This window comes from Lagenorhynchus albirostris, chromosome 11 (assembly GCF_949774975.1).
Source record: "Lagenorhynchus albirostris chromosome 11, mLagAlb1.1, whole genome shotgun sequence".
Taxonomy (NCBI): Eukaryota; Metazoa; Chordata; class Mammalia; order Artiodactyla; family Delphinidae; genus Lagenorhynchus; species Lagenorhynchus albirostris.
The window spans coordinates 1077903-1355948 of NC_083105.1; the positions used below are offsets into that span (position 1 = coordinate 1077903).

At 56.4% G+C, this 278046-nt stretch overlaps 6 protein-coding genes, 2 long non-coding RNA genes and 1 other non-coding gene across 30 annotated transcripts; 6 read left to right on the top strand and 3 right to left on the bottom strand.

Moving 5' to 3' along the window:
* Positions 1-2129: 2129 nt before the first annotated feature.
* On the top strand, positions 2130-25602 carry IL17REL (interleukin 17 receptor E like). Its single transcript, XM_060164733.1, has 16 exons — positions 2130-2231; positions 5876-5903; positions 19107-19256; positions 19427-19536; positions 19811-19925; positions 20166-20210; positions 20467-20612; positions 20701-20772; positions 20854-20908; positions 21429-21592; positions 21660-21704; positions 21988-22045; positions 22210-22367; positions 22544-22882; positions 24418-24498; positions 25250-25602. The coding sequence occupies exons 1-16, from the start codon at positions 2130-2132 to the stop codon at positions 25547-25549; spliced, it is 1968 nt and encodes a 655-aa protein (XP_060020716.1). The 3' UTR covers positions 25550-25602.
* A 2925-nt stretch (positions 25603-28527) lies between these two features.
* TRNAR-CCU (transfer RNA arginine (anticodon CCU)) lies at positions 28528-28600 on the top strand. The gene has a single exon. It is a non-coding gene; the product is annotated as a tRNA-Arg (tRNA).
* A 15107-nt stretch (positions 28601-43707) lies between these two features.
* PIM3 (Pim-3 proto-oncogene, serine/threonine kinase) lies at positions 43708-46844 on the bottom strand. 2 transcript variants are annotated; one of them, XM_060166664.1, is made up of 6 exons: positions 46432-46797; positions 46216-46325; positions 46077-46127; positions 45621-45990; positions 44927-45103; positions 43708-44847 (listed from the first exon to the last, which is right to left on the bottom strand). In XM_060166664.1, exons 1-6 carry the CDS (start codon positions 46514-46516, stop codon positions 44660-44662), a joined length of 981 nt encoding a protein of 326 aa, XP_060022647.1. In that variant the 5' UTR covers positions 46517-46797; the 3' UTR covers positions 43708-44659. The 2 variants fall into 2 exon arrangements, with proteins under 2 accessions (XP_060022647.1, XP_060022646.1); XM_060166663.1 differs by having other exon boundaries at positions 43708-45103; positions 46432-46844.
* A 29100-nt stretch (positions 46845-75944) lies between these two features.
* Positions 75945-84029, bottom strand: CRELD2 (cysteine rich with EGF like domains 2). Of its 3 annotated transcripts, none has more exons than XM_060164990.1 (10): positions 83761-84029; positions 83359-83441; positions 82711-82821; positions 82328-82419; positions 81538-81714; positions 80075-80170; positions 79132-79215; positions 78029-78124; positions 77459-77605; positions 75945-76223 (listed from the first exon to the last, which is right to left on the bottom strand). In XM_060164990.1, exons 1-10 carry the CDS (start codon positions 83881-83883, stop codon positions 76174-76176), a joined length of 1059 nt encoding a protein of 352 aa, XP_060020973.1. In that variant the 5' UTR covers positions 83884-84029; the 3' UTR covers positions 75945-76173. The 3 variants fall into 3 exon arrangements, with proteins under 3 accessions (XP_060020973.1, XP_060020972.1, XP_060020971.1); XM_060164989.1 differs by having other exon boundaries at positions 75945-76220; positions 79132-79260; XM_060164988.1 differs by having other exon boundaries at positions 79132-79260.
* Positions 84030-84987: 958 nt separating this feature from the next.
* On the top strand, positions 84988-92474 carry ALG12 (ALG12 alpha-1,6-mannosyltransferase). The gene is made up of 10 exons (XM_060166493.1): positions 84988-86618; positions 86735-87073; positions 87147-87279; positions 88645-88818; positions 89401-89595; positions 90062-90165; positions 90735-90958; positions 91436-91605; positions 91693-91768; positions 91845-92474. Exons 2-10 carry the CDS (start codon positions 86906-86908, stop codon positions 92074-92076), a joined length of 1476 nt encoding a protein of 491 aa, XP_060022476.1. The 5' UTR covers positions 84988-86618; positions 86735-86905; the 3' UTR covers positions 92077-92474.
* Positions 92475-92843: 369 nt separating this feature from the next.
* Positions 92844-97838, top strand: LOC132529673 (uncharacterized). Its single transcript, XR_009543528.1, has 2 exons — positions 92844-97128; positions 97584-97838. It is a non-coding gene; the product is annotated as an uncharacterized LOC132529673 (long non-coding RNA).
* An 8466-nt stretch (positions 97839-106304) lies between these two features.
* Positions 106305-132957, bottom strand: ZBED4 (zinc finger BED-type containing 4). Of its 5 annotated transcripts, XM_060166488.1 has the most exons (3): positions 132855-132948; positions 130830-130908; positions 106305-111454 (listed from the first exon to the last, which is right to left on the bottom strand). In XM_060166488.1, exon 3 carries the CDS (start codon positions 111112-111114, stop codon positions 107587-107589), a length of 3528 nt encoding a protein of 1175 aa, XP_060022471.1. In that variant the 5' UTR covers positions 111115-111454; positions 130830-130908; positions 132855-132948; the 3' UTR covers positions 106305-107586. The 5 variants fall into 5 exon arrangements, with proteins under 5 accessions (XP_060022471.1, XP_060022475.1, XP_060022472.1 ...); XM_060166492.1 differs by lacking the exon at positions 130830-130908 and having other exon boundaries at positions 132855-132957; XM_060166489.1 differs by lacking the exon at positions 132855-132948 and having other exon boundaries at positions 130830-132045.
* Positions 132958-133303: 346 nt separating this feature from the next.
* On the top strand, positions 133304-149681 carry LOC132528875 (uncharacterized). 2 transcript variants are annotated; one of them, XR_009543324.1, is made up of 4 exons: positions 133304-133545; positions 137802-137881; positions 148851-149045; positions 149446-149681. It is a non-coding gene; the product is annotated as an uncharacterized LOC132528875 (long non-coding RNA). The 2 variants fall into 2 exon arrangements; XR_009543323.1 differs by having other exon boundaries at positions 148851-149681.
* Positions 149682-155055: 5374 nt separating this feature from the next.
* BRD1 (bromodomain containing 1) lies at positions 155056-189792 on the top strand. Of its 14 annotated transcripts, none has more exons than XM_060166577.1 (13): positions 155056-155119; positions 158123-159500; positions 167237-167393; positions 172241-172372; positions 172788-172916; positions 173255-173567; positions 175043-175303; positions 179983-180477; positions 186522-186657; positions 187101-187228; positions 187544-187653; positions 187840-187994; positions 188627-189792. In XM_060166577.1, the coding sequence occupies exons 2-13, from the start codon at positions 158137-158139 to the stop codon at positions 188808-188810; spliced, it is 3564 nt and encodes a 1187-aa protein (XP_060022560.1). In that variant the 5' UTR covers positions 155056-155119; positions 158123-158136; the 3' UTR covers positions 188811-189792. The 14 variants fall into 14 exon arrangements, 11 of the variants coding, with proteins under 11 accessions (XP_060022560.1, XP_060022566.1, XP_060022567.1 ...); XM_060166574.1 differs by lacking the exon at positions 155056-155119 and adding an exon at positions 155906-157806; XM_060166575.1 differs by lacking the exon at positions 155056-155119 and adding an exon at positions 155906-157806 and having other exon boundaries at positions 175043-175246.
* The last annotated feature ends 88254 nt before the right edge of the window (positions 189793-278046 follow it).

A 278046-nucleotide genomic window follows, 5' to 3' on the forward strand; every position in this document is an offset into this window, starting at 1 on the left:
GTTCTTTGCACCCAAGAGCCTCCTTTCAACCTGGGCTGAGCGAGGGGGTGAAGGGGGTCCCTGCACTGGGTCAGATCCCCTCAGATTGTACCGCAGGTGGACTTTCGGGCCTCTGGCTCTCAGTGGGCCGTGCAGGCTGTGGAGACCAGAGGTGGGGGAGCCCCTGCAGCCTCTCTGGGCTCAGGCTGGGGTGTCCCAACCACCCGAGCCTACAGGGGACAGGGGGCCTGCGAGGGGTCTCGAGGGCCGCTTCTTTGTGGACACTGGGGGGATCTGCAGCCCCCAGCCCTCAGAGGCAAGACAGGAGACCCAGGGGTCAGGGGCCTGTCCCCACCATGGTTCTTCCCCATGAAGTCATGTGGTTGGATTTGCCGTCCACGTCCGATCACCTGCATCCCCTTGGCACTGGGATGGCGTGTTCAGCACACCAGGGTGTCACCTGGTGGGTGGGCCTGTCCTGGGGCGGCCCTGTAGAGAGGGCCACTGCGGTGCCTACTGGGCCACATGGGGCCTCTGTGCCGCTCTGGGGAGAGTCACTGAGTGCGGCGTCCCCAGCTGTCCCGTGGGTGATGATAAAGCAGGCTGTGGTGGAGGGCAGTGCCGGGCCGCGCAGCCTGAGCTCCGGCAGCACGTCCTCTCCTGACTTACGCCGCCCGGCTGACCTAGGGGCCCAGGGACCTCCTGCAGCTCAACTCGGGGGGGGGGGGCCAGAGCAGGGGCGGTGGGAGGACTAGCGCCTGGACTTCCTGGCCACCCCGAAACACGCCAGCCTGTGGCTGACTGCACCCCAGGCCAGCCCCACAGGTGAACGCGGCCGGGCATCCCCATCAGCTCTGCCTCACTGACAGGGCAGAGTGAGGGGTGGTGCCCAGAGCCCCGCGGTGCTCACACGTGCTCCGGGCCTGGTGGGAGCAGCGGTGAGGTGCAGGCCCGGAGGGAGGGAGGCTGGGCCGTGGGCTCTGGTGCCTGGGCGGGGGTGGGGTGTGGGGCCCGTGGTCTTGCGTGCCGTCTGCCTGTGGGGCCCATCCTCTGGTGCCGAAGCTCCATCAGGTGTTTCCCAAGTTCGTTCCTGCCTCGGGCCTGAGCCCACTTCACGGAGCACTCGGGTCAGACAGGGTGCGAGAGACGGGCCGGCAGCCAGGGCCGCCCCAGGGGCCCGCCTGCCCAGGGTGCCGGCCTGGGGTCAGCTCCGGGTCAGCTCCTCTCCACACCTGGGGTGCCCTGTTGTGGTTTCAAGCAGAGCCCCAGCCCCCAGGGCCAGCACAACGGGGGCGGGGTGTCCCCAGCTCTCCAGCCATACACCTTTTTCCATGCCCCCTTCATGGGACAGTGCCCTCCCAGGCCGGAGGGTGCAGGAGGAGGGCTGGACACAGGGAGGATACCAAAGGGCCCCAGAGCCACACCTTGGCTTCTGGGGCCGGACAGGGTGCTGGGAGCCGCTGCCCGGAGACGTCTCCCCTGTCCAGGAAGATCCGAACGGGAAGGAGCAGAGCTCCGCCGCCAGCAGAAGCCAGGCCCCAGAGTTACAGGCCACGGGGCGCTGCCCTCTGGGGTGAGGGATGTCTAGGCAAGGGCTCAGCAAAGGGGGGGCAGCCTCTCACATACAGATGGGTGACGGGGGCACTCGGGGTGTCCCCAGGCTTGCGGGAGTTGGGGCTGGCGCCAGCGGCCCTGGGAGACAGGCGCCTGGGATGGCTCCCACCCCTCTGCCAGCCCCGCTGAGCTCGACGACCACGGCCCCTGACCACCTTCCATCCCCCAACCACAGGACGGGGGCCTGAGAGACGGGGGACACCCGGGAGCCGTGGGGGAGGCAGGCGGCTCCCTGATCGCACAGGCGCGCAGCCAGCCCCAGGGGACCGCGGTTACCTGAGACCCCAGAGCCTCAAAGTTCCAGGATGTCTCCTGTGACAGCCTGGAAACAGCAGGCGTCTGGCCAGTGTGAGCCTGCAGGAGGAAGCTGTGGGCTGTGGGCTGTGCCCGGCCCACCGGGAGGGGCAGCACCCGCCCCAGGGAGCGAACGCACTCCGGACTCTCTCCTGCTTGTCTCGGGGCTGAGCTGCGGCCAGAGGGCGAGGCGCAGCCACGGGCATCCTGCTAGCCTTGCCCGGCCGTCACTTCGCGTCCAGATGCTGGCTGGGCGAGCCCTCGCCTTCCTCTCCCTGGCCTGGAGCGCTTACCGGAGCCTGGCCGTCCCCAGGGTCGCGGAATGCAGCCTCTCCTGTTCCCAGGTGAGCCCTGCCCCCCAGGCTCTCCTCTTGCCCTGGTTCCCCTCGGTGGGCACTAGCCGTTCCCACCCCAGCACAGGCCAGGGAAGCCGGCCCGGGGCGGTCGGTGGCGGGGGCCTGGGGGCCTGGGATCCCCACGAGGTGGTGGCCTGACCCCGCAGCGCCACTCTGGGAAACGTCTGCCGGGAGCCTGAGGGGCAGGGGCGCTGACGCACCTGTGACCTGTCCCTCTCCGAGGAGCCACGTGGTGGGGGGCAGCCCGAGAGCCCCTCCTGCGTTCACAGACCCCGATTAGTCACCCAGGGCGGCGTCCGCGCTTCTGTGGATGCCCCGCTAAGGAAACGCCGCGGGTACCAAGCTCATCCTGGGCGGGAAGGAGCCGCAGGGCCGGGATGCGGCTCAGAAGTGGTGGTGTCCCGGAACTCTCACTGTCCCTGGGAGGCGTCCCATCCGGCAGCACCTGCCTGCAGAGTGTGCCCGCGTCCCGGGAGGTCCCCCGGTGCGAGACTGGCGGCCGGCCCGCTGGGACGGGCTGGGGAGCACCTGCCTGTGTGCGCTCCTCCAAGTGTGGGCACAGCAGGGACCTGCGGAAACGCACCCGAAGCAAGATTAGGCGGTGGTGACTGCTGAGCACAGACTAGCCTGGCGTGAGGGCTCATGGGCCTCTCAGGGGCAGTGGCCGGGCCCCCCGGGGGACACGGGGACACCCGGCTCCCAGTCAGGAGGAAAGGCAGCTCCACGAGGCCTGCGAGAGTGTCCAGCAGAGGTTCCAGGGAGCTCACGGATAGACAGAGTGGGCTTGGGTGGCCGGGGGTCAGGCTGGGCTCAGATCCGAGGTGCAGGGACCCATGGTGGCGGTGGAGGTGCGTCTGGCTCCTGGTGGGAGCAGGTGGGTGCAGAGGAAACAGCTGAGCCCAGGTGGGAGGGGTGGTGGCCTGGACCGTCCCCACGGAGATGGAGAATGGGACGGGGCCACTTTGGGGTGTACTTTGGAGGTAGAGCTGGCAGGGCAGGGGACCCTTGACCTTGAGGGAAGGAGAAATCCAAGATGGACCTTAAAGTGTAACCGTAGCCCCTGGGCCGATGGAGGAGATGTTTCCTGTGACGGGGTCTGGCGGGCAAGGGTTCAGGGAGGAAACTCGTTTTTGAAATATGGGATTTGAGAAGCCCGTCAGACGTGAGAACTGGCGTTGGTGCAGCTGGGTGTGGGATGGGCCGGCCCCGTGGTGGGATGGGCCCGGATGTGGGGCGGGCCGCGAGGAGGGGAGGGACCCCGGCAGAAGGAGGAGGGCCAGGCCAGGGGAGGGAAGCAAGAAGGGAGGGTCCCCCCGCCCCGCCGCTGCCCCCCATGGGGACGGCCAGGCCTGGGCCCCACTTTGCACTTGGCCGTGGAGCTCCAGCCACTGTGGCACCCGGCTGGGGCCGTGGGATTACAGGAGGAGGGCGGAGGAGCAGGGGACGTGGCGAGCCCGCGAGGCCCGGGGGCTGCTGGCAGCCAAGGGAGGGGGTCGGAGAGGGGGAGTCACAGCTCGGGAGGAGGGGTCTGAACGGGAGGGGCTCCAGAGGCCCAGGGCGGCGGGCGGGGCCGCCTCTGTGGGGCGAAGCAGAGGGCCGCTGGCCCCTGCATGTAGACGGCCGCAGCCCATCGTGCCCCTAGGGGGGCTGTTCTGGGCCTTGGCACGTCTTCAGTCATGGCACAGGGTGGGGCGGACAGGAGCAGATGACCGCAGGGTGCCTCAGGGCGGAGTGGGGCAGACGAAGGGGCCCCTCCTGCAGCATGCAGGGCCCCGCCCTCCACACCCAGTGGAGCCGCAGGGTCAGGGCCCAGACCCCACCCTCGGGTCCCTCCCCACAGACCCCCCCACACCCGCCGCCCTGGGAAGCCCCGGGAAGCCCGACGGAAAACCCCAGAGGCGGGGAGGGGGAGGTGGGGCGACCACTTCTCCCTCCCGGCCCCACCCCAGGGCCCCGGGCCAGCTTCTGCCGGGTCCCCACCCCCAGCTCCCAAGATGCCAGGGTCCCTGGGCGCCGGAATCCACAGGTGCTCTCTGACCTCGACCTTTGCCCCCGCTGGTCCCCAAGGCAGGAGAGGGGTTGCGGGCACCGAAGGGCCAACTACTAGACCGCGCCCACCCCCGCTCCACTGGAAACCCAGGGGCCACAGCTGCGTGGTCCTCAGGCACAGGGGCAGCAGGAGGTCCCCAGTGGGCGGGCAGTGACCCTGGGCCAGGATGCAGCTGCCCTCTAGCTCCTACCAGCTTGGGAGGGGGCTGGGCTCGGGCCACAGGACAGAGGATGCCAGGGGGTGGCTCCAGGCATCTGGGGCCGTGTCAGGGAGGGAGGGTGGGCGAGGACCCAAGCCACTGCCCCTTTGTCCACTCAGGGCTGCGGCCCAGGCCCAGCTGCTGCCCAGTCACCCTCTGGGCGCGGCACCCAGGTGGGTGCAGCCCCTTAGTCCAGCAGAGCCCTCCTGCCACCCTGGGCCGGCCCCGGAGTCAGACCCCTCACCCGTGAGAGCCGTGGGCAGGGCCGCAGGTCGCCTCCGTGGGGTCTGTGCGTCTGGAGGCCTAAGGGGGCGAGTCGGCGTCTCTGGGAGATGTCGTGGTCAGAAGACAGGGTGGACGCGGGGTGACAGTTAAAAGGCTGGAGCGGAAAGGCACCTGGGTGGAAACGGGCGAATCCTGGAGTCTGGGGCTCGCCCAAGAGTGACACCCACTTACCCGAGACGTTAACCTCGGGCGTCACTGGGTAAACCTCAGCGCCACCTTTGCAACTTTTCTGTAAATCTAAAATTATTCCAAAATGAAAAGGCTGTTTAGAAAGGGGGGTGGAGCTGGAGCTGGACCACCCTGCAAACCCCAGGGACAGGAGCAGACCCCCTTCGCTCCTCCACCTCCCCACTTGTGCCGGCAGGGTCTCTACCTCGGGCCCCCAGCTGTCGTTGCTCCCTGGGTGCCCCCAGAGGGCCCCCACTGCGGCTGAGCCCGGGCCCAGGGCAGCGACCCTACTGGCTTGTATTCCGCCGCTTCAGGTGCCCGTCCCCGGGCTCCCAGAACTCTGCCGACCCCATCCTCCCAAGCTTACCGTGGAGCCCCTCAGCCCACCCACCAAAGTGGGGTCCACGGGCACGGCCCTGGCGCCTTCCCCCACCCACCCTGTCTGAGCCTGGTCCCTGGTCCCTGGTCCCGACCCCTCGGGAAACCATCAGTCCAGCGGGAGAGGCAGTGTGCATGGGCTAATCCCTGCCCTTCCCCGGCGGTCCCCAGGCCAGACCCAGCGAGGCCACCCCCGGCAGAGTCACAGCTCTCACCCTCCTGACCGCTCGGTTATCGTCCCCCACACTTTTCAACAGCTGACGTTAAATGTCACTTTCTGACGTCGTGCGGCTGCCCCGGCTCCGAAGGCAGCTCCTCCGAGGCCGGGATCGTCGCCCATTTTCTTTTCTTCCTGAAGCCCAGCACCCGCCCAGCACGGGCACAAGGGGGCCGGGGGAGCCGCGGATGCCAGCACGGGAAGTCGGTGCGGTCAGGGGGTGGGGGCTCTGAAGGTCCACGGGGTCCAGGTCACACCGGGGCGGGGCCCGGGGAGGGCGGGGGACAAGAGGCAGCCAAGCTGACCTCCCACCCCTCTCACTGTTCTGTCCACAGGGCTTCTCCTGCAAGAGACGCGTAAACCGTGAGTACAGCTCAGGCCGAGGGGGACTCGCTGCCCTTCTGCTCCTCGTCACCCTGCCCTCCCGGGAGCCAGGTCTGCCAGGCGGCCGGGGTCTCCCTCCTGTGCAGGAAGAGCTGCCGCCACTGCCACCGCCCTCCCCTAGCAGAGCGCCGCCCCCCTTCCCTGCCCACCGCCTGGTGCAGGAGGGCAAGCGCCCCGTCAAGCCCAGTCGTGGGCTTGCTGGATGTGGGAATCGTGCGTTCCTGTTTTCACGGAATTCATTGCTTTGCAATAAATTTCTCATATCACACTTTTTCATTTTTTCCCATTGTAAAACGATATCCCATTTTAAAAATAGCTTTATTGTCTTTGCAGACACTATATTTCATAAAAAGGGGCATAAGAGATGCAAAATATATACGGCAGAAAGTGCAAATAATCTAGCTCCAAAGCCCCCATATAGACATAAACATTGTTTACATTAGGAAAACATTATTCTAGACACTTTTGTAGGCAAATATACTGTTTGTGGGATAAACATAACAAATATTTTATAGAGGTGAAATTACCTTATGCCATGTAAACTAAGTGTTTTATTTAATTTGACTTGACTGTAATAGGAAAAACTAAAGAAATGGTTAAACTTGAAGTGTTTCTTCACCTCAAGAGGTGTTGTTTCCTCGAGGACCCCTGCAAGGTTAAGGAGTGAGATTATGACACGGGCTGCTGGGCCCCGAGCCGGGGACACGCCCCCACCCCAGGCAACATCCCGTCACCGGTTTGTCCGACCAGCGGTCAGCGGTTGTGGGGTGTTGAATAGCATCAACTCGGCGGCAGTTCTGTCCCTGGACTCTCCCCGGAGGGTGAGAAGCCCGAGGCCACCCTGGCATTTCTGCCGAGGGGCCTGCGGGGTTCTCCTCCGCCCCAGGCCATCCCTCGTCCAAGCCGGGCTCCGTGATGCCCGTTCTCCCATCTGATCTGACCTCAGTCACCTCCGCCTTCCATCACCTGCTTCCATTCATTTTTCTCTTTCTCAACGGCTTTTGCCATGATGATCTCAACCGTTCCAAGCCGGCAGTTTAATTTCCAGCAACATCTCCTGATTCCTGCGTCCTCACTGTACTTATTTGTCCTGAAATTGGGTCGTCTGGCTCCTTGACTGGTCCTCGGCGGGCACGGCTCCGCTGAGCCTCCTGCCGTGTGATCCCGTCGGATCCCTTGTGTCACTGAAGCCGTGTCCTTGTCACAGTGGAGGTGCCTGAGGAAGAGTCCCCTCTATTCCTCCGTGACGTTTCCTTCCCTCCCACGTTCTGTGTTCCTTTTCCCCTCTTTCTTCCATGTCTTTCCTCTCCTCCATCCTTATTTTAATTTTTCCTACACTCCGTCTGACATGCTTTCCATCCTGGCCACACTTCGGCAGCTCCCTACAGACCCCTGGTTACTCAGGCTGGCTTCTCACTCTCTTCTGACCGCAGGTCCATGGTGTTTCCCCCACGGAGCTGTGTGCGAGGGCTAGGTGTCAGGACGGCCCCGGGCCTGGCTGGGGAGACGGGGAACTGGGCAGGCGGGTCCTGGGGGCCGGGGAGAGGTGTGGGGAGGGGCCCTCGGCTTCTGGGGGGCCCTGGGGCCGCCGCAGTCTCGTCCCTCCCACTCCTTCCCCCGCACGCCAGTCGGAGCGGTGACAATACAGGACACCCAGCCGGCCTCCTTCTCTCCGGACTCGGGGGAGAGGGGGCTCGTCGAGAATTCCGAGGCTGAGTCACCCCACTAGCAGGGCTTCTGGGGAGCGGGGTCGCCAGGCAGGGAGACACCACGGCATCTGGGGTGATGCTCTGGCCTGTGTCCGTGTGCTTTGCCTGCTGCGGGGGCCGTTCTCTGGCTCTGTGGCACCTGTGGTTCTGGTCGTTATGGGGGAGGGGTTTCGTGAGGCCACAGCTTCCCCACCCCCACTCCCGTCTCAGTCTGTGTGTCTCTGATGACGCTGAGACCCGTGTGGTCTCCCCCTGTGCCTGACCCGCCCTGGGCCACCGTGTGGGGGCGGTCACCCCGCGTCACAGAGAGTCCTTCCACTTTCTCAGTCTCAACCTCATGGTGTGAGTCACAGGTTTCAGTTTTGATGCAGCCATGTCTACAAGCCTCCCCCTTCATGGATTTTGTGGATATGGGGGGGTCTTTCAAGAAAGTCTTCCCAATCCTGAGGTCAGAGAGATTTTCTCCCTGTATTTCCTATATTTCTGTATTAAAGTTTTCTTTCTCAGATTTAGGTCTTGGATTCATCTAGAATGTATCTCCGTGTATGGTGTGAGGTAGGAACCCACCTGTGATCTTTTGCTACCTGGAAATCCGGCTGTGGCCGCACCACGTACTGGACGCCCCCCACCCCGTCAGATTTCCACGCTGTGTGCACGGTTCCCTGACCCGCCGCTATCCCTGAGCGGGGTCACACTGTCTGAGTCCATATGGAGCTCAGCTAGATACTGATTTCTGGTGGGGCAAGCCCCTCTGGTTCCTTTCTTTCCTAAATTGTCCCGGGAGATTTCCTAAATCTTTCCTAAATTGTCCCGGGAGATGATGGTGTGGTTGTAGCTTCCCTGAATCCTCAGACCCAAGAGCAAGGATGTAAAACAGAAGTGGGGTCCACCCTCCCAGACCCCAGAGACGAGCCCCAGAGCCCCAGGCGGGAGCATCAGCGGGGTCTGTGCAGCAGGGAGTGGAGGGGTGTCTGCACCCCACAGACGGTGAGAATCGCTGGGGAGCACACCCCCCCCGAGGGGCTGCCCACCACTGCGGCAGGTGGGTGCAGGGACCCCTTGGGAGACGGCCCTGCACAGAGAAGCTCGGAGTGGCCTCAAGGACAACAGAGGCAAGAAAAGAGCAGCTTCAGGTACGAAGGCAAGGGGGGAAAGAGCTAAGAAACTCAACAGCGATCCACCCTATTTTTAAACACTACCCAAAAGTGACAGCAGAGGGAGCTCTGCGCAGTCAGGAAAGCAGACCAAGTCTGCTAAGAGCTCTGGGAAACTGAATTCACGTAAATGTGGGCAACGGAAGACTGTCAAGGGCAAGTTCCCGACAAGTTATGATAATTAAAAAGAAAAGAAGGAATGGAATGATGTGCCGACAGGCAAAGGAGGTGCGCCAGAAGAGCATCCTGAAACCCACAAGTGTAACAGTTCATTTCAAAATGGCTTAGAATATTCAAGACAATGATACGTTAAAGAACGACGTGAACAAAAATTAGAAACGTTCGGAAACGAGGTGACTAGAAATAAAGGAAAAAATCATTGTATAAATGAAGACTGCATTGGAAGTAGTGAATAGACCCAATATTAAATGCCTTGAGAGAAATAGCAGGTGAAAAGGAGATTTTTTAAAAAATCAAAAAGCAATGTCCTACTGTATAGCACAGGGAACTAGTCAACATTCTGTGATAAATCATAATGGAAAAGAATACTTTCAAAAAAGAATGTATCTATACGTAAAACTGAATCACTTTGCTATTCAGCAGAAATTAACACAACATTGTAAATCAACTATACTTCAACTTAAAAAAGAATACGAGTAAAATTTGAAAGGAAAAAAATCAAAAAGAAATGTAAAAAGAGATAAAATGATGTGTGAATAATGGTAAATGTTACAGATAGTCAAAGAATGTCCGGAAAGCAGATGATATGAGACCCTAAAGAAAACCAAAGCAGCAGAACAAACACTAAAACCTACAGTTCAAGGAGAACAAACATTTCTTTCTTGACAGTAGATTTTGAAAAGGCAAACCATGAACCCGAGAATACCAGTCCTGGACACCACATCCAAAGTTATTCTAGTAAAATGGCTGGATTTTAAAGGGAAAGAGAAAAATCTTTGGACCTCTCGGCAAAAAGAGCTGTACAATTTATAATGGAAAGAAAAGTATATCAGGCTTTTCAAAGAGCGACATTTTAACGCTAGAAGAAAATGGACAGCAAAACTATAATGCAGCTATGGTGCGTATAGACACAATACTGCATTATAATCACCACACTTGCTAAGAGGCTAGATTTTAATTATTCCACAAAAGAAGAAACGATAATTATGTCACTTGATGGGGTGCCTTTGCTACGATGACAATTATTATTACAACATATAAATGCATCAAATCAATATGCCGTACTCCTTCGATTTACACGACGTTATACGTCAAATATGTTTCCATAAAAGAAAACTGACCTTCATGTATCAAGGTACAACAGGCGGGGACTCACGGACTATTGTCCCACGGCCCCTCCTGGGGACTCTCCGGGAGAACAAGCCTCGGGCAGCCAGACTGCAGGAGGGTCAGATCAGAAATGGGTGAGAATTACTACAGGGCTAGTCGCAAAACTGAGACTACCTGTGGAAAGGAGGAAAAGGAGACAGTGCGGTGTTCACAGCTGTACGCTGATGGTGTAAAAATGGGGAGAGACTGAGAAAAGTCTACGCAAAGGCACGTTTCTGCTGTTTCCAGTCACCCCGGTGGTTTGTGCTGTGACCCAGACTCGTGTACGGTGTGTGCAGTACAGCAAACGACACTAAGGACATATTTTCATTCTATCCTCTCCTGTGTTCTTGAGAATCAAGCATGGAAGAAAGGAGATGCAGATGTCATGTAGAAAAGGCGCTGTAAAACCTTTACTCTGAATTGGTAACCTCAGTATGACCTCACGAGGTATTGCTTTAAACACGTTGCAGCTCTGTCCACAGAAAAATCCTAGAAACAACGACCAACTCATAGTCATGAGCCTCCCTAGTGCTGTGGCCTTGAAATACCATTTTTCACCAAAATAAGCCAGGCAGGGCTTCGGAGAGAAGTGACTGATTTCCAGTCTGGGGCAGAAAATGTACAAGAAGAGCCTGGGACATCTTGTCATTCCAGATGGAGGAAGCTCTCAAAGGCGGTGGTGACAGGTCTGCAGTACATGGAGGCCAGAAGGAGCTCCCACCTGCCAAGAGGTATTGTTTGAGCTTCAAAAAAGAATAAGCACTGCAATGGGTTGCAGCCCATACTTAAACCCATGCATTCTTAGCGGTACTGTTTAAAAAAAAAAAAGAATTGTTCGTCTCTGTGGATGACAGGGAACCAACTCATCTTGAAGATTGGGTAAATAAAGGGAAGGAATCAAGCCTTGATCGTGCCTTTCTTCTACAAATGCTCCCTTGGAACAATTACTCCAGCCAATAAATGGAAGCAAAACAACAGAATTATCGTTATCACCATTTTGCGTCTCCCAGTGAATTGAGCGTCCGCGACAGCTGGCATTAAACATGGCCAAGGTCCAGACAGGACACGAAGGCATTCAACACCAGGTCTATTCCCACCGGAGACTCAACCCTGAGCCCTTCAAATCTTCAATCGGAATTTTTGATTGTAAGTTTCCTGAAAATTTCAGCAGGCATTTTCCGGTGTGTGTATTTTCCAACACCACCAAGCAATTAACTCAGCTCTGACACTGTCTACCTGGAGAGAGCCTCAGTTCCCACAGGTGAAGGGCTCAGTCCCACAAGACACCCCCACTTCGGGTGCCAGTCAAAACTCCAGGTGTCACCAGTACTTCTGAGTGACCGGCTATAAATTGGAGACTCCCGCCACCTGCTCCTCAGGTTCAATTAATTTGCTTGAGTGGCTCACAGAACCCAGAGAAACATTTTACCTACTAAATTACCGGTTTATTATCAAAGGATATAAGTCAGGAAGAGCCAGATGGAGGAGACGTCCAGGGCGAGGCATGGGGAAGGATGAGGAGTGTCCATGCGCTCGGACTTGTCATTTCCCCGTGTTCATCGAGCCAGAAGCTCTCCGAACCTGTCCTTTTGGGGTTTTATGCAGGTTTCATTACAGAAGCATGGTTGATTAAATCATTGGCCATTGGTGATTGAACTCAACCTCCAGCCCCTCTCCCCTCCCCAGAGGTCTGGGGGGTGGGACTGAAAGTTCCAACCCTCTAATCCCATTGTTAGTTCCCCGGGCAACCAGCCCCCATCCTTAGGTGCTTCTAAAAATCGCCTCATTAACAAACTAGGTGTGGTTGAAACAGGTTCGTTATAGATAACAAAAGACACCTTTATCACTCATCATTTAGGAAACTCCAAGAGCTTTAGGAGTTGTGTACCAGAAATGGGGACCAAGACCAAATATATATTTCTTAATATAAATCACAATATCACACGTTTTGCTTGGAATTGCACTGAATTTATTGACCAATTTGAGTCAGAAATGACATCTTATCCGAGGTGAGTCTTCTAACCATGAACATGGTATGCCTTTCTGTCTTTGAGGAAGTTAGGTCTTCCTCAAAGTATTTATTTATGCCCTTCAGAGGTTGAAGGATCCATGAATGGGTTCCTTATTTTATTACATTTTCTACTTGGTGTTTGTTGGTATAAAGCAATGCTAGTTTTGTATATTAATCTTGTATCCACACATCTGTTATACTTTCTTTGTTATTTCTAGTAGATTTCCCACTGAGTCTCTTAAGTTTTTGTATATAGATAATCACATACTCTGCAAATAATAACAGTTTATAACCTACGTTTGTTTTTGTCCTTATGGAAGTGGCTCAAATCTCCAGGGCAATGTTGAATGGGGAACCACTGTCTTAGTCCTGATATTAAATAGCAATGATTCCCAAAAACGTACCATTAAGGATTAGGTTTATTGGGCGTTTGGAGGAGACGCCCTCCATCTAGACAAGGAAGTGTCTTTCTTTTCCTAGTTTGATAAACCTTCTTTCATCATGGGTAGGTGTTAAATTTTATGAAAATTTTCTGTGTCTATAAAGATACAATTTTCCTCCTTTAATCTTTTTAATGAGGTGATAGATTGTCTAATGTTGACCACACCTGCAGCCCTAAAACAACTCCTATCTGGTCATGTTTAATACATTATTAAATCAATTTGCTAAAATGTTATTTAGGATTTTGCAGCTATATTCGTAAGTGGGGTCAGCTTACACTTTTACTTTGGTGTAAGCCTTAGAAAATTTAACCATCATCTCAGATATTGCGTCTGCCCCATCCTCTCCTTTCCTTCTGGAACCTCGATGGACACGCCTCAGACATTTCACGTCTTTCTTCCTATTTCTCAGTCTCCCTTCTGTGTTTTCCATCCTTTGTCTCTTTGCTGATTTCTGTATCATCCACTGTGATCTTTCTCCCACTAATTCTCTCTTCAGTGATGTCCAACCTGCTCTCCAAACCATGTATTGCTTTTTAATTTCTGTTTCTGTGGGTTTTGCTTCCAGAAATTCTATTTGTTTCTTTCAAACGTGCCAGGTCCCTCTTTATAGTTTTTTCCCCTATATTTTCAAGCCTATCCTTTTAGCAGGTTGGTCTGCAGCCTGTGTCCGACCTGTTGTAGCACTCCATGGACCCGTCCATGGCATGTCTCTGCTGGTTCTTTCTCTTGGTGCTTTGTTTCCCCAGCAACTTTGTTTATCACTAAATATATCTGCTCCAGGGAATTCCCCGGCGGTCCAGTGGTTAGGGCTCCGTGCTTTCACTGCCGAGGGCCCAGGTTTGATCCCTGGTTGGGGAACTAAAATCCCACAAGCCACGGGGTGTGGCCAAAAAAAAAAAAAATGTCTGCTCCATGCCCCTGAGAAATGATGCCTTCCCCACAGCCTAGGATGTAGGCGCCTTCCCCCAGACCAGGTTCCCCTTTGTTTCTGAGTGGCACCCAGGAGTGACATGTGACTATCAGGACCCTTTCTAACTAAGTCATAGATTGAAGTTTCTTGGATCTTCCTGGGGGTGCAGACCAGGGCCGGGACCCAGCACCCAGGCCCACGGAGGCTGTGGGCGCTCCAGGAAGCTCCGCTGCCCCTGCCCTCCCACCACGCCCCAGGACTCGGGGAGGGGCCAGGTTTCTCCTGATTCCCCTCACCGTGACGGGGCAGCCCTGGGATCCCCTGGTCTGGGCCGCACGCTTGGAGCCCTCAGCGTCCGGGCTGGGAGACGCCCAGGAACGCGGCTTCCTGTGCTCTGCGCCCCTCTGCCCTTCCTCAGGGTTTATACTGATGATCCTGATTCTTTATCAGCTCTCACAGGTTGTTTTTTTTTTTGAGGTACGCAGGCCTCTCACTGCTGTGGCCTCTCCCGTTGCGGAGCACAGGCTCCGGACGCACAGGTTCAGCGGCCATGGCTCACGGGCCCAGCCGCTCCGCGGCATGTGGGATCTTCCCGGACCGGGGCACGAACCCGTGTCCCCTGCATTGGCAGGCGGACTCTCAACCACTGCGCCACCAGGGAAGCCCTCTCACAGGTTTTTAAGAAGTTTTTTTACATGTATGTTTTTTTTCTCCAGCATTGTAAGTTGTTTTCAGTAGAATTGGTCCAAACAGCGTGGGCTACCGTAGGCTGGGAAATGGAACTCGCAACTTGTTTTTAAACAGACAGGAGTCCTTCTTTCTCCTGCTGCCCTCCCAGCATGAATTTAAATTCACCACCGTGTTCTACCCATTCCTGTGTTCACTGTTGCTTTCGTAACCCACTTCTTCCTTTTGAGTTCATATTTCTCCTTTTTAAAATACAGCTGTCAGGTCTTCTTTTAGGAAGCCTCTCTAAATAAGACCAAATATATTTACTTCTCCGTAAGTATTTATGATGAGTTTTGGGTTCACAATTCTTTCCACACAGTAGCAGTGAATTATTTTCCCCATTTTGAACCACAAATAATTTAGTGTTTCTGCCTCACTTTTTTTTTTTTTTTGGCCGCGCTGCACGGCATGCAGGATCTTAGTTCCCCAGGGATTGAACCCCAGCCCCTGCAGTGGGAGCGCGGAGCACTAACCACTGGACCGCCAGGGAAGTCCCCTGCCTCACTTTCTTCTATATACTGTCTCCTGTTTTGTGAGCTTAATTTGGGACAAGAGCCTGTTCTTATTTTTATTCATTTATTTACAACAAGCGACTTCTCCTTCGCATCCATTATACTTAACTATGTATTTCATCATTTCCCATGGTCACCACGCTCTTCTATGGCTCTACCTTTTTTTTGGCTCTGATCCTTTCCTTGCTTGGCTGGAAGGTCTTTGTTTTTTTCCAGAAAAGGTCAAACGTTGCAGACTTCTCATTTTCTGCGCAGAGGAGGACGTTTTCACACGCATGAGAGAGAATTCTAAAGCACAATCGCTTCTTTCGAGAAGGATGCACACCGAGCTCTAAGGATGACCCTCAGAGCAGGGAAGCGTCAGGCTTGGGGACACAGTCCTCCTCGCCACCACGTTACGTGACTAACCCACCGGGCTTGACCACTAGCCCCTGTGGCCAGACAGGGACTCAGCTGTCTCCTGCAGGTGGCCTCTCTTCCAATTCCAGCCACTGCCCTGGGGTGCTGTCCCCCTCTGAGTCGTCCATCTGACCCCACACCTTAGGTACATCAGCTCCAAGATGACAGTGGGCGAAGGATGCAGTTGGGGGCCAGGCTGGGGGCAGGCCATCATTTAGATCTTCCACCAACGGGGAAGATTTTATCACCAACACTGTTTAGAACTGCCAGCGCGTGTTGATAAAAAAAGGCAGACCAACTACTCGCTGGCTTTATTATTTTTTAAACCTCCATCAGTCTGGGGGGAGGATGGTGGAAGCCTGCGGCCCCCTCCCCCAGTCTACCCCTCCTGCATTGAGGACAGACAGGCACTCATTTTATATTGCGTGGTTGGTTTCCTTATCATTGAATTTGGAAAGTTCTTTATAGATTCTGAACACAAGTTCCTTAGCAGGTGCATGATTTGCAAATATTTCCCCCCAATCCTGACTTATCTTTTCACTCCTTACCAGGGTCTTTCAAAGAGCAGAAGTTTTAAAGTTTGATGACATCCAATTTATTCATTTTTTTCTCTTATGGGTCACGGTTTCAGTGTTGTATCTAAGAATTTTTTGCCTTACCTAAGGTCACAGAGATTTTTATTGAATAAAAATGTGTTTTCTTTTAACAGTTTTATAGTTTTAGGTTTTACATTGAGGTTGACGGTCCATTTTAGGTGAACTTTGTATGTTGTGAAAGGTGGACAGAAGCGCATTGTTTGCTGGGGACACCCAGTTGATCCAGCACCATTAGCTGAAAAGACTGCCCTTTTCCCTCTGAGTTCCCGGCATGTTTGCTGAGAATCAGTCGTGCATATGTGGGCAGGGATAGGATGCTAGGCAGGCGGGGTTTGTTTCTCAGTCCTGCAGGGTCTTTGTCCCCATCATCTTCTCACTTGTGTTGCTCCCAAAAAGAATTCTGCACCTTCCTTACCTTGGTTCCTCTGCACATCACATGTCTTTTTTCCTCTGGTGGCTTTTACAGTTTTCTCTTTACCACTGGCTTTGAGCAAACTGATCCTGGTGTGCCGTGTAATTTCTTCATATTTCTTATCATTCATCAGGCTTCTTGGATCTGTGAGTTTATAGTTCTCACCAAGTTTGAAAATTTTCTATCATTTTTTCAAGTTTTTTCTTTCCCTCATTCCTTCTGGGACCCTAACCACACATACATTAGGTCACTTGAAGTTGTCCTACAGCTCCCCAATGCTCTGTTCTATTATTTCCTCACCACTGTCACCACCACCTTCACCATCATCATCAACACACCTTCACCATCGCCACAATCTCTCTCCATCTACTTTTGGATGTTTTCTGTTGCTATGTCAAGTTCTCCAGGGTTTTTTTTTCCAATGGCTAATCTGTTATTAAACCAGCTGTTGTATTTTTCATCTCAGGCACTGTAGTTTTCATCCCTAAAAGTTGGATTTGGGTTTTTTTTTTAATATCTTTCAGGTCTAACATGTGGAATACAGTTACAGTAACTGTTTGAATGTTCCTGTCTACTAATCCTAACATGGCTGTCGGTTTTATTTGATTTTCCTCCTCATTCTGGGTTATGTTTTCCTGATTCTTTGCATGGCTTGTAATTTTCTATTATATGGTAGACATGGTGATTTTTACCTGTTGTGTGTCGGATATATACCTTTATCCATACAAATATTCTTGAGCCATTTCTGAAATACAGTTAAGTTCCTTAGAAACAGGTTAACCTTTGGGGGTCTTTAAGATTTGTTAGGCGAGGCCAGAGCAGTGCTCCATCTAAGGCTAGTTATTCTCCTACAGAAGCAAGACTCTTGCCTACGGTGTACCCGGGGCCCCGTGAATCACGAAGTCCCCAGTCTGGCTGGGAATGGGGATAGTCCTGGCCCCGGATGCGGACAGGATGCTGTCCCTGCAAACCCCTTGGGCTTCTCCTCTTCCTGCAGCCCCTCACGTCCATGTGCTCATCCGCTCTCTGCCGAACACGCATTCCCCTGCTCTCTCTGCATCATCCCTCCTCTTGTGCTCATCCTGCAAACTCTGGCCACTTCCGTCTGCCCCATTTCTCCACTTCGGGAGGGTGTCAGGGGTCCCAAATTCCCCCTCCCTCTGCCACAGCCTGGAAAGGCTCTCAAGACAGCAGGGCCCTCGTTGGGCTCCCCCGTCTGTCCCCATCCCTCGGGCATGGCCGTCTGTCCCCGTCCCTCGGGCATCACCGTCGGTCCCCGTCCCTCGGGCATGGCCGTCTGTCCCCATCCCTCGGGCATGGCCGTCGGTCCCCGTCCCTCGGGCATCGCCGTCGGTCCCCGTCCCTCGGGCATGGCCGTCTGTCCCCGTCCCTCGGGCATCGCCGTCTGTCCCCGTCCCTCGGGCATCGCCGTCTGTCCCCGTCCCTCGGGCATGGCCATCTGTCCCCGTCCCTCGGGCATGGCCATCTGTCCCCGTCCCTCGGGCATGACCGTCTGTCCCCGTCCCTCGGGCATGGCCGTCTGTCCCCTTCCCTCGGGCATGGCCGTCTGTCTCCATCCCTCGGGCATAACTGTCTGTCCCCGTCCCTCGGGCATCGCCGTCTCTCCCCGTCCCTCGGGCATGGCCGTCTATCCCCGTCCCTCGGGCATGGCCGTCTGTCCCCATCCCTCGGGCATGGCCGTCTGTCCCCGTCCCTCGGGCATGGCCGTCTGTCCTTCCCCACGTCCGGTGTCTTGAGACTGTATCTTGTCTGGTTTCCAGGCTGCTTCAGGCTCGAGGGAAAATCTGACCCCTGTGACTCCATCTTGGCCACAGTGGGATCCACAGCGCTGGGTTTCTTTCCCAGGAACATTTCAGACCTCGTAGTTCCTGCTGCCTCTTTGAGTTGTTTCTGATACGGTCCAGTCGGGGCTCTGTTGAGCGACGGGCCAGCGCGTCCGTCCGTGTCTCAGCCGCGGTGCCTCTGCCCCCCCTTCTCCAGGGTCTCGGTGGTCAGCCACCGTGGTCCGTGGGGATGCCTCATTCCTGCTCTACTTTCTCTGCAGCGAGGAAGCCTTTGGTGCGCCCTCGGCCTCTGCTTCCCCCCATCACGTGCATTCAACAGTTCCACCTGGTCCCACCCGTGTCCCCTCTCCTCCCGGCATTTTCGTCCTTTACTTCCCCTTGACTGTCAGCCCAAGAAGCTGGTCTTCCTGACATGCTCCCGGCGTTCGCCTGGGGCCCGGGCCCCCTGGAGGCACCGCTGAGCACACACACCTCCCCTTCCCGGGCGCACTGTCCCGCCCGGGGTTACTCCCCAGTCTGACACGTCACCAGGCGTGAACGCCACGGCCCTGAGCGCAGCAGAGAACCTGGGCTGCCAACTCCGTGGGGCGCGGGGCCCCCTGGGGTGTGGTGGCTCCCGTGGAACCAACGCCCCTCCCCGGACCTGAAGCGTCCGCCGGCGAATCTGCAGAGCCACGGCCGAAAACACTGCTCGGCCCCCGCGCCTGAACGTGAGAGCCCAGCTCCCTGCACAGCCCTTGGTCCGGCCGCAGTTTCCGGTGCCCTGACCGAGGCCGTCGGGGCCAGGCCCACCTGGGCGGGCGCAGCCGCCTGCCGGCGGTCAGGGCCTTAGGCGGCAGTGCCCTTGAGGTCAGGGCCCCCGTGCCCCCAGCACACCTTTGCTGTCGCCCATCTTTGTTGTCCGTGCTTGCCGAGGGGGGCTCCTCTGCCTCCTTGCTGGCCAGGCGGGGGCCCACTCCTGGCGCCCAGCGGCCATCTCTGAGCATGGCTCAGGGTGGCCCACCACTCACCCGGGGCCTGGTTCCCTGACTGCACTGGGGCAAGTAGGGAGCACTCTCCCCGCGACTGTGCAGCCCCAGAGCCCCCCTCCCCCACCCCCACCCCACCACCCAAAGAGCCTTACCCAGGCCCTGGGAACCGTGGTACTCACTCTCCTTCTCCCCTCCCCAGGAAATATTTTCAACAGCTTCTGCCGCAAGCCCCCCACGTCCATGTCCGGGTCCGTCCTGGAGGCCCTGACCCTCTCCACTGCCATGAAGTGTGCCCCCCCCGACGGCTGCTCCCTGTTCCTGCGCGTCAAGGCCTCTCTCACGCTGCATGGTGACCATGATGGTGGTGACACCCAGGAAGTGGGGTGGTGGGCTCAGGGCTCCTCTAATCCCCGTGACAAGCCGGGGGTGGGGTGGGCCAGGGAGACCCTGCTAACTGCCCTTCACAGAGGAGGGGAGGGGAGGGCTCTGACAGCCCTGCCGGCCCCTCCCTCCACCCAGAGGGCCTGCGGGGCCTGGAGGCCTGCTCCATGAGCCTGGACACCCAGGAGACACAGTGCCAGAGCGTGCGGGTCCCCAGGGCCTCCCGCCGGCTGCAGGTGGGGCAGCAGGTGAGACCAGGGTCTGACCCGGACTTGCGGGTCCAGCCCCAAGCCGGTGCCGGGCAGCTGCACCTATCCCCTGGCCTGCTCCCGGCTGCCCTCCCCTCTTGGCCACCTGATCCATAGACCGTCCTGGGGCTCTGCCACCCCAGGCCCAAGGAATGGGTGCCCCTCCTCCTCTGCCCCAGACCCTGGGTCCCAGCTGTGCGGTGTGGAACTGGCCTGGCCATGGGTGGGTGGACAGAGGTCCCAGCTCCACCAGTTCCCACCCGTCCCTGCCCAGCTCCAGGTGCACTTTGACTGCTTTGAGGTGAGCGTGGCCCAGAGCCTCTACGTCACCCTGAGGACTGTCCCCCACTTCTGCGGGGTCCAGCTGGACGAGCGGTACCATGTGGAAGGTGGGCCGGCGCGGGTACAGCTGCCATCCAGCTTCCCGGGACTGATTCAGGGCGGGACTCACCCAGGGCAGGGGGCAGGGCCCACGCTGGACGGCTCCCAGCAGTGCATTTGGCTCAATTCAGCGTCTCCGTTTCCCTGGAGAGGAAGGCCTTCTGGAAACCACACGGGCAGAGGCCCAGCTGGGGGGCGGCCCCTGGTGCAGAGCGGGCTGGGCCCAACACTGCCTCTGTCGTTCGCAGACTGCGCAGACGAGGACGTAGGGAGGAACGTGCCCGACTGCTTTGGTGAGGCCCCCTCCCCGGGTGGGACCTGGGCCCCATGGCTCCTGGGAAGCCTCTCAGGTGGTGGCAGACACCCACGGGCCTCCCACTGGGCTCTTCTGCCCTCCGCACTCGGGAAGTCATGATGGGTCCTCAGGTGGGCGACTCCCAAAATACCTGGGTCTGGCAGGGGTCACCCCCTGGAGGCTGTCAGCACAGGGGAGCCCCGTGCCTGGTGACCTCTGGCCCCAGCGTGACCTCACCTGCTTCCCTTCTACAGCTGGGAAGCTCTCCTACTCGGTGGACCGCAGCCGCAAGGTCATTCTGGTACAGGTGCCGGAGTCAGGGGGCCCCGACTACTACGACTACTACGTGCGGCTCTGCCTCAAGTGGTTCACCTGCGAAGACGCCGGCGCCCCAGTGCGAGTGAGCCCCGCCCCGGCCCCGCCCCCGGCCCGGCCCCGCCTCTGATCCTCGCTGGCCGCCCGCCCACGGTGCCTTCACTCCCCTGCAGGTGACAGCGAACGGGGTCTCCCGGAGGGTCTCTCTGCCCTACAAACAAGAGTTGTCGTGCCTGTGCCTTGAGGTCAGTGAGGATGTGGCCTTGACCGCCGGGAGTGGACAGAAGGATGGGCAGACCCTGCGCTGACCCCAGTCCCTCCCGCAGGGCTGGTCCGCGACGCCTGACGCCGTGCGGATCCAGACCTGCCCCTTCGAAGATGGCAAGTGCCCCGTGGTGCCGGGGGAAGGAGGGGGGAGCGAGGAGAGAGGGGTGGGAGATGGGCGGGTCAGAGGTGCCCAGCGGGGTAGGGGCTGGCCTGTCCAGCTGGGACGGCTGACTCGAGTGGGGGTGAGACGGGGTGGGGGGCAGGCCCAGCCTCAGCCCTTGAGCCTGCTTCGGACGGCAGGCAGCCAAGTGTGTTCCAGGCAAGCCCTCCAAGGCGGCAGAGCCTGCGCGTGGACATGAGCGTGCAGGAGAGCGCGTGTCGGCCGGTGCACCAGCACGCACGTGTCGCAGCCAGGCCACCTGGAAGAGCCCAGGCTGCCGGGAGGGGCTCCCGGAGGGGTGCGGGGTGCTCACAGGACACACACACAGACTCGGGTCGGGCCCAGAGCCCCCGAGAGAAGGCACCTGGGTCCTGGGCCAGCCCGATGGTTACTCTAGCAGGCGCTCAGTCCCGTGGCCCACGGGCGGCTGGGGTAGCGCCAGCTGATGCCAGCCCTGGGGGAGGGTCCCTGCAGACACGGAGACGCTGTGGGACGCCATCCACTACCACCCGGGGAGCCGGGAGCTGAGGTGGGAGCCTGCCTGCCCCATGAGTGGCCGCGTGAGCCTGTGCTGGCGTCCAGGGCCAGGGCCCCAGTGCCTGGAGCTGGAGCAGTCCAGCCGGCCTGCACACAGCAGGGTGAGTGCCCCCAGGCAGGGATGGGGCGGGGGTGGACGGCCAGGGCCCTGACCTGAGCGCCCCTCAGGTGCAGTACCCTCTCGTGGACACCCAGCCCCAGCTCTGCCTGAAGGTGAGTGGGCCCGTCCGCAGCCCGCCTCGTGCACTACCAGGGCTTGGGGAGGGGCCCAGGGCATTGGGGCAAGGGGCCTGCAGCCACATATCCCCCTGTGCCTTGTCCAGCCCTGGGTCCAGCTACTCGGTGGCCCCTCTAATCCCCTCCTGGTCCCACGGGGGCGGGGCGGGGGCAGTGTAACCAGTCCCAGAGGGCCACGAAGGAGGCCCGCCTGTCCCGGCCCCCACCCACCCCCGTCCCTGCACACGCGGCCACACCCCGTCCCTCGGCCTCCCTGCAGTTCTCCACGAGCCTGGGCTTCCCGGTGAGGTGCCCTTTCGAGCAGCTGCACTTCCCAGGTGAGCCCCCCGCGGGGCGGGAGGGAGGCCGGCTGGGGCTGTCGCAGGGCGGCCGCAGCAAAGAGGGCCCTTTGCTTGTGTAAATGCCTCTTGGTGGGGGGGCAGACGACGGCGTGCGGCCACTTGTGGGGTGGCGTGCTGGGCCTCACCCCTGCCCCCCGCAGCCTGGAAGATGGCCGTCCAGCCGGCACCCGCCCCGGGCCACCTCCGGGTGGCCTTCCTCTCGCCCAGCCCTGCCCGCTTCCAGGTGTGCCTGTGTCACCGAGGGAAGACGTGGCCCCCCGCGTGCCGCCGGCTGCTCCAGGCCACCCCCATCCCTGCGGTGAGCTGGGTGCGGTGGGCACCGTCCTGGGGACCTGGGGGGGCGTGCTGGCCCCTTCAGTTCCCCACAGTCCCCAAGCCAGCCCTGGTGGGGAGGGTGCCAAGACGGCTCCGCAGGGACGCAGAGGAGCCTGGTCTGCACCCCCGCTGCCCGTGACCCACCCCTCCCCCGCTCAGGGTGACCCCACAGAGGACCCTGCGGTGGCCTTTGTGGACATTCCCGGGGACCAGGCCTGCGCACCCGGCACCTGCATCCAGGTGGGTGGTGCTGTCCTGCCCACCTCCTCCACTCCCAGACCTCAGGGGAGCCCCCGCCTCCCCAGAGCTGCCCTGGGGGCCCCTCCAGCTACGCAGCCCCTCCAGCCGGTGCCTCTGGGGAATGCGGGCGGGGCTCAGGGAGCGGCTGCAGGCTGTGCTGACCCGCTCTCGCTCTCGCTGCCTTCGACCCCGGCCTGCAGGGCAGAAGGACCGACATCCAGTTCTCCGTCCCCCAGCAGCTGTGCGACCTCCAGTGCGGTGAGCACCGGGGCCAGGCCTCAGCCAGAGGGGGCAGGGAGGACAGGCCCTCGGGGGGCTGCAAGAGGCAAGGGCTGGACCCCAGACTGGCCCCTGGAGCCCCGTCTCCCATGTTGGAGTGGGGGCGGGGTGCACGGCACAGTAGACTGGGGCTCGGCAGGCAGGCGACAGAGGGGCCACCTGCCTCGGAGTCAGGCCCGGCCCCGCCCTGACTTGGGCGGTCAAGTCCGCCCCAGAGCCTCCTAGCACCCAGCCGGGTCCCACGGTGTCAGGTGCGCTGCGTCTCTTCCCTGACTGCTCCGACCCCAATCAGGGCTCTGGTTCCAACTGTGCAGGAACGCGATGTCCCCAGCCCACCCTTCGCCCAGCCAGCCACGGATGAGCCTAACCCTGCAGGGCCTGGGTGTGGCCCAGCAGGGTGGCTCCTGCCCGGGGGTGGGGTGGGGGTGGGGTGGGGTGGGGTGGGGGAGGGGTGGGGTGGGGGAGGGGTGGGGTGGGGGAGGGGTGGGGGTGGGGTGGGGGAGGGGTGGGGGAGGGGTGGAGGGGTGGGGGGTGGGGGAGGGGTGGGGGAGGGGTGGGGTGGGGGGGTGGGGTGGGGTGGGGGTGGGGGTGGGGGTGGGGTGGGGTGGGGGTGGGGGGTGGGGGGTGGGGTGGGGAGGGGTGGGGTGGGGTGGGGTGGGGGTGGGGTGGGGTGGGGGAGGGGTGGGGTGGGGGGGGTGGGGGTGGGGGTGGGGGTGGGGGTGGGGGTGGGGGGAGGGACGACACCAGCGCAGGGTGAGTGACAGCAGGCACTGCCACCTGCAAGCACAGAACCTTTCCTGGTAGCTGTGGAGAGTGGACCCCCTGGTCACGGGGGGAGCATTCCGGCGCCCAGGGCTCTCGCAGCCCTTTCTGCACATGGGCAGCTGGGTAGGTCTTGAATGGCCTCTGAACTCAGCTGAGTCACAGCAATTCCAGGGCAGCCCCAGTCCTGCCCGCCTTCCCCCCGGGAAATGCCCCGGGGCCCGCGGAGGCTCCTCACGCCTGTATCCCCCAACTGCCCCCCACTCCCTGACCCAGCAGAGCTTTTCAGCCGAGTCTGGGTCCCATTCCCCAGCAAAGGTCACCTCCAGCAGATCACAGGTCAAAGGGGCGATGGTCACCCCTAGGGGCCTCATGTCTGGGCTGGGGCTCTAATACCTGCCAGCCAGGTGGCCCGGTGGCTGGCCTGGGGCCACGGCTGGAGCCCCAGTGTTATGCTGGGCGAGTCCCAGAGTCCCAGGAAGCAGAGAGAGTGACTGGGCCCAGCTCAAGTGGTGGGCACCTGGGGGGCATACTGCCCTTGGGGTCTGGGCGGACTCCCCCGGAGACGGGACCCTTGCCTGTCGCACGGGCACTGGCTCGACTGCACTGGGCAGTGCACCCTGAGCGACTGGGGTCTCGGACCCCTCTCCTGCCCTCCACTGCACAGGCAGGGCTGGGCTGGGGACGGCTGTGCCCCCAGACGAGGGTGGCACTGGGCCGCCTGAGCCAGCCCCCCATTCCTGTCTCCCCAGCTGCCACCCAGGGGACAGCAGCCTGAGGCCACGTGTCTCACCAGGAAGAAGCAAGTGCTAGGGCCAGATTGCTGGGACGTGGTGAGTGGCAGCTCACGCCTGGGCACGCCAAGCCTCTGTGAAGGCTGGGCCTCAGAGCAGGCGGTGGGACGGGTCTCACCTGGCCCCAGACCGTGGCACCTATGTGCCTCAGCTCTCCAGAGGCCTGCGGCTCCCGCGGGCCCTTGGGCCATGCCGGGGCTTCCAGTCAAGGACCTTCAGCCCCTCTGAACCCCCCGAGTGGGGCCCAAGAGAACGGCTGGGTGGGATGCGCCCTTCCCCGGGTGGCCCAGCCCCTGACCTGCCCCATCGCAGCGTGGTCCCGGCTCCCTCTGGACAACTGGGGGCACGGCCTGCACCCCTGGTCCTGAGGACAGTGTTCTCTGAAGTGCAGAGTGTGGCCGCGCCCCTTCTGTAGCTGGGCGGGTCTGGGGGCCGGGACATGCCCACAATGGCCGGGCTCCACATACCGGGTGGCCCCCTGCTGCCCAGGCTGGGCCTTCACTGGCCCCCCAGTGTCCCTCACACAGCTCTCCCTCGACCCTTCAAAGACTCTGCTAAGAGCTCGAGGGAGCCCACGGCCCGAACACCACCCTGCACCAGCCCCCCGCAGAGCTCAGCCCACCTTCCACTCCCCAGGCCCCCAGCGAGGCCAGTCCAGTGAGGGCCGGCTGCTTCCGTTGGCCTCAGGGGCCACATGCCAGGACGAACCATTCTCAGACAGTCACACTCCCTGAGGGCCACTATGTGCCATCTGTGCTCAGGGACCACAGGGGGACCCTTGACCCTGCAGTGTCACTTCCGTGTCCCAGGCCAGGGGTCACCCAGCAACTGGCCGGCTGGGTCTGCCCTCCCAGGACCCTCCTGCCGGCTCACAAGGACCACCGGGCCACACCTCCCGAGCTGTGTCTGGGGTCACCTCCACGAGACCACGGTGCATCCAGGCCCCGCCCTGGACGTCAGCTGCGCTGCGTCTGCAGATGTGCCCCTACACCCAGGCCCTGGCTGGGCTGTCCCTCCTTCAGCCGGACACAGTCCACCGGGCCTTCTCCTATCCCTCTCTCAATGGGGCCTGCTGCCCCCAGCCGACTAGGGGGGCAGGCAAAGCCAGCATGGCCCCTCGCTCAGTAAACACTTGTCCACCTGGCTCGCCTCTTTCCTTGACGACAGAGATGGGGTCTGCAGGGCAAGGTGGCCCTTAGGGTGGGGTTGGGAGGACCACGGGCCTGGGCTTACCTCCTAAAACGAGATGGAGGTCAGGACTGCAGCTGGGGCGAGGGTGGAGCCACGGACACGGGCGGAGCCTGCCGCCCTCCGCCACGTACAGCCCCGCCTGTATCGCAGGACATCCCCAGGCTAGGAACTCCAACAGCCCCACAGCCGCCCCCGTGGGTGGGGGGAGAGTGGCGCCCACAGGCGGGTCAGGGCCACCCCGTGCCCACTCAGCCCGCAGGCCCGCCCCCTGACGACTGGCAGGGGCTGAACCACCCCTCAAGCCCCAGGCTCCCACTCCCCTACCCCAGCCAGGCCCGGTCCCCTGCCCAAGGGCCCCCTGGAGACCCCTGTCTGCCCCAGGTGTCCCCTCCCCATCAAGGCACCCGGGAGGGTGGGGGACCAAGGTCCCAGCTCTGGCTGGGGCCCCCTCTCCCCGTCCCACAAGCTCCTGCTTCCCATGCCTGGACCATCCAGGGGTCCCCTGGTCCACGCACAGAGACCCCAGCGGGACCCAGGGCCACCCCAGGAGTCCTTGCCGCCTGGAGCTGGGATGGCGGATTTGCTGGCGGGGGGTGCGGGGAACTGACCGGGTGCAGGCTCCCCCAAGACTCCTCAGCAGCCCGGGCCGCCCCAGATGGCGGAAGCAGAGGCCCACACAGAGGCAGCGGCCGTGCTTCTCTCCAGGGCCAAGGGTGTGCTTGGCCACAGGGGACGGGGAGGGGAGGGACACGCTCTGGTCCCAGCTGCCCCACTGTCCAGTGTGCACCGCCACCAAGTGGTGGCGACACTCAGCGCCCGCTTCTGAGCGGGGCCTTGCCTCCCGCCTCCACGTCACCCGGAGCCCCGTGGCCCAGCGGGCCCACCGCCTTGGCCGTGGACCAAGTAAGACTGGCCCCCCCGCCCGCCAAGCGGGAAACCCCATCCCCACCCCTGCCCCGGAGAGACGCGCGGATGCGCTCAGGCCCCGGATGAGGGGTGACTAGGGTCACCCCCGCCAGGGCTCACAGCTTAGCTGGGACGAGCCTTTGGACATCTGTGTACCTCATTCATTCCTTAAGCGGGTACTGAGCGCCCACTGGGTGCCACCCTGTCCCAGCGCTAATAACAAACAGCACTGGCCCCGGAGCGGGGGAAATACCTGGGTCTGCCCTGAACTGCGGGGCTTCTCAGGTCAGGATTTTCAGCCCTAAACCCCAGGCAGACAGGGCCATCGGCCACCCTACCTGGAGCGGACCTTTGCCTGGGGAAGACAGACCACAAACAGCTGAACATGTAACTTATAACGGGGTGCCCGGTGCCAGTGCGAGGAGGAGGAGGTCAGGGAAGCAAACAGGAAGTGTGGGCGGGCTGCCGTTGAGAGGAGGGCGGTCCCGGCAACGCGGGGGTCTGGTCCTAACAGGATGGACAGGTGAGGGGCTGTGGCGGGCAGGTGCGGCCATGGGGTGCCCTGGCTTGGAAACGAGGGTACGAGTCAAATAAACCAACGTTCCTCGGTGTCTGGAGGTGGGGCTCCACGGGCTGCGACGGAAATGTAGCAGCAGGAGCTGGTGTTTGCACGTGGTAAGTTTGAGCTGCCTCTGTTCGCCAGTGCTTCTGTAGGGCCTTCTGGGCATCACTCCCTCAGTGAACAAAACAGACACAGATCCCTGCCCAAGGCAGAGAAGAGAGGCATAAACATTAAAAAAAAAATAAAGAGTAAATTATCTAGGACATAAAAGGTTTATTCAGAAAGAAAAATTGGAGCAGGTTAAGGGAAGGAGATGGTCTTGGGGGCAGAGTGGCAGGCTGGGTCTCACGCCAAGACAGGAAGGAGATGGAGCTGGTGGACCAACAATTAAAACCCAGTGAGTCGGACTTCCCTGGTGGCGCAGTGGTTAAGAATCCGCCTGCCAATGCGGGGGACACGGGTTCGAGCCCTGGCCCGGGAAGATCCCACATGCCACGGAGCAACTAAGCCCGTGCGCCACAACTACTGAGCCTGCGCTCTAGAGCCCGCAAGCACAGCTACTGAGCCCACGAGTCACAACTCCTGAAGCCCACGTGCCTAGAGCCCGTGCTCCGCAACAAGAGAAGCCACTGCAATGAGAAGCCGCGCACCGCAACGAAGACACAACGCAGCCAAAAATAAATAAATAAAATAAATAAATTTATTTAAAAAAACCCAAAAACCCAGTGAGTCCTTCCACAAGGGTAGAAAGGGATAAAACAGTTTTATTATTGGATGAGCATTAAGAGACTGCAAAGACAAAAACCTCACCCTTTATATGATCCAGGCAGGTACAACCCATTCCATACGGGATCTCAAGAAAAATAACTGAACTCGAGCCTATTTTGTGTGATAATAACACAGCCGCCCCAGCTTCTCTGATTCCTGTTTGCATGGAACGTCTTATTCCATCCTTTTACTTTCAACCTCTTTGTGTCTTTGTATGTAAAGTGAGTTTCTTGTACACAGCAAGTGTACAAAGGTGGATCGCCTTTGCCAATCTCTGTCTTTTAATTGGAGAGTTTAACCCATTTAAATTTTTAAAATATATATTTTATTTACTTATTTACTTTTGGCTGCATAGGGTCTTCGTTGCTGCGTGCAGGCTTTCTCTAGTTGCCGTGAGCGGGGGCTACTCTTCGTTGTGGTGCATGGGCTTCTCATTGCAGTGGCTTCTGTGGTTGTGGATCATGGGCTCTAAGTGCATGGGCTTCAGTAGTTGTGGCGCACGGGCTTAGTTGCTCCGTGGCATGTGGGATCTTCCCGGGCCAGGGCTCAAACCCGTGTGCCCTGCATTGGCAGGCAGATCCTTAATGACTGCACCACCAGGGAAGCCCTCCATTTACATTTAAAGTGAATACTGAGGGACTTCCCTGGTGGTCCAGTGGGTAAGACTCTTTGCTCCTAACGTAGGGGGCCTGGGTTCGATCCCTGGTCGGGGAACTAGATCCCACATGCATGCCACAACTGAGTTTGCATGCCACAACAGAGACCCTGCGTGTCGCAACTAAGACCCGGCACAGCCCAAATAAATAAATAAATAAATATATTTTAAAAAAATAGAGTGAATACTGAAAAGAAAGGACTTACTTCTACCATAGCTATTTGTTTTCTTATATGTCTTATATGGTTTTTGTCCCTCAGTTCTTCTATTACTGCCTTTTGGATATTTAGTTGATTTTTTGTGATGTACTATTTTGATGTCCTTCTTCTTTCCTTTTCTGTATTTTTTTCCCCAGTATTTTCTTACTGGTTTCCTTGGGAGTTACAATTAAAATCGTAAACTTATAAAAACCTAGTTTGAATAATACCAATTTGGTTTCAGTAGTAAACACTCTGCTCCTACACAACCACAGCCCTCTCCTGTTGTTGTCACAGATTCATCTTCATCTATTGTGTGTCCATTAACATAGATTTATAACTATTGTTTCATGCATTTGCCTTTTAAATCATACGGAAAAAAACAGAGGAGTTACAAACCAAAACTGCAATAACACCAGCTTTTAGCTTCTCCCATGCAGTAACCTTTACTGTATTCTGTATTTCTCGTGGTTTTGAGTTACTGTCTAGTGTGTTTTCATTCAGCCCCAAGGACTCTCTTTAGCATTTCCAGTAGGGCAGGAAATGAACTCCCTGAACTTTTACTTACCTGGAAACATCTTACTTCCTTCATTTCTGAAAGATAGTTTTGCTGGATATAGAATTCTTGGTTGACAGGTCTTTCTTTTTCTTCAGGACTTCAAATATGTCCTCCCACTGGCGTGTGTTCCAAGGCTTCTAATGAGAAGTCTTCTGGAAGTCTTGTTGAGGATTTCCATGGAAAGGCCAGAAGGGCTGCGGTGGCAGAGGCCCCAGCGTGCGCACAGTGGGCATAAGGAGAGGCTGGGTGAGGACGCTGCGGGGGGTGGGGGGTGGTGGTCAGAGCTGAGGAGGGGAGGAGAGTTTCCAGGAAAGGATCGACTGTCACCAGGCTGCGGGCCAAGCGAGGGGAGCTCTGATCATGGCCATCTGGAGACAGGAACTCACCTTGACGAGAGGGAGCCCGACTGCAGAGGGCTCTCGGAAGGAGGGTGGGGGGCACCCCCTGAGTTTAGTCAGGAAGGAACAAGGAAATGGTCGATGCGTCAGAGTTGCTGGACTCTGACGTGTTTGGCAGTTGGGGGGTTTCTAGCTTGCAGGAGCGACAACTCGTGTCGGGGGGCGGGCTGCAGCTGCGAGCTGGGCTCTGCGCTGAGGAGGGCTGAAGGGCTTGTCCCTGGCTGGTGGTCTCTGCCCCTGGAGGTCGAGCAGAGGCCAGGGTTTGGGTGTCCAGCTTGGGCCACCAGAGGAAGGGGAGGCAGCTCGGCAGGCAGGGCGGGGAGACGGGTCCTGGCAGCGGGACCTGCGGACAGCAGCGCCTGGGCCTCGGCGGCATCTGCACCTCTCGGGAAAGCTGTGCGCGCCCACCTCGCCAGCCCCCAGCAACAGGTTCCCACATTCACCCTCTTCCAGCCAAAAAGCGAAGAGCTGTCAGTTCCCGCAGAACCTTCATGAGTACAGCTTCCAATAAGATTCTGATTATTTTAATGGTATTTTAAACGGCTGCTTATTACTTTGAGGCGATTGACTCTTTTTTTTCTAAAACTCTTCGTGCGCACGTTTAAACATACTTTTTCTACGTTTCTCTGGGCGCCACTGAGCACAGCCTTAGGACAGGACACAGTGGGCCGTGGCGGCAGACGCGGACGCGAGTCAGGCTGGGGAGTGGGCCCCAGGTTGGGTGAGCCGAGGGGAAGATGCACCCTCTGGGCGTGCGGGGAGCGGGGCGGCGCATTCCGGGGCACGTCTGACCCCCGAACTTGGACGCAGCAGTGACCACTGGGGAGGACGTGTGTCCAGCCGGCTGGGGAAGAGGCGCTGTGGGTGAAGCAGCCGAGAGCTCGCGGTGAGGGGCGCACCTGCCTCTCCGGCGGGACCAGTGTCACTTGGCGCCTCGGGCGAGGGTTCTCCGCAGCTCTGACCGCCCCAGCGCCCGCAGCGCTCCCAGCCCTTGCGCCCCAGGAGCCTCCGGGGATCTGCCGGGTGCGAGCTCGGCGAAGAGCCAGTGGGATGGGCGGGGGGGCGGGGCCGGCCGCTAGGATACCCCGCCCCCAGCCTCAAAGTCTGGTCTCCGCCCGGTCCCCGCGGCGGGCTGGGGAGGGTCGCGCTTCCTCCGGAGGTCGGCGGCTGGGGCGCAGGTGGGGTGCGGAGAGGGAGCAGCTGCGGGGCGGCCCGTCGGAGGAGGGAGGCTGCCCCGGGGGACGAGGCCGGGGCTTGGCCTACACGCCCTGGAGGGCGAGGGGCAGGGGCGGCCCCGGGAGGCCTCCGGGAGCGGGATAGGGGCGGGGGGTTAGGGAGGGGCTGGGGAGCCTGGCTGCCCCTCCGCGGCAGGTTAGGGACGGGGCTCCAGGGCCCGCGTCTTCTGCCCCCCGTCCCGCCCCGCTGTGGCTTTTATTGGGGGGAAACATCTTTAAGGACACCTCCCTCATCTTGGGTTGCAAGGCTCTGTCTCGCCTTTGACCCACCCAGGAGGGACCCCACGACCATCTTCCCGGCTCCCGGGCGCATGCGCCAGACTGTGCGACTGGGTGCCCCGAGAAAGCGCGGCCGTCGCCCCTCGCCCCCGGCAGGAGAACTCGCTGCGAGGAGAAAGCCCGGGCGCGCGTAAAAATGGCCTGAAACATACATTTAAAAAATATTTTGTTTATCTAATTTTTAATTGTCACATAGTAAAATTGACTTTTAAAAATTTAATTTGTATTTTATATTGGAATATAGTTCATTTACAATACTGTGTTAGTTTCAGGTGTACAGCAAAGTGATTCAGTTTATATATATATATACATTCTTTTTCAGATTCTTTTCCCATATAGTTTATTACAGAATATTGAGTAGAGTTCCCTGTGCTCTACAGTAGGTCCTAGTTGATTATCTATTTTATATATAGTAGTGTGTATATGTTAATCCCAAACTCCTAATTTATCCCCTCCATTAAAAATTGACTTTTTAATTTTGGTGGACAGTTCTCTGAATTTTAACACATGCGGATAGCCGTCACTGTAACAGGTTACAAAACAGTTACATCACCCCGAAACCTACCCCCTGCCATGCCTTTCGGGCACACTTCCTCCACCCATAACCTCTGGCAACCACTGATCTGTTTTCCATGATGGTAGGTTGGTCCTGTGGATGGAAACAGATAGAAGGCAACCTTTGGGGACTGGCCTCTCTCACTCTGTAATGTCTTGCGATTCATCTGGGAGGTTGTGTGAATCCACAGTTTGTTTCTTTCGTGACTCGGTAGTATTCCATGGTCTAGATCACCACGGTCCGTTCATCCATTCACCCACTGAAAGATGTTTGGGTTGTTTCCAGCTGTTACAAATAAGGCCACTACCAGTGTTCATGTACAGGTTTGTGTGTGAACACACATTTTCACTTCTCTAGGACAAACGCCTGAGGTTGCGTTGCTGTCTCCCACGGTAAGCATATAGTACCTGCATAGGAAACTGAGAAAGCGTCTCCCAGAGTGGACGCACCGCTTTGCCTTCCCAGCATCCGCATCCCAGAGTTCCCGTTGCTTCACATCCTCGCCAGCACTTGGTATTGTCAGTGTTTCTTCTTTACTCGTTCTGAGAAGCACGCAGTGTTTCTTCTTTACTCGTTCTGAGAAGCACGCAGTGCTCTCTTATCAAGGTTCTAGTTTGCATTTCTGTCGTGGCTAATGGTGCTAAGCATCTTTTCATGTGCTTAGTTGCCATCTATACATCCCCTTTGGTGAAGCGTCTGTTCAAGACCTTTTGCATTTGTAGTTACATCCTTTTTTTTTTTGCTACACTGCGCAGCATGCAGGATCTTAGTTCCTTGACCAGGGATCAAACCCATGCCCAAAGTCCCAACACCTTTCCTATTTGTAAATTGTGTTGTTTTCTTAGTGCTGAGTTTTGTGGGTTTTTTTTTTTTTACATCTTTATTGGAGTATAATTGCTCTACAATGGTGTGCTAGTTTCTGCTTTATAACAAAGTGAATCAGTTATACATATACATATGTTCCCATAGATCTTCCCTCTTGCGTCTCCCTCCCTCCCACCCTCCCTATCCCACACCTCTAGGTGGTCACAAAGTTAAAAAAAAGTTAAAAGATTAACTTTTTTTAAACTGTCTTTATTTTTTAATTAATTAATTAATTTATTTTTGGCTGTGTTGGGTCTTCGTTGCTGTGCGCGGGCTTTCTCTAGTTGCAGCGAGCGGGGGCTACTCTTCGTTGTGGTCGCGCGGGCTTCTCATTGCGGTGGCTTCTTTTGTTGCAGAGCACGGACTCTAGGCACTCGGGCTTCAGTAGTTGTGGTATGTGGGCTCATTAGTTGTGGCTCGCGGGCTCTAGAGCACAGGCTCAGTAGTTGTGGCGCACGGGCTTAGTTGCTCCGCGGCATGTGGGATCTTCCCAGACCAGGGCTCGAACCCGTGTCCCCTGCATTGGCAGGCGGATTCTTAACACTGCAACACAAGGGAAGTCCTCAAATTGTTTTAGTTATTCCCGTTTCATTGCCCTTCCATATAAATTCTAGAACTGGCTTGTCTTCATCTACAAAATAATCTTCCTGGAATTTTGGCTGGTAATGTGTGAAATCTGTAGATCACTTTGGGGAGAAATGACATTTTTACTATGCTGAGTCTTCAAATCCATGAACATGATAAGTCTTTCCATTTGTTTAGATCTTTCTGATGTTTCCAACAGCATTTTGTAGTTTTCAGCACACAGCATACATGTTTTGCTAAATTGACACCTAGACATTTTAATGTCTATTAAGTGGGAGCTATTATAAATAGGAACTTTCTTAAAATTTTGGTTTCCAATTATTCACTGCTTATATACAGGAATAGGATTGACTTCTTTGTGTTGATCTTGTATCCTGCAACCTTTCTAAACTCACTTATTTGTTCTAACAGTTTGGTTCTTTTTTAAAAAATAGATTCCCTGGGATTTTCTACATAGATAATCGTGTTGCTAGAAAAAAGGACAGTTTTATTCTTCCTTTCCAGTTCGTATGCTGTTATTTCCTTTTCTTGGTCTATTGCACTGGCTACAAATGCTGGTACTGTGTTGAATAAGAATGACAAGATGGGCATCCTTGACTCGATGCTGATCGTTGGGGAAAAAGCCTTTCACAGTAAGTCTTCCACAGAGAGTATGATATTAGCTGTAGGATTTTTGTTGATGCTCTTTATCAAGTTACAGAAGTTTGCTAGGTGTGGAAACCTGAACTGACGTTTCTTTTCTTTCAGTGCTCGGAAAAATGTTGTATTACCAATACTTCTTTCTGGTCTCTACGGTTTCCGAAGAGAAGCCCAGTCATTCAAATCCTAGCTCCTCTATAGGTAATACATAACTTTTCTCTGGCTGCTCTTAAGATTTTTCCTTTGTTTGTAGTTTCCAGCAATTTGATACTGAAGCGTCTTGGTGTGGATTTCCTTCAGCTTATCCTGGATGGGATTAGCCCTGCTTCTTCAATTGTAAGTTTATATCTTTCACCAAACTTGCAAAGTTTTCAGTTATTATTTCCTCAAAATATGTTTTCAGCCCCACAGTCTTTCTCCTTTCCTTCTGGGACTCCAGCACCACAAATATAGCCCTTTGTTGTGGTCCCATGGGCCCCTGAGACTCTGTTCAGTTTTTTAAATCTTGTTTCTATTTTTCAGATTAATTTCTTTTTTTTTTTTTCTGGCCACACCACATAGCTTGTGGGATCTTAGTTCCCTGACCAGTGATTGAACCTGTGCACTCGGCAGTGAAAGCGCTGAGTCCTAACCACTGGACAACCAGGGAGCTCCCACAGATTCATTTCTATTGATAGATCTTCGAGTTCATTGATTCTTTCCTCTGTCATCTCCATTCTGCTATTGTATCCATCTAGTGAGGGTTTTTTGTTTTGTTTTAGTTATTGAATTTTCAGTTCCAAAATTTCTATTTGCTTGTTTATATCTTTCTATTTCTTTGCTACGTTTTTCTATGTTAGTATTTTGTCAAGACTGTTTGCAATTTGTAGTTCAAGTATTTTGATATAATCTGCTTTAACATCCCTGTCAGATGATTCAAACATCTGTGTCATCCCACCATTGGCGTCTATTGTCTTTTCTTATGTGAGTTGAGATTTTCATGTTCTTCGTATACCAAGTGATTTCAGTTTCTACCCCGGACATTTGAGTATTATGGGTCTCCCCCTGCCCATGGAGAATGTTAGTTTCCTGTGGGCTTGGTTCCAATGTCCAATGGATATTCAATGTTTGCTGTTCTAATCAGGTCTGGCCCCATGGGCACCACCTAGTACTCACTCTGAGACCTGGGTGGAGGTCTACCTGTCAGATCAATTTTCCAAGTATTTGATATGCTAATTAGGATCAGATCCATGCACTCGGATTAGCGGTGACAGCGGGAGTTTAAATTTTAAAGCTTCTGGCGTCATTTCACCGAACTTCTTCCTCTCCTTTATTTTCCTGGTACTTTCCACGTACCTGAAGGTTCCCTTTTCCTCCACCAGAAACTATCCACTTCTGCATTTGTGACACATTTGGGGCCAAATGGCAGGAGAACATAGAGGGAAAAAGCTGCTTATACGTGAGTTCAGCAAGGTTCCAGGACCCAAGATCAACATACAAAAACCATCTGCATTTCGATATGTTACCGATGAACGATCCAGGAAGGAAATTGAGATAACAACTCCATTTACAACAGCAATGAAAAGAATACAATGGTTAGGAATAAACTTAACAAAAGGAGAGCAAGACTTGTACACTTAAGACTACAGAGCAATTCTAAGAGAGAGTAAAGAAATCTAAATAAACGGGGAGAAATTCAGGGTTCATGGGTGGGAAGACTCAATACTGTTACGATGCACACAGACTGAACAGACTGAATGCAATTTCTATCAAAATGTGAGTGGATTTCTGGGGGTAGAAATTAGCAATCTGATCATAAAATGTGTATGGAAATGCAAAGGACACAAAATAGCCAAAACAATTTTTTAAAGGAGCAAAGCTGGAGAATTTAGAGTTTCCAATTTTAAAACTTACACTAACGCTACAGCGATAGAGACAGCACGTTTTGCAGTAAGGACTGACATCCAGGTCCATGGAACAGGACTGAGATCCAGAAATAAATGATCAGATGATTTTTGACAAAGGTGCCACAGCTTTCACTGGGGAAAGGGATACTCTTCAACAAATGGTGCTATGGTAATTGGACATCCACATGGAGAAAGAGGAGTTTGGATCCTTACCTCACACCGTACACAAAAATTAACTCAAAATGAACCAGAAACCTAAATGTAGGCACTACAGCCATAACGCTTCTGAAAGGAAACATAAAAGAAAACCTCTGTGCCCTTAAGTGACGCATAGTGTTCTCAGGTGCAGTAAACACTAAAGACAGGACCCATGGAAAAGACAGACAAATTGGACTTGGTCAAAAGTAAACGTTTTGTGTTTCAAACACCAGCAGTAAGATGGTGAAAACTGGGTTAAATGTTCCCTAATCTTATATGTATTAATAATAAAGGACTTGCATTTAGAATCTATAAAGAACACTCACAACTCAAAATACGACACACGCTGAAAGTTGTTGTGTGTATTTCACCACAATTCACAAACATATATAAGATTTTAAAGAACAACAATAAGACAAGCAATCCAAGTAAGAAATAGGTCGAAAGTTTGATTAGACATTTAACCAAAGAAGGAGGGGGGAAGCTGGGTATCCTCTTTGGTGCAATGTCTAATCAAATGTGAGAAGATGTTTAACATCATTAGCTATTAGGAAAATCAAATTGAAACTGAATGCAACACCGCTTCACATCCACTAGGATGGCTACAGTCAGAATGAAAGATGATAATGAGCGTTGACAAGGACGTGGAAACATTGGAAGCCTCGGTCATTGCTGGTGGGAATGCAAACTGTAGAGCCAACTTCTTCAAAAGTTACATGGAAATGTCCCACGTGACCCAGCAATTCCATTCCTAGGTGTCTACCTAAAAGAAATGACAATGTATGTGCACACGAAGACATGTACCTGAATGTACATAACAGCCTTATTCGTAAGAGCCAAAATGTGGGGGAAGAAAGCAAACATCCATCAACTGGTGAGCGGATAAGCAGAACGTGTTCCCTACAATGGAATATGTTTATGGGAACCAACTATGGACGTGTTACGTCACGGATGAACTTCAAAATGCGTGTGCTCAGCGAAAGCAACCAGATACCAAACGCTACAAGTTGTAGATTCCGTTTATATGAAACATCCAAAAAAGGCCAGTCTGTGGGACAGAAAGCAGGTGCGTGGTTGCCAGGGGCTGGGGTGGGGGACGAGTGACTGCTCGTGGGGAACAAGGGATCATCGAGGGGATGGAAAACGTGCTAAAATCGGACTGTGGTGGTTGCACAACTCGGAAGTTTTACTAAAACCATTGAAGGGTGGGTGGCTCATTGAAGTCGTTGAAAGTGGGTGGACTTCATGGGATGTAAATTACACCTCGATAAAGCTGTTTTAAAAATACTTTTCACAGATTTTATTAGATTTCCATTTAACTCTCTGAGAAATGTTTAAAGTGGCTTAGACTATTTTTAAGAGGAATTTTGCTTGTTATTAAAAAGGCAGCCAGCTGAAAGGAAGGGCCTGACCCGGACCCTGCCCCCAGGGCTCTCCCCTGGCGGAGGCCCCCTCATCACCTCCGCCCCACACAGGTCCTGGAGCGAGCAGGCCCCTCGGGAGGTGAGGGACCCAAGCACCTTGGGGGGCCGGAGGGAGGCTGGGGTACTGTCTAGGGGAGGTGGGGGTGGGCCCCGAGGCGGGGGCAGCTGGCAGCTCTTGGGCGCGGGTGAGAGGGCGGGGGGGGGGGGCGCAGGGTTGACCAGGACCCCCAGTGGCTGCGCAGAGAAAGGCCTGGTGTGTGCACGGGGCCGGGCGGGGGCGTACCTGGGCGGGCACACTTCGGGGGGCAGTGAGCAGGGCCCCGGAGACAGACACGGCCTGGAGGACCCCAGGGGGGACCCCCATGAGGATGGGCAGGGTGGGCTGCCTGGGCAGAGACAAACATGGTGCCAAGTGCCACCACCCTGCCCTGGGCTCTGCCCCTCCCTGAGACCCCACCCCCAGGCCAGGGCTCCTCCACTCGATGCTCCAGTGTCCCCAGGGAAGGGACCGTTGCGGTGTGGCCGGGGTGAAAGGTGGCACCCACCCTGCCAACCCGACGGTGCACACCTCTGTGTTCCAGGCCCAGCTCGGCCCTTGCTTCCCGCCCCATGACAGACCCCACTGGCCCCGGGGATCCCCAAACTTCAGCCCCTTTGTGCCCACTAGGGAGTCAGGTACAGGGCAGACAGAACTGCTGGCCCCCAGTGACCACGTGTGACGAGGAAGGGGACATAACGTCTCAGGGTGGGGAGGCCAGTGGATCACAGCTCCGAGCCCCCGGCCGCCCCCAGGTCCTGAGATTCCCCTCCCGCACGGCAGCGCAAAGAGGTATCCTCGGGCCCAGGGCAGGTCAGCACCAGGACGGGACAGGGCCTCCCCTTAAGCACTCATCGGAGGCGGGTGCTGTGGAGGGAGGGGCCTCACTGTACCTGCGGGGGCGTCCTGGGCACGTGGACAGGGTCCTGGGGAGCCTCCACTCGCCCTCGGGTCTGCCTGCCTCTGCTCCCCGGGTCATCAGGGGCCCACCTGCCTCCTGGACTTGGAGGACCCTGAGCCCCCCACGTGCACCTCACGCCCGGGACCCCCCTCACTCCAGCACACTCACCTCCCCTCGGCGCCCCGCCCCCACCCCCCTCAGATCTCGGCCGGGCCCTCTGGGAACCCCCACTTCCCATGACCCTGATGCCCTCATGGCTCTCGAGCCCCCTCTGGGGCTGAAGACGGTCCCTACACGTGGGCCAACACGCCTTGGTGCCCTGACACCGTACACGCGTGTGGCCGCACTGCCGCCGCGGCCGCTGGGCGGCGGGAGCGCTCGGGGGGCGGGACCTTTACTGCCACAGCCTCCTGCCCTCTTCTCTGCCCGGTTCCGGGCTCCTCCTCCGTCACCTCCCACCCCCCCGCAGGCGCTGAGTCACAGGGGCTCCCCCACGGGCTGCTGCGGCGTCTGAAGGGAGGGTGCGTCACACAGCAGAGGCAGCTGCGGAACACGGGGGGAGGACACCCCGAGTCTTGGCTCCGGGCTCTGCCTAGATGAGGTCCTGCCCGGGTGCACACACATGCACACACACTCAACATGCACAGATACACATGCGTGCACACACACTACCCTGCGCTGGATCACACACGCGTGCACATGCACACGAGCACCCAGACACATGCACAGACCACACAGAGGTGCACACCCACACACACTACACACACACTCACAGGTACACACAGACGCGCACAGTCAAGGGCAAACACGCACCCTTTCTGCGGTACCCCCTGGGCCTTTCTGGAGGGGAGACAGGAGGCTGCTGAGTGGCCTGCACTGGGCAGGGGCAGAGCTGGGACTCCGGGACCCCACAGCAGCCCCTGGCCTGCTCCAGGGCCGGCTCGGGTCCCTGGGCGCCTCCTTCGGCCCCTGCTGTGGCCTGTTGAGAAGGATGCTGAGTCAGCCACGGCGCCAGGGACCTCGGCAGCCAGCACATGCTGGGGTCTGCGGGCCCGCTGCACCCTAACCCTCATCTCTCAGCAGAGAGCGCTGCGACCGGCAGGAGCTCGGGCAGGAAGGCGCGGAGCGGCCCCACGGCTTCGCTCAGGGCTCAGGGCCTCTGAAGCCCCCCACCTCCTTCCCCTCAGCTTACCCACCCCCTTAGCCCACCCAGGTGGAGCAGGCTGTCAGGAGAACCCAGGGCCACTGCAGGAGCGCGTGTGCTGGTGGAGGCCGTGCAGCCCCTCCTGTGTCTGTCCTTTGCTTCCAGCCCTGAGTAAGCTGGGCCTGGGCTCCTCCACCTGCCTCAGGGCCTTTGCATCTGCTGTTCCCCCTGCCAGCGCCCCCCCCCCCAGATCTCTGCAGAGCTGCCAGTGCCATCTCTCGGGCCCACTCAGCAGAAAGGCCGACAGCGACCCCTAGGAACCCCACCACCGTGTCTCTGTCACATCCCGAAACCATCATGCCCATTTGTCTGGGTCACTGCCTCTCTGGCAGGGGTGAGCCCCCGGGGTCAGGAGTGTCTGCTTCCCTCCAGAGGGAAAGGGCCCTTTGAGGCGGCTTGGGGGAGGCATGGTGAGCAGAAGCCAGCCGGCAGGGAGGGTCAGGTGGCTTGGGGCGACCCCCTTGGGGTGCTCCACAGGGTGGGGCTGCAGACCCCTCCCCACACTCTCACCAGGATGGGGGTGCCTCTGTGGGGACCCATCAAGCGGGCCATGCCGTGATACGAACCCCAGTCCAGATGTCTCCAGGCCCCGTTCCCCCCACCAAGGTGAGAAGTGGGAGACCAGCAAGCGGCCTGGTGCTTTCGGGCTCACACAGCCTCGGGCAGTGCCCCAGTGGTCCAGGAACGCTGGCTTCCTGGTCGGCCTTGCCCAGGGGGTGGAACCTCCCAGGCTTCCTAGTCACTGGGTCCCAGGACCCACGGCATCTACAGCCCAGAGAGGCCCTGCCACTTGACACCAGCAGGGCCTTCTCACCGTCACAGTCCAGCCCCCTCCCCATAGCCCAGGCTCTGGTGGGGACCTGGGGGCTGCAAGGAATGGGGCAGATGGCTCCTGGGCTGGGCTTGGCCTGGTGCCTCGGGCATCAGCAGCTCTGCTCTCCATCCTTCCAAGGAACTGGCTCGGGTTCCTGCAGGGCTGCCTGGGGTGGGGAAGCCTGAAGGCCCTGGACCAGATGCCAGCCTCCCCAGCAGGTGTGCAGGCCCAGTGATGTCAGGTGCCCTGCCCACCAAAGGCCTGAGCCTCAGATCAGGGCAGGCGGCCTCCTGGCAGCAGGGCGGGCAGGAGGGGCCAGAGGCCAGGTCAGAGCCAGCCCACCTTTCCGAGCTCTGTGTGTTGGGAAGATGGGGTCCTGCCCTAGGGCACCTCCCCTCCCTGGGTGGGGCGGCCTTCTCGGCTGTTTATGACGTTGGGTGGGTCCCTGAGCCTCAGTTTCCCTCACCTGGCTCATTCAGTGCCGAGTACACGTGGCCTACCCCCAAAAGAGGGGCCCCTCATTCATGCATCCAGGAGCAGGCCCCCATACACCGCACCCCGGCGGCACCTGGGAAGGGCTTTCTTGCAGGGACCAGGCCAGGAGGAGGACCGTAACCAGTGCTGGAGGGGCAGGCCCTGCTCCCCTCCCTGCCCGGACAGGCCTGACTGCCAGGAACCCTTGGGGACCGGGCGGGGGGCAGGCAGAGCGGGGTGTCAACTGTGTAATCGAAGCTCAGGGGTTTGCCAAGGCTGCCTGGAAGTCATGTGCCCAGGGCTCAGGCAGCTCCCCCCACCCCGCCCCAATCAGAGACCTCTGCAGAGAGGGGACAGACCCACTGAGGAACCCCAGGGCCAGCAAATCAGCTTGGGTCCTGCACCCCTTAGCCACAGCTGCAGGTCAGGGATGAACTGGGCCCAACGACCTCCTCTCCCTCCCCTTGCGCCGTGGGCCGGCCGGGCCTGGCCGACACCGTCCCTGCTGCCTGCCCAGGACCCTGGGCCCCGCCGCTCACAGGGCGCCCTCCCCGGAGGCCCCCATGCGTCTCCAGCTCAGTGCGCACCCTGTCCTGCTCCAGCGCGGGCCTGTGACGCGCCAGCGGCCACAGACCCGGGTGCCCTTCCCAGCCGCAGCGCTCAGGGCCAGGGTCACGCAGGCAGGTGATGGCCCCCCAGCCCCTGCCTGTCCAGTCTCCACCGCCCCCGTGGGAGCCACCCAGCCTGTCCCCTTTGGAGAGCATGGGGATTCCCCCAGCCAGGGTCTGGGTGCCCAGAGGGTTGGGTAGGGCTCCCAGGTGGGTTCACTTCCCTTTTCTCAGAAGACGAGGCAGCAAAGCCACGCCAAGGTTTCCTTTTGGGGGCTGCACCGGAGGAAAGAAACAGCAAGGCCCTGACAGCTGCGGCAGGTGGGTTTGGATGTGCCTCCCAGACGCTGCCCCGGAAGCGGGGCCGGCCTCAGGCAGGTGGGTGAGCAGCCCGGAGAGGTCGCCCGCCTGCCACCTCATGGGCTTGGCCCCCAGGAGGCCTGGCCGTGAGCAGTCACAGTGCGGGGTGTGCTGTGTCGCTCCCGTGGGTGTGGGCGCCTCCGAGCAGAGGTGCTCGCACCCCCGAGGGCCATAGCGCGTTCAGGTTTCCGGTGCTTTCCGTGATGATTTCTGGGTTCCGTGCAACCCCAAGGAAAGCCCCTGAGGGCTGGAGGTGAGCAAGTGGTTCTAAAGGAGCCTCGATACTAAACCGGTCAAGATATCAAAGGCTGAGTGGAGATGGGGGCTGGCCTGGCAGAGCGCAGTCAGAGCCCCTGGACCAGGGGAGCCCCTGGGACTGCAGCTGCTGGAAGAAGCCTGGGCCTGGCCCAGAAGCTGGCAGCCTCGAGGAGGGCAGGACAGGGTTTGGGGGGTCGGGCCCTCCACGGTCTTCAAGCAGCCTGTCCCCTCTGCTCCAGCCGCAGGCCGTCCACACAGCCGACAGGGCCAGCAGCCTCGAGGCGGGGCTGGGGATCCTGCCCGTGGGAGCAGCCCCATCCTGGTCCCAAGAGGCCCTGCACCAGAGGAGCCCCCAGCCCCACCGACGGGGCCAGTACTGACGGCCAGGACAGACCCCACCCCGGCAGAGGGGCCCGCAGACACCAGGGGCACCAGGGGCACAGACCATCCCCCGCAAGTGGGTCCCCAATTCCACGAGCCCCTTGCCTTCCCAGCAGGCTGTGGCGCCTGGCGGCTCCGTGGGGGGTGCCTCGCCCTCCCCAAGCCGGACTGGGTCCCACACTAAGGCGGGCTCTGGGAGTGCTCACTGGACGGTCTGGAAGATGGACCGACTGAGGATGGGGGGGTAAACGGGCAGGGCGCACCCTCAGCTGGCAAGAGGGGGAGCCGGGATCACGGTGTCACCAGGGTGGGGGGCGGGGCCGCTGCCCGAGTGCCCCGCTCCGCGGAGAGGCAGGGTGAGCAACGGAGAAGAGCCCCACGGAGCCTGGGAGGACTCGGGCAGCGCTGCCCGGCACCCCACACACCGAGGGGGGCCACCCCGGGGAGGCGGGGGGCTCAGCAGCAGCTCCGGGGGGAGGCGCCAGGCCCCAGGCAGGCCACGAACGCCCGCTGACTTCTGAGTGGCCGAGCCCCGAGCCGCATCCCAGCGCCTGCCCGCCGGGGAAAGGCCGACTCCACGTCCTCCAGCTTCGCCTTCCAAAACCTCCTGCCTCTGCTCTAACCTTCGGCCCCCGGACGCCCTTCTGTCCAACTCTGCTCCCAGGGCCCACCAGCAGGCATGAGACACGGGACCTGGGCCGTGGGACCCAGGGACAGGCCTCTGGGGGCTCCAGCACCTGCCCCAGCACAAGATGCCCAGCACAGGGCTCCCGTGGAGGCGGGGCAGGGCATGGCCAGACGCTCCACGGACTGCCCTTCACACTGCAGCCTGGCCCACGTGTCCACACCTGGACTTGGCCGTGGCTCCCATCCGCCACCTCACCCTGCACCTGTCAGGCCGGGGCCCAACCCGCCACCTCTGTTCTCCGCACCTGGAACACCTCCCACCCCCCTCCCCTGGCAAACTTCTCCTCATGCTTCAGAACCCCTTCCAGCGTCTTGGGGCCACTGCCAGCCATGGCCCCAGACTCGTGCTGGCAACACCCCCAAGGCCTGGCTCCCTGCTCCTCCCCCCAGGGGCCCGAGGGCACAGTGTGTTTCCCACTCCCCTGGGGCAGCAGGGTCCAAACGGAGTAGCAAGAAGGCCAAAAGCTGGGAGGGAAGCGCCTGAGCCCCTCGTGCGGCCACCTCCCCGCAGGAAATGCAGAAGGAGCTATGCAGGGACCAGATGCCCCTTCTCCCCAAACCTCTTCTCTTACCCAAGACGACCCAGCCCAGTAAACACAGAACACCCATTTCATACAAACAGTTTAACTGAAATACCTGTAGAAAAATATGATTTCCAGATGTCTCACTTTTGAACTGAAAGAAAGCCCTATCCGCAGTGCCTACGCACACCGGGATCACACAAACACAACTGCTGAAATAAATTAAAGGCTTGAGACTCTGTCCCCCCACCCCCCAGCCTCCAGAGCCAACAAGCAGACTGTACAAGGTCAATAATTTAAAACCCACCCCCCAAGGGCGCAGAGCCGCAAGGGGGCGGGGTCACCCACTCCCCTTAAATTAGCCACTGTACAAGTCCACCTTCTGACAGACACGGGTAGGATTGGGACCTGGGGTCCACACGCACAGCCGCCCCCTCCTCTGCCCACAGGCCTTGAGGAGCTAGGGCTGCTGGGAGGGAGAAACCTCAACAAATAAATTAAACAATAAATAGCCCTCCTCGGGGTCACACCATAAATAAGACGGTTGCACACGCATCGGGTGGGCGGGCGGGCAGCAAGGCCTGAACGTTGCATTGCTTGTGCACAGACGTGCCCAGACGAACACCGAGACACGAGGGTGGGAGGGGGGGCATGATGAGGGACCCCGTGCCCACGTGAGACGAGGCCACAGGACACGGGAGAGCTCCTGGTCCGACACGTCAGACGCAGAGGGGCGGGGAGGTCAGGGCCACCTCCGGAGCAGCACAGGACAGGGACGGTCTCGGGTCAAGCGCCGGCCGTGGGCAGGCGGGACCTGGCTTGGACCGGAGTGTCTTTGGGCAGACAGAGCTTGAGAAAACTAAGTCCCGTGAGAGCAGCGTTCGAAAAGGCACTCAAAGCAAGGGAACCGGCCGGTGCCAAAGGCCAAAGTCACCAGGGGTCAGAGGTCACTGCTTTCGCAAGGGGCAGACGGCCCGGCAGAGCCGGCCCAGCGCAGGCCCGGGCATAGCGCAGGGGTCCCCTCCGGTTGCCACGGCCAGGGGCAGGCCCTGCTCACAAGCTCTCGCTGCTGGACGTGGTGCTGGCCCCATCGTCCGTGTCCAGGGCGCAGAGCCGCAGGTCACAGCTCTCCGCGGTGCCCCCCTCGGCCCCCAGCATCCAGGGGTGGGCAGAGATCTGGTCCAGCGAGGGCCTCTCGGACGGCCGCAGGGACAGACACCACTGAATGAGCTGCTGGCACTCTGGGGGGGGAGAGGGGGTCAGGGCAGGGCCGCCCCGCGACACCTCGCCGCCAGCGGCAGGCCCAGCCCCTCAGCGCACCTGGGGAGACCCTCCTGCGGAAGAAGAGGCGGCCCCGGAGAATCTCCTCGTCCTGCTCGAAGGGGATGTCGCCGCAGACCATGTCGTAGAGCAGCACGCCCAGGGACCACACGGTGGCCGAGCGCCCGTGGTAGCGGTGGTGGCGGATCCACTCCGGGGGGCTGTACACGCGGGTGCCTGGGGGACACACGGGGCTCAGCAGACCGGCTGCCGGGTCGGCGCCCCACCAGGCCGGCAGCACGCGAACGCCGAGACCCCTGGCTCCCAGCTGACCCTCTCCGCGCTGGAGCCGGGGGCCGGTCCTCACCCTGGAAAAACCCCGGCAGGCAGGCGTGGCCTCCCCCGGCGCCGCCGCCCCGCCCCCCCAGCTGGCCCGGCGCGGGAGGCGGGTCACATGAGCGCGGGGTCCGGTTTCACAACAAACAGATGTGAGGTGAGGATACCGGGAAGGGGAGGGGCGGGGAGCCCCGGCTTCCCCGGCACCGCAATGCGGGGATTTCTGCGCGGCGCCCCCGCGTTCCGCACGCGCGCAGGGGAGGCCCGAGGCGGCGCCGGCCAAGAGGAGTCTGGAGTCCGCCCCGCGCCCCAACCTGGCGGACCCAACGGCCCGAGGCCCCGCTCTGGGCAAGCCAGCACGGCGCGCGGCCCCAACAGTCGCCAGCCCCTCGGCCCTCGCCGCGGGGAGGGCGCTCACCGTCGAAGTCGGTGTAGACGGTGTCGCGGAGTAGCGCACCCGAGCCGAAGTCGATGAGCTTGAGCTCGCCCGAGCGCAGATCCACCAGCAGGTTCTCGTCCTTGATGTCGCGATGCACGACCCCGCAGCCGTGACAGTGGCGCACGGCGGCCAACACCTGCGCGAAGAAGCGGCGCGCCAGGGCCTCGTCGAGCGCGCCCCGCTCTGTGATGAAGTCAAAGAGGTCTTGCGCCGGCTCGGGCCGCTCCAGCACCAGTAGGAAGCCGTCGGACCGCTCGAACCAGTCCAACAGGCGAATGACCCCGCGCGCGCCTCCGGCCGCGCCCACCTTGCGTAGCAGCACCACCTCCAGGGGTACAGCCGCGCCGGCCTAAGGGACACGGCGGTCAGCGCGGTCCGCCCGGCGCCCGCGTCCCCCGCTCCGCCCGGCGCCCCGCGCTCCCCGCCCACACTTACGATGCTACCCCACTCGGTCACCCGTTCCTTCACCACGTGCTTCACGGCCACCTGGGGGGAAGGGACCAGTGGTCAGGCCCACGCGGACGCAACGACGCGCGCGGGCCGAGAATCCCGGGTGCCGGGCGGCCAGACTCACCGGGAGCCCGTCGGCGATGCGGCTGCCTGCGTAGACCGTGCCGAAGCCGCCGCTGCCCAGCACGGCGCCCACCTGATACACCTTCTCGAAGCTCTCCTTGTCTGCCTTGACTGTGGAGAGCGCACGGGCGGGGTTGGTGCGACCGGAGAGCCCGGCCCCCCGACCCCGGTGGACGCCCAACCTCGGTGCGCGCCCACACCCCCGGCCCCCGCATACCTGGCTGCAGGATTTTCACCGGGAGATGATCCACGCCGCCTGGTCCGCACAGGTGCGCCAAGGAGCCGAACTTGGAGAGCAGCATCGCGGGCGGCGGCCGGGCGCGGGCCCCCGGCCTCCGCGCCGCCTCTTGCCCGGCCCGGCTCCCCGCGCGGTGGAGGACGCGGGAGGACGGCCTCTCCGGGCCGCGCGTAGCCCCGACGCGGACAGCGGGTAGGTGCGCCGGGAGCGCCGGCCTCGGAGCGCGGGCCTGTTCGGGCGAGGCCGTCCGCGCGGCGCACTGCCCGACCAAGCCCCGCGTGGACCACGACGACACGCGCAGCAGGCCGAGCCGCTCACACGCCCGGACCGCCTCGCCCCAGGGTTTTGGGCCGCGGCCGCGCGTATCCCTCCGCGGGGGCGGGCCGAGCCGGGGCCCCGCCCCCTTCCGCCGGGGCTGAGCGGCGGGGGTCGCCTCTGGAACCCGCGTAAGCTGCCGAGGCGACGGCGGGAAGAGGCCGGCGCGCCTTCCGGAGTGGGCGGGGGCGGGCGGGGGGCGCGGCGAACCGCCTGGGACTAGCTGGCGGGAGCGGAGTCGCGGAGGCGCACGGCACGGCGTGGCGCGTCACCTCTCCGCGTTCACACACGCCCCCGCGCACGCGCAGTTCCCGCGCGGGCGGTGGCCCGGGAGTGCGGGGCGGGGCCGCGGGAGCCAATGGGAGCCGGTGTTTGCAAAGGGCACGGGGCCCAGCCAGTGGCGTCGCGCGGACGGGGCGGGGCCACGGCCCCGCCCCAGGCCGCGCCGGGAAGGTCACCGGCTACACCGGCCCAGCGAGGGCGGCTGAGCCAGGAATGCGGCGGTGGGGTCCCGAGGAGCGGCGGGGTCCGGGAGGCGCCCCCGATACCCCAGGCTGTGCTTGTCCCTCCCCGGCAGTCCGCGCACCCCGACGCGCCCGTGGCCTGGAGCGGCTGGCACCTCCGCCCCCTGGGGGACCCCGCCGGGCGACAGCGCCCCGGGCCTCGCAGCCCCCGGGTGGGCTGAGGCTCCACTCTGCCTACCCCGGGCCTTCGTTCTTACCCGGGCTTGACCTCAAAGCCCGCAGCCCGAGGTCCCTCCCTGACTCCGCCTCCCTCCCAGGAACTTTGCCCTGCTGACCCCGTGCCTGGAGAGCCCTCCTCGGCTCTCCACCCACCTGGTTGCCCTCCAGGCCCAGCTGCTGTCCACCTCTACCAGGGAGGCCACCTTGCCCGCCTCTGTCAGAGCCAGAGCCAGACTAGGTCTTCAGGGCCCTCGTCTGGACCTGAGCCTGTCCTCTGCCTTTTGTATAGCACAGACTCATCCAACCCCACGGGTTGCCAACCTCAGCCCAAGTCACCGGCCTGAGCAGCTCAGGTGTGAGCAGCCGTCTGCCAGTCCCAGTGGCTGAGCTCAGGACGTCCACTGCTTCCCACAGCCATCCCAGAGAGGGTTGAGGGTTGGGGGAACCAGGAGGTCAAGGTCATCGCAGGTACTCCCCGTGGCCCCTGGGGACCAGGCTGGGACCACATCCCTGGGCCCATCAGAGGTTACCTTCAGGTGTGACCTCCAAGCATGTGCACTCACCTGCCTCAGGGGCCCTGGCCAGCCTGCTGGCTCCCTCAGCACACCCAGCCTACCCCAAGTCACATCCCTTAGCTGCCACAGTCACTCTCCCAGGGCAGAGAGTGGACCCTCCACTGGTACAGCTTTTAGGTTTTTATCTTTCTGAGCTCTGTCCACCGCCCTCCTGCGATGTGGACCCATAAAGGCAGGGCCAGGGCCGGCCGGTTAACCACAGTCCCCAGGCCAGTACAGTGCTCCTCATGGGGTCAGATCCAAGGCGGGATGCCTGCCCCTGAAGTAGAATCCAGGGGCTCTTGTCTTCTTGTGGGTTTTTCCAGGGGACCACTGGATGGTCCTCAGAGGCTTCCTCCTCAGATCAGGCTGCTACAGGTTCCTGGACCCACAGCCTGTCCTGGGCTAGGGAGGGTGGGAGTGCTGGAGAGCATCCTGGATTTAGGTGTCAAGATGTGACTCTGAGGGCGGTTCCAACTTAGCTGACAGGGGCCGAGATTCCCGGTGGCCTCCCCTCTGGGCCTCCAGACCTCCCATGTGAACCTGCAGGCCAGTCTTCCTTGGGTGTCCTGGCCTGTGTGCCCAGCTGGTCCCTGGCCTTGAGAGTTAGCCTTGGGAGGCCAGCATCCTGGGGCTGAGGGCCACCCCCTGCACCCCACCAGCTGCAGAGTCTTGATCTGAAGACCCTGAGTCTCCCCAAACTCAGAGCAGGATTCACTCTCCTTCAGAAAGGGGCAGTGTGTGTCCCTCCTCCCCCAGCCCTGAAGCTGGGCTGAGCCACCTGTGGAAGCCCCTGGGGGCTCTGGGAGTGGCGAGGGGTCCCCTGCTTAGTCTGGGAGTGGAGGACAGAGCAGGAGGCAGCCTCTTTCCTGAGATGGAGGTTTACTCAGAGCCTTCATCTCGTCCAGACTTGTGTGTTCTGGACTTTCTAGTGTGTGTGTGTGTGTGTGTGTGTGTGTGTGTGTGTGTGTGTGTCCTGCACGGACTGTGAATCCCTGAGGGTCAGAATGGACTTGGACACCCGTCCCTGCCAAGGGCTGTCCTGCAGGGGGGCCTCTTTCAGGCCCAATCTGGCCCAAGGAATAGGCCGGGCGGGGGCTGGCATCTCTGCCTGTGCAGCCACCCAGGGCCCATGTTTCCTCAGCACTGGGGGCCCCCAGTACCCAAAGTGACCCCGCCTCATGGGCAGGACTCAGGCAAGGTGCTGCCCACCTCCCCCTGCCCTTACCCTGCAGGCAGACATGACCCACCCGTTTCTCAGGTTGGCACATGGAGGCTCTGAGGTGTTCCCCCGGTGTTCCTCCTTGTACAGGGAGGCAAGGCCAAATCTGAGCCCCAGGGGCCTCTTGCCCTTCTGCCCTGGGCATGGCCCTTGGTCAGTAACCCCAGGCCACCCCTTCCCTGCAGTTCTGATCCACACTGCACTTCCAGCCACACCCCCAGCCGTGCAGGATGTCAAACCCTGCCTGTTTTTTCCTGGTTCCTGGAAGGCCCATCCGGTGGGCCTTAAAAATAGCTCTGGGCCCCACAAGCAGGCCTGGCCCAGGTCAGCAACTCCATGGGCCACAGAGCTGGGGCCACTCCTGCAGACGGCGGGGAGAGGCCCCCAGGAGGAGGCTCAGCTGAGGTTGAGGCACCAGGCCACCGCACTGACCACAGAGGTCAGGCCCGGTCCCTTGGCCTCCCACCGTTCCTTGGCATGCCCGAGGCTCAGGCCAGCGTGTGTGAGCGCCTCCCCCCATGGGGCCATCCTGCTGAGAGGGGCAGCCTCACAGCGGGGCCAGGTGCCTCTTCAGGTTCCCAGTGGCCTCTCAAGGGAGGTGTTTCCTTAGTGGGGGGCAGCTTGGATCTTCCCAGGGAGCTGCACCCCGCCCCACCCTGGAAGCAGCCTACCCCAACCCTGCACAGCCAGCCCCACAAGGTAACCCTGTCCTGCTGGTGGGAGGGGCGGCTGTTGCCATGGTGACTGGAGCCAGGCTATCCTCCCCAGACTGGGGAGGAAGAGGAGGCTGGGCTGCAGATAGCCTTGGCCAGCACCCTGTCTTCCATCCACACACATCCACACTCATGGACACACGCTTACAGACACTCCCACAGAGCAGGGAGCACGGGGGGGCGGGCACTTACGCTGGGTCAGGGCCCTCACCCACCTTGTCCCCCCATGTCAACAACCAAGGCCTCCTCAACTGGCCTCTTTCCAGCTGCCCCTGGACATCCCACAGGTTTGCTCGGCCCAGCCCTGGGCCTCTCCATGCCCCTCACCCCAGGCCATGCCTGGAGGACCCCCACTTGCTCCTCAACCCTGTCTGTGCTCCCATGGTCCCCAGGTCTCCCCAGCACCCGCCGTCAGCACACCATCATCCTGCCTCCAATCCTCCAGGGCCGCTCCAGCCGTCAGGGTCCGTCCCGGTGACTTGGCCCACAGTCACAGCTGTCCCCCTGAGCCCTGTCCAGCCTCCACTCCCACTGCAGGAACCCCTGGCCCGCTGGGCCTGACCCCTCCCCAGCCCATAGGGCCTGGCTCGACAGCACCCAGCTTCACACCAGTGCCACCCCTGCCCCGGCCCCAAACTGGGCTCTGGGAGCCCTGGGACCTGGCCCTGCCTGCGTGCCGCATGGAAAACCCCCGACACAGGGCCACGGCCTGGCTGAGGTGGGAGGGGCCTTCCCTCTGGCCTGCTCTCGCCTCCGTCCTGGCCTCTCACCCACCGGGGAGGGGAGTCAGCAGAGCCAAGCCAGGGTTTTGCAATGTTCCCCAAAGGCAACTGGGGTGGGGCCTGGGCTGGGGCTGGGGTGTCCCTCAGTGGGAGCTGGTGGGTGGTGGCCTGTGGGAACTCTGGTTGCCCTGCCCAGGAGACCCCAGCCTGGCCTGACTCAAGGCCAAGGCTGGCCCAAGTTCAAGGGCTGCCATTCCCTCTGGGCACACCCCCTGCTGCCACCGCACAGCATTCACACCTTGAGAGCCGCCCACGGCCTGGCAATGGTCACCTGGACTCTTGGCCAAGGGGACCCCAAAAAACGAACGAGGGAGCACCCGGGCCCAACCCAGGGAAAGGCTGGGGTCCCAGTGGACCTGACCGCAAATGCAGCTGGACTGGAGCGCCCAACACCGGCCTTGGGGGCGGCGGCGATGGGAGCGGTGACAACCCATCGGGGACCTGCCTGGGCTGCAGGGGTCCCCTCCTCACCCGGCTTCCGGCCCGGCACTGGGGCCAGGCCCCCGCAGGCCATGAGCACAGCCTTGGCACTGGACCAGCTCCCTGGCCACTTTGCTGGGGCCTCACCTGTGGGGCTCTGGCCACCCCCGTGCAGGGCTGTGCGGAGGAGCCAGTGAGATGCCTGTGACGTGCTTCTGGGGCGCACAGTACACGCGTGCTACACGCGGCTGTGACGGCTCTAGCTGTTGTCCTGTGCAGAGGTCCCAGATTTCAAAGGGAGAGCCTAGGGGCTCCCTGGGATGGGGATGCCTGGGGCGGGGCCCAGCCGACTCTGGCAACTCCACCATCTCTGTGCTGAGACCCCAAGGTCAAGGAGCCCAGCCTGGATGGGACTGGGGGAGGGCCGTCCCATCTCACGCCCCCTGCTCACCCCAGAGGCCCAGTCCCCGGGGGGCTGGGGCCGGCAGGGCTGCCCCCTGCAGGGCCCCCGCGCCCCGACCCCAGAAGCAGGTGCAGCCTCTGAGCCCCGGCGGCCTCTATAGATGGTGCCCTGGCGGCTTGGGCTCCTCAGTCCCTGCTGCTGCGGCCCCAGCGCAGAGGTGAGGGAGAGGCACAGAAGGGGCCTCAGAGGGCGGTCTCCAAGGAGCCGGAAGCTGGGCCGACCTGCCTGTGTCTGCCTCTGATTTGCATGCGGTGTCCTGCGCTGGGCTCCAGGAGCCATGCAGCCAGTGGGTCCCACGCCGGGGCTTCCTGGAGGAGGCCCAGTTCAGCTGAGTCTCCAAGGCCGAACCAGAATGGGAGGGTGTGGGGGGCATTCAGCCAGGTGGGAGCCACAGAGGGTCAAGGGTCGGGGGTCAGAGCAGCGCAGCTTGCCTTGGAGACCTTGGGGCCCAGGGCCTGCGGCAGGAATGACCTTGTCTTGGGAGAGTTTCACTCAGCCCCAGGGCTGGCCAGGGCCACGCTCAGACCACGCTCAGGCCACGGAGAAACTGCCTCCTACAGATGGAACCGGGGTCTCCAGAGCACGGCCGGGAGGGCCTGGTCACAGTAAACACGGGGTCGGGACGAATAACGGCCTTGGAGACCCGCATTTAGTGAATATGTGCCCGTGCTCAGCACACTCATGTGCCCCCCGTGCAGCTCTCGGTGGGCCTTGCTCTCACACCACGTCACACAGTGAGAGCGGTGGCCTGTGGGGCTGTTGTGGTAGGGAGACAGGGGCCTCAGGGGAAGGATGAGCCCGAGGGCGGTAACTGGCCCCTCCAGGAAGATAGGAGAGTGTCACTGCCAGGGCATGAAACTCGCCCAAGAATGGATCAGGCTTGGAACGAAGCAGAGCAAGACGGGTGACGGTTTCGGACCAGCCTTGATCTGGCCCTTCCCTGCCAGCCCCAGGCGGCGCCCACACAGCTCAGAGCCCAAAAGCCTGGGCTCCCCCTTTAATGGATCCCTCTGGGCCCCCTCCTTTAATGGTTCAGAAATAGAGAGCTAGGGGGACTTCCCTGGTGGTGCAGTGGTTAAGGATCCGCCTGCCAATGCAGGGGACATGGGTTCGAGCCCTGGCCCGGGAGGATCCCACATGCCATGGAGCAACGAAGCCCGCAAGCCACAACTACTGAGCCCGCGAGCCACAACTGCTGAAGCCCGCGCGCCTAGAGCCCGTGCTCCACAACAAGAGAAGCCCGCGCACCGCAACGAAGAGTAGCCCCCACTCACTGCGACTAGGGAAAGCCCGCGCGCAGCAACAAAGACCCAAAGCAGCCCAAAATAAATCAATTTATTTAAAAAAAAAAAAGAAATGGAGAGCTAGGGAAGAGCCCCCCCCACACCTGGGCATTGGCGGCCGGGGGCGGGGGGGCGGGGCGGTTAGTGGTTCCAAGGAAGATACAGTGTGGTTCAACTGCTGATGGTAACTGCGCGGTAAGAACTGCGCTGGCGAGGGCTGTCTTCATGACGCTCGGCACCCCGCCAGCACGCAGCGGTGCACGAGGCTCCCTGGACCCAAGCCTCAGGCGACCCTCTCCTTCCATGCCTGCTGGGAGCAGACCCAGGCCTGCGTGCAGCGGCCAGACCCCAGTGGCCATAGCCTGGATGTGCAGCTGGGCCAGGGCAGGGGGCAAGCCTGCCAGACAGGCCCCGGGAGACCTGTGTGGTCTTCCAGACTCTCCCCACTGCAGCACTGGCTGTAGGGACCCAGGTTGGCACCCCCAGCGCCAGCCTGTGCAGGGAAGCAAGACGCCCCTGGGCATGTGGATCCAGGACGCAGCAGGGGCAGAGTGCTGCCCACTGGGGAATGTCAACGTTCAGGAGCTGCTGCCCAGGCCTGTGGGGGATGATGGGGAGAGTCTGGTGACCCTGAACCCTGAACCCAGGCTGGAGGCCCTTCCTGGCTCATCGTGAAGTCCTGGTATGGGGGGGGCGTTAAGAGCAGCTAAAGGAGGGGGGTTCAGGGCTGCTGGAGCTCTGGAGCCGTCCCCTGAGTTTAGGCTCCAGCACGGACTGGGGAAGTCCGAGGGCCCACTGAAGCCCTGGGGTGGCCTGTCCCCGTCTCTGCTCAGGGCTCCCTGGCAGCCTTACCCAGGGCCCCGAGCTGGCCTGGGCACAGCACCCCGTTCAGAAGAAGTGGCCAGGCTGGTTTCCAGCCTCAGGCCACTCGCCGCTCCCCAGGAAGTGACGGCTCGGGGGGGAGCTCGAGAGCTGCGTGGCTTCGGGACGCCCCCAACTCTTGCCCGGCTCATCCCTAAATGCCCCATACTCACTCCCACCAGCTTCCTGGAGGAGGTGGTGGTGCCGGGGGTGCTGCAGAGCCCAGGAGCCAGGAGGAGCTCCCCGTGGCTGTCGGCGGGGTCAGGGCCCAGGTAGCAGCCCACCCGTGCGGACACGCAGCGGGCCCCTCAGTGCACGTGTCCCTCTGGCTTGCAGCACCGGCCCCCTCTGCCCCCGGGGCCACCCCCTCCGGAGGAAGGAGACCAGTGGGCTGCGGCAGGGTGTGGCCAAGGGCTGGGGACTCTGGACCCACTGTCCGGACAGGAGCCCAAAGCCCAGGAGAGGCCCTCCCGCCTGCCCGCCCCGCCCTGACCACCGCAGTGGGGCTGAGGGCAGGGCCTCAAAGCCCCTGCAGACCTGCCCATTGCAGGGACAGGTGCTCTACCCCAGGGCCCAGGGCCATCTCCCCTTGGGGCAGTGGGCGCCCAGCTCCCTAGAAGACCTGGCGGAGGAGGCAGGGCTGGGGCAGGAGACAGCAGTGGGAGCGCGCCTGCGGGTGACAGGTGGGGCGGGGACTCCACAGGGAGGGGTGCTGGGACACTCCCCCCACCCCACCCCGGGGTGGGCACGTTCCTGGGCCGCCAGTGGGCCTCGCCTGCCTCAGGGCCATGGAGCCAGTGGGCAGAGCTGCTGAGTCATCACAGAGAAACGGGAAGAATGGAAAGAATTCTGCACTTTTCCTCTCTGGCTAGGCTCCCCACCCCCACGAAATTCCCCATCCCCGGCCACCAGCCTCTCCCGCTTCCAGCTGCCCTGGGCAGGCCTGGCTCCCCGCCTGACCCTGGCCTCGAGCAGCGTTGGCGTCCTGCCAGCTGGGGCCCTGCTGGGCTGCGGTATTCGGTGGACAGGACGCCCACCTGGCCCAGAGAGGACCCCGTACCAGCACCCTCTGCCTCCTTTTGGGGGCCTGGCCTCCCAGGGTCTGAGTGGGCTCAGGAACGGGGTCCTGGGTTAGGTGGCCCCCTGGGGGGGGGCTGGGACCCGGGCGTGGGGGGTTCCAGGCAGAACCCAGCTTAATATCTGCAAAATGGGGCCTTTGGTCACTCCCCAGCACTGCTGGTGGGGGATGTGATGGGGTGCAGGTGTCTCCACCCCAGCTGGGCCGAGGAGCCTCTGCCCTTGGCCTTCCTGAACCTGTGCCAGACTGCCTACGGGGGGCCTACGGGGACCCAAGCGACGCCCCATTCTAGCCCTCTGCTCCTTACCGCCAGGTCTGTCTCCGCCACCCCCATCTTGGCGGTCCCGCGTGGCTCTCTGGCGGCCTGGCAACCAGGGAGCCGCTGACTCGCGGTTTCGGGGACACACCTGTGCAGGGTTTCGACCCCGCCCTGGGGCCACACCCAGGTGGGCAAGTCAGCTGCACGGGCAGCAGGAGAGCGAGCGGACCCAGGGCCCCCACCGCTGCCCTGGCCCTGGTATCCATCCTGCCCCACCCGGCCCCCACCCCAGCCCCCAGGCCCGGCCGCTTCTCCAGTCCCTCCGAAGCAGCACCTGGAGACTGCTTCTGCGAACACATCACTCCCCACTGAAACCCTTGCAGGGCTCCCTCTTGCCTGTGGAGAAGCAGCAGAGCCGCTGGCCTCAGTCCTCTCAGCTGCAGGATGGGTATTCAGGGAGCAGCAGCTGCCCCTGGTAGGACTGCGGGGGGGAGGTGCGGGGAGGCACCTGGGCCATGGGCAGGTGGTGGCACCTCGAAGCCCCGTGCGACCTGCTCCTGCCTCTCCCACCTCTGGTGGCATGGAACCCCTCTGCCAGCCGCCCTTCACTTCCAGGCGTGGATGTGCGCTGGTCCCCGTGCCGCCCTGGGCCCCCTGGCCGGCTCAGGCTGGGCAAGCCTCAAAGCGCCTGCCGTACTGCCTGCAGCTCAGGCCTGGGGGGCTTCGGTCCGGCTCCTGGATCCCAGGTACTGGCCCCCTTCCTAAAGCAGAGGCCTGTCATGCGGGGGAGCAGGGGAGCCTGTCCCGCCAGGACCTGCCCACACGGGCTCTGAGGGCAGAGCCGGGCCATGTGGTCATCCTCTTGGTCCTCATTTACAGGTGGGGAAACTGAGGTTCGGGGACGCAAGTGGCTGGCCAGGCCCCAAGTGTCAGCTGAGGTTGGGCAATGCTGCCCTGCTCACAGGCTAGAGAACCAAGGCTAGGGGTCACCAGGACAGGGGCAGGGGGGCCAGGCAGGGGAGCTGGGTGGGCAACCCAGAGCCTAAGGCCGGGCAGGAGGGGCTGGGGCATCTTCGTAGGCTGGCCCCATGCCAGTCCTTGTGTAAGAACTTGGGGTCAGGGAGGTGGGGAGGGGCGGCTGGGGCAGAGAGATGTCGAGTTGTCGAGTCTTGGGGTCGGTGAGGACTGCTGGGCACAGCGCCCGCGGGAAGGAGTCCACAGTGGGGGCAGGAGAGCAGGCTGGGCTGAGCAGTGGCCAGGGGGCCTCGGCGGAGGGTCTGCCCTCCTGCAATCCCACCTGCCGGGACACTGGGGAGCCCAGCAGAGGTGATCCGCCTGCCTGCCTGGGCCCCGAGCCCCCGGGGGAGGCAGGTTGGGGTCAGCATCAGCTGGCCTGGCGGCTGGGGCCCTGGCACGTGGAGCAGGGCCGCCCATCTGAGCAGCACATGCAGCCCGGCCCTGCCCTCAGTGTGAGTTCAAGGGCTCTGGAGGGCACTGGCCAGACTGCCCTTGGGCCGAGGGCCGGGGGGCAGAGCTGGGTCTCGGCCCCGCCCGGTAGCCAGGCCCCAGGCCAAAGCTGGCCTCCTTGTGCCTCTGAGTCGTGAACAGGAGAGGAGTGGACGCTGCCTGCCCCGCCGCTGGGCTGGTGCCCTGAGGTGCTACCCATGACGCAGGCTGTGGCCTCTGTTCCACCTGCCTCCTGGCTGGGCTCCAGTCCACATACACACGTGTACGCACACACACACACACCTGGAAAGACCAGTTCCACAGGCTCTTGGCCTGTGTAGGCCAGGCCTGCCCAGACACCGCCCTACCACCCCCTCCCCGGCCCCAGCCTCGGTTTCCCCACCTGTGAGCTGGGCAGTCCTGCCCACCTGAGGTCCTTGCTAGGCTGGGCGCACAGAGGGGCCTCACGGCCGGGGGTGGGGGTGGGGAGCGGGAAGAGGCCCCCCCCACCTTCCCCCACCTCCCGGGGCCCTTCCAGGTGGTTGGTACGCACCAGCTGTGCCCCGGAGCTGTGCCCTGGAGCTCTCCACCGCGTCAGCACTCAGCCAGCGGCCGGGCCCGGGCTTCTGCAGGGCCGGGCCTCCCGGGAGGCGCCTGAAGGTGATTCCTCAGTTCCTCAGTGGGCGGAGGACTCATCAACGACACAGCTCAGACTGGCCCGCACCCCACTCTGTGCCCCATGCTCCCCTGCGGTTGATGGTGACACCCACCCCTCCCTGTCGCTGGAGCCATCCGGGCCATCCCCACCCGTGGGTGCCCCTCTCGACCTCTTAGGACTTCCTGCGCTGTGGCTTCGGCTTGTCCGAGGGGCGCCCAGGAGAGCGCTCTGCGTGAGCCCCTAAGCCAGCCTGTGGGGCTGGAGAGGTGCGATGGGGCGGTGCGCGAGCGGGGTTGGGGGAGAGGGGGCGCCAGAAGCGTGCGCAAGCGCTGCTGGGATATCTGTGAGCCCGTGTGCCTGCCAGCAGGATGGCGAGTGCGAAGATGCCTGTGGTCCCCTGTGTCCTGACCTGGGTGGGCCCACGTGGGTGCTGAGTCAGGATCTGGAAGGGCCCACGTGGACCAGTGTGGACGCTTGTGCCCTGACCAGTGGTCATGTCCTTCATGACCTGCAGCCCTGAGGGCCCTCTCCTCTGGAAAGTCCAGCAGCCCGGCCGCTCAGGGAGCCGGGACCGTCACCCACCGGCTTCATGTCCAGGCCACACCATGGCACCGGGCAGAAGTGTGGCCCACGGAACAGAGGGCCCCGGCGCCAGCCCTGGCAGCCAGCGCCCAGGGCCTGCACCTGCCCCCAAGACGCAGACCCAACCCGAAGCATCCTGCCACCCATCCTGCCTCCAGGCCATCCTCCCAGCGCCCCCCAGCAGGAAGCCAACCCCCTGCAGCCCGAGGGGCTCTGCTCTCTGGACCTTCTCCCAGGCCTGGGGTGGCTGGTGGGGAGAGTCTCCTGCCCTGGGGAACGTCCAGTCCGGGTGGTGGGAGGGGACGAGGGGGAGCAGGGCCAGAAATCCTGATCTGTGAGGCTGGGGAGTCCCGGGCCGGAGGACTACGGGGAGACCTGTAGGGCGGTACGGTCGAAGGGCAGTCGGGGGGTGCATGTCGAGGGGTATAAAGCTCGGTGGGCAGTGCGGGCGTTGGGGGGCGGCTGGGGCCCGGGGCCAGCAGGGGACAGGGCTAGAGACGGGGCAGGACGCACGGGGCGGAGCAAGGGGGGCTGGGGCGGGGTCGAGGGGCGGCGGGGGGTGGGGGAAAGGACAGAGGGAGGCGAGGGGGCCCTGGGGGGCGGGGGAGCTGGGTTTCGGGGTGGGGCCGGAGCAGCGGGAAGTGGGGGTCGCGGCGGGGGCGCCCGGGAACACAATGGGCGCTTGTGTGCCGATGCGGCAGCCGGCGCCCTGAGCGGACACCGCCCTGTTCCGGCCGCACACCGTGTCCTGGGCCGGGCGGCCGCGGCGCCGGGCCAGCGGGGAGGGCGCAGCGGGGCTGGGCACGCGCGGCGGCTGGAGCGTCCCGCCCGCCGGGCTCCCCGCGGCTCCACTGCGGCGGCTCCACTGCGGCTGCCCCACCAGGCCCTCCGGCTCCTCTCTCAGAGGGTGGCCGTGGCCTGTGTCCCTCAGCCCGTGTCCCAGGGCCTGGCCATCCTGGCTCCGTGTGGCAATGGCAACTGGGCTCAGAGGCCAACCGACCCGGCACAGGGCCCAGCCCAGGTCTGGCGGGCTCGCCCGGCCACTGGGGTCTGCACCCCGGACTGGCGGGCGGGAGTGTGGGGCGGGGCTTACATGCTCTGTGGGGAGACGGCCCTGCAGGCTCAGCTGGGAGGGCATGTGGGCTGCATCCTGGCCCTGCAGGGGGGCGGGGGTCGGCACAGAGCAGAGCGCCCTCGCTCTTGCTTCACAGCCCCAGAGGCAGCTGAGAAAAGAGAGGAGGCCTGGCCCTCCTAGGCCTCCAGCCATGTTCCGGGAGGCCAGGAGGGAGGGTAAGCTGCGCAAGGGTGGAGCCCGCATTGGGCAGAGGCGGTCAGATCTCAGGCCGTGTGGGTCTGCAGCTGAGGCCCCTCTGCCACGCCCCAACTCCCACCCGCTGCAGGGGAGCGGCTGCAGGACCCAACAGAGCCCAGCAGGGGTCCTGTCTCGATCTCAGGCCCCACCCTAGACAGGCAACAGCTCTCTAGCTCCCTTGGGGAGGCCCCAGGAGAGGGCATTTGCATGACAAATGGGTTCCCTGGAAGGCTGCTGGGCCCTGGAAGCTGGCGCTCCTGTGTGTGTGTGCGTGTATGTGTCTGTGCGTGTGTGTCTACGTGTGTGTGTCTGCGGACGGCAGGCCTGACCGCGCTCCGCATGGGCTCACAGCATCCTCCTGCATGAGGGTGCACAGCTCGGCCGTCCTCGCAGGCCTGCTCACAGAGGCAGCCCCATCTGGGCCACAGAGCCGGGGCCTAGCCCCAGTGGGCTCAGAAGTTTCCTCATCAGTTAGGAAGACCTCACCCAGGCCCCGTGTCCCTATACCCTGGTGGTGGTCCCGCAGCTCGGCAGGACAGGCCACGTCTGCTGTCGGGCCTACAGGGCTGTGAGGCCGGTGAGGGGGATTCTGAGCAGATGCCCAGGGCTTCCTCCCAGATTCTTGGTCCCCAGCTTCTGGGACGGGCTCGAGGGGACCAGACCTGGCCAGGTTGGGTAAGGGGAGATTGGAAGGTGGGGGGAGCATGGGCAGGGGGGTGGCAGGGCGTGGGGAGACCAAGGTGGGGATGAACTGAGGAACCGGTGATGGTGCCAAGGAACAGGCGAAGGTCAGCCTGGGTCAGACTGGACAGGGGGTGTCTGGCTGCGGGGAGGGTGGTTAAATGGGGCTCGCCAGGACCCTCGGGGAGGGCAGGCCTGGCTGTGTTCTGGGGAGGTTGGGCTTGCACTTAGGGTCCAGAGTCTCCTGCTCTCTAAACTCTGTTATTCTGCAGGCCCTCTGGGAGACGTTCAAAAAAGGAAAAGAGGGAACCGTGAAACCTCGCAGAGTCAGGTGCCCAGCATGCCACAGTCATGAACATTTAAGAGGCAGAGGGGCTTCCCTGGTGGTGCAGTGGTTAAGAATCCTCCTGCCAATGCAGGGGACATGGGTTTGAGCCCTGGTCCGGGAAGATCCCACATGCCGCGGAGCAACTAAGCCCGTGCGCCACAGCTACTGAGCCTGTGCTCTAGAGCCCGTGAGCCACAACTACCGAGCCCGCGAGCCACAACTACTGAAGCCCGTGCGCCTACAGCCTGTGCTTGGCAACAAGAGAAGCCACCGCGAGAAGCCCGTGCATCGCAACGAAGAGTAGCCCCCGCTCGCTGCAACTAGAGAAAAGCCCGCGCGCAGCAACAAAGACCCAATGCAGCCAAAAATAAATAAATAAAATAAATAAATTTTTTTAAAAAATGAGGAAAAGAAGGACTTCCCTGGTGGTCCAGTGGTTAAGAGTCTGCGCTTCCACTGCAGGGGGCGTGGGTTCGATCTCTGGTTGGGGAAATTCCGCGTGCTGCGAAGTGAGGCAAAAAAAAAAAAAAAAGATAAATAAGATCTGGTCTTGATTCAGAGGAGGGGAGCCCTCAAGACCAGCTCCACGCAATAAAAAGTGAATTCACATGAGTAAGTGAGAGTAACAAGAAACAGGTGAAGTTAAGTTTAATGTTGATCTTATTTAACCCTGTATCTCCGAAATATTATCATTTCAACATATAGTTAGTATAAACTGGCATTAATGAGACAGTTTACATCTTTTCTCCTACTGAAGCCTAAACCGCCTGTGCCTCCCATATTGCAGGTGGCTCAGTTCTCACCGGCGAGGAGGGGCCCTACGGGTGGTGCCGCTGTGGACCCTTGCTGGGGTTCGGGAGCCTGTTAGAAATGCAGAACGCCAACCAAAGACTCACTGGCCACCCTGGTGATCCCAGGGCACCTTTGCGTTCCCAAGCCTGGGGCCGGAGGCCTCTTGGTGGTGGGGAGATATACCCAGGAAATGTCTTTTTTAAAAAAAATACATATTTTAACATTTTAATTGTTAAATGTAGCATGCAGAAAAGAGCACAGACTTGTCATGGTCCTTTTTTTTAATATGTTTATTTAATGTTCTAAATAAAGAAAGATTAAACTTAAAAATCACTAAAAAAAATCACTGTCATGAACGTTACCCTTTATTATAATATCGTGCAGGGCAAGTTTTAAAGCAGATATAAGGGCGGTGACCTCACTGCAGACGCTGAAGCCACACGGTATTTCGTAGCTCGTGGGGGTGTATTTCGTTCCTACCTGAGTGGTGAAACGCTGCACCAAACTAACTCCGTTGTTTTTATTTTTCATTGTGGTAAAATATACGTAACATAAAATTTGCCGTTTAACCACTGAGTATACAGCTCAGGGGCATTAAGCACACCCACCTTGGGGCTTCCCTGGTGGCGCAGTGGTTAAGAATCCGCCTGCCAATGCAGGTAACACGGGTTCAAGCCCTGGTCCGGGAAGATCCCACATGCAGCGGAGCAACTAAGCCCGTGCGCCACAACTACTGAGCCTGTGCTCTAGAACCCGTGAGCCACAACTACTGAGCCCGCGAGCCACAACTACTGAAGCCTGCGCACCTAGAGCTCGTGTTCTGCAACAAGAAAAGCCAGCACGATGAGAAGCCCGCGCACCGCAACAAAGAGTAGCCCCCGCTCTCCACAACTAGAGAAAGCCCGCGCGCAGCAATGAAGACTCAACGCAGCCAAATAAATAAATAACTAAATAAATAAGCTAGGAAATATTACTAAAAAAAAAAGAATTCCTTTCCTTTTAAAGGCTGAGTAATATTCCACTGTGTGTAGAGACCACATTTTTTAAATCCCTCCATCCATTGATGGACACATGGGCTTCTCCTGTCTTTGTCTGTTGTGAAGGATGCTGCCATGAGCACGGGTGTGCAAGGGTTTTTCAGAGACCCTGCTTTCAGATCTCTGAAAACAGAATCCTGGGTCGTGTGGGACTCAAGCCCATCCTGAGGAACGTCCGTGGTGTTTTCCACGCAGCTGCACCATTTTACAATCCCGTCAGCTGTGTGCACGAGGGTACCATTTTACTACAGGCTGCCAACACTTGGTACTTTCCGTTTCTTTGGTGGCAGCCATCCTGGTGGGCGTGATGTGGCATCTCAGGGGGGTCTTGATCTGCAGTCGCCCCAGGTTGTCACTGTCTGACACCCTCTCCCTGTCTTCACTGTCCTTCTCGCCCAGCTCAGAGCCCTGGACCCCCTGAGCGCCCCCTTTCCCCCTCGGCCCCTCTCATGCCACTACCCCCGACTCAGGGCAGCTGGATGTGTATGGAGGAACACCCTCCCCGCTGCCCTCCCCTTCTGCTCCATCTCCCCCCCTCCCAAACCCTGACCCCTCTTGTCCTCTGCACCCCTCCCGCCCGCCCTGCAAGCCCCTCACAGGCCCCTCCCTCCCCCACCATCAGTCCCCCCCGACCGTGTCCGACAGAGACCTGTGTGGCTTCCGCCTCATCCGACAGCCTCTCTGGGCCTCCCTCCTGCTGCGCTGCGCGGGGGCGGGCGCTGCCCCCTCGCCTGGGCACCTGGGTCTCCTCTCACACCCGCAGCTGGCTCCGCCTGCAACATCATCTTTTGTTGTGTCTCGAGTTACCCCAAACCCTAACGGCCACAACAACACAGGTTTATTGTCTTACGGCTCCTGTGGGTCTGGAATCCAGGCGTGGCTGTTCCCTCGTGCTGAGCAGGGCTGCGGTCTCATGGGGAGGCTCGACCATGAAGGCATCGGTGTGGCCGGACCAGGTCCTCGCCGGCGGGGCCGCCCTCAGCTCCACATACGTGGGCCCCTCCACGGAGCGACTGCCAGAGCCTTGGGAGCCAGCCGCCAGGTCCATGCTGGATGGGAGGGGACAGCACAGGGCAGGAGACCGGGAGGCCGGGATCTAGAATCTGCCTGGCGCTCACCACCCACCCCTGGTCCTTGTCACCATCCCGTGTCGCCTGGATGACCCCAGTGCCCCTCCCCACTGGCCTCCCCGCCTCCACCCCAGCAGGACAGCCAGGGTGCCTGCGATGACTGAGTCACCGTCCTGCCACTGCTCTCCCCCAGTCCTCCCAGGGGCCGCTCCACCCCAGCTCCACCTCTGGCTGAAGCCCCTGGCAGCTCCGAAGAAGTGGCCGGTGCTGGGGGGAGGACGGTGCAGCCCCGCAGGATTCCAGCTGGGTATCTTGTAGGGCAGACACAGGGTCTGCATTGACGTTGGTGCCTGGAAACCTGAAGAGTGTCGCGGCCCATTAGAGCAGGGGCAAGTGGGGCCCTAGTTAGGGCAGGAGACCCACGGACCACAACAGCCATTACCCCAGCCCCTGAACGTATAACCGGGGGGACATCCGTCCAGCTGGGGCAACCCCTGAACTAGATTCTCAGCCTGTGAGGGAAGAGCTCTCGTGGCGGGGACAGCCAGGTGGAATCTGCACCCCAGCCAAGACGGTAAACAGTGCCACATTCCGGGGAGGTGATGTGGTAGAGCCCAGTGCCACCCTGCAGCCCTGAGGTGCAGGTGGTCCCCACCCCAGTCCCATCCAGTCACCACGCTGGCCCTAGCCCTAACTCCTGGCAGAGACTGGACGGCTGCAGACTGCCAAGGAGCTGCTGAGCAGTGCGGCGGGGAGGCCAGGGCAGTCAGTAGCCTCTGGTGGAGGTGCATCGCCCCTGATTTGGTGAACGTGTTCTTTGCTGTCCCCGTGGAGCAAGAGGACCAGGCACAGCTGTCACGAAGGACCGGCCGTGTGTGCGCTCCAGGCCTGTTCCAGGGCTGTGTCAAGGCTCCTGCGTTGGTGTAGTAAGGTCCTGGGACGGGGAACCCTCAGAAAGTCGCACTGTCCCCACGGTGGGAGAGCCGCAGCACGGCCCTAGGTTCTGGAGCACAGCCTGCCTCCCACAATGCGACCTGGGCGGTGCTGTGCCAGGGCCCACGAACGGGAGCACGAGTGGCCACTCCCGGTGTCGTCCCCCCACCCCCATGTCTATGCTCCTGTCCCCGCAGCTCCAGGCTCTGCAGGTCAGAGATCCTGGTGCCCAAGGAGGCCCAGTCTCTCCAGGGCGCGCAGCGAGGAACACAACCGAGCTGCCCAAGAGCAGCAGGTGAGCCGGCGGCCACCTCGTTGGAGGAGGCGGGCCCTGACCGGCGGGAGGTGGGGCTGCTTTCACCCCCGCCCCAGTGTGACCACCAAGGCTAGACCCCTCAGGGACGGGGGCTTGGGTCAGGGAGGACTCACTGGCCGGAGTGTCCCAAAGGAGGGATCCTCGTTAATGGAGAAAACCTTCCGTCCCTGACATGCCTGTGGGTGCTTCCCCGAAGACCTGGGGCAGGAAGGGGGCAGGGGCTGAGGGCTGCAGGCAGGGAGGCCCTGGAAGGTCAGGGTGGCCGTGGGCTACGTGCCCTTCCAGCCACACTGCCCCTACCCACTCATCAGCCCCCAGACGGCTGCCGCTTCAGGGGCTCTGCTCTGGGTGTGGGGCTTCAGGGCAGGTACCTGAGGGTGATTTTTAGGGAAACTGATTTTCAGGGAAAGCATTCAAAACTGCCAAGGTTGCTCCCAGGGCTCCCCTGCATCCATGTCTCCCTGGGCCCCCAGGGCCTGAGCCTGGTGGGCGGCAGATGCCTGGCCCCCACGCAGGGGCAGCACCCTCCCCGCCTCCCCTCCCACTGCGACAGTTGGCCCGGACTCCGGTGGGGCTGACTCCAGGTCTGGGGGCTCTGGTGGGTGACGATGGGCCTTCCCATCACCCATCCCTCGGCCCAGGGCGGAGGAGCCTCCAGGGGGCTGCCCCACACCCCTCGGAGCCCAGCCTGGGTCCAGCTGCCCTGGGCAGGGCTCAAGCCTGATGGCCGCCCAGCACAAGGCCCGCTGCGTCCTCAGAAGCTACAGGAGCGGCACTGAGGCCGCGTCTCCTCTGCTGCTTGGGAGTGTGACCTGGGGCTTGGACAGGGGTCAGCAGCGGGGAGCTTCGGGGCTGGACAGCCAACGCATCACTCTCACTCACTCAGTCATTCAATAAGTAGCTCTTTCCCGAGAGCCCAGTTCAGGACCACGGTCAGATCGCGGACGGGTGGGGCAGTGGCTGGACAGGCAGGTGGGTTTATTCATTTATTCACCATTAAACAAAACTTTCTGGAGGACCTATGGGTCTGCAGAACTGCAGATGGCTGGATGGATGGAGAGATGGGCACATGGACATACGGACACGTGGCTATAATGGACACACAGACATATAAATGGACGGACAGACAGACACACGGACACATAAATTCCCTGGCTTGGGGTTCCTGCCGAGGCATCCCTGAAGCAGTCACCTGAAGCCAGTCCCCTGGTGCCCGCTTTTCCCCACGTGGCCTCAGCACGCCCATGGAGGACGTGGCCACGGCAGCACGCAGAGGTCTGGGCGCAGGGACCACGACGCTGGACCCAGGCCACGGGCAACAGGTCCAAACTGAAGCCTCCACCTTGAACCTGGCCCTCTGACCCAAAGCGTGGAGCCCTCATTCCAGGCGGGGTTTTCGCAGCAGCGCCCCCGCCCAGCCCCGCACTACGCAGCAGAAGGACCCCCTGAACCTCGGTCAGATCACGGCCCCCCTGCGCTCCCACCCCACAGGGGAGAAGCCAAGTCCTCCGAGACCCGCCCCCATCGGACCCCTCCTCCCGCCAGTCTGCTCTCGCCACCCTGGCCTCTAACTCACAGGCCACGTTGCCGGGGTCTATTTTGTCCCCTCCCCCCACCCAGTGTTCTATATTCGTGTGCCCCCCCACCTCTGCCAGGTCTCCTGGCACCCATCACCCCCCGGAGACCAAGGTGGGCAGCAGAGCGATGGTGAGTGAGGGGCAGGAGTCCCCAGGAGGGACCCTCGGCCCCTGGACGCCCAGCTGTCTTCTGTGCCCACACTGTCCCTCAGCCCTGACCGTGCCAGGGCCAGAGCTGAGCCGAGGGCCACGTGGACCGTGGTGTCGGGGGGACTCTCACCTGTCTGCTTACCCCTGCGGGCTTTTGGGCGGCCCCCCTGCAGGGGCTGTTCCTGAGGGGGCAGACCCAGGCACCGGGACCAGGGATGTCGCTGGTGTCCAGCTGCCCGTGAGCCTGGGAGGGTCGCTTTCCAGGCCTCAGTCCACACCCCGCCGGTCCAGGGCCTGGCATGAACCGGCTCAGCACCCTTCTTTCAATGGTTGAACAAAAGGAAGAACAATGGAAAACGCCAGAACGGCTGGGGTGGGGGTCCAAACACCGTCCCACCAGCAGCCTGAGGACGTGGCAGCATCAGGACGAGGGAGGGGCAGGGGTTGACCTCCAGGCCCGGACAGATCCCGGCTTGGGGCTGCCCCTCCAGTCCAGGACCCTCCCCCTCTGGACAGCATCACCTCTTGCCCACCCTCAGGGACACAGGTGGGCACGTGGACAGCGGGAAGGACAGGTGGGCAAGGGATGGCACGAGGGCTATCGGGCACCTGCGTGAAGGCTAGGATTCCAGGGCCCGCTCAGCCTCCCACGGACTCGACGTCCCTCCTCCCCGACTCCCCTGGACACCCACCGCACAGGACTGCGGTCACAGACAGGGCACGAAGCAGGCAGATGAGCGCCGGGCCAGGGAGGGCTGGGGGTGGGGAACGCGCACCCTGCCGCGGTGCTGGCCCGGCTCCCGCCCTGCGCCAGGCACCCTGTGGTACTTCACAGCTGCGCCGGGCTGGGAGACTCACGGGCCAGCTCGGGCCACTGCCCGCGGGGTGGGCCGCGGGGGGAGGCAGCGGCACCTCCCCCGCCCCTCCAGATGTGCATCAGAGGTGGGGGAGGGGTGGCTGCAGCTGCGGTGTCCTGCACACGGGGACGCGGGGACTATGTTGACGATCGGTGCCTGTGTGTGTGAGAACACGTGTGTGGATGCCTGTGACCGCATGTGCGTGGGTGTGCTCGTGTGAGTGCACACTTGCCCGTGCTATGGGGGGTCCAGCTCGTGAGCAGTGTGTGAACCATGGGCGGGACGTTGGCCTGGGTAGCAGCTGACATGGTGACCTTTGACCCCAAGACCCACAGGGCCCCTGGGCAGGGAGGGGCAGTGCGTGGAGGCAGGAGGACACCTTAAGCTGACTAACCCTCCCCCTCAGCCCCTCCTCCCCGACCCTCCTCCCCCACGTCCTGTCGGCACTGTCCTTCTCTGTGCCCCTTGGGTCTGAGGTCCAAGGATGCCCTCAGGGGCGCCCCTGCTGGCTGTGACCTAACAGAGGCCCCACCCCCACGTGTGTTTCCTGGCTCGTGGCAGCTTGCAGCGTGGGGCTGACCTCTCTGAGGGTTTCCGCATGGGTCTTTGGCTCCAGGGTGGCAGCACTCAGAGGGCCTGGCTGGGCCTGCTGTGCTCCCAGCTCTGCTGGAAGCCGGGCACCCAGGGGTGTGTCCGTCCCTGTGCGAGCAGGGTGCACCGTGCAGGAGACAGGTGACCTCCCTGACTACGGGCTGAGATGACAGGTTTGCCCCAAAGCTGGAAGCCTGGGCCTCCAGCTCAGAGGGACATATAGACAAGTAGATGGACAGACAAGCAGCTGGTGACGGGCAGAAGCTGCTGAGAATTGGCGGAAGCCGGGCGGGTGGCCGGCGGGTGGCCCGACGGGTCCTGGAAATCCTCGCTTCCTGTTTTTCCAACAAAGGGCCTCTGTCCCGCGGGGAGGTTGCTGGCCAGCAGCGGCGGACGTGCCTTTTCCGTAAACAGGGCTGTTTCTTTTCTCCTCATGGCACAGGAACGGCGGTCTCCAAGCCCCGCATCCCAGCCACGGGCACGACCAGCCACAGGATCCTGTAGGGGAGACGGTCCTGGGACAGGGGCCAACCTGCCACCGTGCGAATGAGGGTTGTGGCTTGACCGGCTTCGATGAGGCCCCCAGAACAAGCAGGGGACAGGAATTCAGTGGTGCCTGCCCCCTGGGACAGCCTGGGGTCCACAAGAGCCAGAGTCAGGGTGGGCAGGGGCTGTGCTGAGCCTAGGCCCCCTTGGGGTTTGGCAGGGCCCTGTGACCCTCAGGCCCTGACCCAGCAGCCCTGGAAGCAGAAAGGCAGGGCTAAGTCCCCACGGGAGCTGGGTCTCCTGAGAGGTAGCAGCAGGGGCCCGGCCTGGCCTGCAGGTGGCTCTCCCTCCAGGCTGGCTGGGAGAGCTGCCCCTGGGTGCTCAGCCAGGTGGACACCACCACAGTGACTGCTCCCCAAGTGCGAAAGCTCAAGGGTCAGAGAGGGTCTCCGACATGCCCAAGCCCCTGAGCATGGCCCTCGGGAGAAGACCAGGTGCGCTTCCCTCCCCGAGGACGAAGGCCAGGCCAGGCCCTGCAGGGGAAGGGCCGCAATGTCGGCTCCAGGCCCCTTGGCCGGGTGGCCTCAGAGGGTCACCGACATGGGGACAGAAGCAACAGCCCCTGGCTGGCCCTGGCTCGGGGAGGACCCCTGAGGGGTGCAGGGCAGCCCCAGCCAGGCAGCGGGAGCGGCCTCCGTGTCCTGGCCGTGCAGCCGGCCAGGAGTCAGCGCCCGGGCATGCGGCCGAGGGGGCCCGTGTGCAGGCGTGTGTGGGTGACTGTGTGCTCCCAGGCGGCGGGCGCCTGGACTGGCTCGTGTGAGGGGCTGGTGGGGGTTATTTATAGCGGCTCCGCTGACGAGAGGCGCTATTAATAGTGAGGGTGGCGGGTGAATGAACAATATGCCTCCGGGTGGGGTGGGGGGCGGGCGCCGTTCTCTGCCCGAGACACCCGGGGCTGGTACCCCGGCGGCTGGACAAGGGCCACTGTTATCCAGTCAGCAGCTGAGCCGGGGCCTGCGGTTCACCTGGGGCAGCAGGCTGGGGGGTGCCCAGGCTGGTGCCCCGCGCCCTGCTCTCCCAGGGGGCCATTGGCCAGCCACCCTTCACCCCAAGGAGAGACGTGCTGATGCTGGGGAGTGTGAGATGGGAGGGGCAGCGCTAGGAGGGGCCCCAGATGGAGGAGCGGGTGCTTAGATGGGCCCCCACACCTGGCGTCAGGTGGCAACACGGGAGAGGGTGGACGAGGGGCCGCAGGGGGCTGGAGCCCTCAGCCCCAGCCCTGTGCTCTGTCACCTCATTTCTAGTCCACGACCGGAAGTGGCTTTGACGCAGGGTCCCCGCTGACCTCGCAGGTCAACCCCGCCTCCAGCAGGGAGCAGTACACGGGGGCGGGGCAGCAGACCACACCAAGGGATGGGGGGCCGCTGCTCACCCCCGGGTCTGCCCGATTTAGCTTCATTCTCTTTGACTGTTTTCTGAAACCACAAAGGGATACTCAGCTCCTGGTAAAAAGGTCAGACCTGACCCCAGAAAGGGTGCAGCATGGAGCGGGGCTGCCTGCGGGCCGTCACTTGGATCCCCACTGTCCAGCCTCACGGGGCGGGGGCTGCTCCCCTCCTCTCCCGGATCCCAGTCGGAGGTCCCCCGAGGCGCCCATCGGGAGGGTGGGCTGTGGTCCAGGGGCCCAGGGGCCGGCCGTAGCTCCCCGGGGAGGGAAAGCTGTGCGGGCGCAGGCCCTGCTGAGACCAGCCCTGGCGCGGCCCCCTCCCTCCCCAAGGCAGGGCCTGACCTGAGGTCCTGGAGGACAAGGGGGGACGGCAGGGGAATAGACCCTCAGTGCCTGGGACGGGATCTCTACGCCCCGAGAGCCAGTGCGGGTCCGCGGCGCTCATCAGGCCCGAGCCCCTGGGCCCCGCCAGCTCCTTCCGGGGCTGAGACCCCGCGCCGCCGCCCCCATAGGAGGACGCGGGGACGGATCTGCCGGGCCGCTCACCCTCGACCTCACATCTAATTCACCCGCCTGCTTCCGCCCGGCCTGTTTCTTTCGGGAACCCCCCACCCGCGATGACGTCAAGCGGGGCACGAGCATCCCGCCCGCGGCCACCTGGCGCCAAGCGCTTTCCAAGAAGGTCGCGGCCCACCGCGCACGCGCCGTGCCTACGTCCCCGAAACCTCGGGCTTTACCGTCGGCGTCATCACCCCTGCATCACTACAGCTCCGGGAAGGGGAAAGGGGGCTCCCAGGGCCCGGACGCGCGGGCGGGCCGCGGGCGGACCCCAGCCTTTCCGGCCGCCCTACCCCGGACGCGACGCGCGGGACGATCGCGCCCCTCCCCCGACTTCTCCGGCCCCCACCACCCCACCACCCCTCCCCCCGCCCCGCGGCCCCTCCCGCGGCCGAAGCCTGGCCGACGCTTCCGGCGCCGCCCCCTTCCCGGCATGGCCGCGCCCCACTTCCCGACCGCAGGCCGAGCCCTTCCCCGCCCCGCCGCAGCGCCTGCCCTGCGAGGGCGGACACAGAGGTGGCGGCTAACCCTCCCCTTGTCCGGGAGGTTGGGGGGGGGGCGGGCAAGGCATCGACGGGTCGGGCCTGGAGGGAGGCGGGGAGGGGGGCTGGGGAAGGTGTGCCCCTGTCCGCGCCCTCTTAGGCGCCGGGTCTCCCGAAGGGCTGAGCTGCCCAGAGGGTCCTCTGCCCGATCGCGCCCAAGTCCGGAGCAGGGACACTGAAGCCCACGGGCCGCCCCTCTCTAAGAAGGTGGGCGCCCCGCACTGCACACGCCCCGTCAGGCCAGTGGTGTGGAGCCAGCCAGCCTGGCGTCTGGGATGACCCCAGCACAATGAGGGCTTTGAGGACCCTGAACTGGGAGGGGGCGTGTGGTCTGAACAGCAGCCCGTCCCCAGAGAGGCCCAAGGCGGTCCCACCCAGCCCCGGCATGGAGCCGTCTGCCCCCATGGCTGCCCCCAGGACCGAGGCCTTCTGTGCTCCCCGCCCTCTACCCCTGCCCAGGATTCCAGTGCCCCCTCTGCCTGGTCCCTGAGGCGCCCCCATGCCGGGGCCCATCGGGCTGGCTGTGGAGCCCCTCCCCACCCCTCGGCCTGCCTGTCTGCAAGACCCTGGCACCGCCGGGCGGGGATGAAGAGCAGAGGCAGGAGAGCCCAGCAGTACCTGGGGGGCTAGAGGGCAGAGCCAGCGGGGTCTGGGAAGGCAGCTGGGGTGAACATCTGTGAGCCGGAGCCGTGGCGGAGGAGGCCCCAGGAGCCAGCCCTATTCCAGGCCCCCGGCGGGTGATCAGTGAGCAGCCCAGGATAGATCCCCCGCAGAGGCTGGCGCTGGGCCGGGGCACCTCAGGGAGCCAGTGTAGTGGAGTTGGGGAGGGGCAGCCCCCCACTTCCACTGTGGGCCTCACACAGGGACACAGGCGTGAGAAGGGCAGCAGGCTCTAGGCAGGCACCAGGGTTTGGGGCCTGGCGATGGGGCGGGGGGAAGGTAAGGCCTGTGCCCAGCTGCTGGGACCTCGCCCTCGGGCGCGGGGCGGGACGGGTGTGAGGCCCGGCGGATGGAGCGGGGAGAGGCAGCCTGCCCGGGCTCCCGCGGGCCCCGCTGCCAGTGGGAGAGGCTGTCACAGGATGGAGGGTGACGGGGGTGGTGGCGCCTGGTCGTCAGGGGCCGGTGCGTGCAGCTTCCGTGAGCGACAGGGCTGAAGCTGGGCCAAGGGCCCGAGGCGCCTGAGGTCGTGGTTGACAGAACACCGTGTTCCCGGGGACTGGACTGGCGGCCGAGGAGGAGAAGCCACAGGTGCGTGACCAGGAGGCCCCCGTGAAAGGTCGTGGCCCTTGCCCCGTCTCCAGGCCCGAGGCAGGCTTCAGACCCAGAACCCCCACTGAAGGGCAGGCTGGGTCCCCAGTAGGCGGAGTCTGCCGCATCGGCACACCTACCCCTGACCTTCCCTGGACCCCGTAACTGAGCACACGGAGGAGAGATGCCGAGCGTTTGAGGACTGCTAGACACGGGTGATGCTGGTTCCTGGAGGCCCACAGTGTCCTCACGGCCCCCAGGCCACGGGGACTCTCCAGCCCGCAGTCACCTGGACCGGCTTCCCATCCTCCCTATCAACAGCCCAGGTGACCAGGAAGTGGCGAACACACTGGGCCTTTGTAGGACATGTGCGCTCTAGGGAGAGGTGGGCCCCGCGCAGGGGCAGAGGCCTGGGGCCCCCCAAAGCAAGGTGCGTGCCACCATGAAGGAGGACGCACAGGTCTGGAGGCTTCGGGTTCTGGAGCAGTACGTCCGGGCTCGGGCTCTGCTCCAATGCCCAGGGCCCCTAACGGCCCCCAGCTGGACGTGGCACAGAGCAGGAAGGCTGCAGCGCGGTGTCCCTGCCGCTGCATTTAATCCCATCCCGGGGGGCAGAGGCGTGGGTGGCTGAAGGGGAGGCCCTCCACGCGACCCCGGGGGCCAGAGCGGCAGGCGGTCTGCAGGCCGTGGCTCCCCCCGGGAGAGGGGGCACCTGGCCACGGGCTGCGGCCGTCGTCTCCCCAGAGGCCGACGCTTGGGGCTGGGTGTCCTGGGCTCTGGCCGGTGCCGAGCAGGATCCCTGGTCTCTACCCGCTTGAGCCAGAAACCCCGTTACCCCCGTGAGACGAGTGTCCCCAGACATGGCCTGTGTCCCCGGCGCCACCCACTGAGAACCGCTGGCTTCCAAAGCGTTTGATCCTGTGACACAGGCTCCCACGTCAGACCAAGGGACCCACTTCACAGCAAAGCCAGGACCGGGCTGGGCTGGGACCACGGGCACTCAGGCACCACACTTCCAGAAGCTCCTAACCCACGGGGTGCACAACAGCCTGCTGAAGACCAGGGGGACGGCCATGCTCTGTGGGGAGGGAAGCCACCCCAGGACCTGCATATGGTGCGCACCTGGGCCCAGGTGCCGCGGGCGGGTGGGAGCAGCCCCGGGAGTCTGGGCCTCCAGGGCCCGCAGAGCTGAGGTCCTGGCTCCCTCAAGGGATGTGGCAGAGTGCCCCCGCTGGGCTGCCAGGAACCTCGTGCAGGGCCCCGTGGGTGAGCAGAACTGCCACCGGGGCACGGTCCTTGACCCTGACTGGCAGGACGGCATTGCACGCCGTGACCCTGAGGAGGTGTGCGGAGGCGTCCCTGCAGTGTGGGACCGTGGAGGGCGCTGTGACTCACTGCCCCGGCAGTCCCGTCCATTCCCGTCCCGGGGCAGCACCCGAGGTGGGATGAGGGAGCAGAGGCGCGGCCCTCGCTGGAACCGGGTCACTCCAGCGGCCAGGGGTCCGGGCTCCCGGGGCGGGGGGGGCCTCTGAGGCTCCAGTGTGACGTTCCGGCTCTGTCCCAGCCCCGCCCCAGCCCCGCTTCCCTCTACTCCCGGGACCTCCTGGCCCAGGGCTAGCACCCCACCCCCCGGCCGTCCAGAGCGAGGGGCCCGGGGTGGTCCCACAGCGCCACCTGCTGGCCGCACCCGCCCCTCCGGCCCCGGGCCCAGTGGCTGATCCACCGAGGGGGCCGGACCTGTCCATCTGCTTGGCCAGAGGGGAGGACGCAGGACTTGGGCAGGGGTCACCGCCAAGTCACACCCCCGCCCCGCCCCAGGCGGAGCCAGAGCCTCTGAAAGGACAGCATCGTTCAAGCCCCCGCGCCCACATCCCCACACACTTGCACGTGGACCCCCAGCCACGGTAGTCCCGGGACCCTGCCTGCATCCTGAGGCCCTAGCCCGGCCTGGTGCGGCCCTGCTGGGGGCGAGTCCCCCTCCCTGCCCGATCCGCGGCACCCACCTCCGCTTTGTCCGGCCCAGCTCCCGGGCTGGGAATATCCTCCCGTTTACAGATGAGAAAGCCGAGACTGAGGGTGTTCCACCATTGACTCCAGACCTCGGGCTCAGAGGGGGCGAGGATCCCCTGCTGGGTGCAGAGACACGGCCCTGGGGAGCGGTGGGGGCTCACAGAAGGGTGCAACGTGGGCAAGGGGCTAGGGCCGACCTCTGAGGGTGACAGCTGAGCAGATACCCCCTGGAGGGAGGGAGCGGTAGGAGCAGGGCCCTCCCACGTGTCCGCAGCAGGAGGGACAAAAGTGCAAAGGCTCTGGGGGGGACCGTGCACGGCACTTTCAAGGAACCAGCTCAGCCTGACTTGCGCTGCCCTAGTGGGGCAGGGGCAGGGTTGGGGGTCCTGAGCGGGGGTCCCAGAGCAGAACGACGTGAGGGCCAAGGGAGCCCCCTGGGCTGTGGCCTCATCCCTCTCCAAGCCACCCAGGGCCAATAGTGCCCAATGGCGGAGGTGGTCTACCAGCAGGAAGGCAGCGTAGGGGCCGGGTAGGGGACCCCTCGGGCCCCATGGGCCAGCGTAGTGGTCGCAGGGGAGCCAGCCGCAGGGCTCAGGCCGGGGTCCAGCTTTCGAGTGTCCAAAGCAGCGGGGCCCACCCCCTCCCCACTGCCAAGTGACTCTCCGGCCCCCTCAGGACACCTACTGATGCCACCTGTAGGGGGCAGGGGGCAATGGCACCCACAGAGCTCCGGTGGGGGCAGGGCAGCCACCCAGGTGACCCCACCGTGTGTGGGGGGACAGTGCCACCCAGGGACCGTGCGCTCGGTCCCAGGGCCTGCAGTGAGGACGGGGGTCATCCGGTTCCAGCTGGAGAGGGGGTCAGTTCCCCAGTGCAGTCACGAGGCCCCACCCACGGGATGGCTTCGGCACCTGAGCCTGGGCCCCGCGTGCAGGACCTGAGCCGGGCAGGGACCACCCGCCCTGGCCTGGAGCTGCCCCCGCCCCCAGCTGACAGGGAAGGCTTCCCCTCTCTCCACCTCCTGGGAGCCTTCTAGCCGCGCCTCTCTGAGGCGCCCCAGGCCAGAAGCCTCCCTCTCCTCGTCCACCCACTGGTCAGCACCTCCACCGCACCTGGCCACACCCACCTGACATCCATCCACAGGGCCCCAGCCCACACGGCTTCCTGGAAGCCCCCAAACTGCAGGCTCCCCAGGGACCCCCGTCCCCTCACCTCCGCCTGGCCCCTCGCTGCCCTCCACACGCAGCCATCACCCCCATCACCCCCGCTGGTGGCTGCGCCCTCCCATGTGCCCTGCCCCTCGGCCTGCACCGCCATGTCCATCTCCGAGAGGAGTGTGGCAGCTTGACGACTGGCCATCCCCCAGTGTGGACCCCCCAGGCCTGGACCAGACGACAGCAGCCTGCAACCCGTGCTGCTCGTTGGCCTTGCTGAGCCCACTGGACTCCACGCTCCCTCTAGGGATTCGGGCCCCCCGCCCTCAGGCCTGGCACTGGAAGCTCCACCTCTGCCATGGCAGAGACGAGAGACCGGGGAGAGCCCGAGGTGCACCGGGGTGTGGCCAACGCCTGCGGCCCTTGGGTGCTGTGGTCGCCCCTTCCCAGCAGGGACCCCTGGGGCAGAGTCCCACCTGCAGGTGCCCTGTCCCAGTGCCCAGGTGAGAGGGCCCAGCTCGGGCTCGGAGAGCACAGGTGCAGCAAGGGGACAGGTGGATGGCCACTGGCGCCAGGACAGTGGGAGACGTTCACAGGGATGACGTGAGGCCTGGCTGGGGGGGGTGGGCAGGAGGCCAGAGGGGCTGGGGGAGCATGAGCGAGGGGAGTGGGTGGGGTGGTGGCCACTGGGCATTCACTGGGGGGCAGCCCTGGGGGGCTGGAGCGGAAGCCGTGGTCTGACCGCCACACAGACTGGTGGGAACGGGCTGGGCTGGGCTGCGGGGGGTCCATGCAGCCTTCTTCCCACGTGACGACCTGGCCCTGGGGCTCACGACTGACTTTTTCTCCAGCTTAGCCCCTAGGGTCCCTGGCGACACTCTAGCGGCCCAAAGGTGGGGCCCTGAAACTCACCCAGTTAAGGTTCTGATGGTGCTTGCAAGCCTGGGGGGTGGTGGCAGGAGCCCCTTGGGGACAGCCGGGCTGTGCTGCCTCAAAAACCCCCGCAGGCCTGGGGGCTCCAGCAGGACGGGGCAAACTCCGCTCTAAAGGCCCACGCGCTTCCAAGGAGACAAACGCACACCTGTTGTCTGCCCAGCTACCTTCAGTGGCCAATTTTACTATAAAGAACGGTATCAAAATATACAAATCTGTTTAAGAACAACCAAGAAATGCAGCTTTAAGGGTCAAATAAGCATCAGCCCTTTCAATGAAAGCAGCTTCCCCTGGAGCGACGGTGTGACATGAAGGGCCACGTCCAGGACGACAGTCTGAATAATTTAAAGGGCGGGTGTGACTTCTGACGTGGATGCACATCATAAATCTTCACGGGACGGCGGCTGTGTTGGGCTTGCTTCCGTGACTTCTGTCAGAAAACAAACAGATCGGTCCGTAAAATCCTAGCACGAAAGGTCCTGAGGACGCGGCCACGAGGCGGGCGCTGGGGCCGTGGTAACGCGTGGACACGCTGCCCATGGCCGTGGGGTGGCGCCAGGCTCCCTCTGGATGCGGCAGCCCCAAGCACCCCACGGCTGGGGTGTCCCGACGGCACCCCAGAGCCGCCACACCACTGTGGGAGAGACGGGCGATGGGAGCCCAGAACCAGCTGGGACGAGACAACAGCCTGCGTGACGTGTGGGGACAGACGGTGCGCGGCTGCGGCCCCTCCGCGGCCCTCGCTGACCGTCAGGCCCCTCGGCTCCTACGGGCGTCTGTGTGTGGATTAGCTTCTCTTTATCCTGCCGGGACCCAGGCAGCTTCTGGAACCCCCCAAGTCTTACTGCTTTGGGAAAACTCTGAGCCATTGTCTTTTTTAACGTGGCTTCTTTCCCGTTCTCCGTGTTGTTCTAGAACTTGTATGAGATGACTGTGGGAAGAACTGTGTCCCCCCAAAAGACAGGTTGGCATCCTAATCCCCGGTGCCTGTGAACGTGACCCTACTTGGAAATAGGGTCCCTGCAGGTGAGCAGGTTAAGAACTCACTGGGGTGGGCCCTGACCCAATGGCTGGTGTCCCTGTAAGTAGAGGGAACTTCGGACACAGGCTCCAGGGAGAAGACCATGCGACAAACAGGCAGAGGCTGGAGGGACGCAGCTGCCAGCCCAGGAACGCCAAGAGTGACAGCCATCAGAGCCAGAAGAGGCAGGAAGGATGCTCCCCGACAGGCTTCAGGGGGAGGCAGCCCTGCCGACACCTTGATCTCAGACATCCAGCCCCCAGGACTGGGAGACAACGCGCCTCTGGGGTTGAAGCCGCCAGGTCTGTGGCGCTTTGTCACGGCTCCCAGGAGCCCCCGTGGAGCCGTCTGCCCCTCCCGCCGCCTCCCTGCATGTCTGTCTCAGGCGGACCCGGGGGCTGCTCAGCTGGCGGCCCGTCTGCTGACCTTCCTTTGCGTCTCCCTCCGTCCATACAAGAGGGAGTCCCCCGGGGCTTCGTCCCCAGAGAGGACTTTACGCTCTTGTCTTCCAGGAACCCGGCTCCCATCATCCCAGGGCCACTTTTTGTGTAAATTTCTTAACTTGGGGACAGGTGGCAGCGCACCGAGGCCCCGCGGCCGAGGGTCGAGGGCAGAGGGTGGCCGTGGGGTGAGCGGTCACTCACCGGCCCCTGCCGGCCCCGTCTGCACACAGATGTCCTCAGCCTCCTCGAAGCCCTCGGGGCACACGCAGACGAAGCTCCCGGGTGTGTTGTAGCAGTTTTCGTTCCTCCTCAGACAGGGCTTCTCCGCCAGCGAGCACTCGTCAATGTCTAAATAAACACATTCCACTGACCAGGTGACTTCGTTCAGCAAACATGCACACCGGGGATCGAGGGATGCACACGTCATGATTCCCTCACACACAGAAAGCGCAGAGACGGAACCATCCCATTAGAGAAAGGAGGCAGAGGGGAGGATTTAACAGGAGCCCCAGAGCCAGGCCGTCGGAGGCGGGAAGAAGAGACGGTCCAGGCAAACGTGAGGGTGGGAGCCCGGTGGTTCTCCAGCCGGGTTCCAGCCGGGCTTGACTGTCGAGGTGGACGCCCAGATGGAGCCTGCAGGCCCTTGCTCGGCCCCCACCCCCATGGGCACGTGAGAATCAGAGTCTGCAGCCCAGGGTCCCGTCCCCACCAGCGCGCATGGCCTCTGGGAAGGTTCCCGCCCCCGAGTTGAACGCAGATGCACCCACTGACCTGCGCACTGGCCGCTCTCTTTCGAGTAGCCGGGGAGGCACTCTTTACACTGTCCAGGACCCTTCCCTGTGCAGCCCACGCAGGTAGAATCACATTCTGGAAACAAGAGGGGAGGGAGATGACGACATGAGACCCCCATCCTGTGGGCAAAGTGCGACCTGAAACCACACACAAGATGGTGGAGGCTCTGCGGCCGGGAGAGCCCAGTGTCCCCATCCTGGGGGCGTTGGGGAGCAGACAGCGTGCGCTTGAGGCAAAGTGCGCACTAGCTGCGATTGACTGATTGACCATTGGTCCTTTGTTGCTGAGGGACCTCGGTGCAGGCCGGGCTGCGGGAGCAGCAGTCATGGGGCCCCTCCATGACCTCTGTCATGGGAAGGATGGGGGGCAGCGTCTTCTCTCAAACAAAACCCGCCTCCAGCTGTGACACTGCTAGGAGCTTGGTGCCAACAATGGCAGAGAACGTGTGATGCTTTGGGGGCGTCTCATTGAAGCTGTGTGTCCACAAACATGGGGACAGGACGGCATGGCCGCGGACACGGTGAGGGGGCACGCGGGGGGGAAGGCGAGGAATCGGCACCACCTTTCAACCTTTTGGGGGCTGGGTGGCCCTAAAATCCACATTCCCTTGAACTGACCAACTCGGAAACTCATCCAAAGAAAATAATGAAGAATGTAAAAAGCTTTACCTACAGGGGTCTTCAAAGTTTGTAACTGTGGGAAACCGTGTATGACAAATATTCAGTGATAAAGATTGTTGAAGAAACTGTGAAATAACAGCGTGCTCCAAAATAATTACCACGATGTACAGAAATGTGACGTGCAAAGGCGGTCACGGAACCGTTGAATGAAAAACAGACAGGTAGCAAGGCGCCGCTCAGACCAGCGCTGCTTCGACCGGCCTGCCAGGGGCCCTCCCCAGGGACTGGATGCTGGTCAACTCTTTTCAACTTATCTGAATTCTCTGATTCTTCTTCAGGAAACATCTATCACTTGTGTTGCCACCGTCAGTGTTTTAAGTAGGCAGAGCATACAGGGGTCCTGCGGACACACCGCAAGCATCTCGGGGGAAGGGCTGCGGCGGGCGGGCCGGGCGCGCTCACCGTGGCACACGAACGAGCCGTTGAGGTTCTCGCAATATTGCTGCTCCTCGCAGGGGGCCGGCTCTGCCGCACATTCGTCCACATCTGGAGAGGACGGCACAGCTGTGGGCGGCAGCCGCGCCCCGACCGCTGGCCAGAGGGACCGCCGTGGGGGACACACGGTCAGTCATCCTCGGGGGCCTCCGCGTGCAGGTGGGACCAGCGGCTGACCCGTGAGTGCTTCCCCGGGGCCTCGGTGAAGCTCCAAGGCGGGGCCGGGCGGGGGCCCCACCCTCCCCGTCCAATGTGGGACGTGAGGCCCCCGACTTGCCTGCAGCTGAGCAGCTGTGAGAACGAGACCGAAACCGAGGCCCTGGCGGCCACCCACCCCCAACCCACCGCCCCCGCCAGCACCTGGGCCTGCGTGGACTCGGGCAGGGCCGAGATGCTGACGGCCGGGCTGTAGGGCTGCAGCTCGAGGAGAAGACACCCTGGGAACAGGCGGGGCCCCGGCTGGCTGGGCACGGTGGACAGGGAGAGCCACGCGCCACAGCTAGGGCCTCCAGACCGAGGGGCCGTGCAGAGTCCACCACAGTCAGAGGCTGCCCATGCCCTGCAGTGTCCACTTGCCGGCCAGAGCCCCCCACCCCACGTCTGTCTCTTTTATGAAACCAGGGCCCGAGGACACACGATTGGGCCTAAGTCCCAGGCTTCCCTCCCGGGCCCTGAGCCAACAGGACCACCGGGGCCACCTGATGGCAAGGACGGGGGACAGGGGCCACCTTCCCAGCCCAGCCTCCATGCTGTGGCCGTTACAATACAGCCTGGAACGTCGGAGGCCGCTTCCCCACGAGTCAGAGGGGGCAGGGGGCAGGAGTGGGGTGTCCTGAGGGTAGCTGGGGGCTGCGCAGACGCCACGAGAGAGTGGGGGGAAGGGGTGGGGGAGGGCAGCCGCCAGCCTCACCTATGCAGGCGTCGTCCTCCCGCACCCAGCCCACTTCGCACTGGCCGCAGTCTCTGTTGGTAGGGCCTGTGCACGTCTTGCAGGACTCGTCACAGGCTGGAAGGCAGAGGTGGGATGGCCGTCAGTACGTGGGGATCCCGTCTCAGGAGTGAACTCGATGCAAAGGGCGTTTCGGAAATTAGGAGCTGACATTCATAGGGTAAAAACAAAAACCGCAAACCAGCAAAAAATCCCAGTGGAGCAAGATACGTTCAACGACAGAGAAACTCGTGTGATTCACAACATCCCTGAACTTAACGAGAGAGGAGAACACACGAGGATTTCCACGCCCAGGGGTGATAAAATTCTCAGCAAATGAGGACTCCAGAGGAATTGCTCGTAACCTGGCAGAGGTAGCCTCCCAAATGCTGGAGCCCACACCCAGCTGGGTGTGTGCATGCCGCCCGCCAACACGCGTGGACGTTCTGGGCCCGGGAAAGGCCTGGGGGTAGGAATCGGAGAGGCTGGCCTCCCAGGCACCCAGCACATTCTCCACGGGGATGCCCAAGGGAGCGCAGCCTCACCGCCAACCCTGACGGGAGAATTCAACACGACTGCTGACGCCCAAAAGGTCTTCCTGTACATCAGTGACAACCAACGAGAAAACACATCGAGACAGGGCGTGCCTCATGGCTTCCTCCCTGGACTTACACATCTACACCCCGTCAGAGGATGCCATCCTGGGCTGACGCAGCCTCACGAGCAGGGCATGGGCCTCCCCAACCGAAGGGAGAAGCGTGCCCATCACAGCCGAGAAGGCTCCACCCGTGCAACCCCACGGCCCATCTCAGAACTCACGGGGGCGCCCAGAACGACAGCCAGGGCACCTCTGAAGACCCAGGTGGGAGAGCCCACCTTACCCGACACCAGGGTGACCAAGACGGCGCGTCCTCTACACGGGGACCTGGGGCCAGGAGGTCACACTGCGTGGCCTCCGCTGTCCCAGTTCTCACCTGGGCCACCTCCCCACCCTGCTGGTGCCCTGACGTGGCCAGACTCGGTCCTGCCTCTGCTCACTCCGAGACCCTAAGCCTGAGTGACAGCGGGGACACCAGCCTCTGATCCCCGAGTTGCGCCCAAGGACAGCCGAGCCTCCTGCTGGGACAGCCACGGGGAGAGCAAGCTTGGGCCAGACACCCCAGGTGCAGGTCCGGGGCCCTGGGACCAGCGTGGACGTCACAGAGCTGTAGGTGCCACACTGTCCACCCTCCGAGCCCTTCTCCAGAAGGACATCGCGGGTAAGCAACTCACACGTCCCTCCTGGGGCTTGTTTGGAGACAGGAAGCGAGACCACCCCTGGCTGCTGGTCCTGTCATGTCCCTTCTTACGTCGTACAAGGGCCCACGCCTTCCCCCTCGGCTCCCAGAAGCCTGGGTCAGCGGTCACCGGGTCCCCCTCCCATCTACACAGGCAGCTCTGGGTACCTGAGCAGATGCTGTGCGTCTCATTCCTCAGTGAGTTGAAGTAGCCGTCCGTGCAGTCGGCGCACAGTGGTCCCCGGTGCCCCAGGTGGCACTGGCATGACCCGTCGCCCTGTCTGCTGCCATCTCCGCTGCAGTGACCGTTCCCGCTGCAGGGCCGCTCGGACCCGCCCTGGCACGCTGCGGGGGCCCCGAGCCCACTCAGAGCGCACCCCGCGACACATTCGTGAAAACAGCTCTCTGGGTCTCGCTTCAGCCCTTCTGTCTGGGAGCAGGAGCCCCGCGCTGGCGAGGGGTCTGGAGGACGCGTCGGCTCGCCTCACGCGGGACACGGGGCCAAGGACGGGACAGTGAGGGCCCGTGCAGTGACGCCACACCGGCGGGACAGGCAGGGGCAGCCTCGGCCAGGGTGGGGCCTGAGCGCCGGCACCATGCCCCTTGCCCAGTTGATCCACGTGAACATTCTGGTGACGCCTGGGCGGCAGCCATGGCTTCACTCAGTCTCTTCACCCCCGGAGGATGGACGCCCCTGGCCCCGGCCTCTCACACGGGCTTCGCTGCTTATGGACCACCTCCCCGCACCCAGAGGGCGGCACCCAGGTGGGCGACCAGGGGGTCTGTGGAGCCCTGAATTAGGAGCATACTTGGGACCAGACACCCAGAGGCGAAGATCGCTGCAGCTGGGAGGAGGCTGCACAGGGCCCACGTTCCCACCCGGGCTCCTGTCCAGCCGGGAATCACAGGGCTAACCGGAAACACACAGGACGCTCACGAGCCCCCGCAGAAAACTCACCCAGGCAGTCTGGCCCGTAAGTTCCTGGAGCACAACAAACTTTCAGTGTTTCCACACAAAACCATTCAAATAAGTCAGGATACTTCTTCTTCCTGAGGATTTTTAAAGTGTTCAGTAAATCTCACGCGGCAGATTTCCTCAAAACAAAAACACAGTTGAACATGTAACGTGCTTCTGAGGATCGTGGGATCTGGGAGACGAGGGTCTGAGCGCCAAAAGACTCTTCCAGCTGACACCCTCGTCTGGGGGGTCGCACTTTGGTGATAAAGGATGGGAACACGGGTACGGAAGAAACCCCTACTATTTCTGCAGCTTTTTAAACCTGACATCATTTCAAAAGCCAGGAGTCGCTGGCACTGGTCCCCGGGGACGCAGGCACTCACAGCCGCAGCCACCAGGTCTCCAGGAGCCCCTCGTGCTCCTCCAGCAGCTGGTTGCACTCGAAGTCGCTGGTCCCACACAGGCCCTCCATGATCTCCAGCAGGCGGACCTCGCTGAAACACAAGGCCGTCAGCACGGCGAGGCCGAGGCAAGGGGCACCTCAGTGGTCAGCGTCCACTCCCCAGGGATGTCCCGAGGCCCCACCTGCGGCCAGGCCACGACTACAGTGGCGCTTCGGTGGAAAAAGCCCCTCAGCAAACACCCACCTGGGGCCGGGGGTAGTCGGTGCCAGGCAGAGAACTAAACATGGAGGGTGGGGCCGGTCAGGGAGGCCTGTCCGTCCTCACGGTGGGGCTTCGGGCGTGGGGTGTCCCAGGGGAAGCCCTGCAATGGGGCCGGAGGAGGCCGGGGCTCGGGGTGGGGGGCAGGAGGGATTTACGCCACCTGTGTTTTTAAGAAACCACCGTGTCTGCCGGGTGGAGGGCGAGTGGGACAAGTGTGCGAGCCAAGAGGCCAGCCAGGAGCCAGTGTGCTAGCCCCGGGCAAGGACAGGTGACAAGCCCCAAGAGACGCTCTGCGTCTGTCAACGCTCCCGGGAACACGTCAGGCACCAAAGGCAGGCGCTGGGCCAGTAAGAGCAGGGCGCCCACCTGAATTCATACTTGGACAGCGTCTTTTCCTCCCAAGCCGTGTTTCCACCACCAAAGTTCTTCTTTGCCGTGTCCACCATTCCCTGCGGGGAGACGGCCGCACAGAGCTCAGCACTGCTGCCTCACCCCGTCCATGGTGAGGTGACCGGTCTATGGTGGGGTGACCACAGTTCATGGTGGGGTGACCCAGTCCATGGTGGAATGACCCTAGATCCATGGTGGGATGGCCCAGTCCATGGTGGGGCAACCCTGGGTCCCTGGTGTGGTGACCACCGTTCACGGAGGGGGTAACCCCAGTAGATGGCGGGACAACCCTAGTCCATGGTGGGGTGACCCTGGTCCACGGCGGGGCGACCCCGGCCAGACCCCTGGCCTCGTGTCCCCGCGGGGTGATCGGCCCACCTGGTTGAACTTGTCCACCAGCTCCCGGCATCGCTTGCAGGGCGTCGGCTTCTTGGTGGCCTCGCCGGGCGACAGCAGCGTCAGAAGCAGCAGCCCCAGCACGGCCGGGGCCGGCGGGCGCATGGCTGGCCGACGTGGACAGCGCTGCGGAACGCGGCCGCACGGGCACTGGCCGAGGTCCAGCGGGAACCGGCAGAGCGCTCCGGCCTCCGGCCGCCCACCGACTCCGAAGCGCCGGCTGTTCCCGGGGCTACTTGACGGCGCCGGCCGGGGCCCCGCCCCGCGCCAGCCCTTCCATCGCTATTGGTCGGCTGGGCCCACCCCGTCCCCATGTGGCCCAATCCGGGCTCGCCACGAGAGGCGACCAATAGGAAGGCCCCGGGTCAGCGTCCCGCCGGGAAGGTTGGGCACAGGGGGCGTGGAGATCCGAGCCCGCCCCTCGCGCCGGCCTCTCGCCTGCACCGCCCGCGGCGGCCATCTTTACTCCGGTCAGAGAGGGCGCCCGCCGCGACGGCAGCCGGGGTTTAGTGGCCATGTTAGGTTCGGGCAAGGGCGTCGCCTCTATTCTCGGTTTCCGCCACCCGACTTCCGGCTGAGGGCAGCCCAGGCGGACGCGCTTCGAGGGACCGCGCCGTGGGCTGGCGAGGTCAGCGTGCGCGGCTGGGGCTCTCGGGACGGGATGCGGGGACCCCGGGCCGGCGCTTTCGCGGTGCTCCTTGGGCCTCACCGTGCGTGGCCACGCGGGACGACCGTTGGGCTCCTCACCTGCGGGCAGTCTCCTCACCTAGGGTTGGGGCTCCTTGCCCGGGGCCTGATGAGTGTGTTTCTGGGGTTCCAGACATCTGCATTTCCCCACGTGCCCGAGGCAGTTGGCACTGGAACCCGTGGTTTAAGTTAGGAAGAACGAAGGTGGGCATTACCTGGTTTCTACTAGGACAGAACTGCTAGAAGGAAGCAGTACAAATGATAAGAGTTTTCTCTCGCCGAATTTGTACCAGTTCCTTTGTGTTTCCAGCTAGGGATTAATAACGTGAACATCTGACTCGACCCGTTTCAGTAGAGACCTTAGAATCCGAATAGACGGGGACAAGACGCCCTTTGCACCTAATCTGAGGGGTCACCGTCCTATAAACGACGTGTTTTAAAGTCGTGGCCTGTTTTGGCCTGTGGGTGCCTCAGATTAACAATCTCAACAGCTGCAAGCAGGTGTGGATCAGTGCACGTGCGTCTGCTCACCATCTCGGGCCCGGTGGGGGTTGACCACGGTTTCTGTACTTGCTTATGTCCTGTTTGTCTCCTCGTGGTCCGGGTGGGCATGCAGGGTGCCGCTAGCGCCGTCCAACATAAGCTGCTTTGCTGGTTGGTTTCTGCCGTTGGTCATCAGCACAGAGCACACTCTTATCTGGGTGAGAAGCTCCTGGGGCCCGGAGCGGGGTTTGGCAGGTACCTTTTCACCCCACAGCTCGTGAAATAACAGAGTCTAGATCTTCCCGCAGGGGAACCTCCTCTGGGCAGAGGTGTGGAGTGGGGTGTGCGGGGACTGGCCTGGGACAGCTGTCAGCCCGAGCGAGGTTCCTGCCACGGAGCACCTGCGCAGCTGCTCCAACCGCCTGGCCTTAGAGATGCTTCCTAGTTCTTTAGGCTCTTCTTCCCCTCAGACAGTAAGAGAACAGAGAGGAGTATATGAACGTTCCGTGGTCTCTTTGGCTTCACTGGAAATTAAAGCGTGAACGTTTCTTTAATGAAAATGTAAACTGGTGTGATGAGATCCACGCTTAGCTTTTATGAATTTCTTCTTCAAGTAGTTTATTGAGCACCTGCTATGTGCCAGGCTGTGAGTCAGCCCTGCCCTCAGGCTGTGAGCCCAGCAGGGGAGACGGATGGCCCCTGTGATGACCAGAGTCCATCCTTGCTGAGGTTACAGTGGGCAGCGGGGGACAGAAAAATCCTGCCCTTATGTTTGGTAAGAGAAAAGTTCTGTTACTTCCCTGGGAACTGCACGTCATTTTGGTAATTCTTAGAGCCCTTTGACCCCCTTGCTTCCCTCACCTCACCACCATATCAGACAGGATTCCTGTTCCCCCAGTTGTTGATTCCCCACTTGCTATCCTAGGAGAGTACAGACTTCATACCTCTCCCTCGAACCAAAAAGTAGTTTTAACAAACAGGAAGCACCGTGGTTCTCTCCTTTCACTTCTTGCCCTTCTGGTTTTGATCAAATAAAAGCAAACCTGTTTTCAGACAAGCCAGAAACAGGAAGAGTTTGCCGTCTTCTTCCCTCGCCAGATTGAAAGATGGAGGTCTTCCACGAGTAGGAACTGCCCCAGACACTTGCATGGTTTTCTCAGGAAGCTTCGTGGCATGGGGTGCCCCCAAAGCGCTGTTGGTGTTTGGGTGGTCCATTGCAGACGCGTCTGTCTGCATCCCCACCCCCCAGGAACACACTCTTGCTTTCTGCCATATCCACGAGTTTTTGCTCACGACCAGCGTGGTGCTCCCCGGGGCTCTAAGAGGCTCAGGGGGTGAAGTTCAGAACACAGCGGGTGGGTGTCCGCGGCCCTGTCTCGCCATCCTTGGGGTGCAGGGCTTTGCTGGCGCCCCGAGCCCTGCGCCTCACCTCCTGTCCTCTCATGGCTGTCCCTCTGCAGTTCTCCAGGCGCACCCCTCCCGCCCTTCTACTTCACAGCCTCCCGGCCCGTCTCCCTCGGCCAGTACCGTGCGGGCCGAGCCCAGCTTGCTCCTAACTCTCCGGCCAGATTTCAGCTTCTCGAGCACGGGGGTCGTCCTGCTGCCCTCCAGTGCCGGGCTGGCCCAGGGCCCGGCTGCACAGTGGACTAAACTCGTGTCCTGCAACTCAGGTTTTTCTTCCTGGAAAAGTATTCGCACAACTTAAAAGCGTAAGAAGGCTGGTTAAAGTACGAAAGCTTCTCTAGCATGATTTTTCTTTCAACGTTCTATTTTGATGTGTTTTCAGATTACAGAAGCTGCAGCAGTTCAAAGGATTCCCATTACCCTTCAAACACATTTCCCAGGTGTTAACTCGAGTGTGAGTTTTGAAGCCTGGGGACCTGCGACTCTATTCTCTCAAAACGATTCGAGTGGCGGTGCCGACGGTGGATGAAGGTCCGTGAGGCTGACGTGCAGAATGGCCGGGAAGAGGCCGTCGGGCCTGGGCAAGCAGCGCCGGCTCCTGGCGCTGCTGGTGGCGGTAGCCGCCGTCCACCTGGTTGCCTGCCCCTACACCAAAGTGGAGGAGAGCTTCAACCTGCAGGCCGTGCACGACCTGCTCTACCACCGGCTGGATGTGGACAAGGTGAGTTCCCGCCCAAGCCGTGCATCGACCCCCGCTTCCTGGGGCCTCTGCTGACCTGCCCTTCTCCCCGCAGTTTGACCATCTCGAGTTCCCTGGCGTGGTCCCCAGGACGTTCCTCGGGCCGCTGGTGATCGCGGCACTCTCCAGCCCCGCCGTTTACGTGCTTTCGCTCTTGGAAACGTCCAAGTTCTATTCTCAGCTAGTAGGTAAGGGGGTCTTCAAACGGGGACAGGGTGGAGAACTGCAGTGTTGTCAGAGGGTCTCAGTCACCCAGGTTGAGGGTCCCTCGTGCAGGAGGGTCCACCTGTTGGAATCTCGGCCACTCGGCAGAGGGACTCAGAGTGGGGACAGCGTCAGCCCCGCCGGGCTGTGTCCTCGTGACTGCAGTGGGGGCCGAGCCCCGTCCCCCGAGCAGAAGCAGCACGTTTCCCAGCTGAGTCAAGCACATCTCACGGCTGGTTGGTCCGGCCTGTATGGAGAGCTTTAAGAATTGCACATTCCTGGGGAAGAAGCAGTTCTGCTTCTTGAAAGATGAGGAAACGGAAATCCACCCTCGCTCTAGGCTGTTGTGGTCACGTGGTGGGGGCCAGGAAGCCTTGGATGGGAGAGTTGGGGGCCACGTCTGAGCATCAGGTCCTTGGTAAACGTGGCCCTGGAGGTATCGGCCAGGTGGCGGGGCCACTGGGGTCAGTGCTGGGCTGTCGTCCTGATGCTCCTGGCCTGCCCAGCGGCTGAGTGCCGCAGGCCCCCGCCTTGGGATCCGGGGGGCCAGGGTCTAGGCTGTCCGTCTTCCACGGCCAGCACATTTTTTTGAGAGTTTCAAAAGCTTAATAAACGATGCGACAGGACACGAAATGTGGCCCACCACACTCAAAATTAAAAGAATTCAGTTAATAGCGAGTGAAACACAAAATGAACAAATTCACCTAATGCTAGTTTCAGTGAAAAATATACTGTCACTTTAAATTAACGTATTTTAGTTTCATTCATTTTACGCGTCTATTTTTTTTAATTGAAGTGTAGTTGGTTCACAATATGGCATTGTATCAGATGTACAGCAAAGTGATTCCGTTATATGTATATTTTCAGATTCTTTTCATTATAGGTTATTATAAGATACTGAATATAGTTCCATGTGGTATACAGTGTATCTTTGTTAATTATCTGTTTTATATCCAGTAGCGTGTGTCTGTTGATCCCAAACTCCTAATTTATCCCTCTCCTCCTTCCTCTTTGGTAACCATACATTTATTCTCTGTGTCTGTGAGTCTGTTTCTGTTGTGTATATAGATTCATTTGTGGCACGTTTTAGATTCCACACGTAAGTGAGTCCATGTGATATTTGTCCTTCTCTGTGTGACTGACTTCACTAGTTTGATCACCTCTGGGTTCCTCCACGTCGCTGCAGTGGCAGGGTTTCCTCTGCCATGGCTGAGTACTATTCTGCCGTGTACACCCAGCCTGTTTTTAGTACCGAAGGCAGCTCCCCTCCCTCAGGGCCATTTCGATGCCCGGTGGTCGCTAAGGGCCCGCCTCACCGCTGTCGCACACACGGCGCCCTCTCTGTTCAGTCAGGGCCGTCCTTGGACTCGGCGTGATCTTTGGAATCTGGACTTTACAAAAAGAAGTGAGGCGGCAGTTTGGGGCCACGGTGGCCACCCTGTTCTGCTGCGTGACGGCCTCGCAGTTCCACCTGATGTTCTACTGCACGCGGACACTCCCCAACGTGCTGGCCCTGCCTGTGGGTATGTAGCTACCGGGCCGGCCTGCCCGGGGGTCCCTCCGAGGTGTCTGCCCGTCGAAAGCTGCTCCCCACCAGGCGTCTCAGAAACCCTGCGAAGGGAGCAGGGCCCTGTCCTCGGTGCTGGACTGAGGCCCGGCTTCCAGGGCTCAGCTTCTCTTGAGCAGGGCCGGAGCTGGGAGGAGGGCAAGCCGCGTGCGGGGCCGGTGCGGACGCTCCGGGAGCCTCGGGAGGCCGAGTGCGGGGAGCAGGGACCTTGGAGGGACCGGGCGGGAGAGGCAGCCGGCAGGAGAGGGGAGGAGGCGGCCGAGGTTGGCGCTGGCCGTGCGAGTGCGAGGTTGAGGAGGAGGCGGGAAGCGGCATGGACGCCGGCGTCTGGGGCCGTCTGGGGCCGTCTGGCCTGCGGAAGTGGCTCGGGCTATGTCACAGCGCAGGACGCGGGCCGGGCGGGGGGGCTGTCGCGGTGCAGCCTCGGGCCCGCGTTGGCGGGTCTGGTTCTGAGAGGTGCTGGCTGTCTTCTGGAGGGTTCTGTGTGGCTTTCCCGAGGGAGGAGTAAGCGGCCTGCCTCTTGGCCTGTGCCTTACAGTCCTGCTAGCCCTCGCAGCCTGGCTGCAGCAGAGGTGGACGCGCTTCGTCCGGCTCTCGGCCTTCGCCATCCTGGTCCTCAGGGCCGAGCTGAGCCTGCTCCTGGGCCTGGCGCTGCTGCTGCCGCTCTGCCTGCGGAAGGTCTCGGTGGCCCGGGCCCTGCGCTGCGCCGTGCCGGCTGGGATCCTCTGCTTAGGTGAGTCGGGTCACCGCGGCCGCGCTGTCGGGGGCCTGTGCTTTCTTTGTCTTGTTTTATGGAGACGAAACTCGGGAGGTTTTCTTATTTTTGTTTTTCGTTAAATGAAATTACCTTCACCTTCAGTGGTGGTAAAACGTCTCGGTGCAGGTCCTTGGCTGCTCTGCCCAAGGGTCCCCCACCCCCTGCTGCCCGGGGCCTCCATCAGGGGCTCTTCTCCTTGTGTGTCTCAGCCAGGCCGGGCGGCCGCGAGGGACCTGCGTGAAGAGGCTCGTTCGGGGGTAGGTCCCGACGCCTCAGCTCCTTTACGTGAAGCTGCTGGTGGCTCCTGGTTTCTGTGCTGACGGGGCTGCGTCTCGGGAACATCTACCTGTGACCAGGGCTCCGCAGCTGCCGTCCAGCCAGCTGCGTCGAGGTCCGAGCTTCCCAGGTGGCCGTGTTCTTTCCTGAGGTCTTCTTTTCGTAGGGCTGACGGTGGCCGTGGACTCCTATTTTTGGCGCTACCTCGTATGGCCAGAAGGAAAGGTGCTCTGGTACAACACCGTCCTGAACAAAAGTTCCAACTGGGGCGTATCCTTCCAGTGTCTGCACAGTGGCCCACGGGGCGGGGCTGTGCGCTGAGCCACTCTCCTCCTGTGTCCGCACCTGATGGAGCACGGCGGCTGCTGCAGCGCCGGCATGGCGCCTTCTTCCCCGCAGTCTGGGCCTCCCCTGGTCCAGTGGCCGCCACCCGTTGTCTGTAGCCGAGGTGTCTCCTTTGTCCTCGTGGGGATCTGCTTTTTTTCACTTTTTGTTCTGGAGTAGTTAAACGCATGCACATAGAATACTGAGTCCCGAGTGGGCCCCTCACCCTGGGACAATCTGTTTTTACGGTGAAGAATGGAGGGAAAAGTTAAAGAGCTCTGCACAGCCCCACCCGCCATCCGCGGCCTGGCTCTGGCACCGACGCCCGAGTCCCAGCCTCTGTCCGCGTGTTGAAGCGGTCACGCCGTGGCCCGAGGCGCGGGGGTCCCAGGTGCTGCAGGCAGGGGCGTGCCATCAGGGCTGCATCTCCCGCACGCTCCTGGCTCCCGCCTGAGCTCGGCCTGGGGACGGGCAGCTGTGGCTGGCGCGTGGCCTCCTTAACCCTCCTGCCGCAGACCTCGCCGCTGCTCTGGTACTTCTACTCGGCCCTGCCGCGCGGCCTGGGCTGCAGCCTGCTCTTCGTGCCCCTGGGCGCCGTGGACAGAAGGGCCCTGGCACTGCTCCTGCCGGCGCTGGGCTTCGTGGCTCTGTACTCGCTTCTCCCGCACAAGGAGCTGCGCTTCATCATCTATGCCTTCCCCGTGCTCAATATCGTGGCCGCCAGGGGCTGCGCCCGCGTGTGAGTGCCACCACCGAGACGCTGCTGCCTGGGCTCCCCTGGGGGCGGTTTACCGGTTCACAGAGGGGAAGGTGCTTAGGGTGAGCCAATGTGTTTAACTGGGCGCCTGGCCAGGCTTTGGTCAAGGGTCCAGCCCGAGTCTACAGGGCCCACAACTGGCCCGTAAAGGACAGATGCTGAGTGCCTCGCTCCGTGGGCTCCGCGGTCCTGCCTGCGCACTGTGACGGCGGCCTTATCCCGTCCGCTTCACCTCCACACAGGCAGCGCGGTATTTGGCCCGGAGGCTGCGCTCTGAGCCAAGTAATGACGTGGGATGCTTGAAAACGTAATCTCAGGTTTCAATTGGCGTCTGGGTGGGATTTCAGAGAGGCAGCGCCACGCCTGCCGCTTGGGGATGACTCGCCCGGCGACAGCGGCCGGCGGGCTTCTGCTCCGCTGCTGCCGTTGCCTTTCCGCCAGGTGCACTGCTCTTTACAGGCTGAATAACTATAAGAAGTCCTGGCTGTGTAAAGTGGGGTCCCTCCTCGTGATAGGACACCTCGTGGTGAACGCCACATACTCGGCCACAGGCCTGTACGTGTCCCACTTCAACTACCCTGGCGGCGTGGCGATGCAGAGGCTGCACGAGCTGGTGCCCTCCCGCACAGGTAGGCGCTCGGCCCCCGCTACCGGCTGCGGCTCTGGCCAGAGGTGCCGGATTCGCAGCGCTAACCGAGCAGACGCGGTTTCCACAGATGTCGTTGTGCACATCGATGTGGCCGCTGCCCAGACAGGTGTGTCCCGGTTTTTGGAAGTCAACAGTGCCTGGAGGTACGTCCTCGTCTCGTGCACGGGCGCCCGGGGCCGCCACGGACCCGGCGGTGCACAGCCTTGCTCTCGTTTGCAGGTACGATAAGAGAGAGGACGTGCAGCCCGGCTCCGAGCGCATGCTGGCCTACACGCACCTGCTCGTGGAGGCCGCCCCCGCGCAGCTAGCCCCCTACCGGGACACGCACCGGCTGCTGGCCAGCGTCCCAGGCACGACCGGGCTGAGCCTCAACCTGAGCAGGCTGCCCCCCTTTGACGTGAACCTGCAGACCAAGCTGGTGCTCCTGGAGAGGCTTCTCGGGCCTTCCTGAGGAGGAGCCAGGGGCCCTCCAGAAACACCGGCAGGACGAGACGGAAGCGCGCAGAGGACCACGGGTGTGCCCTCACGGGGGCGCGGCCACAGCCACAGCCGGGGCACCCACATCCACGCTGCCCACCACCTGTGAGAACGAGGGGCCTGGCACCCCTCCCAGGGTGACGCTGGGTGGGATGCTGTTCACCGTCCAGACCGCAGCGGGGTGTGGATCTTCCCGCGGAGCTGCTTCTGGGCAGCAGGCTGTGGCCTCTCCGCCCCTGAGAGGTCGTCCCCCTGGGGCAGCGTAACCGCAGAACCTCAGCACCCAGCCCTCGGGGTGGGGCCTCCTTTGTGGTCACAGGCAGCCGTTTCCATTTCAGATGAGGCTTTAGGAGATAAACTCGTTCAAAACGAGTGAGAGTCAAATTGTAAACGTCTTCTTATCGTGGGTCTCGGGTGCTGCCTCCAGAGACCGCCTCCACCTGGGTTTCGTTTAAGGGATTTGGGCACCTTCCCACTGTGCTGAACAGTGTTCACGGAGTTCCTGACACGTGTCCGACTTCACCAGGCACTGAAGACAATGCAGGGAACACACACCGTGCACATGCACGCACACGCTACACACGTGTGTGTAGACACAGGCAGTCTTTCCTGAGCCACTCCAGAGGGAGTTGCCTGCACCTGACCTCTAGTTACTGTTTTTTCCACTGAAGCTGACAAGCAGTCTGTGCGGGCCCCTCCCCAGACCTCCCCGACACGGCACCCGCTGGTGATTCCTGCCTGTTTCTCATGAGCGTTTGTTACTTACCTGTCATCGGCAGTTCTCAGTGTTTAGATGTGGCCCCCAGTCGTCAGCCTGCACGCGTGGACTGCTGCCAGATCTCGATGGGCCGTGAGCTGCCCTGTCGGTTGCCTTGGTGTTCAAACTGCAGATTCACCAGGGGGGCCTGTCAAGCCGTGCTGTCCCGGCTGCGTGCCCCGTCGTTAAGGTTTTGAGCACTTCCCTGCTTCCTGGCACAAGGAGTCCCACCCAGGCTCCTCGGGCCTCTCTGTCTCCACCCTGGAGTCGGCCGTTTGGAGGGCCCGGGCTCCTTCTGGCAGGAACTGGTTTCAGAGACCGATATCTGGGTGCACAGTGCACGATATCTGCACAATGTGCACAGTGTGCTCACTGCTATCAGGACGCCCGTGTTTCTCGGCCCTTTCTTCGGAGAGAGAGGACAGGCGCGCCTGCACGTGGGCACACGCTTATGCACGTGCACAGGCGTGAGAGGTCACGGCACCAGCTGACACCTCCAGTTCCACCCCATCTCTGTGGGCGTGTGTTTGCCTCCCTCATTCCACGTCTGCATGTCCTCTCCCTGCAGTGAGAATCCTGACCCCGACAACATCAACGTACGTTTGACCCGTGTCAAGGGACACCGACCCCCACGCAGTCGGAAATCCGCATATAACCTTTGACCCCCCCCCCCGCCAAGGCTTAACTACTAATAGCTCCTGTTGAGTGGAAGATTTACCCATAACATGAACGGTCGATGACACATATCTATATGTTACATGTCAGATGCTGTATTCTTTCAATTATGTAAGCTACAGAAAAGAAAATGTTAATTAAGAAAATCATAGGGGGACTTCCCTGGTGATCCAGTGGTTAAGACTTTGCCTTCCAGTGCAGGGGGTGCGGGTTCGATCCCTGGTCGGGGAGCTGAGATCCCACATGCCTCGCAGCCAAAAAACCAAAAACATAAGCAATATTGTAACAAATTCAGTAAAAAAAAGAAATCATAGGGAATTCCCTTGCGGTCCAGTGGTTAGGACTCTGTGCTTCCACTGCTGGGGGCCTGGGTTTGATCCCCGATTGGGTAACTAAGATCCTGCAAGCTGCGCGGCGGGCCAAAAAAAAAAAAAAGAAAATCATAAAAAAGAAAATATTTATAGTACTGTACTGTGTTTATCAACAGCATGAGTTTTCGTCATCTGTTTCCAAGATGAATAATCAGTACCTACATCATTATTGTCTTAGACGACACGAAAGGCTGTAGATGTTACACATGTAACTCATACTAGACATCAATAATGAAAAGGTAACGTGAAAAGGAAATTCACATTTATTTACAGGCACAACGATATGTGCATTGATGATGAAGCAGCAGCAACATGACTGCTTTATGGCTGCCTAGTGTGATCGATACGATCGCTCCCAGGCAGCCCGGCCTGTACACTAATGGATGGGTCGTCATAAAAATTTTATGGCTTATAGTATTGCAGTCATATTCATAATACAGTATTGGGAACATTGTCACATTAAAAAGAAAACCTACGATGATAGACTGTTACACAGTTTCTCCAATTACGAGTCAGGGAGACTACCTAATTCTTTGAAAGCAAAGTTATAAAAAGCACATTAACTTTATACTTAGTATCACTCAGCTTATGCCTATGTGAGGATGGACTGTCCACTTCAATATGTGTCTTACATGGTGTACAGCTGTTAGGCTTTCACATCGAGGCACACAACAGAGGTCTCTGAACCGCAGCGTGATGATTGTTCACTGTGCGTTAGGTGGAGGCGGGTCGTCACAGGTCTTCATCCCCCTGGTCCTCACGCTGAGACTGGGGAGGAGGAAGCGGAGGGGAGGCCTTGCTGTCTCCGGCGGCAGAGCCGTGGGGGGTGGAAGCAGGGGAGGCCGGTGCACTTGGTGAACTTGGCAGAAACACATCAGTCTCTGCCCGACTTTTTTGCTTTCTCATTTCTCTAGAGTGTTTCTGTCTACTACCAATCCTTCCACCGTTTGCTTTAGCTTCAGTACCCGTATCACGGAAGGGTCCATATTGTAAAACAAGTCAAAAGTCGTCTTGACTCATTGGAACTGTTCTGCCAGGCAGTCTGATGTCAGTTTGTTTCCTGGCGCTGCTTCTTCTGCACCTGTCTCATCGTCTGCCTCCAGAAGCCCTCATCTATCTCCATCAGGTTGTCTTCTGTGGGTTCCTCCGGTGTGCTGCCTAGTAGCCCTTGAATTTTTTTCTTTTTTTTAGACTGTGCCACGTGGCTTGTGGAATCTTAGCTCCCCAACCAGGGATCGAACCCAGGCCCCTTGTAGTGGAAGCTCGGAGTCCTAACCACTGGACCACCAGGGAAGTCCCAGTCCTTTAAGTTCTTGAAGACCCATATCTCGGAACCGTTCACCCCCGCCCCGCGCCCACTTTATTTGCGAAACCCACAATCTCTTTCATGATTTCCTTGATTGATTGATTTATTTTTGGCTGTGTTGGGTCTTTGTTGCTGTGCGTGGGGTTCCTCTAGCTGCGGTGCGTGGGCTTCTCATTGCAACAGCTTCTTGTTGCGGAGCATGGGCTCTAGGCGTGTGGGCTTCAGTAGTTGTGCCATGTGGGCTCAGTAGCTGTGGCTCACGGGCTCTAGAGTGCAGGCTCAGTAGTTGTGGCATGTGGGCTTAGTTGCTCCGCGGCATGTGGGATCTTCCCGGACCAGGGCTTGAACCCGTGTCCCCTTCACTGGCAGGCGGATTCTTAACCACTGCACCGCCAGGGAAGCCCCCCATGATTTCCTTGATTGTGTCATAAATCCTGTGAAGTCATGCACAGCATCTGGACGGTTCTCCAGCAGGAATGTATTGTTGTGGGCTTGATGGCTCTCACGGCTTTTTTTTTTTTTTTTTTTAATAACAGCGATGTCATCCTCAGTGGTATGATCCTCCCAGACTCTCAGACTCTCACGACGTTCTCTGTATCAGGGTTCTCTTCCATAGCGTTGACGCTCCTTTCCGCACAGTGTCGTGTGTAATGAGCCTTGAAGGTCCTATGGCCCCCTGACCTAGAGACTGAATAGAGACATTGTGTCTGGGGGCAAGCAGACCACTTCAGCGCCTTCGGTGTTGCACTCATGGAGTTCTGGGCGGGCAGGCGCGTTGCCCAGTATCAAAAGAACTGTAAAAGGCAGTCCCTTCCTGACAAGGTGCTTCCTGAATTCAGGGACAAGGAATCGATGGAACCGGTTGCCCAGGCCCTTTTGATGTCCAGTCAAAGACCGGCAGCTGCTGCTCCTCTTCTCCCTGCAAGGCTGGGGGTCAGCGGCTTTACAGATGAGCGCGGTCCTGGCCGTAAACCCGATCACGTTTGTGCAGGATAATCGAGACAGCCCATTCCTTCCTGCCTTAAATCCTGCTGCTTGATCCTCCTTACTGAGGAATGTCCTTTGTGGCATTTTTTCCCAGAATAGGGCAGTTTCATCTGTATTAAAAGCTTGTTCAGGCAGATGTCCTTTCTACCCAATGATTTTCTTCACAGCGTCTGAGAACGTGTCTGCGCCGCCTCTCCCGTTACCTTGACATTTTAAAGCCAAATCTCTTTCTAAAATCATCAAACCATCCTTTGCTGGCATTCAAGTCTCCAGCTTTACAACCTTCCCCTCACTTTCGCTTAAGTTGTATGATGACTTTGCTTTTTCTCGAATCATTCTTAGATTCTATATAGGTGCACCTTTCTTATGGCAATCCTGCGCCCGCCTAAAAGCTGCTTTTTCAAATAAAAAGGTATTTCACAAGAAGTGCAAGGCTTTCTGCCTGCTGGTGTAGCTGCAGTGCCAGCTTCATGGATTTCCTTTCCTTTTTTACATTCATCTTGAAGTGGCGGCAGCCGCAGCTGCAGACCTCACTCTGCGACGCACATCAAGCCATTCAGCTTTTTCTCTTCACGTCTTCCTCTTCTCTGCGTCTTGGGAGCGCTTGCAGCATTGCCAGGGCACTTCGTGGGTCCCGTGGTGGTGGTCAAGGTTCCCGGTGTTGCACTAAATACAATGAAATAATCCGCAAGAACCACAAGAGACTGCGGTTTACTGGAGAGACCACCTGCTCCGGAGCGGGGGAGCGCACACGGCGCTCGCTGTAGGCGGACGCGGGGAATACGCGCGCCGGAAGCAGCAGCAGGGGTGACTGCAGCATTATTACTGTACGTGCTACAGTTAATTCATGCAGTGAGGACTTCGTACGGCATCTTTACGTTTGCTTCCTTTCTCTGCACTTCAAATGGAGCCATGTGTTGTGTGCCTCAGGTTTGTTTTTTTAAAAAATAAATTTATTTATTTTTGGCTGCATTGGGTCTTCATTGCTGCGTGCGGGCTTTCTCTAATTGCGGCGAGCGGGGGCTACTCTTCGTTGCGGTGCACGGGCTTCTCATTGCAGTGGCTTGTTGCAGAGCACGGGCTCTAGGCACACGGGCTTCAGTAGTTGTGGCACATGGGCTCAGTAGTTGTGGTGCACGGGCTTAGTCGCTCCGCGGCATAAGGGATCTTCCCGGACCAGGGATTGAACCCATGTCCCCTGCATTGGCAGGCAGATTCTTAACCACTGCGCCACCAGGGAAGTCCTGTGCCCCAGGTTTGATACATTTTGGCTTTATATCATAAATTCATGTATGTTTTATGGTAGTAACTGATAAAATAGACTAACATCTACATATGTTTTATGCATTCGTGACACACCTTTTTAGTTTTTTCAATATTTGTAGGCCACATGGCTCATCTGTGAGTTTTTTGAAGCTGTCAAAAGTCTCCAAAAACTTTTCCAATATATTGAAAACAATCCACGTATGAGTGGACCGTGCAGTTCGAACCTGTGTTGTTCAAGGGTCAACTGTGATTGCTCAAGATGATAAATAGTTTCGGGATCCCTTTGCCATACAAACAAGACGTCTGGATTCATGCACTTTGCTCCCTTGCCCACGACTGTCAATACTGCATTTATAAATTCCTTGGATTACCCACCTCAGTGTGTTACGTTTTTCTTTTGATTCACTTTTCATTTGCTTTCAGCCCTAGGATCCGATTCCCCCTCCTGTTTCATTGGTAGAACGTGACCACACACTCTTCTAGATGTCCGAACTCTTCCTGAAGGCGTGCTCAGGGAAGTCGCTCCCTCCCTCCCGTAACTCCTCCCCGTTTTTTGTAGCGAATGCCATTGTTTTCTGGTTTATCCTTCATGTGTTTCTTTTTGTAAAGACCAGCAGATACACATATTCTTTATTCCCCTTCGTTCTTCCCGAAGGGTAGTGGCATTCCATACGCTCTTTGTTTTTTTCACATCTCCTGGAGATCTCCTAGAAATCGCTCCGTCCATTCACAGGGATTTCTCGCATCCTTTGGAACCACAGTACATCATTATATGGACGTGCACTAATGCACTCGGTCAACCTCCCGCATGTGGGCATTTATATGGACGTGCACTAATGCGCTCGGTCAACCTCCTGCATGTGGGCATTTATACGGACGTGCACTAATGCACTCGGTCAATCTCCTGCATGTGGGCATTTATACGGACGTGCACTAATGCACTCTGTCAACCTCCTGCATGTGGGCATTTATATGGACGTGCACTAGTGCACTCGGTCAACCTCCTGCATGTGGGCATTTATACGGACGTGCACTAATGCACTCGGTCAATCTCCTGCATGTGGGCATTGAGGTGGTTGCCCATAGTTTGCAACTTCAAATAATGCTACAAAGAATAAGCTTATGCATTTGTATTTTCAAATTGTTTGAGGTATATCTTTAGGGCAAATTCCTGGAAGTGGGAATGCTAGGCCAAGGGTAAATGCGTGGTAGTTTTGCTAGGTATTGCCAAATTCTCCTCCACAAGGGTGGTACCATTTCCCATTTCCACAGGGCCCATAGAATATGTTAACCTTTTTCAATCTGCCAGTCTGATGGGTAAGCAGTAGCATCTCAGTATAGTTTTAATCTTCATTTCCCTATGAGTGGAGCTGAATGTCTTCATAGGTTTAAGGGCCATCTGTCTTTGTAAATTGTTTGTAGCTTTTGTCCATTTTCCATTGTATTTTTGGTCATCTCCCCCTCACTTTATAAAAATTCTTCAATTAATAGGGGTACTTGCCCTTTATATCCAATATATATTGAAAATAATTTCTCCCCGTTTGTCATTTGTCTTTTGAATCTGCTTCTGAAGTCCTGTTCCCATGCAGAATTTTTGTCAATTGTATGTTTTCATGTTATCAGTCTTTTCTTTACCTGCTCCTAGTTGGGAAGCTTCCCCACCCTCAGGAGCTCAGCTCTGCCTTCTTTCAGTACTTGTATATTTTCATTTTTGCATGTAGACCTGCTGATCCAGTTGGAATTTACTTTAAAAAGAAAAAAGAATATTTATTTATTTGTTTATTTGGCTGTGCCCAGTCTTAGTTGTGGCACACAGGACCTTTAGTTGTGGCACATGGGATCTTTAGTTGCGGCATGTGGGATCTAGCTCCCTGACCAGGGATCGAACCTGGGCCCCCTGCAGTGGGAGCGCAGAGTCTTAGCCACTGGACCACAGGGAAGTCCCTGCAGTTTACTTTTGTGTGCAGTGTGAGGGGTAGGCCTAATTGTATCTTTTTCCAAACGTACATTATTAAAGGTACATCTTGGCCTCTGAGATTTGAAGCCACAAACTGAACTTCCACATTTTAAGTTTTGGCAATTATGAATAAAGCTGCTGTAAATGTGTGCAGGTTTCTGTGTGAACGTAAGTTTCCTGCTCCTTTGGGTAAATTCTGAGGAGCACGATTGCTGGATCGTGTGGTAAGAGTATGCCTAGTTTTTGGTAAGAATCCACCAAAGTGTCATCCCAAGTGGCTGCACCGTGTTGCATTCTCAGCAGCAATGGTGAGAGTTCCTGTTGCTCCACGTCCTCGTCAGCATTTGGTGGTGTCAGTGTTCTGGATTTTGGCCATTCTCACAGGTGTGTAGTGGTGTCTTGCTTTAATTTGCATTTTGCTGATGATGTATGATGAGGAGCATCTTTTCATATTATTACTTGGCATCTATATGTTTTCTTTGGTGAAGAGCCTTCTTTGGTGAAGCAGTCTCCCTTTTTTTTTTTTTTTTTTTTTTGCGGTACGCGGGCCTCTCACTGTTGTGGCCTCTCCCGTTGCGGAGCACAGGCTCCGGACGCGCAGGCTCAGCGGCCATGGCTCACGGGCCCAGCCGCTCCGCGGCATGTGGGATCTTCCCGGACTGGGGCACGAACCCCTGTCCCCTGAATCGGCAGGCGGACTCTCAACCACTGCGCCACCAGGGAAGCCCCTTCCTGCTTTTTTAAGCCCCCTTGTTTTTAGTCAGGTTGCTTGTTTTCTTATTGTTGAGTTTTTAAGAGTTCTTCGTATATTTTGAATGATAGTCCTTTATCAGATGTGTCTTTTGCAAATGTTTTCTCCCAGTCTGTGGCTTGCCTCTTGACATTGTCAACAGAAGTTTCTAATTTTAACAAAGTCTAGCTATTGATTCTTTCATGGATCATGTCTTTGATGTTGTATCTAAAAAGTCATCCCCACACCCAAGGTCATCTAGGTTTTCTCCTATGTTATCTTCAAGGAGTTTTATAGTTTCTTTAAGGGATATGGGCCTGTGGTTTTCTTTTCTTGTAATATTTTTGTCTGGTTTTGATATTAGGGTAATACTTGCCTCATAGAAAGAGGAAGTATTCCCTTTGCTTCTATCCCCTGGAAGAGGTTGTAGAGAATTTGTATAATTTCTCCTTAAATGTTTGATAGAATTCACCAGTGAACCCATCTGGTGCTTTCTGTTTTGGAAGGTTATTAATTCTTGATTCAATTGCTTTAATTGATATAGACCTATTCAGATAGTCTACTCCTTGTGTGACTTTTGGCTGACTGTGTCTTCCAAGAAATTGGCCCATTTTATCAAGGTTATCAAATTTGTGTTCACAGAGATGTTCACAGTATTCTTTTATTATCTTTTTAATGTCCATGTGCAGACTTACAGTTCCTCCCTCGGATCACTTGTATCATTGTTGGCACTCATTTCACTTATATAGCAGCTACACACGAACACACACACACATACATACACACATATATACATATATATATAATATACACTCAGATATATTCATACATGTATAAGCATTCAGAATTGAATATATTGTTGGTATTATTATTTTGAACAAACTGTTAATTCCTAGATCAATTAAGAATTTAAAAATGAATTTATTCCTTCTTTGAGCTCTTCCTTATTTTATGTAGACCCAAGTTTCTGACCTGTATCATTTTCCTTCTCTCTAAAGAACTTCCTTTAACATTTCCTGCCAGGCAGTCTACTGGCCACAAATTCCCTCGACTTTTGTTTTTCTGAGAAGGTCTTTATTTCTCTTTCATTTTTAAGAATAATTTCAAAGGGTATAGAATTCTAAGTTGGTGGGGTTTTTCTCTCAACACTTTAAATATTTCAGTCCACTTTCCTCTTTCTTTTGCACGATTTCTGAGAAGTCAGTTGTAGTTCTTATCTTTGTTATTTTGTAGGTAGGGTATTCCCCCCCCTCAACCCTGCCGGTTTCTTTGAGGTTTTTGTCTTTGATTTTCTTTAGTTTAAAAATGATACGTAAAGGTGTAGATTTTTTGTTTTATTTATTTATTTATTGGCATTTATCCTGCTTGATGTTCTCTGAGCTTCCTGTTTTGGTGTCTGACATTTCAGTTGTGGAAATTGTCAGTCGTTATTTTAAATCTTCTGTTTCTTCCTCTTTCGTTCCTTCCAATATTCCTATTATACAAGTTACACCTTATGTAATTGTCCCATAGATCTTGGACATTGTTTTTTCCAGTCTTTGTTCTCCCTGCTTTTTGCTTTTCGAGGATTCTATTGAGACATCCTCTAGCTCAGAGGTTCTTTCCTCAGCCATGTCCAGTCTGCTAATAAGCCCACCAAAGGCTTCATTTGTTACAGTGTTTCTTTATCTCAAGCTTTTCTTTTCAGCTCTTTTCCGGGAGTTCCAACTCTGCTCACATTGTCCATCTGTTCTTAAATGTCGTCTACTTTACCCATGAGAGCCCTCAGCGTATTGAACTTAATGGTTTTAAATTCCCAGTCTGATAATTCCAACATCTCTGCCATATCTGGTTCTGAACCTTGCTCTATCTCTTCAAATTGTGTTTTTTTGCCTTTTAATTGTGTAATTTGCCTTGTAATTTTTTCCTGATAGCCAGACATGATGTACTGGGTGAAAGGAACTGCTATAGATAGGCCTTAATAATGTGGAGGTGAGGTGTGGGAGAGGAGACGCCTTCTACGGTCCTGTGATCAGGCCTCAGTTCTTTTACTGAGCCTGTGCCTCTGGACTGTGAACTTCACAAGTGTTTCTCAGTCCTTTATCTCCCCTTGGTTGGGACGGGCTGCCCAGAGAGGCTGGAGCTGGGCATTTCCCTTCCCCTGGTCAGTTAGGCTCTGATAACACCCCAGCAGGTCAGGCTCTGGTTAACAAGTTTCCCTTGAGCGCAGCCTTGTTAAGGAGAGCAGAGTGCTCTGTCGCGGTAGGAGATGGTTCCTTCCCTCCCCCTGCAGAAAGCTTGAGGGGGCTTTGCTGATATTTACTTGGGAACCTGCTCAGGCTCCAGGGGTAAATCTCACAGTATTGTGTGGGCTCCCTCATGACTGGGTCCCCTGGAGTTTTTTTTTTTTTTTTGGTGGTACGCGGGCCTCTCACTGTTGTGGCCTCTCCCGTTGCGGAGCACAGGCTCCGGATGCGCAGGCCCAGCCGCTCCGTGGCATATGGGATCCTCCCGGACCAGGCCACGAACCCATGTCCCCTGCATCAGCAGGCGGACTCTCAACCACTGTGCCACCAGGGAAGGCCCCCCATAGGTTTTAACTCTCACAATTGCTGACAACTTTGAGTCTCCTGAAATCCATCAACTGCAGTTTAAGTTTTTCTGCCCCAGAACTGGTTTCCCAGGCCAGGTTGCACTCCTGACTCTCTACTCTGGTAAACCATGATTCACTGTACTTGCCTGTCTCTCCAGTCTTGGGTGTAACAGTTTGACTTGTGTCCGCCAAGAAGAGTTTTTGATTTTTTAGATTGTTCTGCTTTTTACTTGTTAGGATGGAGTTGCAATTTCCAAGCTCCTCACATGCAGATATCAAAACTGGAAGTATATATATATGTGTGTGAATGTATATATATATATAATTTTTTTTCTTTTTTAATGTATTAGTCTCTTAAACATGGGGGAAGAAAAAACAAAAGTGGAGTTACAACGCACTTCACAACAATACTAGGTTTTGTAGCTGCGTATATATTTACCTCTCTGAACACTTTATTTCTTCACATGGCTTTGAGTCACTGCCTGATGTCCCTTCATCTCACCTGCAGGGCTCCCTTGAGCATTTCTTGCAGGGCAGGTCTAGTGGTCACTAACTCCCTCAGCTTTTGCGTATCTGGGATTGTCTTAATTTCTCCCTCGTTTTATTTTTGGCTGCGTCACGTGGAATACAGGATCTTAGTTCCCAGACCAGGGATCAAACCCATGCCCCCTGCAGTGGAAGTGTGGCGTCTTAACCACTGGACTGCCAGAGAAATCCCTCTCCCTCATTTTTGAAGGATAGTTTAGCCAGATATAAAATTCCTGATCAACAATTTTTTTTCACTTAGCACTTTGAATATATCAGCCCATTGTCTTCTGGGCTCCAAGGTTTCTGGTGAGAAATCTGCTAATATCTTATTGATGATCCTTGTGTGTGGTGAGTCACTTCTCTTGATGCTTTCAAGATTCTCTGCCTTTCGACAGTTTGATTATATAACGTGTCTCAGTGTGGGTCTCTTTGAGTTCATCTTACTTGAAGTTCATGAGCTTCTTGGATGTTTATATTTGTGTCTTTCATCAAATTTGGGAAGTTATCGGCCATTATATCTTCACATATTCTTTCTGCCCCCACCCATAACTTCTTCCTCTGGGACTCCCACAGTACGTATGTTGGCTTGCTTAGTGGTGCCCACATATCCCTTAGCTCTGTTCACTTTTCTTCAATCTTTTTTGTTTCTCAAACTTGATGATTTCCATTGTACTATATTCATAGTTGCTGATTCTTTATTCATTCTGCTTAAATCTGCCTTTGAATCTTTCTAGTGAAAATTTCCATCTCAGTTGTACTTTTCAGCTCCAAATTTCATTTTGGATTTTTAGGTTTTCTATGTCTTTATTGATATTTCCACCTTTTTCATACATTATTTTCTTGACTTTCTCCATGTCCTATTTAGTTCTTTGAGCATCTTTAAGACTGCTGTTTTAAAGTCTCTGTCCAGTATATCCACCATCAGGTCTTTTTTCAGGGAGAGACTGTTGAATTATTTTTTTCCTTCGGGTAAAAAGTATTTTGACCATACTTCCCTGTTTCTTTGTATGCCTTGCGATTTTTTTTGTTGTGCACTGGACATTTTCATTTAACAATTTGGTGACTCTGGAAATCAGATTCTTCCTCTTCCCTAGGCTTTGTGCTTTCCCTAGGTTTTGTTTTTGATTGTCTTTGTGCCAAGGGTCAGCCTGAGGCATAAAGTTAATGTCTTCTTAAGCGTTTTCTGAGCCGTTCCCTGGGCACAAGTAGTCACATTCTAGTTCTCCCCATATATGCAGTTATTTTTATATGTCCTTAGTCTTTAATGTCTGGCTCCTGAAAGGGGAAAAGCAAAAAATACAGGGGATTAAAAAAGGGCTCTGGGGACTTCCCTGGTGGCGCAGTGGTTGGGAATCCACCTGCCAATGCAGGGGACACGGGTTTGGTCCCTCGTCCAGGAAGATCCCACATGCCGCAGAACAACTAAACCCATGCACCGCAACTACTGAGCCTGTACTCTAGAGCCCGTGAGCCACAACTACTGAGCCCATGTGCCACAACTACTGAATCCCGTGTGCTTAGAGCCCGTGCTCCACAAAAAGAGAAGCCACCGTGATGAGAAGCCCATGCATGCAACGAAGGGTAGCCCCCACTTGCCGCAACTAGAGAAAGCCCATGCGCAACAATGAAAACCCAATGCAGCCAAAAGTAAATAAATAAAAAATATTTTTTTAAAAAAAGGGCTCTGGCCCTTTAAATCCCCTGGAAGAGAAGAGGCAGAGGGTCTTGCAACAATGCAGGGGTGCGGGGTCGGGGTCGGTACAACAACGGCGCCTGCCTCTTTCTCTGCACCTGTGAGATCAGAAGCAGTGCTGAGCTTTCAGATCACAGATCCCCAGTATCTGGAGGACAGGGTCCTTTCTTTCCCCGCCCTGGCGCCTGCGAGCTGTGTGCAAGCTACTCCAGGACCCATGCACAGCCGCCTGCCACAGGGGTGGGAGACGGGGAGCTGCCTGCCGGGGGGGCTGGGGGAGGGGCGCTGCCACCCTGCAAGTCTCCCCTGGGCGTTACAAGCCTTCTGCATTCTCCAGCGTTCCCGACAGTTATGGCAGACCGGTTCCGGCAGGGGATGGGAACTTGCGGTGCTCCTACTGCGCCATCTTCCCAGACCCTTTCTCATTCTGACACTAATGGATTTTTCTTAATTGAACTATAACTGACATACGATGTAGGTATACCACATAGTGATTCGATATTTTTATACGTTATAAAAACGATCACAATAAGTCTAGTTCCCATCTGTCACCACACCAAGCTTTTCCAATATTACTGACTATATGCCCTATGGTGTACATTACAACCTGGTGGCTCGTTCTGTCAGTGGAAGTTTGTGCCTCTTCCTCTCCCTCACCTGTTTCACTCATCCCTCATCCTCTCCCTTCTGGAAACTACCAGTTTATTCTCTGTATCTATGAGTGTGTTCCTGTTTCATTTTGTTTTTAGATTCCACATTTGCGTGAAATCATGTGATATTTGTCTCTCTCTGTCCAACTTATTTCACTTAGCATAACACTCTCCAGATCTATCCATTTTGTTGCAAATGGCTAGATTTTTTTATGGCTAAGTAATATTCCATTGTATATATATATATACACCATATCTTCTCTATCCATTCATCTGCTGATGGACACTTGGGTTGCTCCCATATCTTGCGATCATAAATAATGTTGCTATGAACATGGGGGTACATATATCTTTTCAAATTAGTGTTTTTTTCTTTAGGAAAATATCCAGGAGTGGGATGCTGGGTCATACGGTAGCATGTGATGTTCTGAGGAGCCTCCATACTCTTTTCCACAGCGGCTGCTCTTCCCCTCCAGCACCACAGGCTGCACAGCACTCGCTCTGAACACAAGACCCGTAAAGTTCTCACACATCACTGCCGCTATCAGAAATGCTGTTGTAAGAATTACTCCTCCACTTCCCCTGGGTCCCACCTGGGGCTAAGGTGAAAGTCCAAAGGCTGCATGAATGTGGTTTCTGTGTATGTTGGCCCCCAAGAGTAGGACTGTTTTATTATCCTAAGAATAAAAAGCCAGTGTCCTCCAGCAGTAGAAAATTGCAAATAAAAAGTTTAATTTCAGAAACTGGGTTCACCATTTATAAATACACTAAAACGTAGTCAATGCAAATTCAGATTAATAACAGGTACAGTATTTTAACAAAACGACAACTTTTCTAAAAGGTCACAGGCAAATCAGTGACTTGTTTCACCCAGAATATTTACCTGGTTCGAAATAAGAAAATGAACCGTTTTCTAGACACTGAGGCAAAAACTCTAAAGACGTATTATTGTTAAAAAAACCTGATGACTGATACTCCATTTTGATGTCCTTGGGATTCTAAAATATCCCATTGATGGCTGAATCTTCCCTATTATCAAAAAGAAAATCTAAACACCTAATGCTATTCTTACAACTGTATTATAGCAATCTTCTTCCCTGTTAATAAGCCACCTCTTCTAAAAAGGACTGTATACATAATTTGATCAAATTGGGGGTCAGTGCACAAATTTCAAGATAGCTTCATGGTGTAGAGCCACTGAGCCAGAGGCTTGGAGATTCCATCAACAGGATGCTGTAAACGTGTCACGCTGTGCACTAGCTACACAGCAGGCACCACCGGCGCGCACTGTGAACGGCGGGGATGTGTCCGAGCTAACAGCCCACGTGGCACTGAGGGCAAACCCCTGCAACGGCAGTGCTCTCTCCCCTGAACCCTACATGACTGACATTCCAGGATACGTGTGAGTGCAGGCTTGTCTTCGAAAGCCACGTCTCTGTCGTGTAAACAGTCACCTCCCAGAACACTCACCGTCCCCTGAATGTACTTTGGAGCCTGCAGCCAGGAACTGCTCGGTCGGGATGGCTTGAACTCCACCTCCTGCACACAGGTTTTGTCTGACAGCCACAGAGCGGTTTTGTTGCAATTAAAGCAATTTTAAACTAAAGTACAGTACCTGATTTGTGGTTTTTACATAATCCAATAAGAAGCCTACTGAATAAAACTGCTTATATCTCCTCCGCCATTCTAGTAAAACAAACTCCTAACCCCCAACTTTTAAACAATTTTACAGTTACGAATGAAAACCTAATCATTGTATTTCATAACTGACAAGACAGGCTGTTTCTACTGGACTTCTTAAAAAACACACCGTGGTACCTGGCCTGAAGGACTGGGTAAGGCACATGTGGACATGACGGCGAGGGCCGGGACGGGAACCTCCCGTGGATGTGGACCTGAGCGCCCGGCCTGCTGTCCCGCAGGGCCCCGACCGCAGCGAGCCGCCAGCTCGGGGCCGGTGCTGCTTCTCGTCCGGTGGCTCCACCGTGAGCTTCAATACTGGAAGCATATTAAGGGAAGATTCACTTTCAGAAAAATAAGTTTCTCGAAATGCTCCATCGTGAGCCGGGACTGGCCAAAGCTGCCATTCTCAGTGGGTGTGCTGAACAGCCTCTCGGAGGGGACGATGCTCGGGGGGCAGCCCAGAAACCGCACGGCCAAGGTGGAGAGGCCCGGCCAGGCCGCCCTCTTCAGGTTCCAGTAGGCGAGCGGGTCACAGCTGTGCTCCAGCACCTCCTCCTCCAGGTACGCGAGCACCATGTCCTCCGGGACCTTCGTCCTCCCTCTGGGCTCGGTCTTCTTCATCTTGGCCATGAGTGACCACAGGCTCTCCTCGCCGGCACAGTCTCGCGGTGGGGAGCCCGGGTCGCATCCGTTGGAGACGGGCGTGGGCTCTGAGGTAGAATTCAGCGTTTCTAGTTCCCTGATCAAGTCCTGCTTGTACTGCTCCGCCTCCTCCTCGGAGAAGAGGGAGGCTTTGTAGCGCGGGTCCAGCAGGGTGGCCAGCACGTACCTGGGGTCGTGGAGGGTGGCGGACAGGCGGCTCACCATGGCCTCCCTGAGGGACTTGAGCATGGTGTCGATGCCCATGGTCTCCTCGAACAGCATCTCCACCCTCCTGTTGAGGATGTGGATCATGGGGATGACCTGGCTGAGCGTGGACACGTGGGTGCTCATCTCCCGCCTGGCGGCGTCGAAGGGCTTCAGCGCATGGCACACGGACTGCATCACCTCCCACTGGTCGCAGCTGATGAGCTCCCGGAAGTTACACTCGACAGACAGCTCGTTCACCGCCCTCTTCTGCTCGATAAGCCGCTCCAGCATGTGAAACGATGTGTTCCACTTGGACGGGACGTCCTGGAGGAGGTGGTGGGGCGGCAGCTCGTACTCCTTCTGCAGCTCTGCCAACTTCGCTTTCGCCCGGGGCGACCGGTGGACCCGTTCGCATATTTTCCGTGCGGTGCTGAGTAGGTTCTGGACCATCCTCTGGCTCTTGATGGCCTCGCTGACGATGAGGCTGACCGTGTGACTGAAGCACTGCACGCTCGAGCGGGCCCCCTCGTTCAGCGCCTTCCCTATGCTGGGGCTGTCGGTGACTGTGATGCCCACCTGCAGGCCAGTGGACGTCACCCAGGCCTCCCACCAGCACTCCAGCTGCTTCTGGACGCTGCCGCCGCTGTAGTCGCAGTCGACCTGCGACACGTCCAGCAGCGCCGAGCAGTGGTGGTCCTCGCGGTGCGGTCGGGCCGACGACTCAAAGGTGACCCAGTGGGCGGTGAGGGTCAGGTACTCCCGGGTCTGGCTGCTCATCCAGATTCCAGACGTGAAGTGGACCACACCGCTCTCGGCTTCCTGGAGATGTGACATGATGATGTGTTTCACATTGTCGTACATACCTGGGATGGCCGTCCTGGAGAAGTAGGACGGAGGGGGCAGAGAGTACTGAGGTTTCAAGTATCCGAGCAGCCTGTTGAAGCCAACGTTGTCCACAAACGAGTACGGCTGGAGGTCAAGTGCGATCATTTCAGCAATGAGACTTGTTATTTTTTTGGCAACTGGATGCGAATCATAAAACTTCTCGCTGGTGTCGTCGCAGGAGGAGGCGCCTGCCGACTCTGAGCTCAGGGGCCCACGGGCACCAGGAGGGGAGGGTGGCGCCGTCCTGGGGGCGTCGGGCTTCAGCACGCCGCCATGGAACCTCTGCAGGTGCCTCAGGAGACAGCTGGTGCCCAGGTTGGTCGGCTTCTTGCCTCTGCTGATCGTCCGGCCACAGTGCAAGCACACGACCTTCGTGGGGTCTGCGGAGCAGATAGAAAAGTGATTCCACAACTTGGAGGTCTTTTTGCTGTTGACGGGAAACATAACTTGATTGTTTTTTGTGACCATGGTCGGCAGGTCAGTTAATCTGGAGGAGGAAGTTTCTGCAGAAGCCAAGGTGGCGTATGGCGAATTCGCCAGGCTGGCCCCCAGAAAGCCCTTCTGGTTCCCAACGACCTCCGGGTGGCGCCTGTAGAGATGCCGCATCAAACAGCTCGTGCCCACGTCGCCCTTCTTGCCCCGGCTGATGGCGCAGCCACAGTGCCTGCAGACAGCCTTGAGGCTGTCCGTGGGGGCCAGCGAGAAGTGATGCCAGACTTCCGACTTCAGCCTCCTCATGACCTTCTTGTTCTGCTGGAACACGGCACCGGACTCGAGTGGGCGAGGGCTGGGCGTGTCGCCTGGCTGCTTCTCGGGAGAGGATGCCCATGAGGCCTCACCCACGTCAGAGGAGGAGGACAACGCCCACGCGTCTTCCACCTGTGAGTCTCCGAGGTTCCAGTGTGCTGGCGGGTCTTCCGCCAGCCGGTCGGGGGAGGAGGGCGCAGAGGTGGAGTCCTGCACCGGCTTCCCCGGAGACGAGGACGTGGGGCTGGGCTCTCCGTCAGGCGGCGGCGGGGTGGGCAGCAGGGTTGGGGGTGCAGAGTAGGGGGGCGGCACGCCAGCGCCCCCGCCGTTTTCCCGAAGCACGATGGAGCGGTGTGCCCGCCACATGTGCCTGATGAGGCAGCTGGTGCCCAGGTCCTTTCCGTTCTTGCCCCGGCTGAACTCGTTCATGCAGTGGATGCACACGGCCTTGGAGTTGTCCAGGGGCGACAGGTAGAAGTGCTTCCAGACGGCAGACCTCCTCCTGGACCCGGATGCGCTCCTGGGCAGGGGGAGGTTTTTCTCAGCCCCGTTCTCTGCAGGCTCGTCGCAGTGGAGGCTGGGGGGCTGGGGAGGCAGCCCCGCCAGGGCTTCATCCCTGCTGTACCTCTCAGAGACTAACACGTCGGAGGGGGCCTCTTCGGAAGAAACCACAGAGCCAAGTTCCTCTGTCACCTGATGGGGAGACGGGCTCTTAGAGGCCGTTCTGGGGACGAGTTTGCCAGGTGACAGGACGGTGCCCGGGTCTCCGGCATCAGTGGGCGGCGGCGGGAGCCGCGGCAGAGGGGCAGGGAGGGGGGCCGGGGCCGGCGCGCTGCCGTTTTCCTCCACAAGAACGGTGGGGTGCGCCCGCCTCACGTGCCGCATCAGACAGCTGGTGCTCAGGTCCTTCTCGTTCTTGCCCCTGCTGAACTCCTTCATGCAGTACGTACAGATGGCCTTCGTGCTATCCCGGGGTGAGATGAAAAAATGCTTCCAAGCCGGGGACTTCTTCCTGGAGCTGATGCCGCGGCCGGAGAGCAGGCTCTGCGTCACGGCCTCCATGGCCACGCTGTACAGGGTGCTGTTATACTGTGACAATAGGGCCCCGTAGTCGTCCTCGGGGTCAGGAGAGACGCGCCTCCCCGGGGGCTGGCAGCCACAGCTCGCCTCTCTGCCCTCTGCCCGTTCATCCCCGCTGCCAGCCCGTTTCCTGTTCTCCTGCTCATTTCTAAAGTCCATTCTTTCCAAACTGTGATCAGCAATGTGATCGTCATCTTCCTCTTCTATTTTAAAATGTATTTGATCAGAAACAAAATCCCCACCCGCTTCGGGACGCGTCTCCTGGTGATTCTCCATGACTGACCATAACTATTCTGGCTGCCTCACGATGCTGACCGCCTGCGTTGGTAGAAAACTGATGCAAATGCTCCTTTGTGCCCCCAAATGTACATTATCTTCAGTTCTTTCAGGAGAATCCTATCTTCCGGGATGTTTATGAATATGGCCAATCATAAATCTCACTGAGGAGTAGACCAGGGAACTGGTGAGCACGTCATCAGGGTGCGGACCGCTGCCTTCCAGAAGTTCTACTCTTAAACACTCCACGGTGCAGACACGCGTTCGCGCAGCGGGGACCTGCTTGTCTCAGACGCAGGATCGCCGTCATCTTGGTGGCACAGCGATCCTTCTGCGTTATCTACAGAAGAGGAGATCAAGTCAGACACTGGACTCAGTCACGCTTCAAATCTACACTGTCATGGATATACGAGCCTCAATGTATGCATAGAAAGGAATTCCGTAATGGGAAATTAAAACAGAAAAGTTTGTTCCTTGACTTTTTTTACAAACCAGTTACACAATGAAAATACCCTCTAAATAGACATAATCCCCCAAGAAGACATACAGATGGCCAAACGGCACGTGAAAGGCTGCTCAACGTCACCAATTGTTAGAGAAACGCAACTCAAACTACAGTGAGGTCCCACCTCCCACCTGTCAGAATGGCCATCATCAAAGAGTCTACAAATAATAAATGCTGGAGAGGGTGTGGGGAAAAGGGAACCCTCCTACACTGTGGGTGGGAATGTAAATTGGTGCAGCCACTATGGAGAACAGTATGGAGGTTCCTTAAAAAGCTAAAAATAGGGCTTCCCTGGTGGCGCAGTCGTTGAGAGTCCGCCTGCTGATGCAGGGGACATGGGTTTGTGCCCCGGTCCGGGAGGATCCCACATGCCGCGGAGCGGCTGGGTCTGTGAGCCATGGCCACTGAGCCTGCGCGTCCGGAACCTGTGCTCCGCAACGGGAGAGGCCACAACAGTGAGAGGCCCACGTACCACAAAAAAAAAAAAAAAAAAAAAAAAGCTAAAAATAGAGTTACCATATGATCCAGCAATCCCACTCCTGTGCATATACCCAGAGAAAACCATAGATGAAGATACATGCATCCCAATGTTCATAGCTGCACTATTTACAGTAGCCAAGACATGGAAACAACCAAAATGTCCATTGACAGAAAATGGATAAAGAAGATGTGGTACGTATACACAATGGAACATTACTCAGCCATAAAAAAGAATAAAATAATGCCATTGGAGCAACATGATGGATCTAGATATTATCATACTAAGTGAAGTCAGAAAGAGAAAGACAAATATCATAAGATATCACTTATATGTGGAATCTAAAAAAATGATACACATGAACTTATTTACAAAACAGAAATAGACTCTCAGACATAGAAAACAAACTTATGGTTACCAAAGGGGAAAGGTAGGGGGGAGGGAAAATCAGGAATTTGGGAGTAACATATACACATTACTATATATCCAAAAAGTGAGAAAAAGATGGTAAAGAGAAAATACTAAGACTTGGTAAGGTCCACCCATCTAATTTTAGCCCTTCTAATTAATAGGTATGTAAAGGTATCTTATTCCGGCCTTAATTGGCAATCTCCTTAATGACTGATAATGTTGAACATTTTATGTGTGTATTTGCCATTTGCTTCTCTCCGTTGGTGAAGCATCTGTTCACGTGTTTTGCCCACGTTTTCACAGACTGTGTATTTTCTTAGAGTTCTTTACATGCCTGGAAAGAAGCCCTTTATCAGGTATATGATTCCAGTCTGTAGCTTGTCTTTTCATTCTCTTAACAGTATTTTTGGAAAAGAAATGCCCTTAATTTTAGTGAAGTCCAATTTACCAATTTGTTCTTTCATGGACTGTACTTTTGGGGTTGTATCTAAGAAAGATTTTCTCCTGTGTTTTCTAGAAGTTTTATATTTTATACTTAGATCTTTGAAAGATTCAAATTCATTGTTTTGCATATGAATATCTAATTGTTCAAACACCATTTGTTGAAAAGACCATCCTTCTCAACAAAAGGATGCCTTTGTAACTTTGCTGAAAATTAGTTGCATGTGAGTGCCTATGCTCATATGATTTGTCCACAAATGTTGGCAGCAAACTGTTTATGTATATAAACATGATATAAGTGTGTGTGTATATTGAACAAATTGTACCCTTTAAATAAGTGCAGTTTATTGTATGTCAATTACAGCCAATGTGAAAAAGTATGAAATATGTACGTACACTGGTCTGTGCCCCCAGTTTCTGACACAGAGCTCCTAAAACCCTTGGCAGTTCCTGAGTGACAGGAACATCTCTTGTTCTAACGAGGTGACTCCTGGATGGAGGCCCATGACCAGAAAGAGCCGTGGCCAGAAACTTGGAACTCTCAGCCACCCCCCCACCCCCCAGGATGGGCTGGAGACTGAGTTAATACTGACCATGCCCATGTGATGAAACCACTATAGAATCCCAATGGTCCGGGGGTTAGGGGAACTGCTGGGCTAGTGAACACAACCACGTGTCGGGCGGGTGACGCACCCCAACTCCAGGAGGACAGAAGCCCCTGCACTCAGGACCCTCCCAGACCTCGCCCTGTGCATCTTCACGTGGCTGTTCACCTGTGTCCCTTATCGTATCCTTTTCCTACAATAAACCAATACATGTCAGTAAGGGTTCCCTGAGTTCTGTGAGCCACCCTAGCACTTTATTGTGGGAACCCAGACTTAAGCCGGTTGGTCAGAAATACAGGGGACAACTGGGGTTGGTGTCTGAATGGGAGCGGTCTTGTGGGACTGGGCCCTGACCCGGGGGATCTGAGGATGACTTCAGCTGGTGGTGTCAGAACTGAACTGAGGGACAGCCAGCTGGTGCTGGAGAATGGCCAGTGTGGACACAAGACCACATATCGGTGGCCAGACGTGAAGCATTCTGGGAGGAGAGCATCAGAGGAAAGAAGACACAGGACACAGCCTACACAACCAACAAAGTTGTATTTTAAGAAAGGCAGGGATTGTCAGGTTGGGTAAAAAACTAAGACGAACTATATGCTGCCTACAAAAAACACGTTAAACATCAAGACACAAATAGGTTCAAAGCAAAAGGACAGAAAAGGTGCAGCACACTAACACCAACCAGGAGCAAGCTGGCGTGCCTAAGTCAGCGTGAGGTGGGGATGTAAGAACAACACAGAAGGATGACAAAGGGGTCAGTTCATCAGACATGCACACAGCTACCAACAGACTTTCCAAATGCATGAAGCAAACCTGACAGACCTAAAGGGAGACTTGACCAAAATTACAGATGGGATTTCACACCCCCATTCAGTAGTTAACTGAACAATTAGACAGAACAGCAGTAAAGATAACGGAAGACTTTAAATCACTATCATCAACTTGACCTAAATGACATTTATGGAACAGTCCAAACAACAACGGAATATCACTTAAAGGTGGACACAAAACATTCATCAAGACAGACTGTTCTCTGGACAGTAAAGCAAATCTCAATACATTTAAAAGAACTGAAATCAAACAAAGAATGGTCTCTGACAATAAGGGAACTGAATGAGAAATCAACATCAGAATGACATCTGGAAAAATCCTAAATATCTTCAAATAAATAACACTTCTATATTAAGCCGAGGGTTAAAGAAAAAAAATCACAAGGAAAAGTAAAGCAAATTTAATCCCAAAGCAAACAAAGGGAAGGACACAATAAAGAAAAGATTTGAAATCCCTGAAATTGGGGGTGTGGGGGAAGAGGCAGGGGAGGAAAAAAAAAAATCAATGAAACCTAACACCGGTTCTTTTGACAGATCAACAAAATTGGCAAACTTCTACAGACTGATTAAAGAAAACAATGGTAAAGACATAAAATTACCTATAGCAGGAACTAAAGAGGGGATTTTTCACCAAAGATCTTACAAATGCAAAAAGACAGTAAGGAAATAGATGAGTGACTTTATGATGGTAAATTCAGCAGCTTAGATGAAACGGGTAAATCCTGGAAAGACACACATTACAAAAACTCACGACAGAGATAACCTGAACAGCCCTCTATCTCTTTTAAGAGCTGAACTTGTAATTAAAAACCTTCCCTTAAAGAAACTTCCAAGCCAAGATGGCTTCACTGGTGAATTTCACCAAACATTAAAGAAAAAAAACCTGGTGAAACACAAACTCTTCCAGAAAATAGAAGGAACACGTCCCAAGTCTTTTTTATGAGGCAGTATTACCCTGACTCTAAAACAAGCAAAGACATTAGAAGACAAGAATCAGATTCATACCCCTATGATCATAGAAAAACCTTAAGAAAATGTAGCAAGTTCTTAAAAATTTAACAAATCAAATTCAGCACATTAAAGATAATACACCGTGAGTAAGAGGGGTTCATCACAAGCATGTCTGGTTTAACCTTCAATGTTCAACCAACAGAATTCACCACATTAATGGAAAAAAGGAGGAAAACCATAGAGTCATGTCATTAGATGCAGAAGAACATTTAACATCATTTCTATTCCTATTCACGACAGAAACTCTCAGCAAGGTAGGAAGAGAGGAGAACTTCCTCAACCTTACGAGGGCTTTTAGGAGCACTCTACGGTTACCATCACGCTGGGCAGGGAAAGCTCAGGAACGAGGCAAGGACCCCCCACCCCCACCTCACACTTGCACCCAGTGTCACACTGGGGGTCCAGGCAAGAGGCAGGTCAGGAAGGAAAGGTCACACTGCTTTAGTCACAGAAGACACAGTCCCCTATGTAATAAAGGTTATAAGGCCTCTGTGAGGAAGTGCTGGACCTCAGTATGCTTAGGAAGGTCACAGGCTCAAGGTCACAGGCACAGGTCACTCTGCCCTGCAGCTCCTTCCCTTACGGCCTCGGTGCCCGGATGTCTTCTCAGTCCTGGGCAGCCTCGTCCTCATTCCTCTCTCCGGGTCTGGGAGAAACCAGCTCTTCTCCCTTCATGGCAAACATTACATCCCCGGTTGACTCTGACTCTCTCTGGAGACGCTCCTGGGGCAAGAGCACGGCGTGACGAGAATGGGAGAGCCAACAGTGACTGTTTACCGTGGGTTCAACCTGCGTCGTCTCACTTAAACCACATGAAAATCTTTCGAGGAAGATTCAGTTTGCGATTTCTTCTTCTACACACGAGGACCCTGAGGTTTAGAGAGGGTGAGAAACACGTCCAGGGCACGCGGGTGGAGACAGGCCACTGCTCACATGCAGAAGTGAGTACTGGAAGCCCTGGGGGGCCAGAGCGGTGCACAGAAGACAGGAGTGCAGGAAGAAGAAGAGATGTGGCTGTGAGTGCAGCGACATGGACGGACCTGGAGATGATCACACTGAGTGAGTGAGACAGAGACACATACCACGTGAGATCACTTATACGTGGAATCTAAAATACGACACAAGTGCACTTATCTACAAAACAGACTCAGACCTGTGGTTGCCAAGGAGGAGGGTGGGCGGGGGAGGGAAGGATTGGGAGTTTGGGAGTAGCAGGTGCAAACTAGCATCTATAGGATGGATAAACGACAAGGTCCTACTGTACAGCACGGGGAACTCTATTCAGTATGCTGTGATAAACCACAACAGAGAAAAACCAGGAAAAAAAAAGGCAGTTCAGATCAAAGACTTCAGAGCACAGATTCGAGAGTCCCTACAAACCCCAAGCAAGATTTAAAGAAAAAGAAACAGATAGTGTTAAAAACAAGAGATAAAGCAGATAAAAGTGACCAGGGAGGGAGGCGCACCTGTAAATACCACCGAAATCCAGACTCTGGGAAACTCTACAGGACAAACAACCCAGCTTCTTTAACAAATTATACTTGAATCCTGGTCTGAATTAGCAGACTGTATAAGAACATTTTTTAGACTATGTGGGAAACTTGGATACTGAAGTAACATTCGATATTAAGTAATTCTTCGTTTATCAAGGTACAAAGATACTGCAGATAAAACGTTTCAAAGAATCCCATCTTTTCAAGATACTTACTGAAAACTATCCCGATGAAATATGGTTTCCGGTACCTGCTTTAACATAACTGGGTGGGGGGAGGGACACAGATGAAACAAGAGCAGCCCTGAGCTGGTAATTGTTAAAGCCAGGTGATGAGTGCACAGGTCATCACACTAGTATATATTACACCACTTCCACAGGAATTATTTTAAGAAAACATAACTAGACAGACTACTGACCTTTCAAGAGAAGCAACGTAAACCAGGAGACAAAGGAATGCTATCTTCATAGTTGTGAAAAAAATAAAAGCCAAACCAGAATTCAATACTCAGCAAAAATACTCCTGCAGAAATTAGTATGAAATAAAAACACCGTCAGACAAATCAAACACAGAATGTGTCACCAGGTGACCTGTACTGAAGCAAATGCAAGAGTGTTCTTCAGGCAGAAATAATCCCACCTGGAAATTCAGTGACGCACAGAAAACGACACGAGTTAACAAAACAGTAATGGTGGGTAAGAGTGAGGCACTTGGTGCGCCCGCTGTCACTGCGGTGCCTTTGTTTCTAGGCCCTGTCAATGGAATTAAGTAAAAACCATTAATACACACGTACGCCTACATGCACACGCACAGGTGGATAAAAACCACATGTGCACGCTGACGCCTCCAATTTCAATCCAACATCCCAGGATCACCCGAGCCTCCCCAGTTCCGTATCTGTAACTTCTTTCTCCAGTTGCAAGAAATCTGGCTCCCACTAGCCTTAAAAGACTTGCTCATTTGCTCAGTCCTTCAATATTCAGAAAGTACTTTCAGAACGCTGACCCATACCACCGAGGAAGCACAAGCTTCTGAACAGAAGTATCAGTTTATACTTTTTGTCTTGGGGCTTGAGGTATATAAACAAGCACCGTGTCCAAGTCTCTCGGGTCAGTTTTTTCCCTTAAGTGTAGTTAGTTATTCACTTGAACTTCAGTTAAGTTCACTGTTTCAGCTGGCAATACAGCACAGAACTAAAAGAGCAAACCCACAACCTCATGGATGAGACCAACAAGAAGACAAACCTGACGAGGGATTTCCTTCCCTCCAAAATATAAGCCAACAGGACAAACCAAGAATGTATGCACGGCCCATGCGGTACTAGATCTGCACAGGCGGAAAGAGAAAGCAGCCCTGGGCATGCGGTTACGGATGGTCCCAAAGGAGCCAACAGGTACTCAGCGGAAGCCCCGAGGACCAAGCTGCTGAGACTGGGAGGGGCTCTCTGCACTCAGCAGGGTGGACTATGTCAGGGGTCCAGCGTAAGGTCCAAGGAGGCTGGAGAAAAACCACCCAGCCCACGCCTCCTCCAGGACAAAGAGGGGCTGCTGGGAACAGACGCTCAATTGAGCAGTTCAGGGACAAAAGGAACAGCAAAGGAAGGGTAGCGAAGGAGGAGGACTCTCACGACGCAGGCACTGCTCAGAGTGGCAGCTGAGGACCTCCATGACCCAGTGGCTGCAGGACAGCAAAGGCAGCGCTAGGCAGTGTCAACATCAGACTGTTCACAACCCTGGGGGTTAAGCAAAGGCTTGCAGCAATCCGAGGAGCATTTATTTAAGAAGAACTGTGGGAGCTCGTTAGAACATTTCACTCCCATCCTTCCTTCCCCACAGGAACCACAGGACCACAGGAGCTGTGAGGAACAGCAGCCTTGCAGCCACCAGAGGGGCAGACCTGGCCTGCGGTCCCTCAGAAAGTCCCACTGTCTGCAGCACTGTCACCATGTGACCTTTGTCACAGGTCCCTGGAAAAGCCCTGCTCACAGGGCACGGTAGTTATTTGACCCGATTCAGAGCCTTCAATGGGAAAAGCCCTCTCCCTGGGCTTCTGCTGAAAAGCAAACAGCTGCACTTCTGTAACATCACAGTTGCCTAACCCTGCAACTCCAGCGGGGCAAACAAGAGCCTGGCCAAAGGCTGAGAAGGAAGATGGGGGGACGAGACGTCTGCAGGGAGCTGTGAAAGGCTCTGACACGTCCCTGCAGCTGTAGAAGGACAAGCCCAGGAGAGACCTGCGGGGCCACCCCATCTCTCACCTCTGGCTGACCTTGAAGCCCTGTGCAAGGAGGAGGTTAATGCTTGTCCCAACACACACACGCACATGCACAGGCACGGGCACAGGCACACGCAGCTCTTGGCAAAGATGGCAGGTGCATCTGTTGGCAGCGTTTAAGGAAATCATTCAGCTCAGTGGATTTCAGGAAATCACTGACACCAAGCTAACCAGGCAGAGACTGAAGTGTCCAAACACTGCAAGGAGTACAGCCTTTTCAGAATTAGTCCAGGAAGGTCACTAAGGGAACAAACAGGCAAAAACAGAACAAACCCCCAGCAATAACAAATGATGTCCAGTTTTCCACAAAAACGAAAAAATGACAAGACACGCAAAAAAAAAGCAGGGAAGTATGGCCCACACATGGGGGAAAAATAAACCAAGACACTGTTCCTGAGGGTGTCCAGAGGTTGGACTTACTAGACAAAGACTTTAAATCAGCTACTCTAATAAGCTGAAAGAACTAAAGGAAACCACACATAAAGACACTACAGGAAAGTAGGACAATGTCTCCCCAAGTAAGTATCAGTATAGAGAGAAAAATTATGAAAAAGAACCAATTATGAAATTAGAAATTATGGAGCTGAAATGCATAACTGTAATGAAAAATTCACTAGAGGGGCGTGGTAGCCAGCAGAAGAAAGAATCAGCAAACCTGAAGGGAGGCCAACTAGAGCAGCAAGACAGAAAGTCAGTGAGGATACAGACGACCTGAACACTGCTGTTAACCAGCTTGAACTGGCAGATCTACACAGGGCTCCATCCAACAGCAGCACAATACTTACCCTTTTCAACTGCACACAACACATTCCACAGTACAGACCAGAGGCTGGGCCATAAAACAAGTATTAATAAATTTAAAAGAACTGAAATGATACAAACATATCCTTCAACCAGAATGAAGTTAAATTACAAGACAGTAACAGAGGAAAATTTGAAAAATCAATAAATATTTGGAAATAATAACACATTTCTAAATAACCCACAGGTCAAAAAGAAACTACAAGGGAAATTAGAAAGTATTTTCATCTGAATGAAAATAAAAACACAACAAACCAAAATACATGAGATGCAGCTAAATTGGTGCTCAGAGAGAAATTTATAGCTTTAAATACCTATATTAGAAAAGAAGAAAGATCTCAAATCAATAATGTAAACATTCACCTCCAGATAAAAAGAAAACAAAAGCAAACTAGAAAAAGAACAGACCAAACCAAGGTAGGAAAAAGGAAATAATAAAGATTAGAGTGGATGCTAATGGAATAGAAAACAGAAAAGTGATATAGAACTTCAATGAAACTGAAAGTTGGTTCTTTGAAAACACTGACAAAATTGACAAATCCCTAGCTACATTAACCAAGAGAAAAAGAAGACATAGATTGCGAAAACCTGGGAGCATTACCACTGCCTCCTCAGAAACTAAATGAGGGACTTCCCTGCAGTCCAGTGGTTAAGACTTTGTCTTCCAGTGCAGGGGGGGTGGGTTTGATCCCTGGTCAGGGAGATAAGATCCCACATGGCTTACGGCCAAAAAACCAAAACATGAAACAGAAAGCAATATTGTAACAAATTCAATAAAGACTTTAAAAATGGTCCACATCAAGAAACCTTAAAACGACAAAAAAAAGTAACTAACTGAAATGTAAGACAGGACCATGAACAACTGTCTACCAACAAATTCAACAACTTACATGAAATGGAAAAATTCCTACAAAGTAACAAATTAACTAAAGTGACTCAAGAAGTAACAAAATCAGAATAGACCTATAGCAAGTAAAGACATTGAATTAGTAACTTAAAATTTTCCCATGAAGAAAAATGTAGGCCCAGATGGCCTCACTGGTGAATTTTATCATTTACAGAAGAAATGATATCAATACTCCATAAACTCTTTGAAAGAGGATAGAATACTTTCCAGTTTATTCTAAGAGGTCAGTATCACCTGGGTACCAAAGCCAAAGACATAACAAGAAAACTACAGATATTCCTAGATACACAACGTAAAACATGAAAGTGGAAGCCGCCACCTTTTCAGTAGTAGATAAAGACCGCAGACTAGGAAGCACCATGAGTTAGGACAAGTCATCCTCAGCCACCTCTCCTTCTTGAATGTGAAAAATTAGTATCAGGACTTCCCTGATGGTGCAGGGGTGAAGCATCCGCCTGCCAGTGCAGGGGACATGGGTTCAAGCCCTGGTCCAGGAAGATCCCACATACTGCGGAGCAACTAAGCCCCACGAGCCACAACTACTGAGCCTGAGAGCCATAACTACCGAGCTGTGAGCCACAACTACTGAGCCTGCACTCTAGGGCCCGCAAGCCACAACTACTGAGCCCGTGAGCCACAACTACTGGATCCCGTGCACCTAGAGCCTGTGCTCCACAACAAGAGAAGCCACCGTGATGAGTAGCACGTGCACCACAATGAAGAGTAGCCCCTGCTCTCTGCAACAAAGACCCAATGCAGCCAAAAATAAAATATAAATAAATATATTTATTTAAAAAACAAAACAAAACTAGTATCAGATAAAAATGAGTGTGGCAGGCAGAGTAATCGGTCCTCAAAGAAGTGCACGTCCTAATCCTCAGACCTGTGATTGTGTTAGGTTACAAAGCAAAGTAGGATTATTAATAAGGATGCAGATGGAATTAAGGTTACTGATCTAGGATAATAAGAAGACTATCCTGGATTATCTGGGTGGACCCAATGTTATCACAAGGACCTTTAAAAGTGGGAAGAAGAGGCAGAAGAGAGACTTCACAAGGTCAGAGAGATGCAGTGTTGCTGGCTTTGAAGACAGAGGGGGGGACCCCACATCCAAGGACACAGGCAGCCTCTAGAAAGTGTAAAAGGCAAGGAAACATTCACTGCTAGAGCCTCCAGAAAGAAAGGCAGCCTGCCAACATCTTGATTTAAGCTCAGTGAGACCCATCTCAGATTTCTGACCTCCAAAGTTATGCTATTTTCAACCACTCTGTGATAATTTGTTAAAGCAGCACTAGAAAACTAAAACAATAAGCAACAGAAAAGAATTAAGGTCAAATCCTACAAAAGGATAAGAGAGAGAAAAAAAATGAAGACCAGAAAAACATCTCTATAGATAATGAAAGCACACTAGAAAAATATAAGCACAAATTACATGAAAACTATAACTTATTTCAAAAGAAGCTAAAGAAATTAAGAAAATAATACAAAAGAACAAAATAAATCAGAATAGAAAAACACTGAAATGAGGTTATGGATCCTAAGAAAATATTACAAATAAAAGTAAAATGTCATTTTACAAATTGCAAATCATGAGGCTAGGAGAGAAGAAGGGGAAAGTTGGAGGGGGAAGAAAGAGAAAGAGCCCTATCTGTTCAAACCAGAGAACGAAGCCAGCAAAAAGGGTGGGTGGTGGCCGTGGGCTGTGTATACGGCCTCCCTGTAACCTGAAATCTTCAGCAAAATAAACACACACGCTCAAAAACAAAAAGTAAAATGCCATTTTAAGAATAAAAACTAAGTTAGAAGCAACATAAGAACAAATAAACCCCACAGATGATTTCTTAAGATAAACAGAAGAGTTTAGAAAATAAAGTTTTTTAATGAAGAAGAAATGAAGAGCTAAAAAAGACTCAGGAGAAGCTGGCCAATTGAAAACACACGCAAAGAAGATCCAACACATGTATAATCAGAGCATCCCCCACAGAAAAAGGAGGGCACAAAGCAAAAGAAAAGAATACTAAACACTTTGAAATAAAAATTGTAAAACTACGTATATTGAAAGAGCATATCGTAAAGCTGAGAAAATCCATCCTTAACAATTAACACTGAGGTATATTCTAGGAAAACCACTGGACTTAAAAAAAAAAGAAATGCCATTGAGGGGAAAACCAAGGTCACGTACAAGGGAAAGAAAATAAAATTGTCATGAGTTTGACAGCAATGTTTTATGCTATAAGACAACAGAATAACATATTTAAGATATCTGAGGAAAAAATATGTGAGCCAAGCATTTTATATCCAGTCAACCTGGCTTACAAGTATAAGAGACACAGAAAAACTATTATCAACGTGCAAGAATTCAGGAAATATTTTTCCTTGAGTCCTCCCAGAGAAATCTAACAGAGAACGAACCTCAACCAAAAAGTCTAGAGAAACACTGATCAAAGGACCGTGTGAGTGCTCAGTATACACTTCCTCGCAGGACTAAGACCGAGTGAGGGTCTCCGGGAGAGAGAACGGTAGGCAGTGGTCACCGCGCTTCCACGTAGAGCCCGAATCACTGCAAAGAGGGGTGGGAAGACAATGGGAAGTCTTTGGCAAAAAGTATCAACCTGTTTTCAGTAACGACACAGCCACTGTTACTCGCAGACTGAGGTGTGTACAGTGAGAGTGAAGCAGAGGAGTGACCAGCAATAGCACAAGACTCTCACCTCCCATGTCCTTGAGAACCAGCATCCTCAGACAGAGACAGAGACCCAGGGCAAGAAAGGTCAAATGCACATCCTACAGTCGGTGAGCAGGACACCTACCCCAGCTCTGCTCACTGCAAAGACCTAAAAACAGTGACCAACCCAATGGGAATGAGCTTACCTGCCATCCAGACTATAGTTGTGAAACATCATTTCCCATTAAAGAAGCCCAGGGCTTTTGCAGGAATGGCTGACTGCAGGTCCTGGGCAGGAAGAATACAAAATGAGCCTAGAACATTCTGGCACACCAGAGAGCAAGGAACCTCTGAGAGAGGACGAGAGTTGTGTCAGAAGGATCTAGGCGCCGACCTGTAAGGGCTCCCACTGTCCAAAAAACTGAGATAATTTGAACGTAAATAAGGACCGTCATAATAATGCATTAAAGCACATCAAATATGTTAAATCTATGAGTGCATATCACTGAAATAAAATGCTCAATTGGTCACCTTTGGAGGATGATGGGAAACTTGATAAAGAAGCAAGAGTTTTTCTTCAGTTTCCTACATAAACTACAGCACCAGATAACCACGGAGGAGCTAAGGACAGGGTCCTCTTACTCCAAGCCCAGCTCGTGAACAAAGACACAGTAACTGAGCCGGAACGTCCCTGCCCCATAACTTTTACTGATTAAAGCCTGCAGCTCTGTGCATCGCTGGCTGCCAACAGCAAAGAGAGCGAGAGCCTCACACACGAGGTCCTTCCTAAGGGAGCAACACAGCAGCCAGGAAGGAGGCTGAACCTCATCAGGCCTTAGATCCACCACCAATTTAAAGGAACCAAGAGCAGGCAAACACATTAAACCACACCTGAGGCCGTGGCTGGCAAAATCCAGACTGAGAAACACGAGTGCAGCCACCTGGCTTCTTCCACACCAAACTCCCACGGGAGGAGGGGGTGCCCTGTAGGTAAGGGACTGAAACGTCACGTGAAAAACAGGCAACACTTAACTACTGCTTAAAGACGTGCAATCCCGTCATAAAACTACGAAGAAAGGGAAGTATCTGGCACCAAAGGGAGGGATGTGGCTGGGATAGGGCACGTGGAAGGATGCCAGGGAGGGCAAAATTTTCTCTCTTGACCCAAGGGATGGTTACAAGTGTCCACCTTATCAAAATCCATCAAGCTATTAATTTATGCAGTTTGTCTCTGTGCCATACTTTATTTTTATCTTAGGCCGTGTTGGGTCTTAGTTGCAGCACGCGTGATCTTTGTTGAGGTATGCAGGATCTTTTCCGTTGCGACGCACAGGCTTCTCTCTAGTTGTGGTGTGCGGGTTTTCTCATCTCCAGTTGTGGCGCGCATGCTCCAGGGTGCGTGGGCTCTATAGTCTGCGGCACGCAGGCTCTCTAGTTGAGGCGCACAAGCTCAGTAGTTGCCCCATGGCATGTCAGATCTTAGTTCCCTGACCAGAGATCGAACCTGAGTCCCCTGCATCGTAAGGTGGATTCTTTACCACTGGACCATCAGGAAAGTCCCCCTGTGCTATACTTTAAGATAAAAAGGTTTTTAAAAACCTCCTGAGGGGCTTCCCTGGTGGTGCAGTGGTTAAGAATCCACCTGCCAATGCAGGAGACACGGGTTTGAGCCCTGGTCCGGAAAGATCCCACATGCTGTGGAGCAACAAAGCCCGTGTGCCACAACTACTAAGCCTGCACTCTAGAGCCCGCGAGCCGCAACTACTGAGCCTGCACGCCTAGAGCCCGTGCTCCGCAACAAGAGAAGCCACCGCAATGAGAAGCCCGCGCACCGCAACGAAGAGTAGCCCCCGCTCGCCGCAACTAAAGAAAGCCTATGCGCAGCAACGAAGACCCAACGCAGCCAAAATAAATAAATATATAAAATAAAATATTTTTTCCAACTTTAAAAAAACACACACACAAAAAAACACCTCATGAAACTATCGTGACACAGGCAAGGACCATCCCAGCAGGAGGGAGGCCCCACCCCACTGCCCTCGGCACAGATGGGAGGGTCAGGCGGGCCCGGGGTGTAAACGCACCCACACATGTGAATGTGCATCTGGAACGTGGTCATCAGGAGAGACTTTCACCTTCTATTTTATGTATTTCTCTACTACTGGGCTAGTTTTGTACATATTATTTCAAAATCATAGATAACAATGATGTTTCTTTTTCTTTTTTTTTTGGCCACACCGCACAGCATGGGGGATCTTAGTTCCCTGACCAGGGGTGGAACCAGGGCCCCCTGCATTGGAAGCATGCAGTCTTAACCACTGGACTGCCAGGGAAGTCCCTGTTGTTTCTATTTTAGGAAAAATGCTGTCATTTGCTCTAGCAGCTTACTACTAAAGAAATTAATTTTTCTACTATTTTAGCACCAAAGTTTTAAAAAGACAAAAAAGCACGTTAGCTTTAGTTTTCCAACCACAAAAGGATTATGTTGCTGAGGCATTGTTGATAGTTTTCTATGTGTGTGAATAACAATTTGGTTTTTGTCACCTGTCCTAAAACTTTGGAGGCTACCCTGGCCTTGAAAGGCGAGGGCTACCTATTCACCGTGCGTCTGGACGGCGTCTGGAACCAGCCTTTCCGTGGTTCTGCTTCTGTTCTCCAGCAAATCAGATTTAGTCTAAAATAAAATCAATCAGCATGAGTATTAAATAGGGCAATCAATGACAATAAGGGAAACGGTCCTTCTAGAACAAATCCCATCAGTTTCCTTGTTGTGGGTGCTGCCCGCAGCCCCTGGCCCCCAGGGCGAAGGGTGCCCCGTCTCACTCAGCCCCACTCATCTCTTGATAGCTAGAGGACCGCTCTGAAGCACCGAGGAGATTGAGAAAATACAGGTACACTTGAACAGTGAGCACGGCGGTCCTAAATTATGAGCAGAGACTGGAGGGAGAGGATGATGAGGGGTAGAAAGGAGGCATCCAAAACCCACATCTTCTGAAATTCACTTTACATTTTTTAGTTTCAAAGCCGAAAACACCTAAAAGTAGAGGTAGCTAATCAGAGGATCCTTTCCATGGGCTAGTTACAAATATATCCGTGTGTGCTTATTTTTGCAGGATAAAGCAGAAATAAAAACGGTTGCTGGGCTTCCCTGGCGGTGCAGTGGTTGGGAGTCCGCCTGCCGATGCAGGGGACACGGGCTCGTGCCCCGGTCCGGGAGGATCCCACATGCCGCGGAGTGGCTGGGCCCGTGAGCCATGGCCGCTGAGCCTGCGTGTCTGGAGCCTGTGCTCCGCAACGGGAGAGGCCACAACAGTGAGAGGCCCGCGTACCGCAAAAAAAAAAAAAAAGTTGCCTATAGGGGCTTCCCTGGTGGCGCAGTGGTTAAGAATCCTCCTGCCAATGCAGGGGACACAGGTTCGAGCCCTGGCCCGGGAAGATCCCATATGCCACAGAGCAACTAAGCCCGTGTGCCACAACTACTGAGCCTGAGCTCTAGAGCCCACGAGCCACAGCTACTGAGCCCGTGTATCACAACTACTGAAGCCCGCACGCCTAGAGCCCGTGCTTCGCAACAAGAGAAGCCACCGCAATGAGAAGCCTGCGCACCACCAACGAAGAGTAGCCCCCGTTCGCCACAACTAGAGAAAGCCCGCGTGCAGCAGCAAAGACCTAATGCAGCCAAAAATAAATTAATTAATAAAAAAAATAAAAGAAAAAGACATTTTTTAAAAATCAAAGAAATTAAGTAAAACTATATAATTTTAAATCTGCATTGAAAATATAACTCTTGATGTTGTAAAAATACATTTCCTAGCTCTGTGCACCAGACCAACACTTAAAGCTGCAATAATACCCAAAGACAACAAACAGATCGAATACCTAGATCTTGGTTTCTAAATACCTTCTGCACTAACGGGAACCAAAGTGCTCTGCAGAAAGAGCTGACTGCAGCTCTGGCAAAGGAACGGAAGGTGGCGGAAGGGAAGTGCTGCCAGGATGATGCCAAAGCAGCACCCGGAGCCGGCTTCACCGGGACTCCCGACGGGTCAGTCACAACCACCTGAACACCAGAGAAACAGAACCAGAGGACTTTAATAGATTACAATGTAATGAATAAATGAAAACCTGTTAGTCGGCACTGATACTCAAAGAAGAAAAAGGACAAACAAAAACATTTGCCACAATGCAGGTGAATATTACAGCCACTGCTCCCCAGAAAGAGGTAATACAAGGAGAGAATTCAGCACTTTTCCTGTCTTCCTTGAATGTAACGGGCAAGGGAAACACAGATGAAATACAGAAAGAAAGAACAACAGCCCTAGAAAGTGGGCGTCAGTCCCAAAAGGACAGCCTCTGAGGGCGGCAAACAGGAAGCCCGGCACCACCCGCGTGAAGACGTGCAGGTCCCCGGCTGGTGGCGTCCGAGGATGGGAAGCAGCTGTGGACACCGAGGGCCGACTATAACTTATCCTTGGATGTCCGACTATGCGGAGGGTGGCGCCCCCAACCGCCGGCCGTGTTGTTCTAGGGTCAACTGTAAACGACAAAGAAGGAAAATGGCAAACAAACCCAGAACATGGGACATTCGCGAGACAGCTGGCCTAGTCTCTTCAAAAAGTCAGTGTCACGGAAAAAAATGGGGGCGGGTTATTGTTCCAGAAAAAAAGTCTAAAGAGACAGACTCAGTGCAGTGACCTGGACTAGATTCTGGTTTGGAACAAACAAGCTAATAAACACAAGTAGGGAAATCGGACTGCGGCTTGGCCACTGAATGTGATGAGGGATTATCGTTCATTTCCTTCACAGCTGGACTGCTGGTGAGAGAGAAGAACATCCCTTTGCCTTTTCTTCTTTTTTGGGGGGGCCACGCTCTGCGGCATGCGGGAGCTTAGTTCCCTGACCAGGGACTGAACCCAGGCCACGGCAATGCAAGTGCTGAAGCGCCAAGACCTAACCACTGGACCGCCGGGGAATTCCTCCCTTTGCCTTTCCTTAGAAGAAAAGGACACTTAGAGGTGAAGTGCTGTGACATCTGCAATCTCCTTAGAGAAGGTCTGGAAGCACCAGACAGGCGGAGGTGGCAGCCACGGCAGTGCCATGGCAATGTCGTGACACGTGCTCCATCTTGGGGCAGGTCGGAGAGCACCATGGACTGTTCTTCCAACTCTCCACAGCACAGCCTTTAAAACACAGAAGTGTATCTGCTTTCAGCTCAAAGTCCACGTGCTCCCCAAGAGCTGCAAGTACACCGAGGGCATCAGCGCCGCCGCCGGCACCCCTGCCTGGCTCGCCCTTGGACGTGGTAGTCTTCCCACCAAGGCTATAAATTAAGATCTGGTCCACGTCTGAGAGTAACTGTAGCACCTTCTGAGGGTGGAGAGCCATGACTCACATATTCCAGGGGTGGCAACAGCGTCAACTGCCTCCCATGCAGAAGTACCAGCACCCACTCACATGGAGAAGCCACCCCCCAGGCCTGGCCGAGCTGAGGCGGAGGACCCAGACCAGAGCCAGAGCCCACCGCAGAGAGGCGAACTCAGAGACCTAGAACCGGAGCCACTTCCACGAGATATGGCCAGAAAACCTGATAAGGCCACCCTGGAAACAAAGCACATTCCAGAGGAGGCAAATAGACTCCGTTCGGGGCGGCTGGTCCCTGTTCTACCCCTGAAACGTTCTGGGTCACAGACCAGGGCTATCTGGGTTGTTCCGCTCTGTCTTTCTGAGGGTCCCTTTACCCAATACCAGCACCTTTTCCCCGGCGTACAGGGCAGTCCCACCAGTGACAGGTTTGAAATTGCTGCCGTGGCTGGAAGCTGCTGGAAGAGTGTTTGGAGTCCTTTTACTTCCAAGATGGGGCACATGGCCTGCGGCAGAGTAACCGGAGCTCTCACCAAACAGCACACAGCTCCCTCCGCTGCTGCCTCTGTGGCACGAGAGCCACAAGGTAAGGCTCAGTTAGCCGTGGCCTTGGATGAAAACGCAGTCCCTTGGTTTACATCTGTGGGGGCGGGGCGCAGGCCACACAGACCAAAGAGCCATCACACAGAGCACCCGGTGGGTCAGCGGGGGACACCCCAGCCCAGCCCAGCATCAGTGGTTTCTACGACACAGACTTTGCGGGGGGGGGGGGGGGGGGGAAGGGCGGGGCCCGGCGGTTGGAAGGCCTTCACCTGAATGCGAGCAGAAACCAAGCAGAGCGGGCACCTGATCAAGGCTGGGAAGGGGGCTTTACGACAGGACATGGGCTCAAACGGAGGGGCCAACCTCTCCCACAGCAGTGGAGGCCCTGCTGCTTCTTACTCAGGGCCTCCACTCCATCACCTCCAGACCCTGCAGGGCGGGGCTCAGAGGTCCTCTCCCCCTAAAAGAGGTCTTCCTGGAGCACGCTTCTCACACTGCCATCACCCCCGCCCTCGCCTGCCTGTGCTCTTCCTGGAGCTCCCTTCTCTGGTTGGAGTCCATCCCACCATCACTACGTTAAGTTCTCCAATGGCAGGGCCTTCTTGTAAAAACCACCGTTGCCCCCAGCAGGTAGGACAGCGCCAGGTGCAGAGTAGAGAGGTGAGAAAACCTCATGCAGAGTCCGGCACCTCTGTCTCTCCTGGTCCCCTCTACCTCAGAAATAGGGGGCGTGAGAAGAAAAGACTTTATTTTATTCCTAACAACGCCTTCCAGGATTTGAACTACCAAAAGCACACATCAAACAATTAGCTAGGAAGTGATGTGAACTATTCCAGAATGATGCAAAGTCAGGCAATGACAAGTAGGGTGAGGGAGAAGGGCAGGAGAGACAGGGCTGTGGAAAGGGCTGAGCACCTGGAAGGTGACTGACAAGAAATCCGCTGTCACCCAGACACTGAAGGGAGGCCTGACCGAGAGGCTGCAGGACGGTCGGGGCTAGAGGCAAACTGTGCCTTTTGATGCAGCTAAATTCATCCAACACAAAACGTACATACGGACGATGGTTCCTACAGCTCATGTCAAGTACTGAGATGTAAACAGCACCTTAAATATCAAACAGTAACTAGAAGAATAACAGTCGCTGTCTCTCAGTCGCAAGCCTTGTGCAGAGAAGCTCAGAAGGAAACACAATGCTGGTGAGGGAGAGTCACGGGGGCCCCCAACCAACCATCAGAGGCTCCTCACTGTGCCCCAGAGTTGCTCACCTGCCCCCCTCCCCTCGCCAGGCAGTCCTCGCACTGAAGGAGGAGATCAGACCAGAGTTCAGATGATGAAGGAGCGGAAGCCAGGCAAAGAGAAACACACACACAGAGGGAAGGACAGCACTGACCGCCGTCACCGCTCTTCATGCCGCAACAGCTCCACTGCCCGGTGCTGGCCACGCTCCAAACTCCTCGCCAGACAGGGATCTGAAATACAGGTACACACGTTTCCTTTGCTACGTAAATTCCGCACCGGCTCCTGTGCGCAAACACAGAATTCAATCGGTGACCCTAAAAATTCACTTAAAACCCTTCCCAATGCGTTAGGAGCATTCTCTGCACAGCTTGAGTTACTCACAAACCTCCTCCTCTGTGCGGTGACACTGAAAAACAGGGCAGAGTTTTCATGTCCAAAACCATCAGGAATTAGCCAGAACAGTGGAGGAGGAAGGGGTGTCAAGCAAACACCTGTGACGTGAACGCAAGTCTGAGCTTTCTTCCAAGATAGGAGATTACCTTCTTGAAGAGTCACAGACTCTCTCTTAAGATTTCTAGATCTTTTCCTGAGAAAATGTAAATCATGATGAGCAGATATGATCTGTTTAAGGATTACAGGAAGTGTGCATCCCTGCACGGACAGCCCATTGGAAAACCCTGAGTACACGGTTTCCTCTCACAAGATAACTTTGTATGGAAATTAATTCATAATTGAACTTTGGCTTATTCAGAGCACTTTCTAAAAACTCCAACTAAATCCTTCATCGTCTCCTAATTTTATCACCGTGATATAGAGAAAACCTCAAAAATTAATATAAAAAGTCACAAGGTTGCGCCATTATCATACTGGTGCGTGATCACACTCGTCTCATGAAAATCTAAAGTGGCTTTTTCAAAACTATGGACTTGATCTTAAAGCTGGAAGAAAAAAAAAACCTATGGACTGATCTGATCAGAGTTAACTTCAAAGCAAAGAACTTCCCTTTTTTAGGAACATGAGAATGCCAACAGAAGTTTCTCCTGATGGCTCAGCTTGGCAGGGACTTGCTTCCAGAGAGGTGCATGTATTTGTCTACTGAAATTCACCCAAAATACAAGGAGAGTCAAGAGGGCTGGCAATTCTCTTAAGTAACAGGGATGGTGTGGGTCACAGAAAAAACACAAGATACACAAATGACTCCACCTTTACTTCGGTCTAGAAAAACAACCGCAATTGGAAAAAACACTTGCAATTATGCTTTGCAATTTGATTCATATTTTCACTACTTAAACTTGAATGGTCCTACCCAGAAACACGTACAATAACTAAAAAGCATCAGAAGCATGTAGTAATAAGGAAGGTCTCATCTGCTTCCTAAGACATACGTAAATAAGGCCCCTGGGTGCCTCTTCCTGGAAGTGCATTGAAAATAAAATACTGTATCTAGAGGAAAATCCTAAAAACGTAACTTGTAACGCGATTCGCTGTAGTGGCGGAGGGCAAAGGACTTCAGGAAAGACGCCCAAAGAGCACCTGTCTGCTGCTGCGCGGAGCTGCCCGGCCGCCGTCCGGCGCCCCCCACCCCAGCACCGGGCTTCCCCCACGACTGCGGCGCCCGGTCCCGCCCCGCGCGCACAGGCGCCCGCGTGGTCAGCGCGTAAACTTCACACCGGCCGGGCACTTCTGCCCCCGCGTTCTCCCGAGTCCCTGGGCCCGTGCCCCGTCTATCCCATCCCCGCGGCTGCGGCCGGGCCGGGTGTCCGCACCAACTTTCCACCACTTCAGGTGTTTCCTCCACCAAACGCTGCAGCCCGGAACACGCGCCCCGGGTGCGACCGTCCGCGGGCCCACCGCGCGCCAGCTGTCAGCCGGGCCGGGGGCGCGGGCCCGGCGCTCGGGCACTGTGGTCGAGTCGAGCGGCCCGGGCGGGGTCCCGGCGACGGGAGGCCGCGCCCCCGCCCCTCAACCCCCGGCCCGGCTCAGGCGACATTGCGGCGACCCCGGCCGCGGCCGCGGCCCCGGCCCGGCTCCCCGACCCCCGCGACCTCCGGCCCCCAGCCGGACTCCCGGCCCCGACCCCCGCGACCCCGGCCCCGGCCCGACGACGCGCCAGGACGGCCGGGCCCGGGTCGCGAGCTCGCGGCTGAGGCAGAGTCGGCGCCGGCCGCGCACTCACCGCGGGCGCCGGGCGTGGGGCGGCTCCCGCCCGGCTGCGGACGACGGCCGCGCAGGCGGACTCACTCCCATTCATTAGCCGCGGCTTTGTCTGCCCCCGCGCCCCTCCCGCCGCCGCCGCCGCCGCCGCCACCACCGCCCGCCCGCCCGCGACGCTGCCGGACGCTGCACCCCCTCCCAGGGCCCCGCGCGGCGCGGGGCGGGGAAGGGGGCGGGACCAGCGCGCGCAGGCGCAGTGCCCATATGCCGTCCCTCCCTGGGGCCCGGCCGGTCCGGCCGCTCCAGGGGCCGAGGCGGTGCTGACGGGGCAGGCGCAGTCCCGCCGCTCGAGGGGCCGACGTGCTGCTGACTGCGCAGGCGCAGTCCCGCCCCCTGGCCGGTGCGGGTCAACCACGCAGGCGCAATCCCATCCCCCGGCCCGTGCGGGCCGACCGCGCAGGCGCAGTTCCAGTGCGCCGGGCCCCGCCCCCGGGTCGGGCCTGCTGGGCGGCTGCGGGTTTGGAGTTGTCGGCGGGTTGGGTTGCTGCGGTGTTGCTGGTAGCTCGGCCGTTGGCGGCGGACCGGACGCATACGTGCCGGGGCGCCGAGGGCTGCGGCGTGACGGGCGCCCGGTTCTGCCTGCAGGTGCGCGCAGGTGCCGGCAGGTGCGCGGGGCGCGACCCCCAGAGCGGCCGGCCGCGGAGCCTCGGGAGGTGAGAGGGCGGGGAGCCCACCTGTGCGGGAGCCCTGAACTCGGCTTACCCCGGAACAGCGCCGCGCGTCCTTCCCGCAGAGGGGCTCCGAAGGGCTCTGCGCGACGTGCTGGGTGCACTTAAGCCCTTAAGTCTAAGGCGATAAGGTGCTGCCATGCGCGGCCTCGTTCGCCGGAGAACAGGGATTAAAACTTAACCCCTGTGGGGGCCGGGTGAACAGAGCCCCTTCCTCTGAAGTGGCCGGCGCCGGAGGGGCCTCGGGCCGGCGGGCTGGGGCTTCCGAGCAGCCGCTCGGGGGAGGCCCAGCGCAGCAGGTGCTGAACACACGGAACTCGGGCTCGCTTTCGGTATTTGTAAGATCCGGACATTTCACGTATAGTTTCCTAATACAAATTTATGCGCAGACCAAATAAATTCTGCAGAGTGATTTTGGCCCAGAGGCCTCTCCTTTGTCACCCTGTTTTAGACTACAGCTTATTTTGAATGAAAACGAGACAAATATGTTCATTTCCTAAGTCTTAATGTAATGATTAGGAAGTCTTTCAACAATTATTGGACTAGTTCAGAGGGGTGAGTCGGGCGTGTAAGGGGCCCTTCTCCCCATAGCCCTTCTCCCCTCGCCACCCTCCCGCGGCCTCCGTGACCCCCCGCTCCGTGGCTCGCCTCGCCACCCTCCCGCGGCCTCCATGACCCCCCCAATGTGGCTCGCCTCGCCACCCTCCCGCGGCCTCCGCGACCACCACCCGCTCCCAGCTCTGGCTGCCTCCTTGGCCACTGGTTGTACCCCAGCCTCAGGGACCTGACCTCTGTGCCTGAGCCAGGCAGGGGAGAACTTAGGACCTCTCACACCCTCTCTAATTCACTTATTTATTACAAATCTCAGCGGCAGCAGGGTTTTGCTCTTTTGTTCTCACTGCTGGCGCTGCCTGCTGGCGCTGCCTGGCCCAGGGCAGTGGTGGGTGTTTGTTGTAGAGCTCAGGGGGAAGCAGACTATGGTCACCGTCCAAATCCTGCCGCCACCTGTTTTGGTTCAGACTCCGGACTAAGAATGTCTTCTCAGTCTTTAATGGCTGGGGGAAAAAATAATAATATTTCATGACATGAAAATTCTGTGAAATGCAAATGTCGGTGTGCTCGCTCGAGGTTTCCTGGAACACGGGCGTGCCCACCCATTCACGGGCCACCTGCAGCTGCTTTTGCCATGCAGGCAAAAGCTGCAGTAGAGACCCTATGACTGGCAAAGCTAGCAATATTTGCTATCCAGCCCTTTACAGAAAAAGTTGCCAACTCCTGCGCTAGATGAACGAGCAGCCTCTTACCTGGTTCCCCCGCTGGTCATTCCTCCACTGACTCTCTCAAGGGGGTCCCTGTCTCAGAGTCAAAGCCAGAGTTCTTACAGCCATGGTGGCCAGGCCCACACTGCCTGACTCCTACTGCCCTGGCACTGCCCGGCCCTCGTTGACTCTGCTCCAGACACACCGTCCTCTTCTGGGTCCCACCTCAGGGACTTTGCACTGGCTGTGTCCCCGCTGGAATGCTCCTCCCCAGATGTCTGCCCATCTCACCCCTTACCTCTTCAGATCTTTGCCCACACGTCACTGTCCTGGGACGGGGGGCTCTCCCTGCTCTTTCCCTGTAAAGCAGTGCCCCACCCAGCCTCATTCTTCTCTGACGTTGACTTGTTCATGGTCAGCCTCTCTGAGTAGAATGAACGCTCCAGGAGAGCAGGGCCTTCTCTTCCTGTGCGATGTACGATGCCCAGCGCTGAGAAGAGGGAACACCCCCTGAGTCTTGGCGGGATGGGTTGGTTGAGTCCCCACCATTGCCCGGCACTGATCTGATGTGGACATAAAAGATTCTCCTGGCAGAATGGCGACAGCTCTTCCCCGAGGGACTCACCAGGCCCACCCTCTGTCCTTCAGCCACATGTACCTTTCACATCCTGCAGTTCGGTCAGGTGTGGCCTGCTCTGACCTCACCTAGGAAGGATTTTTGTTCTGAACCCAGGGTGGCCATATAACTTAATGCCCAAATGGGGCACCGTGGGCATGAAATGGGGTGCTACGCTCATGAGACTGGCGCCAACATAAACTGGACTGTTTCAGTGAGTCAGGACAACGTGTGGCCTTGTCAGCAGCTGCGGGGCATTCATGTATCAAATCCTTGATGAGCACTTTCTGTGTGCCCAAGATGCTGGATCTTATTTTTAATTTAAACTGAACAAAAGTGTGACCTCCTGGATTTTATCCGAGTTTGAGCACAGACTTGGAGCCCCGGGAAAGAGGGAGGGGTTTGTGCCCTGCCTGGTACTGGGCGCGATGTGTAGTCTACGCTCAGGCAACATGGGGAATAAAGAGTGACCGACCACCTGCTCTGAGGTCACTGAGGCCACCGAGGCAGAGGACTGACCTGCAGCACCCTCAGTGGCCCTGATGGCTCTCTGTCCGTGTGGGCCGCACTGTGGTCCTTGGAGGGGGTTCACCTCATGCTCAGCTTCCCGTCACGTGACCTTGGGCAAGTTTCTCAAATGTGAATTGAGATTGCAAGCCCAGCTTGGGGGCCATGAGGTTGATGGTGTCACATGTGGAAGCAGCTGGGCCCCCTGGCCCTGGTGACCGCATCTAGGGCCCTGAGGGCCAGGCCTGAAGTGAGGGCAGCTGCACTGTGGAGCGCCGTGGTTTGGGGGTGGACACCTGCCTGTCTCCTGCTGCGGGTGCAGTGGGCAGCCCTGCAGCTGAGAACTCAGAGTCCATGGACCTCCTCCTGGAGTGCAGGGCTTTGTGGTTCCGGGACCGTGAAAGGGGTCCACCTCTGTTGTCCTCAGCACACGTCCCTGCCTTTCCCTCAGGGCAGCAAGAATGTGTGTGTGTGTGTGTGTGTGTGTGTGTGTCTGTGTGTCTGTGTGTGCAGGAGGGGGACAGCTCTGCCAGCAGGCCACGTGGGGAACACCCCAGGTGGGTCCAGGTGGAAGGGAAGCCATTAGGCTGCAGGAGGGGGCTCCAGGATGCCAAGCACCTACCACGTTGCCCCCGTTGTCCGTGGGACCCCCAACCCCACACAGAAGGCAGTGTCATTGCTCACGTCGGGGAAGAGGACCCCGAGCTGGAGGGGAGTGAGGGCTTCCCCGAGGTCACAGAGCTGGCAGGGGCAGAGCTGGTTCATACGAGGTCTGGGGCGCCGTGCTGGGGCCCCAGGGGGAGGTTCCGAGGCGTCTCCCTGAAGTTGGTGTGGAATCGGGGCAGCGGGAACAGAACAGCCCCAGCCACGGGTGAGCTCGCGAGTTCATCCGCGGTCTCGGGTGTGACTCTGGGTCCAGGTGGGCAGGGGCTTGGGAACCCCTGCAAGGACCACCCGTGCCACGCAGGCATCAGCGGGGTCCCCTGGGGGGCCCTCCACAAGGCTCTTCTGAACGGAACCCCTGAGTCATTCTGCAACACTGACCCCAGCTCCTCACCTGGGGGCGGGCCCTTCAAGGCCAGGCTTGCCCTCCCCTAGGCCTCCCAGGAACTGGGGCATTGGCAGGTTGGAAGGAAGGGTGCGGGGGTGTTGGAGCCCAAGGGGACCTTGGGCAGCCTGGGTTGGGGAGGAGAAGTTTTCCCTGGGTGCTCTGTGGCTGCCCAGTCCAGTTGGGATGATGCCCTCAGGGTTTGGAGGGCTGCAAGGTTGGAGTGGGGGGGCGGGGTGGAAGAGGGACGGGGGCAGAGTGAGCCCCCCTAGGCTTGGGTCCGGGCTACGGGAGGGACTGAGGGGATGGGAGGGAGGACCCCAAGGCCACAGACTCACTCCTGCCCGCCCACCGGCCCACCTGCCTTCCCATGGCCTCGCTCCCACCCTGCTCCAGGCTCCACACCCCAGTAAGCCAGCCGGAGAGCCGGGGAGGGGGCCAGGCTCCGTGCCATCCCCACGCAGGTACCCCTGCATCCAGGTGTCACCTCAGCACCCCTCCGGCCTCCTGGGGCGGGCGGGGCCTAGAGTGGGGCTCCAGGCCCCCAGGCCCAGCAGAGAGGAAGTGCCTCTGCGGCTTCCACTGTTGAGCTGGTTTCATCATCACTTCGTGCTGTGCTGTGGGAGGCAGGAGAGCTCCAGCCCTTGCAGTAGACGTGTGACGTGTCCCGGTGGCTTTTCTCTGGGGCGGAGGGAGCGCAGGGCCGGGCGTGGCCTTCCTCCCTTGGGGCTAAGGAGCTGCAGGGCCTGCACTTAACTCCTCCGGCCCTGGGACCTCACGGCGGCACCAGATGGTCCTTGTCTCCACGCAGGAGGTGCTGTTGATGTCATGGTGCTGCCAGCTTGGGGAGTGAAGACCGGAAACAGGCGATCCAGGGCCCCCCGGCGCAGGGTAGGTATGCAAGGAACAGTGACCCCGAGCCCTTACTGATGGCGTGACGGGCCCCCCACCGGGCCCCCGGTCGACCCTGCAGCCAGGATCTCTGGGGGCCCCGCTCCCCCACCTGAGAAGTGGGAATGATGGTAGTGCCACCACCTCTGGATGGGGCAGAGGAGGACAGTGAGAGGTGGGGGGGGAGAGCCGCATCTGCCAGGTGTCCTGCTCCTCCAGACCGGTGCCCCCTCTCAGAGGATGGGGAGAGCCCGCCCAGGTCGGGGCCCAAGGGTGGAACCACCCAGCCGGCTCAGAAGGTGAGGACGCGGGAGTGGCGGTGGGACAGATCCCGGGGTGCTCAGCTGGAGTTTGGCCCCTTCCTGGGGTGCAGAGGAGGGGACTTGAAGGACTGGGGTGGCAGTGAGGTGCGGACCATAGTCCCTGCAGGGGGCACTCCAGAGGGCGTTAGGGAGGAAGTGGCAGGGTTCAGTAAGGCACTGATGTGGAGAGAAGTTGCAGGTGGGATGCCTAGCAAGTGGTGATGACCCCCGGTGGGACAGGAGTGCGTGGGAACAGAGCTTCACTTACCTTTTTGAGGGGAGGCGGCAGGGAAACATAACAGCAGAAGTGCCACCAGTGGGGAAAGAGGGGCAGTGTGGCTGGGATGGGGTGCTGGAGGGCGCGTGCAGAGTGCTCAGGTGCAAAGGCCCTGGGGCAGGGAAGACATCCGTGTGAATGGTGGGGCGGTGAGCCGGGTAGGAAGGGGCCAGATCAAGGAGGGGCTTGAAGGACTTGAGGACCAAGGGCCCTGGGGTCCAGGGAGGGCAAGAGATGGAGACAGGATGACCTCGTGGGAGAGAGGCTGCTGGAGAGAGCCGAGGGGATCCCAGGAGGCGTCCTTGGGGAGAGCACATGGGACTCAGGGCTTGGGAAGGGGATGCCCAGGTGGGAGCAGGCCCTGACTGGGGCAGAGGGTTCAGGCAGCCTCACACCCTGGCCCCCAGACGTCAGGCATGGAGGCCACCAGTCCGTGATGGCTAGTTGTGTTTTATTTTCCAAGATGGAAATGACTCAGAGTTTATGATCGTAACTAGGAGTGGCAGAATTAGCAGATAGAAGTGCAAGTATTGCCTGGGACATCCTCATACTAAAAAACTGTTGTTTGTCTTGATTTAAAAATGTAACCAGGGGACTTCCCTGGTGGCTCAGTGGTTGAGAATCCGCCTGCCAATGCAGGCAGGGTACACGGGTCCAAGCCCTGCTCCGGGAAGATCCCACATGCCACGGAGCAACTAAGCCCGTGCGCCACAACTACTGAGCCTGCGCTCTAGAGCCCGCAAGCCACAACTACTGAACTCGCGCACCTAGAGCCTGTGCTCCACAACAAGAGAAGCCACCACAATGAGAAGCCCGCGCACGGCAACGAAGAGTAGCTCCCGCTCGCCGCAACTAGAGAAAGCCCGCACGCAGCAACAAAGACCCAACGCAGCCAAAAAAAAAAAAAAAAAAAAAGTAACCAGGTATACTGTATTTCATCTATCAAGCCTAATCATAATAGGAATGCTGTCCCCTATTAACAGTCCCGCCAACACCAAAATAAAGCAAACTGGAGAACTAACTATGATCATACCCCCGACAAGATAACTTTGAAAACAACTAGACTATATCTTGCCCAGGTTTTATATACAAGGCTGTTGATTAAAAAAAAAAAAAGATTTTACTATACTCTCTTTTTGAGGCTACTGTTTTTGCTTAACAAAATAGCTCCTTACACGTAGACACACTGATTATGGCCACGCATGGGGTAATTTTTAACGGCGAGCACACGACTCTGCGGGAGGATGCCAGCTGTGCCCTGTACCCCGGCATCAACAGTTCTCAGAGGAGCACGATGCTCTTATGCTCTTTGCCTGTTGGTTATTTCTTCAGAAAACATTACTAACAATAGGATTTTTTTTTTTTTCGGTACGCGGGCCTCTCACTGTTGTGGCCTCTCCCGTTGCGGAGCACAGGCTCCAGATGCGCAGGCTCAGCGGCCATGGCTCACGGGCCCAGCCGCTCCTTGGCATGTGGGATCTCCCCGGACCGGGGCACGAACCCACGTCCCCTGCATCGGCAGGCAGACCCTTAACCACTGTGCCACCAGGGGAGCCCTAGGATTTTTTTTAATTGAAAATTTTACAGAGATAATTAGAGGTTCACATGCAATTCTCACAAATAGTACAAAGGAACCCTTGGACACCTTAGCCAGGTTTCCCCAGTGGCAGCTAACACCCAGGAGAGTGGTGCTGATACAATCCACTGATATTATTCCAGTTTCCCTAGTTTTACTTGTATGTGTGTGTGTGTATTAAATTCTGTACAATTTTATCAGCCAGGTTGGTTTGTGAAATCTCAATCAGGATACTGAAGAGTTCCAACAAGGATTGTTATTTTGTCCTTTTATAACCACACCCACCTCCCTCCTGCCTGGCCTTGTCACTAATCCCTGGCAACCACTAACGTGTCCTCCCTTCCTAAAACTGTGTCATTTTAGTGTTCCATAGATGGAATCAGATAGTAAGTAACCTTTTGGGATTGGCTACTTTGCTCAGCATAATTCCCCGGAGACTCATCCGCGTCGTGTGAGTGTCAGTACCCGTCCCTTTGCGATGCTCCGTAGTGTGCTGTGATGTGGATGGATCACCCTTTGTTCAAGCCGTTGAGTAGTGTTCCGTGGTGTGGATGGACCACCGTTGGTTCAGCCATCCCCTGCTGGAGGACATCTGGGTTGATTCCAGTTTTGGTCTAGTACAAATAAAGATTCTATGAACATTTGTGCACAGGTTTTGGTGAGAACAGAAGTCTTCGTTTCTCTGGGATAGGTGCCCAGAGGGCAACAACTGGGTCATATGGTAGTTGCATGTTTACTTCCTGAGGAAACTGCAAGCTCTACCTTTTCACATCCCTACTAGCATGTATCAGTGATCCCGTTTCTCTACATCCTTGCCAGCATCACTTGTGTCATAACTTTTTGCTTTGTCATTGTAATAGGTGTGATATCTCATCGTGTTTTAGAGGCTAATGCGACATGCGGGATCTTAGTTCCCCGACCAGGGACTGAACCCGTGCCCCATGCAGTGGCAGCGTGGCGTCCTAACCACTGGACCGCCAGGGAATCCCTGCATATGCTTAACTGACATCTGTATATGTTCTCCCTTGAAATGTCTCTTCATATCTCTTGCTGATTTTTAAAGTTGGATTACTTATTTTTTTACTGCTGAGTTTTTAGACTTTTTATGCATTCTATATCCTAGTCCTTTGTCAGGTAGGCAGCTTGCAAATATTTTTTTCTCAGTCTGCAGATTGTCTTTTCCTCCTAACAGGGTTTTCACAGAGCAAGTGTTAAATTTCTGTGAGATCTACTTTATCAATATTTTCATTTACGTCTTTTGCCTTTGGTGTCAAGTTAAGAACTTTTTGCCTGGCCCGAGATCCCAAAGATTTTCTCCTACATTTTTCCCTAAATGTTTTATAACTTTACATTAAAGTTCATGATTCATTTTGAGTTTTGTATAAGTTGTGAAACCCTTGGGTTTCCTTCCCCTCTTCCTCCCCTCCTCTCCTTCCCACCCCGGCCCCTCTTCCTCCCTGCCTATGCATGTCGAATTGCTCCAGCACAGTTTGTTGCAAAGGCTATCCTTCCTTCAGTGACATTGTTAATTTGTCTTTCTTTTTTTCTTCTTCTTTGTATGAGCATTCTCCAGAGAAACAGAACCGATAGGATGTGTGTGTGTGTGTGTGTGTGTGTGTGTGTGTGTGTATTTATTTATTTTAAGCAACTGGCTCATGAGATTGCAGAGGCTTGGTGAGCCCAACATCTGATGAGGGAGGCTGGAGACTGAAGAAGGAGTTAAAGTTCAAGTCCAAAGGTAGTCCACCATAGAACCAGGAAAAGCTGATGTTGCAGATGAAATCAGAAGGCAGTTGGCGTCCTGAAGAAGTCCCTCTTGCATGGGGCGGCCTTTTGTTCTAGTCAGGTCTTCTACTGATTGGATGAGGCCCACCTACATTATGGGGGCCATCTGCTTTACTCAGAATCTACTGATCTGAATTTAAATCTCATCCAAAAACACCCTCACAGTAACCTCCAGAATAATGTTTGACCAAATATCTGGGCCCTGTGGCCCAGCCAAGTTGACACATAAAATTAACCATCACATCTCTCTTGTTACTGTACATCTGTAGGGTCTGGTGTGATATCTCCTGTTTCATACCTTTTTTTTTTTTTTTTGGCCACGCTGTGTGGCATGTGGGATCTTAGTTCTCCGACCAGGGATCGAACCCACGCCCCCTGCGTTGGGAGCGTGGAGTTTTAAACGCTGGACCACCAGGGAAGTCCTTCCTATTTCATTCTTGATATTGGTAATTTGTCTTCCCTTTTTTTTACTTCTTTGTCACTCTTGATTGAGATTTGACAATTTTATTGATATTTTCAAAGAACCAGCTTTTTAAAAAAAATATTTTTCTCTCGTTTTTCAGTTTTCAATTCCATTGATTTCTACTTTTTTAAAAAAAAATTAATTAATTAACTAATTAGGTTGCGCCAGGTCTTGGTTGCAGCACGTGGGCTCCTTAGTTGCAGCATGTGAACTCCTAGTTGCGGCACGCATGTGGTATCTAGTTCCCAGACCAAGAATCGAATCCAGGCCCCCTGCATTGGGAGCATGGAGTCCTATCCACTGCACCACCAGGGAAGTCCTGATTTCCACTCTTATTTAGTTATTTTCTTCCTTCTGCTTGCTTTACGCTTATTTTGCTCTTTTTGGTGTGTGCAAGCGTAGGTTCTTAGGTGGAAGCTCAGATTATTGATTTGAGACTTTCCCTCATTCCTCAAATATGTATTTAGTGCTACAGATTTCCCTCTCAGCACTGTTTTAGTTGTGTCCCAGAAATTTTTATATAGTGTATTTCTGTTTTATTCAGTTCAATATTTTTAAAATCTCCTTGAACAATGCTCTTTGACCCATGGATTATTTAGAAGTTTATTTAGTTTTGTTTCTAAGTATTTGGATATTTTCCTGTGGTATTCTGCTATTGACTTCTAGTTTGATTCTATTATGATCAGAGAACATGTTCTATATGATTTCAATCCTTTTAAATTTGTTGAAGTTTGTTCTATGACCCAGGATACGGTCTCCATGCGTGCTTGAAAACGATGTCCATTCTCCTGTTGTTTGGTGGAATGTTCTGTAAATGTCATTTAGATCCTGTTGCTCGATGATGGTGTCGTGTTCTTCCAGATCTTTGTTGACTTTCCGTCTAGAAGTTCTATGAGTTGCTGAGAGTGGGATGTGGAAATCCCTAACTGTAATTTTAGATTTGTCTATTTCTTCTTTCAGCTCTATCATTTTTTGCTTTATATATTTTTAACTCTGTTGTTTGGTGCACAAATAACTAAGATCATTATGTCTTCCAACTGGATTGATCCTTTTATCATTATGTAATGTTCCTCTTTGTTCCTAGTAATTTTCTTTGCTTTGTAATCTACTTTATCTGATTTTAATGTATAATAAATAATACATAATGTGTATAATAATATGTAAAAAATAATACACTATGGCCATTCCTACATTTTTGGCTAATATTTGAATTATAAATATTTCTTCATTCTTTCATTTTTACCCTACGTATGTCATTATGTTTGCCATCTGTAGACGGCATATAGTTGGGTTGTGATTTTTTATTAATTCATTCTAATAATCTGTGTGTTTTGTTCAGTGTATTTAGAGCATTTACATTTACAATTTTGATATATAAGGGCTCAAGTCTGCCCTTCTATTATTTGTTTTCTGTTTGTTTCCTCTCTTAATCATTCCTTTCTTTCTCTTTTCTTGCCTTCTTATGGGATACTGAACATTGTTTAGAATTCCATTTTGATTTTTCATAGTGTTTTTGAGTATAACATTTTGTATAGTTTTCCCAATGACTCTCTGGGTATTACACTATACATACCTAAGGTATCAGAGTCTATTGATATAATTTTAGCACTTTGAGTGACGTGTAGAAACCTTACTTCCATTTAACTCCCTTTACCATCCCCATTTACAAAATATAACTGTCTAAAATATTTCTTACACATACATTTAACACCACATCAGACAGTGTTACAAGTTTTACTTCAGTCACCCAACATACATAAGAAACTGGTGATGAGAAGGGTAATTATTATATTTACCTCTATCTTACCCATTCCATTGTTTTTCTTTCCTTTCTGAAGCTCTGAGCCTTCTGTTATCATTTCTTTTCTGTTTGAAGGACTTCCTTTAGCCACTCTTTAAGGGCAGCTCTGCTAGTGACAAATTCTTTTAGTTTTCTTTGTCTGTGGATGTTTTCATTTCCCCTTCATTTTTTTTTTTTTTTTTTTTTTTTTGGCCGTGCCGTGTGGCTTGTGGGATCCCAGTTCCCGGACCAGGGATTGAACCTGTGCCCTCAGCAGTGAAAGCACAGAGCCCTAACCACTTGACCACCAGGGAATTCCCTCCCCTTCATACTTGAAGCATATTTTCACTAGATATACAATTCACGGTTGACAGTCCTTTCCTTTCAGCTTTGAAAAATGTGCCACTTCCTCCTGGCCTCTGTGGTTTCTGATAAAAAATCCAATGTTATTCCAATTGTTTTTCCCTTATAGGCAATGTGTTATTTCTTTCTGTCTGCTTTCAAGAGGTTTTTTTTTTTTTGGTCACTGGTTTTTAGAAGTTTAATCATGTGTGTGGTATAGATTTCTTTGGATTTATCTAATTTGGGGTTCACTCAATTTCTTGAATGTGTAGGTTTATGTCTTTTGCTAAATTTGGAAAGTTTCTTTTTTTTTTAAATTGAAGTATAGTTGATTTTCAATGTTGTGTTAGCAAAGTGATTCAGTTGTACATACATATATATATATATTTTCAGATTCTTTTCCATTATAGGTTATTACAGAATATTGAGTACAGTTCCCTGTGCTCTACAGTAGGTCCTTGTTGGTTATCTATTCTATAAATTTGGGAAGTTTCTGCCATAAGTTCTTCAAATATTTTTTTCAGCCTGCTGCTCTTACTCCTCTCCTTCTGGGATCCAATTCCACAAACGTTAGATTTATTTTATTTTTTTTTATACTCCCACAGGTCCCTGAAGCTTTGTTTGTTTATTTGTTTCCTTCAGTCTACTTTCTTTTGGTTGTTCGGACTGGGTAATTTCTACTCTTCTGTCCTCTAGTTCATGGACTCTTTCTTCTGTCATGTTCACTGTGTTATTGAGCCCATTCATTGAGTTTTAAATGTTGGTGTATTTTTCAGTTCTATAATTTCCATTTGTTTTTTTAATAACTTGTTTCTATGCACTAAGATTTTCTATTTTTCTGCTGTTTCAAGACAATTTGTAACTGGCTGTTGAGACATTTTTGTGGTGGCTGCTTTACAATCTCTGTCAGATGATTCCAGTGTCTGATTCATCTCACCGTTGGCATCTGTTGATGGTTTTTCCTCTCATTTAAATTCTTGGTTTGACAAGTGGTTTCCAAATTGTAATCTAAACAGTTTGGAAATTATGTTGGGAGCCTCTGGGTCCTATTGAAACATTCTATCTTAGCAGGCAGTCATCCTGCTTGTGTTCAGGTGCAGCACATCCTGGCCTCCTTTTGTGGGTTGTGGTTCCAATGATAATTTAGTTTTCAGAGCCCTTGCATTTCTGTTCTGGTATGTTCTGTTCATCTGTGCCACTGGAGCTTCCACTTAATTCAGCTGGTGCTGCCTGTGGGAACAGAGATTCTCCAGGCTGCCTAGAGCCGGTGGGTGAGGAGTGGGAGAGGCTGCACCCATGGGATGGAGGTGCTTCTGAGACCTGGTACCTCCAGGGCTCCTGCTCCATCTCCGTTGACTTCCCCATGGGAGGATAGATGGACTTCTCCTAGCTGCTGGGTGGGAGGGTGGGGAGACACTGGGCCTGGGCTGCTTTCAGCCACTGGTTGGCCAGGAGTTGCTGGACCTGGGCAGCCTTATACTCCTGGGGGGTGGGGGGATGGGAGACTCCGGGCTGCAGTGTTTTTCCTCAATCCGAGGTCTTCAGCCAGCCTACCTTTCTTTTCCTACCAGAGGTCTATGATTGGTCTCTTGTATTATTTCCCTGTTTTTAAAGTTATATTTAATTGGAGGAGCAGGAAGAGATGAGTCTAAATTATCTACTCTCTGGTGTTATCTTTAATTTTTTAATTTATGTAATTATTTATTCAATGTATTTTAAAAACAGATTTAATGAGATATAATTCACATACCCTACAGTACACTCATTTAAAATGTACAATTCAAGGGACCCTGGTGGTCCAGTTTCTAGGACTCAGCGCTTTCCCTGCTGTGGCCTGGGTTTAATCCCTGGTCAAGGAACTAAGATGCCACAAGCCATGTGGTGTGGCCAAAAAAACAAACAAACAAACAAAAACTAAAATTCAATAGTTTTTAGTATATGCACAGGGTTGTGCAACTCTTACCACAGTCAATTTTAGAACATTTTCCTCATCCCCCAAGAAACCCCACACCCATTTGCAGTCACTCCGCATTCCCTCCCGCTGCCCCAGGATGAAACCCCACACCCACTTGCAGTCACTCCGCGTTCCCTCCTGCTGTCCCAGGATGAAAGCCCACACCCACTTGCAGTCACTCCCCATTCCCTCCCGCTGCCCCAGGCCCTGGCAACCACTAACCTGCTTTCTGTCTCCATGGATTTTCCTGCTTTGGGCATTTCATATAAATGGCATCATATGATATGTGACCTTTGTCTTCTTTACTTGGCAGGACGTTTTTCAAGATTCATCCCTGTGGTAGCACATTTCAGTACTTCATTTCTTTTTATTGCCAAATAATATTCCATTTATGAACAGACCACATTTTATTTATCCATTGATCAGTCGATGGACATTTGGTTTGTTTTCACCTCTTGGCTATTATGAGCAATACTGCTATGAATGTTCATGTACAAGTTCTGTGTGGACGTGTGTTTTCCTTTCTCTTGGGCACATATCTAGGAGTGGAATTGCTGGGTCACGTGGTTTGCATTTTGAGGGACTGTTCAACTGTTTTCTGAGGCAGCTATACCATTTTTCATTCTCACCAGCAATGCAAGAAAGTTCCAGTTTCTCTACATGCTCACCAATACTTGTTATTATCTGACTTTTTTTGGCTGCACCACTTGCCTTGCAAGATCCTAGTTCCCTGAGCAGGGATCGAACCCACACCCCAGCATTGGAGTCCTAACCACTGGGCCGCCAGGGAATTCCCCTGACTTTTTGATTGTAGGCATCCTAGAGGGTGTGAGGTGATACCTCACTGTGGTTTTGATTTGCATTTCCACGATGGCTGATAATGTCGGGCACCTTTCCCCGTGCTTATTGGCCATCTGTATGTCTTCTTTGGAGAAGTGTTTATTCAAGTCCTTTGCCCATTCTTTAATTTGGTTATTTTTGGGTTATTGAGTTGAGGACTTTGGCTTTTATTCTGAGAGAGATGGGGAGCCATTGGGAGATTCCAAGCACAGGAGTGATAGTATCACGTGGGTTGCTCTGCAGAGAAAAGCTACAGAGATGCCAGGGGGAAGCAGACAGACCAGTCTGGACACCTAGATAATCTAGGTGAGGGATGACAGTGATTGGCCCTGGGGTAGTAACAGGAGGTGGTGACAGAGGACTGGTTCTGGACATGTTTTGAAGGGGGAGCTATCAGGCTTTGCCGATGGATCAGATGTGAACAGTAGGACTGCCTCTCACTCAGGAAGCATGGCATCACCATTAGCTGAGAAGGTGGATTAGTACCCTGGGAGCCGTGACAAAGCGCCACAGACCTGGCGGCTTCAACCCCAGAGGCGCGTTGTCTCCCAGTCCTGGGGGCTGGATGTCTGAGATCAAGGTGTCGGCAGGGCTGCCTCTCCCTGAAGCCTGTCGGGGAGCATCCTTCCTGCCTCTTCTGGCTCTGGTGGCTGTCACTCTTGGCGTTCCTGGGCTGGCAGCTGCGTCCCTCCAGCCTCTGCCTCTGTTTGTCACATGGCCTTCTCCCTGGAGCCTGTGTCCGAAGTTCTCTCTACTTATAGGGACACCAGCCATTGGGTCAGGGCCCACCCCAGTGAGTTCTTAACCTGCTCACCTGCAGGGACTCTATTTCCAAGTAGGGTCACGTTCACAGGAACCGGGGATTAGGATGCCAACCTGTCTTTTTTTGGGGGGGACACAATTCAACCCGTAACAGATGGGGAAGACAACAGGGGGGCAGTTCGGGGATGGGGGCCAAGAGCTGAGCATCAGGCATGTTAAGTTTGGGATGTCCGTCAGCCATCACAGCAGAGATGCTGAGGAGGCAGCGAGATGCAGGAGCTGCCAAAGCATGATTTTCAAAAGTTAAAAATATGGCTCTACGGCTCTAAAGTGAGGATGTGTCCAAGGTTTATTGAAATCATTAACGAGGAAACCAGCGTAATGGTGAGGCTGGTTGAAAACACTGGGGAGAGGGAAGGATTCGTAGTGGCTGAAGAAAAGCTTGCTTGAGTAAGTTCACCAATGTAGATTAAAAGCTGGTTAATGTTCTACAGGGCCGTAAAACTGCAACCTCTTCCAACTAATCTTTTCTACAGAGATAATTTTTGTCACTTACCGCTGGGCAAAGTTCATTTGCATTGCTATCAGACAAGAATCACATTGCCTAGCCATCCATTTTCTACAAGTTAAAATCTACCCTTACCGTGTTATTAAAAATCATAATCAATAGTAAGTAGGCAGTAAAACAGATGCACACCCTAGAGAATCAAAAAGTGGGTCTGCTGGACCACACTCAGCCTCCCACCGAAAGGACCCACCGCCATCCTCTTACCCATTCACGTTTTGGAAAATTTTTATGAGTCCCCCCCCACAGACACACCTTGGGACGAAGGTTGTTCTTCACAGAAAGCTGGTCTTACTGTGTTTGGACCTGATTCATCTACACAGGTGCTGAAAGAAGTGGCAATTAGCACGTCTGAGCCTCCTTGTTGGGCCGGTACAAGTAAGCCACGTGGGGTTTCCCAAGGACCAAGGCCGCAAAATCCACTTCTGTCTGGAGACGTCACCATGAGGAATGTACCGCTGAGCCGCTCGCATGTCTGAGGTTCACGTTGCTCTTGCCTGCAGCACCTGTGCGTGTAGGTGAGTTTCTCTTTTCACAAGGACCTAGGTGTCTGCCACAGTTCCTGTCTGCCTGACCACTTGTGAAGCTGAGACCTGATACAACATCGTTCGGGCACTGGTGTGGGTCTGTGGGCACCGGGTCAATGCAGAGGTTACGATCCTTGCTCCGAAGGTGGGTGTGTCACCCTGAATCACAGGAGACGTGCTCTCAAATATGACACCCGCTTAAGGCCACAGCGGCACAATCATTTTGTCTAATTATATACTGGTAAAAAAGAGGACTGATTTCTATTGAACCTATGCAAATAACTAGGTTTCTATTAAAATTGAATAGTCAGTAAAAACGATTTTTCCTGAATTCCGAAGTAAGAAAGTACCATTTAAAAAATGTTTCATTTGGGCTTCCCTGGTGGCGCAGTGGTTGACAATCTGCCTGCCAATGCGGGGGACACGGGTTTGAGCCCTGGTCTGGGAAGATCCCACCTGCCGTGGAGCAACTAGGCCCGTGAGCCCCAATTACTGAGCCTGCGTGTCTGGAGCCTGTGCTCCGCAACAAGAGAAGCCGCGATAGTGAGAGGCCCGCGCACCACAATGATGAGTGGCCCCCACTTGCCGCAACAAGAGAAAGCCCTCGCACAGAAACGAAGACCCAACACAGCCAAAAATAAATAAATAAATAACAGAACTGCAAAAAAAAAAAAGTTTCATTTGTTTGCAAAAGCACAGTCTACTAAATGTAAGGTTAGAGACAGAAGAAAGAAGAAGGATTTTATCTTACTTCTGCCAGAAAATAGAAACGTATGAAAAAGCACCAATACCTGTGTCCTTGCCTTTGTCGGGCCCAAGCTTTTTGCTGCAGATATAATGGGGTGGGGGTGGGAGGGCTACGGAGCCAGAGGAGGCAGGGACGTCCCCAGAGCTGAGCTCTGGGCTGATGCATCTAACTGAGGGCCACGTTGCTTGACGCGTCTGCTTGACGCGTCTGCGGCCAACTGTCTGGCTGCTATAGCCCGACAGACAATCGGGCTGGAGCTACCAGGTGAAAGCATAGAGGCTTCTCCCTGTTGAGTTATAAACATAGAAAGGGGGAAGGACAGAATGAGATCTGTCATGTTAGAATTGAAGCTATCAGTATGAGCTCAAGGCTTGTTTATAGATATCGGAAAAGATACAGGTGTGTGTTTGCGTGTGCACACACTTACGCACTCCGAGCTCTCTCTGCTGAGTGCAAAGGGAATCACACTTTGTATTATCATTATGACATTATATTTCTCCTGTTCAGCATCACGCGTCTGAGATTCAGCCACGTGGATCCAAGTGGTGCAATTCATTCATTTCTATCGCTGCGTGCTAGTCCATTGTGTAGACGTATCTCGCTTTATTCATTTTATTGTCCACATACACTTAAGGGTTCCCCCGCAGTGGTTTTGCTATTAAAGACAGCGCTGCTTTGAATGTTGACAGGTCTGATGGGTCAGTGCAGGTCTCTCTGGCATGCAGTAGGCAGAGGATGTACCTAGGAATGTATGTTGACTTAGCCCTAGAGCTGGGAACAGGTGTGCACATCGAGGCAGCTTGCATTTTCCCAAACGGCCACAGTCACTTCTCCCTGCCACGTGCTCCTCTTAAAATGTGACTCTGACACTTCTTTCCACAGGAACTAGGGGGTGTTGTCCCCTTAGCTACTGAATCTGGACAGGTTTGTGCACAAGTGATGCTACATGATGTCTGAGGCTGTGATACAAAATGTCATACTGGGCCCACCTGGTTCTCTTGGGACTCTTGCTCTTGGAACCTGGCCACCCTCCCTCGAGGACGTCCCCCAGGCCCTTAGCCCACAGCCTGAACCAGCTTGCCAGCCACGTGGGTGCACCATCTTGGATGTGGCCTGTCCAGCCCCCAGTGGAGATGCCCCAGCGGTTGCAGCGTGGAGTAGACCAGCTGTGCTGCTGAATCTTCCCCAAATAGCAGATCCATGAGTGAAAGAAGCGATTGTTGTGGTTTCGAGCTACAAAGTTTGGGGGGTGGTTTGTTATGCAGCAACAGCTAACTGATGCACACACCCGATTTCTTTGGAGAATGCCATATTGTTTACAAGATAATTGTACCACCTGATGCTCTGGCTAGCAGGGTATGTGTCCAACTTTAACGGTTGTGCTCATTCAGTGTGGTTTTAGTTTGCATTTCCAAAACTGCTAGTGAGGTTATTGGCCCTTTCCATGTTCTTCTCTGCAAGGAGACTGATTACAGGATTTGTCCATCATTCTTTTGGCGTGTTTGTCTTTTTCCAATGGATTTGGAAGGGTTCTTTATATATCCTGGATACTAATCATTTGCAAGGTGTATGTGTTGCAAATACTTCCTAGCTTTTGGTTCTTCATTCTCTTTATGGTCTTCTGAGGAACATAAGTTGTATGACACATACTTTCCATCCACAGTTTTAGGTGTGTTTCTCGTATTTAACAGTATTTACATTCTAATTAGAGAGTCTCTGTCTTTTTTTTTTCTTTTTTGTGGTACGTGGGCCTCTCACTGTTGTGGCCTCTCCTGTTGCAGAGCACAGGCTCAGGAAGCACAGGCTCAGTGGCCATGGCTCACGGGCCCAGCCGCTCTGCGGCATGTGGGATCTTCCCAGACCGGGGCACGAACCCACGTCCCCTGCATCGGCAGGCGGACTCTCAACCACTGCGTCACCAAGGAAGCCCGAGTCTCTGCTTTTAATAGATGAATTTTTAATTCCATCATGTCTCTGATTACTCAAACGTTTGAATTTACTCGTCACCTCATGCTGTGTTCTTCATTTATCATGTATTTTTCTTTCTCTCTTTTCTGCTTTTTGTTGGTACTGTCAATTTTTCTTCATTTCAGTTTTCTCCCAGCTGTTTTGAAATCTGTAAATTCTGTTTCCATTTTTCTCATGGAAACTTGGGTATTTCAGACTTCTTTTCTATCGATTCTAAAATCCTCTAGCTATACAAGAACTTCCGTGCGCCTTTCCTTCCTGCTCCTCCTTCCCCTTGCCATACGCCATGTTGAGCTCATGCGGGATTTTCTCTCAAGTTGTTATTTGACTTTCTTTGAGCAGTCTAAGCTAGTTTCTTTGTTGGCGTCCAGGTCTTTCTCTTGGGTTCGCGTCTCATTTTGCTTGGGAATGTCTTTCAGTCCTCTTTGAGACTTAGTGTGTGGGTGTTTTCAGGTTGTGAAGACACCTTTATTTTGTTGTCTCACTTGAATGCTAGTTTCACTGTGTATGGAATTGTAGGTTCAATTCTTTCAGGATGGGCTTCCCTGGTGGCGCAGTGGTTAGGAATCCACCTGCCAATGCAGGGGACATGGGTTCGAGCCCTGGTCTGGGAAGATCCCACATGCAGCAGAGCAACTAAGCCTGTAAGCCACAACTACTGAGCCTGCACTCTAGAGCCCACAAGCCACAACTACTGAGTCCACGTGCCACAACTACTGAAGCCCATGTGCCTAGAGCCCGTGCTCCGCAACAAGAGAAGTCACTGCAATTAGAAGCCCGTGCACTGCAACGAAGAGTAGCCCCCGCTCACCGAAACTCGAGAAAGCCAGCGCAGCAATGAAGACCCAACACAGCCAAAAAAAAAAAAATTCTCTTAGGATTTTGACAGTTTCACCCCTTTGCCAACTGACAATCAGGTTCAGTCTGATTAAAGAAGATCCTTCCTCTCTGAAGGGTTTTTAGAAAATAACTTTATTCTTCTTTCCAATTTAATTTTTTTAATTAAAAAATTTATTCATTTATTTGGCTGCACCAGGTCTTAGTTGCAGCGTGTAGGATCTTTTTTTTTTTTTCCAGTTGCAGCATGCATGTGGGACTAAACCCTGGCCCCCTGCATGGCAGCGCAGAGTCTTACCCACTGGACCACCAGAGAAGTCCCTCTCTGATGGTTTCTAGGCTAGTCTCTTCATCCTTGGAATTCCAGAAGGCCACTATGACATGCCTTCACTCCTCCTGGGCGTCACTTCGGTTGGTGGAGAAGCCATCCTCTCTGCCTCTCTCCTGTTTCCTGTCTCTCTTCTTTCACAACACGGCCTCCAGCTTCCTGGTTTGCATCTGCCTTGCCTGGGGTGGAGAAGGGTGTAGGCCCCGTGTGCTTGCTCTCCACTGACTCAGATAGCAGACATCTGGAAGAGCGGAGGACATACTTGCGGCTCCTGCCTCTGGTGCAGACGTGGTCGCGGCCCACTGCTGGGCCTGCCTCACCTTGGCTCAAGGGTGTGTCTGGAGGTGGGACCTTGCTCAGGAACTTGACCACTGGGTGACTTTGGCTGAGTGACCCTCCAAGCCTTCACTTTCCTACTTGTACACTGGATGCAATGGGGCACAAGTTCTGGTCAGCAAAGGGCCCCCAGCTAGGACACTTGGGTGGACGTGGCCAGCCTGCTCTCGATAGCGCGTTTGCTGGAAGAGCCTAAGCAGCGGAGCCCGCCCTGCCTGCCCACGCAGGGTAAGGTCTCACCGGCTCAGAAGGACCCAGCCTCTGCCTGGGGGGCATGTTCCTCCTACTGAGGGGCCTCCCCTGCTTGTCGGGGAGGGGGGCACCTGCTGCTCCTTTTCCCCAGGGCTGGGCTCTTTCACGGCCACTGCACTAACCTCAAATCCTCACGGAAACCAAGGAAACATCTAGGTTTCTCCCTCCTCCCAAAGCCCTTCGGGACTAATCTCGGGATGAAAACTGTCATGAAACCTCTGAATTTTGGCGTTGAAGCAAAGGCCACAGTGGAAGCAGCCAGTGGCAGCGACCAAGACTCAGGTCTCTAAACTACTGCTGCGCAGGGGCCCTTTCTGTTCTACCTGGAGCCCAAGCGGGTGGTCCGGACCTATAGGCCCCATCCTAGGCCTGTAACTCCTGAAGGAGGGCCAGCTGGGCCGCCCTGCAGCCCCCATTCCCCAGTGCGCCCCGCTGCTTCCCCCACCCCTACCAGCACCCGCTTCCTCTCCACCAGCGAATAATCCTGCCCAGCACGGGCCCCTCAGGCTCCCCCCAATCCCCTGCCTGGCCCAGCCCGACCCCATGGGGCGCCCACTCAGGTCTCCACCACGCTGTGGTCTGGGCTCCCTTTGCCCCACGCCCGGCACTCCCCCAGGTCCCCCGAACACTCAGCTGGGCCTGACCCATCCAGTGCCCCCTTCTCCCGCTCTGGCCCCACCTCTTCATCCCCTCCCCAGGGGCCTCCCCTCACGCCCTTCCCCCGCCTGGCACCCCCTCAGATGCCTCCAGACCCGGTGTGCGGCACCCCTCCCTCAAATCCCGCGCCCCCTCAGGCGCGCCCCAGCCCCTCTGCCCAGCGCCGGCTGCCCTCTCCCTTGAACGCCGCGCCCCCTCAGGCCTCCAAGCCCCCGTGTCCGGCACCCCCTTAGATGACGCCCCCAGCCCCGGTGCCGGCGAACCCATCGCCCGCCCGGCGTCCCTCTCCCTTGAACCCCGCGCCACCTCCGATGATCCCCCAGCCCCGGAGTCCGGAGCCCCATCGCCCGGCCGGTGGCCCCTCTGGCCGGTCGCCCCTCCCCACCTCTGCCCGTTCGCCCCTCCCCCCAGGCCCTCCCCCCTCCGCTCCCCTCCGCTCCCCTCCCCTCCCCTCCGCTCCGCTCCCCTCCCCTCCGCTCCGCTCCCCTCCGCTCCCGTCCCCTCCCCCCCGGCCCCGGCGGCGGCCGCGCGTCATGGCGGCGGCGGGCGGGGCGCGTTTCGCACGCAGCGCGCCGGGCGGAGCGCTCGCCGCATTGTTTGCTTCGCTGGGGAGCAAGCGAGCCGGCCCGGGCGTCCGAGCAGCCCCGCGCCAGCGCCCCGTCGCCGTCCCCGCCGCCGTCGCCGCCGCCGCCGCCCGCCGGCCGGGCCCCCGCGCCGGGCCTCCGTCCGGCCCCACCGCCCGCGCGAGCCGCCGCCCGAGAGCCTGCGGCCGCCGAGCCGAGCCGGGCCGGGCCGCCGCCGCCAGGAGCCCGCGCCCAGAGCGGCGGCGGGCCGGGCCTGCGCGGCCGTTGGCGGAGGAGCCGCGGGCGCCATTAGCGCCGCCTCGGCCGCGCCGGCCCCCGCGCCCGCCGCCCGGCTCCCGCGGCCGCGGCCCCGAAGGTGAGTGCGCCGGACGGGCCGGGGCCGGGGCCGCCGCCTTGCCCGCCTCTCCCGCGGGCCGCCGCCGCCGGCCTCTCGGTGCTGGTGCCGCCGCCATGTTTGGCGGCCGCCGTGGCGGCGCATTGTCCGCGGGCGGCGGGCGGCGGGCGGCGGGGCCGAGGGAGGCCGCGGTGTCAGGGCGGCGGCGGGGAGGCCGGGGAACCGGAAAGGAGAGAGGCCGGCCGAAGGGGAGGCCGGGCTGTCGAGGCGGGGAGGCCGGACCGGGAGGCTGGAAGGCCGGGCCGGGCGGCCGGGTCGGGTTGGGAGGCTGGGCGGCCGGGAAGGAGGGAGGCCGGCCGGTGGGGAGGCCTGGAGGCCGGGCAGGGAGGCTGGAAGGCCGGGGAGGGAGGCCGGACCGGGAGGCTGGGCGGCTGGGGAGGCCGACGGGGAGGGAGGCTAGGCTGGCAGGCGGGAAGCCGGACGGGGAGGGAGTGCGGGCTGTCTGGGCGCTGGGGCCCGTCCCGCCCGCCGCGCCTTCCGCCTGGCCGCCCGGCGAGAAGGGAGCGGGCCTGGGTCTCGGGTCCGCCGGCCGAGCGTTTGCCCGAGGGTCGCGTTATGTAACGGACGCTCTGGGCACGTTGAGCCCGGACGGGAAACTCCCCGTTCCAGGGCCGCGTTTGAAAGACTCGAAGAGCGCGCGGACCCGGGCCGCCGCCCCCTCCTCCCCCCATCCCACGCTGAGAGCCGGTGGTGGACTCAGCGGCCTCCGGGGCCCTTTGGAAGAAGTAACTTGATTGAGGTGTAATTTACGGAGGACGCGCGCGCTGCGGGTGCGCAGTGGAGTTTTGACGAAAGGCCGCGCCCCCGTGGAGAAGGCGCCCACCGCCCGGGAAGGGTCGTGGGTGGAGGGCGCTGCGTGCACTCACCTGCCTGCAGTCCCGTCCCTGCACGAGGGTGTAAGTGGCTTGTCCGAAGCCAGGCGGGAAAGGCACTGATTGAGAAGGTGAGCCGGCCCTGGGTGCCGACTGCCTCTCTTACGGCCACATGGTTTTTCAAGGTGCATCTATCAGTAGGGTCTGGAGAGGCTGCTGATCGCCTCCTCGTGGGTACGCTTGTCCCCGCGCGGAAGGGTCAAGTGTGGGTGGAGCCCGAGGGCCAGAGATCGGGAAGTGATGGCCGGGTGAGGTGGTCTGCAGAGTGACCCGCGCCTCCTTTCCCTGTCACCATCTAGCTTTCAAGTTGCGGAGCTGCACGACCGTTAAGTGCTGTTCTCCGGGTACTAAGTGTCCAGAGCTTCAGTGCTCTCTGGGAGAGCGTGGGTTTTGAAGGGCCGATTTTGCTTAGTACTGTTGGTTCTCTGCTTCCGAGGAGAAAATTACACGTTCGCTTTGCATCTGCTGAGTAACCGACTGTCGCTTCTGCCCCACCCCAGTAAGGACCCCTGAAGCTGTGCGCTGTGCCCTGGCGCACCGGCATCCCCTCCGTGCGGGCTGCGGTGCTGACAGTGGGGGGGCCGTGCCCCTCTCCCCCAGAAGGGATGGCGGGGCCAGGGCTAGCTGGGCAGCGGCTTGGCTGACCGCACAACAGGAGTCCAGGGCTGCGTGGGCCCCTGGAGACCCCCGAGATGCAGGTGAGCGGCGGGTCGGCTGCTCGTGCTGTTTTCCGTGCCTGTCAAATTGCACGTAAAACGTGGATTTCTGTTTGACAGAAGAGAAAACCACAATCGGAAGGGTCTCTCTTAAAAAGTGCATTTTTAGGGTCCGCTGGGGTTTCCGCTCGGGTTTGAGACAGCGAAGCTGGCCCTGGGAGGGCTTTTCCTGGAGGCCAGGTGGGTCGCTGTGCGGAGGCGCCCCGCGCCGGCTCCTCGGGGCTCCATCCCGTGGTGGGCCTTGGGCTCCACCTTGGAATGTTGTCAGCCAGTCTCTTAAATGTTACTCTGCTTCCTGTTAGTAAAATGTGGTCGTTTGGAGGGAGGAGGGGTCCTTGTCATCAGTTCTTGAGGTGCCACCCTGCTTGGCGGGCAGTGGTCCAGAGTCAGGAGTCATCACAGGAGTGAGTCCTGTAGTAGATGCGGTTGGTGGCAGGCGGCGGACGTCTGAAAAGAGCAAATGCTCATACGTCTCCGTGGCCCAGATTTCGGGCACCTGAGCCTGCGCCGGCACCTGAGAATGGGGGGGCTGGGGGCGCCTCTGCGGGCGGCGCAGGGGGTCTTGGGGTGGCCCTTGCTGTGGCAGGAGGCGGGCCCGGCACTGTGGTCAAGCCAGCAGCTGAGAAGTGCTCTGAGGGGCAGGGCAGGTGGCTGGCCCGTGGGGGCTTTTCGTGGTTGCCACTCCTGAGCCCTGTAGAGGCTGGGTGGAGGCCTTCCAGGGGTGAAGCCTGCCCCCAGGCCAGTACGGGGCTTCCCTCTTGAGCCCCGGAGTGGCTGGTGGTCCTGTGCCCTAACACGGTTGTGGAGGACGCGTTCCTCGAGAGGATGGATGGGGCTGTGGTCAGGCTGCTGAGGCTTCCAGGCTCCCTAGTGGTGCTGACGGGACCTCCACTTCGGGGCTCAGGGCTCTCTCCTGGGCAGCAGTAGTGGGGGAGCCAGGGGCCAGAGCCTGCCGGGGTCCAGCCCTGTGTGTGTGCTGTCCTGAGCTCAGGGATGCGACCCCTGCTTGTGAGGGATGTGGCCGTAGGCTCGGTGCCCTGTGGATCCAAGAAGGTGACTGGTGAGCAGTGGGTGTCAGCATCCTAGAAGGACTTGTCATCGCGTGTGCCTCTGGGAGCCCCTCTTCACCGCCTGCCCTCTCCTCTGGTCCCGGGAGTCCCTGGGGAGGGGCAGCCTCGGGGCAACGGGCTGTTGAAGGTTGTTGAGATACCATTGTGAGTCCCGGGATGAGTGATTTTGGAAACCTCAGAGATAGGTTTGCCGGGAGTTGTGTTTCGATTTAGCACGAGTTGCTTAGGTCTGCCCAAGCGTACCTGGTGGCTTTCGCCTCTCATGTCCTCTGTGTGGGGTTAACGTGTCCTCTGCGTCCGTTTCAGGGAGTCAGTACCAAATGAGGAGGAAAGGCCGAGGTCATCGCGCTGCAGCGAGGCACCCTTCCTCCCCCGGCAGCACTAAGCACTCCCCCACGCGAGAGACGCTGACCTACGCGCAAGCGCAGAGGATGGTGGAGATCGAGATCGAGGGCCGCCTGCACAGGATCAGTATTTTCGACCCTCTGGAGATCATATTAGAAGATGACCTCACTGCTCAGGAGATGAGCGAGTGCAACAGCAACAAAGAAAACAGCGAGAGGCCGCCCGTGTGCCTGAGAACTAAGCGGCACAAGAACAACAGGGTCAAGAAGAAAAGCGAAGCCCCGCCCAGCGCGCACGGCGCCCCCACCCCGGCCAGCGCGCTCCCCGAGCCCAAGGTGCGCGTGGTGGAGTACAGCCCCCCGGCGGCGCCCCGGCGGCCCCCCGTGTACTACAAGTTCGTGGAGAAGTCAGCCGAGGAGCTGGACGACGAGGTGGAGTACGACATGGACGAGGAGGACTACGCCTGGCTGGAGATCGTCAACGAGAAGCGCAGGGGCGACTGCGTGGCGGCTGTGTCGCAGGGCGCGTTCGAGTTCCTGATGGACCGCTTCGAGAAGGCGTCGCACTGCGAGAAGCAGAAGCAAGGGGAGCAGCAGTGCCTGATTGACGAGGACGCCGTGTGCTGCGTGTGCATGGACGGCGAGTGCCAGAACAGCAACGCCATCCTCTTCTGCGACATGTGCAACCTGGCGGTGCACCAGGAGTGCTACGGCGTGCCCTACATCCCCGAGGGCCAGTGGCTCTGCCGCCACTGCCTGCAGTCCCGGGCCCGGCCGGCTGACTGCGTGCTCTGCCCCAACAAGGGCGGCGCCTTCAAGAAGACGGACGATGACCGCTGGGGCCACGTGGTGTGTGCCCTGTGGATCCCCGAGGTCGGCTTCGCCAACACGGTGTTCATCGAGCCCATCGACGGCGTGCGGAACATCCCCCCCGCCCGCTGGAAGCTGACGTGCTACCTCTGCAAGCAGAAGGGCGTGGGCGCCTGCATCCAGTGCCACAAGGCCAACTGCTACACCGCCTTCCACGTGACGTGCGCCCAGCGGGCCGGCCTCTACATGAAGATGGAGCCCGTGAAGGAGCTGGCTGGCGGCGCGGCCACCTTCTCCGTCAGGAAGACCGCGTACTGTGACGTCCACACGCCCCCGGGCTGCACCCGGCGGCCCCTGAACATTTACGGGGACGTAGAGGTGAAAAACGGCGTCTGCCGGAAGGAGAGCTCAGCCAAAACGGTCAGGTCCACGTCCAAGGTCAGGAAGAAAGCGAAGAAGGCCAAGAAGACGCTCCGCGAGCCCTGTGCGGCCCTGCCGCCTGTGTGCGCGCCCTACATTCCCCCTCAGAGGTAAGCGTGGCGGGCCCGGGCCTGCTGGGAGGGCGCGCAGGGTCTGACCGCGTGCTGTCTGTGCGGCCCTGACGGTCCTCTCCAAGGTGGCCTCCTTCAGTCTCCGCTTCACGGGAGCATGGATGTTGCAAAAGACTTGAGTCTGTGAGACGGGGAAGTCTGTCTGGTTTCCTCGATGCCCGCGCGGGCCCGCGGCCACGCCGACTGCAGCCACCCCGGCCTGGGGCCCCGCGGCGCCCCAGGAGTTGTTGTCATTGATGCGACAGAACACCATTCCTCACCCTGCTCCCTCCCCCAAATTTGGGAATCTTGTGGGATTTTTAAATTTGCTGGAAACTTAAGCAGCGTGGCTGGGTAAGGCTGACCCTGGGGCAAAGATCAGAGTGGGGCGACAGGAGCCGCGAGGCGGGAGGTGCTGGCCTCCTTCCTGTTGTGGGACAGGCTTTCTGGTTTTCCTGATTGTTCTCTCGTGGTATCGGCATTGCCTGGTCAGTGTTGGGTTCTTTGCCTAGAGCCGTGCGCGGTGGTGGGGTCAGGACCCCGCTGGCCACCCCCATCCCTGGACTTGTTTCTTCCTCTGCTGGTTCTCCTTGGTACTGACTTGTGCTTTTTATCTTGTTGTGCCTGAGAACGCTCTTGTTTGGAGTACGAGGTAAGTGGCTTGATGAACTTCTCTCCGGGTGTGGTTTGGGAGAGACGCAGACACTTGCTTGAGCTTTGAGGAAGTGAAGCCCTGTATGGGAGGGCATGGGTCTCTAGAACAGTCTGGTTAAGAAAACAAAGCATCAGCATGATGAAGGGAAGACGTAAGTGGGTGTCTGCTCCCGAGAGCGGTTCTGGGATGTTGTCAGGTTGTGAGATGTGGTGGGAACTGCTACTGAAGAAGTGTGACCTTTTTCCCAGAATGACATCTTTTTGTCTTTACGGAACAGTACCTCTGTTACAGAATCAGTAAATTCAAAGTGAATACAAAGTGCTTATAATCCCTTTTATCCAGAGAAGCCTTCTGTTAAAATCAAGGTGTCTCTTTGCAAATAAGCCAGTCTCACTTTTAAAAGACAGTTTCACTTGGATTTCTACCTGTAGGTCGAAAAGTATAGGATTTGTATCAAGAGCTTCTATCTAAGAGCCCGAAATTTTCAGCTTTACAGAAATTGAAGTAAATGAAACAAAAAATGTGATCTAGTAAATTGAAAACCCAGAAGTCTGAGGTGCTGCCTTGTCTGTCCAGCCCTGCCTGGTTCCCGGCCCCAGGGTCTGCCAGCCCGTCCGCAGGAGAAAGCATCTGCGGTTGGGAAACACGGGTACCTGGAGTCTGAGATGACCCGGTCTGGTGGAGAGGACGACTTGCTTTGGAGTAGACACTTAAGCTCAGGTGACGGAGCTGATCCGCATGCCGGAGGAGTAGCTGGGCCACGCTCCGTCTTGTCCTTTCCTAATTTAGGAACAAACTGTGACTTCGGTTTGGAGCAGACGTAAACGACGCGCCTGGATGAGTGCTCGCGGCCACAGGCTTTGCTGTCAGTGTTGCCCAGAGCTTCCGGGAGACCCTGACATCAGACCACCCTGTGGCGTGTCGGGGCAGGTGCTGGGAGGCCCAGGCTCACAGCCGCTGCTCTCGTCCCGAAGCTGTGGCCTGAGCTGCGGCTGGGCTGCTGGTCCCGCTCTTAGGACCCAGGCACAGTGGCGTGTAGATGGGAGTAAAGCTGCATGCTTCCCCACGGCCTCTGGCTCAGGACCCGTCTAGAGCTGCCACCAGGGTGGTGGGCGTTCTGAGCGAGCTTGGGAGCTGGCCCGGGGCAGGGGGGCTGGAAGAGGGGCTCTGGAGATCTAAGAAGAGGAGGATCCCCCTTATTCCCTGCAGAGAGGAAGGAGGGTTGGCTCTGAGAAGGCTGGGGGTGTGGCAGGAACTGTAAGTGCTTTTGTGACTTGAGGGGTTTAAAAGCTTTCAAGTAAGAAAGATAACTCAGACCAACTAATTTTGAGATCATAGTCTGTTCTCAACAAGAGGGAGATGGTCGGTTTAATTTGTTTTATTGTTTAGTGTTTCTGAGCTACAAAGATTACTTTTCTTGTCTCTCAGTAATAGACTCCGGAACAAAGATGCGGGTGTTCTGAGGCTTCGCCCACCTGTTCGAGGACTCCGAGCCTGTGGTCAGGCCGGCTGGCTGGGGCAGTCGAGGCCTTGCAGGCTGCCTCATGGCCAGGAGTGGCGCGGGCGCGTTGATGGGATGCTGTGCGATGCCCTGGGCGGGTGGGTTGGGTCCGGCGGGGTCCTCGCGGCCGCTCGGTCCCTTGGCCTGTGAGGGTCCAGCCTTCAGCGAGGATGAGCTGCTCCTGAGCAGTTGTCCCAGTGGCGTGGAGCTGTTGCCCGCCTGTCTGGGTCTCTCCTCCTGCACCTGTTCTCAAACCAGAATAATGCTTTTCCCAGCCCAGAAGCAGCATATTTAAAGTTGGGGGAGATACGAAAAGCCAGGGCTGAAGAAGGGAGAACAGGCGTGTGTTCTCCGTTTTCTGGCCTGCCCTGGTGCTGTGCTCTTTCTTTGTTAAGTGTTGCCTTTTCCTCGAGTAGCCGCTCTTCTGATTGGATCCTCTCTGCTTCTTCGTCCATTTCGTCTGCTTCGTGAGGGGAAGGGCGGGGCCCGTGGAGGTGGGCACCGGGGAGGGGCCAGGCCAGGTGAAGGAACTCGTGGAGTTGGAGCCTCCTGGGTCCCTTGGGGTAATTAACCTGGTCACTCTGCTCTCTGGTTGCGCTATGGGTGTCCCAGTGTATCTGGGGAGGAGGGGCCTCGAGGGAGGATCATCCGGCCTGGCCTCGTTGATACGCGTGTTCCTGCGTAATGAGCTGTAACCGGAAGTGCGTGATGAGGATGGAGGATCCGGGTCACGGCTCTGTCCCCTTGAGGGCGCCGCTGGGACACCAGGTGAGGATGGCTGGAGAGCGGGTGCTTGGGAGCCGTTGGGCAGACAGATTTAATGCCTGTTGAATTTCACAGCAAGAAGTTTGCACTTGAGTTTTGTATGTCTTTTTTCATGTTTCTGTCAGTTAAGTTTATTACGTGTTATGGAAGTTCTCATGGGTTGTGGCCTGGGGAAATGGGAGAAGCCTGTCAGCCCCTGCAGGTGGGAGCCTCCTGCCCGCCTGCCCGGGTCCTCGGGGAAGGGCTGTTTAAGGAGCGACTCCTGGAGAGAAGCCCTACAAACCCAGCCAGAAGTCAGAAGTGCGGGTCGTGAAACGCACGCGGTGTGGAGAAGCCGGGCCGCGTGTCCCGCTCCTGCAGGTGTCCCTCCAGGTGTCCCTCCCGGTCACGTCGGGCGAGCCCAGCGGAGGCGGCCTTGGCGGCTCGTGCCGCCTGATGTGGGGCCGAGCAGTGTGTCTCCCCAGAGCTGCTCTGAGTGTTCTAGTTCCGACCCTCCTGTGGCTTCGTTGCTTTCCTTGGTTTTGAACTGGGGACTGGGGGACTGGCGTCTCCCCGGCAGGTCCCCCGTCCCGGCTGCCAGCTCCGGGCTCTGCACCTGCGAGGGCCCTCCTGGGGCGGGGCGGGGAGCGTGGGAGCGCAGGGGAGGACTCTGGATGCTTCACCACGTGTCTCCGCTGCGTCGCGGGCTCTCCTGACGCGTGTCAGCCTCGGGGATTCCTGTGTGTGTAGGACTGAAGCGAGTGCTGAGCGTGGTGCTGTGGGCCGCGCCCCGTGTCCCTCGGGCGTGCGGCCCCCTGGCTGGTGTCCTGCTCGCTTTACCCCCGCCCCCCTCCTCCTGGTGGTCTCTGCTGGGCCCGGCCCTGGCGTCACCGCCGCTCAGCAGGCCTGCTGTGCTCACACGTCCCGCAGCCGGGCATCCGGGCGCACAGAGCAGGCCCGGCCCACGGGGAGGGTCTGCCGAGGTCGTGGGATCCGGCAGTTTCTGGTCGCGTTCACTGTATCTGCTTCCGCAGAGACGGGGCGGACGTGCATTGAAGTTTTCTTTCATCCTAGCACTTGGAGTCGCCGCCTGGAGTGGATGGCGGCATGGGCCTTGGTGCTTTGGGCGCCCTCCCCCTCCAAGGCACAGAGACCGGCATTGCATCTCATCTTGTCTTCATTTCAGTTGCAGTGTTTTGTTCAGAAATAACTTCAAATTTATAAAATGTTGCAAAAGTCGGAAAAAAACCCCACCCAAACGCTCTTTACCCAGAGTCCCCTCTTGCCAATAACCTGTTTTCCCTCTTGGGGGTGGTTTCCACGCGCCCCTGCGTGTCTCCCAGGGTGGGGCCGGCCTCCCCTGGAGGCTTCCTGCCTCCAGTCGGGACCGGTCCCACTCAGCCTCCTTTGATTTGGGCATCCCCAGACCTCTGTGTCCCCTGCGACAGGCCTTCGCGGCTCACAGAGGTGTGCCTGGGACTGCGGGGCCCTGCGTCCCCACCCGAAGGGAGTGGCGTCCCCTGCCCCTTGGTGACCGAGGTGTCACCAGTGCCTCTACCGGATGATTTCTGCTCTTGATTTTTCTGGCGTCGGATCCGGGGTCCGGGGGCCCCTGGAGGCGACGGCTCCTCTCCACGTGGCCTGTCGTTCTTTTCTTCCTGGCCTTCCTCCCCGCGAGGGCTGGCAGGGAGCATCCCGTCAGCAGGGTCCTTCTCGCCCCGCCGGCGTGGACCAGGAGGTGTGGGGGTCAGAGGGGTCTGCCCTGTGGGCCCGGGCACTGAGGTGGGCAGCTCGAGAGGGGTTTCTCAGGAAAGGAGGCTCTGCCCAGCTGACTGTCACTGTCAACCTGCTTAGTGGTCGAGGGGAGGCCCCCGGGGTGGTCGGCCGCCTGGCCTTGGCTGTGTGGCTGTGGCCGTGGCCATGGGTGAGGTCTGGCTGGGAGGTGTGGATGCGGTCCTGGGGCTCCTGCCTATGGTCCATGCGGTCGGGTGGGGGGCACCCCGGAGCCAGTGTGGCCCAGAACCGCTTCCCTCCAGAGGCCGACTCCAGGCTCCTCGGGTCTGGTGGGTGGACTTCACTCATGTGCCCCGACCTCCCAGCTGGCTGAGCAGGTGTTGAGAAGGGAGGGTGGACCCCGCTCCCTGCAGACGCCGGCGGGGTGGCCCAGGTGCTCCTCCAGTGTCTGTGCATGTCAGGTGGGGATGGCTTTTTTTTTTTTTTTTTTGCTGTACGCGGGCTTCCCACTGCTGTGGCCTCTGCCGCTGCGGAGCACAGGCTCAGGACGCGCAGGCTCAGCGGCCATGGCCCACGGGCCCAGCCGCTCCGCGGCATGTGGGATCCTCCTGGACCGGGGAACGAACCCGCGTCCCCTGCATTGGCAGGCGGACTCCCAACCACTGCACCACCAGGGAAGCCCGTGGGGATGGCTTTTAATGCCATTTGTGCCTGTTTGTCGTGACTTTTATATAAAGATTTTGAAAACTAGATGGTAACGTTGTTTATCAAATGTAGCCAAAAAAAAAGAAACAAACGTTAAATGACCACTCGCTTTTGGGACCCCTCCTGTCGCAGCAGCCCACCACTCGTCGGTCACAGCAACCACTCGTCGTGAATGGGGGTGGGTTCCTCTGGTTTTCCTGCCCTGGGGGGCTTGCAGTCTGGGGTGGGCTTGGCGATGCCCTTGGATGCAGTGCCGGCGCACCTGAGTCAGTCCCAGCTCTGCCGGTGGTGGCTCTCTCTTCCCGGGCTCAGCTTGTGGGTGGCAGGTTGTTTGGCTGTGCTCATCACGTGTTTTTCCTCAGCTTATCTTCTCATTCTTTTTTTTTGGCTGCATTGCGTCTTCGCTGCTGCGCGGGCTTTCTCTAGTTGCGACGAGCGGGGGCTACTCTTCGTTGCAGTGCGCAGGCTTCTCACTGTGGTGGCTTCACTTGCTGTAGAGCACAGGCTCTAGGCGTGTGGGCTTCAGTAATTGTGGCACGTGGGCTCAGTAGTTGTGGCTCACAGGCTCTAGAGCGTAGGCTCAGTAGCTGTGGCACACCGGCCTAGTTGCTCTGCGGCATGTGGGATCTTCCCGGACCAGGGCTCGAACCCGTGTCCCCTGTACTGGCAGGCGGATTCCTAGCCACTGCGCCACCAGGGAAGCCCCCATTTGTTTCTTTACAAGTCTTTTTAGAGAGCACGGTTCTGGTCTTGTTGAGATTTTCTTGTGTGTTGTTTCCCGTTTCGTGATTTTTTGCTCTTTGTCTTTTTTTCCTTCGCTTTATTGAGATTTAGTTGACACATAACATCGTAAGTGCGATGATTCGAATCACTTATATGTCGTGAGTGTTTGCAGGATGAGGTCGGTTCGCTCATCCTTCACCTGCCGTACTGTTGCTGTGGTGGGGAGAAAATGGAAGCTCCCCTCAGCAGCCTTCCAGGGCGCTGCGCGGCCTTGGGGCAGTTGCCGCCACCTGCGTGCGGTCCTGGGACCTTCCTGTCTTGTCTTTTCCTGACTTCTTCAGTGGGGTACTCAGCACATGACGAGTCAGCCTTGTATCTGTGCTGCCCCATTTGACTGTTGCAATAACTGAGTGCGTGTTAGAACACGCGTCTGCGTGTGTAGAGACCCCCGAGCTCTGTGCATTAAGATGCATGCACTTCGCTGCCCCTCCGTCAAGCCGCTGTCAAAAAGGTGAAAACAGCCCCCAACAGAAGGGCGACTCCGGGGTACCCAAGGTGAACACAGCCCCGTCCGCAGACGAGGAGCCCTGGGGTCCCCGGTGCCCTCTGCTAGAGCCATCATGGGACAGCGGAGATGCTCTGGCCGCTGCTGGCAGGCGTTCCAGCCTTGCCTCTGGTAGCAACGCGTGACCAGGTGTCCCGAGCGGGTGGGCCTGTGGGCACGCTGGGGCTTGGGCTCTGCGTCTGCCTGGCTGCTCTCGCTGACCCCTGGCCTGTGCTTGGTGTGGAGCTGCCCCTTTGGTGGATCTCCCCCGGGCACCCTGGGCAGGGCTGCCCTGTGTGGCGCGTGGCCTTCGGCACTGCTTGAAGGAGGAGGACCGTCGTGGGTCTGGACGCGGCAGAGCCGAGGGTGTCGGCACAGTTCTGTGCAGCTCAGGATCGTGCTTTTCAAAAAATGTGCTCTTGAAATTCCTTAATTTCTGACCTGAAATGTTGATGTTTGGTGCACAGTGGGGAAGCCTCCTTGTCCTGTCGAGGTTCAGTTCTCGGCTGCCTCGCTCGTCTTCCTGAGGATGTTTCAGCAGCAGGGTGACGGCAGGGACCGGGAAGCTGTCCTGCTGGCCTCCAAGGGTTTTACGCCGTTTTCGCGTCCCCTCGTGCAGGTGTTGTTACAAATCCTTCACGCTTTGCAGTCCTTGAAAGGGTGGAGTTTCGCAGGAGGCTTGGGGACGCTCACGGTCGTTTTGGTGAAGGGTAGCTGCCCCCCTCCGCTGCTTCTGCCTCCATTTATGCCATTGCTTTCCCTCTTGAGGGGACCAGGGCGCCACGGCCCCGAGCCCCGTGAGAGTGGGTGACTCTTCAGGGTCGGCCACACCTGGTGGAGGTCGGTGCGTGTGGATGCGCGACTCAGAGGAAGCGGAAACACCCAGGGCTCCACCCGTTTTTCTTCTTAGACGTGTGCTTCAAGGGCCGCTGGAGTGACCACGGGTGGACGCAGCCTGCGGGTAGGCGGAGAACCAGGGAGGCGGTGGTGGCCGTGAGGGCACCGCCGCTGAGAGGTGCGGTGGGATGCACGCGGTGTGTTAACAGTAACGCTGTGGTTTCTCGTTTCCATGATGAGAGCGCACCCATGTCTTGCTTTACAGCTAAACTCTGAGTTTTTCCGTGTTCTAGATTAAATAGGATTGCGAATCAGGTGGCCATTCAGCGGAAGAAGCAGTTTGTTGAGCGCGCCCACAGCTACTGGCTCCTCAAAAGGCTGTCGAGGAACGGAGCCCCCCTGCTGCGCAGACTCCAGTCCAGCCTGCAGTCCCACAGAAACACGCAGCAGGTACGTGCCCGCGCCCCCGGTGTCCCTCAGCCTCCAGTGCCTCCGAGGAGCTCGGAGGAGGCAGGCTCAGGTGTGTGGCCGGCCTCTCGGGCCAGGGGACCGCGTGCCGGCGTTAGCCCAGGGGGTGCAGGCAGTGCCTCCGTTTGCCTCTTTCCCGACTCTGCACGCTGGGATGCCTGCCGGGGGTGGAGCGGCAGGGGACAGGGGGCGCCGTGCGGGAGCGATGTAACTTGGGGGCCATGCCGAGGGCGACGAGGGCCAAGACAAGTGAGGGGGGGAGCAAAGAACAAAACCAGACTAGCGCTTATGTCTTAGCGGTTGATCTGCGTTCATAGACCCATCTGGTGTTGTAGAGCGTTTCTCTGAAAGGATGGATTTAGAAAGGAAGGGGTCGACTCTGTGCGATGCCCCAAAACAAGCAAGAGTCGTCTGCCCGTGTGTGCTGAGGGCGCAGCCTTCTAGACTCGGGCGCACAGCGGGCCCTCCCGAGGTTCCTGTCGGATCGCTTTGGCTCCCGCCGCGCCCTGAAGGCTCTGCCGTCTGTCCCTGTGCATCATCAGTCAGAGGGGCCCGGGCGCTGCGTCCGGCATCTGGGTTCCTGGCGTGAAGGGAGCTCCCTCCGCTGAGTTCTGGTCGGGGCAGGACTGCCTGGCAGCTGTGAGGGTCCCCATCCCTGGGGTCCCCACGTTGAGGGAATCAGCCGCTGTTTTCATCCCGGTGTTTCGGGAGTTGCTGCTTCCCGACTGCTGTCGCTTCTCCTTGGTCCCGGCGTGAGGCCCGGGCTGAGCGCTGCCCTCTCCACCTCGCCAGCGGCGACCTCCTTGCTAGGGAGCCCCTTCTCTCGATCTTCCCAGTCCTGTCGTGCTCACAGTGTAGGTCATTGAACGTTACTAACACACTTAGACGCTCAGTTTGACGTCTTAAGGCTTTCTGGAATCCAGAGGAACCGTTAAGATCCTGGGCCTCTGTGGGGTGGGCCGTGTCCCCGACCCTCCTCCATCCCTAGGAAAGGAGGCACCGCAAGGCTACAGGGTGTGCTTCTCAGACCCGCTGCCCCCGAGGGTGTGCTGTTGGGGCCGTCTCTCCCCTGGGGGTCCTGGTGCCCACAGTGCCATCTGAGTCCCCTCCCCCGAGACGTGGCACAGGCCTCTGTGCAGACGCAGTGCTGCTGCCCTTGTTTGCTCGGGTGGACCTTGCACACCAAGCGGCTCCCTGAGCCCTGGGCTGCGGCTACGGTGGACGTGCGCACAGAGGGGCCGGGAGGTGCCGCGTCCTGAGCCCTGCTGGCCTGCCGGGTGCTCAGCTGTCCCGCGCCCGCCTGCCCCCTCCATCCAGCGTCAGGACCGCTGACTGCTTGTGTTGGTCGTGCTGCCGACCCTGTGGGCCGGGGGCGCCCGTGCTCACCGGTGGGGGCCTGGCCCCTGGGGCTCACCCTCAGCCTTCCGTCAGACCCGGGCCTTAGTCAGTGGCGCCCTGCGCGCTCCTCCCTCCTCTGCATCGGGCCTGGAGTTCGGGTCTCGGTCAGGGCTGTGTCGGAACACGTGCCCGTGGGCCGGGAGGGCCAGCTGTGGGCTGGGGGCCGTTCAGGAGGCCGCAGGGCTGGAACCATGGGGACTGAGGTCGGCTGGCTTGCTTGGGTGCTGTCTCGGGAGCTCCAGGAAAGGGGGGCGGGGGCGGGGGCCCAGAGTCTGCAGGCCTCTGGGGTGGCGGGTAAGCAGGTGTCGCAAGATCGGGGCAGCGAGGCAGGACGGAGGGCTTCGTCCTCGCCTGGGTGACGGCAGAGAAATTGGAGACGTGGAGAATGCAGCCCCAGGAGTCTCGTCTCGGGGCCCTGGGGGGGCGCAGGGTGAACCGCGCTGGGAGTGGCGGCCCGGGGCCTATGTGGTGGCTGGTGGGACCTGGGCTGGGTTTGGGGGCAGGAAGCTGGGGGGTTGGAGGCGTGTGCACGCGAGGGGCCTGCCTGCACCTCAGGGGAGCGGGGTGGGGGGTCACTCCTGGTGGAGCATGTGCTCTCAGGAGGCCGGCACGAGGGTTCGAGACCAGTCGTGTTGTATTCCCGTCCTGCCCCACACGAGGTAGATTTGTAACGATGGGAGGATTCACCCACAGGAAACGGGAAAGGGAAGCGTCAGCTCTCTTGGCAGAAGGAATTGGGAGGAACCACAGAGATCTGGGTCCTTATGACTTACACTGAGCCCTGAGGTGTACCTTGGCTTGGCCAGGAGAGGGCTCTGACTGGGTCTTACAGAGCCCAGCTGTGTGGCCTGTGTGGGCAGGGACACGGACGCGGGGCGGCCTGCCACCTGCCACGCTGGGGGCGTGAGCTCCCGCTTCGTGGGAAGGACAGGAGGCGGGCGGGTGGAAGGGTGGCACCCAGCTCCTTCTTCCATTGCGTTCTAGCAAAGGTTGACTTGTGCGGACGTCCGAAACATTAATGTTCCACACGGGACGTTCAGGGCTTGGTGTGATTTTTGATGTTCTTTGAAACCTTAAAATTACTTGGTATTAGAGGTTAAGCTGACTCATTTAGCCCTGAGCCGGGCTCTGGAAGAGGGCACGTGCAGCCCTTCCCTCCCGTGGCCGCCTTCTGGTTGGGGACAGACAGACAGATGGAATGAGCTGGCCTGGGGCAGACGAGGCGCCTCGGGTTGTTGGGTGCTGCCTCCTCGGTCTGTTGAGAGCGGGTCCCCTTGGCGGTGACCCTCCCTGGAGCCTGTCCTCCATCCTGCAGAGCCTGCTGGGGGTGAGGGCCTGCAGCGAGTGCTGGGGTGGGGTGTGGCTCTTGTCCCTCCTGTCCTGCCTTTGAGCGAGCATGCCCGCCCACTCACCCCAATGCGCCCCCTAGCGGGAGAGCGTCCCCTGTCCGCTCTCTGGTGGCTTTGGGACAACACGGTTGTCCTGCTCTGCTGGGGCAGGGCCACTCGCTGTCTGCCTTGCTGCCGCTGGCGTCAGCTTCAGGGGCCGGGGTGGCTGTCCCTCAGGGTCTTTAGGCCCTTGGTGATGTCTGGGGAGTCGGGTGCGTGTGCCAGGGCCTCACCCCGCAGAGCTGGCCTGCCCTGCGCCTCCAGCACAGGGTTTTGATCCGACCTAGGTGGTCCTGACCCTGGGGGGGGTCTTGGCGTCTCCCTTCCAGGCAGTGGGTGTCCGCCCCTCCTGTGTTGGGTGGACCTCGGCTCGACTGCAAGCCGTCCTCTAAGATCCTCTTTCCTGAGAGTTTTTTGGAACCAGAAATGGCTTCATCACCGCCCCAGTTTATGGAACTTCCCAGGGTTGGTTTTAGGTGAAGTAAGACCACTTGAGCAGAGTCAGAAACTCAGGCCCTTTTGTGCAGAAGAGGCGTGGGCCTCAGTCAGGTCCTGCCAGCAGGTTCCTGCGTGGTGGGGCCGTGGTACGCGGGGAGAGCCGCCCTTGGCGGCCCTTCAGCCCTGCAGCCGGGCGGTAGCGGGCAGTGCGCACAGCAGATGGGCACCAGGGGCTTGTTGGGGCTTACCTGCCTTCCTCTCCCTCATTATCAGCTAAACATCCTTTTAGCTGATATTTTCAGTGTCTGTTTCAGACTAACGGACAAGGTGATTTTCAGATGCTCTTGGGGAATTTGGTTTTCTAAGCCCACCTTTCAATGTATTTATTTACTGGCTTTGTTCATACAGCCGATGTTACTGTTAACTCCTGGTTGATGCCTGAGAATTTCAGATAACGTAAAAACAAGCCCAGTGATTGGAATCTGGTGGAGCCTGGAGGACGCCTGGCGGAGAGGAGGCCCAGGGCCAGCCCATGTCCCCGCACCCGGCCTCCTGGGCCTCGCTCTGCTGCGTTTCCCCGTAGAGCGAGAAGAGAGGTGCCTTGCAGCTCGTCATTGGTTCTTTGCCTTCAGACTCCAAGGTCCTAGAGGGCAGTGTCAACCCCTGTGTGGTGGCCTCAGGGTTGATCCTCACCGTTTCCGCCCTCGGGGCAGAGCGCCCCCTGCTGCCAGGTTCAGGCTTCGGACTGGGATAGGACTGCGATAAGCGTCGGGGGCCGGACCCCGCCTGCTGGCTGTGCTGTTTCCGCTCTGTCTGGATGGGGGTGGAAACCCGAGGGGCAGAAGGGACCGGGGAGAGAAGAGGGCCTGAGAGTTGTGCCGCGTGTTCCGGCAACAGTGCCGGCGCTGCTGCCTTAGCTGAGGCTGGAGGTGCGTGTGTCCACGACGGCAACAGGGAAGGGGGGGAGCCCCGTGCATAAAGTCGGACTCGGCTTCGGGACTGCTGTAATCGGGAGGGCCCCAGACACCCGCTGGGAGCCTTAGCGGGGCTGGTGTGGGAAGGTGAGGAGCCCGACTGCCCCTTCCTCCCGGAGCTGTGGTCAGGCAAGCCTTCAGCTGAGATGCCGGCACAGGGTGGGCTGAGCCTGGGCACGTGGGCTTCCTGGTGGTGTTGGGCGCAGGCGGTAGAGGGTGGGCGCCTGGGGCTGGGGACGGGCAGCAGTCCTGACCCTCTGGGAGGAGCGCGCTGAGGGCCCGAGCGCCTGCGCAGCGCTGGGGCGGGAAGGAAGTGAGGACGTGCGCGTGGGAGGGCTGGGCGGCCTGGCTGGGCGAGGGTCTTGGGAGCGCCTAGCCGAGGCTGCCCGGAGGGCGCGCCGCCCGGGCGGCCAGGTCTCTACACCGGCGTGCCCTGGTCCCCAGCCCTCGCTGCTCAGCCCCATCCCTCCCCACCAGCGCTGGCCTGGAGATGGGCTGGCAGGGTGCGCACGCGTGTCCCCAGGATGGACGTGCGTGGGGCCGAGACGCTGGGGAGGTGGCGCCTGGGCCGTGGAGCCCTTCCTCGGCGGGTCTGTGCGGGGGACGAGGCCGACTCCATTCCTCTCTTCAGAGAGAAAACGACGAGGAGATTCAAGCTGCCAAAGAGAAGCTGAAGTACTGGCAGCGGCTGCGGCACGACCTGGAGCGCGCGCGCCTGCTCATTGAGCTCCTGCGCAAGCGCGAGAAGCTCAAGAGGGAGCAGGTGAGGCCGCGGGGGTGGGGCGTCCGGGGGCGGGGCGTCCGGGGGCGGGGCGTCCGGGGGCGGGGCGTCCGGGGGCGGGGCGTGCAGCTGCTTGTCCCCTGGGCCCGCAGTCCTCGCCCCCCTGCCTCCTCCAAGCCGTCCTCCCTGGTGAGGGGTGCAGGCCGGGTGACCGTCGCCCTGGGTGCCAGTGGCTTTGGGGGGGTGGCACTGACCTGTCTTGAAGGAGGCTGGCTGGCCTGGGGTGGTGTGGTGTCCATTGCGGTCCCGGGAAGCACGGGCAGGAAGGGGCGCCGTGTGTGCCCGTAAAGTGGGCCACGTCGGCCACAGGGCGGTGTTGAGCGCTTGAGGCAGGAATAAGTGGCTTCTCAGCGGGAGGGTCCCCTCGGGCCCTGAGACCGCGTGCGCTGGCCCCCAGGTGAAGCTGGAGCAGGTGGCCCTGGAGCTGCGGCTGACCCCGCTCACCGTGCTGCTGCGCTCCGTGCTGGACCAGCTGCAGGAGAAGGACCCGGCCCGGATATTTGCCCAGCCAGTGAGCCTGAAGGAGGTGGGTGTCCTCGCCTTCGCGTTCCCCGTCCTTCCTCATGTCTGCGGTGACCAAAGGGACGAAGAAAGAGCCCTTCCCAGTGCGCGTCTGCCCGGCCAGGGGACGGGTTCCTGCGTTTGTGCTTTAGGGGCCTTGGCTGGGAGGGTCCTTGGAAGGACCCAGGCTTCAGTTTGGCGTGTCTCACTGCTGCCGCTCGGTACTGTGTGAGCATTGCGTGTGTGCGTGTGTGCGTGTGTGTATGTGCACGTGGGGCTGCCTTACGGGCCAGCTGTGCTGCTTACGTAGCACGGATGAGTCCTGTTTTGTCTGTAAACGGCTGTTTTCTTCCCTGGAATCAGGTTCCGGATTATCTGGATCACATTAAACACCCTATGGACTTTGCCACGATGCGGAAACGGTTAGAAGCGCAAGGGTACCGGACTCTCAGGGAGTTGGAGGAGGACTTTGACCTCATCGTGGACAACTGCATGAAGTACAACGCCAAGGACACGGTGTTCTACCGGGCGGCCGTGCGGCTGCGTGACCAGGGTGGCGTGGTGCTCAGGCAGGCCAGGCGCCAGGCCGACAGCGTCGGCTTCGAGGAGGCCTCAGGGATGCACCTGCCCGAGCGGCCCCCCGCGGCCCCCCGGCGGCCTTTCTCCTGGGACGACGGTAAGCGCGGCTGTCCGGGAACAGGCGGGAGGGTGCTCCCCCCGCAGACGCCGTGCGGGTAGGCCCAGGAGAAGGGGTGGGAGCCACACACTGACTTGAGGCTTCCTAGTAGCCTCGTGAAAAAGCGGAAAACAGGCGAAACTTACTTTAGTGACGTGTTTTTAACCCACCGTGTCTCGTGGCGATTTTAACGTGTAAATGACATAAAGATTACGGAGGGTCGCCTCCACTGGCTTCCCATTTCCTCTTTGCTGCGTGGTGTGTACTTTACAGTCAGTGCATCTCTGTTCAGGGCAGCCACGTTTCAGGGTCCCACTTGAGAGAGACGCGTGGCCTGTGGCCCCGAGCAGGACGGCCTGGGTCGGCCTGATACAGACCAGGGAGCAGTGTAGCCGGGGCCTTGGGCCCATGTGGGCCCTTACGGACTTGGGAGGGCGTCTGTGGCCAGAGCAAGGCTGTCGCTGTGCTTGGAAGTTAGCAGGGCACAGCCACGGGGCCCTCTCCCCGGCAGTGCACTCTTTGCGCCGTGGCCTTGGGGGGGCCTTCCGTCCGCTGACTCGTCCGACCCTTGGAAGCTGCTGCCTTGCTGCACAGCTCTGCCCCCACAGGAGCCCTGGGCGGGCGGGGGCGCGGGGCCGCGGAGGTCGGGCCTTGGAGGAAACAGCCGGGCGAGCCACCACAAGTGCTTGCGTATGCCTCCGCACCCAGGTTTCACTGAGGATAGAATTAGGGATGCAAAGTCTAACCCGCTCCTCCTTCAGCATTGGGGTGGCACGAGGGCGGGCCAGACGCTGTGGTGAGCTCCTCAAGCGACGTGCCTTCTGTTTCCGTGAACCTTCTTACCTGCGGGCTTTTGTCGGGATGCCTTCTGCTGTGTCTCCCTATACCGTCGTCTCGTTCCCTTCGTGGACGAGGTGGTGCTTTAGTAACAGGTTTGCCTGTGGGGGAGGTGTGTTCCTTTGTCTGGACGGCCGCGCACTGCCGTTTTTGTCCCAGTTTTATCTGCAGGGGCTTCTGTAGACTTGTTTTGTTTCTTGCCCGCTTCTCACTGATTTAAGATAATCTGTGCTTTATGAATTTTGGTGTTTGGCTGAAATGGAAATTGCTAGCGGTTTTTGTAGTAAATGTGCCCCAAACTCCAAATTATCTGTGAATTTTGCAGCCCAGTTTTAGAAAAGCCAGACGGCAGCCTGGGCCTGAGACTTGAGGTCAGACACCAGTCGCGATGCGCAGACGCCCCACGCTGGCGCCCTCGGGGAGTCCACACCTCCCTTGGGCCCTTTCTCAGAGTCCTCGCTTGGCCTGGGTGGCTGGTCTCAGCAGGAGGGCTCGGCGTCCCTGGGCGCCGCCCCTGCTCCAGTGTACGCCCCTGGCGGCGGCCCTCGTGGGCGCCACGCGCAGATGGGGGCCCGGGGCTCCCCGGTGGGGCCGGCCGGGTGGTCTGAGGCTTCTGATGGCCGTGCCTCTGCTTCCAGTGGACAGGTTGCTGAGCCCGGCCAGTAGGGCCCACATGGTCCTGGAGGAGCAGCTGCGGGAGCTGCTGGACATGCTGGACCTCACGTGCTCCATGAAGTCCAGCGGGTCGCGGAGCAAGCGGGCCAAGTTGCTGAAGAAGGAGATCGCCGCCCTTCGGAGCCAGCTGAGCCAGCAGCACAGCCAGCCCCCGGCCGCCGAGTCAGGTACTGCAGGCTTTGAAGAGGACGGTGCTCAGCTGGGGCAGGAGACCGGGGAGGAAGGTAAGCACGCTCGGGGGCGCGGGCCAGGAGCGCTCGGAAACCTCCGGGCACACGCCGGGCCGTCCGTGCCGTCCGCGCCGCGTTTGGGCACTAACGAGAGTCTGGGGCATTGAATGAGACTTTTTTCTCAGCTTGGTTCCGGAAAACTATTTCAGGAGCACCGTCTATGTCGTCCGCAGCCTTGCCAGGGTGGTTGGAGAGTGACGGGGGGCACGACTGTGTGTCGGGTCTGGAGAGTGGAGCAGAGTCGTTGCACTGGGTGCCTGGTGACCTGCGCGGGGTGCGCTCAGCCCTCACTGACTCGCTTCTGGTGCGAAGGTCCCTCCCGTGCTCCGTCGTGGGCCGAGCGTGTGGGGCACAGGGCTGGGCCGGACGCGCGCCCAGAGGAGCCCCCTCCCCGGCAGGACGGGCCGTGGACGCCAGTTCAGCCTGGGCTCTGGGAGGTGCCCTCCGGGGGCTGGAGCTCTAGGACGGGCCGAGGGCCCCCCCCCCCATGCTCTCCTTGCCTCACCTGAGTGTCAGCACGTTTCAGGCAGCGACACGTGGAGTCAGACTCCCTGCGAGCACAGCAGCTGGCCGCTGTTTTACGGTCTTTATGATTTTTTTCCCCACCGCGTCCAGATAAGAATAACAAAGACGTTAATCAAACCAGATGCCAGGTTGTTCTACAGCTTATCTTTTTAAAAGAACTGTGGTGTGCTGTGGACGGGTGCCAGCCTTGTGGACCTGCCACGTCCTGGCGGTGACCGCGTGTGCCTCTGCATGGGCGCCCATGAGTGGGCTGGCGCTGGGCGTCCCTCTGGCGGAGCAGTGTCCTGCGTGTCCCCCTCCTTTTTTATCCAGTTGCCTGAGGCAGCAGTGGGGCAGGAAGGACCTGGAACCCCGAGCTCTCTCTTCCCTTAGAGAGCGACCCTGAGTCGCTCCTGCAGACTTTTCCTCGCGATGGCCTCTCTGTGTGCATGGCTGCGCTGTCAGCTGCAGGCTCTGCAGCTTCTCCTGGGTTCTGGGAGTTACGTTAGGTCCGTAGAGTCTGGGGGAGCCTCCCTGCCACCACCTGCGCCGGCCCTGCCTCTTGGGGTTCTGGTTCTGAGGAGCTCTTGCCCAAGGGGACCTTCGACAGCCGGGCCTACCTGGGTTCCCGGGCTGTGCCCCCTTCTGTGCCTTCAGGGGTCCTCGGGGTGCAGGGTGGGCCTGGAGCGTGGGTTCTGGCATGGGCACCTGCTTGCCTGCCAGCTGGCCCCTTCCCGCTGCCCGAGCTGCCCCTCCGGCTGAGGGCATGCGTTTCTCTTCTTGTGCAAAAGAGTGGGTTGGGGGGAGAATGTGTCGACAGGTTGGTCCGCCATCAGCTTCTGAGCTCTCCTGCTGGGCAGGCGTCCCTGGCGGCCCCTCTCGCTGTTCCGTGGGGCTGGCCCACATTGGAGGAAGCAGGTGGAGGCGCGGCCGGCAGATGTGAGCAGGGAGGCCTGGAGCCCTGCTGATTAGGAGCGACACGTGGAAGGAGAGGTGTGGGTGGAGAGGAGAAACAGCCGGGCTTGTCAGGGAGGGTGGGGGGCGCCCCCCGTGAAGAAGCGGCGTGCCTCCAGACATTGGGGCTGGGGTCGTGTGGATGACACAGAGGTTGGTGGAGGCGGCGGAAGCAGCCGTTTGTGAGCGAGTGTAGAAACGTGTACTTGGGATCACCGTCCCGGGGCAAAACTCAAGAATCTTCTGAAAGACTCAGGACCACAATATTGATCCGTCGCGCTTGAAAGAGTGGTGATTTCTCAACATCAAACGCGGTCTTAGTTGTGATTTAATGTTCACGGGTTTCTGTTGGAAACCTGAGCAGGGAGGAGACGCTGGCGTCAGGCGCCAGGCAGGGGCGGCGGGCGTGGGGCTCCGCGCACCTTGGGGCGGGCGCCCGCGGACTCTGCCCGTCTGTGCGGTGCTGGTCTGGGGCCGTCAGCCGGGGAGCCTCGTGCCCGGGTTGTCGGTTTCACACACGGTGAGATTTCCGTCGAGCAGCGGGGGGGGGGCAGGGCAGTGAGGACGGCATGGCCGAGGCCGTGGGCCTGGGTCGCTGAGAGGCCTCTGCCTCTAGCTGTCGGGGCTTTGGTCCAGTGTCGGGTTCGAGCCCTGTCTCCGCTGTTTTAAGCCTGCGCCCGTCTCTTTCCCTGGAGGCTCCAGAGGGGCTGCCAGGGTCAGCTGGAGGCTCGAGTGAGGACAGGGGCCCCTGACTCGGGAGGGTCGGTGGCACGGCGTCCAGACAGGTGCCTCGCTGGGTCCCCGGGCCGTTTGTGGCTTTGCTTTGGAAGCGTCTCTTGGGCGGGTTGGCGCCACGGGTGTGGACGGTGGAGAAGCTGCCCTGCAGACGCCCCGAAGCAGTGGGGCAGGTGGGGTGCCCCGAGTGGAGCCGCCGGGCTGTTCTGTGTGTGATGAGCTCCTGTGAACAGGATTTCAGGTGGTCTGCATTCGTTTATGCCACGAACGAAGAACGTTTGTTCTAGAAGTTAATCGAGCGCTTTTCACGAGCGTTTAAGCGGCGTGATTGTTCGCAGCCAGTGACTGTACAGGGACTTGTGCTCTCATGTCGGCTCCGTGTGCACCCCCACGCCCCCCCCCCAGGGCTCTGCTTGGCACCTGCTCTGAGCGTGGCGAGCGCGGCGGGGTCATTGGTCACTGTGCTGTCTGTCCTCGTCTGACGGACGAGGGCACGGAGGCTTGGGGCCAGTGGCCTGCGAGGGTCCCACAGCTGGTGGTGGGGGTGGTTTGCACCGGGTCACCTGAGCAGCTTCTGTCCTTGACGCCCACTCTGCATCTGCGCGGCCCTCAGAGGCCTGGGACATGCCTCTGTGAGCCGCCCCGGCAGACTGCAGGGCCCGGTGCCATAGCGTAGCCTTCAGGGAGGGGAGGGTCGGGTGGCCCCTCTGAAGAGCCCCCCCGTTCCCCGCGGCTGGCACAGGCTGGGTGTGGGCGCAGTCCGCCGTGGACCACGTGGTCCGGGGCCTCGTGTGTGGGCGGCCAGGGCCATGGGCGCCTGCGGGGGGCTGTGGGGCGGTGGCTGCCCCAGCAGGAGCGGCCAAGCCTGGGGGTGGGGCCTGAGGTCGCCTAGCCCGCTTGCTGAGTGGGGGGGCCTGGCGGGGGGCGGCACTGCCACCCCTGCGTCCCCCTGCCTGCCGAGGCTGCGGCAGATGCTGACACCTTGTTGTCAGGTCAGCACGAGAGCCCCTGTGGGTCTGGGGGCGGGTGGGGGAAAGGGAGGGAGGAGGGCCCCACCCCTGGGAAGATGCCCTTGGTGTTCCTAGTGAGTGACAGGAAGCCTCCCAGCGGTCACTCTGCATGTCCCTAGTTCCCACCTGGTCAGTGTTCCCCACGTGGTCACGAGCAGCGGGCGGGGGAGGTTCCTCACCAGCCGCGCGCCGGCAGTGGGCCTCAGGCCCTAGCGTTTCCACACATGCGCGAGATGAGTCAGTGTCTCCTGAAACTGATGCTTCTAACAGCTTGTGGTCCAGGAGAGGCGCTCTGCTCATTTTCTGAGTCGCTGTCACGTGCCTTAACAGGCTTTGAGCGGCGTTTGAAAGCAAAGGCCCCTCTGGGGCAGAGCCTGACCACAGCTGCCTGGGCAGAGCGCTCCTGCAGTTCCGTGCCACCCTCCTGGGCTCCGAGCCTGGCGGGCTCTCCTCACCATAAGTTGGGAGAATTCTCGAAACATTTGCTCAGAGACGTAAACGAACCTTAGAAGTTGTGTAGCTTTTCATTTTCAGAATGACTTTGGATTTAAAATATTAACCTTATGTGTTCTAGACGGTTTTGGGGAGATGTGCAGGTTTCATAAAATAGAAACTGTACTTTGTGATGATACGTACTCCTTAGTGTCTTCTGGTTTTATGTCATACGTCCTGAAGCCAGTATCCGCCTTGCCTGGAGAGCAGCCTCGGTGGCTTTATCCCAGAGGGTGTGCCCGCCCCGGCCAGTCCTCCCTGGGGAGGCTTCTCCAGCCTCTGGGGCCCGGGGCTGACAGGCCGGCTCTCAGGCGTCTTGTTTCCATGTTAGTAACTTTTAAAGCCTTTTTCTTAAGAGGTTAAAACAGTCTTTGTCCAGAGGTTGTGTTTTTATATTTAAAGTCAGACTTAGAAGAAAGAACTTAGGTTGTAATGTCTCTGGAGGTGGCACAGAAGTTAGTGTATCTGAGAACAGAGTGGGAAGTGTTCCTGCTCTCCTGGATCGTTCGCAGCCACTCACCACTCCCTGGTTTTGACACGACTTAGAGTGCCCTGGTCAGAAGTCAGGTCTACGTGCTGTTTCCTCTGTCTGCTAACCTTGTGGACCAGGTCAGGACTGTGGGAATGCCCGCTTAGAGCCCCTTAGTTACGTGAAATATTTTTCTTCCTCAAGGTAAGTGGATGTTGATTGCAGAAACTGTCATGAACTCGAATGATGACTTGATGCTGGCGCACGTGCGGTGGTCCTCAGGGTTGTCTTCAGAGGGTAGCTCTGGACACCTGGGCACCAGGCGCCGCGGCCTCGGTGTCAGGGAAGCGCACACAGGGTAACCCGCGGCTGCTTGCAGACAGTTGTGTGTGATGCTGTGTTTCCTTAATTGAATTAGTATTTTGGTGGACTTCACATTTATAGTAAGTTTTATAATAGATTTTATAATTATCAGTTTTCAAAAATCACTTTATTTATAATTTTTTCAGGAGATAAATCTCCCCCTAAACTTGAACCATCAGATGCATTACCTCTTCCTTCAAACTCGGAGACTAATTCAGAACCACCAACCCTCAAACCAGTAGAACTCAACCCAGAGCAGAGTAAACTATTCAAAAGAGTCACATTTGGTAATGAATCACATAGCACTTGCACTCAGAGCGCACTGGTAATCGGACACCCTCCAGAGCCCACCCTCGCCAGTAGTGGCGATGCGCCGGCGGCGGCCTCCGCGGTGGCGGAGCCATCAAGCGATGTAAACAGACGCACTTCTGTTCTCTTCTGCAAATCGAAAAGTGTAAGCCCCCCAAAGTCTGCCAAGAACACTGAAACCCAGCCAACTTCTCCTCAGCTAGGGACCAAAACCTTTTTGTCTGTAGTCCTTCCGAGGTTGGAGACTCTTCTGCAGCCAAGAAAAAGGTCGCGAAGCACCTGCGGCGACTCCGAGGTGGAGGAGGGGTCCCCGGGAAAGCGCCTGGACACAGGTAAATGCCGCGCCGGCCGCGTTCTGTCTCGGGGCGGGGCGGGAGTGGGCGGCGGGGGTGGGGGGTGGCAGCAGCTTCGGTGTTTTGCACTTTGTTGTCCACGTAAGAAGACAGATGGTGTTTTGCTTTGAGAAGCCCTGAATCATAAGTCTGAGGTGGCGCCACCTTGGGGGGCCTGGGGGCTGGGGGCCCTGCTTGTCCCTCCCCTTGGAGAGCCTGGACCCAGGCCGCCTTCCGAGCGTGGCTGGCGCTTGGCTGTGCTGTCCGTGTGGTTGGGTCCAGGTGCAGCAGGTGACGGCGGGCGTCCCGCAGGCCTCCCTTCTGAGGCCCACAGGGTCTGGGCTAAATGCGGCGTGTCACCCACTTGCTTAAAGCGTCCTTTGACATTTTCTCGCTGTCCTGTGTGGCTTGGTTGGTACACCCACGATGGGTTATCTTCTGCTGAGATAACACTTGAAAGTGTTTCTCATTTGCTACTAAGCTTTTACGGCTTAATCGTCTCTCTCACCCAGACACCCCTGTGCTGGCGCTGCGCCAGGAATTTCCCTCCGGCTTTGTTTGCCGAGGCACCTTCCCGCTCTCTCAGAGCCAGTTTCCAGCCGTGCCGCCGGGAGGCGAGGGGTGTCTGTGCTGGTCGCCTAGCCGGTTGCCGTCCGCGCCCCTCCACGGCGGTGGGCCCGCGGGGCTGTCTCCTGGGGGCGGTCTGAGCTCCCTTTGGTCCCGGACGTGGACCAGAGCCGGCTCGTGTCCGCTGCTGCTCTGTCTGCCGCATCCAGGCAGAGAAGTGCGTCTCCTCCTCCGGCGGTTGACTCAGTTTGAGCCACGGGTTCGTGGGGCCGGTTGGGTGCCTCGGTCCCGGGCGTCCACCCTGGAGGGGCGGGCGGTTGCAGCCCGGCGTGCGGGGAGGTGTGTCGCCTGGCTGGCTGTCCTTCCACAGTAAACTTTTGCACACGTGATTAGGGTTATTGAAACGTTACATTTTGTGCTTTTAGTTCGATGGATCAATATCAAGTTGGTGTTTTTTGATAATTTGTTAGAACTTTATTTCTGAGTGCTGCCAGCTGCTTGAGTGTGTCCAGGGTACAGATACAGTGGAGCCTGTGTCAGTGCTCGGGCTCCTTAACTAGCCTGGGGCCTTTCTCGGCCGAATTTAGCGAAAGAGCCTCGGCTTGGTTTTCAAGCGCACTGGAGGGTCCTGGCATCTGCACCGGGAGGCGAGTCAGGGCGTCGTGTTCTGGTGCACCGTTCGCAGGGCACTGCGGTCAGGGGCCCCTGGCGAAGCTGGTGTCCGGGGGGTGGGCTGCCAGGCCCCGACGTGGCCCTCGCCGCCCGGCTGTTCTTCTGGAACCGTTGCCCCCCATGGGCCTTAAACCGCCGGGCTTTCGGGGCCCTCTTGGAATCCCTCACCAAAGGTCCCTTGTAGAAAGTCACGTGCGCTCCTCCCGGTTTCCGTGTGTAGAAAATCACGTGCGCTCCTCCCGGTTTCCGTGTGTAGAAAATCACGTCCGCTCCTCCCGGTTTCCGTGTGTAGAAAATCACGTCCGCTCCTTCCGGTTTCCGTGTGTAGAAAATCACGTCCGCTCCTTCCGGTTTCCGTGTGTAGAAAATCACGTGCGCTCCTCCCGGTTTCCGTGTGTAGAAAATCACGTGCGCTCCTCCCGGTTTCCGTGTGTAGAAAATTACGTCCGCTCCTTCCGGTTTCCGTGTGTAGAAAATCACGTTCGCTCCTTCCGGTTTCCGTGTGTAGAAAATTACGTCCGCTCCTTCCGGTTTCCGAGGCTGAGCCGAGGATCTTGCAGGTGTTCAGTGGTGATGGTTGAGGCCGGGAGATTCCTGCAGGCTTTGCATGAGGGCCGGGGCGCGTCCGAGGTGTCGACGCCTATGGCCTGGCTCAGACGGAGCCCTTCGCTTCCCATTCTAGAACGGCGGTGCCTGCAGTGGTGTGCGGTGAGTCCTCAGTGTCTGCTCGGCCCTCGGCTGGCCCGTCGCCCGGGCGTCTCGTGGGCTCCGCGGCCGGGTCCCTTGCCCCGAGCGGCAGTCTTTGCAGTCTCGGGACTTGGGGTATTCCGAACCTTCTGTTTTCCAAGAGTCCGTCTGCGTGCTCTGCCTCGTAGGGAGCCCGCGGGTGTCCACAGTGTGCTGCAAGGCCTCTAGGTTAGGGTGAATCCCGTCTTGTTCCTTCCGGGCACTCAGGCCTCTCCTTGGAAGCGCCCGCGGGCGGCGTCGGCACGCTGGCTGCTGCTCCTGGAGCCGTGCCGCCAGGCCCTGCGTGGTCTCCCGGCTTCTTTCTGTGACCGCTGGCTCGTGGGCCCCAGGCCAGGACACCGTGCTGCCCGTCTCTTCGCCTGAGATGCCTGCGCGCGGCTTCTGTCGTGCGCGTGGCGGGCCGTGTGCGCTTGCGTCTGTCGCCGTGTCTGCAGGCTGCTCGGGCAGGAGGCTGCTCTGCGGGGCCTGCGTTCCGACTGAACGGGTTTTTCGCTGGTTTCCAGGTTCTCGTTTTAACTACTAACACGCTGGGTAGTTCACTCTTTGAATCCTAATTATTTTCTCTTACCTTGGATTGGAGTTGTGCTACGCGGTCATTTTGGAACGCAGAAGGATCCCTGCACCCTTGCATTTCACCCAGTTCTTGTGGATGACATTGGAAGCATCCGTTCAGCCGCCCTCCAAACAAAAACACAAACAGCAGCCCTCGGAGGAGCCGTGCCCCCCCCCGCCCCTCTGTAAGTCAGCCAGAAGCCCGCAGGTGCCGGGGCGGCGCCCGTCCTCCAGCTGTCTGGGACCTGGCTGGGACGTCGGTCGGCCTCCCCGTGGATAGGGTGACGATGCAGAAGGAAGCCTTGGGCCGAGGTGCCTGGAGAGTGTGCTGCGTCCACAGATGACTCGCGTGGATAGAGCTTCTGACCCGCCCTCGGCAGGCACAGGACCGGTCTGAGATGACCAGGGCCTCTGGGTTGGGCGCTGGGCTCGGGAAGGACTGTGCAGGCCACACACGGTGCCGGACCACGTGGCATCAGCCCCGTCTCCCCTCGCTGTCTGCTGTTGGCGCCTCCTGGCTCCCGCCGGGCCTGCCCGCCCTCGCTTGTCTCTCCTCTGGCTTCTTCTCCCGCTCGTCCCGGGGCTCTCGGGGAGGCACAGTTCTGTCTCTGGTCGCCACGAGCGGACGTCTTGGCTGCGGGCCTGGGGGCGTCCCGTGCTGGGCGTCCTGGCGAGCCTTGCACGCTGCTGCGTCTTCTTGGAGCCGGTCTGGGCAAAAGCAGGGTGTTGGGATCTTACTTGATGTGCTTCTGTGTTTTTATTGAAAGGTGGAAAAACGTATAAAAGGTGCAATTGTGTTGCCAACAGTAAAAATAAAATCTTGGAGCCAAAATAACAGGCATGTCCCCTGCTCCGACAGGCCGGCTGCAGTCCCTGTGCCCACTGGCCCTGGCACTGTGTCATGTGAGGGGACCCCTTGCGTCCACACCGTGTGGTGGCAGGGGGTGCAGCCGCTCCTGTCGCTGTGCCTCTTGCTGGGCTGCCGTCCAGGAGGTCTTCACGGCCCGGCGAGGGCGTGGTGGGGTGGACCTCGGGTGCCCGGCACCCCTGTGGGAGCACCTGGAGGCTTCTTGCCACCCGGCAGGTGCGAGGCGTTCAGGATGGAGGTCGCTGCAGCCACTAATGACCCGCGTCTCGGGAGGCCTGGGGGCGCCTGGACGGCCTTGAGCTGCAGCTGGGCCGGGGCTCCCCGCTCGGCATGCTCTCCTTTGGGGCAGAGAAGGGAGTTTAGACTCCGGGGTGCCTCTTCTATTGCCCGAGGCGTCAGCCCTGATCCCCAGGGGCTCTGGGGGTGCAGCTCATGTCTGGGGGGTGTTGGCCGGTCCCTGAAGGCACTTTTCACCCGGCACTAACCTGGCTCTCGGAGGCACTGCGGGGGCACCTGTGTCTGCCTGTGGCTCTGGGCCCACTTCTGTGCAGACCTGTGACCCTGCCCTACTGAGTGGCATTTCAGGTCCCTGCAGGTCTCTGGGTGGCGTGGGGTGGCTTGCGGAGGCTGGCCCTGCTCTGGCCACGCGGCCTCGTGCCCTTGGGCTTGTCTGTTGCTCAGTGCGTGACACGGGGAAAACCATATGTGACTAGCTGGTCACCCTGGGGGCGTGTGTCCTCTTGTTTCCCAGCTGAGGACTCCCCACTTCTGGGTCTTCTCCCCTGGTGTCACTTGTCACCATGCGTGCCATGTGGGTGATGCCTGTGCCGTGTCCCGGGGACGACATGAGTGCAGGCTTGCTCGGTGCCCTGGAGCCGGGGCCGCTCTCCCCTCTCCTTTCTCCGTAGTCAGGAGGCCTGTTCTTCGTCTGACCTTCACCACGCGTGTCCTGTGACGGGCGCGCTGCCCTTCCTTTTGCCATTCCTGGCTGCCGTCTCCTGCCTTGGGATGGGGGGGGTCGCGGATGGCAGACCCCATGCACTGCTCGCCCCAGCTCTTCCCAGGCGCCGGGTACCTGTCACAGGCGGTGAGACTCCCCGTCACCTTCTAGGGTCCCTCTTCCTGCTCTGCCAGGAGAGGCGGATGGGCAGCCCGCTTTGCCGGCGGGAGGTTGGGCGCAGGGGGAGGCCGTCCACGCTGGCTGTGCTTGGAGCAGCTTGGTGGCTGCGTGACCTTGACCCCTGGGCTGTCGCCACACCGTGCGTCTGGACCTGGCCCAGTGTTGGGTGCTGTCCTGGGCCCTCCCCGGGGGGTACAGGTGGGATCTTGTAGCAGCGCTGGTGCTGGGCTTGCGCCTGCGTGAGCGCGGCCCCTCCTGGTGGACCTGGGCCCCACGGGCTGGGACCACCAGAAGCGGCCGTGGTTCAGCCCTGCAGCCTTGGCCCAGCCGCTCTGTTTCATGGGCCTGCCTTCCTGAGGTGGTTTGGTCCAAGTTCTGAAAATGAGTGCAGCACCCGCCATTGCCCGCAGGTACAATGTGAATTAGGTTTGAAACGGAAAACGCTAAGCTTTTCCTGTAGCCAGTGGTGTCAGGTCTGGCGGAGATGGAGCAGGATGTCTGACTGGCTCGCTTAGGGAGAGTCGGGGGCTCTGTTCTCTTCGGGAGCAGCAGAGCGCGCTCTGTTCCTGCATTTGTACTTGCCAGCGGCTGTCTGTCTAGGTTTACTCACCTCCCTTTGTTTGCAGGAAAGTAACGTGAAGCAGATGAGAATCCCCTGTAATCTGGCTTAACTACTTCAAAAATTTTTTGAAAAAATGGATTTAAAAAATTTTGAAGCACGAGGAGTGGGATTCTTTTCTGGGGAAAAAAACACGCCTTCCCTGCAGCCGCCGCACCCAGAGGGGCCGGGCTGGGCCTGGCAGCGCTGGACAAAGGCGGCAGCTCGCGGCCCCTTCTGACCTGGGGTGTCCTTCCTGCCTCCTGCTGGCGTCAGACTTTTCGGGGGCAGGATGTGTGGTTTGGTTTTGAGATTTGCCTCGATTGAAACACTTCTCAGGTGCTAAGGTGAAGCCGTTGGCTTGTTGGGCTGCTGGGGGGTTCTGGCCCCCTGGTGGCGCGTCCTCACCCATGTGCCTTGGTGCTGGTGGTCTCGGTGGCGTCTGGACACAGGGCGCCCACGTGAACGAGACGCTTGTCTTGGATTTCAGGAGGTCGTGAGCGTTTTTGGGGGCTCCTGCTAGTGCTTTGTTTTGAAAGAAGGTTTTCCTTAGACATGGACGTGCTGATCCCCCAGAAGCCCGTGGCTCCCCTGCCCCCACCCCCCGGGGGCCCCCGCCCAGACTTGGGGCCTCTGTCGGCGGGCGTTGACCGTCCAGGAAGGAGTCGCAGGAGGCCCTCCTTGCCTTTGTGGGGCCTGTTTTTAAGAGCACCTTCTGGAGACCAGTGTGCCCTGACTTCGCCGTGCCTTGTCATCTCCGTTCGGTGCCCCCTGTGCCCCTGTCCCCGTGTTCTGAGCGTGCTGGGTGCTGGGGTGGGCAGGGCGCGATTGTCTGGCGTTGTCCCCGGTTTAGAGATGGTGGTGGTGCGGGCACCTGCCGCGGGGAGCTGAGCTCAGGGCCATGTGCGCCTGTGTTGCAGGGCTCACCAATGGCTTTGGGGCCGCGAGGGGCGAGCAGGAGCTGGGCGGCGCCCCGGGGAGAACGGCCGCGCCCCGCCGCCGCTGCGCCTCCGAGTCCAGCGTCTCCTCCAGCAGCAGCCCGCTCTGCGACTCCAGGTGGGCCCCGCCCCGAGCAGCCCGACGCCCGCCCTCCCTCCCTCCCTCCCTCCCTCCCTCCCTCCGTCCCTCCCTCCCTCCGTCCCTCCCTCGGGGGCAGTGTCTCTTCCGCAGTGATCTGCTTTGTAGAATTTCACCAGAAGTGGGAAGGCAAACCCCATAGAAGTCTAACTTGAGTGACGTCTATACTTGGTGTTTTCCTGCCGAGTCTTGCCTTTACCAAGTTGGTGGCTGGGAATTCCCTGGTGTCCAGTGGTTAGGACTCTCACTGCCGGGCCCGGGATTGATCCCTGGTCGGGGAATTAAGATCCCACGCAGTGGGGCCCAAAGAAAAAAAGGTGGCCAGCACGGCCCTGCCGTCTCCCTTCCCGCCTGACCCCCCCGCCTCCCCTCGTGCAGGGCCCGCGGCCGGGCTCTGATGGGCCCCTCTTTCCCTCCTGAAGCTTTAGCGCGCCCCCGTGCGGCCGGGGCAAGCCCGCCCTGGTCCGCAGGCACACGCTGGAGGACCGCAGCGCGCTGATCTCCTGCATCGAGAACGGGAACTACGCCAAGGCGGCCCGGATCGCGGCCGGTGCGTCCACGCCCGCCACCGTCTTGTGCGCGGAGTGGGAGATGCTGGGGACCTGGGGGCCGGAGGCCTTAGAGCTGGGGGAGGGGTGGGGTGCAGGGCGACTCGGAGTCGCGGCTTGAGGGCGGTGCGGAGTCCCTAAGCACCACTGTGGGCGCTGGGCCGGCCTTCTGCCTCCCCCGGGCTCTCGCGCCCTCAGGCCGGGCCGGTCGCATCCCCAAGGCCCGTCTTGCCACCCTGGGGCGGCCTCAGCTGTGCAGCGTGTTGGGTCCCGGGGGCCCTGCCCTTCTGACTCCTTTCTCTCCCTCTTCTCCTCAGAAGTTGGTCAGAACAGCATGTGGATTTCAACTGACGCCGCGGCCTCCGTCCTCGAGCCCCTGAAGGTCGTGTGGGCCAAGTGCAGCGGCTACCCCTCGTACCCGGCCCTGGTGAGCCACGTGGCCGTGTCCCCGGGCCCTGGGGACAGGCGTCCTGTGACCACCTGCCGGGAGACGCACACGGGGGTGTCGGGGTGTGGGCGGAGTTCCTTGAGACCCCCCTCTCGTCGGGCCCTGGCCTGCTCCAGGGCACGGGGTGCGAGGGCTCCACCGCGACCCCGTGTCCTCCCTCGGCAGATCATCGACCCCAAGATGCCGCGTGTGCCTGGCCACCACAACGGGGTCACCATCCCGGCGCCGCCGCTGGATGTGCTGAAGGTCGGCGAGCACATGCAGACCAAGGCGGACGAAAAGCTCTTCCTCGTCCTGTTCTTCGACAACAAGAGAAGCTGGTGAGTGCCCGCCGGGCCCTGGGTGGGTCCGTGTGGTCCCGACGGGCCTCCCACGGGCTCCCAGACCCCTGTGCTCTGCCAGCGGATGCCCCTGCCTTGGCCCCCGACGGGCCGCGGTCCAGACCCTGAGCTGCGTGCCCGCGGGAACTGCCCCCCCGCCCTTCTGGCGCCGGGCTCGTCTGTCCTCCGCACTGTGGCCCTTTCTGTGCCCGAGGCTGCTCGGTGGGGAGCCGGCCGCAGTGTCCCGTGCAGCTGCATTGGGCTTGTGTGTCTTGCTGCCCCCTGACCCGGGCAACCCTCTTGCTGCATTCCCTGTGGCTCAGTGGGTCTTCCGGACCCGTGGCCCTGCCCTCCACTCCTTGCCGTGTGAGCGCACGTGTCGTGCGTGTGTCTGTGTGTGTGCGTGTGCCCCGTGGTGGCCACTCGGGTATGGCGTGGACGGCCGAGGGCTGCAGCGGCCCCCCGGGAAGTGACGCTGATAGAGGAGGTGACCGCTGATCCCGTGCTCGGGCGCTTTCCGCGGTGCCGCTTGGCCTGAAGTGCCCGATGGCGTGGAGGCCGGGTGTGTGTGCGGCGGCCGAGGGGCAGGTTGGCGCTTGCGCAGCCTCACGGTGCATTCTCTTCCTTCAAAGGCAGTGGCTCCCGAAGTCCAAGATGGTTCCCCTTGGCATTGACGAGACGATAGACAAGTTGAAGATGATGGAGGGGAGGAACTCCAGCATCCGGAAGGCGGTGAGGATCGCCTTCGACCGCGCCATGAACCACCTGAGCCGCGTGCACGGGGAGCCGGCCAGTGACCTCAGCGACATAGACTGACGCGGCTGTGGCCTTGTCCATAGTGTCGATACGCTGTACATACTGTATATTGTTTATCACTTAACTTATTCTGATTTTTAGGTGTAGTTTAATTCTTTCTCCCAGGGAGGGGGAGGTTTTGTTTCCCAGTTTTCTATGAAATCATCCCCGTCTGGGCGCTCTGTGAATGGCGTGGGCGCGTCCCCCGAGTGCAGCTCTGTGCCCCTCACGGGTCGCTCCAGAGGGCGCTGCCGGCCTCACTTTCTTTGATCTGTAGCTGTTTTTTGTTTTTTTTTTTTAAAGACTTTTGAATGTTTAATAATTTTGTAAATCATGCTCTTTACACAGAGTACCACTTATTTAATAGACGGGATGTAAATTTACAATGACAAATGTGTATTTTAAGAAGAAAATGACATTATTTTGAATGGTACTTTGTGGAAAGAGGTGGAGAATAAACTTATGCCGCGCGCATCACTTGCAAATCACCAAAAACACTCCGCCGCCCCCGTGAGGGCTGGGGCAGCGCCTCCTCTGGGCCTCGCCAGCCTCGACCACGCGCCAGCCTCCGCCTGTCCGCGCCAGCCTCCCACGGGCGTGCCTCCCAGCGGATTATTTATTGTAGAAAGTGTATCATTTGCTTTATAACGAGAGATAAATTGGCAGAAGTATATTGATATGCGTTTTATACAGGACATAAAATCCAACTTGCTTCGGGAGCAGGATGTGTTGGTTGTTGTACAAATGACTCTGGCTGTGTTCTTTGATTTTGTAACTTGTAATCTTTTGTTTACAATGAGGGGCTTTCTGTAACTTGTTTTAATTTAGAACACTTTGGTAGCAATAGAAACTTTGGATACATTTTTGTATGGTACACGTGATGTATATAGAATTAGTACTTTATTTTTTATTTTTAAGAGGTAAAGCATTATGTTAGGGGAAAAGGTAGGGTGGGTTTCCAAAATGGCATTTTTTATATTAAAAAATAAAGTCAAGATTTGGACGGTGTGTCCCTTTCATTCCTACACCATTAGAATGCCGGGTGGGCGTGCAGCCTGGCGGCCTGGCCGGGCCGGGGCCAGGCGAGGGTCCCAGCAGCCGAGGCACGCGACACACCTTCATCTCAAGGTGTCGCGGGACGTCATTATTTATTATTTTACCTAATCATATTTTTATTTTAAAATGGTAGCTTAAATTTTTTAAATGTTTTTTTTCTTTTAAGTCTGCATCGTTTGTAACATCTCCATAGAAACTTGAAAATAAAACATCTTCCTTTGATAGTTTTGTCCCGTGTCTGACGGACGCTTTCTCTCTGCTGTGGTTCTGGGGTCCTCGAGGAAGGCCTGTTGGGGCCACGTCACCGCGGGCGAGGCCCCCGGCTGTGGTCGGAGAAGGGACGGGAGGGATGGAGGGACGGGGTCTTCACGCCGGAGCCTGGAGCTGCACCCGGGGCCTCCTCTGCCCCCACTGTCCCAAGTCACGGTCACGCTGAAGGTCGCGAGGGGCTGCCGCGGCCTGAGCTTTGCTGGCGGCGTCCTCTGGCGCCGAGTCCTGCTGCTGTGGTTTCCACGGAGCACCGCCATCCTGGCCGCCAGGACGTGTCCGGGCTCGTTGGTGGGGCCTCCTGCGCGCTCAGCTCAGCCCGCCCCGCTGGAGCTGGCCCTTGCCGCCGCTCGGGCCCACTGGGCGGGCGTCCAGCCTGTCCCCGTTCGCCTGGGGCTTTGTGGTGTCAGCACCGAAGTCAGTGTCCCGGGAGCTCCTCACCCGTACCTGGGGCCCCTGCCAGTCCGGGGCAGCCCCAAGGAGCCCCCGTCTCAGAAGCTCACTCGACCCAGCACTGGCCGCCCGACCCCACCCAGGGCGTGGCTGTGCCGCGGCCCCAACCCCGAGCAGGGGCCTGGCAGATGGGGCTGAGGGCGCCCCGCGTCCTTAGCAGGACCTCCTGGGTCCCACTGCCCTCTTGGATCCAGCCCCGGGGGCCCTGGGGCTCCTGGCTGTGGCTTCCTTCTTTCTTGGAGGGCCTCTGGGCAGGTGGGCAGAAGGGGCAGCTTCAGAGCGCAGGGGGTTCTGTAAGGGCAGCTGGGGGCGAGGACCCAGCAGGGACACTGGGGCGCCTCAGGCTGGAGCCCAGCCCCCCGGGAGGCCGGTGGTCTCTCCTCGAGACCTGCAGTTAGTCCCGTGTGACCCGCTGCCTGGGGCCCTGGCCCTGCAGACTTGAGGCCGCAGGGCTGGGGACTCTGGGGGACACTGGGGTCTTGTGGTCTGAGCAGTGGGGCCCAAGCCTCCGGAGTGCCCACGTGGCAGGCCTGCGTGGCCCCGGCATCCAGCTCCCAGCGCAGGGGCAGAACTACAGCCCGGTGCTGGGGCGTTTCGTGTCCAAGGCAGTGTAGACGGTGCTCATCGTGTGACTGGGGCTCCCGGCCCTGTCCCCCCAGGCAGGGTCCAACCACGCGGTTGGACCCAGTTCAACCCAGTTCTGTGGGCGGCACTCAGGGTTTCCCCGAAGCAGACAGGGATCCTCACGTACCCCCAACAAGCCCTCTCTGGGGTCCCCCACCCCAGACGTGTCCTCTCGGTGTCCCCCTTCCAGGCGTGCTCTGCGGGTAGGGCAGACTCCCCACTCCTGGACCAGGTGGGTTTGGCTTCTTGGGGGATGGGGGCAGAGGTCTCCCCCAAACCCTTTCCCCCAAACCAGGGGCTGGCCCCAGGCTGGGGAGGGACTGTCCACACACCCCTGCACCCCACAGACTTGTGGGGTCAGATCTTGCCACCCTTGCTCGGACCCCGGCCCCTCCTGGGACCCCCAGGGGAGCTCCCTTGCAGTGAGGTGAGGCCAGGAGACAAGATGAATGGGAAGTACCTGGGAGCATCACTTCCAGGAAATGTCCTCCATGTGGGAGGAGTTTCCTCCTGCTGGCTGGAATGTGGATGTGGCGGCTGGAACTGGAGCAGCCATTTTGGACCATGTGGAAGGCGGCAGAGCCACAGGCTTGATGGGGCTTGGGCCTTTGACGTAAGCACAGAGCTTTCCTGTTGTGAAATGCAATTCATATTTTATGGCAAGACAAAAAAAATTTAAACAATGTTTTTCTGCCCTTTGGCCCCCTCTCTCCCCCTTGCTGCGAGTTGTGTATCTGCATGTTGCATCGACCACACCTTCCCCACTGGCAGAAATGCCTGCTCAACCATAAAGAGCAGTATTCTCCCAGCATCAACAAGACAACTCCTTAAAGATAAATTTCCTTCTCCATCTCCTAAGGGCCCGATGACGCTTAGATCGGGATTGTGTAAATTGTCAATAATACGTCATTTGATGTACAGCCCTCTGTCTCAAAAACCTTATATAACTGTGCCTTGACTTCTAGTGGGTGGAGCAGTTCTCAGAGCTTTCTGAGATGCTCCTCCCCAGGTTATAATCCTCAAATTTGGCTCGAATAAAATGTTCCATTTCTTTTGTAGATCGACCGATTAATTTTTATTTATTTATTTACTTTTAATTTAATTTAATAATTTTGGCTGCATTGTGTCTTAGTTGCGGCGCGCACGATCTTCACTGAGGCAGGCGGGATCTTTTCATTGTGGCACGCGGGGCTCTTCGCGGTGATGCGCGGGCTTCTCTCTAGTTGCAGCGCGTGGGCTCCAGGTTGCGTGGGCTCTGCAGTTGTGGCACGTGGGCTCTCTTGTTGTGGCGCGCGAGCTCAGTAGTTGTGGCGTGCGGGCTCAGTTGCCCCGCGGCATGTGGGATCTTAGTTCCCCGACCAGGGACCGAGCCTGCGTCCCCTGCACTGGCAGGCGGATTCTTATCCACTGCGCCACCAAGGAAGCCCTCGACTGATTAATTTTTTTGTCGACACTACCAGGCCTGAAGATTTTTTTATGTGATGGGAACGTTACCTTTTAAAGCCACAGCTGTTTTCTTTAGAGCAGGTAAATCTCATATCGGTCAAAATGAAATCATTAAAATTACAGAAAAAATCGTGGAGTGATTATTTACTACCATGGAGTGAAGATGATCTTTTAAAATACGACACAGCCTCCAGAAACCACAAAAGAAAGTATCAACGTATTTAACAATGTAAACTTAAAAAGTTCATGTGGGCGTGGTCAAAAACATCCCATCACTCACAAGGTCAAAAGACCGATTTGGAAGAATATTTGCAACTCAAACCACAGAAAGAGGGCTCATTTCCTTAAGAAATAAAAGTCCTACAAATCAGTTTTAAAAAGACCACCAATAGGATAGAAAAAAATGGGCCAACAATGGACTCATTTCCCAGAAAAGTGAATACAAATGATTCTAAACATATTAAAAAATGCTTCATTTCACTCATAGTAATAGAAATGCAAAGTAAAACTGCTCCCTAGAGGCCATTTTTAAATTGTCAGGTTGGCAAAGAAAACAAAACCACAGGAAACGTCCAAGGGAGGGGGACGAGCCTTCTCAGACGCTGCTGGTGGGTGAGCGGCTGAGCTGATCCCCCTGGGGAGGGATTCCTGGGGAGGAATCCACACCCGTCATCAGATTAACGCCCTTTGACCCAGTGCTTCTACCTCTGGGCATTGATCCTTCAGTTATATTCTCACCAGCGTGACGTGACTCTGTCAGGTGGCAGCATTTTGGTAAAAGTGAAAGGTTAGAAACAACCTACATGTCTGTCCACAGGGGACTGCCAAGATCAACGGAGACACAGCACGCGGTGGAGTCCCCGGCAGCTGTCGCAGAGTGAGGAAGGGCTGTATAAACTGATGCGGAAAATCTTCGAAATAAAGTGTAAGAAGCAGAGCGGGGAAGAATGGGCAGGCCATGCCGCTGTTTGTGTCGAAGAGGGGACTTGCTTGCATTTGTGGGAACTGAGAGTGCCCAGAGCCAGGTGGCTGAGAGGGTCCCTCCAAGTGAGGCTGGCGGGGCCCAGCCTGGGGTCCCATGAAGGCTGTCGCGCAGCCGCGCCTGGTCTCCGTGTAAAAGGATGGGGATGCCGAGTGGACAGACGTGCTCCCCTGGGTGGCTGGGCAGCAGGGGCTGCAGGGAATCGGCCTCGGGTCGGGGGACACTGGGATGGCCCGGAGGGGCCTGGGCTGACTGGGGGCGGGGGGGAACTCCTCGGGGCACATCATGTTGCCTCCTCTACTCTCCCATACCAGCTGTTTATAACCCAGACGCTCACTTTACAAATGCATCATTTCAATAAAAACAAACTCGGCTGTGGTGTGGTCAAAACACTGACTGCTGCTGACTTACAGGGCTCAGCGTGGGCGCAATTTCATGGTTATCTCCGCCAGTTCACACACGAGACTTGTATTTAAAAATAAATGCTTTGATATCCTGGTGGAGTTATTCTCTTTGGTCTTAAAAAGCAATATACACAAAGATATTGAAAATTAAAAATTCATCAGTGCTCTGAGACTCCATCTGTGGCTCACCGAGACACAAGTGGTGATTTGTCAAGCTTGGGTGGGGGACTTGGCCCTTTGCTGCAGATTTGGGGAGAAACCACAGAGAGAGAGGCTCCCTGGGAAATCCATCTGACTGCGACCAGGCACCTGGGAGGGCTGGGCTCCCGTCCCCAGGACACAGAGTGGTGCTTCAGGCCTCAAGCAGGAAGCGGGTGCCCCGGCCCCTGGCTGCCTGCTGGCTGGTGTGGACAGACACGGGGCCGTTATGCGCTTAGAATGTTCTTCTTGTCACTTTTAACGGGGTTCCGTTGCCTTATTTCATTACAGTACTTCTGCTGCACATGAAGAGCAGCTCTTGTGGTACCAGCTCCCAGCCTGAAGCCCCAGGCGCTCCAGGCCCGCATACCTCCCTCCACCTGCTTGACCAGAGGCCCCCCAGGGTGGAGGGAGACAGAGGTCCGAGCTCTGTGGCTACGTCCAGCGTGGTGGGGGGACCCTGTGCAAAGGGCCCTGGGCCGGGGGAGGGGCTGGCGGGGGCGGGAGGCCCAGGCCCTCCTGCTGGTATTAACAAAACAGCCCAAGTGGGAAAGTGGCGCTGCACCCCTGCCCCTGCCCCTCCGCCTCCACGCTGGCTCTGTGACCCCCCAGCCTCCGTGACCTGTCCCTGTGGTGGGTGTGGGGTCTCCGTCGGGTGACGGGCAAGGTCTGTGGACAGGCCGGTCCGTGCTGACCGCTCAGCCCCCGGAGTCAAGCCAGGAGTCGAGGCACCTCCGCGCCGCGCCCGGCTCAGCAGGAGAAGCTGCCCGAACCTTCGTCTCCCTCGAGGACTGCATTTCTGGCCTTTAAGTGATGGTTTGATGGATAAATAGTAGTCACATCTAAACATAAATATACACGCACACCAGTGTTGACGTGTGTGTGTGTGTGTGTGTGTGTGTGTGTGTCGGTAAACTCGAGCCTGGCGTCTGGGCTTCTGCTCAGCTCTGTCGGCAGGGCTGAGGCTGCGGCCCTGGGGTGGGGACTGCAGGACGGACCTCTGCGCCCGGTTAGCACCGCTGGGGAGGGGCAGCCCGGCCCGTGGCTCCCGGGCAGTGGCGTCTTCCTGGCGTTTGCTGACGACTCTGCGCTCGGCGGGAAGCTTTCTGCACATAAATCACCCTGTGTGATGTGCTGGCCGTGCCTGTTACAGCCGAGCGTCCTTAGAGAAGCAGCAGATTTGTTTCAATTGATACGTACAGATGCTCCGACTTCGCTGGCTCACCCGGTGAATCGCGGCCTCTGTGCATATTAAACAGGCCGGAGCCAGGAAGGCGCTCCGAGCTGTGGGTGCGCCCGCCGGAGCTGGGCTCCCCAGGGCTGGGGGCTGCTGTGGACCCGGGGGCTTGGCACCGTGGGCTGGGGAGCGGCTGCTGGTTCCCTGCTTGGCTTCCCACCCCCGTTGGGAGCCTGACGTGCGCCTGTGCCCCAGGCCCCGGGTGCCCCCTGAGCAAGTCCTCCCCCACCGGGGCCTCCCCAGAGGACTGCGAGCCCCACACCTGCCGCCCGCAGGGACGCCTGGCCAGGAGGGCTCCACAGGGGAAGATGGACGGGCTCTGTGGACAGTGCTGGGAGGAGGGGGCCCTGGGGAGCCGGTGGCCTTCTGGGAGGGAGATGAGTCTGGCTTGCAAGCGGTAGGGGCCCCACCATGGTCCCCTCAGACCCGCCACCAGACCTCCTCTGTCCTTCCCCCAGAGACAGACCTCACTGCACGTCCCCTGGTCGGGCGCCGCTGGGCGTCAGCAGCCCTGCTGGGCACCACCCAGCTGCCCCTCCACTCCTGCCTGCCAGCCATGCCCCAGGGCCCCCTGGGGAAGCCCCCCGGCCCGGCCTCACTGGCCTCCTTGCTTTGCCTCCCTTCTCCCTTCAGCCTCCACCTCTGGCTCTTTCTCGAGCTTCCTGGCTGCCTCCCCTCTCCCCTCCCCTCCTCAGTGCCGTCCATTCCCTAGGGCCTTCCTTCATGCGTCCGCCTGGGTCCACAGATGTTTCCTGGGACCTGCTGTGTTCCAGGCTCTGTGTCGGACAAGAGATGGGTGAGAGCCTGCTGACTCCTGCCCGCCCCCCCACCCCCAAGGCAGGAGTTGGGCAGCGCCCAGAACAAGGGTGAGGAGTCACAGGTATGCTGGGCAGGCTGCCTGGAGGAGGTGTCTCATAGCACCACCTAGGATGGGGCGCTCCTGGGTGCACAGCAGGGAGGGGTCAGGAAATGGACCAGGTCAAGGGGGGTGGAGGGGCTGGGGTGGGTGGGGGAACCCCTCAGAGAGGCCCAGCAGGGCGGGAAGGCCACCTGGACAGGCAGGCGGGCCACCGTGTCAGCCGGGCAGTTGTGCATGTCAGGCGAGGCGGAGGCCGTGACGCGGCTGAACTGAGCTGTAGAGGAGGCCAGTCTGAGGCACCAGGCTGCGGACACAGTCCTGCCCCATGGGCTTCCCGGGCACAGGGGCTCGGAGGACACGCGGGTCGGGGCGGGGCAGGCGTCCCGAAGCCTTTGTTGTTTCTGAACAAGGGGCCTTTCCGTCTTGCAGGCTCTGCATGTTACGTGGCCAGTCCTCGGTGGAGGTCAGGCAAGTGCAGAGACCTGGGCACCTGGCAAGGGGCCGTGGGGCTGGGGCAGATGAAGAGGGGGAGGTGCTGGGCGTCCGTGCTCCAAGAACTGGGATGCACCCAGTGGGGTGACATCATCCGAGTTATGTGAAGCCCCAGGGGCTACGGCTCTAAAGGGCAGGGGCTTGGGGTGCCCAGGGCGGCTGCACCCGAGGGGTGCCCAGGGCGGCCTCTGAGAGCCGGTCAGTCTTCTGTGGCCGTGCTGAGCGCAGGTGCGAGATCAGAGGGGACCTGGGGCACAGGGAAGGTCTTGTCCAGAGGGACCCGGGGACAGGCCACGGGAAGCAACAGCCCACCGCAGGCCCCCATCGGATGCCCCTGGGACGTGGGGTCAGGAGCCACGGGACCGCTGGCCCCTCAGACTGCTTTGCTTCCAGTCTTGCTGGGGGGCCGGGAGGCCAGAGACCTGCCTGAGAGCACCGCCTGCGTTCTGAGAGCTGGCCCTCCTGTGTGGGCGGCCAGGGCCCGTGTCCTGCCAGGGAGGTCCACGAGCGCCTTGTGGACCTTGGTTAGACGTGGTGATGGGGACCCTCCTTCACTCTCCTGTGCCCACAGCAGCCCCGACCCAGACAGTGGGGTTGGTGCAGCCCCCTCGGCTGACCTGGGCAGGCGGGCAGGAGGCCAGGCCCACCCTTGATGACCCCTGGCAGCTCCTGGCATTTTGAGAATTGGATTGTGAATGGTGAGGTTCTGCTGGCTGGCTCCCGATAGATTCCTGAAAGTTAATTGAAAATAAAATGCACGATCTTTTCTTTTGATGAGAAAAGGCAGATTTAGCTGGAACTAATCAGCAATGGGGCTGGAGAAACTTGGAGACTGGAGAGGGAAAATAAAAGTTTGAAGGCACGTGAAAAACATGGCAATTCTCACCAAACCACGTGCATTGTGAGTATTCATACCCGGGCTGCGAGGCACTGCCCCTCTCCAACACTGCCAGTTCCGGGGTCCGTTGTCATCACAACTCGTTACCGTGCCGTTTGCTTTTCCACTTATACTGACCGTCCCCAGGAAATTGGACTGGGAGCCTGGAGCTGGAGCCATTGGCCGGCTGGGGCGGGGGCCATGCACCCCAGCCTCGCAGGACCCCCACTGGCCCTGCTGCCCACCCACGCCTGTTGCGCTGCTCACAAGGATGGTCCTGACCCACTTCCTTCCCAAGAGGTCTCAGAACCGAGCTCGGCCCCCGGTGCTGTGGGCACGGTGCCACTGGTGATGTTGTCCCCTGGGCATTAGAGCCCCGGCCTGGGGGCCAGCTGTCGTGCTATTGTGTCCTGCTGTGGAGCAAACCACCACAGCTCAGACCCCACACGTTTATTGTCATCCACAGTTTGTGCGGGAAGAGGTCGGCACGGCTGGGCACTCGGCTCAGGGCCCGCGCGGCCGCAGTGCTTCACGCCAGTCAAGCAGTTGGCACTGTCCAGCTTCTTTTCTGGCTGTGGGACTGTGGCTTCCTTTCCTGCTGGCTGTTGGCCAGAGGCCACTCTTGGGTCCTGGTGTGCAGTGGTCGTAATGCAGCTGCTTTGCCCCCTGATCCATCAGGATGGGGTTACCGTCCCACGTAAGGAAGTCATGTGCCCGTGGTCATGGGCACCCTCACTCGTATCATGTGCTCCTGCTCGGAAGCAAGTCATGGGTCCCGCCCACACTCACGGGGAGGGGGCCACGCAAAGGGTGGACACCTGGATGTGGGAGGCCCAGGACCAGCCAGCGGCTGTCTGCCGAGACTCCGCAGGGGTCTGAGCCCCACAGCACATGCTGTGCGTGCTTCCTGGGGAAGGGAAGTCCAGGCACCCCTCGCGGGGTTTGCCAAACTGGCCGGGACCTCGCCTCCCTCCCCTCTGTCCGGCCCCTTTTCCCTGACCTCCCAGACTCCCTGGGCCTTTGCTCTCCCCTCCTTGTCCCTGACCGTCTGGGCAAATGCAGATGTGTCTGCACCCAACAACAGAGCATCAAAACGGTGTGGCAAAAATCAATAGAAATGCAAGGAGAAATGGCCACATCCACAGATGTGATGGTAGGACATTGGGCTCCTGTCAGCAGTGGGCAGCTCCGGCCGGCAGACAATTGTAAAGATAGAGCTGAGCTCAACAGCGCCATCCATCGACTGCATCGAATTGACACCTACAGACCGCTCCGTCCAACAAAGCAGGATACACATTCTTCTCAAGCTCACATGGAACGTTCACCAAGATAGACCACATTCTGGGCCATAAAACACACCTTAACAAATTCAAAAGCCTAGAAATCAGATAAGGTATGCTCTCAGACCACAGTGGAATTAAACTAGAAATCAATAAGAGAAAGATAGCTGGATGGTTGCAAAATATCTGGAGAAGAAACAAGGCACAGGTCAAAGAAAAATCTCAAAAGAAATAGAAAAATATTATGAATTAAATGAAAATGAAAATATAAGTTATCAAAATTGGTAGGAGGCAGTGAAAGTCGTGCTTACAGGGAAATTTACAGAAGAATGCATACATTAGAAAAGAAGAAAAATCTGGAACCAATAATTAAGCTCTCACTTTAGGAAACTAGAAAAAGAAGAGCAAATTAAATACCTATTAAAGAAATCGAATTAACAATCAATAACCTTCCCAAACAGAGAGCACCAGGCCCAGATGGCTTCACTGGTGAATTCTACCAAGCACTGAAGGGAGAAATTATACCAATTCTCTACAAGCTGTTTCAGAAAATAGAAACAGAGGGAACATCTCGTAACTCATTCTATGAAGTTGCATCACGCTAATACCAAGACAAAGACATTAATTACAAGAAAAGGAAACTACAGACCAATATTTCCCATGAACATAAGATGCAAAAATTCTCAACAAAACATTAGCAAGTTGAATCCAACAGTGTATAAAAAGAGTACACTGGGACTACGAACAAGTGGGAGTTGTTTCAGGTGTGCAATGTTGGCTCAACATTAAAAAATCAGCTAATGTAACCCATCACATCAACAGGCTAAAGAACAAAAATCACACAATTATATCAACAGATGCAAAAAAAGCATTCGATAAATACAATACCCGTTCCTGATAACAGTTCTCAGCAAAATAGGAATAGAGGGGAACTTCTTCAACTTGAACGTCTACAAAAACCCTTACAGGGAACATCATACTCAATGGTGAAACACTAGATGCTTTCCCACTCATTTCTCATGGCTCAGTGAAGAGGCACCTCGTCCAGGCAGCCTGCTGGACTCCTCCCTCCCTCTCCTGAGTGAGGGGCCTCTTCTCTGGGGTCCACAGCTCCTGGTGCAATCTCGACTTGCCCCTCCACGTGTCTGCTGCTCCTCTACCTGTGAGCTCCTTGAGGGAAGGCTCACTGTTCCCAAGTCTGGCCGAGGGGCTGCATGGGTGAGCTGAAGCCAGGATGAAACAACACAAGTGGGGTGAGTAAATTCTGCAGTGACGGCCATCACTCCAGGAGCTTTTGGAGGGAGGCGCTGAATCTGGGTTAGGGGCACAGTTCAGAAGTTGGTCGACGGGTGTGGGGCGGGTGACTGAGAGCGTGACTGATAGCTGAAGTATGTGCAGAACCCAGGCCAGTGACTGACAGCCGGTCCCCAGTGGCTGTCACCTCCACTGTGTGGGCAACTGTGTGTGATGGACGGGTGGGTGGGACCACACCTCAGGGAGCTGGTGATCGACTCTTAGAGTGAGTTCTCAGAGGTGAGTGAGCAGTTACTTGGGAGCGTTTATGGCCCACCTGCCAGGCTAGAGCAGGCTTAGAACTCAGCAGGGTCATAATGAGCTCTGGGCAATCTCTGGTGATGTTGACTGTCAACTATCTTTCCCTCCGTTTGTCCATCCGTTTACCCATCCATCTACCGACCCAACCACTCACCCAGCCATCCATCCATCCATCCATCCGTCCATCCATCCACATGTCTAAGAAGCTCAATAAACTCCAAGCACGTGAAGAAAATGACACCAGGTACGTTGCTTAAAACAAGTGCTAAGAGAAAATCCTAAATGCAGGCTGAGGAACAAAGATAAAAACGACAGCCGGTTTAGCCTCAGAAACAATGCAAGCCAGGAGGCGGTAGGTCAACATTGTTAAAGTATTGGAATAAAATACTGGAACTGAGAACTCTACAGCGAAAATATCTTACAAAATTAAGGCAAAATAAAGACTCCCGGACGTGCAAACCCGAGAGAATTTATCACCAGAGGACGCAAAGCAGCAGCGCGGTCTGCTTACTTTGCTTCTGCTGCAGCTCAGACCAGGATCGTGGTGTCCAGCTGTGGCCGGTTGGAGACAGAGGGGCACGCTGGCCTACGGTTACCCTCCTGAGCTACGGAGACCCTCCTCTGGGCCACACGGAGCCTGGCTGGTCAGAAATAGGGCCCCTTCTTGGGGGAGCCAAGCTGGACACAGGAAGGATCCTTAGCGCGTCCATTCTCTGACCCCCATCCTGACACTGGCCGACCGTGAGGTGTCAGTGTGAGCTGTCTGGATCGACCCTCCTCCCACCAGGGCCACCAGGCTTGCTGGCTGGCTGCTGCCTCCTGGTCCTGTCCCTCCCGTCTTCCTGAGTACCCAGCCGCCCACCACCCAGGACCCAGGCAGCCAGCTGGTCCTAACATTCCCAGCATCTCGGCTGCCTTCACGTGTGCCAGGCATGCTCTGTGCCTGTGCTTTCCGGGTTCTGGGGACGATCTGGGTTGCAAGCCAGTTAGCCACCTCTGGGCCAGGGGCACCGTGTGGAGCCCTCCGCACCCCAGGGGCAGCCCTTTCGGGTTCAGAGGTTGCGGCTTCACCTGAGGACTTGGTCTCGATTCTTCTGCTTCTCGGTGTGAAACCCACCAGGTGAGCTTTGGGGCAAGAGCTGAGGAGTGCTTGAGTGCCCGAGCTCCACCCGCTCCTCCAAGGACCTCCTGCCCACTTAGCTACGGGGTCCGTGTTTGTGCCCGGCCCGCGTGGGGTATGCACGGTCCGGGGTGGTGAGACAGGAGGACGTCGGCAAGGCTCCTTGGGCACCAGCTTTATGGACGGTTTCCTTCTGGAGCCCTGATCACCACCCATCATCTCCGTTGCTAGTCGGAAGCCAATGCTACCTGTCAGGCTAAAAGCCCAAATGTGCAACCTTCACATTTAAAATAGTCTAATAAGACCCTGGCTCTCAGGCCTTCCAAGATACACACTTAATCTGTAGACCTTAATCTCCGAGGACGTGGTGACATTTGCATCTCTTCGAGTTCACACCTGTCAGCCCTGCTCCATCACCAGGTGCGGCCTCAGCAGGGGCCCCGGGAGGCGCACTTGCCCAGTAGCTCACTTGTCCCCAGGAAAACGCTTTGAAGGGATTTTAAAACAATGTGTCTGACTCCATTTTAAATTAAAGCCCAATCAGCGGTCCCCATCCAACCTTGTAGACAAGCCTTTGTTTCTGTTTCTCGACACCTGTACAGCGATCACAGGTACATAACGGTGCTCAGCCGTCCTTGTCTGAAAACTTAAATTGCCCCCTTCAAACACACTGTCATCCTAAGTGATCCAGCCGTGCTGGGGGGCGGCCCGAGGGAAGCTGGGGGGCTCAGCAGCTGTGCTCACTGCTCAGCAGGCTTGTGTGTCGGGGGGAGGCTCCCCACAGCCCACTCAGGGCCACGTGGCATCATGAGGTCCTTCTGAGTCCCGCGGCTGGGCCCATTGGTGGGGGTCCTCTAGGACCAGGAGGAGGCTTAGCCTTGTGGGGCCTCTGCAGCCCAGCTCCCTCCCCACTCTGTCCCCCATCCCCTGGGGGCTCCAAGGCCCCCACCCTCTGGGGCCTCCTCGTGGTCTGTGCAGCCGTCAGAAGCCACCCCCTGAGCACTCGCTGTGCAGCCTCTCCCGGGGCCCAGGACAGCCCAGGAGTCCTCGAGGACCGGCCCTTCGAGGGCACTCCTGCCCCACTGCCACTGCATTCCGCAGACACACATTAATCACCTACCGTGTGAACAGGGCGGAGCGTCTCTGAGCTCTGTTTAGGCCCCCCGGGATCTGAGAATGTTATTCTGTCGCAAGGGCTGTCTACCATCCCATGTGGGTTTCCTGGAACAAACTAAAATTGCTCAGGGTCTATATATTTAAGGAGGATTTTCTTAATTGCAATGCATATGCAGTGACTTTTATTAATAAAAATAAATTTTGCTTAAAAGCAAGAAAATACATTAAACAATATTTAGAGTCTTGAATTTATGTGAAGTAGTTGATCTAAAAATAAATGAGAGAAGAAAGTCGGGGTGAATCCTTCAGGGAGGACAGCGTTTTCCCAAGGGGAAAGTTGGGGCGGCCCTCTGCGCCTGGACCCCTTACGTGGGCTGCACACCAGGGGGGCCCTTCTCCTCCCCCGGGTCCCTACAGCTCGATCTGATCTAGTGGCCACCTGACCAGGGATCATATCACCTGCTTTCTAGCGCGGCTCCCTCGGGGTCCGCTCCGGCCTCTCAGGCCTGGGGAGGGAAGGGGCCCAGAGGCTGTCCAGGGTCCTTGCTAGGGGCCTCGCTAGGACCTGGGGGCCTTCAGAGGAGGCTTGGGTGGGGGGCCTCGTGTTCAGCAGGTCGTGGTGGTGGCTGGTGGCCGTGGTCCTGCCCAAGGAGGACCCAACAACCTCTCCCTTGCAGCCCCTTGGCCTGGGGGTCTCCCAGGCATCCCAGGCTCCTCCCTGCACGCCCAGTGCCTGAGCCTGGGGTCCCGTTCTCCTGGATCTGCCCTGTGCCCGCCAGGTTCGGGGGTACAGCAGGGAGGCCGCTGTGGGCCGGCTGCAGACTGGGCCCCCAGGCCCCTGGGACAGCGTGGCGGGCAGCGGACATATTCCGCAGCGTCTAAGGCTTCGGTGTTGATTCTCTCGGCCGCTGCCCTGGCGGAGGGGGCCCCGTCTTCGGGGTCCCTGGGTCCCACGTTGTTGCTGGGAGTCCCCAGCCCTTTCCCTCCGCTGGCGTCATTCCCCGTGTGGCCACCGGGTGGCAGGAGCGCTCTTTGCTGGCCGGGCGCCCGGTGCTGGGACCAACCCCAGCCCAAGACTGATTCCTGTGAACCCAAAGTTTGGGAGAAAAGCGTAAAGCGCACACCAGGAAAAGTTTCAGTAATAATTTGGGGCAGAATCTGGACGTTCCCCTGGATTCTGAAGTGGCGCCCCTTGTTAATTAGCAGAGTGTTCAGGCGCAGAACGGCGGGACCTGGGGCGTCAGCGGCTCCGGGCGGGGGGCCGGGGGCAGGAGCGCCTCACGGGCTCCGTGGGGCTTCATACCCGGGGTGGGGGGCGCGTTCCGTGTGTGATTCCTGATCACCCGGGGGGCGGGGGCGGGACGCTGTGGACCCGGGAGAGTCCCCGCGCTGGGCCGGGTCGGGCGGGGCCCAGACCCCAGGATTTGGGGGCCGGCAGGCAGGGCTGCAGAGACCCTGCGGGGCGGTTGGGGGACGCTGGGGCGGGTGGGTCCTCTGGCCCCCAGGCCCCATCTCTGGAGCACACCGAGTCGGGCTGAGAAGGCGCGGATGCAGGGCTCCCCGCCCTGGACCTGGGCCGCAGGAGGCTGACCGCCGGCCCCTCACCACAGCCCCTGGGAAGCCCCGCCCCCCCCCCAGCAACTTCGGGGCCCAGGGGAGGGGGTCACTACCTGGGTGACGGCTTCTCGTCTCTCCTCCCCCCAGCCTGGGCCCCCAAGGGTGGCACCCGGTGCTGCACCCCCTCCTTCCCCCAGCACATGGCTCAGGGCACAGCTCCGAGCAGGGGCGTCCCCTGTGCTCCACGGTGACCGCGGGAGGCTGGCGTGGCGTGGCGTGGGGACGGGGGCTGGCGTGGAGGGGTTCACACTGGCGTAGGTGTGTGGGTGCCCGCCGCCGTCGCCCCGAAGGCGGGCGGTGCAGTGCGCTAGTGAAGACGGGGGGCTCAGACCCCCTCGTTCACCATGGTAACGAAACAGGGGCGCAAGACATGGTCTTGTTCATCTTTCCCCTTGAAAGCACATGTGCAGCCTGGCCACTCTTTAGTGGTGGATGAAACCGTGGTGACCTGTGTTTCCCAGTCGAGGAGGACAGAGCTCCGGAGCTAGAAGTGAGCTTCACTTGGGTGAGCGGGCGGAGAGGACGAGGGGGCGGCGGCGCCTGCGCAGGACGCTGGAGGGCCGGCCAGGGGCAGAGGCCCCCTCTCTGTCTGCGTCCCTGTGAGGGTACCAGGGCCTCTGAGGGCAGACGGGACCAGCGCGGGGCAGGCCACGGTGGGGAGCGGCAGCCCTGGGTCAGCAGAGGCAGGAGGAGGCAGGAGGGACCCTCCCTGGAGCCCAGCCTGCACCCTGATCTCGGGCTCCAGCTCCGAGACTGTGACACGGCCGTCCGCGCCGTCTCGAGCCCCTTCCCCGTTTGAGTGTCGTCACAGCACCCCAGGAAGCCCCTCAGACCCTGAGCCCCTCGTGAGTGAACCACGGGCCCTGCACCTCTCACGGCCACGCGGGGCGGCAAGCGGGGGCCCAGACTCGGCTCGCACGCAGCCTGTTCCCCTCAGGGCTTCCGCCTCCACCGTCCTCCTCCCACCGGCCTGGGCCCCGGGCAGGGTCCGTCCGGCTCCGGGTACAGGGGGTTCCTGGCCATGTGCCTGTGATTCCTCCCCCATGGGGGGGGGGCGATGCCAGGTGACACATGACTGTGGTCACAGGCTCTGTCCTTGAAGATAACGAGGCCTGGGGCTGCCCGCCATGACCCCGCCTCCCGTGGAGCCCAAACGTGGCCCCGGAACACCTGTGTGTGCAACCTCAGGCCCACCCTGGTTCCCTCCAACCTGACGCCGGGCCCCCTTCGTCCCCTCGTCCATCCCCACCCCTGCGCTTTCTCAGCACACGTCAGAGGATGCCTCGGTGCTGAAACTCTTCCCTTCTGCGGGTTCCTGGCTCTGACCCCCGCCCCCGCCCCCGCCCCCCCCCCCCCCCAGGAACTGCTTCTCTCCCAGACCCTCCGTCCCGTTAGCTGTTTTTCCTCCCCTGCTGCTGCTTGGCCGGAAATGACCTTGTTGAGATGGAGGGCGAGCTGTGCTGGCCTGAGCTGGTCCCAGGGGGCCGGGCCTCCCTGTCCGGGAGGAAAGGGCTCTGAGAGCTCCGGGCGCCCTGGCCTTCCCTTGGGCTCCTCCCCTGGGTGCTGGGGGCAGACCCTGCCCTCCTGGCCCACCTCCCATGGTGGGAGAACCATCCGCCCAGGGCTGTGCTGGGCCAGTCCGGGTGCCCCAGTGCCGTGGGGGCTGCAGGACGGGGGGGCACTGGCAGGGCTGCAGGGACGTCATGTGTCTGGGGTCCAGGGCTGCTTATTCCCGGCAAACCGACGGAGAAACCGACAGGTGGGAAGGAGGGACGGAGGAGGCGTCCCGGCCTCACGCGCTCAGCCTCCGTGCTCCTGCGGAGCCCTTTGGGTGGCCCTGCATTCGGAAGGTGTTGCATTGCCCTCCACACCTCTGGCACCGGCTCTGGGTGGGTCCTGGGCCTGTGTTGGGGGGGCAGCGGGGCCCCGGGCTACCTGGGAGCACAGGTGAGTTTCTGCCCCAGTGTCCCTGACCCCTGGGCAGCCTGTCCTGGAGAAGCGGCAGCGAAGGGCAGAGCCCAGGGGACCTCGGTGCCATCTGGTCCAAGTTCAGACGCAGCGCAGGGCCCCTGGGGCCTCCGAGGCTCGGCCGGGCTTGGGGTCTCTGGCCTCCTGGGGCAGCGCTGCCCGGCGGGGCCTGAACTGCAGCTGAAGACCTGCCTTCCGGGCTTAGCTTGGCCCCAGAGGGAGTGCCCTGCTCGCTCGGCCTTTGCCCTCCCCGCCACGGGCTGGGCTTATGATGCTTAGAAAATCTAAGTGCCTCTATGTGCACACACAGGCCTGTTTCCTATCCCCACCGCAAACTCGATAACCTGGCCACAGCCCTTTCTTCTCACCCCGGCGCTGTGCCCCCGCTGACTTCGGGCCACAGCTGGGGCCCCTCTTCCTCCTACAGTCACACCCCCATCTGCCCCGCTGCTCAGGCCAGAGGCCCCAGGGTCTTCACAGCTCCCCGACCAGCACTGCTCACTAGGGCTGGCTCCGAACCATCCAGAAACAGCTGCTAGCTACCTCCCAGCTCAAGGGGCACTCTGGCGCCCTCCCCGCATCCATCCTGTCCGTGCAGGACACTCGAGGGGCCTCCCCTCTGCCTAAGTCCTCTGAGACCGCATGCTGCCTGGGACCCTGACGTTCAGGCCCCGTGGCTGGCCCTTGACGCCCACCCAATCCACCTCTGCCTCTCCCTCCCCGTCAGGCCTCGCTGGCCTGCACGTGGGCCCAGCGGGTTCCACTGGTGTATTTCTTCTGTGTCTCCTGTCCTTGGACGGTGTTCCCGGGCTCTCTCCTTGGCTAGCTTTCACTGTTCAGACCTCTGCTTGGATTTCGCCCAGAGCGCTTTGTTAACACGGCTTTCTTTTCTTTTTTGTTTTTTTAACATACATATACGTTCTTTTTTAAAATATTCTTTTCCACGATGGGTTATCCCAGGAGACTGGCTCTAGTCCCCTGTGCGGTACAGTAGGACCTTGCTGTTTATCCCTGCTGCATGTAATAGTTTGCAGCTGCTGACCCCAAACTCCCAGTGCATCCCGCCCCCCTCCCCCCACCCCCCAGCAACCACAAGTCTGACCTCTTTGTCTCGTTACACGACTTTCTTCTTTTCCTGCACAGAGGTTGTCCTGTTTCCTTGTACGGGGACTTTGAGCTCCAGGAGGTCTGGACGCCGTCCCTCTGGTTTCCTGCTGCATCCGCAGGACTGAGAATGGCCCGGGCACCAGGTGGTCTTCGATACATGGCAACTCTTAGTGAAGACGTTCTTCCTGCAGACCCCAGAAGATACCCGCCACCCAGACACCAAACCCAGGCCGCCCCCCAGGGCCCTCCTGGCAGCAGCTGGGTGCGGTCAGAGGTGGGTAGAGGGCGGTGTGAGGGCTGCAGACAGCCTGGCAGTCAGAGCTCAGGACGTGTGGGAGGTGCTATGGTGAGTTTTGGGTGGGCAGATGTGGCCCTGGTGCCCTGTTCTCTTCGCACAGCCACCTGCCTCTTTTAGAAAGGAACAGATGTCAGTCATTTACACAATAGTATGAATTTATCACCAGTGATAATCTTACATTTCCTTAAAAAAGTTAATGAAATATTTCAGTTATATAGAAAAACAGAGAAAATAATCTGATAGACTCACACGTCCACCCGCCAGATCGGCAGGTGTTAGCGCTTCGTCACGCTGCATCGCTGGCCCCACGCTTCACTTTGACGGAGGTGAGCATTAGAGGCAAGGCCATGGCCTGGCCCTTCCCCAGCTGGTTTCTCCTGCGGTAGCTGCTGTCCCGAATGTTTGCCCTGCTGACGTGGGGCTCAATCCGTCAACGATACCTGATGTCGTCTTGGGTGCTATAAACATTTGCATAAAGGGGATCATATTCTGTGATTCCTTTCTCACCTTTTTCCCTACTCAGCATGATGTTTTGGGATTCATTCACGTTAATAAATGCGTCTCTAGTTGATTCATTTAACTGCTGCACAGAAGAGCAGCTGGTTTGCACGCTCACTCCTGTGCTGAGGTGATTCACGGCTCCCAGCTGCCCGCACCCTTGGGGGCTTCTCCTCAGAGGTGGCTGGCACTCGTCCCAGCATTTCTAGGAACTGGAATTTGGAGCTGGGTGTGGCGTCCTGTCTACCATCTCACCAGAGTGGGAACTCTCCTTCTGACCCTCCAATGTGAAGTTTGTTCCAGAATGTTCTAACTTGAAGGACTTTGCATTGCACTCACCAGATTACGGGAGCTCTGATAAGCCCTGGGAAGATGCAGGCAAGTGTCTGGAGGAGGGCTTGCAACCGGTCCACTCCCAGAAGTCGAGGTCAGCCTGGCTTCCTGCAGGAGCTGAGGCAGCAGCTGGCCTCGGTAAGTAAATACAGGTTAAGTTACTGGATGGAGATAACCCACCGTCCAGGAGCGAGAGGGAGAGGGTCTGCCAGGAGGAGGTGGGGAGGGCTGATGGGGGAGGCTGTGGATGGAGCTTGGAAGGACCCAGCGGGGCGTGAGGACAAAGGGGTGCTGAGGACCCCACATTCCTGACGTGGTCCGCTTGGTGGGTGGCGGAGGCTTTACAGACAGCGAGCCTGGGCAGAGAGTTATTTGGGGGTTTACGTGGATTTTAAAGAACCAAAGCGGGGGGTGTCCAAGAGGCAGCTTCGTGTACAGGCGGGTGGTCTGGGCTAGAGATCGGCGTTCAAAACGCGACAATAATAGGAGTTCCACTTCCAAGGTGGGAGTTCAAGGAGCTCCACAGACTCATAGACTGCCCCCCAGCAGAGCAAGAAAAGCTCGTAAAAACTACTTAAAAAGACATTTAAAATCTCTTGAAATCGTCCTCAGGGCTTACAGCAAATGAAGAAATATTTATTCAAGAAAATTTACTAAGACTTGGTAAGAATTCCAAGAGCTGTGGCATCGGAGCCGTGGCTGCCTCGCTTTCTCCCTCCGCCAGCTCAGTCTGATGGAAGCCCCACTCCAGGCAGGTAAAGCCATTCTACCCTAACCCTCCCCCCGGCCCCCAAAGGTTACAGCATCTCACCCGCCCCCCAGCATTCCTCACCCACTCCAGGTCCAAGAGGTCCTGCACTGCATTCCTGGTGAGTGTGGCCAGGAGGTCGGAGGTCCCCTTCCCCCCTCAGGTGGAGGCTCTACCCAGGTGTGGTGGGCTGACCCCCGGGGACCTGACCACCCTGGCCCCAGCTCTTTATCAAGCAGAGATGCCCGACCAGGAGAAGTAAGCCCGACGACCACAGGCCACGCCTTGCCCAGAGTGGTGGCTCAGAGACTCTGTCTGGGGGAGAGGTGGTCCCTAGAGAAGAGGGCTTCAAAGGCTCCCCTGGGGAACCTACTTCATTTGAAACAGAGTGTGTGGAAGTTCAAGCCTCTGGAAAAAAGCAGTAGCTCTTCTTAATTAACAGCACGCGCTACCCCATGGAACACTAGAGAGAACCGTGGAAATACACAGCTGAGAAGAGCCCCCCTGGGCCACAGAAACCCTCAAAGACCGGCCTGGATTTAGCTGGATTACCTGCTGAGTAACTTAGCTTCCAGCAGTGAAAACAGCAGAACAGCAGCTGGTGATCAGTGGAGCTGAACAGGCTGGGTGTGATGCCAAATGAGTCAGAAGCCTGACGGAGAGACAGGGGAAGATGCAGCAGGTGGGAGGCTGTCATCCAGGTGACTGCACGTCCCCAAGGCTGAGCCACCTGACAGTGACACCAAAGGCTTCACCCAGTGGGAAGCAGACGTCACTAAAGTGACCCAGCCTGCCCATCTGAAAATCAATAGAATAAAAGACAGAAAACACATGATCATCTCAACAGGTGCAGAAGAACATGTGGCAAAATTCAAACCCCTTCATGATAAAAAGAGTTAAACTAGGAATAAAGGGGAAGTCCTCCAACCTGATAGAGGTGTTTAGGGAAAGGGCAGAGTTTGTGTGACACATGATGGTGAGAGACTGAATGCTTTCCCCTAAGACCAGGAACAAGACAGGGATGTCCACTCATAGCCTTTCCAACATCACACCGGAGGTTCTAGCCAGGGCGTTAGGAAAAGAAAAAAGAAAAGAAAAGAAAAGAAAAGAAAAGAAAAGAAAGACATCAGTATTGGAAAGGAAGAAGTAAAAGTATTACCATTTGCTGATGACATGATTTTGTATATGAAAATTCAAGGACTCTACTGAAAACTATTGGGCCCATAAACAAGTTCAGGAAGTTTGCAGGTTACAAGATTCACATACAAAAATAAAGTGTATTTCTATACAGGAGCACCGAGCAGACTGAAAATGAAATTAGGAAAACGATGACACTTAACAATAGTGTCAGGCTTCCCTGGTGGCGCAGTGGTTGAGAGTCCGCCTGCCGATGCAGGGGACGTGGGTTCGTGCCCCGGTCCAGGAAGATCCCACATGCTGCGGAGTGGCTGGGCCCGTGAGCCATGGCCGCTGAGCCTGCGCGTCCGGAGCCTGTGCAATAGCATCAAAATAATAAAATACTTAGGAATAAGTTTAACAAAAGAAGAGCAAACTTGCCCTCTGAAAACTACAAAACATTGTTGAAAGAAATTAAATTAGATCTAAATAAATGGAAAGAAAGCCATGTTCATGGATCAGAAGATTTAATGTTGTTAAGATGGCAATACTCCCCAACTGATCTCCAGATTAACTGTTATCCCGATCAAAATCTAAGCTGACTTCTTTGTAGAAATAGGAAAGTCTTTCTAAAGTTCATATGGAACTCAAGGGACTCTGAACAGGGTAAACCAATCTTGAAAAAAGATGAATGAAGTTGGAGGACGCATACGTCCTGATTTCAAAACTTACTACAAAGCTGCAGTAATGAAGACAGTGTGGTACTGCCGTAAGGATAGACACATAGATCAGTGGAGTAGACTAGAAAGCCCCCAAATAAAACCTTACACTGGAAGTCAACTGATTTTTTTTTTTTTTTTTTTTTTTTTGCGGTACGCGGGCCTCTCACTGCTGTGGCCTCTCCGGTTGCGGAGCACAGGCCCCAGACACGCAGGCTCAGCAGCCATGGCTCACGGGCCCAGCTGCTCCGCGGCATGTGGGATCTTCCCGAACCCGAGCACGAACCCGTGTCTCCTGCATCGGCAGGCGGACTCTCAACCACTGAGCCGCCAGGGAAGCCCTCAACTGATGTTTGACGAGGGCGCTAAGACCATTCGTTTTGGGGGAAAAGAATAGTTTTTTCAACTAATAGGGTTGGAACATCTGGATACGCACATGCAAAAGAATAAATTTAGATCCCTACCTCAGACTACATGCAAAAATTAAATCAAAATGGATCAAGGATCCAGTTGTAAGAGCTAAAACTCTACAACTCTTAGAAGGAAACATAGGTATAAATCATCATGACCTTGGATTAGGTAATGGTTTCTTAACTATGACACCAAAAGCACAAGCAACAAAGTAAAAAATAAATAAGTTGGACTTCATCAAAACTGACAGATGTGGGCATCGAAGGACACTCTCAATAAAACGAAAAGACAACCCAGAGAATTAGAAAAAATATTTGCAAATCATATATCTGCTAATGATTTGTATCCAGAATATGTAAGAATTATAAAAAGTACCATTACAACTCAATAATAAATGATAAATTTAATTGACAAATGAGCAAAGGATCTGAAAGACATTTCTCCAAAGAAGAGATACAAACGGCCAATGAGCACATGAAAAGGTGCCCCACGTCGTTAGCCATCAGGAAAATGCAAATCAAAACCACAACGAGATACCACGTCACACCCAGCAGGACGGATAGCGTCTAAAGGACAGAGGATTACAGTTGTTGGTGAGGATGTGGTGAAGCTGGAACCCTCATGCATTGCGGCTCAGAATGACAAATGGTGCAGCCACTTCGGAAGACAGTTTAGCAGTTCCTCAAAGGGTTAAATGTAGAGCTACCAGATGACTCAGGAACTCTACTCCTGGGCATATACCCGAGAGAAGTGGAAACATATGTCCACACAAAAACTTGTACCTAAATGCTCATAGCAGCATTGTTTGTCATAGCCCCAAACTGGAAACAATCCAAATGTCTGTCAAAGGTTAAATAAACAAAATGTGGTGTATCCGGATAGTGGAATATTATTCAACCATAAAAAGTAATGAAACACGGACACAGGCTGCAATATGGAAGAACCTTGAAAATAATACGCTAAGTGAAAGAAGCCGGTCTCAGAGGACCACGTGTTGTATGATTCCATTTCTATGAACTGTCCAGAGAAGACACATCGATAGAGATAGAAAGTAGATCACTGGCTGCCAGGGGCTGGGGGAGTGGGGCTTTGGGAGTGATAAAAATACTCTAAAATCGATGGTGGTGGTAGATGCAGAATTCCGTAAATATACTAAAAGGCATTGAATTGTACACTTTAAATGGGTGAGTTGAATAATATGTGAATTTTATTTCAATAAAGCCATTACATATAAAAAATGGTAACTATCAGAAAGCTCCTTTATGCAACCACCCCGCTGGGAGGCAGGGCAGGAAGGCACAGATCCGAAGGGGACTCAGACTCTGGGCCCCGGAGATTAAAGGCGGTGCTGATGTCCATGGGCGCCACGCACGGACCATCTTTCCTGCGTGCGAGCCAAGTTATCATTTTTATGGAGTTGCTTTTCCAATTAGGGCCATATTTATAATTAGTTTGGAAGCCATTAACTGTCTTATTACTCTTCTTCTTTTAGGTCAAAATCCTCTGCTAATTACTAACCATAATTTTAAAGACAGAAGGGCTGAAGTTGTGCTGTGCGTAGCTGTGCGTCTCTCTCTGCCTCCTGCACATACATATTGTTGATTCTCATGAGCCTGGCGATGAGGCCGTGCATATGCATGATCTGTGCGTTCTCTTCTCTCCTGGCAGGGATGCTGGCCTCTCACCCCAGGGCCAAAGATAGGAGCGGACAGCCCGGTCCCCATGGGGCTGCTGTGCAGAAGGACCACGGTCTCAGGATTCCCAGGACCATGCGGACTCCAGGGGCTCACGGGTGAGCCTATGACCTCTTGCCTCTGAGCAAAGGGTACGACTCCTTCTGGCCTCAGCCAGGAGAGGTGGGACTCAGGGGCCTACACCTGAGTCACACCTGCACGGTGGGTGCCGCCCTGGGGGCTGGGCACGGCCGGGCGGGGGCTGCCTGGCCCTGATGGAGGGGAGGCCGTGGGCATCCTGGCTTGGAGGACAGAAGCCGGGGCCGAGGAGGTCTGTGCCGTCTGTTCTGGGAGGGGCTCCAGGCCTGGAGCTGGCAGTGAGGCTGGGGTGCTGGGCGTGGCTGGGTGAGGGTCTTGGAGAGGGACCAGAACAAGCCCACCTGGACTCTCCCCACGTTTCTTCCTACTTTAGGCTCCTTTGAGTTATTAAGAAAATATTGAAAGCTGCCCTTAGTGGGCCTGGTCAGAGCCAGTTCCTGCTCCTCCGGGAGAGGAGGGCCCTGGGTGGGGCGAACTCTCTGTGCAGTGGGTGGGCCCCAGACCCCTCCCGGCCCTGGAACACTGCTCGAGGCTCTCCTGACCACTGCCTTGTGTCATCGGAAGATGCGCGAGCGCCCGTCGTCTCCTCAGGAAACTCGGCCATTTCGCTCGGGGACCTAAAATGCTCTATGATTTTGTGCATTTGGCAAAATCATTTTTATGCGAAAAACAAAAGATGGCCCCATCACTCACTGGGGACTTACTGTCCCCGCGCCAGTCCCCATGCTGGGAAGGCGCTGGGTGGGAGGGGCTCTGGCCTCAGTGCCGGCTCGCCAGGTCTGGGGGCTGGACCCTGGCAGAGTGGGAAAACCCACCCTCGGCCCAGGGGGTCATGCCGGGAGCGTTCCGTGGGAGCCCCGCCCTGGGCCGGCGGCTCCCCGTCATTGGCGGGGCCATCGGGGGTCTGCCACCCTGCGTCCTTCTTCTCAGTTGGGTCTTTTCCGTGTGGTGTCCTGGGGTCAGAGCTGCTCGACCTTGTGGCTCTCGGCCACGGCTGAGACAGACGTCTGTGAAACAGACAGAGGACAGGACGTGGTGACGAAGAGTCACTGCAGGAGGCCCTGGGGCGCAGCGGGCAGCAGGTGGCCGCGCGGTGCCCTCGTCCCCTCCAGCAGCAGTGGGTGGTCTGCCGTCCCCTCACCTCCCATGGTGACGGCAGCCTGTCTGTCCTCCCCAGGCCTCGGGGTCAGTGGACCCTCCTGTGGGGCAGCGGACCGTGCCTGGCCTTGGGCTGGCTGCACTCAGAGGCGAAGGTGGGGCTCCCCACCCCACGAAGGCGGTCGTGGCCTGAGCGTGGCACTCACTCATTTGAGTCCCCGTCTGCCACTGAGAAGGGGTCTGTCTCACCTGGCGGGAAGGTGTCGACTGAGCCCTGGGCCCTGCCGGGATGCTCAAGAAGAACTCAACTTCGGGGCACGCGCTGACGTGCCCTGGGGGCGGGACCCTGAGGCAGGGCCGGGTCTGCTCTGCCAGCGGGAGGGGGCCCTGGGCGTCCTGCAAGGGCGGGTCTGACTCTCGGCTCAGAGGCGGGAGGTGGGCAGCCCCACCCCGTCTCCAGTCTCAGGCTCTCACCTGGCAGAGCCCCAGCTGTCTCTGTCCACTGGGGAGGATGGTCCACCCACGTGCCCACGGGCCCAGCAGGCCCCTGGGTCCCGGCCCCGCTTACTGAGGGAGCCCAGAGTCCAGAGCGTGATCTCCCTCCTCATGCTTCCAGGTCGGCTCGGACATTGCTGCCTCTGGGAAGTCTTCCTAGGCTGGTGCCTTCCTTGGGGCTCTGCCGGCCCCTGTCCTGGGTGTGGGGTCTGCAGCAGGTACCAGAGAGGGCACCCCCGCTCTCAGGCAGCTGCCATCCAGCGGGAGAGATGGACAGTGTGGATGCAGCTCCTGGGGTGGGAAACACACAAGGCAGGGGCTGGGGGCTGAGCTGCTGTGGGAGCAAGGGAGGCTCTTCTGTAACCTGGTGACGGAGGGGATGATCTTCCAGCTGGCGGGCTGGGGCGGTGGGAGATCAGCTTTCCCAGTTGCGTGCGACCTGGTCACCCTGCCCTTTGCCAGCCCTTAAGGAGGCTGGGGGTCCCTGGTGGGTGCGATGCAAGCCCCCCAGCCCAAGGTAGAACCCTAACTCTGGGGGCTGTAAAACCCTCTGGGACTTGAGGCAAAGAAATTTGTCAACACACAGCTTCTTTGAACAAAACAAGAGATTTCCTCTGAATAATATTTGCGGCTAAAAGCGAACTCGGTTTTCAGAGCTGTAACTGTGCTCGTTCGGAAACCGACTCCCGTTTGGCCTCATCCTGTGTTTTATGAAATAAAGACAAAATTGCCAACACATTTCTTTATATTTCCGTTTGGAAAGGGTTATAAATAGCTGGGCTCGGTAGAAGCCAATATGGACACACAGCTGCAAACTATTCCCGTCAACAGCGGAGGAACCTCGGCCCCAGTGTCAGGATGGAGTCAGAGATCAGTGTGACTTTGGGGTGAGGACACCATGGTCTGCACGGGGCCCGGTGGTCCACCTGCCCCTCCAGGAAGAAACCCACGCTTCTTTGTGGTCTAACTTGGATGTGTCTGCCTGAAGTTATAGCTCCTGAAGTTACAGAGCTGACGGGGAGCTCACCCTTTCACAGGAACGCCTGGTCTATTTCTGGGCAATTCTGTGATCCAGAAAATGCTTTCTTTCACTGAACTTAAGCCCAGCAAGTCTGCCCAGCACCTCTGCTCCTTCCTTTCATTGCCAGACCTGAGGCCACTGTCCTGGTCCTCCGCTGCCATCCCTCCTCCAGGACGCTCACCGCTCATCCTCCCATAGCCTTTCTCTTGCGTGGCTGGAACCCCCAACTGCCCACCACAACCGGCCCCCCTGCTCAGGCTCTGTTCAGTGCTGCACTGCTCCCGGCCGGAGCTCTAGGCTTGGGCTGGCTCAAGCCTTGTGGGCGCCTTGCCCGAGTGGGAGAGAAGCCAGGGGCCTGGGAGTTTTTGGTAATTTGGTGGCTGTGGGCAGACAGCTGGGTCCCGTCAGTTCCTGGGCGGTGCCTCCCGGCCCCTCTAGCCCTTGAGAACGGGGGCTGTGCAGGGCATCTTCCCCATCTGCTCTTGCAGAAGCACCTCTCTGTCCCTGACAGCACGTCCTCCTGCAGCCCGAGTCCATCGATAAACGTTGCCAGTGTTGTGTCACCTGCAGCAGTTTAGCGAGCGACTCTGCCACGCTTCCCTCAGCCTGAGCTGGGCTGGTCAGCACCTCGGACAGTGCCCCTCCCGCCCTTGGGAACCAGATTCCAGGGGCGGCGTGGGTGGCCCCACGTGTGCCCTGCTCAGGGCTGGCCACCTCCCTCTCCGGGCCCCCAGGGCCCGGCCCCGCTCAGGACACTCCTCCCTCGGCGGCAGCTCACTTGGGCTTAGTCTTGGCCGTGAGATCATCAACCGAGGGGCCAGCCCCCTCCTCAGGTGTGTCCTGCAGGCGAGCAGAGCACCCCCTGTGGTGGGAGGTCAGGGATGGACTGCCAGACCGCAGGGGTGTCCCTGGCCCCGACGGCAGAGCCAGGGAGCCTGCCGTGCACACACCTCGCTCCTAGCGCCCACCTGCGCGCCCTAGCCCTCCCAGGACTGGCTGCTGGACCCCCTGGGCCACGCCCCCCCCTTGTCCTCCTGCTCTGCTCCTGGTAACGGCCCACACTCCTCTGGGAAGAAACAGGAGTGGATCTCCCTGCAGCAGCACGGCAGCTCCAGGAGAGGCCAGACTTTCTCGATAATGAGGTTGGGTCTTTGAGCACAGCTGCAGACACATCGAAAGTGCGCATGGCCCCCATGGCCCAAAGTCACGTGCTTTGAGAACCGTCCCCCCAGGAGACAGCTCTGGCATCAGTGGAGCAGAACAGGGGAGTGTAAGGTGCTCAGCAAAAGAAGCAGGAAGTGAGCAGTGAGGGCTGCTGGGCGGAGGACGGAGCCTTCCTCTTGTGTAAACAAGGGTCACAACACCCCCACCCCCAATTAGTGTGACTTTGGTTAAAATGGAATAATTATGAGCAGCGCCAGGGAAACTATAGGCTTATCTGTGTTAGGAGCGAGGTGTGTGCACGGCAGGGTCCCCGACTCTGCCGTCGGGGCCAGGGACTCTGCCGTCGGGGCCAGGCTGGAAGCCTCACACCCCACTCCTACCACCCACGCGCATCTGCCGGAACTCAGGCACACGACGGGCTCTGACTGCAAGGGAGGCCGAAAATGTCGTTTAGGTGTGTGTCCAGGCAAAAGAGGAAACAGGTTCGGTGACCAGATAGTCAGTTTCTGACACATTGCTTTCTTCTGATTCCCGAATAAGGGATGAGCCATTTTTCCAATGCGTGAAACCCATGTACCACGATGTCTTCCTCACCACCAAGGAGGTACTTCAAGATGCCATCTGGTCCCTGCATCTGGTGCAAAGTCCTGGATCTCTCCCCAGAGAGATATCCATCTTTCTGTCTGTCTACCTATCTATCATCTACCTACCTACCTATCTATCTATCTATCTATCTATCTATCTATCTATCTATCTTTCTGTATCTATCTATCATCTATCTGTCTATCTATCTATCTATCTTTCTGTATCTATCTATCTATCTATCTATCTATCTATCTATATCTATCTGTGTTAAAGAGGCACAGAGATACATAAGACACACGAAGGGAAGACAAATGTATTACTTGGTATTTCTGAATATGAATACAAATAAATGGAACAGAAAAGTTTTATTTTAAAAAGTAATGAAAGGCTCAACAAAATACTAAAAAAATCAAATTCAGAAACATATGAAAAAGATTCTACCCCATGTTCAAGTGGGATTTATCCCTGGAATGCAAAAATGTTTCAATATATGAAAATATACCACATTAACAGAATGAAGAAAAAAAAGAAACACATGACCATTTCAACTGATGCAGAAAAAGTAACAAAATTCAACACACTTTCACGATAAAAATACTCAACAGTCGTGGTGATCGTGTTGTAATGTATATAAAAGTTGAATCACTACATTGTACACCTGAAACTAATATAGCATTGTATGCCAATTATACTTCAATTAAAAAAAACATGAAACAAGAAAACACGCAACAAACTAGGAATAGAATGAAACTACCTCAACATAATAATGGTCATATAAAAAAGCCCACAGCAAACATCATAACTAAGGGTGAAGCAATAGAAGTGTTTCTTGTAGGAATAGGAGCAAGTCAGAGGCCCATTTCCCACCTTCTATTCAACCTGGCACTGAAGTACCAGCAAGAGCAATTAGGGGAAAAAGAGAAATAAAAGCCATTCAAGTCGGAAAGGAAGATGTAAAATTATCTCTGTTTGCAAGTGACATGATCTTACATGTAGGAAAGTGTAAAGATTCCACAAAAACTCTTTTAGAATTAAGAAATAAACTCAGCGGGCTTCCCTGGTGGCGCAGCGGTTGAGAGTTCGCCTGCCGATGCAGGGGACTCGGGTTCGTGCCCCGGTCCGGGAGGATCCCACATGCCGTGGAGCGGCTGGGCCCGTGAGCCATGGCCGCTGAGCCTGCGCGTCCGGAGCCTGTGCTTCCCAACGGGAGAGGCCACGGCAGTGAGAGGCCCGCCTACCGCAGAAAAAAAAAAAAGATCTACAAATTTGATGCAACCTCTTTTAAAATCCCAGTGTTATTTTTTTTGCTGAAATAGAACAATTCACCCTAAAATTCATATAGGATCTGGAGACCCAGAGTAGCTAAGACCATCTGGAAAAAGAAGAACAAATTTGGAGCACTCACACTTCCTGTTTTCAAAGTTACTGCAAAGCTGCAGTAATCAAACAGCGTGGCATGAAGACCAACATCCAGACCTATGGACTAGAATGGACAGCCCAGACGTAAGTGCTCTTGGCAAGCATGGCCAAAAGGTTTCCAACAAGGCTGCCAAGACCATTCAATAGGGAAAGGGAAAACTGGATATCCATGTGCAGAAGAATGAAGTTGGATGCTTACTTAACACCATATACAAAAATGAACTCAAAATGGGTCAAATACCTAAACACAAGAGCTACAACCATAAAAGTCTTAGAAGAAAACAAAGGGGAAAAGCTTCATGACAGTGGGTTGGCAATGATTTCTTGGATATGACACCAACAGCATAGGCAACAGAATTAAAAATAGGTGAATTAGACTTCCTCAAAATTAAATAGGGCTCTTTTGTGCATCAAAGGACCCTATCAACAGAGTGAAAGACAACCCATGGACTAGGAGAAAATATTTGCAAATCATATATCAGATGAGGGTCTAATACCTAGAATAAACAAAGAATTCCTACAACTCATCAACAAAACACAAACAACCTGATAAAAAAAAGGGCAAAATACTTGAAAGGATATTTCTCCAAAGAAGATACCAATCACTAATCATTAGGGAAATGCAAATCAAAGCCACATGAATAAAAGAGAAAAAGAATAAAAGGCACACGTGGACCCACCTCATACCCATTACGATGACTCCTATAAAAAACAGCATAGAGCGAAGGTTACTGAGGATGCGGAGAAACTGGAAACTTTGTGCACTGCTGGTGGGAATGTAAATGGTGCAGGCACTGTGGAAAACAGTATGGCGGTTCCTCAAAAATTAAACGCGGAATTACCATACGATCCAGCAATTCCACTCCTGGGTACATACCCCAGAGAACTGAATGCAGGGACTTGAACAGATGTTTGTACGCCACGTTCAGCAGCATGGTTGACACTAGTCAAAGGTGGAGACAACTCAAGTGTCCACGGGCAAGTGAATGGATAACAGAACTTGGTCCCTACATACAAGGGAACATTATTCAACCTTAAAAAGGAAGGGGATTCTGACACCTGCTACAACATGGATGAACCCTGAAAACATTATGCCCAGTGAAATAAACCAGTCACAAAAGGACAAATATTATATGATCCCACTTACATAAGGGCCCTAGAGTAGTCAAATTTAGAGAGACAGAAAGCAGAAGGGGATTGACAGGGGTTGGGGGAGGGGGATGGAGGCTGAGTGTGTAATGGGGACAGAGTTTCAGATCAGGAAGCTGAGAAGGTTCTAGAGACGGATGGTGGTGATGGTTTGGACAACAAGGTGAATGTAATTAGTGCCCCTGAACTTACACTGAGAGATGGTAAAGATGGTACATTTCCTGTTATGTACATTTTACCACAATAAAGAAAATGTAATGGAAGGAAAATGTTACTTGAATTCAAAGACTGAAAGGACCCAGAATGATCAACACAGGACAACAAGACAGCAAAATCCAGTGGAGCAGGGCTGTCCCAGCAGGAGCTGGGGCTGAAGGGATGGAGGCGGGCAAGGGTCCAGCTCACTGGAGAGCTGAGGTGGCTGTGATTCCACAGAATGCAGGTGGTGGAAACCTAGCAGCGAAATCAATGGCCTTCTTAGTGACCCTCAGGAGGTGGGCAGAGAAGGAGGGAGTTTCCTCAAATTCAGTGCCAGTGAGTAACTATATGTGCTTAGAATTAAAACCATGCAATTTAAAAGCGCTCCAACCTTTTAATATATTTTTGTAATTTCTACTCCCCCGCCCGCCCTGGTTTGGTGGGATTTTTTTTTTAAGGAACTTTGGAGAAGGAATAACATATTTCAGCAATCTCTTCACGTTCACTTAAAAAAAATCTGTTTATTTCAAGTAAAATATAAAACTCTTAATGGAAGTTAGCATTTGTCGTGTGAAGCCGCTTCTCTAGCCCGTTCTGTCCGTTTGCTGGTTCGCTCCCCTTCCCGTGGACAGTTTGAGGGGGGCTGAGTTGTATTCACCAGGGGTTACGGGGCAAGATTTTAAATTTTAATTCTTTCCTTTCATTTTGTATTGCCTTAACTTTTTATAATGAGCACGTACTATTTTAAAAATCTAGTTAACCTATTTTTAGAAATTAGGGTAACCACTAGAAACTGGATAGATAACTTTCCAGAGGGAGAAACAGAAGAGAGGAAGCGTCATCCAGCCATGGGCAGGAGAAGCGAAGTCGGGCAAACGTGGAAATAGGACGCCCGGGAGGGAGAAAGGGCTGGGCTGCGACGCACGTGGGCCTCCAAAGTACAGCGGCAGGCTGGACGTTTTCTATTTAAAGACAGAGGCTCTCGCACTGAGAAAAGAAATGATTCCAGCCCTATCGTGATTAGGAGAGACAACCTCAAAGAAGGTGAAACACAAAAATAAAACATATACCAGGCGACTGTCAACCAATAAAGCAAACATACTAATATCAGACAAAATGAAATTCAAGGCAAAGTGCATTAAACAAGACAAAAGTGTCCTTTTTCTTGTTTTTTTCAACAGTACAACTCACAAAGGATATGTAATTGAGAAAGCTGGTGACCACGTGTATTAGAGGCTCTGCACACAGGTCCCCGCCCCAAACCAAACACCAGCAGCAAGCAACCACCCGTCAGAGCAGAGGTGCAGAGAACGAGCCCTCCTCCCGGTGCCCTCCCAGGACAGAGTGTCAGGCAGGGGCTGCTGGGAAGTCTCAGCAGGAGGGTCCCAGTGGAGGCGCGTGGGGTTGACGCTGTAGAAAATACGGCACTTAACTTACTTCATTCAGTACTAGTAAATCAATGGATAACATTACATATTGAGTGAAAACATAGAAACAGAGGTTAATAAATCATTCAATAAAAATTCTAAGTTTCATCCCTGATGAAAAACATTTCGCATGATGGGCACAGCCGGGAATCTCTTTAATTCGGCACAGGGTGTGCGCCAGCGCCTGTGGCGACCCTCACGTGCTAGACGGACCCCAGTGAGGTCAGGTCCGGAGGGAGGGGAGCCGCCCGCTCTGCAGGGCCTGGGAGGGCTTGTGGGCACGTGGCAGTTCCAGACGACGGAGCGAGCGCTGCCCACACCTTCTCTCACTTCCTCACCACAACCCCGTGAATTGAGTCCGCTGTTATCATCATTATTTTTTTTATAAGTTTCAAGTGTGCAGCATTACAGTTCGACGTCTGTACACCCTACAGCATGGTCACCCCACAAGCCTGGTCACCACCCTCCCCATCCATCGACCCCTCCATGCACATCCCGCGCCGGGCGGCAGCCTCCTCCAGCTGGGCTACCGGCAGCTTCCGCGTCATCAGTGCAAACGTCAACTCAGTGAAGCAGCACGTGACAGCTTGATGTTCTACGGGAAGGAGTTTGGGCCCAGGCGCTCGGGGACCTCTGGGCTCAAGGACACCATGGTGGCCATTGCTGGTCTTAAGGAAGGCATTTCCAGGACTGCAGGAAGTGTGACAGTGAGTGATGGCGGCTTGACAGTGACGGTGAGCGGGAGCCCAGGGGCTTAAGTGAAGACCGCCTTCCCAGCTGGAGCAGTCGTGCAAAGGCCCTGAGGCAGGAGGGAGCAGGGGCCTTTGGGAGGTCAGTGAGCCTGCGGTGGGAGGGGGGGCCTGGCCTTGTCTGAGGGGCCACGGGGCTCCACTGCTCCAAGCCCGCGGTCAGGTGTGCGTTTCAAGAGCACCTTCTGACCCCAGTGCCGGGGACTGGTGGGCAGAGGGATGGGCACTCTGTGCGCACGTGGCTGGCGGTGTGGGTGCAGCGAGTCAGTGGGGGCTGGAGGTTGGGGTGCAGGAGCGATGGGCAGAGTCCTGGCTATGAGAACGCAGCTGCAGATCGCCAACAGGGGCTCGTGGGTGCTGTGATGTGAAATCCACCACCACAGCCCAGGACCAAGCATGGCGGGGATCTCGGCGGGCCTGTCCCTGGGGCAGAGGCTCCTCCGGTGCCTGGTTTGACCTGAGGGCTCCTGCGAGCCAGAGAGTCCTCAGATGTGCACCCTCACTCCGCCCTCACTGGGGCACCCCCGGGAAACCTCTCGCTCCCGTAGTTCACTGTCAGCGTCTCATTCCTGGAAGATGCAGACTAACCCAGGGAGCGCTGTCCTTCACAAGGACGGGCGGATGGAAGAGGACCGAGCTGGCGGCAAAGCTCGAGCTGGGGCCGCATGGTCTGAGGCCCTTCGGTCAGCTGCCCAGGGGCTTGGATGTAGGTCTGGAGTTTGGGGGAGCCGACGGGGTCTTCCTGTGCAGAGACGTGGTCTCCTTGACGTGGCTCTGTCTTCTTGATCAGTCTTCATTTGAGTAGGTGACCACCAGATGGATTTAAAACCATATCAACTGGGCATAAATGCATTTTCCACAAAGACTGGGCTTTTTAGGGCTTTATTTATTTGGTTTTGAACTACGGTAAAAATATACATAAGATTTACCATTTTAACCATTTGTAGGTGTACAGCTCAGGGGCATTAAGTGCATTCCCATTGCTGTGTGATCATCACCTCCATCATCTCCAGAACTTTTCCATCTTCCCAAAGCAGAGCTCTGGGTCGAAGGGACCTTTTGTGCTCACGGCCCCGTGGGGAGAGCCGCTTTCTTTTCTGTGTCTATTCCTTACCTCCTGTTCGTACCACAGCCCGTCCTTCCAATTCCTCCCTGTGGATCGAATTCCTCCAGGTGGACTGCCCCACGGTGTCTACACGGTGGCTTGTTTTCCACGCCCAACCGCAGCCTTACGTGCCACCCAGGCCATGGGGGGCGGGGAGGGAGACTGCCTCCAGGACTGCCTCCGGTCAGATCTGGGCAGAAGAGGCCACCAGAGGCCGAGTCCCAGACTATTCGCTGCCCCAGAGAGAGGCAGAGGTGGAGGCCGAGTCCCCCAGGCCTGGGAACTTCGTGCTCAGTCATCCTTCTACAAGCATCCGGGATGCTTGTAGAAGTTAGCATGACGGCCAGCGGACGCTGGGACACGCCCTTGTCCCCGGGCGCAAAGGTTTTCCCTGTAACTTATCCATCTGGCCTCTTAAAGTGGTTCTATTCTTCAAACAGGAAAAGCTGCGGGCACTTTTACGCTTTTTTCCTGGGAAGCACCTCACTGAAAGGTGGTAGATATTTGCCTCTCGATATGCCGTTTCTCATTAAAATGTTTTCTTCTTGCTTTTGTTTTCAAGCCCACAATGTTAAACACACAAATTAAAAATCTTTATTGACATTTAATATAAAAGCTCTCAGCTGTGAAGCTGAAGTGACTATTGTGGGTTAACTTAGCATATATCCCTGCAAATGGCTCTTAGGAGAAACACATCGGCAACAGTGATGTAAGAGGTGCGACTCGGAAGGACCATCTAATGAAATCTGATAAGAGGAAGGTGTAAGTCCTGCTGGTTGTGTGTGAGCCTGGAAATTAAACTGAAGTGCGGTGTTACTGATCCCCCATCGGAAAGAAGGAATCACTCTCTACAGCACGGAGACTATTTACGTGTCGCTGTCCTGGCTTTAAAGGACATCTCTGTGGACAGATCTAAGGCTGGCATGGAGACTATTTACGTGTTGCTGTCCTGGCTTTAAAGGACATCTCTGTGGACAGATCTGAGGCTGGCGTGGAACAGCGTGCGTCTTCGGCGGGAAGAGGTGTCAGTAGATCAGTCTGTCAGAGCACGAGGCCCTAGCTTCAGGCAAATGGGATATTTATAAAGAGAGCGGGGAGGCCTCAGTGTCTGTTTTCCAGCACCTGTTTCCTGCTCACAAGCTTTACCTTTGAACAGCCAGCTCTCCCAAGGGAGGGGGGCGCCCTCGACAGACGTCACTGTGGGTGCCTCAGGGACGGGCAGCAGGGCAGATGGCCGCTGTCCTCCAGCAGCTTGGGCCGGACACCTGGTCTGGGGGGAGGCATGAGGGCCATTCTGACCTTGCAGGGCAGGGAGTGGAGCTCTGGGCTCAGCGCAGCTGCATGCTGCGGGTTCTGATGGAGATGGTGACCCCGACGGAGGGCTCCCAGGATCACGCTCTGCGCCATCACTTCGCAGGCCCTCGCCAAAAGCTATGGGGTCTATTGCCCGCTCCTTCATCCAGGCCGGCCTTGCCACCTGCTTTAGTGCCATGACTGAGCACCAGCTCTGAGGTTGGCCAGCCTGCTGGAGGACCAGGGTCCGGTTGTCCTGGTTGAGGCCTCCCCAGACCAGCCTGTAGCCCGCCGAGCCCCAACGTGGGACAGAGCCAGCTACAGTCATCAGAACTGTGTATCCCGGCTCACAGCTGATCCTACACACGTGGGCAAACCTACCTGAGACCGAACAGCCTGCTGACCCATTAACTCGTGAGCAGCTATGCACACATCAAGCCGCTGAGTTTGGGTGTTTGTTTTGCAGTGACAAAAAATGATACAACCCCCGGCCCAGGGGATCCGGGTCTGCAGAGTCACACACGCCCCAGGTGCACCAGGAGGGGGCAGGGCAGGCGCCGGGCTGGTCCTGGGGGCAGGCTGGGTGGTTCACACCCACTGCTCTCTCCACTGGGCGGCCCCCCGGGCTCCACCTCGGCTGGTGTAGACAGAAGGGCTAGGAAGTGAGCGAGAACTTTACTGGTGCTTGAATATCTGAGAGATTCCCCTCACGCACTGGCAGCAGAGGCGAGAGCCGGAAACTGCAATTTGGAAATTTAATTATATCTTTGGAAGACATGTATGCGCTTTAGAATGATTTTATTTAAAAAGCCCTCAAAAAATAGAGTCTGGTTTTTTCCTATCTTGTGATTAATTCAAGCCAAATAAAAGGAACCAGTGAACCTCACTAAGAGCCTACGGGGAGTTTTCATTTGCAGTATCTGTAGTCTTGAGTCTCGAAGTCTCAATTTGTGTCAAATAAGCTCCTACAGGTACAGTCCTGGGTTCCAGCACGGCGTGTCACATTTTGTTCCATTTAAGTAAATTACATACGCGGCCACGGCGGCGTTACTCCAGCTTCTAATCAAATCGCCAATCTGTGGAGCGCCAGGCTGCGTGTCCCCGGGGGCAGGCTGCTCACACGGACGGGCGAGTTGTGCAGATGAGGCGCCTCGGCCCCCTGGGTGAAGTCAGGACGTCAGCACAGCTGTAAAGGAGGGGGCTGCCCCCGGCCCCAGGTGACGGGAGCCCCTCAGCTCTATGAGGCTCCACACTTCTTCCCTCTCACGCGCCAGGTTTGCACTCCTGCCTCTAGAAGCAGTGAACACGGGCTGTGTGCGATGGCCGGCAGGGAGCAGTCATGTGGGGAAAGAGTGCTCATCCTGTGGGGCTCTGCCCGGCGGTGCGTCCAAGCACCGAGGCTGCCCACCCGCCTGGACGTGGGCACGTGTGTGTGTCATGTACTTGAGTGTGTGTGTGGGTGCATGTGTACACGTGTGCATGTGTATGTCTTTGTGGGTGTATGTGTGCATGTGTCAGCTGTATGCATACATGTTACGTGTCAGTATATATGTCTGTGCCTCTGTGTGTAAGTGTGTAGATTTAAATATGTGTGTACGTGTTTATACGGGAGTATGTGCATGTGTGTGTCTCTGCATGTGCATGTGTCTCTGTGTGTGTGTGTGCACGCATCTAATGCATGTGAGTGTGTGCCCGTGTGCCCACGTGTGCATCTGGACATCAGTGTTATTACCTCCCACTCACCCTGTGTCCACCTGGGGGCCTCATCCTGTCTGGGTCCAGTCACGAGTCCACACAGGTGGCCAACACGCCATCCTTCCCTCCTGACCTGGGGTCTCTTCTCCTTCCCCACCCCCCCATCATGCCCCAGCCATGTGGCACTGTAGGGCCCCATCTGCCCCCCAGCTCCCCATGGCCACGTCTTCCCTGGGGACCCTGCCCTGGAACGAGGGCCCACCTGCTTGAGCCAGGGCTCCCCAGGCGCTGGAGGGCTGCATCTGGAGGTACCACAGGAAGCAGGGTCGGCCCTCCGGCCGGGAGCACACTTCCCTCCTCGGCTGTCTCTAACCAAAGGCGGGTGTAGCTCAGAGTGAGGGAGATACAGGGGGATGGAGGTAGGGAGCGAGGGAGACCCAGGGATTCGCCCGTGAGCAGTGACAGAGTCGCAGCTTCAGACCCGTGTCCTGTGGGCAGAGCGAGCTGGGGCTTGGCAGCCTGGACGTGAGGCCCTGGGCTCAGCAACTTAACAGGATGCATTTAAATGCACCCTCCGTCCGTCCCTTCAGGTGGCATGGACAGGTTGCCCAGAGCCCGTGTGCTGATGCCTCTATAAACCGCGGATGCCAACTCCTTCCCTCACACACGAATTCTTTGGTAAAATTAGAAACTTGAAGCCGAGGGCTCCTGGGCGCCTGGGAAAACAGTGACGTGGGTCCACCATGCCTCCTCTTTGCCCAGCCCTGGGCCACTGTGGGCTGGCTCAGTGCCTCCTGTCCATGCCCGTTGGGCCCAGAGCTGAGAGGCAGACGAGTCGGGGAGGAAGGGCAGTGGAGGATAACACGCTGCGTGGCCACACCTGGCTGACTGCCCCCAGAGCACCAGGCTGCAGAGGCGGGACCTCACTGGCCAGGCTGCCCCCGGGGCTCCTGGGTCCTCGGGTTTCTTCGGGCGCCAACGTGACTCTCCAGGGCCCTGGACGCTTTTGCCTTCATGAGCCTCTTGATCAATTTTCTTCTTTTAAGCTTCTTTGAGAAAAGAGGATTATATTTTTGATGTCGTATCTGAGAAACGTTTGCCAAATTCAAAGACAGCTTTTGATTTTCTCAATTGTTTTTCTTTTTTCTATCATTGATCTCCTCCCTGGTCTTTAGTCTTTTATCCTGCATACTTTTAATTCAATATATTGTCTTTTGTCTCCCTACTTTCTTTTTTTTTAAAAAACATCTTTATTGGAGTATAATTGCTTTACAATGTTGTGTTAGTTTCTGCTGTATAACAAAGTGAATCAGCTATACATATACATATGTCCCCATATCTCTTCCCTCTTGCGTCTCCCTCCCACCCTCCCTATCCCACCCCTCTAGGTGGTCACAAAGCACCGAGCTGATCTCCCTGTGCCATGCAGCTGCTTCCCACTAGCTATCTATTTTACATTTGGTAGTGTATATATGTCCATGCCACTCTCTCACTTTGTCCCAGCTTACCCTTCCCCCTCCCCAAGTCCTCAAGTCCATTCTCTAGTAGGTCTGTATCTTTATTCCCGTCTTGCCCCTAGGTTCTTCAGACCCTTTTTTTTTTTTTCTTTTTAGATTCCATCTATATGTGTTAGCATTCGGTATTTGTTTTTCTTTTTCTGACTTAGTTCACTGTGTATGACAGACTCTAGGTCCAGCCACCTCACTACAAATAACTCAGTTTCGTTTCTTTTTATGGCTGAGTAATATTCCATTGTATATATGTGCCACATCTTCTTTATCCATTCATCTGTCGATGGACACTTAGGTTGCTTCCACGTCCTGGCTATTGTAAATAGAGCTGCAATGAACATTTTGGTACATGACTCTTTTTGAATTACAGTTTTCTCAGGGTATATGCCCAGTAGTGGAATTGCTGGGTCATATGGTAGCTCTACTTGTAGTTTTTTAAGGAACATCCATACTGTTCTCCATAGTGGCTATACCAATTTATATTCCCACCAACAGTGCAAGTGGGTTCCCTTTTCTCCACACCCTCTCCAGCATTTATTGTTTGTAGACTTTCTGATGAGGGCCGTTCGGGCAGGTGTGAGATGATATCTCATTGTACTTTTGACTTGCATTTCTCTAATGATCGGTGATGTTGAGCATCCTTTCATGTGTTTGCTGGCAATCTGTGTATCTTCTTTGGAGAAATGTCTATTTAGGTCTCTGCCCATTGTTGGATTGGGTTGTTTGTTTTTTTGATATTGAGCTGCATGAGCTGTTTATAAATTTTGGAGATTAATCCTTTCTCAGTTCCTTCATTTGCAAATATTTTCTCCCATTCTGAGGCTTGTCTTTTCGTCTTGTTTATGGTTTCCTTTGCTGTGCAAAAGCTTTGAAGTTTCGTTAGGTCCCATTTGTTCATTTTTGCTTTTATTTCCATTTCTCCAGGAGGTGGGTCAAAAAGGACTCGCGGCACACTTCCCAGAAATTCAAGCTCCGTGTCAGGGAATTTGATGTGATAAGATGCACAATCAGATATCGCTGGAGGCTCGGCCCTAGTGAAGATGCTGCGGGGCCCCGAGCCCAGCATCACTCCTGGTTCCGAGGCCCCAGCCCCGTGTGCTCGGACTCTGGGAGGGGCCAGGCAGGTGAGAGGCAGATGCCCTGGGGCAGCTCCGCACCCGTGAGGACTGACAGGCGATCGGGGAGAGGCCAGCACCGCCTATGGCCACGGGTCGCTCTCTCCCTCGGAGCCGGGGCCAGGCCTGCCGGCCCTCCTTCGTGGTGGCGCCAGGTGCTCAGCTGAGCTGGGACACTGCTCTGGGGAGTTGGGGGGGGGTCGATGTGCAGAGCCGTGCCCCAATTCCCACCCTCCCGGGGGAAAGACCCTCCCCCCACTGTCGGTATTCCGTCCACGGCCCCTCCTCCCCAGCCACTATGAATACACCAACACGGCCCCTGACCCAGGATGGCTGGTTTGAGCCTCTCCTGGGGATTCAAGTGAAAATCTTTCTATTATTGAAAATTTCAAACATATTTATACATATTTGAAAGGGGAGGCTATCATATACTAAGCTCTTATGTGTCCCCCTCGCCCTGCCCAGCTGCAAGAATAATCCGCCGTGGGTCCCCACCGCCTGCCACGGACAGTCTGGTTTTATCAAGCACCTGCCCACCCCCACGCCCTCCCGCCCTGGAGAACTTTGAAGCCGACCTCAGATCACTTCTGTCCGGGGCTTCGGAGAGTTGAGAGAAAGGTGTCTTGACCAGCACCGTCCAGCCGAAATATGAGAGCTGTGGACATCATCTCACATCAAAAAGTAGAAACGAAATAGCTAAAATCAATTCTAACAGCGTATTTTATTTCACCCAACAGACCTGAAATACCACTCCAGTGTGTAATCAACATGAATTATCAATGGGGTGTGTTACATGCTTTTCCACACTAAGTCTTTGCCATCTGGTAAGGATGTGACACGTATGACATATTCAGAGGCTGTATTTTCATTGGACAAACTTGATCTGTATTTGTGTTTCATAAAGCTTACAGCTAAGAAGGTGTATTCACATGCTCGTGTGGTTCCAGACATGCTTAGAAGTGTTCCAGCAACTGACGTGAGCACAGGAGATCGTCCCCTTTGTGCTCACATCCACGGTGCCCCACCTGGCACCTCTTAGAGCAGAATCCATTCTGCTTGGAGGTAAGGGCGCATCAGCTTACAACCCTGTCTGTCCAAGTCAAGCTCCTTGCTGGTGAATTTGCTTTGTTTCAGCCCCTCGGCCGCACGGGCCATGGTTCCGGTGCTCAGTGACCACAGAGGCCAGCGGCTGCCGCGTGGACAGGGCAGGTGTGGAGCCGCCGGCAAGGCTGGGGGCCCGCGTGTGACCTGAGCACAGAATGCAGGGCGGGAGTGTCCCTGCACGGCCCCTGACTTGGCGGTCATCGAGGGTGACACGCATGCTCCAGGCCAGCAGGAGTGTCCGCTCCAGTGCTCGGAAAGTGTCCATTACTACTGTTGTGTAATTAACACTACGCCCCCTCCCATCAGAGAAAGAGCCCCTTGGGCCGCCTTGCACACAGTGGTCACTTAGTAGGCTCTTGCTGACAGGCTGCACCATCCCTGGCAGCTGCAGTCTTAACTGGGCCAGGTACCCCCTCCGACACCACCATGGTGTGGCCCTGACGTTGCTCCCTTGGACGGTTAGCCACAGGGCACTGCCATGTGCCCACCTGGCTCTGGTCCTTCCCCACGTCCTGTCCTGCTTCCTGAAAACCTCGTGTGTCCAGGCGCTGGGGATGCGAGCTGGAGGTGTGGTGTCAGCCCGGAAACAGGTTTGGGGCACACCTCGGGACCAACAAAGGAGGGTGGACACAGGAGTGCCCAGGGGAGCTGCTCCAGGAGGAGGAAGGGCGAGTTTGTGAGGATGAGACCAGACTGCGTGAGCGAGCGTCTTGGGGGCGACTCCGGAGGGTGGCTCGGGCCATTTTGCCAAATGCCTTGGAGGTCCCGCAGGATTTTGGGTTTATCTTCTGGGCAATGAAGGTTTGTTCAGCCGGGGAGTAGCCGGGTCCTATTTGTGCTTTGAGAACGACACCATAGGGGCGTGTGGTTTGGTGATGGGGGTGTTGAGAGGTGAGGAGGGTCAAGACTGTGAGCGCAGCGCTGTCAGTGGGAACGGGCACCGTCAGAGGAGACCCGCAGGACCTGCTGACCGATGCCCGGGCTGAGAGGGGTGGAGGGCCGGGTTCCGGGCTCAGGCGGCCTTGGGAGCCTCCCCGGGGTTTAGAGAACATCTTGCCTCCCCATTTTCCATCCTGATCCCACTGGGTTTCACCTGTTCCTCCAGGTCAGTCAGTAGATGGGGCCCTGCTGTCAGCATCTGTCTTGAGCTGGAGGAGCGTTTTGATTCCCCAGGAACATTTTCACATGTGGAAGCTCTTCCGGTCTTCAGCAATGTGGTAAATTACCCGGACCGATTTTCAAATGTGAAACCAACTTAGCCTTCCTGGAGCAAACCCCACATGCTCACGAGGCATTTCTCCTTCTACGCGTTGCTAGGTTTGGTTTGCTAGTATTTCATTTTGGAGTTTCCATTTCAGTAAGAATTCCACAGGTAAGAATGGTCTTTAAAAATAATGTCTTGGTCATATTTACGTATCAAAGCTATGCCAGCTTCAGAAGTGAGCTGGGAGATTTCTATCCTTTTTAGTCTCTGGAGGAGTTTGTATAAGATTGACATTGTTTCTTCCTTAATATTTTGTGGAATTCACTGGTGAAGCCCGTTGGAAGTTTTTCCTTGAGGAAAGGTTTTAAGTTATGGATTCAATGTATTTAATAGATACAGGACCACCTACATTTTCCTTTCCTTCTTGTCAGCTTTGGTGAGTTATCTAGGACATTTTCCACTGCATTTCAGTTTTTTTTTTTTTTTTTTTTTTTTTTGCGGTACGCGGGCCTCTCACTGTTGTGGCCTCTCCCGTTGTGGAGCACAGGCTCCGGACGCGCAGGCTCAGCGGCCATGGCTCACGGGCCCAGTCGCTCCGCGGCATGTGGGATCTTCCCGGACCAGGGCACGAACCCGCGTCCCCTGCATCGGCAGGCGGACTCTCCACCGCTGCACCACCAGGGAAGCCCAATCACCATCTGTTTTTGATTCTTTTTAGTGGCAGCTGCCAACTCCCAGGTGGGCTCCTGGTGACACCCCCTGAGGGCTGGCTGGACCGCTCTCATACTCCCTTGCCTGGTGGTGCCTGTGAGGAGAAGGCTGATGTGTCCTGCCTGCCCCAGGCCCTCCTGGACAGCAGCGATGAAGGGTCAGTCCACTGAGGGTAGATCAAGGCACTGCCTGGGCTGAGCCCAGGCCTGGGCCCTGGGGACCCAGAGGCAGACACACAGATGTCTCCCTGGGGGGAGACAGTCAGTGGACAAGGAAGCACATTCTTGTCACTTGCACAGTGAAAAGTGACCTAAAGAAAAGCCAGCCTGTCAGGTGATGGAGGGAGGCTGGTGTCCTCAGGGCACGATGGCGGGTAAGCCCCTCTGACCCAGCCTGCCTCCCCGCTCCCGCGTGCAGCACGCCTTCCGGATGCTCTGATTTCTGCACCACTCAGATGATCCTAACGTGAGAGCAATGCTTGGAATTCAAAGAAAAATATCATGAAACTAGAGAAAAGACCAATGTAAACAAAAAAGACAAAACCAACTTATTCTAACAGAGTTCATACCTCAAAATACTCAGATGAGTGGCTAAAAAGTAGCCAAGACCCCAGGAGGACAAGTGGCAAGAGATGAGAGACCCTCCACAGGGAGGGAAATTCTGACCATGAAAAGCCCCCCAAACAAGCTGCTTTCTCTGCAAGGTCCAGGCCAGTTCCGCTGGTCCCAGAAAAGTGGACTTTGCGTCCCAGAGTCACAGACCCGGTCATTGCGAGAAAGTGTGTTTGTTTCACTTTGTTTTGTGTCCTCAGGACTTTTAGCTGGTACTTCTGACTTATTTTCATAGTTCAAATCGTTTTCCTTGAGCACACGGTATTTCATGTAAGATCCAGCAGATTTATCCTTCCGGAGTCATGTACCCTACGGGCCCGTGCTTGCAGACGGAGCTAAAAGTAGGTTTGCTAAGCAGTGGCCACTCTGCTTAGAGGTCTGCCCTTCTTAATAGGACTTATTCCTTTAACAGAGCATCGCCACAGGCGTTCAGAAAACATCGATTCATTCGCACCTGCTCACTGAGGGCCCTGGGGCCCCAGGTGCCAGGGCTGAGCCACGTAGGGGACAGAGCAGGGCTCGGGTACCTGGGTCTGGGGCTTGGGTGGGGAGGGGGTGAATTCTGCAGCGCTACGCTCAAAAGTGCCCAGATGATGGGAAGTTCTGGATCTTGTAATAACTGACCAATATAAGCAATGTTTTTTTGGCCTCAATTAAAAAAATATATACTATAGTATAGCATTATGCAAACGATGTGTGCTTATGTAAGAGAATTTGAAAAATACTTAAAAATAGAAAGGATTAAATAAGTCATTTGTAGGGCTTCCCTGGTGACGTGGTGGTTGGGAGTCCGCCTGCCGGTGTGGGGGGTGCGGGTTCGTGCCCCGGTCCGGGGGGATCCCACGTGCCGCGGAGCGGCTGGGACCGTGAGCCATGGCGGCTGGGCCTGCACGTCCGGAGCCTGTGCTCCACGGCGGGAGAGGCCGCGACGGGGAGAGGCCCGGGTACCGCAAAAAAAAAAAAAAAAAAAAAAAGTCATTTGTAGATCCAGCCACAAAAGATAGCTTTTGTTATAATTTGGTCTATTTCATCCTGATATTTTCTTCCACGGACATTTTTTTAAACATAGACTTAATTGTGTTCTGAAGGCTTTGTGTAATGTTAAGTATTTTGTCATTAGCCTGGCCATGCTGTTTTAGCTGCTATAGGACATTGTGTATATATGTCTTCAAGTGGATGGATATATAATTATTTACCGATTTCTTTATTGCTGGTATTGAGGTTATTTCCGAGTTTTCATTTCATAAACCATACTTCAGTGCGTTTCTTCAAGCCCAAGAGTTGTCCCCCTGTAGTTTGGATCTTTTATTTAAAAAAGGGGATTAGTGGGCACATAAACATGTTTGACTTACGTGGTCAAATTATGTTCCGGGAGTGGTACCCAGAGCATCCCTTCTGCTATTGGCAGGTGCTTGGGCGGCCCCACTGGTACCACCCCAGCAGCTCTGGGCACCTGCCAGGTGGGACGCATCACCTGTACCCAGGTGCCTCACTGGGTGAGGTCGGCTGCAACACCGCACAGTCTTGAGATGGGCTCCCCTCTGTCTACCTCACCCTGGACCTTTCCTTTGCTGTTTCTGAGCCGAGAACAAGCTTTCTTCCTCGAGGTCCGACGTTCCTCTGTCTTCTGTTTTCTCTTATTTTCCCCAGAGTGTCTTCATTGTCTTCGGTCACCTGCTGAAGCGCTAGAGGGGATGCTGTGATAAGGTCCCCTGAGGCTGCTGCTTCCAGACAGCCCTCCACCAGAGGTGCAGGGAATAGACGAGTCCTCTTTCCCGAACTTTCCAGCCCCCACCCGCTGAGCGTCCTCTGTCAGATTATCGACTTGGAACCTGCTTGTTGTGTGAAATTAGGGCAGCGTTCTTAGATTCACTTAAACAAATTCTGGAAGTACAGCGAAGTGGGAACACTGGAGCACAGAGCTGAAGGGAGGCAGGGGCCTCGGGGGAGCGAAGCCCCTTGATGCGATGCGGCTTCGATGGGCCTCTGCCGGCCCGTCAGGGGGGCGCCTGGGCTTCAGCTGGATTTATGCTCGGAGAAGGAAGTTCCTTCTCATTCTTCCGTTGCTCAAAGACCCGCTCCGCTGCGACTCGGCTGGTAGCCCGTCACCCAGAGGACTCTCACCCCCAGACCCTGAGGCTTAGCTCCGGGCTCTGGGCAGAGCTGCCTCCACCTGTGCAGGGGGACCTGGGGACCCTGCACCCGTGCCCAGGACAGGGGGTGGACAGCCCCATCTGCTTGCTGTTAGCAACCCCGGCGCCTGGCCTACCTTTGAGCTGAAGGCTGCAGCGCTCAGGACGGGGTCGATGATCCCTGGAGAAGATGCAGACTCGCAGTGACGGGGGGTCCTAGGGTCAGGGACTCTGTCGGGAGGACCCCCGGCCGCCCGCTGCCCCATGGCTCAGCCCGGGCTGCCTTCTCATCCTGTCCCCCTGGAGCTCAGGCCCCGCCTAACGTGGCCCACGATGCAGAGGTGAGGCGAGTGCAGCACGGGGACCCCGTCTCTCTGCAGCCCTCCCCCATCCTGCCCCAGAGTTGGGAGTGTGGAGGGCCTGCCTGGTGGGTAGCAGCTGTTCTTGTTTATTATTTTCCCTCAAACCTCTTCTGGCCTCAGGAGCCACTGGCAGCGGGCAGGGCTGTGAGTGCGGGCTGTGAAGAGGAAAAAATCAAGACAAATGAGCTGCCTGGAGCCGGCGGCCAAGGCCATGCTCAGGCGGCATCTCTGGGCATCATGGCCATAGGGGGGTGGTCCAGGCCGCCAAGCGGCCCGGATAGAGGCCGGGCCGCAGGTGATGCTGTGCTGGCCACCCCGCCCCCCAGGGCTTGGGGTCAGTGCTCAGTTTCGCCCTGGGCTGACCTTGACCCCGGGTTCTTGTTCATTCGGCTTTGGCAGGGTGGGTGCCCTCCAGGTGTGGGCCAGGCTCTTAGCGGGACCACCTGTGAGCCCCCTACCCATCTGGCTGCTCCAGGAGGGGAGGGAAGGGGCTGCCGGTGCGGGGCCTGACCCTCACCCTGCGGCAGGAGGGCATCTGTGCGGGGGCAGTGCCTGGCGGTCCCGCTATCCTGGTGGCCACATTAGGATGTGGCCGGGAGCAAATGGGAGGGATCCCTGGTGGGGACCCTGGGCCTGTGGGTGTGCAGGAGGGTGGGGTGTGGGTGGTCGGAGGAGTGGCCAGAGTTGGGTGCTGCTGGTACACAGGGCGGCGCGGCCGTGGGGAAACCACTGGGGGGGTGGGCTCTGCTCTGTGTATCTTTGCCCCTCCTCCCCACCGCCAAGCGACTTGTAACCCCGTGGTCTGGAGGTCCCCACTGCTGGTATTTCCAGGTCACTCCCGAGTGGACACGGCGGTGCCTGACTGTTCGTGTGCTGCTCGGGATGTGCTGGGCTCCGTCCTGGGCGCACACCTGGCTCGCTGCTCAGGGGGAAGTGCTGGCGGGAGCTGCGGGCTGGGGCCGTGGGCGTGTGGGCACTGGGGATGCCGGGGAGGGCCTTCCTTCCCCTCTAAGCTCACCGCCGGGCACACATGTAAAGGAATCCTCCAGTCCTCTCCCCTCGTGGGTGCCGAAGACAGCCTCAGGACTGACCGGGCAAGACGAGGGCTGGTGTGTGACACATGCGACTAGCGGCCTGGTCGCTCAGGCCGTGAGCTTGCCGCCGAAGGGGTCCCTGCCCCGCTCCGTGTCGACCAGCTCCTCGTGGGTGGAGCTGCCAGGCACTTTTGCCTCCGGCTTTGGGGCAGGGATCTGGCTGGGGGTCCAGAGGACGCGGCCGGTGCACAGGCGGGGCCCTGGCCATGGCCTGGAGCAGAGGCTGGGCCAGGCTCAAGGTCAGGGGCACACACGACCAAGTGCTGGGGTCCAGCCTCAGACAGAGGAGCCGTGAGATGGCTCGGGGAGGAGCGTCCATCGGCGGCGGTGCGGGGCCTGTGGGAGCCAGAGGGAGAGGAGGCCGTAGCCCAGGGACCAGGGAGCGGCAGGCCTGTGGGAGCATGTGGGCAGCGTTGAGGGTCTTCCTGGGCAGTGATCAGACTGCTCCCAGCGCCTCTGCGGGCCCCTCCACCCTGCTGTGGGCCCAGCGCGGGCAGCACCCGGGCCTGGAGACCCGCCCTGGCTGCTTGCGTGGAGTTGCTTGGAGACGGACGGGTAGCGTGCCCGGCGGTCCACGGTGCCCGGCAACCACCCACGGAGCAGGGCCGCTCACCGCACCGCGCTGGGCAGCAGGGGCCTCGGAGCAGCACGCTCCCCCGGGACCCACAGCAGGCATGCGGACTGCCCGCGTTGACTGAGACGACAAGCAGTTCACTTACGGGCCCAGGGGCCCTCGAGCGAGAAGGGAGGCCCGTAGTCATGCTGGGGACGTGGACACAGGTGAGCGCGGAGCTGCCCGTCGCCCAGCATCTCTTCTGTCCCAGCCCTGCAGCAGCCCGCGTCCCCTTCAGCTCAGTGGGCAGGCGTGCCGTGGCTGTGACCTGACATCACCTTTCCTGAGCTGGGTGACGGGCATTGGGCGGGGGTCAGCTGCCCTTCAGGGATGGCCTGGACCTGGGATGGCGGCCTCTGGGGAGGAGTGGGCCGTGGGCACGAGGGTGAGGCCCGTCCGTGGTGTCCAGTCGCCAGCCCACGTGGCCTCCTCCCACTGTCACAGGAAGGCCAGCTGGGTCCTGGCTCGGGGGTCACTAAGGGACCGTCACCCAGGCTCTCCCCTCTCCTTGGGGCCCCAGGCGGCACAGTCGTATCCCCTTCCAAACCTGTGCCTGACACACGGCGCCCCTGCAGCCCCTGCCGCGGGCCCTCCAAAGGTGGCCCTGCCAGCTCCCTGTCAGGGCTTCACCGGTTAAATTAAGTAAATAAGTAAAGACTCCCCGCACCCTGCCCCACTCCCAACCTTGTCTCCCAGGTTTTTTTTTTCTGAAAAATTCAGTATTTTCTGTAAGTAATTGATATGTAGGTTAAAATTGTGTCTACTTAGACTCAAAACAGAAATCACACTTCTCCATAGAAATACATTTTTGCGCATAAACAAAATAAATCACCTCCCAAGAGAGCGGCTGGGGTGGGAGGTGAGCGTCTGTGCGGAGGAGGCTGGGGCCGTGGGGTCACCGGGGCCCAGCGTAGTTACCGTGGCCGTGGCTACATCTCTGCAGTAAGAAGCTGTGACGGATTCCCTGTGAGTGCCGACACAGCGACTCATAAAAGGGCCGCATCTCTTGAGCTACCGGTGGCATTGATTTATCTGATGACAATCTATCTAGGAGGAGAATTTAGGTGAGCAGCTGTCTGCTCTGGGCCCAGCAGAGGAATTTGCCAGAGCGGGGGGCTGGCTCGAGCAACGTCAGGCCGACCTGGCAGCTTGGAGACAACAGAGGCCACGGATGCCAGTGGACGTGGGTAGTGCCAGGCTGGCTGGCATGCACCCGAGCCTCTGGGTCACTCCCTCCCTTCCCCAAATACTGTTTTGGGCTCCAGGACCACAGGCCACAAGTCCTGTGACCCCCCTGAGCCGCAGAGAGAGCGGGCCCTGGACCAGCCTCAAGAGCTCCGTGAGCTGTTGTATCCACCCCCAATCTCCCGGCCCCCTCGCCCTGCAGGCCTCCTGCACTGGCCCCAGACGGAGGGCCCCCTGGCCTCTCCACATCCTGGACGTCACAAGCTCGAGGAGGTCACGGAACTCAGCCTGCGCCTGGCGCGCAGTAGGGTGGGGATGCACAAACGCAGCTCTCCTGAGGTTGGAGAAGGACGAGAAGCAGCCTCTCCACCCCCGGCCCCCTCGCCTCCCAGGGGGCCATGCAGACACAGTACCCGCCTTTGCTGCCGTGGGCCCCTAGCTGGGTACTGGCCCAGGAGGATAGGAGAGAGGGCGGGTGAGGCCGTGTGGCACGAAGGCGCGCCCCTTTGGCTTGGGTTCCTGATTTTCTGGTTTTAGTTTGTTTTCAGCAGCAGAAGCCATTCTGCAAAGAAAGGGGAACAGTCCTTTTGGCAAAACAGTGGCAAACCCCTAATGTCTTGCCCCTTGATGGGGGGTGGGGGACCCCAGGCAGAAGGGGCCGCAGAGCATTTGCTCGGCCCTGCCGGCCCTGCCCTGCCTGCTGTTCCCCAGCACGCGGCTCCTGTTGCATCTTCAGGGCCGCAGCCCCGTCACCATCCTGGACGTCCTGCCAGGAAACGCCCCCGACCCCCAGCTGCGCAGCAGGGTACACAGCGCCACGGTGCGTGCACGCGTGTGTGTGTGGGATGCGTGTGCATTCGTGTGTGCATGTGTGTGTTTCCAGAGTCATGTCCCGTGAGCGCGTGGGGGAGACTCATATAGGTTCCCCCCCGCGCTGCACGTGACTGACAGGCCCGGGGCTTCTGCTCTGGGTGACTGGTGAGTTCCCCTCCCTGGGCCGCCCACATGATGTCCGGCCAGGACAGTCCCCACGGCCCAGCGCCTCTGCCTAGAGCTCAGGGCTGGGTGGAAAAGGGTGGGACAGGGAGTGGCTGCTCCGGCCTGGCCACCGTCCTCGGGGACCCAGGGGCTCCCTGGGGGGGGTTCTCCAAAGCGTCACTCATCACTTGGGGCTCCCTGCCCTGTGGATGGGGCATCGTGACCCCTGATTCCCCGACACTTTCGCCCCAGTGAGGCCTCTGCTGTGCCTGCCATGACCGTGGCCTGAGGTCCTGGCCAGGGCGGCTGAGAGCCTGAGTCCGTGGGAGAGCGTGGGCTTCCAGACCTCGGTGTGGAGGAGACGCCCCCGGGCGCTGGAGCACAGGGCCTGGGGCTGCCCAGTGCCCGCCCTGCCTCTGCCCCCGCCCTCCTCTCCTGCAGTTCTGGGGCCTGCATTAGCATCTCAAAGCCTTCCCCCGGCTTTTCAAAAGCGCCTCTTCCCACCTGTGAGGGCTGATTCTTTTGTTATCATTTCTGGCCAGAAATCAATTTCTCCTTTAATTGTGCTCACTAATGAAACAGCCTCCTGAAAGCCGCAGCCTCAGAGACTGGCCTTCTGGTGCTAAATGATTAACATTTGCTCTCTTGGGAGGGTGAGGGGGATGGAGATGCGGGATCTTAGTGGGGGGGCACAGTCTGTGTAACTCAGGCGGGGATGAACCAGGGGGGCTGGGGGCTCGTGGAGGAGGGTGGTCGAGGAGGGGACCTCAGGGAGGAAAGGTGTGATGCCCCTGGCGTCTGGGCCGTCGTGGGATGAGGGCAGAGCCGCCAATGCTTGGGCCCGTGGTCCTTGGGGGGCACCGAGGAAAGGGGCAGAGGACCAACAGGGCACGCAGGGTCCTGGGAGGATTGTCCCAGCTTCGTGACCCCAGCGCGGCCTGGACCTGCCCTAAATGACCCCAGGCTGCGGGAGTTGGCCCCTCCTCGAGTGCCTCCGGGTGACCTCGGGCAGCGGGAGGGTGAGGACAGGTGATGAGGCGGCCGCATCCAGCCCTCTGCGTGTGTCCAGAGCTCCGCCGTTGCCAGCGCATCCCCGGTCATCCCAGCGGAGCCTCGGGGTGGCCCAGGGACCCATGTTGAGCAGCTTCAGGGCCTTGACCCCCTGGACGCCAGGAGCCCCCCAAGTCCTGACAATCAGAAGTGACAAGTGTGTCCCGGGGGGTGAGTCCCCGCTCTCTGTGCTCCTCCGGCTGAGTCACCCTCAGCCTGTGGCCACGCGGCCTGCTGGCCACCACTCCTGGGTGAGTGGCCTGGGCCCAGCATGGCCCGAGGGTCAGTGTTGTGGTGAGGACTCTGCTGGCTCCGAGCTGGGGGGCCTCACAGATGCACGCAGAGGCACGTACGCACACACACACACACACACACACACACACACACACACAACACATGCAGTCACACCTGCACGCACACACACGTGCACGTGTGTACAAGGCACACCTCAAACACACGGACATACACACACGTGCACACACAGGTCTGGGTATGCATATGCACACGTAGGGACTAGTACGCTTGCACACACACACACGCACACGCACACTGCTCCACTAGGGCCCCCGAGCCTCACTGCTCCACTAGGGCCCCCGAGCCTCTCTGCTCCTCGCGGGGGTGGGGGCGTCCTGTTACAGACCAGAGAGGGCCAGGGAGACAGTGCCAAGTGGATGTGACGTCCTGCATAGGTCCCTAACCTGGCCCGGCTGACCCCTCCCAGGGACCTGTCCCTTCACCTGCATGTGGCCTGGGGACAGGGAGGCCTGGGGACAGCTCAGATGAGCGGCTCTGAGCCAGGAGGGCTGGGCCCTGGTGGACGAGCTCGGCCGTCTCCTCGGTTCCGGCAGTTCCAGCTCTCCAGCCTGTCCACCCAGCACCTGGAATCTTCCTGGGACCCCACCGGAGCACAGCTGCCATCCACCCCTGGGCACGCTGGGAGTCACCATCTTGGGGAGGAATAAGGAGAATTTCATGCTTGCTGTGAAGGAAGGAGGCATTTTCCTGCAGCTTCTGGAGGTGACTCTGCGTGTGCTGGCCTTCCCGCAGATGCCTGTGGAGGCATTTTCCTGCAGCTTCTGGAGGTGACTCTGAGTGTGCTGGCCTTCCCGCAGATGCCTGTGGAGGCATTTTCCTGCAGCTTCTGGAGGTGACTCTGAGTGTGCTGGCCTTCCCGCAGATGCCTGTGGAGGCATTTTCCTGCAGCTTCTGGAGGTGACTCTGAGTGTGCTGGCCTTCCCGCAGATGCCTGTGGAGGCATTTGCCTGCAGCTTCTGGAGGTGACTCTGACTGAGTGTGCTGGCCTTCCCACAGATGCCCGTGGAGACATGTTCCTGCAGCTTCTGGAGGTGACTCTGAGTGTGCTGGCCTTCCCGCAGATGCCTGTGGAGGCATTTTCCTGCAGCTTCTGGAGGTGACTCTGAGTGTGCTGGCCTTCCCGCAGATGCCTGTGGAGGCATTTTCCTGCAGCTTCTGGAGGTGACTCTGAGTGTGCTGGCCTTCCCGCAGATGCCTGTGGAGGCATTTGCCTGCAGCTTCTGGAGGTGACTCTGAGTGTGCTGGCCTTCCCGCAGATGCCTGTGGAGGCATTTTCCTGCAGCTTCTGGAGGTGACTCTGAGTGTGCTGGCCTTCCCGCAGATGCCTGTGGAGGCATTTGCCTGCAGCTTCTGGAGGTGACTCTGACTGAGTGTGCTGGCCTTCCCACAGATGCCCGTGGAGACATGTTCCTGCAGCTTCTGGAGGTGACTCTGAGTGTGCTGGCCTTCCCGCAGATGCCTGTGGAGGCATTTTCCTGCAGCTTCTGGAGGTGACTCTGAGTGTGCTGGCCTTCCCGCAGATGCCTGTGGAGGCATTTTCCTGCAGCTTCTGGAGGTGACTCTGAGTGTGCTGGCCTTCCCGCAGATGCCTGTGGAGGCATTTGCCTGCAGCTTCTGGAGGTGACTCTGACTGAGTGTGCTGGCCTTCCCACAGATGCCTGTGGAGACATGTTCCTGCAGCTTCTGGAGGCGACTCTGAGTGTGCTGGCCTTCCCACAGATGCCTGTGGAGACATGTTCCTGCAGCTTCTGGAGGTGACTCTGAGTGCGCTGGCCTTCCCGCAGATGCCTGTGGAGACATGTTCCTGCAGCTTCTGGAGGTGACTCTGACTGAGTGCGCTGGCCTTCCCGCAGATGCCTGTGGAGACATGTTCCTGCAGCTTCTGGAGGTGACTCTGACTGAGTGCGCTGGCCTTCCCGCAGATGCCTGTGGAGACATGTTCCTGCAGCTTCTGGAGGCGACTCTGCGTGCGCTGGCCTTCCCGCAGATGCCTGTGGAGACATGTTCCTGCAGCTTCTGGAGGCGACTCTGAGTGTGCTGGCCTTCCCGCAGATGCCTGTGGAGACACTTTTCCCGTTTTCGGTGGGAGGAGAGTTAGAGGCCCATTGTATTCAGATTTCATAGAAGACCTGCTCCACCAGCTCCAAGCCCCCTCACTGCCCCTACCCAGGGCCCTTCGGGTGGTTGTCCTGGGGGGTCCTGGCTGACCTGTCCCACCTGCTTCTGCTGTCCCAGGAGGACTCAGGGCCAGCCTTCTCTCCTTCTCTCCTTCTCTCCTTGGATCTGACGCCTGGTGGGCTGGGATCCCCATGTGGCATAAGCAGGGGACTGGGCAGGGGGACCAGGTATGATTCAGGGTGCTTCCCCTCCCCAGATGGGGCAGTGGTCAGGGGCCTGGCCAATGTCTGGGACCAGCAGCTCTGGGTAGAGAGAGGGGCAGGGAGCAGCAGCCCCTGTGGGGTTTAGGGGTCCCCAGAGCTCCAGTGGATACGAATTGAGGTGCCTCCTGCCCTACCCAAGTTGGGTCAGCCTGTCATGTACCTGTCAGCTTTGGGGGGCTGGGGGCAGCTCAGTTCCTGCTCCGCTTTTCAACACCCACCCCCTCATCAATCCCCAGACTCAGCTCCTCCTTGACTCCCTTCAACTTCCCCACAAGCCCACAGGCTTAGAAATGCTTTTGTATGACATCCCAAGACATACATAGAGGAGATTAAAAAGGATAGAGGGCTCCACTACCCAGACACAAGGGAGGGGCTTGAACCTGGGGGCAGATGGGGTAAGAAGCAGCTGAAGACTCAGGGGTGGGCCTTGGGGGCTGAGCTTAAGGCCCACGTGGGCACCAGGACCAGGCTTGCAGGGGAGTCGAGGGCCTCCCTCCCAGCGAAAAAGGGCTGAAGAAACCACCGGCAAGTGGTGAAAATGGCAAGGTGGCCAGTCCTCTGCCAGCTCTGGGGTGGGCTCAGGGGTCAGGACTGGGGTGGGCCCAGGGCTGGGGTGGGCCCAGGGGTCAGGCTTACGGTGGGCCCAGGGGTCAGGCCTGGGGTGGGCTCAGGGCTGGGGTGGGCTCAGGGCTGGGGTGGGCCCAGGGGTCAGGGCTAGGGTAGTCTCAGGGGTCAGCTAAGAGGTGCCTGGTAGGGGACAGGTGCTCAGTTAGAGCTTCTCAATGGATTGAAGACGGGAAACGCTTGCCTGAATCATGTCTGTATGTGACATGGGATTTATATCTCTAGTTCTATGGGAAGACAACTTAAGTTAAAACACAAATCTGTGTAGATCCAGTGAAAGTCCTGTGTCCTGGGGGCATGGGTTTCCACAAGAGGCTGCCATGGAGAAGAGCCCACTGGAGGTGATGAAAGGAAAGATGAAAACCTGGCAGCCTGAGGGCAGCCCTGGGGGCTGATGAAGAAATGGGGGCACCTGCACCCCAAAGACGAGCGATGGTAGAACGTTCTAAGAGCTCCTTTAACAAGGGTAACAAATGTAAGGGTAAAAAATAATACAGGAACATTAAGGCAAGAATAGGAAACTATGAATGAAGGAGGTAGACTGTAAACAAGAGAAAAGGAAGCAGATAGAATGAGTAGGAATGAAAAAAGAGTCATTTAATGTGGGAAGTAAACAGGTTAAATGGTCAATTAGACACAGCTGATGAGAAAATCAGTGAATTTAAAGGTAGATCTGAGGAAGTCACTTCCTCACAAAGAGAAGAGACATGGGGAAGGGCAATGGAATGAGAAAGTCCAGCCCATCCACTGAGATTCCAGAGGAGGGACGAGAAGGGGGACAGTGTATGGTGTTCCTGGACAGATGCTAGATGAGGGTCTCCCAACATTGAAGGAAACATCCTCTACTAAGTGAAGTAAGTGAAAGCAAATATGCACCTTGATCTTGTTGAAATGAAATGGTGGAATAATAGAGGCACATGTACACACACAAGTCCACACCTACACACTTACATCCACACCCATCCACATACATACATACACACATCCACATATATACATCCACTCACACACAGGCATGTTCACAAACATACATACATACACACATACATAAATACATAAAATATTACACTTTTTCAGAGAGTAGAAACATTACTATAGAAAAAAAGATAATTAGGTTAGAAAGACTTCTCATCAGCGGTAGTGATTACTGAGGGCAGCGAGACATCTTCAGTGTGCTGATAGAATGTAATTGTCAATCCGGAATTCTATACCCAGCTAAAATACTCAAGAGTGAGGGTAAAGTAAAGACAGTTTGGGGCCAAGACCAGTAGTTTACTTTGGAAGAACTAGACAGGGTGAACTTTAGACTGAAATGCCATGAAAGGTTGTGATCAAATAAACTGGCGACATGACAGTAAGTCTGTATGACCATGGAGTGTAAGGAGGTGGTGGATTTAGGCGTTTATCCCAATGAAGGACTTCCACATCGGGCAGTGTGGCAGAGGAAGCACTGAATGTAACCCAACTGCAAACAACTATAAATGCCGGTGTAATCTATTTAAAAGTTCTTTTCAGCACTTCACCCAACTGTCAGGAAAGTAAGGAGGCCTCAGAGGCCAGTGCTGTAGAGAAAGTGGAAATCCTGGGTGGTGAATTTTCACTGAATGCAGGTCCCTCCAGGGAGCACAGGGGAGCCCTGGTGACCAGAGCTCAGACCTGACGATGTGGAGAGTCTGGGAAGGAACTGATGAGGTAACGTGTATGTGATTTCTAATAGAGCTGGCCTTGCCCCTCAGTGCGGAAAGGAGACATTCAGTAACTGATACTGGAGAAATTGGTTAATATCTATAAAAAGGAAGAAAATGGACTCTTACCTCACTCTGGGCATACAAATCAGTTCCAGGGACTTCCCTGGTGGGGCAGTGCTTAAGAATCCACCTGCCAGTGCAGGAGACATGGGTTTGAGCCCTGGTCTGGGAAGATCCCACATGCCGCGGAGCAACTAAGCCCGTGTGCCACAACTACTGGGCCTGCACTCTAGAGCCCATGTGCCACAACTACTGGGCCCACATGCCACAACTACTGAAGCCCGTGCACCTAGAGCCCATGCTCTGCAACAAGAGAAGCCACTGCAATGAGAAGCCCGCACACCGCAATGAAGAGCAGCCCCCGCTCGCTGCAACTAGAGAAAGCCCGCGTGCAGCAACAAAGACCCAATGCAGCCAAAAATTAAAAAAAAAATCAGTTCCAAATGGATTAAGTACTTAATGGTAATATAAATGTTTCTAATGTTTTCATAAGATAACATAGGGGAACATACTATGACCATTGACTAAGAAATAATTTCTTAAAACCCCAGAAATGCAAACACAAAGGAAAAAGATTGACAAATTCTGCTACATTAAAATCCATCAATGATGGCTTAAATAAATGGACACTGGGAGGAGGTATTTGCAATGCATTCAGCTGACAAAGGATTAGTGTCTGGAATGCGTAACTAACTCCTACAAATCAGTAAGAAACAGACAAATAACAAGACAAAAATGAGTGAAGGATTTGAGCCTGGAAGAGAAACAGGAGGTTGGACTGGGAGGCATAAATCGTGGGGACATTTTGGAGAGAGACTAAGGGAAACTGAGCAGTGTTGAGATGTGTATCCCTACAGGCGATGTCCAGCCTCTCCCATCGTGGCCCACGTGGACAAGGACAGAGTGTGTACATGAAGTAAATGGCCCAGGCACCACACCTGGACCCGTTGTGCACCTGTGGGAAGTCTGAGACGGGGGCATGCGCCAGGATCACCATCATGGCGGTTATGTAATTTTGCAAATTACCTGGCATGGTGGAATGGACAAACCAGGGGTGACACATTCAGACAGTAGGGGACACACAGCCACGAAAGTGGGTGACTCTCAGGGTGTGTGGCCTTCGGGGACTTCATGGGAGAGGAGATAGCATCGAGGCAGAGTGCCGGCACGGGTCCACTTGCACCAGGTCCAGAGCACCCCCAACCCAAGCCGTGCATCCCTTGGTCTTCCTTGCAGGTGTGGAAAAAGGATTTGAAAAACCAGGGAGCAGGAAACACAGAACTCAGGGTGGCATTTCACCCAGGGGTGGAAGGGGGTGGGGTTGGGGAGGGTCACACAGGGGGCTTCAGAAATTCTGGTTTTTTAGCTTGGGTGGTATTCTGGTGTTCATTGATGGTTATTACTTGTATCTTACATATAATCTAAATGGTCTTCTTCTTTGTTGGATAATAAAGGAAGGACACCAACCTAAGTCCCATATGCCTTGTATCAGTTAGCCTTCGCTGCATAACAAATCAGCCCCAAAGCTTCATGGCTTGAAGTGGCTCACGATGCATGGTGCCCGCAGAGTTAGTGGGCACCACGGACAGGCACGGGTCTTTAAAATCTTTGGGATCAGGGCCTCCCCTGGGGCCTATGTGTTCTGAACTCAGCTTCAACTGTACGGCCTCGGGGTCCCTTCCCCCCTCAGAGTGTCCTCATCCCACCAAGCAGCCTCAGTAGTGGGGACCCTGCTCAGCTTCAGTGGTGGTCCTGCTGAGATAGCTCTTTGGGTCTCTGTCTCTGAGTCTCTATCTCTCTCTGTCTCTTTCTATCTCTCTCCCTCTCTCTCCAGCACCCTCTCGCCCCCAGACCCCAGGGTCTGAGAGCTGACTGTCTCTTGTCCCTGAGGGGTGACCGGCACCCACTCGGAATACCCCCCAGGACAGTTTAAAGTGGAAGAGAAAGCTTTCTGTGGGTTCCTAAGAGCCAGCTGCAGTCCTGTTTGAGGAAAGAAATATTGATTGCTAATATCTGCAATAATGAAACCCAGGAAATGACACAAATTACTTCTCAGATGGCAGCTTGACAAATGTCATCTCCAGAGGAGTCTGCAGAAATGTCCTTTGCCACACTCACATTAAACATTCTCCCAAGACAGATTTAAAATAACTTTTGGGGTGAAAGTCTAAATTGTACAGACATAAAAGTGACAACACGTGCTAATTGGAATTATATATTTGTGAACTAATTCTCACATAAAATTAGAATTTGAGGACTTGATGCAAAGCCGGATGTTTTCATTGTTAGCAATTATCTTGTAACCAGTTAGAATCTATACCCCAAAACCTCATTTAAATTGTTCTCACGATGCACTGCGTAAGGAAAATCGGCCCCTACGGAAGCAACTTAGGCTGCTCGAAACGCTTTGAGTGTGCTGACAGTCATGGATGGGGGTGCTGGGGGGAAATTGCATTTAGTTCACGAGGAATATAGAGGAGCCCCACCCTCTCCAGTCACGTCTGTGGCTGGACCTTTAATACAAGGTCACACGTGGGGTCTAATTTCACTGCTCAGAGATGGGAGACCTTTCTGTTCAGACCTCAGGGCTGCCTCCTGGAGGCAGCAAGAGAGGAGAGAGATTCAGGGTCTTAAAGTGAGAATCTCACAGTTCGTACAGAGCCAGGCAAGACACGGATGCCACTTGGCCCCGCCCTTTTCGTTTTCTCTGTCCAAAGAGCACCTGTTTGTGTCCAGCTGGGGACCGGAGGAGGACCCTGGTGCTGAGCTACAGGGCAGCCCTGGGTGGGCCCCAGAAGACCCCGCAGGGCTGTGTCTCTGTGTCCCCGGGGTCACTGTGTTTCTCGCTCTGCAGCCCGGGCTCCTGAAGTGTAACCAACAGCTTTAGATGCTTCGGAAAGTTGGGTTCCTCCAGACTGAATGGCCCCAAACCCCAGTGTGCTGGGGTGGAAATTGAGAAAGGTTTGCTGCATTTTCATAATAAATGTGTGGAAATGAGGACCATTTGTCCCACCTTAAAGTAGGTTTTCTTTCCATCTTTCCAGACAACCAGAGGTGAGTTTAACGATGAATGTCAGTGAATTCTTCTTGAAATGCTCTGATCTCGCCACCAGCTGGGCTCTGACGTCAGCCGTGGTTTTAAGTAAGATAACTGTGGCCGTCACTCCTGTCCTCACTCGAGGGGGTGCTTTGCCCTGGGCATCGTTTTTCCAGCCTCCGACTGCTGGCCTGGGACACGGGGACGATCTCTAGGTGCTGACCTGTGCTTCCTGGCTTACTTTAGAAATCAACCGCCTTGCTGGGGATCTAAAAAGCTACTTGTGTTTGGTACCGCTGCTCCCGAAGATGCAGTTTCCCTAGATCCAGAAACTGGAAATAAATGCAGTTTCTTATTTTTTTTTAATACTATTTCCTAAATTATTTTGCATTAAGTATACTTTTTAAAGTTCTATGTTTCTTGGACTTCCATAGGAAGGACTCTGCTTACATTTTAAGAGCGAATCCTGGGGCGTCCCAGGACCCTGGCATCTGCTCAGGAAAGCGGTGTTTGCTATCCAGAAAACTCAGAATGTTGTTTCCGCTGCCCACATTATAAGCATCCTCCCTTTTAAAAGTTTTATTCTGAAATAATTTCAGACTTACAGAAGAATTGGAAAGACACTGCAGAGAGTCCCTGTATACCCCATCCCGCTTTTTCTGCGCACTTCTTCTCTAACTGTCGTGTTTTCATCGAGACCAGGAATAGGGCACCGGCTCGAGGGACTGTGAACCAAACCACAGGATTTACTGGATCCGCCCGCCTCCCCACGGGTGACCTCCATCTGCTGCAGGATCAGCCAGGACCCCACATCTCATTAGCCCCTCATCTCCTGTCTTCTCTGGCCTGTGACAGTTTCCAGCCTTTCTTATTTCCTGTGACTCGGTTGGGTCTCCCCCCGTTCTGGGTTCTCTGGTGTTTCCTCTGTATTCCTGTGTTGTCAAAGAACATCGCAGGTGGGAAGCGCCCTTCCGACTGCACCCTCTCGGGGACTCCCTGGCGGCGACTTTGGGGAGGCTGTCACTCGTGGGGGGTCGCGAGGTTAAGGTGGTGTCCGCAGGCTTGTCCACGGCACAGTTTCTCTTTCTGTCTGCACTCGGTTCCTGGAGGGAAGTCACTGAGCCCAGGCCCCCCTCAAGGGGAGGGGACTTGAGCTCTAGCTGCTTGAAGGAGGCAGTTGAAGAATTTGGTTCATATGCTAAAATCACCCCGGTGAGTAAGACATATTCGGGGGAGATATGTTTTAAAAAGTTTATTTATTTTTGTGGCCGTGTAGGGTGTCATGCGGGATCCTAGCTCCCTGACCAGGGCTGGAAACCGTGTCCCTGCAGCGGAAGTGCAGAGTCCTAAGCACTGGGCGGCCGGGGGTCCCAGGAATATATATGAGGCTGTGCGACCACATGATTCCATCCAGGTCTCGCCCAGCAATTTCTGCGCCCACTGGGGCCTGTACCTGTGGCTTAGCGCTAGGGAGCTCTAATGGGATTTTCTGCTTCCCTCATTCCTCCTGCAGGGTTAGTGGGAATTGTTCTGTGAGAAGATTTGTCCATTCTCTCCCATGTGTTTATTCAATCACTTCTGTCTTAGATATTTATGTGTTGGGTTATAATCTCTTTTTTTAAAATAAATTTATTTATTTTTGGCTGCGTTGGGTCTTTGCTGCTGCACGCGGGCTTTCTCTAGTTGCGGCGAGCGGGGGCTACTCTTCGTTGCCGTGCGTGGGCTTCTCATTGCAGTGGCTTCTCTTGTTGCAGAGCACGGGCTCTAGGCGTGCGGGCTTCAGTAGTTGTGGCACACAGGCTCAGTAGTTGTGGCGCACGGGCTTAGTTGCTCCGCAGCATGTGGGATCTTTCCGCACCAGGGATCAAACCCGTGTCCCCTGCGGATTCTTAACCACTGTGTCACCAGGGAAGCCCTGGGTTATAGTCTAATATCATTTGATTTTACTGCTTGAATGGCTCTACCTTTGGCCACTGGGATCGCATTTTACGTCTCTGACACCCTCATACCGTCTTTGTTTCTTTCCTTTTTAGCACCTCCTTGCTTCCTGGCCCTGCAACAGGCTCCTGACTCAATTGCCCTCTTCCCTGCTGCAGACCTGGAATTGGCCTTTCTCTGAGGGGCCCTGGCTTGTTTCATTAGAGAAGGGATTTAGAAACCAGGGTGTGGGGCTGGGCTGTCACAGCTCCTGAGCCCTGCAGGGGACCGAGCTGGGAGATCCGTGGATGGACACTACCCCCGTATACACACGTATCTATGTTTATTTCACTAGGTGTGCGTCTGGGTTTACAAGTTAGAATAAACACGAGCGCAAACTGGTGTCTCTGACTTGAATCCAACTCCATGGCTCATCCTACCCCCTGCCTCACTGTCACCTCCTCTGACAGGGAAAAGCTTGGGTCCCATTTCCTGTAATTTATTTGCTTATTCCATCCACAGTATTCCACAGTTCAGAGCTGCTCATCTGTAGCCCTCAAGCGCGGTGTTCGTGTCCGGCCCTCCTGCCCTGCAGCGTCCAGCCAGCACTGTCTCCTAAGCGGCTGCAGTCAGCGTCCCCACCTCCAGTGAGGTGGCCTCGCTCTGCCACACGGTGGGACTCATCTCCCACGGTCTGCGTTCCTCCTGCGACCCCCTCCTCCGGGTGATTTTTGGATTCGCTGTATTAGTTGCTCAGGCGGCCAGAAACAAAACAGCACAGACGGGGCTTAAACAACAGACATTCGTTCTGGCAGCCTGGAGGCCGGAGTCCAAGCCTGAGAGGTCGGCCGGGCTGGTGTCTGGTGGGGACTCTCTTTCTGGCTTGCAGACAGCAGGCTTCTCACATGTGCTCCTGGGGCGGGGAGAGAGCTCTGGTCTCTTCCTCTGTTTACAGGGACACCAGTCCCGTAGGGCCAGGGCCCCACCCCACGACCTCATTTAGCCTTTATGTCCTTAAAGACCCCATCTCCAAAGAAGTCACATTGGGAATTAGGGCTTCAACGTATGCGTTTTTAAGGACACAGTTCAGTCTGCAACACGCGCTGTAAAGTTCACTTTGTCCTGTGGATTTTGACAAATGGGTAGAATCCCGTATCCACCAACACAACATCATACACAACAGTTCTATCACCCTGAAAATGATCTTCTGTGTCCCCTGGGTGCTGAGGGACCCTTGGTGATTGGCCACCGGAACAGTGAGGTGACAGTTAGGGCTCCCCTGAGGTTTCGGGGAGTCTGGTCTCAGGCTCATAAACCCTTCTGCAAACCTGAGAGCTTCCCAGAGAGTCAGAGCTGAAGGACCCTGAGGGAGATGACCTGACCCTTCCCGCAAGTCTTTGAGCGCCCGGCTGCACTGGACAGAGGGTGGAAGGCAGGCAGCTCCAGACCTCACTGGCTCTGGGCGGGCAGTTGCCTCCTCTTCTCTGGCTCAGCGTCCGAGGTGGCGGGATGGCTGGGCCCCTGGCCCCCCTTTAAGCTCAGGCCCTGCCCACGTGGGGATGCGCCGTCCCATCCAGTGTGGGATGGTGGCTCTTACACTCTCTGCCCGGGCATGGGCACCTGCCCGGCGAGGCTAGTGGGTTCAGTGATGTTGGGCTGGGTCTGCAGACCGGGTCCTCTGTAACGTACAAGAGGACTAAACTAGGAAGAGGAGGGTAAAGGGGCCTGAAGGGCAGGGAGGCAAAAATACTGATTCCCAGTATACTGTGGAAAGGTAAGTATTACATATTGTAATTCCTAGAGAGACCACTCAAAAAGTTATATAAGGAGATGCAGTCAAAAAGGTGATAGATTAAAAAAAATCCACAATGGATAAATTAAAATGAAATACTATTATTCGGCCATATAAAAGACTGAAATAATGCCATTCGCAGCAACATGGATGGACCTAGAGATTATCACACTAAGTGAAATAAGTCAGACAGAGAAAGACAAATATCATATGATATCACTTATATGCGGAATCTAAAAAAAATGATACAAATAAACTTATTTACAAAACAGAAACAGACTCAGTGACATAGAAAACAAACTTATGGTTACCAAAGGGGAAAAGTTGGGGGGAGAAGGACAAATTAGGAGTTTGGGATTAAAAGATACACACTACTATATATAAGATAGATAACCAACAAGGACCTACTGTATAGCACAGGGAAATATATTCAATATCTTGTAATAACCTATAATGGAAAAGAATCGGAAAAAGAATGCATATATATATATATACACACACACACACATAAAACAATCATTCTCTTTCTGTCTACAAGAAACTAACTTCATGGAGAGGGTGTGGAGAAAAGGGAACACTCTTGCACTGCTGGTGGGAATGTGAATTGGTTCAGCCACTATGGAGAACAGTATGGAGGTTCCTTAAAAAACTACAAATAGAACTACCATATGACCCAGCAATCCCACTACTGGGCATATACCCTGAGAAAACCAAAATTCAAAAAGAGTCATGTACCAAAATGTTCATTGCAGCTCTATTTACAATAGCCCGGAGATGGAAACAACCTAGGTGCCCATCATCGGATGAATGGATAAAGAAGATGTGGCACATATATACAATGGAATATTACTCAGCCATAAAAGGAAACGAAATTGAGCTATTTGTAATGAGGTGGATAGACCTAGAGTCTGTCATACAGAGTGAAGTAAGTCAGAAAGAAAAATACAAATACCGTATGCTAACACATATATATGGAATTTAAGGAAAAAAATGTCATGAAGAACCTAGGGGTAAGGCAGGAATAAAGACGCAGACCTACTAGAGAACAGACTTGAGGTTATGGGGAGGGGGAAGGGTGAGCCGTGACAGGGCGAGAGAGAGTCATGGGCATATACACACTAACAAATGTAGTAAGATAGATAGTTAGTGGGAAGCAGCCGCATGGCACAGGGATATTGGCTCCGTGCTTTGTGACAGCCTGGAGGGGTGGGATAGGGAGGGTGGGAGGGAGGGAGATGCAAGAGGGAAGACATATGGGAACATATGTATATGTATAACTGATTCACTTTGTTATAAAGCAGAAACTAACACACCATTATAAAGCAATTATACCCCAATAAAGATGTTAAAAAAAAAAAAGAAAAAAGAAAAATTATCAGTGAACTTGAAGACAGACAATAAAAATTACTGAATTTGAATAAAGAGAAAAAAAAAACTAACTTCAAATGGAATGGCATAGGTAGGCTGAAAAGATGAGAGATAAAGAGGGACATTGTGTAAGATGAACAGCTCACATCACAGAAGATACATAATAACCCTAAATGTGTACGAACCTAATGACAGAGGTTCAAAACATCAACCAACATCATCAATCCACTGGGTCTGATTAGTACTCTTTTCAAGAGTGCGTGGGACATTCACCAAGATGTACCCTTTTCTGGTCATAAAACAAACCTTAACACATTTGAAAGAATTGTAATTAAACAATGTGTCCTCTGAGCATAATGAAATTAAGCTAGAAACCAGAAACAGAAAGATAGCAGGGGAATTGCCAAATGCTTGGAAATTAAACAACAGAATCTAAATAATCCATGGACCAGAAAGGATGTCTCAAAGGAAATTAAAAAAAATACTTCCAACTGACAAAAATGAAAATACAACGTACCAAAATTTGTAGAATCAGGCTGGAGTGTGTGCTTAAAGGGAAATTTACAGCATAAATTCTTTTTTTTTAAAAATTTATTTATTTTTATTTATTTATTTTTATTTTTGGCTGCATTGGGTCTTTGTTGCTGCACTTGGGCTTTCTCTAGTTGTGGCGAGTGGGGGCTACTCTTCATTGCGGTGCGCGGGCTTCTCATTACAGTGGCTTCTCTTGTTGCGAAACATGGGCTTCAGGTGCGCGGGCTTCAGTAGTTGTGGCTCACAGCATTAATTCTTATATTAGAATAGAATAAAGATCTGAAATCAATAATATAAACTTCCAACTTAAAAAGCTTGTAAAAGAAAAAGCAAACAAACTCAAAGCCAGCAGAAGGAAAGAAATAACAAGGAGCAAAAATGAATAAAAACAGAAAAAATGGAGAAAATTAATAAACTCAAAACTGTTTCTTTGAAAAGATAAAATTGATCAAGTTTTAGTAAGACTGACAAGAAAAAAAAGAGAAGACACAAAGTACAAATATCAGAAGTGACAGAGTGCGTGTCACTACAGACCCCACAGATATGAAAAGAACCATAAATGCTGTAACTTAGACGAACTGGACAAACCACAAATTACCAAAACTCATCAAAGATGAAATAAATAATAGTTCTGTGACTAGTAAAGAAATTGAATTTGTAGTTGAAAATCCTCCCGAAAAAGGAATCTCCAGGCTGAGAAGCTCTCACGGGCAAACACTACCAAATATTTGCAGAAGAAATAACCCCAGTTCTATACAATTTCTTTAAGAAAACAGATCAGGGAACACTTCCCAAATCACCCAATGAGGCCAGTATTATCTTTTTACCAAAACCAGAGGAAAAATTAAAGAAAATTACAGACCAATATCTCTCATGGTCTTAGATGCAAAAATCCTCAACAAAATATTAGTAAATTGTATCCAAATATATCTATATTTATATCTCTATTTATCCCTATGTCTGTGTCTATGTCTTTATATCTTGCAACCACGTGACATTTTTCCTGAGTAAGCAGGTTCAATACTGAAAAATCAATCTATGTAATTCACCGTGTTATCAGAAGGAAAAAACACATGATCCTGTTCATTGATATGAAAAAGCAACATTCTAAATGATAAAAATTTTAGAATAGAAAATAACATCTTCAACTGGATAAAGGAAATTTACAAAAACCCTTCAGCTGACTGATAGTTAATGATGAGACTGACGCTTTCTCTCTACAGTCAGGCTCAAGGCAAGAATGTCCATTGTCACTACTCTTACTCAACATCATATGGAAGTCCTAGCCAGAACACTAAGGCGAGGGTGGGGAGTAAGGTGGGGGGGAAGAGAGAGAGAGGACATACATTGGAGAAGAAGTCCAGGTGTTCACCCATTCACGGATGAAATGTACATGTAGAAAATCCCAAGGAATCCACAGAACAACTTCCTCAGTAAATGAGTTTAGCAAAGTTGTGGGACACATGATCCATAAAAAGGCACAATTAGAAACAAAAAATTTAAGAAAACCTCACAATTACTCCCCAAATGAAATATTTAGATATAAATATTAAAAAATAGTATGCTGAAAACTACAAAATTCTGTTGAAAGGAATCAAAGAACTAAACAAATGGAAAGACATACCAAGTTTACGTGTATAAATTTCAAAGGAGCAAAGATGACAATTCTAAATAATCTGTCGATTGAACACAATACCAATCAAAATCTGTAGCAGGAGTTTTGCAGATATAGGGGTAAGTTAATTCTAAAATCTGTATGGAAAAACAAAGAAATCAGTATGTCTAAACCAACTCCGAAAAAGAAGAATAAATCATTCTGCTTGATTGTATGACTTACTACAAATCTACAGTAATCAAGAGAGTGTGGAATTGGTGACGGGACAGAAACACAGATCCATGGAACAGAATGAAGAGTCCAGAAAAAGATCCACACACATATGGGCATTGAGTTTTGGCAAAGATGAAAAAGCAATTCAAGTTTGTAATGGGTAGTTTTCAACAAAGGGTGCTGGATCAGCTGTACGTCCGTGACAGAAAAGGGAACATCAGTGTGAAGGTTACACTATCAGTGAACTCGGATGTAAGTGGAAAATGTAAAACCAGAAAACTCTGAGCAGAAAACTTAGGAAGAGAGCTTTATGGCTTGCTGTCTGGCAGAGTTCTTAAGTGTAGTGTCAAAAGTACAAGACTTAGAAAAAATCTGTAAGTGGGCTCGCATCAAGATTAAGAACGTTTACTCTGTAAATACACTGTAAGAGAATGAAAAGATAGGGAGCAAATGTATGCCAGCAAAGTATCTGACAAGTGCCTCGTACCCAGAATATATAAAGAATTTTAAGGACTCAACAATTAAGAAAACAAACAACACAGTTAAAACATGGGCAAAAGACTTGAATGGACACCTCACCAAAAAGAAGATACAGAGAAGGAAAATTCTCTATGGCTAATTATTAGCCATAGAGAAATGCAAATTAAACACTGATGAGATAGCATTACATACCTCTCAGAATGGTTAAAATAAAAATCACTGACAGTGCTGGGTGCTGGCAATGACCCATAGCAACTGGGGCTCTCAGACATTGCTGGTCCACCATTCTGGAAAACTATTTGACATTTAAAAGATAAAGCTAAACATGCCTTTACCATATGATCCAGCAGTAAAGAATAAGAGAAACAAAAACATATGTTCATACACTTGTGGCTGCCAAGGAGAGGCGGGTGGGGGAGGGATGGGTTGGGAGGTTGGAGTTATTATATATAGGATAGATAAACAACAAGATCCTATTGTGTAGTACAGGGAACTCTATTCAGTATCCTATGATAAACCATCATGGAAAAGAATATGAAAAAAGAATATAGATATGTATAAATGAATCACTTTGCTGTACAGCAGAAATGAACACAACACTGTAAAACAACTAGATTTCAATAAAAAATATGTTCACACACAAACCTGTACATGAATGTTTATAGCAACTCTATGTAGTTGCCAAGAGGTAAAAACAACTCAAAGTCCTTCCCCAGATGAATGGGGAACCACCATGCTACAGCCACACAACCGAATGTCCTTCTGCAGAAAGAATGTGCCCCTGACACGTCTAACAGACATGGCGCTGAGTCAGCAGACCCAGGCTCAAAGGGTTACAAGTTCTTGAATACACAAAACCACAGTGATGGAGAACAGATCAGTGGTTGTTGGGCTATGGGCGCGGGGAGTGGGTGACTATAAAGAGAGAGGAATGAGCATTTGGTGGGGGGGGATGGATTTATGTTCATAAATGAAGTGGAGTATCACAGGACCACAGTTCTAAAAACACCCCAATGGGTCAGTATCCTGATTGGGGTGGTGTCCAAATGCATCTACAGTTATGTTAAAATTCATAGAGCTTTTCACAAACATAGTCATCTGTACTGTATACTAATTGAAAAAAATGAAATCAAATGAAAAAGTAAATGGAAAAAGAAAAAAAGGAAATTTTTAAGGTTTAACGGCAACGAATATGTGTCGACATGTTGAAGGTGCACCACCAGGTACACCACCCCCCAGAGGAACTTTTATACCTTTAAGTACCCTTATTGGAAATAAGAAAATTTAAAAATAAACCATTCAATTCAAGAAGTTTGAAAAAGAGCCGCAGAGAAAATCCAGGGAAACAAGGAAAGCGAAATTAATAAAGAAACGGGCAGAACTCAGTGAAGCAAGGTTCCCAGCCACACCTCCTGTAACAACAGAGAAAAGGCAAAAACCAAGCTGTTTATGGAAAGATGGGGAAACGGACTGATGCTGTCAAGACCACAGGAAAGGAGAGAAGGTGCAAATAAAATGCGGAATGAAATTGAGTGAAATTATTATAGGCCCAAAGAATTTAAAAATAATAAAAGGGTTTTAGGAGCAATGCATGCTGATGAATTACAATCCAGATCAAAAACATAGCTTTCTAGAAAATAAGCAATGTATAAATTTGGGCAAAAAGAAGCAAGAGTCTGTGGAGTCACTGACTAGTAGGCAATGAAATGGCAACGAAACTTCTCTCCTCTCAGAAAAACTCCACCTCTCTTACACAGCATTGAGCAATAGGACAAGAAAAATAAATAAAAGACACACATATTGGAAATAAATAAATAAAACGGCCACTATTTTCAGAAGACATGATAGTCTATATAGAAAATTCCAAGGAATCTACAAAACCAAAATAAAATAGAACAAATGAGTTCAGCAAGGTGGCAGGATGGCAAATCAGTATACAAAATGCAGCGGTATTTCTCCATACTAACAACAAACATGAGGAAACTGAAATGTGACACACAGTACCATTTACAGTCGATCACAGAAGATGGAATACTTAGGTATAAATCAACCAAAACGTGTCCAGGCTCTATATGCTAAAAATTACAAAATGCTTGTGAAAGAAAAAAAAAGTGAAATAAATGGAGAGACATACCATGTCATGGACCAGAAGACTCAGCATAGAAAAGGTATCAATCCACACCCCCGATCTGTAGATTTAATGCAATTCTTCCCAAAGTCCCAGCAAGATTTCTTTTTGTAGACATAGACAATCTCACTCTGAAATTTATACGGAAAGGCACAGGACCTAGAATAGCTAAAACTTTGAAAAAGGAGAAGCAAGTGGGGAAAATCACTCTATTTGATGTTAAGTCTTGTTATATAGCTGCAGTCACCAGGATAGTGGGGCATTTGTGGAGGATAGAAACACAGATGGCTGGGATGGAATAGAGGGCCCTGAAATACACCCCTACAAACAGCCCCAGTGGGCTTGGACAATGGCACATGAGCAGTTCAGGGGAGGACAGCCCTGAATTTTCAACAGGTGGGATGGATGTCCATAGACAAAAATAATGAGCCTTGACCTAGAAGACATCACACCTTATACAAAACTAACTCAAAGTGGATCACAGATTTAAATATAAAATGTAACCATAAGACTTTCAGAAAAATACATAGGAGAAAATCTTTGGGACCTGGAGTAGAGGAAGAGTCCCTTGACTTGACACCAAGGCATGATCCATTAAAGGAGAAACTGATAAACTGGGCCTCTGCAAAATTAAAGACTTTTGCTTCACAGGGTGACCCTGTGAAGAGAATGAAGATACGCTACAGATGAATAAAACAATTGCAAGCCACACGTCTGACAAAGGACTGCAGAAAGAATATATAAAGAACCGTCAAAACTCAGCATTAAAAAAACAAACAATCCAATTAGAAAATGGGTAAAGACATGAACAGACATTTCACAGAAGTGGGCATACAGATGGCAAATAAGCACAGGAATAGATGGCCAACATCCTTAGGAAAATGCGAATTGAAATTACAAGGAGGTCACCACACACATCAGAATGGCTTAAAAAATAGCGATAACATCAAATGCTAGAGAGGATGCAGAGAAAATAGATCACTCATGTGCTGCGAAATGGTACAGGACTCTGGGGAAGTCTATGGCAGGGTTTTTTTTTTGCAAAACTAAACATGTAACTACCATATGTCCCAGCAGTTGCACTTTTGGGCATTTATCCCAGAGAAATGAATTACATTCACACAAAAACTTGTTCACAAATGCTCTGCGCAATTTTATTTATAGTAAAACTGGAAACAGTGTGAATGTCCTTCAAGCAGCAAATGGTTAAACTGTGGTTACTGTGGAGTATTACTCAGCAATCAGTAGGAACGAACGTTGCTCACAGACGTGTGTGAAAAATGACAACCTCAAAAGATGACATATTGCACAGTAATCCCATTCACAGCATTCTTGAAATGACAATGAGAGATGGAGAACAGATTAGTCATTGCCCAGGTACAGAGGGGAGAGGGAGGGAGTTGGTTGCTTCTGTATCCTGAATCCTGACTGTGGTGGTGCACAGACAAACCTACACTTGTGACAAAATTGCATAAACCACACACACACACACACGTACACACAAATGAGTGCATGTAAAACTGGGGAAATGTGAGTAAGGTCAATGGGTTGTGTCAGTGTTGATTTCCTGGTGTGATGTTGTACTGTAGTTAAGCAACTATACCCCCTAGTACCATGGGAAGAACTGGGTGAAGGGTGCAAGGGAGGGAGGGGGAGGGAGGGGGGAGAGGGAGGGGAGGGAGGGGAGGGGGAGGGAGGGGAGAGAGGGAGGGGAGAGAGGGAGGCAGAGGGAGGGGGAGGGAGGCAGGGGAGGGAGGGGAGGGAGGCAGGGGAGGGAGGGGGAGGGGGAGAGAGGGAGGGGGAGAGAGGGAGGGGGAGGGAGCGGGTCACCGAGGCCAGGAGCAGCCTGTTGATGGGAGCGTGGCCCCTCGGTGAGCAGCAGGAAGGCCCGAGTTGAGAGTGGACGGTGCAGGTGTCACGGAGCAGGACCCTCTGAGGTCTTCCCAGAACACAGCCCCACCCACATCCTCCGCCTGGCTTTTGTCTGTAGAAGAACTTTAGTCAAAGAATAAATTGAATCAGAGAAGTGAGAAAATACAGAAAGGAAAACAGTCAAGCAAGACAAAATAATAATACTTTTGCCGTTAAGCAAAGTCAGGGACCTTTAGTTCTTCCTCAAGGACTGTAGAGACTATTCTGAGCCCTGTCCTCTGAGCTGTTGTGTAGGTACTCAAGCCCCCACCAGGTGGGAGAAGTTAACTGTCTGCTGCCCACAAGCACATAGACCCCAGACCGGTGGGAACCAGAAGGTTGATGGTGCCGACTCCCGATGACCTCACCACCAGCCAATCAGAAGAACATCCACGAGCTGACCACGCCCTGCTCCTTGGACACGATAAAACTCCACACTACTGCCCCCTCCAGGGTGGGACTCACAGTCTTGAGGGCATTAGCCCATCGGGGCCCCCTTTGCCAGGCAGAGCAATAAAGCTCTTTCTACTTCGCCCAAAACTTGGTCTCCGAGATTTAATCTGGCATGGGGTACGGAAGCCAAATTTTGGCAACACAGAGAAGGGGCAGCAAGGGTCCTGAGCAGAGGGGCACGCGGAGGGTGCTTCGGGAAGGCCCGTGGGTCTCTGTGGTCCTGGTGGGTTTCGGGTAAGGGGAGGGGCTGCGGGCAGGGCTCTAGTGCAGAGAGGGGTGAAGTTCTGAACGGGCAGCAGAGTGCAGGAAAGGAGCTCCGTAGGCAAAGACCCCAAGTCTTCACTGAGCCGGACCTGGCAAAGGTTTTCCCCAGCTGATCCGGCGGGAAGTAGCGTGACGTTCACACCCACCGGTTCCGGGATGCTTAATGTCATGAGGTCTGGAGCCATACTCGGGTTGGCGGGTGGGATCGCGTCGGTAGGGGCTGCTGGGCCCTCCCAGCCTTGTGGACGCTGCCATCTGCGGCCACCACCCAGGGCCTCGGCCTCCCGTCAGCCCCTGGCCAGGGCAAGCCTGGGGTGAGCACAGGGCGGGCCAGCCTCCCTGCAGCAGGACTTGACCGTGCAAAGCCCGCCGTGCATCCGGGCCCCCATACATCACTCCCCTTCATCCCCTTCAGTTTTGAGCAACCTTGAGTCCGGGCCACGACTATGGCTGTGATTTACGACAGACCACCTGGCTGGTGGAATGCACTGGTCTCTGAGTCCGAATCCTCTGCCCACATTAGTCAGTGTGTCCCCACACCCAGCGGGGCGGCAGGCTGCAGACACATAAAATGCACACCTCTCAGCTCTAAAGGAGTCATTTCCAGTGAAAAATTGGGCTCCAAGTCCGCGGTTTCTCTGTGGTGCACGGAGCCAGGGTGACTTGGGGAGGAGACCTGGCAGCCAATCCCGGGTCTGCAAACGGCCGCTTCTCTCCCATCTCCACAGCCTGGGCAGTGGTGTCGCCACCGCCAGGGTGGTGGTCTTCCGCTGACTGGTGTTTTCCTGCTGTTAGCCACGTTCCCCGGGCCTCTGACACCTTTGTTATGACACCTCAGTGTCTGTCAAAAGCCAACAGCAGAGGTTTCCAGATCTGAGTGGTAGAGCCTGAGGACGAGCGCTCACCGTGTCCGTGGCTGCTTCGGCCGGGGCCTGAGCTTGTGCTCCTGCGGAGATGCCCAAGGATGGGCACCCCGCCAGCCTGGGATAACGGTGCCTGTTGCCTGGTGAGATCTCTGCCCCAAGCGTCCCCCCCGGCCCCGAGCCTCCCCCACCCCGCCCCGCTCATGGCTGCTCTGTCCTCCCCCGACCCCCGTGGTGCTTCTCCCCGACTTACGAGCATCCCGCCAAGGACCCCTCTGTGGCTTTTTGGTTTTATACGGGAGTTTTCCACGTCAGTGGCGCTGATTTAAACTCTGTTTCCGATTGTCAATCGACCTTGTGAACTACTTGGTTAGAGGTCCGAGGGGCTCCGGCAGAGGAGCTGGATCCCCAGTGCGCTGTGTAGACCCCTGGCCAGGACTGGGCTGTAGGTGCCGGTCAGTTGGAGCAGGCAGGGGTCTGTGCAGAAAGGAAACGTAAGATTCGGGGACTCTGAGTAACGATGGCCCAAGGCAGCCTGGGGGCACCCCAAGGTGCCCACTTGGGGATGGAGTGTCACACGCCGTAGCTGTGGGCACACCCACCCTGGCTGGAAGGACGTCCCCAGGGTGTGCCCAGGCGGGAGAGGGTCCCCAGGAGGCTGGTGAGAGACAGGAGCCTGGGCTTCGTCGGGAACCCCCTGCCCTGCCCAGCGCCCTGTTCTGGATGTGGGCATCCGCCAGCCCTGCTGTTCCCCTCACCCCGGGCGTGGTCAGGGTCCCACTTCAGCCTCTAAGCCTCTACTTCTTCCCAAGCTGGGAGGTTCGCCCACCCTCCCACTGGCCAGGGATCCTGGCCCTGGTGAGCCTGGCTCTCCAAGGAGGTTGTCCGCTGGGGTCCTGGTCACTGCCCTCGGAGGCTGGCCTGTCACCAGGGTACTGTGACAATAAGGCCGCTGGGCGGAGCTGGCGAGCAGCCCCACCAGCTCAGGGGGAGGGTCGCCCTGTTGGGGACCGTCAGCCAGGTCACTGAGCAGTTACCAGAGCCTCGCGGACATTCCACCGAAACGCCCGCCTTACAGGTGGGGACCCTGAGGCACAGTGCGGGGAGTTGGGCTCCCCCTCACCCGAAGGCCGGGTCCTGGTGGTCGAGGAACCCTGTGTAGCATCGTCGTTGGGGAGAAGACGGGGAGGGGCTCTTGTGCTGCCTGCTGACCTCTGGGCCGCGCTCTCAGCTGCAGCTGCCCCGCGGGCGCCCAGACAGGGGCTTAGCCCGCCCACTGGGGCCCCGCGACTCCAGCTCCGACACAGAAGCGCCCTGTGGGAGTCGGCCGGGCCCCCACCCCCGGCACCGCATTCCTGTCTCTGAGCCAGCGTGGCCCCCGAGTTCCTGACGCCGGGGCCCTACCTCCTCCTCTCGGGATGCAGACTCTCCTCCCTCCAGGGTCCTTAGCCTGCAGGCTCCACTGTCTAGCGGGCAGCCGAGGTCCTCTCCCGTCCCCACCCGCTAGGACCCCCTCCAGGTCGCCATCCCGCCTGGACTTGCCCTGGGGGCCCATCCTCACCTTTGCAGTCGCTTGGCAGGCACAGCCGGTGCTGGCCGGGGGCCTGGACACCGGCGTGGGGTCTGTGTCGGTCACTCAAGGCCCCCCGAGGCCCACGGCGGCTCTGACGCAGGCTCTCCGGGCCCCTACGTTCCTCACCTTGTTCCCGGCTCCACAGGTGAATGGGCATTTCCTCGCGGGTAGCGCCTCCGTCATTGCTGGCATTTGGGAAAGGCCTGGGATCTTCTCTTTTTGTTTGTTTTCCAATTTTGTTAGTGCTACCAATCATTTCATTTTTTCAGTTGATTATTTTCAGTTTTCTAGGTATATATCACCTGCAAATACTTCTAACTATGTTTTCTATTCTATATTGCTGCTTTGATGAAAACTACTGAAATAATATATAATAACAATGGTGACAGTGGGTATAGCCAGCTGTGTTTAATAGGGATTTTTCCCCCTTATATGTGAGGAAGCTGAAAACTGAAAAAGAATTTATCATGAAAAGGGAATGCTTTTTTATCCCTAGGTTTAAAAGCCTTCCTTTTCCCCCATCAGGAAATGGGGATTTTTACCAAATCACTTGTATGAATCTTTACGATGTCACCACAGCTCTCATCAAACCTCAGCCTGCCCCTCCTCTCCCTCCCCTGTGTTTTCTGTCCACCCTAATACAAAACTACCCTTGGACCAGAGGACAGGCTCTGCTCACAGCCTTCAGTGCTTTTAATGCGATGCTGAATTCTGATTATGTTTAGTTACTCGCAAGTGAGCATGGACCGTGGCGTATTTGTCTTCTCTCTTTGTCAGGTTCTTGGAATTAGAGCCATCCTAGCTTCAGATGCATTGGGCTGTGTTTCCCATTTTTCACGTTGGGGAATGCTTCCTATTTTGTTGTTGAATATTTTCAAGCACTCCTCAGTGAGACTCTGGGCTTACAGCCATTTTCTGAGGTGATTTGGGAATCATATTTTCTACCTGGTTTCTTGCCCATTCAGGTTTTCTGCACCTCAAGCCCCTTTTAGAAATTTGCACTTTCCCGGGGAGTCACTTTCCTGGGATTAACACTTTTGCTGTCCTGTTCTGTTGTGATGAAACGTCTTTGCGTCTTGGAGTGTTCTGTTTTCTTTTCCACTGGTTTTCAGAGGTTTATTTACTTCCCTGTTTTTTTTTTTTCCTCAAAGTACTGGCTATTTCTCAAAGATCTAGAGATAAAAGTTCTAATTGCCCACATTCCCCATGAGTGCCCCTTCCTCCTGCTTCTCTGTTCTCCTTGTAACTCTGGGAGTCTTGATTCAAAGCGTCTGTTTCCCTTTTTTCCTTGTTTAATCTGAAACCTGAGATGTCCTTCAGAATGGACAGTAGCCGTGCTGTTCGCGTTTCCACTCGCAGAGCTATTCTTGTTGTAATTTTCAGAAAGCTTATGTTTAGAATATTGGTTTCCTTTTTAAACAGAGAATTATTCATGCATGTGTTTTAAATTGCATATGGTTGGATTGTTTCTTAAATCTTGTTCATTTTTTGTGATGTTTCCTTGTGTTAATTGTACTGTCTACAGACAATGACTTGTAGTTTCTCTCTGTTGCAATTTATTGTGTTTTTTATTCTGCGACCTTATTTACGATCAACATTTGCAAATCCTTCATGAATTTTAGAGGAAAAGCGTGTGCTGTGTCTGTACAGGATATTTATTAAATCGACCTTATTAATCATATTATTCATTTTTTCCTACAATCGCATCTAATTCTGTCTGTTTCAGTGTCTGAAGATTGAGTTGTAGGTTAGATTCTTTCACCCTAATTGCTTTTCTGTCAAATTTGAAAATATTTTTATTAGCCTTGGTCTCGTATAAACACTCCCATGCCTTGTTCTTAAGCTCATCCAAATTCACTGTAGTAATCTCATTCCTCAGGTTGTATAAAAATCCGATTTATAAAACGATTTCGGTTCCTTTTCCTGCTTTTGCCTTTGGTTATCGGGCGGGACCTCTGCCCCACTGTCTCCTGGCTCCTCAGTCAGGGTCCCTCTGCCCTTTGTCAGCAGAATCTGGGTGGATTTTGTTTGGGGACCTGACATGTTTCCCTGAGGTCATTTAGGGGCACAAGAAACACGTTAAAATCAAATGCCTCGGTGAGCTGCCCTCTGAGTGTTTGTTTTGTCCCGAGACCGAGGTGGCCTTGTCTCGGTCATCGTAACGATTCTCCGAGGATGTCCCTTCTGTTTCCTTGGGGCACTGATGGCTCCTCTGCGGGGCTGGCCTCCCTCGGCTGCTACGCGTGGAGGGCTCGGCCCTCGGCTGTCTTGGCCGCTGAGGGAACAGAGCTCCTTGGTCCAAGTGGACCCCCCCTTACCCAGCGAACGCCGACCAGAGCCAGGAGCTCCGGTCCCTGGGTTTGTGAGAGGGCGGTCGAGTCCTGACAGGCAGCTCTGACCCCGGCAGGACCCCCACCCTCCTCACGCTGTCCCCCGAGGCAAGAGTGGGAGCGGCTGGGTGTACTCTCTGCCCAAGGCCATCGGCCCCTGTCCGGCTTCTCAGGGGAGAGACTCCCGGCTGGGACTGTCCAGGGCATCCCGGGTGGCTATCCCCCATCACTCGCTGCTGCTCACAGAGCCTCTGGCCTCCGGCATTTGTGTCCATGAAGAGGACGTGGCTCCGGGGCGGGGCCTGGCCTGGGGCCTCCCTCCTGCCCCCCTGAATCGATAAACAGGCTCCCAAGGGCAATCTGCTTCATTTCTGATGCTCACCACTCTCACGGTCGGAAACTGCAATTCCCTCATGAAAGAGCTAAGTTTAGTAAGAAAAGGATGCGAGAACTCAGGTGTGGGTGTTTCCACGCGCGTCTGGCTCTGCTCTGGGGTCCCATCTGGAACGTGAACGTGTGTTTATGAGGAAGCGTGTTCTCCATAAGTCGCTTATAAATAATTTCTTTGAGAGGAAAATACACAGAGATTAGATTTCTGGGCGATTCCCAGGCTCCTGAACTTTCAGAAACTGCCCGATTGTGTACAAACACGTGAAGGATTCCCATGTGAGACACAGATGGCGGGACTTGGTCTACGGTGGCTGACGTGTTTGGGGGGTGCTGGCCCCCAGGATCGGCCAGGTTGGCAGGGGTTTCAAGGAGATGGGGGCTTCTGGTTTCCAGAGCGGAACACCGAGCCTCCTGGGGGCGGTGTGGAGGAGAAGGGGCAGGTCCTGAAAGGTGTGAGCAGAGCTGGGGTGACACTGATGCGCCCCAGCTGCCGAGTCTGCTTCCCCTTCCCTGGTGGGGCTCTCCTCCGCCCAGCTGGAGACTCAGCGTCCCCCCATCCCCGCAGTCCTCAGCCCTCAGAGGCGGCATTGGTGTGTAAATCCCCAACTCCCTCTGGGCCGGGCTGTCCTGCACGGCTCTGTGCCCGGCAGGGTTGGGCGCGGCACCACGGTGGCACCTGGCTTGGCCATGCACCTGCTCCCTGAGCCCGGCGGGGCCCCCGGGGGCACCTCCCAGGGCAGCTACTTGCACTCGGGTCCCGTCTGGGGCTCCTCCGGGGACACGGACACCAGGTGATGCCCAGCGGTCAGGTCTCCATCAAGGAGCTCGTGGATTCCTCTAGAGCAGTGTTTCTCCAGGTTCGTCATGAAGGCGAGTTTCTTGGGCTCCACTCAAGGGATGGGACCAAGCCAGCCCTCCAGGCGATGCGACCCCTGGGGTGGGCTGTGGAGGTCAGTGGTGCTGTCACAGGTCGGGGAGACGGTCTGTCTTCCTCCCTGAGGCCGGTCACTCGGGTTTCCTGGAGGAGGCTGAGGGACCAGAGTGAGATGTGGGCGTGAGGCGAGGGCCTGGGCGTTGGGGCGTCGGGGGGCAAACGTGGGTGGGAGGTGTTAGGAGGGGAGAGGCAGGATGATTCTTGGCTTGACCTGGAGGCTTAGTGGCGGGAAGGGGATGAGTTCCACTGTGGACAGACTGACTGAGCGCCCGTGGATCGCAGCTTGGGTGGACACGGCTGGAGGCTTTTGTAAACTTCAGAGCGAGAGCCAGGCTTATGGCAGGATCCGGGTGTCATCAGCAGATGGACGTGGGTGGAAACCCCTCTGAGTTATCATCCCAGCCCCAGAAACTGTGAGGAGAGAGGGAGCATCCTTGTGTATAAAACTTCATATGTATTTAAGATTGTCCCCTTAGGAAGATTTCCACGAGTGAAATTTATGTGGAATTGAAAAAAACCTATCAACAAAATATTTTCTAAAAGTGTTCTCCCACTTGGCATGGCTGGTTATGCATGGGTGAGGGCCAGTCTCCACCCGCCTGGCCCACAGCGGACGTGCCGTCTTCATTCTTGATTCAAGCGGGCAGAAACCGCAGCTGCTTATCGACGTTGTTTGCATTCGGGTTCTGGTGATGATGGGCGTTTTCCTGTGTCCCCTGGTACTTGTCTGTCTGTCTTTTCCATGGACGGTGAGCCCTGAGGCATGGATGGTAGTGTCCTTTCAGGGCTACTTCCCAATCCCAGGCAGCCGGGCATTTCTGTCCTGGTTGGTCTGGGGCACGGTCAGCTCGGACGGCGGCAAGCGGCACAGGATGCGATTGTGGAGCGAGCTCGCTGGTGTCACGTGTGTGGTACGCTTCCTGAGGTGTGGGTCAGATAGCAGTTGCATTCGGCTGTAGTAACAGAGACCCAAACCACAGTGATTTAAACAAAATTATCCTCTCACGTGAAAGGAAAATCTGGAGGTTGGCTGTCCATCTCCACGCGCTGTCCATGTCCTGAGCTCTGCCATAAGTTTGCCTCATGGCTGTAAGATGGCCTCTGTAGCTCCAGCCCTCATGTCTCCTTTCCAGGTGGGAGGGTAAAAGGGGAAAGCGTGAGGGGACCTGACAGCTGAGATGTCCCCATTTAAGTGTCTTTCCTAGAAATCCCACCCAGCAACCTTTGCCTACATTGTACTGTCTGTGATGTAGTTAGAAGGCCACGCATCTCTCTGCAGGAGGTTAGGACACTGAGGTTAGTTGAATGCACAGCCAGGTCAGGCCCCCAGTCAGGGTTTTACATGAAAACTAAATTAAGGAAGAGTTTGTCCTTTGGGAAACAAGCCACCTCTGCTGCAGGAACTTGATCTCGGCTGCCCTGAACGGGTTTGCCCTGCAATGGGTTTGCCCTGGGTTTGCAATGGGTTTGCCCTGGGTTTGCAATGGGTTTGCCCTGGGTTTGCAATGGGTTTGCCCTGGCCGGGGGCTAATTTGCTGGGCATGGTGCAGGGCGGCTGTTGGAGATTGGGTGGGCTGGGTGTGTGTGGGGCTCTCTGTGCGTCTGCTGAGTGAATGAGGAACTGGGGGTCAAGGTGAAAAATACATAAAATGCACGTGTGACTCACTCTTGGAGTTACAAACTCAGTGGCTCCAGGTGAATTTTTTCTCTCACCTTCTGGAGGCTGGAGGTCTGCCGTCGCAGGGTGTGCGTGTGGGAGGCCCACTCCCCCTGGGGAGGAGGGGAGGGTCCTTGCTGCCATCCTGGGGGTCTCCGGCTTGTGGCTGCATCACCCCTGTCTCTGCTTCTGCTGTCGCACGGCCTTCTCCCCGCGTCTGTGTCTCTGTGTCCCCTCTCCTGTGAGGACACCAGTCACCGGATCGGGGTCCACCCTACTCCAGCGTCACCTCATGTGAACTTGGTCACACTGGCAAAGACCCTGCTTCCAAACAAGGTGACACATGCAGGTACGGGCAGAGGACATCAGTGTACCATTTTTCGGGGAGAGGAGGTGCTACGAGGTCCCTGACAAGTGTCTCCACTGTCCCAGAGGCAGGTGTGAGGCCATTTCTTTAATGGACGAGGGAACCTCTCAGGGTTGTGAAGCTACGAGGGACAGTCTCTGCCGTAACATGCCTGGGCTTCTGCGGACGTGGGCGTGAGGGGGGGGGAAGCGATGGTGTGCCCCACCCTCCACCTGAGCTAACATCCCGAGAGCTCAACCCACACCAGGAGCTCTCTTCCTAAACCCTTGCCTACACGGGGCATTTTGTGTGTTTTTGCTTCTAAATCCTTTGCCAAATTGGTAGATGATGAAAATGCTGCACTGCTACTCTGGTTTCCATATCTTTGGTCACTAGAGGCGTTGAATTCTTCACCTGGCTTATTTATTTACAAACAGAAGAGGTACAGAAAGGGCCTCATGAAAATCCTTGGTTTATAAAGTACCATCGGTATTGGCCATGTTGTATGTATTCATTTTTATTTATTTATATTTTTTGCGGTACGCGGGCCTCTCACTGCTGTGGCCTCTCCCGTTGCGGAGCACAGGCTCCGGACGCGCAGGCCCAGCGACCATGGCTCACGGGCCCAGCCGCTCCGCGGCATGTGGGATCTTCCCGGACCGGGGCACGAACCCGCATCCCCTGCATCGGCAGGCGGACTCTCAACCACTGCGCCACCAGGGAAGCACCCATTGCTTCTCTTTCTGACAAGAGTGCATAGTTACTGCTCCGCGGTTCCCTGGAATTGTGGTTCTGATGCGTCGTTATGAAACGGTAGTGATGTCTCACTCAGGTGATTTTCTTCATCCAGTGCTGTCTCTGTTTTGTCAGTCATGATGAATGTGTAACTGCACTGGGACCCTTGAGAATCCACACCAGTTGGGTTAGCGTGGAACCCCGGCAGTTCATAATTGGCGGGTGGGTGCTGGTGAGCTGGGGATGCAGAGAAGCCTCCAGTTCTGCAAGGCAACACCCCTGGAGCCGCAGCAGTTATTTTTCTTCATCTGTTCATTTGCCTTCTGTGTAATGTAATATTCCGCTGGGTCATATTTTCTCCTTCCCACATGCGTTGTCACTTTTGATCACCTGTGACTTCCTTCTTTTCCTTTTTTCGGGGGTGAATTCTCTTGATTTTCCTCGTCCTCGTCGTAACTATTGTTTGGGCTACCCTGAACTGCTGAGAACTGAAGCAGTGAAGGGTTCTATTTAGAAGAAGCGCTCCGTCTGGGACCCTGATGGCAGAGCGGTGGGGAAGGCCAGAGGAAACACAGATTTCACCGCCGGTGGGGCTCCGAGGGCCCATCACAGCTCAGTGAGGAACCTCAGGTTTGTGTGTTCGAGGCCTCTTCCCGGCGTTAAGAATCCCACCCAAATTCTCGTCTGCTCTGTGCGTCTCTTTTACGAGCTCATCTGGAGGGATTTGGACAATATGCTCTATTATTTATGCAGTCATATCTGTTAAGTTGTCACGTTTACAAGGGGATTGACAAGAATGGTATACATATTGTCAATTAGCGCCCTGAATGAAACATTAAGGTTTCAGGTTAGAAAGAAGTTAGTCAGCACTGTAAAGCTTTACTCCAATAAAAATTAATTAAAAAAAAAAGAAAGAAGTTAGTGTTTCAAGCAAAACGAAACCCTTGCCTTCTCACGGCAGCCCCACCTCTCAAAGCTTAGACATCCCTGAGGTCCCCTCTAGCACGCCTTCTCATTTATGAACGTTTCCTGATTATCCCACAGAAGTGCGCGCCCTCTCCTGTTCCCAAACTCCCGGGGTTTCTGACGGCGTTACCTGATTCTGCCTGGTAATTGCCTACCTTGTCCACCTCTGCTGGGTCTGTGGCGGCCAGGCCGGGCCAGGAGGAGCCTGTGACCGAGGTCGACTCAGACTCGCTTTCCTAGGGTGCCGTGGGTGGACCTGCCCCTGCTCCCTGGAATCTTCCAGAGCAAATCACCACAAACTGGGGGCTCAGATCGAGAGAAACTCATTCTCTCGCAATGTGGAGGCCGGAAGCCCAAGATCAAGGTGCGGGCCGGGCCGTGCTCCCTCTGCATCCTCCGGGAGGGTCCTTCCTGCCTCTTCCAACCTCTGGGGTTTGCCTGCCGTCCTGGGGGCTCCTGGGCTGTGGTTGCGCCCCTCTGGTTCTGCCTCTGTCTTCACGTGCCCCCCCACCCCCCTGTCTTGTAAGGACACCTGTCATTGGACGTAGGGCCCGCCCTAAACCCAGGGTGATCTCATCTCGAGCTCCTTAACTAATTACATCTGCAAAGACCCTATTTCCAATAAGGCCACATTCCGAGGTTCTGGGTGAACATGAATGTGGAGGGGACCCTGTTTGACCCCTACACTCCTTAACCCCCAACCGGCTGGGCTCCATCTCTGTGTTTCTGTGGTCAGACCTTCCGGAGAGTGTAGGGACCTGAGCCCTCTTAGCTTGCCCGGGCCCTGCTTGCTGGGGAGGCCGTGATGTCCATCCCGTGTTCACCCAGCAGCTTCCAAGCCCGGAAGCCCCCCTCTTCTAGGAGTTCTGGGCGGAGCACTTACCCAGTGCTTGCGGTGGCCGGACATGGCCTCGTCTTGCGAACGTCACCCGCAGGCTTCAGTCTGAGTGTCCTGCGATGCTCACTGCACAGGGCGGGGCGTTCCCACGTGCCCTCGCTCCCTCTCCCCCTCTGCCTTGTCGTCACTAAGAAGAGTCGTGAACGGAAGCCCAGGCACAGCCTCCCCTCGCGGCTGCACACTCAGCAGGTCGTGTCAGGGGCTGCACTGTCGGGTCACCAGTCTCTCCACCGTTTCACAGTTAATTTAGCCTGAAGCCTCCACAGGACCGCGCCGGGCCCGGGGACTGAGTGGGGGAGCTCCAGCCCCATCCGCATCCCCCTCGGAGACCCCAGGCTACCCGGGAAAGCGCCTTTGTGCGCTGACACCTTCAACACTGCGGCCCTGTCTGGGGCGGCCCTGGGAGGCCCCGTCGCCCCGTGGGCTCCAGTCTTTAATCTAGAAGCTGTGTCACTGCGCCTGCCCGTGAGCTGCTCCTCGGGGGTCACCTCTCCAGAGTCTAAGGCATGCTTGCTTTCCCGATAGCAGCGGTGCACGACCCTCCCAGCCAGTGTCTGCCCCAAACAGCTTTTAACTTGGCCTTGGCCAAAGAAGAGCCTCTTACCCAGGCAGGCGTAGCTCGTGGGGCCCCTTGTGGCTTGAATTAGCTACAGACGTGACAAGCCAGCACCGCCAAGTCAGGGCATTTTGGGGCCTGTGACCCTGTCGTGTGTCCATGTGGCACGTGTGACGTGGGCCAGGGTGGCCTGGGGCTTCTTCCCTAAGACAGTGGGGAAAGGCTGGGGCCGTGGGTCTGTGCTTCTGGGGGAGGCCCTGCTCCCAGAGGACTCACTGCAGATGTGCACATGCATGCGAGTGTGTGCACGTACACACCACACACGTGCACACATGGACACACACACACGCATAGACAGGCATGCATGCATGCCACACACGCACTCACACTGGTGTGCACCACACACACAGACGCAGACAAGTGCGTGGACACATGCACACACACGTTTGCACCACATGCATACACACAGACGTGTATACGTACACAAACGTGCACACACGTGCACACACGTGCAGGTAAACTAAGTATCATTGTGGGTACTTAGCACTGCAGGATGAGCACCTGTCACCTCCTCCAGACCAGCGCTGGGCCTGTTGGGGCCTGGGGCGTCTGTGAACGTGTACATGCTGGGTCCACGTTCCGTGTTCCATCAGTGGACACGTGCTGAGGGCAGCAGGGCCCAGGGCTAAGGGTACAGACGCTGCGGGTTGAGACCTCACCCCTCTGCTTCTCAGCTGGCGACAAGGGCGAGTTGTTCAAACTCCCCGGGCCTTAGTTTCCTCATCTGCAGAATGGGCAGGATTGCAGCACCATCTTCACGTGTCGCTGGGGGCCTCGCGCACTTACAGCAGCGCCGGGTCTGTGGGAAGTGCCAGGCAAGCCTGTTACTATCCTGGTGATGTGGGCGCTGAGGTCCAGGAAACCTCCACGTCCTGGAGCTCCCCCCAGTCGGGGGCACAGGCCGTCCACAGTAGGAGGAGCAGCTCTGGGTCGGTTGCTGTTTCTAACAGCACCGGAGGGCTTCACAGCAGAGGTGGGTTTGAACATTTGGAGGAGGTGAGGGAGGGAGCCTGTGTCCGTCTGTGGGAACAGCATGTGCAAAGGCCCTGGGGCGGGAGAGAAGTGGAGAACCAGTACCAGCTGTGGCCCGGGCAGTGACGCAGCTGCCGGGCGTTGGCGGGATCCCCGGCCGCTGTGTGGTGGGCGGGTGGATGGGACAGGAGGCGAAGCTGGACGCGGAGGCCCGCGAACCTGCGTGCTAACTCCTTTCAGCTTCTTCCCCTGCACCTCGCTGGTTCTTGGTTGGGCTCCGTTCTCACGCTCACCCCCTGCCCTTTCAGCAGTTCCACCCAATGGTCCTTTCCCTCTGCATCCTGCGGGCTCCGTTTCCTGCCTCTCAATTCTGTCTTTTTACTTTTTCAGTACTTTGTTTCAGTCTAATTTTTAACTCTAATTTTTAAGTTTCCTTAACCATTGCCCAGCCCCCTGGAGCTGCTGGGATGGTCTGTTTATTTGAGAGGGCCCGTGTCTGTCCGAGAAGCCCAGCGGCGCCCCAAGACCTGCCCTCTCTGCCCCGACCCCCGTAAACCCGCTCATAAGCTTCGCGGGAGGATCTGGGATGGTGCTGTTTCCCCCACTCTCTTGGCACGTCAGAGCCCGCCCTGGAATGGGGGGTCCCCGCCCTGAGCTGAGTGGTTCTCACCCCATCAGCACCCAGTGCCTTCCGCCAACCCTCGAAGAGGTGTCTGCACCTGCCCCGCGGCACTCAGGGCTCGGGGACCCGAGTCGTCCCTCTGTCCCTCCCGTCGTCTCCCATTTCTTGTCTGGGAGGCGGCCCCTGGCTGGGTACAGAAGGGTGGGTCAGGGGTCCTTCAAGTTGACACGGCTCCTCTGTAAGGGGGGCTCTCGGGGGGCCCAGCCGAGCCGGGCCGTCGCCCTCCGGCCACGAGAGTCCGAACACAAGTGGCTGAAGGGAAGGGAAGCGGCTTCCCCGCTTCCACGCAGCCCCCGAGGCTGAGGGCTCATCTCCAAGGAGCCCCCTCCCTGCTCCCCAAAACGCACCAGCCACTGTCCTAGGCCCTCAGGATGTGTTGTGGAAATGAAACTTTCAAGAAGCTTACTGGGTGCCAGGCCGGGTGGCAAGGCAGCCTGTGGGGCGGCTGTCCCAGCCGGGGCCACAGCCTGCCCGGGTGACCCTTGCCGCCTCTTCTCACCCCACACTCGGCCCTTTCTCCGGGGCCCCGGCTGCTGAGTTTGGGGTCACGTAGGCCTCGGCCCTCTCTGTGGGGGGCTCCTCCTGAGGCTCCCCCCACTGCTGGTGATTAGGGGGGCTGCCCGGCCTGGCAGGCACACCGGGGGGCGAGGTCACCTCCTCTGCAACCTCCTTGAGGGGGGCAGCCGGTCGGCCAGCAGGTGGGGTTTCTGCGCATCTTCTCGGAGGGGGCGGCGGTGCTCCGAGCTCTGCTTCTGCTGCGCTGGGCTGTTACGTCTCAGAGGCAGGAAGCCGGGCTCACGTGCTCACGCATTTCCATCGTCTTGTTAGGGAAAGTGGCCCTTCCTGTCAGAAAAGCAGCTCCGCAGTCTCCGAGGCAGAGCATAAGGGGACCCGATTTCACCATAGACGACGATGCCACATGTTTGGATCTTTTCCCTCTTGATGGCTAATTTTAACAGAATATTCACACCCACAGAGACGCAGGCAGCTCGTGTTTCCTGACTGCGGAGAAGGGTGTTAGAGAAAGAGCTGCGTGCCCGGCGTCCGCGTCCTTTCCAGGTCACGGCTCCCTCATCACCCGCGCTAACAGCCCAGCGCTGAGAGTCGAGCTCAATGCATCACAGTTTAATCAGACGTGGCAGCTGTCGGGTGCCCAGGCCCGGGGACAGCTTGCAACCCAGAATGATCTGATCCGTCCAGAACGTCTTAATGCTGTCGGTGGGCGAGCAGGCTGAGGCTGCTCAGAGGGCAAACCGAAAGCCCAGGATCCCATGACCTGTGGCCGGAAAGGGACTCTCTCTGCAGCCAGGAGGGGGAGGGGCTTCCCCACCTGGGGACCAAGACAGACAGACAGACGGACACCTTGGGACCACGAACAAACCCTTGAAACAATAGACCAAGTTCTCTGATGTAAGGGGGACGGACTCAGAGGACAAGAAACCCTGACCTCTACTGAATTCTCAGACATCAAATGAGAAATCTCTGCACAGACGGGTGGGGAATTTATACGGGGAGGGGATGGCCAAGGGAGTCCGGAGAGGGGGGCCAACATTCCACCTGCTCTCAGCCTGGCTGCTGAGAATTGATGATTATTTTCACACCAGACTGAGCAAGTCGTTGTGTCTGAAGGGGCAGGAGTTGGTCCCTTAGGGATGAATGCCGCCCTCATGGGGCTCAGAGCCTGGGGAGCACAGGGTGTTACCTGGGGTCGGTGGCCCGTCTGCACCTTTACCTGAGGGTGCTTCGTAGTTTGCACAAAGCTCTGGCAGCTCCAGTGATCATCCCTCTACTTTTCACATCTTGTTTGATCTTATTCAAGTGAAATTCCTATAACAGGAGCATTTTAAAGTGACCAGTCCGGGGGCATTTGGTACTTTCACGGTGTTGTGGGACTACCACCTCTAGGTAGTTCTGAAACATTTCATCGCTCCGAAAGGTCACCGCCTACCCATTAAGCACTAACTCCGTACCCCCTCCCCCTGCCAGCCCCTGGCAAACACCATCCTGCCTTCTGTCTCCGTGGGTTTGCCTGCCCTGACATTTCCCATAAATGGATTCGTGCAGTATCTGCTCTTTTATGTCTAGCGTCCTTAGCTGAGCGTAACGTCTCAAGGTTCGTGGTGTGGTAGCGAGGGTCAGGGCTTCATCACCTTTTAAGGCTGGATGGCTTTCCGTGTTATGGATGGACCACCTGTGTTTATCCTTTCATCAGCTGAGGACGCCTGGGTTGCTTCCACTTCCTGGCTGCTGTGAGTGTGCGTGTACAATGTCTGTTTGAGTCTCTGTTTCAAGTCTCCTGGGGAACACCGAGGAGTGGAATTGCTGGGTCATGTGGTATTGCTATGTGTAACTTTTGGAAGAATGGCCAGACCACTCTCTAACCTCTTATTTTATTTCTAATTTCCCTTTGTTTGCTCTTTCTTTTAACAGCTTAAAAAAAAAATGGGAAGAGCTTTTCAGCAAAACAAAAGAAACAAGTCACAACTTAAACGTGAATTAAATGTGATACCTTTAAAATATGTCCCACACCATGTTTAATTTTCTCCGTATATTTACTTCTACAAACAGTATTAATTTTTCAGAAATCCAGATGCTATGGCTTCAACTTGTCTCTGTCCTAAAAAAGATTTCTTGTTCAGAATCTCCTGAAGATTTTGGTCCTCTCTCTCTCTTTTGTTTTCCCAACAAATCATGAAACACCAGTGGATTTTAATAAGGAAACAGTGGCAAACCACACGCACATTTAATTTTTAATTTTAATTGATGGGCGATGAACAAAATTAATAACTGAAATGTTCACAGTGTCTGAAGCACGGTCCTCTGTCTTGGCCATATAAGATAGCGTTCTTCTCCCATTCCTGGGGACTTGATCAGGGACGTGCTGTCAGGGACCCCCCTCTGCTGGCTCTCCCCCCACCCCTGGCCCCAGTGCCCCTTCCAGCTTTGTCCTATCCCCAGCTGCCAGCATCCCACTACCCCGAGCGCACTCGTTTTCTCTCCATCTGCCCCGGAAGGTGAGACCCAGAGCGCACGGCCCCCCTCTCTTCATCCTCTTCCCCAGCAGCTCCTGGGACAGGGCTGGGCACACAGGAGGTGCTTAATCGGTGTTGGGCGGAGGGTTGGACGGAGTGTGGGTGCTCTCCAGAGGGATCTATTTTGGTCATGAGATGCTACACGCCTGTAGCCAGACATGGGAAGCCCTGCAGTGCTCCGGCCGTGCTGTCCGAGGGCCGCCCGTGCCCAGCTGAGCGAGGGTCGGAGGCTGAAGGCGGCTCACACGTGAAGGTGGGGTGGCAGGGCCCCGGAGGCTGCCCCGAGGCCCAGAAGCGAGGTCAGCTGGGCTGAGCGGAGGGGTGTGTCTGCTGCGGCCATGGGGTCTCATCCCACACAGCTCAGCCCGGGGCCCCTAGGCCGCTGCAGGGAGGGAAGGGCTTGTTCTCGGCCTCCTCGCCGGGGACGGGGGGTCACTTCCCCGAGGAGCCCTGTGCGGCCCAGCACATACTTTTGGGGGTGACTCGGCCCAGACAGGCTCCCAGAGCTTTCCTGGGAACCCGGCCCCGCTCACTGCTGTAAATGTCCGAAGGCTCTGGGGAAGGGCTTGTGTCCCGCAGACAGATGGTGGGAGGGGGTGTCCATCCCTAGGTGAGGAGGGGGCCGCGTCAGAGGAGTCAGAGGCTGGGATCCCCAAGGGCGAGAGTCCACAAAGCGAGGCCTCCAGGAGTCTCTTTCTCTCCAAACCTCCTTGCACCCAAATTCCCTCTTTTCCCAGCAAGGTCCCGACAGAGGCTGCCTTGAGGCTCCATAAATGACGTTTGTCACGAGAGGCACCCCTGCCTCTGACGGTCTTAATGAGGCATTAGGTCTGTTCGGTGTGCTAGTTCTGAAGGATTTTTTG

What these genes read in the sequence shown, in the direction of transcription:
- PIM3 (XM_060166663.1), bottom strand. Translation starts at nt 46,516, where the DNA reads ATGCTGCTCTCCAAGTTCGGCTCCTTGGCGCACCTGTGCGGACCAGGC. An exon ending in GCATCGCCGACGGGCTCCCG is followed by an intron (nt 46,128 to 46,215) that starts GTGAGTCTGGCC and finishes CCTTCCCCCCAG; the next exon opens with GTGGCCGTGAAGCACGTGGT. An exon ending in CGTCTACACCGACTTCGACG is followed by an intron (nt 45,104 to 45,620) that starts GTGAGCGCCCTC and finishes TGTGTCCCCCAG; the next exon opens with GCACCCGCGTGTACAGCCCC.
- CRELD2 (XM_060164988.1), bottom strand. Translation starts at nt 83,883, where the DNA reads ATGCGCCCGCCGGCCCCGGCCGTGCTGGGGCTGCTGCTTCTGACGCTG. An exon ending in CTGTCCAAGTATGAATTCAG is followed by an intron (nt 82,822 to 83,358) that starts GTGGGCGCCCTG and finishes CTTGTGTTTCAG; the next exon opens with CGAGGTCCGCCTGCTGGAGA. An exon ending in GAGACCTGGTGGCTGCGGCT is followed by an intron (nt 82,420 to 82,710) that starts GTGAGTGCCTGC and finishes AAAAATCCTCAG; the next exon opens with GAAGAAGAAGTATCCTGACT.
- IL17REL (XM_060164733.1), top strand. Translation starts at nt 2,130, where the DNA reads ATGCTGGCTGGGCGAGCCCTCGCCTTCCTCTCCCTGGCCTGGAGCGCT. An exon ending in CGAGCAGCTGCACTTCCCAG is followed by an intron (nt 22,046 to 22,209) that starts GTGAGCCCCCCG and finishes TGCCCCCCGCAG; the next exon opens with CCTGGAAGATGGCCGTCCAG. An exon ending in GGCCAGATTGCTGGGACGTG is followed by an intron (nt 24,499 to 25,249) that starts GTGAGTGGCAGC and finishes TTGACCCTGCAG; the next exon opens with TGTCACTTCCGTGTCCCAGG.
- ALG12 (XM_060166493.1), top strand. Translation starts at nt 86,906, where the DNA reads ATGGCCGGGAAGAGGCCGTCGGGCCTGGGCAAGCAGCGCCGGCTCCTG. An exon ending in GCTGGTGCCCTCCCGCACAG is followed by an intron (nt 91,606 to 91,692) that starts GTAGGCGCTCGG and finishes CGGTTTCCACAG; the next exon opens with ATGTCGTTGTGCACATCGAT. An exon ending in GAAGTCAACAGTGCCTGGAG is followed by an intron (nt 91,769 to 91,844) that starts GTACGTCCTCGT and finishes TCTCGTTTGCAG; the next exon opens with GTACGATAAGAGAGAGGACG.
- BRD1 (XM_060166574.1), top strand. Translation starts at nt 157,740, where the DNA reads ATGCGACCCCTGCTTGTGAGGGATGTGGCCGTAGGCTCGGTGCCCTGT. An exon ending in CCCTACATTCCCCCTCAGAG is followed by an intron (nt 159,501 to 167,236) that starts GTAAGCGTGGCG and finishes TCCGTGTTCTAG; the next exon opens with ATTAAATAGGATTGCGAATC. An exon ending in GGGAAAGCGCCTGGACACAG is followed by an intron (nt 180,478 to 186,521) that starts GTAAATGCCGCG and finishes CCTGTGTTGCAG; the next exon opens with GGCTCACCAATGGCTTTGGG.
- ZBED4 (XM_060166492.1), bottom strand. Translation starts at nt 111,114, where the DNA reads ATGGAGAATCACCAGGAGACGCGTCCCGAAGCGGGTGGGGATTTTGTT.